Raw genomic sequence first — 270,851 nt, 5'->3', positions numbered from 1 at the left:
CTGAAGCCAGATTCTGTCCTCCTCTGCTCCAGCTCTCCATGACTCTGTTGGTCTCACTCCAGGTAGGACCTCAGGGCATCCCAGTATCAACAAGGAGCTGCTCTGCCTGGCCTCCTCTCCGAATTCCTCCCTCCCCCTCCCCCCTGCACCCACCCTGCTCAGCTTCATAGGCCTGCCTCACTGTTCCTCACACCCCAGGGACATTCCTGCCTTAGGGCCTTCGTGCTTGTTTCTTCTGCCTGGAATGTTCCTCACCCAGATAACCATGTGATGGCCTTCCCCCCCTCCCCTCCTTTAGGTCTTTGCTTGGGTGTCCCCTTCTCCCTTGGGCCTGTCCTTGATCCCTCTTTTGCTAATCACAACCAGCCCCTTCTCCCTCCTTCCCAGGACTCTTCAGTACTTCTTCTCCATGGTACTTGTCACCACGTAACACGTGCCATGTTTCTCACTTGCTTTGTTTATGATCTGTCTCCCTAACAGCAGAAATGCTCCCTGAAGGCAGGACTCTTTCTCTATTTTGTTAACTGTTCTGTCCTCTGCACCTGGAGCAGTGCCTGGCAATACCACTCCTGTGTACGTGTCTGGCTGCCCTCTACCTGCAAATATCTTCCTTTCTTTCCTGGGGCGGGGCAGGGCGGGGCGGGGGGAGGGGGGCTTTCTCCAATGTCTTGGAAGGTTGTTCAGGCTGGAAGTGTTCAGAATTAAACCCACTGGGAGTAGCGTCATCCAGCTCCCTTGCTCTTCAAATGAGATCTCTGAGGCACGTGTTCTACACCATTTTCTAGAGTTTCTCTGTGGGATTAATCTCCATCCACCCACAGAAGCAGCTAACTTGATAGCCACCCTTAATTGCCTGCCTTACCCTCCCTGTCTTCCCCACCCCCCCCCTTACTATTTGCTGCACCTCCCAAATGAACTGCTTCCTCTCCAGTCCTTGTCTCACAGTCAGCTTCTCGTGGAGCACAAATTAACATCATGTTCTCAAGTCTATTTGAGAACTGCTGCATGAATAGTTATACATATCAAGCAGAGATCCCTGGAAAAACCAAAGTGACCCATTGTTAACCTCCAAAAGGGTGAGATAGATGCTTTTTAACCACATATCTACATTTGATATTTTTACAATTAGCAAGTGTCATTTCTACAAAAATAATAAAGCTCTTTCTCACTCCCCACCCCACACTGACCTGAATCACAAGTGAACCTGGAATCAGATAGACCTTATATCCCACAGCAACATAAGAACTCGGAGAAGATGAGGGAAGCCCTTGGAAAGTTCTCTGGGGCTAACTACAGTTGGGTCACTGCTCCTGCACTGAAGAGGCACCAGAGGGTTCCCCGGAAGAAGAGGGAAACCCAGCAAACATCCTGGCTCTCACACTGTGCACGATCCAGGAGGCACAAACGCTGCATATAGTTTATATAAGCAAGAAGACAAATAGTGCTACTGTCTGGTTAAGGGTTTGTTTGAAGCTCCATGATTCTCTCCATCTGGTAAGCTACCAGTGCTTCTCATCCTTAAAAGACACTTCTTTCTAATTATTTTCCCCTCTGATAGTGTGCCAGGACACTGGCCGAGAGAAAGCCAAGTGGAAAGAAGTCTATTCAGTGATGGGGAACCCGAGACTGTGTGCCAAGGATTGAAACCAAGCAAACTTGTAATTTTCCACTGGAGAAAGCATCCACACTTCTTATTTGTGTGGTTTCTTCTCTACAAGTGGCCTCGACAGCAGTTCCCCAAAGAAGCACCTCATTGTTTACTTACTAGATCAATGTGATGCATTCGGGCAGACTCAGAAAGACGGAGACGAAGCTGGCAGCAGGTGCTGGGAGGAGAGGGGGACCGTCCCAAAGGGAAATGGTGCCCACGGATGAAGAAACTAGTAGTCAGATTCTTATTTGCATGACAGTCTACTCTAAAGGCAAGCCCAAACTCCCACAGAAGTGAGTTTTTATATGGTACAGAATTTTTTTAAAATACAGCCTATTTTTATTGAAGTTTTATTAAGTAAACCCAAACAGGTAAGTCGCAGCACACAAGGCTGTGCCCACAAGAGTTCTAAATCAGACCCCAAATTCCTGAAGAGACCAAAGTCTTTCCCTGTATGGCAAATTAAAGTGATAGGCTTTCATCTTGGAAGATGAAGAGAGGAATGTTGAGGACCACATGATAGTTTTTTAAATAGTAAAGTGATGTGTCATTAATTCACACTGCTTTGGTGAAGAGTTTATGTAAATTAGTGAAAAATCGGGAAATAGTACTATTCTACTTAAATCTATTTAAATCATTCAGTGTTCTGAATGACATCTGAATTACTGTGAGGGAATCGGTTGGCTGCTCTTAGAAAACCTGACTTAATGAATAAATCGCTTTAATTATGTATCATTTAAATTATCATGTGTCACGTATTGTTTAATACTATTAGGTGATTTTAAAGTACTTGAACTTAAGAGATTTGAATGCATGTCCACTCAAAAATGTCGATGTCAATGTCGACAAAACTATTATTATTCCTAATAACCAAGAAGTGAAAAGCAACCCAAATGTCCATCAAGTGATGAATGGATAAACAAATGTATATGCATACGATGGAGTGTTATTCAGCCACACAAAGGAATGAAGTTCTGACACATACACTACATGGATGAGCCTTGACAACAGTATGCTAAGTGAAAGACGCCAGATACAAGAGACCACTTGTTGTATGATTCCACTTATATGGAGTGTCTAGAATAGGTAAACCCATAGAGAAAAAAATAGGTAGTGGTTGCTAGGGCATGGGGGAAGGAGAGGATTGGATAGTACAGGATTTCCTTTTGGGGTGATAGAAGTGTTCTGGAATTAAGATAGTGGTGATATTTGCACAACCCTGAGAATATACTCCAAACCACTGAACTGTGGGTTAGGTTGGGATTCCTCACAGCATGGTGACTGAGTTCCAGAGGCAGGCCTCCCAAGAGAGCAAGCACAACCCTCACAGAAGCTGTATGGCCATTTGAGAAGCCACTCGGTGTCACTTCCATAGTGTTCTTATTGTCAAAGCTGTCAGAGTCCTACCCAGGTTCCAGAGAAGGTGAATAAACCACCTCCTGGCGGGGAGTTACAAGGTTCTGGAAGGGCATGTAGAGCAAGGAATATTGCTCTGGCCATTTTTGGAAAGCACAATCTCTCACAGACATGTTTCCAAGCTTTTATGTGCATACAGCCTCATTCTTTAGGAAAAAAAAATTTTTTTTATAGCAGTAAGTACAAAGAATGGGGGAAAATGATCTACCACTACCCAGGTACTTTATTTTCTTTTTGAGATTATATGTATATTGTTAGAAAAATAATGATGTTAATATTTTGCCTTTTCTTCCAGAAAAAAATTTTATGGTAGCAATAAAAAAAATTTTTTTTAATGTTTATTTATTTTTGAGACAGAGAGGGAGACAGAGCGTGAGGAGGGGAGGGGCAGAGAGAAAGGGAGACAGAATCTGAAGCAGGCTCCAGGCTCCAAGCTGCCAGCACAGAGCCCGATGCGGGACTTGAACTCACGAACCGTGAGATCATGGCCTGAGCTGAAGTCAGACGCTCAACTGACTGAGTCACCGAGGTGCCCCAGACCACACTCTTTTAAATGGTCACAAAATTCCATTGTGTAGCTGTCCCTTAATGTATTTCACCATACTTCTATTGAGGAACATTTAACCGATTTCCAGTTTGTGTCTATTGCCACCATTTCTGCAGGAGACATCCTTTTATATTTTTCCTTTCTTGCCAAACATTTGTAAGTGTATTTGTTTGGCAAATTTTTAGTAATGCAAGTGCTAGGAAATAGGGCATGAGCATTTAAGAATTTGAATAGGCAATGACAAATTACCCACTGAAATCTATTAATATTCCTATCAATGATTTCAGAGTCTACTGTTTGCATGCCAGCTCACCCATAATTTGTACTATCCATGTTTTTTTTTTCTTTTTAAGTTTATTTATTTAGTTTTGAGAGAAAGGAAGAAAGAATCCCAAACAGGCTCCGCACTGTCAGCACACAGAGTCCAATGTGGGGCTCGAACTCACAAACCATGAGATCATGATCTGAGCTGAAATCAAGAGTTGGACGCTTAACTGACTAAGCCACCCAGGTGCCCCAGTACTATCCATGGTTTTAACCACCAACCAATAGGTTAAAATAATTTCTGGGTTGTGTTTGAGTTTATATTTTCTTAGGCATGAATGGTGTTGAGCATTTGTCACTATGGGCAACCTAACGACAGATGCAGTTCTGCCCTGGACAGTAGCGATGGCTCAGAATGGCCCTGGTCCTATGTCCTGCAGTGGTATCAGCTACAGAACCAGCCTCGAGGTCTGCTGCCGAGGTCCTAGTTAATGCAAAGCTGGAATAAACATCCAGAAGAACTCAAACCTCAACATTGCCATTTTGCTAGTTCAAGTGCTTGGTCAGATGCCTGCCCAAATAAAATATATACTAATACATAAAGGCAGCAATCTTTCTGAAACCAGTCCCATATTATTGATGCAGATCTCTCATAGACCAGATGCCATTCAGCTCTAGTTCACTGACACTGTCCTCAGATTAATTTGAAAATTAAGGTTTCTTTTAAGAAAGTGCTAATTAAGTGGAGAAGACAGCTTTAGGAATAGGAATGGTTTTAATGCCACTTCTGCTTTAATCGACATTGCATCATTATTGTGATAAGGTGATGCTTGCATTTTCATCTTGGGGTTTGCTACAATTAATTGGGGCACTGGGCAACAACCCTTTTGATAATCTTGTTGCCTAGAAAGTGCTTCCTCAGGGGGAAGCGTTTTTTTTTTGTTTTGTTTTTTTTGTTTTTTTTTGTTGTTGTTCTGAGGACAGTCAGTGAATGGGGGAAATAAATCAGGGGTGAGGACAGACTATCCTTCCTTTTTTTTTCTCTCTCTACTTTAGAGCAGAGCAATGGTGGCATCTCCTAAGCTGTGATGTGTGGCACAATTGACGTGATAAATACTGAATTTCGTGATGTACAGAAATTTGTGAGTGATTAGTTTATTCTAATATAAATTAGGTGGCAGGATAATATATTGAGCTGTTAGCACGGGAGTTTGTTTTTTCTGTATTTTAGTTCTTCTTTTGGTGCAGGAAGCCAGCCTTGCCTCAGGCAGGTTTGGTTTGAGGGCCAAATGCAGAAGTTGTTTGTGCAGACAACTGGCTTAGGTTTTCTGGAAGCTTGGAGCCTGGGAGGGATTGGACATTAGTGGACTCCAGGCATTGCAGGCCGAAATGTGTCCCCTACAGTACCTGAGGCAGGTGGGCAAGATGGCAGGACTTCTATGGAGAGGCTTTGCAGTGTCTCTCTGAGACTTAGAGCCTTAGCCTAGGGTTCCCAGCTTTAGCCAAGATTCCCAAGCTTGGAACGGAAGCTGTGCAAGCCTCCTTCTCTGCAGAGACAGCCCAGGGATACCGGCAGAAGACTTGTTCTCAGGAGAAGAGTGGACTCATCTCCATTTTCCAGGCCTTCCTAACCTCCTGGACTTGGACGCATCCCCAGGGAAGGAGAGAGCCTGCCGCACGTGCTGCCACCAGTATTGTTTTCCTGCCAGCTGGGAGGATGTGGTCTCCAAGCCCAAGGTAACTTGAAATAAAGAAAGGAGTAGGATGAGTCTCACTTACATGAGTTTTGGGAGTAAGATTCATATAGCCACTACAAGGATAATATATTCAAGGCGAATCTTAGAACAAGTTCATGTTCCCACCCACTTATAGTCCAGAATGGCCTCTTGAGTGGGAAAGAGAGGATGTCACAGTACAGTTGCAGGGAAATGGCTCAGGAGCCCTCCACAGAAGCATGCTGCCTATGAAAACCGCCTGTCCTGCGTCCTGCAGAAACCATTGGAAATCACCTTCTCCAAGGACGGGGGAGAGAACTTGTGGAAAGAGTTTGTTAACCTTTCCTCAGTGGGGTCAGCTTATCGTGAATGGAAAATATCACCCTATCCTGCAGCCACCATACATGCCAACCGGCCAGAGATGGCCCGGCCCACAGGCAAGTGAGCAAGCAGAATCTAACTTGGGAGAAGGGCCCCAACCACCAGAGCAGTGAACCTTCTCCCGACATGAAGAAGCTTGCAAAGGCCTTACTCATTCGAACAGCCAGCCCAGCCCAGCCCAGCGCCCCAGGAGGAGTCAGCAGACTGCCTGTGCCTGTGGTTTCCGTCCCGTCCTGGCTTGCCTTGACCCAGCGGAGGGCAACACATGGAATCACCCTCCTGGAAATGACAGCTGGCTTGGGAATGCTGGTGTCAGCACAAGCTGAAACCTCATCAGGGCAAGCCCGAGAGCAGGATGGGATCTGCTTTTTCTGTCCATTTGCTGTAGACTCAGGCAACCGGGGAAAATGGGAGGTGGGCAGCTTATGAACCTACAGCCTGCTGAGTTCTGGTTATGTTTCCATAGGGCCAGAGACTTCCCTAGACTTAATTGTTGTCATGTGTTTCCTCAGAGGGTGTCCATATCACAGATACATGGAGCAGACCCAGCAGTAGGCTCAGAGTGGTGCTTAATAAATGCATAAATGGGTGGGCACTTACTGAGTGCCAGCTGTATGCAAGGCATCGTGCCAGGTATAGATGGGTATGCCAAGACAAAACTCCACCCCTGTCTTTAGAGAACTTTCAATCAAGTGGGTCATAAGCACATGCCTACATTACTTATAACCATGGATGCAAACGTGTTTTGTTTGACCTTCAGAGTTTTAATATTTTTACCAACACACAAAAAAATTGGCTGCCATCTGTATTAAAAAAAAAGGTTGTGTGTGTGTGTGTGTGTGTGTGTGTGTGTGTGTTTGTGTGTATGTCTGAAAGGCTACAGAAGCAACTGGGTAACAGAGGTGGCTCTTCAGTTAGGGAATTGGGGCCAGGAGAGGGCAGGAGACTGACTGCAATGTTTTATAAATTTTTTAATATGAAAATGTAATAACTCTAAAAATAAACAAAATGGATGGGGGAATGCCTTAGATTTCTGGCTTTTCTTGACAACTCAATTTCTGCCAATACTGGGAACAGTCTGAAAACAGTGTGTGGGTAGGGGGAAGGGGCAGCACTAAAGGATTTTAAGCTGCAAGCTGGCATCAGATTTACATTTTGGAAAGAATATTTTGGTAGCAGAGTGGGGAGCATTGCATGAGGGCAAGCTCAAGGACAGGTAGGCCAGAGAGCAAGTGTGCAGCAGGCCTCAGAGGAAGGATAGTGAGGACCCGACTGGGACAGTGGTAGGCGGACAGATGTCAGAGACATTAATGAAGTAGAACTGAGATGGGTAACCAGTTCAGGGGTGAAGGAAAGTGGAAATGAGCAGGGCAACTCCCAGGTTCTGCCAGACAGACCACGGTATGTGCCACAAGAGTTTGAGACCAAGGGAAGGGAAAGGCAGCCCAGCAGATCTGTGGGCCTTTTGAACTGGAGACAGCAGAAATGCTCAAAGAATGTATCTCCTAAGATGCAAGGCCCACACAGGAAAGAAATGCACTCTCACGGGTAATTTTTCTGTTCCAGGCACCAAGAGTGTCTCAGTGATTTACTCAGTGATTTACGGCCTCTGGAGAACACAGCATGGGATAACTGGAACTTCAGACAAACTTAATGCTTGTGGCTTAAAAGGCAAAGAAGCACCAACTGAGAAGTCACTGAAATCATATTCCTTCAGGGAATGGATTTTCTTGGATCTGGGTGCATCCTTTACAGCTTTATTAGTCATTGCTAAAGCCCTTTTGGGGTCGCAAAGCTGCCAGCAGGGTGCTAGGAGGGATATAATTACCTTGAGCAACAGGCTCCAAACAGCAACCCTGTGTGCGTGTCAACACACCAGGCTGCCCGGGCAACACCACCACCCAAAGGGAGGGGCAGGTGCCCTAGCCCTGAGGCTCGAGGCAGCCAGGAAATGCACCAGCCTGGAGCTTCCATGATTCTCTTTTCCCTGGAGTTACGACTTGGCACTTTGGGGTCTGTGTGCACAAAGGATGCACACAGGTCAGTTCCTTAAAGGCAGGAAGTGAGTGTCCCCCTCCCCTGCCTCTGCAGCGGCAGCCATGACAATGTTTGCTCACATTTACTACTTGAATCAGAGCTGAAAATACTTCCCCTCTGGGGCTTGGTGGTCACATATCAATTCTTTAATGCTGTGATCTCAGATTTAATCCATGATGTAACAAAGATGTTTAAAGCAAAATCACACTAATGTTAAGTACTTAATAATAGCTAATGACGATTGAAAGTTAGGCACCCATCACTCAGCAAACTTAAATCTTCACATTGAAGATGAATAGGTAGGTAACTATTGTCATTCCCATGTTACAGATGAGGACACTGAGGCCCAGACTAACTGGCCTAAGGGTGTGCAGCTAGTAAGTGGAAGAGCCAGGTTTGTACCCAGTGAGCTTAACCACTAGGCTGTATCATTTTCAAGATCTGAGAAGCCTCTTCTCTGGTGGCTCTCACCTGTGAACACAACACAGTGCCTTTGCATTTGAGTTGATGTACAAACTGTGTTTTCATTACATCCGAGGCTCACCGAGAACACCACTTCTGGTGATAAAGTTATACAGGATGCTGGGCTGAGTGGGTTGGATGACATCGTGTCACACGTTATGGCATGGGCAGAGCAGGTATTTACTGACACACGTAGGAGAGCTGGGTCAGGCCAGCCAACATTCTTATCTAAACAGCAATACAGTCCCAGAGGGAGACCCAAAGAATGATTCAGTAACCTCCAAAGAGTTGGGTTTGGCCCATACAGTATTGGTATTCTCAGGCTTTTTTTTTTTTTAATATTTAAAATGTTTAATTGTGAAGTATTTCATACAGAAAAGAATAAAGCAGAAAACCTAGACAACACTGAGATGAGACAGTTCTTCATAATTACCCATATGTGCTTCAGTTCTCTTTTTTTTTAAGTTTTTCTTTTAGTGTTTATTTATTTTTGAGACAGAGAGAGACAGAGCGTGAGCAAGGGAGGGGCAGAAAGAGAAGGAGACACAGAACCCGAAGCAGGCTCCAGGCTCTGAGCTGTCAGCACAGAGCCTGATGCGGGGCTCGAACCTAAGAACCGCGAGATAATGACCCAAACAAAGTTGGACGCTTAACTGACTGAGCCCCTCAGGCGCCCCACATCTCTTTAACGAAACATAATGTTAGAGACACAGGTAAAAACAACCCCATTCCTCCCCTGCCTCTACCCCCATAGGTGACCTTGAGGTTGATATGCATCATTCCCATGCGGATTTTTTATTGTGGCATAAATTACAAGTAGTGAATTGTACAAATCTTAATCATATAGCTTAATGAATTTTTACATACATATGTTTCAAAACAGGATATAGATCAAGAATATGTCCATGACCTCAGGGGGGCTCCTTTGCCTCACATTTCAAAAGGAGTTGCCAACATTTAAAAGTTTAAAAATTTAGAGACTTAATGTAAAGATCCAAATTTCTAGCTTCTCTTGAAACTGGAAACTAGGACCACACTAAGCTCACATTCCGGCTCAGAGACAGAGTGGCAGCTGCTCACATCAGACGAGGCATGAGTTCCCCAGTTTATCTACAGCCCATTTTATTTGTATATGTAATCTAACCTCATCCCCTGAAAGTTGCCTCACATTTATAATATTTCAAAAGTAATGCAAATATAAAAAGGCTGCAAACAATTGCCTTAGCCATCTTAGGAAGGCAGAGTTTGGGGAAAAGTGCTCTTCTCTCCCACCCACTCAGTGATTTGGGAGGCTGCTGACAATGCCATAAAAAAGGAGGGGACCCGATTTCCCAGGTCTTGGCTACTCAAGGTGTGTTCCTCGGACTGGCAGCATCAGCATCATCCAGGAGCTTGTTAGACATGCAAACTCTCAGTTCCCTCCCCAGACCTACTGTATTAGTCTGTAGGGCTGCTACAACAAAGTAGCACACACTGGGGGACTTAAACAACAGACATTCATTTTTTTACAGTTCTGGAGTCTTAAAGTTCAAGGTCAAGGTGTCTGCAGGGTTGGTTACCTCCAGAACCTCTCTACTTGGCTTGGGGATGGCCATCTTCCCCCCATGTCTTCACATGGTCTTCCCTCTGTGTCTGTGTTTCCCTCTTATAAAGAGACCGGTCACATTAGATGGATTAGAGCCCATCTCCAGAACCTAATTTAGCCTTAATTACTTCTTTAAAGACCCTATGTCCAAATGCAGTCACATTCTAAGGTAGTGGGGGTTAGGACTTCAACATATGAATTTTGAAGGAACACTGTTCAGCCCATAACACCTACTAAGTCAAGATTTACATTTTGTCAAGAGCCACAGGGGACTCATGTTACACATTAAAGTTGAAGAAACACTGCCCACTGCCTGCTCCCTAGTGGATAAAACACCAGTGGGTCTGTCTGGGGATGGGGGCAGAGGAAAAGGTGGGGGTGATTTTTTAGATGAACCATCCCGTAGGTCTGGTAGGGTGGGAATTCTGAGAATACTCCCCTTCTCGAAGGGGAGTCCCTGTTTTCATTGAGGAGCAACAACCCTCTGCACTTTGGGGAATATGAGCAGGTGAGGTTAACACGTGAGGCCTGGTGAACCAAAGCTGATGTGAATATGACCCACGGGAGTGGGAAAGAGCCTCCTTCCGAAAACAGGCTGGAATGCTAGTCATATGGCTGCTCTTAGCAAAGACTTCATTTTCATTTGGTTACTACCTAGACGCTTCCTCTATCAAGGTGCAAGGCATGTGTCTGAGATTTCCTGGAATCTCCTGGGACCAGGAATTCCTCCCCACTCTGTACACGTTCATTTACCACCTTTGTCGTAGGCCTGATGCTATGGTGACAGTTGCCATGGAGATAACTCCTATGCACGGTTGAAGCTAATCGTAACCCATACTGTCAATCATTTGGTTTAAACTAGAGATTTTCAGGGTGTGTTCCATAAAACTATAAGGTCCTTCTAGGGTTTTACAAACATTTTATTCAAATCTCAATTAAGGGTATTTTAAGGGCAGCTGTGTGGCTCAGTCGGTTGAGCATACCACTCTTGATTTTTGGCTCAGGTCATGATCTCACAGTTCATGAGAGGGAGCCCCAAGTCAGACTCTGCACTAACAGCAGGGAGCCTGCGTGGGATTCCCTCTCTGCCCCTCCCCCACTCACACATGTGTGTGTGTGTGTGTGTGTGTGTGCGCGCGCGCGCGTGTGTGCTCACGTGTGTGCGCATGCACGTGCTCTCTCTCTCTAAAAAATAAACATTAAAACAACTTTTTAAGTATTTTAGATTCGTCTTTCAAATGACAAAGAATATATGTTCTTAGAAGAAAAAATAAAAGCAGTATATAGTATAGAATATATACTGAAAAGTGAATGTCAAAATTCCCATCTGACAGAGTAGGTTGTTTAAGGATAATCCCTTCTACAAATGATGATTATGAATTCTGGAATGCCTCCCCTTCCCCCCCCCCAAAGAAAAGCCCACCAACCTATTTAATGGCACTGGAGAGCATCCAGACAGTAAAGGAAGGGAAACACTCTGGGTGAGATCCACATTTATATGGCCTTTCCCCTAAGGCAATCATTCTAAAACTTTAGTGTGTATTAGTATCTCGGGAGAGCTTGTTAGAATTTGGATTGCTGGACTCCAGCCCCCAGAGTTTCTGATTCACCAGGCCTGGGGTGGAGCCCTAAATTTTGTATTTCTAACCAGTTCCCATGGGATGTTAATCCTACTAGTCTCAGGACTACCCTTGGAGAACCACAGTCAGCTGGCACAGGGTAGGGGTCCTTGAGGGACTAATGATTCTGAGAAGGAGTTTGCAATAAAAGTGGCTGAAAATTGAGAAAATTCTGGAAAGGAGTCGACAGAGTGCGAAGCCCCCAGATATGTGTAAAAATTATTCTCATTCCTTGGCTGACCCTCGAACTGTACACGTCCGGGTGAGACTCTAAGGATTCCACGGGGAAAACAACAGCTGATGACTGAGAGAGACTGGGCAGAGGTTTAGGCAATTGTCCATCACAGGGAAGACAGAATTTGGAATTGAAAGTCTTACCAAGCTATAGCAGTTCGGTAAACAGCTCAAACTTTCAACTGCAACCATGGAAGGCCACACTTTGATTAAAGACCATCTCTCTGACTATGGCATTCACCCTAGCACTAAGGCTAAAACTAAAATAGACCCACCCTAACAAAACCTAAAAGCAAGTTTTAAGAGTCCTAATCCAACCAGTAATTTCCCTGCCCACTGCAAGAAAATGTTCATCAGAGGAAGATCACACAGTCCAGTCTCTAGAACATATTCACAATATTCACTATACAAAAATTACTAGATATGTGAAGAAAAAAATGTGACTAACCTACAATCAAGACATAAATCAGTCAATAGAAACAGGCTCAAATAACCCAGATGCTAGACTTAGCAGACAAGGACTTTAAAATAACTTTGATAAATATGTCAAAGAGTCTACAGTAGAAGACGCATATACTGGGTGAAGAGAGGAGGAATTCATCAGAGAGCTGGAAACAACAACAACAACAAATCACATGGACACTGTCGGACAGAAAAACAGTATCTAAAAAGTGCTCCTCCTGGTCTACATTCTCACTCCCAACCCAACGTTCTGCCCCAGAGGTAAACATCTGTAGTCAGGTTCTTTGGTTGTAAATGATAAGTCTTCAATTAGCTTATGCCAGCGTAGTGATGTGCGGCGAAGTCCACATAACCAAACTGTGGGGAGGGATGGAGTGGAGCTGATTTAGGATCAACTGTCCTAGGGACTCAAATGCCATGAAGATACTCCTGAAGCCCATCTCTTGCCTCTCCCTGAGAACTCGCTGTATTCTCTCACATTGTGTGCAGGCTTCTCTGTGTGGTGAGAGAGCTCTGACCAGAGGTCAGCTCTGGGTTCATGACTTCATAGCTCTGATGGGAGCTGTGCTCTTCCCGTAGCATCAGTTAGAAAAATCCCAGGAAGATTTCTGGTTCTTCCAATATGGGTTACATTCTCTCTATGGACGATCACACTTGCAATGGTGTGGGGTGTTCTTCGTGGCTCAGTCCTCAATTTCAACTCATCAGTATGGCCAGGGAGGCAGTTCTTTTTGGGAGGAGAAGAGTTCTTCAGAAGGAAAGAGGTAGCATAGGTGCAGTAAGTGGGAGAACTACTGTGAGCTGGACAGCCACTTCATTTTGTGCCTACCACATCCTTATCAGTTAGGTGTGAATCCTTCTACATCATTTAATATGCATTATGCAGTGTCCAGCTATGGGCTCCCCTCAAAGCAGTCCCACGTCAATGATTTGGGTGCAGGTAATTTTGAAGGAACGTAATCCAAAGAAGCATGGTGGGGGTGTGGAGAAGTGAGACGGGAGAGGGAGAAACTCAATGAAGGTGTGTTAATGCACGGGTTAGCCCTTTTGGTGATCGGTGATCAATCCCACGGTGCCCCTCGAGAGACTGTGTGGACACACCTCAGAATTGTCCAAGGAACAAGTTGGGGGATTTATTCACCACCTCTAGCTCCTCACTGGTTCTGTGTTACTCATGGGGGCTATCGCTTCTATAGAGTACAAAGAAAGTTGTCAAATAGAGAAACACAGGTGCTTGAGAGGAGACGCTGCCATCGTGTAAGGAAAGTCCACTGAAACTGCAGATCTCTGGAATGGGCTGAGGGGAGAATGGGCAGGACACTGCCAGTGCCTGATACACATCTATAAGTCTCTATGTAGACAGAATTTGGCGACACATTACTCTACAAAAATTAAAAATTCAAAACTATGTTTTAACTATGTTTAAAACTCAGACAACAGGGGCACCTGGGTGGCTCAGTCAGTTGAGCGTCTGACTTCGGCTCAGGTCATGATCTCACGGTCTGTGAGTTAGAGCCCCGCATCGGGCTCTGTGCTGGCAGCTCAGAGCCTGGAGCCTGTTTCAGATTCTGTGTCTCCCTCTCTCTCTGCCCCTCCCCTGCTCATGCTCTGTCTCTCTCTCTGTCAAAAATAAATAAACATTAAAAAACTCAGACAACAATGTCCACATCCAAATGTGCTATAATTCCAAACAGGAACACACTGGTGACCACAGGGCTACTGCCTTCATTATAGTTCACTAGTCAGTCCTGCAATAACTAGTTTCTATGTTATATTTCCCATCAAGGCAGTGTCCTACTATAGTTATTAGACACGAGTGCCTGAATAGCTAATGTATATTCATGTAATATTGTCTTCAAGTAGGCTTTAAAAATTACCCTTAAAACTAGGGGCGCCTGGGTGGCTCAGTCAGTTAAGCATCAGACTTCGGCTCAGGTCATGATCTCACAGTTTGTGAGTTTGAATCCCTGCATTAGGCTTTGTGCTAACAGCTCGGAGCCTGGAGCCTGCTTCGGATTCTGTGCCTTCCTGTCTCTCTGTCCTTCCCCCACTTGTGCTCTGTCTCTGTCTCTCTCTCTCTCAAAAATAAATAAACATTAAAAAAAGTTTTTTAATCACCCTTAAAATTAAAAATGGATTTCATTGGCTAAAAACAAAATATTTAAAAAGAAAATCGGAGTGGGATGAGTTTGATCAGGGCCAAGATATCAAATATCCCATCTTAGACCAATTCTTCAAAGCATCAGCCTCACTGACTGACAAAAGCAATATACTACAAATGCTCATGCAAAGACACTCCAAGGCAAGAGAGGAGGATGAGGGGCTTCTGGGAGGCTCAGGCAGTTAAGTGTCCGACTTCAGCCTAGCTCATGATCTCACCGTTCCCAATTTCGAGCCTTGAATCGGGCTCTGTGCTGAGAGCTCAGAGCTTGGAGCCTGTTTCAGATTGTGTCTCCCTCTCTCTCTCTGCCCCTCCCAATTCATGCTTTGTCTCTATCGCTCAAAAATAAACACTAAAAAAAAAAAAAAAAGAAAAGAATAAAAAGAGAGGAGGAGGATATTTAGTTGTTTTGAGAAGCCACCTTTCATGGCAATAAAAATTACCTGAGTCCTAAATACGTTTTGTGTAGTAAATTTTGCAAATTAGTTTTATAGACCCTGCCAAGCTACAATGCCATTTTGAGACTAAACACAGTGGAGCATGAAAACAAGGCTTTCCGTTTCATTCCACGGAAAATGAACAGCTTAATGTTTTTGTAAAAACATATGCAAAGAAGTCTGGTGATGAAAATGCGCTCCCAGTGCTGCCCACAAATAACACATCGCACACCAAGGAGAAGGACATACTATTAAGGAAAAGCTTAGAAAGCCTCAAGCCATTATTAGTATGACCTATCAGTAATGGAGCAGCAAGCAGTGGGCACTTTGAAAGAGCAACAGACACCACTGCCTGATCACCCCACCCAGAGAGAAATTTGCAAATGTGCAAATCACACTAAAAGTGCAAGCTCCTTAAGGGCAGAGCCCTGGTCTAGCTTATCACAGAGTAAGTCCTCAATTGTTATTGAATGAATGAACGAATCCAAGTTGCTTACTGTTTTGAAGATTAAGGTTATGTAGGATCTTTACAAACCAGCAGGACCAGAGAACAGACGTGCTCATTTTATAGTAAATAATGATGATGGTGGTGGAGGTGGCTAACACTTGCCGAAGATTTACCATGTGCCGACACTGGGCTGACCATTTCCTATGAATTGTTTCATGTTCATCTGACGGTGACCCCCTAAATAAGTTTTATTATCTCCATTTTATAGGCAAGAAACTGAAGCTTAGAGACGTTAAATGACTCACACAAAGCTTAAAAAGGTTAAAAGTTTGCACAAAGAATAATGACAGAGCACGAATCCAAACCCAGACCCACACTTTCTGTACCATGCTTCCTCTGACAATATATGCAGTCAGAGTAGCTATTATAAGGAAGATTAAAACACACATACACACACACACACCATGAAATATTGGCAAAAATATAGTAGTGACATTCAAATGGTAAGAAAATAATGATTGGGGTGGGGGCAGTGAGGAAGTAGTGGGTTCCATCAAGTTGTTTCTGGGCCAGGGTCCGGTGTCACATTGTCACCAGCTAGATCCCCAAGACCTGGCATTTACTGCTCACTTGCTTGTGCCCATCAACCTTTGTCCCACATTTTTCCTTAAGCTCTTCTTTACAGCTTATCTCTGAACCCAGGCAAAAGACCGACGGGTATAGCATCCCATGATAGAAACCAAAACTACCCCTCAAGCAGTAACAACTGCCTGGATGAGGAGCTCCGGCAGGCTCAGGCCAATTTGAACTTAACCCCCAATTCACACCTGCACAGATGGACCATGGAGTGACCCATGGAGTCTGAGAGACCAACAGTTGCCTTTACCTCATTGTTATACTAAAATCTCCGCACCCCCTCCCAGAAGAGCGGAAGACTCATTTACATAACATACAATGTATGTATAGGCACGTTTAAAGCACATGAGCGACTTAGGCCCGCCTCTACATATGATGACAAAATTCCCCTTTCTAAATATTTATCCTAACCCTAAATTAAAGGAAGCCGTTCACTCCTGCTCAGGGAGTCACAACTTTGGAAGTTACTCCCTGTGATCTCATTTGCTGCAAATAAAGTTTCCTTTGTGTGACAACTCCACCTGGTGTAGTTTCTAGTTGTGACTCACCAAGGAGCAAATTCAGTTTGGTTACAATATGATACACACATCAAGCATTAGCCATTATCAAGAAGACAGCATCTTAAAATGCACTGTATGTATATACCATCTCAATGATGCTGAGGTGCAGACCTCACATGGAACCCTCATTAGACTTTTTTGGATTATTGCTATAATATGGGCAGTGAGATCTAGAATTTACTTTTTCCTTTTCAGGACAGAGCAAGATGCTAATGTGACCATTTCAAGTGAGATAATAAACTACTCTATCCGGTTAAAGAAAACCTATTATTATGTAAATACTTCTTTTATTTAAATGAATTAAATTTAAATTTAATCCTTTAACTGGTACTTTTGCAAACCCGAGCAGAGCAGGCCGAAGCTGCATTGCAATATTGAGATTATGTTTCATATTGAGAATTTATTTATTTAAATGTTTATTTATTTATTTTGAGAGCGAGAGAGAGCACAAGCAGGAGAGGGGGAGAGAGAGAATCCAAAGCAGGCTCCACACTGTCAACACAGAATCCTACTCAGGGCTCCATCTCACGAACAGTAAGATCATGACCTGAGTCAAAATCAAGAGTTGGAGGCCTACCCGACTGAGCCACCCAGGCGCCCCTATATTGAGAATTTAAAGTATTGAGTGCTTTATCTTAAGGTAAAGTGTTAACAATAACAACAAGATAAAATGTTAGCAAATGACATCCAACTTAAGTCACAGCTCTATGTTAAAACGTAATACTTCTTATTTGAAACTTTGCAAGATATGTGACACATTAAGATTCTAAGAGATCAGATTTTTTAAATAGTACCATTGAACACTTTATAGAGTTACAAAGTATATCTGAAAAGGGTTTTTTTGTTTTGTTTTGTGTGTGTGTGTGTGTGTGGTTTTTTTTTTTTTTTTTTCTGAGCATTGAAGGTAAAATCTAGCAGAGGAACTCCTCACTGACCCCCTTGAAATGGAATCAGTTGAAGAATGTGAGCAGTTGCTAGTTATTATTAGTCACATAACTGAAACAGAAAATTCTTGTTACTTTTCTTGCAAGCTTCTGGAACGGTTTCACTGAAGTGTCAGAAGACTGCCAGACAAGTTGCTTAAAGACTGTTACTATTTGCAAGGAATGTCTCTGTGTGAATGGAGGCCACCTGATGCTGTGCAACAATTACAAAATCCAGAAACAGGTTGCTGAAGCTAACAGAAACCTGGAACGGACATCCCTAACCACTAACCTCTGAATTCTGAATGCACCTGTCAAGGCGCATTCATTGTCCCTATGGATTTATTTTATATTTTCATTTTTAATAATTTAAAAATTATGAATATTTCAAGCACAGTTCACAGTACAGAGCGCAATATGAAAAATAAGTTCTCACCACGCAAGTTTAGCAACTATTAGCATTTCACCACATTCAATTCTTTTTTAAATTACATATATTACTACAATTACAGAATCTTCTGGGTCCCCTCTCTCACCAGAGGTAACCACTATCCTGAAGTTGGTATGTATCCCTCCTGTCTGTTTGAATATTTTAACCACAGATGTATATATCCCTAAACATATATTATGTGTAATATTGATTTTTATTTTTAACATTTACATAAATGGTATACTATACACATCCTTCTACAACATGCATTGTTTTTACTCACCAGAATCTTTACTTATTTAGTTTTATTTCATTCTTTTAAAAAAAAAAAAATTGAGGTCTGGGGTACCTCTGGGTGGCTCAGTTGGTTAAGTGTCTGACTCTTGATCTCATCTCAGGTCTTGATCTCAGGGTCATGGGTTCGAGCCTGTGCATGGAGTCTACTTAAAAAAAAAAAAAAAAAACAAGTTTGAAAAATTGAGGTCTGTCTTCGTCAGTTCTGGCTACCATGACAAGAATTTCATAGACTGAGTGGCTTAAACAACAGACATTTATTTCTCATAGTTCTGGAGTCTGGTAAGTCTGAGATCAGAATGCCCGCATGGGTGGGTTCTGCTGAGGACCCTCCTCTTGGTTTCTTCACACAGGTGGGGGGTGGGGCAGGGAGAGAGAGAGAGAGAGAGAGAGAGAGAGAGAGAGAGAGAAAGAAGAAACAAGCCATCTTGTGTCTCTATTTATAAGGGCACTAATCGCATCATGAGGGCTCCACCCTCATGACCTCATTTCCTCCCAAAGTCCCTGGCTCCAAATACCATCACACTGGGGATTAGGGTTTCATCATAAGGACTTTTTTTGTCGGGGGTGGGGGGGAAGGGGTTACACAAACATTCAGTCCATAGCAAGATATTACATAACACTGCCATGCTCAACTCTAGCAGGTGGCTTAACACTTCCCCCCAGATCAAGATGGAGCAGCCACTGTTCTTTGTGCCCCTCCCAGTTTATACTTCTTAGCGGCAGCCACTAATATGATCTCTACCACCATAAATTAATTTTGACTGTTTTGAACTTTATATAAATGAAATCATATAGTAGGTGCCCTTGGAGTCTTTTTTGCTCAACATTATGTCTGCAGTCATCCAGTTTGTTATATATTACAGTTGTTTGTTCTTTATCACTGGTCTATAATATTCTATGGTATGAATATAACACCATTTATTGGTCTACTCAGCTTTAGTGGGCGTCAGGGTGGCTTTCAGTTTTGAGTAATTATGAATAGTGCTGCTATAAATACTTTTGTACATTTCTTTTTTAGTTGGACATATTCACTAATTTCTCTTGGATGTGTACTAGGAGTGAAATTACAGGGTGATAGCATAGGCATACTATTCAGAGTTGAGTAGTTGTAGCAGAGATCATATGGCCCCAAAAAAGTAAAAAAATATTCAGTATCATTTAGTTAATGAAAACTTGTCATGTGTCAGACATTGTTCTCAGCAATGGGGGTGTGTTGTGGGTAAGAAAACAGACCAACATCCTGTGCTTGTGGAGCTGGCATTCTTCTGTTTTAATAATATCATGAATTAATAATCAGACATTATCTATAGGGTCTCTTGGCTATCCATTGGTGAGAGTTTTCTATTTTCTTTCGGAAAATCTGAGCAGCGGTAACCTGTCATGTGGTAAGCAGGGTAGACAAATAACTAAGTTTTGGCCTGAAAGGGTGGGATTTTCCAAGGATCTCCTGGCACAAAAGGTCCAGTTCCTGCCACATTAAACAGCATCCTCAAGTGGAAATTACAAATCCCTTGTCACCACCGCCTCCCATCTCTGTGGAGTATTTCTTGCAGGGTGCCTGTACAGGATGCTTTGCACTTGTAGACTGGGCTGGACCAGCTCTGACCCCAGCCAGCTCAGCTTTGCAAGTCAGCAGTGGTCACTCCCAGCTGCAAGGTCAATGTGCAGTAATCCACGGCCTAGAGCTATTTCCTTGGAAGGAATGATGGTTTTAAGTAAATTCAAACTTTTAATATGCCTCCCAAGAAGTTAACTATTCAGAAAACATCCTCCTCCTCTCCCCGCCCCCAAAATCAAAAAAAGAGAACTTCAAAAAATAGCAAACATCTGACCTCCATGAAAGTTAAAGGAAGAAAAAAAAGAAACTCTTAAAATATCTTTTAAAATATCTTTTAAGATTTTGAAGCTATATCCATGTAAGTTACTTTTACTCATAGGAAGTGTGTGAGTGACATTATCCAAGTATGGAGAACCAGGAAATAAAAGATGATTCAGAAAACATTGTTTTCAGGGCACCTGGGTGGCTCAGTCTGTCAAATGTCCGACTTCCACTCAGGTCATGATCTCACAGTTCCAGAGTTTGAACCCCATGCATCGGGGTCTGTGCTGACAGCTCAGAGCCTGGAGCCTGCTTCGGATTCTGTGTCTCCCTCTCTCTCTGCCCCTCCCCCTCTTGTGCTCTGTTTGTCTCTCTCAAAAATAAACATTAAAAAAATAATTTAAAAAAAAAGAGAAAGAAAACATTGCTTTCAATCCTCGTAATAAATGCCTTACTCTGAATGTGGAGAAAGAAGTGCACATTTAGTAGAAAATTTCTTTCTCCCTGCCCTCATTAAATAAATGCTGAACAAACATTAAAAAAAAAAACATAGAGATTTGAGGGGCACCTGGATGGCTCTGTCGGTTAAGCATCTGATTTTGGCTCGGGTCATGATCCCACAGTTCGTGAGTTCGAGCCCCATGTTGGGCTCTGTGCTGACAGCTCAGAGCCTGGGAAAGTGGTTTGAATTCTGTGTCTCCCCCTCTCTCTCTACCCCTCCCCAGCTTGTGCTCTCTCTCAAAAATAAAAAAGTGAACATTTTTTTAAAAATAGAGATTGGAGGGGGCCCCAAAGTCTTGGTTTTCCCTTGCCTGATCCATTGTTTCCTCTACCTAGTTCAACTCTGCGAGGGAGGCTATTCTTTTTGACTAAATTCCCATTTGTGGAATAGATACGTGAGTATGGTGCTCACTCAGCAGAATTCCTGGCACAGCACACAGTAGGGCCTTACTAAACAATTGCTGATATTACTATGGTTATTGTGATGATAGCTAAAGGGAACTATTGATATTGACTAGACCAGCCCCCATATATTATAGACTAGAAGAAAGTCAGAAAACTGAGTAGCACCACTGTCCATCCCCCCAGTTCCACAGGCCAAGAAACTACAACTGTCCTTAGCACCTCTACTTCCTTCATCCCTGCCCAACATCACCAAACAGAGGCCACTCTGTCTCCTCCAGTTCCCTTCACTTCACCCCAAGACCATCATCCTAGTCCAAGCTCTTGTCGCCTCCTGTATACCACTGCAGAATCTCTAGCTGTCCCCTTCACCCACTGGGCCCTTCACCAGGATAGTGATCCTTTTAAAAATTTTAAAAATTATTATTACAGAAGGACGTGTGTGCTATAAAATTTTTAAATTTTTAAATAAATTAATTTTCAAAATTTAAGACTTTAAATTTCCATCCCCAGAGATTACCACCATTCATACTTTGGTGTATGTTTGTCTCACCTTGATAACATTTGTCAGAATTATAATTTTACATTTATTTGTATGCTTTTAACAAGTGTTTATTCATTTTGAGAGAGACAGCAAGCAGAGGAGGGGCAGAGAGAGAGGGAGAGAGACAATCCCAGGTAGGCTCCCGCTGTCAGCGAGGAGCCCAACGTGGGCCTCAATCTCATAAACCGTGAGATCATGACCTGGGCTGAGATCAAGAGTCAGAGGCTTAACCGACTAAGCTACCCAGGAACGCCTGTAAGATTTTTAAAACAATGTCTATCTTCCCTAAAGGTGGTAAGATTTTCTGAGGACAAGGACTTTGGTCTGGTTTGCCCCACATGTATACAGCCCCAGTTCCTAGTGGAGTGGGGGAACATGCTGGTAACTTAAATATTCATTGAGTGAATAAATAAACAAATGAAGTCCCTTTAAAAGTAAACAATAACTTAGTAGGCATATTCTGGGGTGTATGGGCCACTCATATCAGCCATGTTTCTTAGTGGGTTAGCTCTCCAGAGTCGTGTTTGTAATAGATAACTCCACCCCATGATAATTGTGGACATGTGGTGGACATGTGACTCAAGCTAAGCCAATGAGATTGTTTTTCCTGGGAACTGGGATCTGGACTCCAGAGGCAGCCAGTGAGTCTCAGGTGTGTCTGGAATTGAGGGAGTGGTAGATACTTGGGCACTGGGGGGCCCTTGCTATGTGGGTGAAGAAGCAGAGAAACATGGTCTGCGGATAGAGAAGAATAAAATAGAACACACAGTACTAAGCAGAGATAAGAGATGGAGAAAATGAGCATGTTCTCAAAGATTTGCTACTTCCTGGTTCTGAGAAGCCCTGATGTCTGTGGATAGGAGCAACCACTGTATATGGGAAATAAAGAACCCTTTTCTTTTTTTAGCTGAACTAGTTCAATTTCTAGTATTTGTAAACCAGAGTCTTAACTAAGATATGCACTATTCATATATTAGGCAGTAACATTAATCAAAGTGATCATAGTAATCTGCCTAGGGCAACACCTTGTTGACAGTCCAAATCCCAGCCAGATTCACCTAGGTGCGAAAATCCAGTCTACTAAATAAAGTCTACTCTGCCTGCTCTAGCCTATTGGGTAAGCAGTGAATCAACAATGGGGTTATCTTCTGCTTCAGACAGAGAAGGCAGGACATAAGCTGGAGCCAGACCTGAGTTTGAGTCTTGAATCTTTCACTTGAAATAGACATGAGTTCAAAAAGGATGAAGAACAGTGTTTTATGACATTTCTGAATACAAAACTGAAAAAAAAAATTGGGGGCCAAACAAAACCAGACTCCTATTTTTTGTTTTTTTTGTGGCTTTGGACTATTTAAAGAAATTGCCTTTGAATTTCCAAAGTGACTTTTTTTTCTGTTCTTTTGGTCATCCAGTGGCCAACTTAGGGTTTGTCAGCTTCTGGAAAATTCAGGGGATTTTGAAAGAGAAAATCTTTGGTGGTTTATGGTCAAATGGAACTACGCAGACTGATCTTTTATACAAGATGATGCTAGTGACCCCAACCAGGCAGGAATACACTTGAAGGCATGCTCACTAGTTGAGATAGATATATGAAACCATCCATACTCTCAAACTGAGGCTCTTAAAACAAAACGCCCTGGTCTGGGGACCAGATATCTGGGGTTATAGAATGATACTTTTTCCCCCTCTGTGAATCAAATTATGTCCTTGTCCTCTTTGGCCGTGCAAGTTATTGGATTTCCCTCTGGTATTCCAGGGGCATGATCATTTGCTAAGTTTGGAACTTGAAAGTGGTTCTATGAAAAAATTCTGCTGCGTAAGAACCCTCACCAGAGTCAAGGCTAAGACAGGATGCTGAGACTCTCAATGACACCATGTAAATAAGCCTGTTGAGATTTCACTGATATACTTACTGTGTTGGGTGACAGAGAGAGGTGGCTTCCCCTACCTGCTGGTTTGGCAAGCAGGAGGGGCCTGTTATTATTGAACAGTGGGGCTGAACCGATAGGGCAATCCTGGCACCTCATCCCGGTCCCATTCCACAGCAACCAAAGAAAGGAGAAGTCTGGCCAGCAATTTACCTTTCTCTGGAGAATACAGAAGTTGGCCTCAGTGTCTACTTCAAATTCAGGAGAGACCATCCTTAAGATACTCCCTAAACATAAGAATATTAGGGCTGATCTGAAAGAGATAGAGAGAGAGAGAGAGAGAGAGAGAGAGAGAGAGAGAGAGAGAGAAAGGAAGGAAGAAAAGAAATAGAGAAGCAGGAATGCCCTGGATGTGTACAGTCCATATATTGGCAGGTCATTGATACCTGGCCAGAGGTCGGCTGAGGACTGACTGTAAGGCCAGCTGCTGGAGTTAAAGGTGCTAAAACCACTTTGGCCAGGAGGGGGCCCCAAATTTCACTCAAATTTACACATCTCTGGGTAAGAGTCCACTTCTACCTCACTTTACTGTAGTAGTTTTACACCATCGGATGGCATGGAAGGGACCAGAAAGATCATCAGAGACCCAGAGGTGGGAAGTGATGTCAGTGTCACAAGGCTGGATGGGTTGTGGTTGAGCCGGACTAGAAACCAGGTTGTATAAGCCTTGCTCCAGAACTCTGTTCAGCTCTTCTTAGACATCACTTTTATCATCAGCACCTGCAGTTATCTGTTAAGAGCTCAGAAATGTCAAAAGACAACTATTTCTTGAGTGCCTGGAATGTACATAGCCTTGCGTTGGATGGGGTGTGTATGGCAGGTGGCCAGGGTGCAATGGTGGGGGCAGGGAGGGAAAGGTGGTGCCAGAGTCTGGAGAAGTCACAGGCTTCTTGCTGGTTTGGGAGGCACAGCCTAAGCACAGCCTAAGTTAACGAGCAATAAAAGGTGTTGATCAGTGCTCAATACAGTAGTAGTGGAGCTGTCATAGGGCAATGTATGATTAGTAACCAAATGCATGGTTAGCAACTGCCATAAACTTTCTGAAAAGGAGAGGGAGCAGTACTGGGCCTTTGTTTAGCACTGAGCTGTTTTCAGTGCCTTCCTGTGGTTGTCTCCTTTGGGGTGGTCATGAAGACTACATGGCAGAGGAAGCAGGGTGGGCTGTGGGGTGGGATTTCCAGGAAGACACACGTGTTCCCTGCCCTTGAGCGGCATGCTGCCTCCATGGGGGTCGAGGCAGCCAGTGTGATGCTTGTGTGAATGGAGCATCGGAATAAGGGACTCGGGGTTTAAGGGAGAGCGCCATTCTGGATCTGCATGGATTTGTCAGTGCACTGAGCGTGCTCCTTCAACAAACTGTTCTTGCCTGTGAACAGGCTCCTAAGCGCGGGGGAGGAGAAAGATTGCTGGCCTGGGACTACCTAGCTTTGTGGCAAGGGGAGACTTGCTTAGTTTTTCTCTGCCTTAGCTTACTCTTCTGTAAAATTAGAGGGATAAGGAGCTTCTTGGATTCCTCCCAAGTGGAAGATTCTTTGTTCTCAAATACGTACAATGATCTGTTTTTTTGAAAAATCAGATGTTTAGGTATCAGTTTGCATCTTTATTTTGTGTCCTCTTTTATCCTTACTTATCCTAAACTTTTATTTGGTATTTTTATAATTTTATGGTGAACTCACACAAATGTCCTTGGATTGAAGTCATCCCCAGTTCATGGATGGAAGTGGCAAAATACGGGTTTACCGAATCTTCTCCGGTGCTGCTAGCTCCTCAAGCAGATGCTGTCAACACAGACCAGCCAATGTACCTTCTATGTGCCAGGCATGCTGGGGTATTGAACAGGTGGGACACAGTCCCTTCTCCAAGAGGCCTTTGTCCAGTCTCAGTCATTTCTGGGGAGTTCCAGGCACTCAGTAAAAGCGTGCTGAAGAAAAACGCCTAAAGCATTTTGGGGCTCCTTCATTGTTGGGAAACAGATCTGTGTGAGTTTGAAATTACCCTGGCAAGAAGAGAGAGTTGTACCATTTTACACTCACAGCCTCTTGAACATACAGCCCCAGGAGGGAAAAAAGATTCCCCCCCTGCCCCCCTGCAGATGTAAATTACTTCTGCCCAACTAATAATTCCCAGAGATCTCGGCACCATGGGGTTGGGGTGGGTACCGCCACTCAGTTGCTCCCTTTAATTGAGGTAATTCGGGAGCGCAAGGGGAAGTTGGGAGTACTCACGTTGTGTGTAAAGACCTTGAATTTAAGGGGCGCCTGGGTGGCTCAGTCGGTTAAGCGGCTGACTTCAGCTCAGGTCATGACCTCACGGTCCGTGAGTTCGAGCCCCGCGTCGGGCTCTGTGCTGACAGCTCAGAGCCTGGAGCCTGTTTTGGATTCTGTGTCTCCCTCTCTCTGACCCTCCCCCGTTCATGCTCTGTCTCTCTCTGCCTCAAAAATAAATAAACGTTAAAAAAAAAAAGGACCTTGAATTTAAGAAATGTCAGGTTGTACGGGGTTTCTGAGACTGGCAAAAGGCCAATGCCTTGTAGGCGAACACAAAGTCATTAGGACAGTGGAGAAGCATGGAGCCTTCCCTCTGTCCTCCAGATCCCTTGTGTTTAGAGTTTTGTTCAGTGTGGATCTTAGTGCGGGAAAAAGATGGTGAGTGGGAAGCCATTAGTGCCTCTTTGGTGAGCTGACTGCTCTGATTCAAAAGGGGACCCAGGACAAGCTAACTGCCTTTCTCTTCTTTCCCTCCAACAGTTGAACACCAGCTCTCCTCACCAGGGGCTTCTCAGGCTTAATTAGCACTTCCAGAATGCCTTGAGGTCCACAGAGGAAGAGTGGCTGGGTGCCATTATGAATCCTTTTACGGTGAACCCACAGGCTGTCTTGCTTCATCATCACAGGCCCTCCTGGGTTCCCAGATCCCAGTCTTTCCTTTGAGGGGAGCTCAGGGCTGAGGGCCTATCCAGGTGTACCTTCCATCCCCATGGGGAATGAGTCTTGCTCAGAACAGTGGCACCTTGCCTCCTGGCTTTCCTATCACTGAGCATCACTGCCAGATCACCTTCTCCTAGGACACCTGCTCTAGCATCCACAAGGCTTTCAACATCTCCGATAGAGAAGCCCTGGGCCTAGTGTCAAGACTAGTCACAGTCTGGATGTCCCACACCCATCCTTCTCTCGATCTCCTTCTCCTGTGCCTCGCCCCCTTCCCTTACCCTTGCACCTGGTGGACACTGTCCTTCTGGTCTTCTGCCTGTCTCAGCTGGTTCAGGCTTCAGGTTACACATGTTGCTTCTCCTCACTCCATCTTTTCTTCTTCCCCTGATCATTCGTTCCACAGATTCTTTTTTTTTTTTTTAAGAGTTAAAAAAAATTATTTATTATTGAGAGACAGAGACAGAGCATGAGCATGGCGGGGTGGGGCAGGGAGAGAGGAGGAGACACAGAATCCGAAACAGGCTCCAGGCTCTGAGCTGTCAGCACAAAGCCCGACGTGGGGCTCGAACCCACAAACTGCGAGATCATGACCTGAGCCGAAGTCAGATGCTTAACCAACTGAGCCACCCAGGCACCCCTCGCTCCACAGATTCTTGTACAGTGACTAGTACTACGTACATGGCACCATGCTTGGCTATCTGAGGAATGCACAGGAGTATAAGATGGCTTATAGCCAGTCCCTGTGCACAGGGTGCTTTCAGAGGGGAAAAAAAAAGCATATTGTGGGCAAACACACATGTCAAGACAGCTCAGGGCAAGTGCTGCTGGCCTAGAGGAGTTCAGAGGAGGTGTTCCAAACTCTGCTATGATGTTCCAATGGTGTTCTGTGGTGTTCTGAACTCTGCCCATCCTCCAGGGCTCAGCACAGAGACAGCCTCCTCCATGAAGCTCCCCTTGACTGCTCTACGCCTCCATTTTCTAATGTCCTAATGTACATTTTATTATATACAGGCTTAATGATATCCCTGTTTCTCAACTCTTTGAGGGAAAGGATAAGCATATTTCAATTAGATTCAGTTTTCAGTTCCACAGATATTAATTGAATTCTTTCACACTCTCTTCCATCTCTTAATGTCTTATAAATGAGCATAGAATAGGTGCATAGTCAATTTATTATTCATTTTTTAAATATCAAAAATCCATACCAGTTAATTATGAAAAACAAAGAACCCAAAACAGTTCACAGGAGTAACTACTGCTTAGAGTTTGGAGTATATGCAGGCAGGAATCTTAAAAGACCATTTAGTTTGGCACCCACGTTCAACCAATGAGAACATTAAGGTGAGTCTAATACCTGCATGAAGTGATTTGCTCAAGGTTAAGTATTTAGATAGTGTCATCCCTTGGTGTTCTAGCATCCTTCAGCGAGAAGGATGGAGGAATGTGGGGTACTCTGTACCACGCAAATGTGTGAATAATCTTAGATTGGTGCATGGGTCCTGACAGTGCAGGGAAGAAACTGTTAATACAATAAGGTCATAAAACTCTTGGCCCTCATTTCAGACGTTTCACATTGGTCTATGCTCACAAAGCTTTATTGTGTTTGTGAAACAATAGAATTAATTGTGAAAACACCACCTCTTTAAATATTTGAAACTAGAATGAAAAAGAATATTGAAATCGATGGGGGGAGGGGAGTAAATTGTCCACGGATGGACAAGTGCGCAAGTCAGAGAAGTGGTGAGAAAGGGGCCAGTGATGAGCAGGGGTGAAGGGTGGGGGGGCCAATCTGGTGCATTTTCCCTCCTGTGTGCTCCCTTCCCTCCTGGCCCGCCTGGGGAGGGTTCCAGGGGGAGCCCCGGGCTTAAGGCCGGGGTGTTATGCAGTCTTGTAAGCTCACTGGTAAATGATGTCACGGGTTAGTTACGCGGGCCCAGATCGATGGACGACTCAGGCATTGGATCGATCACATTTCCGGGGAGAATTCACCCTTTGTGACCCGCAAGGGTGGGGGGGGGGGGGTCAGGTGATTTATCAAAAGAGGCTCTGGCTTGAAGGATTTAATGCCGGCCCTTTCCCTATTCCGGTCCCCTCCTCGGGGAGCCTGGGCAGTAACAGCGGGGTAATAAACTACTTTTCATTACAAGGTTCTGGGGATATGAGTGGGAGGGGGACGTAAAGGTGGGGACAAAAAGGCACAAATCCGCTCCAAGACGGAAAGCCAGGATGGGGGCGCGCTGGGTTCACTTCCCCCGCCCCTCCTCCCTCCAAAGACACCTCGAGTTTCTGCTCCCGGCGAAGTAGCCCGGTGGCGGGGTCAGGCCGCTGGCTGCGCTCACGCTCGGTGGGGGCGCGCCGGCGCTCCCAGGCCTCTGGGGCCGGGCTGCAGCCCCCTCCTAGTCGCCCCGAGCCCCTCCCCCGGTCCCGGAGCCCCTCCCCGCGCTCTTCCCCTCTCTCCCCTCCCCTCCCTTCCCTTCCCTGCCGGCCCGGCCCTGCCTCCGCCTCCTGCGCCCACAGCCTCAGCCAGCGCCGAGCCCCCCGGAGCCCGAGCGCGGCGAAGGGGCGCCGCCAGCCCCTCCCCAGCGCGCTGACAGCAGGCTCCGGGGCCCCCGCCCCGTCCCCTCGCCGGCGGGACACACCCCCGCCCCTCCTCCGCTCCGCCAGTTCCCGCCGGACCCACCGGGCGGCGGACGGCGGAGAGAGCGGGCGGGCGAGGCGGAGAGCGGCGGCGGCGGCGGCGGCGGCGGCGGCGGCGCGGGAGGGAAGGGGCGCGCGGCAGGCCCACGGGGAGCCGCCCGGGGCGCAAGGAGCCCGCGTGCCCTCCCGGACCGTCCCTGTCCCGGGGCCGTACCTGTGGGCGCCAGGAGCCCCGGCGGCGACGCGGGGGCCGGAGTGTTGGGTGGCCCCGGGACCCGAGAAGCGGGGCAAGAAGCGGGAGCCGGACCGGGATGAGAAGGTGACGCCGCTGGAGGGCGCCACTCTCTTTGTGGGGGGGAAGATGCTGGCCTACTGCGTGCAGGACGCCACGGTGGTGGATGTGGAGAAGCGGAGGAACCCCTCCAAGCACTACGTGAGTACTGCCCCTACCGACCCCTGCGGGGGGTTGGCCGGAGACACCCCCCCCTCCCGAGGACCCCCGGGGGCCCCCCTCGCCCTCACCCGCTCAGTCCCGGAGCTAAGTGCCCACAGGGCAGCCCTCGGCTGTGGAGTTTCTTCGCAGGGCTGTGATCTCCAGGGAAGCCTTCTCTGTCCTTTCTCCACTCCCCCCGCCCCCCGTTTTCTTTTTTTGGCATTGGAATTGGCAAGTGGCTGCCCTTGTCTGTTACAACGGTGAAGTCATCTGTCCGCCTGAGCTTTGATGGATTGTGGGGGGAGCTTTTGTCAAGCCCTAGCTGAGTAGCTCCGTTGGGAAAGAGCATCTCCTGGCCCTCCCTGGGGGCTTTTGGGTCGCTCACTCTCGCGCCGCCCCGTGAGTCTTTCTGAGGCTTGTCCTGGGGAAGGAAGCCTCGTGCTGTCCTCCCACGTTTGCTCTGGTCCTTGCCTCCCTAGGCCTGGGTCTGGGGGCAGAGGGAAGCCGCCGCGCCCCCTGCCCCACCTCCACCCTCAGCCCTGAGCTTTGATTTCCTTCTTAAAGTCATTGTGTCCGTCGGTGTGAGGAGAATTGTGGCTTTTCCTTTTATCCCTTCTCTGGACGTGACCCTTAACCGGGTTCATTTCCTCTTAAGTGATGCTCCGTCTCCAGACACGAGGAGGCAAATGTTTGCTGTGGTCTCCAAGGAACGGCCGGCTGCCCCTCCCCCTTCCTTCCCCACAATTAATGAGAAGGGGCTAAGGTTGATTGAGCCGAGCTGAGCCCCGGGTCTGTGTGACACGTCCCCCTTTCATCTCAGCCGGTCCTGTCTTGCCATCCTTCGCACCTTAGGAAGTAAACATGGTGTCCTTGATGGCTGAGGACGCCTGTCTGAACCGCTTTGCTTCTGTACTTGAGAAAGAAGAGACAGCCAGGCACGCAAAGCAGAAGGGCTGCATCTTATTTGCAAATTAGGCACTTAAAGGAGGATTTAGAATGCTCAAAGCATTAATTTTAACAATTAAAACAGGCTGTAGGTTGCTGCCCTAGACTGCACATTGCTCTCTGAGAAATGGCTTTTATTTCTCTCTTGGAAGAGGACTAAGGTTTGTGCCAACGTCAACGTCAGCCTCAGGCTGCTCTTTCTGTCTGTATCACCAATAGCTCTGAACTTTGGGGCTTTTTTTTTTTTTTTTAAGAATCGAATAAATGGGCCTGGGCTCAGATTGGAGAGGAGGTAAACTAAGGAGTCTGGTTCCTGACCAGACAGAGAGGTGGGTGCCCATGGGGGGGGGGGGGGGGGAGTTGTTCCTTGCTTGACTCAGCAAGCATCTTCATTTCAAGAAAGCTCCTTTTAGAGGACTTGGGTTACTATGTGGTCACCCTGCTCCAGGTACAGATGTCCATTTGCACATCCCAGCACTTAGTATCAAGTTGGCCTTCCTAACCATTTTTTTCAGACGTGGCAGGCTAAGTTTTAGGGGTTCTCTTTTCTAGTCGTCAGTTAAGGCAGGCCCTGCATTCAACAGATGGCACTCTCTGCTCTGAGACCCACGTGGTGCTTTTTCGTGGTGCTCTCGATTTTACGTGAAACATCTGATCTTAGCTCTGACCAGTGATGTCCAAGATTACAGATGTTGAATGTACTGGCAACAAGCCAGAAAGGTTGCTAAAACAACTGGGTACCCACTGCAGACGGCACTGAAAGGTGGTTAGTGCTGGGGCTGGGGGAGGGTCCTGTTCAAAGCCTGGCTTGGCCACTAACTAGCTATGTGACTTTGGGCAAGTTATTTAACTTCTGTGGGACTCAGCGTTCCTCATTTTTAAAGTGAGGATAATAATAGTACTATTTCATAGAGTGGTCTGGAGAATTAAATGAGATCATCCATGAAAAGCACTTAGCACAGTTCCTGGCAGGTAACAAGCCCTCACTAAATGATAGCTTACTATTGGTGAGATTCTGACTAAGAAAGCACTTTTGAAAAGTAGCTATTAATGGTCTGGCAAAAAAGAGGGAAAGAGTTCGGGTTTTCAGATTGATAATAACTTGTTGTATGTGAAAAACACAAAAGAAGTCCTGTCTGATTCCCTTGAAATGATCATTTCCTCTCTTTTTGTAGACAGCGTTTCCCAGGACATCTCTGCTTCCCATGTAAGAATCGACATTATGTTTGGGACAGGGAGTGATGTCACTGAACAGCTGGGGCCATACAGGGCTCTAAAATAAGGTTGTAGAAAACAATTAAAGGAGAAAGTGTTATATGTTGTCGAATTGTGGAGCTGGCAGGACTCATCAGGCTCACCACCCCCCCACCCCCCGCATTTTACAGAAGAGGAAATGGAGGGAAATGGAGACGGGATAAAGTCACTTGCAACACAACCATTCACAACACCTGGGTTTAACTGGCATTTTGAACATGGCGTGGGTTTTGTTCATCTAAGTACCCTTAAGTCTGGTTGGAGTTGACTAGGAAATCAAGTATCTGGTGATAGTAAGAGGTTCCTACGTATTTGGGGCATTAATGGGGCATAATATAAGGAGAGGGGACCCAATAATAGAAAGTGTCAGCTGGGCTCATAGCGGCAGGAGGAGCAGGTTGGGGGAGCTTGTGCCTCTGAAGCTTAGGATCTCCTCCCCTCATGGTGCTTCTACGGTGGATACCACACACCAGAAGGTCAAGTGTCCTGGGTAAGGTACTCTGGTGTGGGTAGCTGGCAGGATGCGCTCAGCCCAAGTCGCAGATGTTCTGGAAGCCCTCTGCACTGGAGAAGCATACCCCCTTCCCGCCTCTCCTCCACTGATGGTGAATTCTTATTCTGTGGCTTGGCACATTGCAGAGCAGAGAGTTTTTATGGGATGTGCACGTTAGCTGGAGCTGGCTGATGAGAAGCCTGGGGCCCAAGCAGGAGGGGCTCTGCTGGCTGCAGAACACTGGGAACACAGTGGAAAGTTTTTCTCAGGACATCCAGCAAAGGGTGTGCTTGTCTCCAGGACAAGGGGGAGCTGCCTAAACACCGAGGGTCTTGTGCTTTTAGTCTGTTTATGAAAAGACAGGCAAGTGGCTTCTATTGTTTGGATGGTGCTGTCAGCCCTTGCTTCCTTCCTCTCTGCCAAGCCCCTGCTTGGGTGGGGTTCAGGGGAAGTGGGCACCTGCCACTTAGACCAGGCTCCCTGCCGTGGAGTTGGGCTCCTCGCTTGACTTTTATGAGTTGCCCCTGGGGAGATCTTAGGTCAAGTGACTTTGGCCTCAGACCGCTTGTCTTTCAAATGGTCCTGATGATGCTGGATGCAACCTGCAGATACCTTCATATAAACATTTTCCATAAGAATTCTAGTTCAGGTTTACCATAATTCTTTGCACTCACATGCACGTGTAGGTGTGTGTCAAGTCATATGGCACTGGAGAGAAGCTCGTTTATCTAGAACAAAGTATTTGTTTGGATTTGGGAGGCATTGTGCTTTTACAGTGGTTTCCTTTCCTGATTGTTTATTTCAGACAAATATCAGTCATGAATGTTTTGATCCTCTACAGGACTCTTTAGGGAATGCGAATAATAGCCATTGTTAGCAGTTACCATCAGCGGTGCCAAACACTTAACATTCATGATTTCGTGTGATTCCTACAGTTCATCAGATGTACCCTAATGCACCCTAACCTGGGTATGTTCTTTGATTTCTTTCGAGAGGTGGGTTAACTTGCAAAGGTTAGAGATTGCCCAGAGTCTCCCAGTTAGTATAAGGCAGATCTGGGTAAACAGGTTAGCTTACCTGCTAAGGAGGATATGAACCTAAAATGGGGCCCTTTCATCAACTAAAGTCAGGGTGGGGAGACCAGGCTCGGGCTTGCATGTCACTGAGAGAGCAGTGCATGGTGGTCTTGAGGACTGCTTCACTGTATGTCCCGTGGGACATTCGCCTCATGCCACAGAGTTCGTGAAAGCAGTGGAGGTGAGTTTGTGAAAGCAACGGAGGGCGAGCATGGTGAGGCAGGGAGAATGGAGTGGATCCAGGATGATATCTGGTCCCCACTGATGCAGGAGGTGATGAATTAAGGATCAACACTGTGGAAATAGTACATCCTCTTGTATGTTTAGATCATCACAGAATTTGGTCTTGGTCCTGGGAGTACATTTTTAGGAATTGGCTCTAGACCCATTCATTTCTCTGCCCTTCATTTTTTCTCTAAGCCCTTAGAGTGTGGATCCAGTGTTATAGGAGGAAGGATGTGCAGCTGTAGAAAGGGTCTTCTGAAGGCCAGTTCCATTACCAAATGAGTGTTGTTGGGTAGATCGGGGTTTGAATCCCACCTCTGGCCCTTCCTAGCTGTGCCACTCTGGGCTTCAGTTTCCTCACTTGTAACCTCACAGGACTTTTGGAGAATTGATTTGAGATAATTCTGGGTAAAGCATTCTACTTAGTACCTGGTCCCTACCATGCTCATTCAACATATTCTAGTTTCCATCTGGTGTTCCTTCCGTTTGATGATCACCAAAACACTAGAGTACATGTAAGACCTGGTAGGTGAAGCTGAGAGAAAAGGAAAGGCTGAGGCAAAAATGGAAAGACCAGCTGCTCATAGTGTGATGGGAAATTGGGCTACATGCCCCATGGAAAACACCCAACACACAACAGAAACAGATAAACAAGGAGCAGCTGTTCAGACCTGGAGGGCTTCCTGGAGCAGATCTAGTAATGGCTGCTATAAGTTGGGAAGGGGAAGGGAAGGGACATGGGTTAAGGAAGAGGAGTAGAGAGGTCATCCAGTAAGGGCAAGGTCAAACAGGACCCTAGCCCCAAGGTCAGTACTACACATGGGTTACTCTTGCCTGCTTTCTTTTTCTCTTTTTGTCTCTGTCTTTCCCTCTTACACAAACACATACACATACACACAAGAACAGTTTTTTCTCCTTTTCCAAGGAGGCGAGTGAGTGATCCAGGGGTGATTCACGGGTCTGACAAAGCTTCCTGCTCATGGAACAACCAACCACATCCTACTGGCCTTTGGAACATGGAGCACAACCAGCCATTTATCATGGCCCTTTTGGGACCTGAGTGCGGGTTTGGAGGGGGTGAGGACAGATCAGGATTGGAATCACCGTGTGTGGTGGCAGGCAGAGGGGAAGTGAAGGGAAGGGAAAAATAAACCTATTTGATGTTAGAGGAGACTTATTCCAGCTCCAGAAACGTAAGTGCCAGCTGCTGCATTTTCCAAAGAGATATTCCAGGGCCAGCATGAGTTAATGGCCAGTGGAGGCCATGAATTAGAGAAGTGTTAGGACCTAGGACTTTGGGATTGCATGGCAGTCCCCTGGAAATTGCCTTCTAATTTCCTCAGCCTGAGTCACTGACCAGACTAGTTCTTGGCCAGAAAAAGTCTAACAGGCAACCCTGTTCCCTTTTGCCTCTTAATTAAACAAAATCAAACAAATAATAGAGTTATGCATATGGTAGTTACACTTACTCCTCTTGAGTTCTGAGAATCCAGGAAAAATCATAATGGATTAGGACAGGGATCCAGGGAACAGGAAGGACAAGGGGTGTGTGTGGGAAATGAGGTGGAGCTCTGGCTTTGGAAACAGGTTCTGAGCCAGGGCCAGGGCTGTTCTCTGCCATGACAATTGCCAAAAATAATGGAAGCGTCCAGTAGGGCTATCAGCATTTCAAGAGGTGATTCCCAGAGCTGCATGTGACTTCTCGCCTGGGCCAGGCTGCCGCCGCCTGGAGTGGAGTCAGCCACAGGAAAGCAGGTGAACGGAGAGGTCAGGGGTCTGGACGTGTGCACAGGAGGGCCTGAGGGCAAACCACAGGAAGGCCCCTTTCGTGCCCGCGAGTAACCTCTAGACAAGGCACCACTTTGGCAACAAGTGCTGAGCTGAGTCCAGTGAGGGTGTCAAGATGCACAGTGAGAAGGGGAAGACTCAGAAGGCGAGTACTGACTATGTGCCAGGCAGTGTAGAAGGTACTTTTTAGAGGGCCTTTTGTTTGAACTATGTGACAACCATATGAGGTAGGGAGGTGTTTCTTATCCCGACTTTGCAGATGTATAATTTGAGGCTCGCGGTGTTTTTGTGACTCTCAGAGTAATTGAGTGGCAAGGCTGGGATTCTACCCTGGTCTCTGACACTGAAGTCTGTGAGGTTGTCGCTGTCTTCCCCTTCAGAGCTGGGTCAGTGAGGGAGGGCTATGAAAATAACCAAGGGGTTCAGGTCATGTGCATCTGGAAGGCTGCGTTGTGGGAGAGCACCTGGGCTCTGCAGGCCCCAGGCTGGAAGCCTGTCTCCACCACTGGCTACCATGGGACCCAGTGCAAGCTACTTCTTTCTCTGAACCTGTTTCCTCATCTGTAAAAAAACATAAAATGTGGGGGAAATAGGACCTAGCTCGTTGGGTGGTGGTGAAGATTCAATGGGTTCATAAATGTGAAGAGCTTCGAACAGTCCCCGGCACGTGTTAAGCACAACATAGGTCATAGCTTTAATAACGAGGAAATCCTAAAGCTTTTCAGGAGGGGGAGTGCTCTCTGTGAACTGGAGTTTTCAGGGAAGCCGGGCTGGGACAGGCAGGCTCATCCTGGGCTTTGAGGAGTAATTAGGATTTGGATGGGAAGGAGTAGGGTTTAGGTGGGAAAAGCGGGGAAGGGCATTCCAAGGAAGGGAAAGGCAAAGGTCCTGGAGGTGGAATCTGCCAGGAAAACAAGGGCAAAACCCATGTGGGGGAGGAGGATAAGGAGAAAGGTCGGGGGTAGCTTCTGAGAGCCTCAAATGCCAGTTGAGGGAACTCAGTTTGTTGTGTAGACACCTCCTCACAGTATTCCTTGGGAGAATCATTCCTCTGCTTCTTAGGACTGGAGCCGACTGTCACTGTGGGGTCCTTCGGGTGGGCCCCAGAGCTGGGTTGTTCTGGCAGCCACGGCTGGGACGGAGGTGAGAACCGGAGCCCTTTTTCTGGTTCTGCATTGGTTCTTTAGTTGACGGGCCAGAGCCCAGCCCTCTCTGTTTATAGCTCTTACTCGGAGGGGTCAGGCTGCCTCATAAAAGTTGATTGCACCCCAGAGGTCTTGGGTGGGGTAGGAGGTGGAGGAGAGAGGATGCAGCTGGGAGTGAGGCAGGGGCTGCTTCGGGCCTCATCGGTGGAGGGCCCCGGCGGGCTGGGCCTGGTGCCACAGCAGTGTGCTCGGTGGGGTGATTTCCATCCACACTCCCCAGTACCCCAGTAGCAAGAGAAAGGAAACTCCTATCCTTTTGGTTTTTAAAATAATATTGGGGCTGTTGGGTGGCTCAGTCGGTTGGGCGGCCGACTTTGGCTCAGGTCATGATCTCACAGCTCATGAATTCAAGCCCTGTGTTGGCCTCTGTGCTGACAGCTCAGAGCGTGGAGCCTGCTTGGGATTCTGTATTCCCCTCTCTCTCTGCCCCTCCCCTGCTCGCATTCTCATTCTCTCTCTGTCTCTCTCTCTCTCTCTCAAAAATAAATAAACATTAAAAAAATCAAAAAATAATATTTAGCTTTTTTTCTTTTTTACTTATTTTTTTTTGTAAAGATTTTTTTATGTTTGAGAGAGAGAGTGCGTGCACCCACGTGGAGGTGTGCATGTGGGGGAGGGGGGCAGAGAGAGAGAGCGGGAGACACAGAATTGAAAGCTGGCTCCAGGCTCTGAGCTGTCAGCACAGAGCCCAACATAGGGCTCGAACCCACGAGCAGTGAGATCATGACCTGAGCCGAAGTGGGACGCTTAATCGACTGAGCCACCCAGGTGCCCCATATTTTTACTTATTCTTTTTTAAGTAAACTCTACCCCTAATGTGGGGCTCGAACTCAAAATCCCGAGATCAGGAGTCTCTTGCTGTATCAACTGAGCCAGCCAGCACCCCAGGAAACCCCTATCTCTATAGGGCCTGGGGGCTAGCTTTAAACAGCTTGCTGGGAGCCTAGGTTGTCACCCCAAACATTCACACTAATGTTGCCTTCTGCTTCAACATGTCTCTGAACTGGTTTTAGTTTTAAATACAATGCTTCAGATTACCTCTTCATTTATTTAAACCCCTGCCACACTGTCAGATATTCCAGTAAGCCTGATTCTTAGGGAAAATGGAATAATAACAATAACAGCTAACATTTCTGAGTGCTTTCTACGTGCTACGAGTTTTACACAGAAACTCTCCAAACAGCCCCCCAAAGCGTGTAGTTACCTCTGGCCTCCACATCGTGCAGGTGAGGACACTGAGGCCCAGAGAGCTTAAATAAATTGCCAAACACCATGCGGCTAATAGGCTACATATGGAGAGGAGCCTGCTGGCTCCAGATCTGCCCTGTCCCCACAGCCTCACAGCCCCTCAGTCACACGTTCCACCTGGGGAGACCAGGCCCTGAGGAGATTCCACCTGAGGCCTGGCTGCTTGGCTTCTCCACATGTGAGACCTTCCACAGGTCACCGTCCCCTTCTAGATCTCCAATTGCCCTTCTAGTAAATGGGGTGATTGCTTCCTTGCTGGCCTGCCTTGCAGAGGGGAGGGTGGGTGTGAAAGCTGCTTGGGGAAGTGCTGAGCCCAGAGACTCTGTGAAGGGTTCCTGAGTCCCTCAATCGAGCTTCTCATGTGTGTGGGGCTAGGGATGTTTTACAAAGGGGAGCTGTTCCTGACCTCCAGGGAATTTTTCATACAAGGTTTCCTGGCCCTGCTCTGTCCCCTGAGAAGCCTCGTAGCCAGGGTGGACTGAGGATCACCTTAGGCCCTCATTGAAGACATCTTCTAGAAAAGTGCCTCTGGGAACTACACTTTGCTTCTTTCCATGCCTGTCATTTTTGTGAATGGGAAGAGACAGAGCTATTTCCAGTCACATCTCTCTGCTATTACCTGAGGGGAGGAAGTGACGTCAGGCGCTGAGTTAGCAAAGGGGAAACAGCTGGCCGTCCTGCCCCTCCACTTGGCTCTTTCTCTGACCGTTTGCTGTCATTTCCCTTTGGCCGGGTGAGGAAGCCACCCTCCCCAAGCCAGGGTGGAGGGACATGTAGGATGGGGACAGAGTCCCTTCCTCTGTGTGTGTCAGTGCAGCATAAATTATGCAGGGGCCCCCAGTCTGTCTCTGGGATCCCTGGAGCCTGGTGGAAATGGATCACTGCTAACTTTGGGGAGTGAGGAGTAGGGAATCACGAGCTAGCAGGGTCTACCGGGTGGGGTAAGGGATTGAGTGGGTGTGGGCCAGTCTGTACTTTGGCCTGTCGCTAGTGGTCCCGGGCAGAGAGCCCTTGCTGTTTCCCTTTATTCTGGGAATATTTTCTCTTGGTAATAAAGGAGACCTTGGCCTGTATTACGTAGACATCATCATCATCCAGCTACCATGCATTGAATTCCTGGTTTATGCCAGGCACTGCCAGGCCTTTTGTTTATAATCTCTGGTCCCCACCCAGCCCCGAAGGCATGCATTTTTAACCCCATATTACTCCTGTGGAAACTACCGTGCAGAAAGCATAGGTTGCATCATTATTAGCCTTGCACAAAGCCAGGCGTGTTTGACCCCTTGCCCCCAGCCTGTGCCTGTTTCACACTGTCACCGTGCTTTACACACTTGGTCCCTCTCCAGGGCTGGCCCCAGGGGTAGCGGGGCCTTCTGCCCACCGAGCATGCTGTCCTCCTGTGGAAGGGTTCTTTGTTGAGAAAGCCTGCCTTGCCGCTTTTGCCCACCTAAGGGTTCTGAGTGTGAAGGGATTGTCCCTGCTTGAAGTGGCTGCTTTGCAAAGTCTTTCACGGTAGGCCCCGTTCTGACCCAGCTTTGTTCTGTTTCCTGATGGCCCAGACCCAAAGGGCTATTTTAAGGGACTCGCCTGTGTGGGAGAATTTCTCTTTGTAACAACATCGGAGGCAGCCTAGCTGGCCTGGCATGGTGCTGGCAGCAGGGCTCTGACAGAGTGAAACTCTCCCCTGAATTCGGCCCCTGGGCTGGAATTGATTCATCGAGCTCTCAGCTAGGTGCCTGGCACCTGGAAGGGACACACAGTCACTTGTCAGTGGGGGCAGGGCTTCCGGAGGCGACTACCCAGAGGTTTCTGCTGCTCTGAGCCCTGGTGGGTTGGCAAACTGGTCCTTCTCTCAGAGTTCAGGTCTATAATAGGACAATGTCCGAACTTTGGTTCAAGCCAGGATTAATTATTTACTTTAGTCATCGCTCATGGGCAGCTGGAGAAGGGCAGCCTCATTTCTCCATGATTTCTGGATGTAGCAGCTCCCAGGCAGGGGAAGTAGGGGAGTTGAGTAAGAGTGTGAGTGGAGCCCCTTCTAGGTACAGGCACTGGGCTGGGGCTTCCCCTCCATCCACTGTGTCCTTTAATCCCCACAAACCCTGAGCACTGACCCTGTTTTGTAGACGAGGAAACCAAGGCTCGGAGAGATGCCCCACCTTGCCCTCTATCGCATGGCAGCAAATGGCACACGTGGGGTTTGAACCCAGGTCTCTCCAGCAACAAAGCCTATGATGGTTCCAGTGTGCTCCCTGGAGATTGGATGGATTGCCCCCAGTGGTTGGGTGTCTAATTAGGAGTTCTCATTTTATTCCAGCCCGCAGCTGGAAGCATCCATACATGCCAAAACTAGGTGCATTTGGTCTTTCCCTGCCTTCTCTGTGTCTGTATTTCGCCCTCTGCCATGTGCATCCATAAAGGTCATGGCCATGATTTGAGCTCTGCTGGGGTACGGAACGCTGCAGCCTGGCCCTGAGGCTTAAGAAGGGGAGCAGACCCAGAGGGAGTGTGCACAGTGTGGGTTCCCTTGGGAGGCTGAGGACCTGTGGCTTTGTACATGGCTTTGTCTCCTGAGGATTTTGAGGCTGGGGGTCTAGGGAGTGTATCACATGGGATGAAACTTAAAGGGTCAGGATGAAACCCTTGGGTCCTCTGCCCACTCTGACCTCCCACTGAGCCCCTCCATCAACACATGATATGGTTGGGATAAGATAACAAACCTCTCACTACTGAGTTTGAACCCCTGGCAGGGTCTGGCTTCTATTTTGGGATTTAAATTTTTATTCCCCTTGAGCTCTTGTCCAGAGCCACTTTTGAAGGCCTGGCCTTTCAGATGCTCGAGATGATGGGGGCTCTGCATCCTGTCTTTGCGGATGGTGACTTTGTGGCCACAGCACTGTGGAGTAGGGGGACATTTAATTCTGGACACTTGCCACCTGCTGCTTACTCAGGCTAGATGGGGCTCTGGCAGCCCTGAGAAGGCCTCAGAGGCCAGTAGTTGGAATTTGAGAACAAGAGGGTGGGGGCAAGGGCACCGATGGCCTTGGCCACATGAGCTCCAGCTCGGAAGCCTCTTACTAGCTTTTCTCACTTCGTCAAGTTTCTTCATGTCTGTAGACCTCATTTTTCTAATCTGTAAAATGGGAATGACAATGCTACCTAGCCCATATGATTGTTACTCTCTACTGTGCCTGACATAAGGTAGCTGTTCAGTAAATGGCAGTTATTGTTACCATTATTATCATGGTCTTCCTTCATGGTTTTACTCCGTTTCTGCCACCTCCCAGAAGCTTCCCTGATGCCACCTGTTATAACATTTCCTGCCTATAAATTTTTATGATGTTTATCGTTTTTACCACTTGTATGGCACTTACCAAGAATGGCCTTGGTTGGTCAGCTTTTGGCAGGCCCATGTCTGGTGTGCCTGATTGATGGAAAAGCTCCTCCGGGGATGGACCTCGATGTGCTACCGACTCGGTCATTCAATTAGCCATTCGTCAACATTTCAGCGTTGATTGTGTCCCTACCGCTGGGAACACAGGAGGGCAGATAAAAATCGCTGCCCTTTTTGAGTTGACATTCTGACAGGGGAAGGAAGACAATGAACAAACCTATTTTAGGTAAAATACACAGTGTGTTAGATGGGGAATAAATGTGGTACAGAAACCTGGGGTCGGGGGAGGGGGACCAGAGATGGTGGTGGTAGTTTTGTTATTTCATAGAGGGTGGCTGGGGACATGCCCACTGCACAGTGACTTTTGAGTAAGGTCTGTGGGAGGTGAGGCAGAAAGGTGTACAGATACTTGGGGGAGAGTTGTTGAGGGTGAGGCAATAGCCAGTGCTAAGGCCCTGAGGTGGGACTCTACTTGGCCTTTCCAGAGAAAAGGCTGGGCAGGCCACATGGAAGAGGTGAGGGGGAGAGCAGTGGGCAGTGAGGTCAGACAGGTAAAGGGGCCAAGGAGGGCCTTGCATCCCTCTTGGAAATGAGCATGGTGCTTGCTCAGGACTTGTTGAAGACTGAAACTGGCCCCCAAACTGCAGAGAGGTTGCTCTGGGGACTGTGTTTGAGTTGGACCCTGACCTTCTAAGAAAGACTCTCTGGGGAAGCACAGCAGTGTCATGGATAGGAGTTCCAACACCCCAAAGGCAGCGCACTTGTTAGGGCGTTTCACTGACTGAACATTAGTTTTGTACCTACTGTGCACAAGGCACCGAGCTGAAAGCAGTTCCTTCAGCTGGAAGCCAGGGGGTGGGGGCTCCTGCTAAGGCAGCAAGCAGCACAGTCCTTTCCTCTTTAACACCTCCTCCCCATGCTAGCAGAAGGTCTGGGTCACAGCAGGTCTTTGATCAGTGGGATAAATACATGGACAAACACTTCATTCTGTTAAAGTCCCTTCCTCCTACCCCACTCCTTTTTTTTTTTTTTTAAAGAACCATAGCTTTTAACTTACAATTATAGAAATGGCTTTTTTGAAGTTCAAAGTATATATTCCTATTGATGTAATTTTGTAAATGGTGTCAAAATTCTCAGGCTAGTCCACCAAAACCTTTCGCATCCATGAAGTCGATGGAAGATGTCTCCGGTTCACCTACATGTGGGCTAGCCTGGGAAGCTAAACTCTATGTGTCATGTCCAGGAAAACTGTCTTCCAGTGTTCACAGTTCACAGGCTAAATGCGGTTGATGATGATGATGATGACAATGACAGTGGTGACGATGATAATGATGACGATAATGGTGGCACTGATTGTGTGCCAGCCTATCTTCTAGGCATTTTACTCATTTAATCCTTATAGCAATCCGAGGAGAAGAACACTATTATATTTCTTACACTATTGATAAGAAAATGGAGACCAAAGGTCATAGGCTAGGGAGAAGCAGAGCAGGGCCCCAGAGTCCTTTGGGAAACCTTACTTCCTGGCCTTTCAGGGAATCCTGCCAGCCAGCCTTGCCACAGCCAGCCCTGGTTGGCCATTTGTAGAAGACCTTATATGGAGGACTTTGTCATTAGGTGTAAGAATGGAGTTAACAAGTGTCAGAGTCAGGGAAGCAAAGTCGGGGGTGGCCAGCAGGAGTGGCCCCTCTTTGTTCCCAAGACAGGAAAAACCATTTGTCCCTGGAACCTGACACTGCAGGGAGTGGGTTTGCAGGGGGTGTGGTTATCTTCCTGGGCCATTTACAAGTCCAGCACATGGGGGGTGGGGAACACTGTGTGTTGGTGGAGGCCAGATTAGAGTGTCTGGCAAGAAGTTTCTGACACCTAGACCATTCTGCTCTCTGCAAAGCCCAGCAGGTGGCTGGGCTGGTACTTTAGCTAGGAGGAGGGGCACCTCCCCACCCTGCCCCGTTGAGTTTATTGTTGGAAGGAGGTGGGTCCTAACCAGTCTGCTCCCTCCTTCTGGGCCTCAAAATAAACAGCAGCTGTTGGCTACATCACCTCTGTCAGCTACCAGTCTGTCAACAGTGGCTGGCTCTCTCTTGGCCCTGCCCCTTCTGGGTATAATGGCACAGGACATTGGGGGACCATTGGCTTTGCCCTACAGAGCCTGCCTTGCTAGCCAGCTGGTGTGGCCTCTTGCCCAGCACTGGCCTCTTGGCCACCCACTGGCACTGTCCCCTCCTGCCCTGCAGTGAGGTAGGTCCTCATGGTGGCCATAGACTCAAGCTTGAGTCTGACATCAGTTCAGCTCCTGGCTCGGCCACTCAGCTGGTGACCTTGGATAACTCTGAGCCTCTATTTTCTTCTCTGTAAATCAGGTAATAGTATGTCTGTCACAGTAGAGGATTATGACCAGTGCTACACAGGCAGCTAGAGTGAAGTCACTGAAGCCAGTCTGCCACGTTTGAATCCCACCTTTGCCAATCAAGAGCTCTGTGACTTTGGGGGAGGTGCTGAAGCTCTCCATGCCTCAGTTTTCTCATCTGTACAGCGTGGGTAATAAAAGCATCTCTCGGGCTGGTAGTGAGGATTAAGTAGGTTAATACATATAAAGCCTTCAAAAGGGTGCCAGGCACAGAGGAAGAGCTTGATGAATGGAATAGCGTGTGCTCCCATTGGCAGATAAAGCAGGACATCTCCTAAAAGAATCATTCACGTGTACATATCCAAGAGCTGACAGAATGACTCTCCTCCTAACCTGACTTCTATGTGGCTGTGCTAATTTGCTTGGCTTTTTTTCTAGCCCGCATTCAGAACTTACACTTGAGGGGCTGGGAGTGGTGGTAGAACTGGTTATAAAGCAGGATGGAGGCATGAAAACAGAGAGCTGGGATTTCTATTCTATTTGGCAGTGGTTCTGCTGATGTAATGTAAGAAATGGAAAGATCATGTCTGTGGCCAAGGACTGCCTTCAGCTGTGGGCAGATCCCTCTCTGGGGTTGACTAGTTATCTCTGCTCATGTGCAAGCCCCAAGATGTTCTTCCATATGATCTCTGCAACCTCCCCATGGGCCAGCTTGCTTTGGCTTCCCCCTGGCTCCATACTCTGGGAAACTCTTGTTATCTTTGGCTTTCTCTTGAATTTGTCCTTCCTTTTGGAAAGATTATGCTGGGAACCCCCATTAGAGAATCTAGACCACAAAGTCATCATTCTGCAAAAGAAAAAAACAAAAGCACTCGATCCCAGTTGTGCTGGGCTACAGTGCCAGGCATCATAGTGGAGACACAACCCCCCAGTAAAGAGACCCCCACCCAGGATGGAGCATTTGCACTGTCTCCCCAGGAGCCTGATCCTTTAAGAGAGGTGCCCTGCCTGGGCATGGGGTCCTGTCTTCTCCATGCTGCCTTTGTCAATTGTCTAAGGAGAGAGGTCAGCTGCAGTTTCATTGCCAACATCTGGGGATGTCACCTTCTAATAGACAGTGAAGAGAATGGGTAGGAGGAAAGGAAAGTAGAGGAAAGTAGAAAGTCATTGAGAGCAAGAGCTTCAGAACCAGATCGCCTAAGTTCAAATTTTAGCTCTGCCATTTATTTTAGCTCTGCCAAGCTCTGCCTTGGGCAAGTCACTTAACTCCTCTGCTTCAGTTTCCTGTTCTGTGATATGGGGATAGTAACAGTGCCTTCCTCATTGCTGGGAGGATTCCATGAGATCATGATGATGAAAGCACTTAGAACCATGCCCTGGAGAGAGTTAGTGCTACCCCGAGTGTCACTGTTGTCATCTGAGAGGGCACAGCAGGTGGAGTCTGTGTCCCATCAGCCCAGAACCTCTGGGACCTGCTGGATATATATTTAGAACCTGTGAGAGGCTCATGGTGTTTGTGACAGAGGCATCTCGGCTGGAGCTTGTGGTGTGTTCTAGAGAAAAGGGAGTGTGAAGATTCACATCAGCAGGTGATTGAATGCCGACTCCCACGTTTCCTATCTGAGTGTCTGTGAATGAGTAGCTCCACCCCTCAGCTCAGTTTCCTCAGCCAACGGTGTCCATGCCCTCCCTGTAGGGTCACTAATGAGAACCCGACACAGCATAAGGTATCCAGTGGTCACTCCCCATGGTGGCCGCTTGTACTGTCTCAAGGCTTAGCAAGGGGACCAGGAGGATGGTCAGTCCAGGCTGAGTTTTCTGGCTGGGAACCTTATATTGCACTCTTTGCTGCATCTCCTCCGTGATGAGCAGCTCTGGGTATTGATGGCTGCACGGCTGCCCTTGCAGAGTACTTTCTGCTGGTACCAGGTTGCTGAGCTCACAACCTTAATCTCTGCTGCTGAGGGACCCTCGAGGAAGCAGTATGGGTCTCCTGCCTGTTCCACAGATGAGGAAAGGCTCAGAAAGGCACATGGCTTCTGTGGGCACCCCACCCTGTACCCCCGGGCTCACCTGAGTTCACCTGCCACTGACTCCTGTAGTTTCGAGGACCCTGACAGTTCCCCACCTCACCTCTTTGTATGAGGGCTTTCTCCAGCCTGCGGTACCACGGAAGCTTGCTCGACCCCAGCAGGTACACTTGAGGAAGGGCAGGGGAAGGGGTGGGGGTGAGTTATCATCCCAGGGGGTTGCCCTAAGCTGTGGGGGCAGGAGTTGATGTCTCCACTGCCTGCCCTTCCCTGGGAGGATTCTGAGGTGAGTTCCAGCCAGAACATCAGGAGATCCCCAGCAGTATGAAGCCTCAGATGCCCACAGCAGTAACCTACTCATTAGCACAACCTTTATTGGCCTTTGTCCTTTCCTGGTCTCGCTTTCTGTTCCTCCTCACCTGGGGCTTCTGGAAACCTCTCCCTAACAGGCAGGCTGCACTCATGGCCTTGTCTTAGAGTCTGCTTTGAACCAAAACTAGGATAGCAAACTTCTGCTATAGCACGTGGTGGAGCTAGGACTGGACACCTCTGTCTGTGACTCAGTCCCCCAAGCCATGCTGTGTTTCTGGAGATTTCTGGGCCTCTTTTATAGAGGAGTCAGAAAAGGTCCTTGTTTGATGCAGGTCTTTTTAGCTAATAAGAGGGCAGTTTTGGGGCGCCTGGGTGGCTCAGTCAGTTAAGCCTTCGACTTCAACTCAGGTCATGATCTTACGGTTTGTGGGTTTGAGCCCCGCGTCAGGCTCTGTGCTGCCAGCTCAGAGCCTGGAGCCTGCTTCGGTTTCTGTGTGTCTCCCTCTCTCTCTGCCCCTCCCCCACTCGCACTCTGTTTCTCTTTCTCAAAAATAAATAAACATTAAAAAAATTTTTTTAAAAAGGGCAGTTTCTGGAGTGAGTCAGAGTGGACAGGGCTGAAGAATACTTACCAGTACAACAGCTTCATCAGAGAGGGAGCTCAGTGCAAACACCGGGGACAGAATCTTGGCCTTGGAAACGTGGGAATCTGACCTTATATGGACTTGCCCCAGGAAAGAAAGAAACAAACAAGGGACTTAGGGATAAATAGAAATCAAATATCTTTATCCATAAAGGTGAGGCTGGGAGGGGCAGTGTAAGCGTCTGAGGAAACAAGGTTGGGGGCCTTTGTGCCAGGTGCCACAGGACACGTGTGAGCAGGACACTCGGGTTTGTTGTCAAATTCCTGTTTGTATCTGGCTGGTTGGATCTGTTGTAATCTGGCTACTTGGCAGGGATTTGGACATTATGAACATTAAAACCTCTTGTGACAGTATTCAAAATTTTGGCAAGACTGGTTCAGAAGAATAAAGGGAGATAAGGAGTGTGTGTGTGCGCATGTGTGTGTGTTTGAGTGTGGAGTGCATGTGTATTTGGAGATGTGTAGTGTGTGTGTGTGTGTGTGTGTGTTGGCAGATGTTTGTGTATATAGGTGTATGTGTGTGTGTGTTTACGAGTGTGTTTGGGCATGGTATGTTTTGTGCATTGTACAGGCTGTTGGATCATTGTTCATCGGGCATATTCCTGGGCCATCTTTTATCCTTGAGAGGTCCTTATGGTCAGGTTAGGGGATCCAAGAATACTTAGATGGCATAAAATCGTCCCATAGATCATCACATATACCTTCCAGTAGCTACCTTTCATCCTTTCTCCAGTGCCTCTTCTGTCAGACAGGTTCCCACAGACCTCCCCTCCTTCTCACAAAAGAAGGATCAGGTTACTCCCATTTTATAGTTGAGGAGACGGGGAATCAGGGTAAGTCACTTACTCAAAGGTGATACAGGTTAGTGGCAGAGCTGGGATCTGACCAGCTTCTTAACTCCCACCTTCTCCTGCCTCTTTGACCTGAGAAGGGTGACCTGGGAGCTGGGATTCTGCTGTGGCTCTGGCTGTGCAGGAGAGACCTTCCTACCCCTCTGGGTAACTTGCTCTGGAAACCTCCCTTCCAGCTTCCGTGGAAGCCGTGAGGAAGAAGCATGGGGGGCAGGAAGGCTGGCCGCGGGGCTGCATGGCTGGTGGAGGCTTGCCGGGGGACCCAGCTCTGGGAACAAGTTGTTGTGGCCGCAGCAGGGTGGAGATGGAAGAGGTCCTGCAAAAAAACAGGGAAGGAGGGAGGAAGCGAGAGAAGTCCCTGAGGTCACTCCCCTGGGCCTCAGAGACGGGGTGCTGTGGAAAGTGTACTCAGATAAGGAAACTTACACCTACATTTAATCCCTCAAGAGCCAGTCTCCCTCCTGTTTGCAGTAAGGAGGTTACACATCCAGATGTGTGGACATATGGGGCATTGCAAACCTGTCAGTGTTATCTGTTACGTGATTTACCCTCTAACAGGGATGGGCAGGGGCTGGATTCCTGGAAGGAATAGAAGATCGAGATTTCGTCAGTGCGAGTTCTTGGCAGACAGAGGCAGTGGGGCCACTGGGATTGCCTGGCCGTTCTCATCCACGAGAGCTCACGTCAGTACAGTGGGAAATCCCACGGAATCTGCAGTCCCAGATGTGAGTCTGTGTGGGGGGCATTTGGGATTTACTCACAGGGCTCAATATTCTTTGGTCCCTGAGTGCGTGAGAGAGGGCCCCCTTGTACCCAGCCAGCTGCATGACTCCAATCAGCTCTTGGGAAGCAGATAGTTCCGGCCAGCAGAGAACCTTAAAGGGCCACCTCTGCCCCACCCACATATCCCCAACATCAGCCAGGGTGGACCCCGGGAAGCAGGTGGACTCATGCAAGGCAGCGTGAGCAGCACAAATTTTCAAAAGCCATTATCTGATAACTTCCCAGCCCCAACGCTGTTGGTATGAGGTGTTATCTAATACGGTGTTAACCCTTGTGGATGTGTTTGGCTCTCTGCTGACTTGGATTAGGATGTGGAATACTACAGTAGTTACAGGTGAGTCAGAGCCCCTACAAGCCATGTGACTTTGGGGAAATTATTTAATCTCCCAGGCCTCAGTTGCCTCATCTGTAAAATGAGGATAATAAAAGTAGCACACATTCCTAGAGTTGGTGGCAGTTATAGAAGTGGTATTAATGGCAACATCACAGGCAACAGTGGGAGCTTGGCGTCCTGGCTGAGCTCCCTGGGTGATGGTGGCAGACAGCACCCCATTGGTGCTGTTAGCCCCCCTCCCTTTTGGGAACAGCTTTATTGAGATAAAATTCTCATACCATACAACTGACCCATTTTTTTTTTTAATTTTTTAACTTTTATTTATTTTTGAGACAGAGACAGAGCATGAACGGGGGAGGGGCAGAGAGAGAGGGAGACACAGAATCGGAAGCAGGCTCCAGGCTCTGAGCCATCATCCCAGAGCCCTACGCGGGGCTCGAACTCACGGACCGCGAGATCGTGACCTGAGCTGAAGTCGGACGCTTAACCGACTGAGCCACCCAGGCGCCCCACAACTGACCCATTTAAAGCGTATAATTTAGTGGCTTTCAGCATACTCATAGGGTTGTGCAACCACCACCACAGTCAATTTCAGAACATTTTCGTTATCGCCAAAAGCAAGAATTCTTTAGCCATCACCTACAAACCCCCCTCCTCCAGTTGGTCCCCAGCCCTCAGAAACCACAAATTTATTTTCTCTCCTTGTGGATTTGCCTGTTCCGTGTGGTCTTTGGTGATGGGCATCTTTCAGTGGCATAATGGTTTCAAGGTTCATCCACTGTCAGCCCTTTGGATGGCTTGTAGGGCAAGCTTGGTTCATTCCCCGTGGTGGCTGAGGAGCCCTGGGCATAAACCCTCATAGTGGCCTTGGCAGGGCTGGCCCATGGTCCTGAGTGCAGCTTCCACTGGAGCATTTCCTCTCCCTACCCTGTGTAGCATGTGGATTTTCTCCCCGCCATAGCACCTTGAAACTGGCTGAGGCTGGGTCTTGTAGGAAAATGTTGAACTTGCTTGTGGTTTATTCCCGTTACTTCCTCTGGCCTTGTCAGTGACTTGGGGGAAGGGTGGAAACTGTGCAAAGCCTTTACTGATCCCAGAGTCCCCCAGAGACTCTCCTTCCGGGAGGGGATGGGGAGAGAGGATAAAAGAATCTTTATTTGTTTTTAACGTTGACTAACTCCCCAGCCCCCTTACCAAGTTCTGGTGAAAGTTGCCGGGTTCCTGGTCAGCTTCTTCCCTCGAGAAGCAGGGTCATGGGACTTCTCTCTTGGGGACAGCTGACGGGGAAGTTGCCAGAGTGCTCTGGAGGAGGGCTCTGCATGTGCAGCCAGACTGTGTTTGTCTCCTCTAGCTAGAGCTGGACTACTGCACAACTGGTGAGTCTGTGAGGGGGTGTTGAGCTGCAAGTAATTAATTCACACCTGAAACTCTCCTAAACCATATGGAAATGTATCATCTTACCTTCAATGCAGTTCCCATGCAGATAGCAAGAAATTATAATTTCTAAAACCTATCCCCATTAATGAACATTTGGGTTGTGTCCAACTTTTTTTTTTTCTTTTTTGCTATTGTAAACAGTGCTGCCCTAAACATGCATATATATTTTTTTGGGAATTGCGGCTACTATTTTTGGAGGATAATTATTGAAGAGACATTGATGGGTAAGAGAATCTGGGGTTTATGTCAGGTAGGTCAGTCCACATTTAATCCATTCTCCTATTCCATCTGTATCTAAATCCTTACAATGAGAAGTGATGTTTACAATGAAGGCCCTCGTGGATTCCTGATGTTTGTGGAATCAATTCAAGAATATTGTTATTATCTTGCATTTTTTTCCAACCTGTGGTTGGGTATCAGGCTAAAATAATATTTAAAAACAAAAGATGCAACATAAAGGACTTTCTAAGCATAATATTTGGTATATTCTATACCCTTGAGTGTAGTTAGTGGTTTTGTTCAAGAGATTATGTGCTTCCCCGTTGGAAAGTACGGGATGAAAAGTCTTAACAATACCAAGTGTTGGTTAGACTATGGGGAAGTGGGAACGCGGTTATGCTGCTGGTGGAATTGTTACTTGGTTCAACCACTTGGGAAAAGAATTTAGCAATATTTAAATTACTAAGTTTAGTAATTTAATAAAGTTGAAAATGTGCACATCCTGTGACCTAGTAGTTCCACTGCTAGGTGGATACCCTAGACTCAGGGTCTAAAGAAACTCTCCCAAATGCACACAGAAAGACATGTACGAGGATTTTTATTGCTGTGTATTTATAAGAGTGAAAATTGGCATATCGGTCAGGACGGGATGGGTTACGCTACCAGAACAAACAGCCCTGAAGTTTTATTTCTTGCTTATACTCCCTGTCCTTTGGAAGGAATAGGGATCTCTGCTCATTGTAGGCAATTCGGGTCTGAGGCTGACAAAGGCTTCAGAGTGTTTGCACAGTCCCTCGGGCAGGGAAAGGGAGTGCAGCAGTGTCTGGCAGTGGCTATTATTATTATCATTATTATTATTTAAGTATATTTTTATTTTGAGAGCGAGAGAGTGAATGCAGCGGAGGGACAGAGAGAGAGGGAGAGAGAATCCCAAGCAGGCTCCGCATCATCAGTGCAGAGCCCAAGGCAGGGCTTGAACCCATGAGCAATGAGATCATGACCCAAGCCGAAATCAAGAGGTGGATGCTTAACCAACTGAGCCACCCAGACATCCCAGTGGCAATTGAATACTTCTCTCCATGGAACATTATTAAGCCATAAAAAGGAATGGAGCACTAATTCGTACTTCAGCGTGGATGAACCTGGAAAACAGTATGCTAATTGAAAGAAGCCAGACACAAGGGACCACGTAGTGTGTGATTCCACTAATATGAAATGCCCAGAATAGACAAATCCAGAGAAACAGAAAGTAGATCAGTAGTTTTCAGAGGTTGGGGGTAAAGGGGAATGAGATGTGACTGCTAATGGTTATGCAGTTTCTTTTTGGGATGATGAAGGTATTTGGCAAGTAGGTAGTGGCGATAGTCACATAACTCTGAGAATGTACTAAAAATACCGAATTATACACTTTCAAATGGTGAATTTAATGGTATATGAATTATATACTTCAGTTTAAAAAAAAAATACATCTGCAAGCAACACATTTTACTGGCCAAAGAATCTGGTCACACCCAGCTTCAAGTTGTCGAGAGGAAACACGATCCTACTATGTGCCTGGGATGAGATATTCCAGAGACCTGGAATATTCTGTGAATTTCAACTGGAAATTTGGAATAACACAAATACAGGAGAAGAGGATAGATAAAGAAGTATGGTGTGCAGGAGTCTTTCCTTACCTGGAGTTTCTCTTGCTGTGGATTCAGTTACTTGAAGTTAACTGTAGGAGATGGAGATGATCCTCCTTCCGACATAAGATCAGAAGGTCAGTAAGTATTGTAACATCACGTCACAATGAGTACCTCATTCACCTCACTTCATCTCACCATGTAGGCATTTTCTCATCTCACATCGTCATGAGAAGAAGGGTGAGTACAGTACAATAAGATATTTTCAGAGAGAGACAGACCACATTCACATAACTTTTACAGGCGAACCTTGGAGATACTGCAGGTTTGGTTCCAGACCACAGCAATAAGCGAAGATCTCAATAAAGTGAGTCTAATGAATGTTTGGGTTTTCCAGTGCGTGTAAAAGTTACATTGACATTATATTGTAGTCTATTAAGTGTGCAATAGCATTATGTCTAAAAAAAAAACCAATGTATATACCTTAATTTAAAAATATTGCTAAAAAATGCTAAACATCATCCAAGCTTTTAGCGAGTATAATCACTGATCACAGATAATATCACATAACAAATTTAATAATAATAATAATAATAATGGAAAGTTTAAAATATTGTGAGAATTACCAAAATGTGACACAGAGACACGAAGTGAGCAAATGCTATTGGAAGGCTCCAGGCCCTGAGCTGTCAGCACAGAGCCCGATGTGGGTCTTAAACTCATGAACCATGATATGACCTGAACTGAAGTCAGACGCTTAGCCGACTAAGTCACCCAGGCACCCCCTAAAAATTTTCCAAGTAAAAGCACAATAATACAATTTCAAAATTTAAAAAGTAAGTTAATAAAAATTAAAAATATAAAAAGAAAGCTCAGGACCCCGTGTCTTGGTTCTTTGGTACAGAAGTCTGGCCTAATTCTGAATTTGGAAAGGTTTCAAAAAAGGCAGGAGCATCTGAGCATAGGTTTGATTACAGCACAGAATTTGATTGTCCCTTGAAATAGCAGAGGTGGTAATTAGATGCAAATTCACCCTTTGAGTGAGCCCCAACTGGGAATGGAGCTTACCTGTTCAATGCCTTGGTGGAGTTTATTGTACATTAGGAAGACTGTAGCATCAAGAGGTTCTGGTTGCTTCCTTTGGAGTGGACCTCACTGCTGCTGTGCCTGGCTTTCTTCACACTACTTCAGCCACCATTCCAGCCCAGGCCTTCAGCCCTGGACCCTAGGAGCTCCCAAATGGCTTATAGTCCCAACTCCTAATCATCCTGGCAGACCTGTGCCACAGTTAACATCTCTTGGTATTGCTTTGGTTGGGTCACTTTCTTGTTTAAAAACCCTCAGTGGCGGGGTGTCTGGGTGGCTCAGTCCAACTTAGGCTCAGATCGTGATCTCACGGTTCATGGGTTTGAGCCCCGCATCAGGCTCTGCGCTGACAGCTCAGAGCCTGGAGCCTGCTTCAGATTCTGTGTCTCCCCCTCTCTCTGCCCCTGCCCTGCTCATGCTGCCTCTCTCTCTCTGTGTCAAAAATAAACATTAAAAAAAATTATTAAAAAAAAAAACAACTCTCAGTGGCTCCATATTGCTTGACAAATTAGCCTCTGCTAGGAAATTAGGGCTTCAGTGGGATGGAAGGACTAGATGGGGTAGTGGGGATTAACATCAAGACTGAGTCCTTGTCCTTGTAGAACCACAGGGTAAGAGAGAGGCCCCCACATGGGTGGCTAAATAGTATGATGTGAATTCTCTGTGGAGATACAAAAGCAGATGTGTGCATGAGTGAATGTGCATGTGTATGCACCCGTGAGTGTGTGTTTGTCTGTTTTAATGGATGGCTTACTATGTGCCTGGCACTGTTGAGTGCTTTTTGAAAATTGTCTCATTTAGTCCCTACAACCACTGTGTGAAGTAGATATTAACTCATCCCCATCAAACCAAAGAAGAAAGAGTCTTAGCCAGGGTGTTAGAGCCCGCGATTGGTGGGGCTGGGAGTCAGAGCCAGGCACCCTTGTCTTCCGGGCTTGTGCTCTTAATCCTTGGGTTACTAAAGGAGGAAGGGGGGATAGACAAGGTTTCTCTGAGGAGGCAGCAATAGAGCAGGCGACAGCTGATGGGGAGCAGAGAGGAGCCCCAGTGTGGGAACTTGGGGCATGGGGAGAGACTGGGGTATGAGTAAAGCTGGGCTGAGGTACAGGGCTGGAATGTCCTGCTGCGAGTTCAGACTTCCCTGCAAGAACGTGGAGGCCCTGGAGGTGTTGCTTGACATGACCCAGGGTGTGTTTAAAGATGCAGCCCCACACGAGGTGCAACGGATCGATTAGACTCCAGAGACGGGAGAAACCTGGAAGACCAGTCGGGAGGCGATGGCAGTGTGGTGCAGCCTCGTCTGACGTGTGGCTCAGGTTCTCAACTCAGCAAGGAGGGTCAAAATTACCTTGGAACGTCTCTTAAATTGCCCATCCAGTTTAGTGTCGAGGGCGCTTTGTATGTGAATCTGTGCAGCATGAGAACCACCAAACTGGCATAAAAGAGAAATAAAAGACAAGTCAGTGTCGGTGTCCGGCGTCCAGACCAGTCCACCTGCAGTATAACAGGGGAGGATGGGGTGCTAGCTGTGCGGCTGCTTTCAAGACCTACTCCGTTATGCTCCAAGATTAAGCCTCTGTAACCTGCAGCCTCACTAGGGGATTTGTAGTCAGGAGGATGGACCCAGAGAGTGAAGTTAGCACCAGAAGGATGAGATTCCACTGCAGCTACAAGGGGAAATTTGGCTCCCTGGCGCTTGTCTGTGCTGGTTTTCCGCTACTTCTCATCATCTCTCTTACCTCCTTTGACAACCCTTTCCTACTTCCCAAAGATGTTTTCCCAAGCTCTGTCCAATAACCCATCTTTGTGCTTCCATTTCTTCTCTCTGAGCTCTGGTTCTGGACCTTCTTTTCCACTTAATCTCTGACAACTGGGCAGACTTGTGTCTCTAGCAGGAACTTCTGTCCCCAGCCAGCCAGCATCTTCTCACTAAGGGCAGTTCCTCCCTCCCTCCCCACTTTCCTCTACTCCCTGACTCCCTGGTATTTAAATTAACAGCACTACCATTTTTTCGAGTCCCTAGAGTCAAAACCCAGGAGTGACTTTTGACTTCTCCTCCCCCTGATGTTCATTTGTATTGTGTGTTCTGTTGATGGGTGGTTTCCACATCTGCTGGGAAGCTGGCGATGAAATCCCTCCTTAGGGCTCGCCTGCCCTAAGCCTGGAGGCTGATTCCATATTCAGTGAGCTTGGCATGGGAGTGGGACCCAAAGTTCATGTCTTTTTCAAAGCTTTCCAAGAGCTTCTGAAGATGAGCCCAGTGCTGGGGGGTGAGTGCCCAGCACCTGCTTCCGCCCAGTCTCATGGGTCCATTAGGTTGTCATCTCCACTTTGCACCCCTCTCCCCATCACAACAATCCCAGGCCACGTGGCAGCCTAGACGGGCTTCTGCAGGGCACCACAGACAACCTGGACTAGAGCAATCACCTTTGGGTCACTCAGCGTCTCTCTCTGCACCTTTTCCCTGGCTGTTTTTACTGCCTGGGACATGTTCCTCATGTGTTAAAACCCCTCACGGCTCATCTCAGATGTGTCTTATAAAGGGCCTTCCAGACCCATCCGAGGCAGACAGGCTTCCTCCACTCCTACCTTGTAATAATTATTGGTGTATGTGTTTGTTTCCTTGGCAAGGTTAATTGAGCAGGCATGTGTGAGGCACCGTCCCAGACATGCGGGATGAGGAGAGGATAGCCAGGGTCCTCTTCTTGAGTCCCAGGCAACTTACTAGATGACAAGCTCCTTAAGACCAGGGCTGTGGTGGACCTTGAGTGTAACACTCCATCAGTGTTTGCTGATCTTGCCCTGTCTGTGTCCTTTCCCTCCCCAAAGAGTACATCCTATGCTAGTTTTTCAGATTCCAGGTGTAGCAAGTTAATTTCATCATATTTTTCAATTTGTGACATATTATCACTATTGCAAAGCCCATTTCCTGTTTTATTTTTGTTTTTCTCCTTCATCCCTAATCCCCACTCCTATCTTTTTTCCCCCTTATACATCCATCCAGCCTGTTTAATATAAACCCGTGTATCCTTAGAAAATAGGTTGTGTTGGTTGTGTCTGTGGTTTGTAATCTACATGCGTATTGTGCCGTTGATTTTATTTGATAAATTCCCTTTTTACTCCATACTATGATTATGAGATCTGTTTACATTGTTGTATGCCTCTGCTGTATTGCTTCTGACTGCTGCCTAGTGTTCCGTGCTTGCCTCTACCACATGTTACTTATTTGCTTCCCCTCTTAATGGACACTGAGGTTGCCTCCAACACTCCCCAGTGCAGGCATTGCTGCAGCCCTTACAAATGACAGACACTTCCCCAGCGTGTGTACCCAGGAGTGGGATTGCTAGAGCACAGGGTAGGCATACACAGACTGAGTTTAAGCAAATACTACCATATTGTTTCCAGAACATCTATACCGTTTATACACCTACCAGCAATGAACCAGGGTTCTCATCCTTCTACCACCCTCATCAACACTTGGTATTATCCAGAAGTCTTAGTCATTTCCCTTTATCCCTTCCGGAGAGGACCTTCGAGGCTGTTGACGCTTCTCTCCAAGGACCAGTCCAACCTAAGTTGGAAGACAGTGAATATTAATGTCTTTGTATTATTCCTTCCTGGCCTGGCTTCCTAGACTGGAATGAAAGTTCTTTTTATAATTCCCTACCCAGTTCTCACTAATGGGACTGGAAACCTAAAACCTTCCTTCATTATCTTAAGAACTCAGCTAGCTTTTCAAAACTAAACCTCCTTTGTTTTTCAACTTAATCTGAAGTAAGCCCCTCGTATCTTGTTTTCCCCCCTTTGCTCACGCCTCGAACCCTCACTGGCCATTCTTGTGTTTTACTCCAGGAATGGCCCTTGAAAGGCATTACTTCACCTGCATCTGCAGTTGGGGCTGGGGCTGCAGACCTTCCCCGGATGTTACGCCCATCACAGAAGCCAGGTTTGGGATTTAGCTCTGTTTAAATTGTGGCCTGTAGCCTTGTTGGCAAACGGAAATAAGTTGGGCTTGTTTGCTGGGGATAATTATAGGAAAAAGCATCCAATGTAATACTATCCAAATTTTGGCTTGAACTGTTCAACTGCTAATGAATCATAACTATTCCATGACACCTATGCTGTGGGATGGACTGTTACTGAAGTCTTACACCTTGCCTCGTTCCAGCACGGCATAAACATGGCTTGAGGTCCTATGTTAGATTCATGTTACCTGTTTGCTTGACTTCTCCAATTCCACTGTGAGCTCTGGGAGGGCAGCAATGAGGGCCTTCCTTGTCTTTCTTCTTGGTGGGGTCTGTCCCCCCCTCTCCACCCTCCCCTGCCTTCCTCCACGGAGCTTTGCACTTAGCAGGTGCTCAGTAAATACTTGTTGGGGGGCTGACACAGGATTACATGTTAATCCATCATCTTCAAAGGCTAGAACCAGACCTATTTAAAAAAACAAACAATCCTTCCTTTTAAAAGTGGCATTACCTTCTTACCCTCACATGTGTTCATTTTAGTTTCATTTATTGCTTTTCGGGATGGGGGTTCTTGGGAGAGTAACCCGGAGAGCCTCTTTAACTTAAAAGAGACATAATAAATTATGCCCTTTAGAGAAGACTGGTTGCCTGTGTGTGTCCCAGAAGTGGGTTGGGAGCACAACATTCTGGATGGTTCCTCTGCTCTCCCCCTACCCCCACCTACAGGGCTGGCTGCCCATAGCCATGTGTGGTATCCTACAGATCGCCATTAAATAAACAGTTCCTTGAAAACACAGCATAAGAAAAAAAGTACTGTCTACGTATTGTATCAAGAGAGCTAAATATTATGGAAAAGGCCAAATATTTCCACTGTGTTAAGAAAATAAGAACCCGGCAGCATGGAACTTCCCACTCAGTGGGCAAAAGATGTGGTGGAGACTTCAAAAGGGGGAAGAACTATCTAGACAGCATGAGCTGTAACGGGTGACTGCACCACTGAGGAAAGAAAGTGCGTGTGTATTCCATATGCGGCGGCGATGCTGTGACGGCACCCTTCACCTGGGAAGTAAATTAATGCACGGGCATATGCATGGCTCACCCAAGCAACGGTCCAACTGTGACTTGGGCTGGTGGGGAGCTGGGGACGGGCGAGGAAGTGCAGGGCAGAAACACTCTTTGTTCTCACAAGACCCAACAGGCAGAGTCGCAGGAAGAGACACTTCATCCTCTGCCTTAAATGAAGATAGACACTTGCATTGAATAGCCCAGTGGCTGCAGCAGTGGCCCTGCCCTTGGGCTCCGGGCAGCCTCTCAGCCCGGGAGGGGCCCCCTGCCCCTGAAGCAGAATATCTGAGTGATGAGATGCATTCTGGCTTCTCCAACCTACCTCTCTTGGCCAGGTTGAGCTCTCGAAGCTGGGAAAGCTGGAAGGCCAGGCAGCCTGACTTTAATTGGAGACCAGGAATCATCTTGCTTTTATTAAAATGTTAGGCTGGGTTATCTCAGGGCCGCCCCCAGGGAGGGCGATGCTTCAAAGCTGACCAAGTCTGAGCTGCTAGCCTGCCGGCTTTAATGAGCTGGGGGAAGCTCGTTTGAGGACTGGCAGTAAAATCGCTCACCGGACTTGCAACGTGAGAATGTTGTTCTTAGACCTGAGAATGTTGTCCATGAATCATCAGGAAGAACTCCCAGGTGTGGAGAATGGCCTCTTGTTCCTTCAGCTGACTTGGGACCTGGTGCTGTCCCTACCTCGCTAGCTCTCTGTCCTTAGCACTAGCTTCCCCTCGCTACTGACTGTGACTACCTAGGTGAGGAGGTATCAGCCCGGCTGCTCCCGTCTTACTCCAAATGGAGAAACAGAGGTCTGTAGCATCTTGTTAGGAAGACTGCCTTCCCTCACTCCCCAAAGAATTGCCAGTGCCCTTGTGCACTCTGCGGGACCCAGCCAGGGTGGTGACCACGGTCTCTAGCATGTGTTGAATTCTTTGCCAGGGACTGTGCAAAAACTCTGTATGCATAAGCCGTCACTTAAGCCTCACACCAGACCCTCTACAACACAGGACTGTTACCATCCACTCTTGTTATCTGCATTTTACAGACGAGAAAACAGAGGCTCCAGCGGGCACAGGAATATTTGCCCACGGTCACATGAGACAGTGTGCGACAGACCTAGACCTAGAATTCAGTCCTGGGCCCATGCTTTTCCACACTGCCCTCTCTCTCCAAGGACTATGCAGAGGTGACCCTCAAAAACCTCACAGTTTAGGGTTAAAGAGAACAACACTTCCTTGTGTGGAAAGATAGTTCTCAGGTCCCTCAGAATTAGGTACCAGAAAATCCGTGTGCCAGGCTCTATGCTACAGGCTTTGTATCCATGACCCCTTTCAGTTTTCATAGCGACTCTGTGAGGTTCATTTTACAAATACAGGACCGAGGCTCAGATTGGTTATGTTGCTTGCCCAGCACCACGCAGCTTATGTACAGGTGGTGAAGCTGGGCTTGAACTCACATGTCTAATTCCAAAGCACATTCTCTTTGCCCACTCCCACCATAGAGGCTCCATTTTAGTAGAGTGGTCAGGAGGGAAGGGCCTTGAAGGGGGGTAAGAGGTGAGAAGGGAGATAGGAAGCAGTGAGCATTCTGGGCTGGGGGGAGCAGAAGATGAGGGCCCAAGGAACTGCAGGCATTCTGTCCGCCCCTCCCCTGAGTAAGTGAGTGAGTGGCCCAGGCTTCATTTGCCACCGCCCCAAATCCATCACTTTCATGATACAGCTGATGACGTATAGTAGCTGCTGAGGGCCAAGTTTCCTTGGTTCTAGGGAGGTGATGCCCCCTTCCTGCCCCTCCTCCACCCGCAGCCCCCTGGGTAATTCATTAGATGTGGTCATCTGCAATGGGTGTGGACCTGTCAGGATGACAGATTAGCCACAGGACATCTTTGGAAGGAACAGGATTCATCCCTTGGTCACTTCTGCACTCTCCGCTTCTCCCTACCTCCTGCCCCCCAGCCTCCTCTGAGCAGCATCTCCTGGTTACCCAAGGTGACCATGCAAGCCCCTTGCACTGGATCAGCTGTGCTGGCTTTGTGAAAAGCCTGCCAATGTCCACTTTCTCAAGTGATCTTCTTTCATTCATGCAATGAAAAGGACCCACTGGGTGCCAAGCTCCATGTCAGGTGCTGCAGGTTCCTGAGTGAATCAAAACAATTCTATTCCTGGAGAGGAGATACTTACAGACTGGCTGGGACAACCGGCATTAACGAGGGTGGCCTGTAGCTATCTGCCTGAAATCAGGAACCGCCTGGAAAGGAACAGGATGCTCTGAAGCATGAACAGGAGGCAGCTCAGCAGATTTGGAAGGAGAGAGAAGGGTATTCCAGTCAGAAGGAGCAGCATTTGGCAAAGGCTCAGCGGTGGGAGGGAGCCAGGTGTTTTGGGATCTTTGCCACAACCCCATGGAGGCAGCTCCCTATTCTTATTGTGATATCATTTGATAGGTAGTTAGGGTAGGACGTAGGTACGCCCCTGTCTCCTGAACTTCGGGGCAGGGCCTGCTTTGTGGGTAGACTCTGAACAGAAGTGGGCCTGAGCTGCTGCCAGGTTCCAAAAAATGGCTGGGGCCCCGGCAGGAATTGTGCTCACTAGAGGAAGAGATCCTGGCACTGGGGGCCAATTCCACCAAAATCCTGGTCTCCTACCTGTTTCCCAAGGCCAGCTGTGTTCCTGGTCTAATTACAGGGAGGATCTTGGGAGCCCACCGGCAGCCTGGGATTGAGCTCTGGGCTCAGCCCCCAGAAAGTACATCACCAAGTAGAGCCTTCTTTAAGAACACCTGAGAGGCAGCATGGTTGGAGTTCAACATACCTGGCCTTGCATCTGGGTTTCTATCTGTGACCATAGGCAAGTCATGTGACCCCTGGGACCCAAGGTGCCCTTATTTGCCAAATGGGAATGACAATATCACTGATGTGCCTTTATGCCTGAAATGCCCAGCCAGGAGTCCAGCACGTGGTGAGCCCCGAGCAAATGTAGGCCTCTTTATTAGCTGGATTTCATGAAACTCTAGGCGTGCAAAACAGGTCAGTTTATGATTTGTTTAATCTACAAGAGGATTTCTTGTTTTGTGAAAAAACTTAACGATTCTCTTGTATCGAGAGCTCCTCTCATACTTTGAAAAATAGAAGTGTTATATGCAACTGTGATTTACCCAGGAGCACTGCTGTTCTCCATACAGAAATAAGCTAAGCATGTCAGTGTTGACCCGAAGAAAAGTCTCTAGGCGTGTGCCACAGGGCTCTGTTCTCTGACTCTGACCAAAAATGTTTGTCAATGACTTGGAATTTTTGATGTCATCCTGCTCACATTTATAGGTGACACAGAAGGAAGGAGAGAGGGTGCTTCAGGCAACAAGCCAGCTTCCAAAACTACCTTGAAGACTGGACTTGAGTAGGCATCAGTGTAATGGGTTTTTATCCAAGAAATCAGTGGTTCAAGTTCAGGCAGCAGGAGGTCAGTTTTCATGGAAGCAGGAGTGTGAGGTGTCTGGGTTTGGGTTGTGGGGCAGCTCAGTGGAAGTCAGCAGTATGAGGCACTCTCCACACACCGTGGGCATGCATCCACAGAGTTCACATTTCTTAGAACACGCTCACAGATGTGCAGGGTGTAGGAAGTTTAGAGGGAGGGGAGGTGGGCGGAGCCTACTTCCCTCTACGCTGTCCAGCCGGCCCCGTCTGCACCTGGAAGGGTGGGGCAGGCTCCGGTGCATACTGTGTCCGAGCAGGGTACCAGGAAGGCAGCCTGGATGGTGGGAGACCCAGGACTGGTCACAGGTAGCAGCAGGGGGAAGTAGAAAGGCTAGCCTGGAGCAGAGGAAGCACTGGGAGAGCGGGTGTGAAATGCCCTCGGCCCAGGGGCAGAGCTAGTGGGTATGGGCAGGGGTGCGCAGGAAGTAGATTCAGATCAACATAAGGAAGAATGTTCTGATGGTCAGATGCCCAGAGATTGAATGAATTGCCTTTCCTGTGACCTCCCCATCACCACTGGATATATGCAAGCATGGGGCAGGGCTCAGTGACCTTTTAGGTTCCTTTTTGGTTCTGAGAGTCTGGTTCTCTTGTTCTCTGATTGGCCAATACTGGTCCTTTCCAATTGTGGTTGACATTCAGAGAACATTGCTCTTGTTCCCTCAGTTCCTCTGTTGAGACTTCCATTCACGTCAAGGGGATATTGTCAGGGCCTGGGGGTGGGGACAGAGTGGCGGTCCCCCTACTAGCAGTCTGTTCTCAGCCTTGCTGAATGTTTGCTTGATACCCCAGACCTCCTCCAGAACCTGAGCGCTTGTAGGCCCAAAGTCACAGAGCTCACGGTGACCGAGCTAGACACAAAGCCCAGCCTCTGACTTTAAATCACCTCCCCCTCCCAGCTGACCAGCCTGTATGTGGGAAGCTAGCGTTGCCGGCAGCCAGGGCTGAGCTCTGGCCTGCCACAGCGTTCCCTCATTAAACCTCCCCCAGCCATGGGAAAGCCCAGAAAACAGAGAATGTTAAAAGTGGAGGGAGATGCCTGTGGCCATGTCCCTACCCTGCCCTTTAACTTGTCTTCACATTTTAAAGATGAGGAAACTGAGGCCCAAAGGGGTGAGAGAAGTTGGTCACAGCCACTGACAGAACCAAACTCCATGCCTGCCCTCTCTCGCTCAGCACTCAGAGAAACTGGACGTTTCCTCTGTCCTCTTCAGGATTCGGCAGAAGGACGAGGGCGTGTGGTCCTGGAGGGTCAACGGGTGAGAGGTCGCCAAGGAGAGTGCCATATCGGGCATATTCCACAAGGTTTCAAGCTTTCAGAATAGCCTGACAAGGCTGTGAGTTTCTTCGCAGAGGCTGGGCAGTGGGCACCAGCTGGCAGAGGACAGCATGAGGGAACACTCTTGGATGGGGGCATTGGGGTGTAGGTAGTGACATGTCTTTTCTCATCACTTCGGCAGTGAGTGAGGCCTTGGCAAGCTGACTGGCCTTGCTTGGCTGTCCCAGCGGAGACCTGCCTCCACTGCCTCCTTCCCTCAGCTCAGCCTCCCCTGCGGGCTCCTCCCTGCCTCCCTTTCCCCTGGGCTTCCCAGGCTCCCTCAGCTTTCCAGGAGTCAGAGAGGTATAATATAAGGCCCAAGGCTGTGCCACAAGCTGGAAAGAACACAGAGGTTGGAATCCAAGGCTACCACATCCTGGCTGTGTGACCTTAGGTGAGTCCCTTACCCTCTCAGAACCTTAGCATCATCTTCTATAAAATGGAGGCACTCCTCGCACCTGTGCACAGGGTTTGTGTCTGTGTTTTTCCCCGAGCTCGTGTATGTGTGGCCCCCTTCAGCATAGAGCCTGCTTGGAGTTTGCTAGGATGGCTTCTGTCCCTTCCTCAGGTGCCATGAAACTTGTGGTGCTCTGTGAGTTGGGCAACCAGCACCAGGATCCCAGCCCTTTGAGGGAAGGGGTTAAAACCAGATGGATAAAAGCCAGGGTACAGGAATGGCACCTTCCTAGACAAAGCCAGCACTGCCTTAAGAGTATCTATGCAAAAAAGGATGGATTCTTCTGCACCTTGTTCTTCTCCCTTGATTCAACCAAGTTCCTATGGGCCAACCTAGATGCTCTTGCTCTTGGGGTAGTTGCAAAGAATTTAATTCCGAGGATATCCTGGAACAGTTTGATGGATACTGCCCTGAACATACAACTTAACACACTTTTGTGAGTTTATCCCCAGGATACATTTCTGGCAGGGGAGTTGGTGGGTCACAGAGGTTGCATTTCTCATTTCAATATACATTGGCAAATGGCCCTCCTAGAAGAATTCAGGCTCCTCCTACAGCATATGAGTCATATCTGCTCCTCATAGCCTCATCAGCACTGGGACTCCCCACACTTGAATGTTTTGCCATTCAGCTAAAAAAAATAATGTCTTAAAGCTCTAATTTCTTTTTTCATTTACAGATGGGGTTGGGTATATGTTCATGGATGGATTGGCCATTTGTCTTTCTTTTTTGGTAAATGCCCATTTAAAATTTTTCTGTTGGGTGGTTCAACTCATGACTCTGGGTTTAGAAGGTTGTTCCCTGCGGAGGTGGGACGGTCTCTAACAGGGCTTGGCATTTAGATCAGTTTTCACCAGGGTTGTGAGTTGGGAGTGAGTCTCTTTGCCCCCCCACCAAGGGGCTGCCCTGGGTTTGCTCTGAGCTTCCTGGTGTGCTCACTGTTAACAGGTGTGGTAGTGAGGCTCTCCACTCCATCCCAATGCTGGGCAGTACATCAGGGCAGAGAGCATGTGATCGAATGGCTGGGCAGGGGGCTTGGTGTTGGACCCGCTGCTTCTGTGTTCGGGGGAGTGGGGTGCATGGCAGGATGCCAGGGAATAATACGTGTGTGTATGCAGATGTATGAGAGCTCCAGAATTTCTGGGGCGGGGCTTGGGCCACTGGGGGTTACATCTGCATGGGAAGCACCCCATTAGAGAGTATATTCAAAATAAATTCACTGAAGTTGCTTTTGTGCATATAGATATAGTCAACAGAAAAGTTCACTTGTCTCCTACCCAGAGTAAATAACTATAAAAATAAATAAGGAGGATGAAATCAGTAATAAAATAATAATGGATTTACCACTCGTACTCAGAGCCGGCCAAGGGCGGTTGTGGAGGCAGGACTGCGCCCTTTGGCAATACCACAGAGGGAAGCCAGCAAATTAAAGGAACGAATTGCCGCACGTTGGGTGTTTGCTGCCGGCCAGGCCCGTGCTGAGCACTTTGCAGGCATCTTCCCATTTAATCCTCACTCAGACCGTCCAAAGCAGTTTGCTCAGTTTATAGGCGAGGAAATGGAGGCTCAGAGGAATTAGATAATTTGTGCAAAATCTTACACCAAATAAGAGGCAAAGCTAGCATCTGATACCGGCAGCCGTTGGACACCACACATTGGGCTTCCCTGTCTTTTCTCCCCGGGCCCTGACCCCTTGGTTAAAGCTGGAGGGAGAGTCCACGCATAGGGTGGAAGATGGGGGCTGCGGTGTCTGGCTGAACGCCCCAACCTCCCAGCCCCCCTCTGCAGCCCAGCTGGCATCTCAGAAGACAGGGCTAAGAGGGGCGGGCCCTGATTTGGGGCTCTGGTGTGTGGCCTGGGAGGGCTGGAATCTATAGCTCACGCCTCTCCCTGCATGGGCCTGGGTGTGAGTGAAGATGTGGGGAGGGGGCCTGCTCCCTGGAGGTGGGCTCTGGCCAAGTGAAACAGGCTGAGGTCAGAGGGAGGGGGCCACCCTCCCCCAGGGAATGCCTGGATGACGTGACTTTGGGGGGCGCTGGGGGAGGAGGCCGGCTGTGTGTTTCTCGTCTCACCTCCAAGCCTGGGCCAGATGGGGAATCGGTGCGGGAAGCCGCGCCAGATGCAGCCTCTGGCAGGCTTCCCTGGGCGCTGTGCACAGCTCTTCTCCAGCCAGCTTGGCAGGTCCCTCCTCCTCCTCCCTGAGGGGACCTAGGAGCAAATGACATCCTGGAGTTGGCTGTGGCAGGGAAGAGGGTCTCCTCTGGCCTTGCAGCAGGAAGGGGCAGGGAGAATCGGGTTAGGGGCCCAGAAGATGTGACCTGTACTCCCCTCCCTCGTTTCAAATGGCTCTGGATTCTGAGCCAAGTTTGGGGGAGGGAGGGGAGGTTTATAAGGTTTGCTCTCAGATCCGGACCGGGGGAGTGATTTGAGCATAAAACAAAGCCTCGGACTTCTAGTGGTTGGTCCCTCTCCTTTTCCAAAAGTTGCTTACACCTCGTCTGCAATGAATGTCTCTACGTGTCAGCCGTTCTTTGCTCTGCCCGGCAGCGAGCAGCACAGCACCCCGTGCACTGCCAGGAACCGGGGTCCCCCCACTCTCAGCCCTGAGATCTGTTTCAGTCATTCCACTGCATCCTGACTGTGGCCCATCTGGCGTCCCCTGGAGATGTCTGGAGATTTCTCAGCCTCCAAATGTCCCCTCTCCCCTTACTGGACCCCATGCTTTTCCCTACCCTTGTTCTCTCATGACCAGCCTGACTTCACCTTCATGCCCCTCCTCTCCCAGGCCCCCTTCTGCTCCTTCCGGGCTTCTTCACCCTCATCTCTTCCTTCTTAGATCTTCTCCAGGCCCCTTCTTCCCTCCCTCTCCGGCCCCAAACCACTCCAGGTTGCCCACCTGAGAAACACTTTGGCTGTGACCTCTGCTTCTCTGCTCCCCTCCCTTCCTGCTCTCCTCAGCCTTCGTCATTCCCTCGAGCCTCAGAGCCACAGGCTCACCTCCTGGTGCTCACTGCCTTAGGCTTCAGGCACCGGCCACCCCAGTTACTCCTGCCTCTACACCGAGGTCAGGCTGTTGCCTGCCCCCCTCCCCCACCAGCCTTCGTCTATGCCTGTTCTGCTTTACCACACCCTCCACCTCGGCCATCCTCACCTTGTCACCCAGCTTACCTTCCACATCTTTCACCCTTCGCCTCACCTCCAGCACCACCACCTTCAGGAAACCATCTCAGCTTGGCGCCCCTGCTCTGAGTGCCCCCGTGATCGTGCACATCTCTCAATCTAGCTTCTACAGCAAATTACCCACCAGTACCGCTTTTTCTCACGAGTCTGGGAGCTCCCCTGAGGCCGGGACTGCATTGTATTTGATCCAGTGCAGAGCTCAGCACATGGTCCGCTCTCAACTTCTTTACTGGACGGAACTGAAGTTTATCAGATGAAAGTGACAAGTCTCTATTGAGGATCTACCATGTGCCCAGTATCCTTAGATATTTAGGGAAAACGAGGGAAGTCAGGATAAAATACTTACTTTCAAGGGGATTATGACCCAGTTGAGGACAGTTCTGGGAATGGCTTGGAGGAATGGCTACACGTGCAATTGGCAACCTGGGTCTTTGGTACTGAAGTGGGTGCCGTAGCTATTATGTACTCCTAAGGGTTTGGGGAAAAGGGGAAAAGACCCTGCCTGGGCAGAGAGGCTAATAGGCCTGGATTGGGGGGCAAGGGGTGGGTGGGACCAGATGGAAGGAGGTTGGACCAAACTCCAAGGTCAGGACTGTGAATAGACAGAGAAACATGTTTCTAGAGAAAGGGAGCAGATCTCACCGAGTTCTGCAATTACTCTCCTGTGGATGCTTTCAACATCAGAGTGGGGTTAGCAGATTTTAAGAGCAGTTTCTCTACCCTGGAAGCCGAACAGGAGCTGATGGTATTCCCAGTTTTGCTGCTTGATTGGGAAAGTTTTACCACACGCCAGGCTCTGCCGGGGCCAGCGAACTCTCTAGGCAAAGAGAGCAAGATGTTTCTGGCATCAGTTCTTTCCAGTCATCTGCGAAAGAGAACCTGGTTTCTTCTTGCCGAGCCTGGGAAACGAGGTACGTTTTAAGCGAGGCACACCTACTATGTGCCAGTGTTGGTGATCTGTAATGTGGAGATCAGAGGCCCAGGATTAGTTTTCTTCAAGACTAAAGGACGTGACATGACCCCTACCTACACAAGCTTGCTGAGTACCAGATGAAGAGGCAGAGGGAACATCAGGGCTGAGGCAGTCCAGGGAGGCTTCTAGGAGGCAGCGGGTCCCAACTAGTCCTTGAAGGAATTAGACACACTGAGAGAGTGGAGAGATGGAGCCTGTCTGGCAAGAACTTCTTAACCAAGAGCGACATCTTTTCCTTTCTAATTTTTTTTTTTTTTAAACAGCGTTGTGGTGTTTTTGTGTGTGTGTTTTATTATTTTGTTTTTAATTTTTTTTGAGAGGGAGTGTGTGACAGTGGGGGAAGGGCACAGAGAGAGGGAGAGAGAGAATCTCAAGCAGGCTCCACACCCCTAGCGGAACCTGACACGGGGCTAGTTCTCATGACTGTGAGATCGTGACCCGAGCTGAAATCAAGAGTCGGAGGCTTAACCGACTGAGCCACCCTCTCAGGTGGTGCCCCTCTCCTGTTTTTAAAAACAGCTTTATTGAGATATAATTCATATACCATGCAATTCACCAATTTAAAGCATACCATTCAATGGTTTTTAGTATATCCACAAATAATGTGCAGTCATCACCACTGTCGATTTTAGAACATTTTCATCCTCTTAAAAAGTAACCCTATTTATTAGCAGTCACTTCCTATTTCCCCTAATGCCACCGCTCACAGCCTTGGGCAACCACTAATCTCTTACTGTCTCTATAGGTTTGCCTCTTCTGGGCATTTCATAGGAATGGGATCACATAGGATGTGGCCTTTTGTGTCCGCTTCTTTCACTTAGCATAATGTTTTCAAGGTTCGGCCGTGTTGTAGCCTGTGTCAGTACTTTCCTTTTTATAACTGAGTAATGTTCCCTTGTATAGTCATACAATGTACCACATCATTTTATTTACCTGTTCGTCAGTTCGCAGACATTTGGGTTGTTTTCACTTTCTGGTTATTATATAATATATATATTTTTTATGTTTATTTTTGAAGAGACAGAGCATGAGTGGGGGAGAGGCAGAGAGAGAGAGGGAGACACAGAATCTTTGAAGCAGGCTCCGGGCTCTGAGCTGTCAGCACAGAGCCCGACGCGGGGCTTGAACTCACAGACCGGGAGATCATGACCTGAGCTGAAGTCAGATGTTTAACTGACTGAGCCACCCCGGAGTGCCCCTAATATATAATATTTTATAATACAATGTCGCTGTGAACATCTGCATACAAGTTTTTATGTGGATATGAGTTTCATTTCCCCTAAGCAGATACCCTGGAGTAGAATTGCTGGGCCATATGGTGACTCTGTGTTTAACCGTTCGAGGAACTGCCAGACTGTTTTCCACAGTAATGACACTATTTGATATTCCCACCAGCGGTGTGTGGCAGTTACAATTTCTCTACATCCTCGTCAACACTTATTATTCTCTTGTCTGTCTGATTATAGCCATCCTAAGTAGATATGAATTGGTAATTCACCGTGGTTTTGATTTACATTTTCCTGATGGCTGATGATGTTGAACATCTCTTCTTGTGCTTATTGGCCATTTGTATATCTTCTTTGGAGAAAACTCTGCTCAGATCCTTTGCCCATTTTTAAGTTGGGTTATTGAGTTGTAAGAGTTCTTTGGGGCACCTGGGTGGGTCAGTCGGTTGAGCGTCCGACTTCGGCTCAGGTCATGATCTCACAGTTCGTGGGTTCGAGCCCCACATTGGGCCCTGTGCTGGCAGCTCAGAGCCTGGAGCCTGCTTTGGATTCTGTGTCTCCTCCTCTCTCTCTGCCCCTTCCCCACTCGCACTCTGTCTCTATCTCTCAAAAATGAATAAACATTAAAAAAAATTAGGGGCGCCTGGGTGGCTCAGTCGGTTGGGTGTCCCACTTCGGCTCAGGTCATGATCTCGCAGTCCGTGAGTTCGAGCCCTGCGTCAGGCTCTGTGCTGACAGCTCAGAGCCTGGAGCCTGTTTCAGATTCTGTGTTTCCCTCTCTCTCTGACCTTCCCCTGTTCATGCTCTGTCTCTCTTTGTCTCAAAAATGGATAAACATTAAAAAATAAATAAATAAAATAAAAAATAAAGAAAAAAAATTAAAAAAAAAAGAGTATATGCTCCAGATACAAGGCCCTTAGCAGATATATGGTTTGCAAATATTTTATCCTGTTCTGTAGATTGTCTTTTCACTTTGTTGCTGCTGTCCTTTGAAGGACAAAACTTTTAAATCTTGATGAAGTCCAATTTATTTGATTGCTGTTTTGGTGTCATATATTAGAAACCGTTGGCTAGTCTGAGGTCATGAAAATTTGCACCTATATTTTAAGACTTTTACAGTTTTACTGCTCACATGGACGTATTTGATTCATTTTGAGTTAACTTTTGTATATGAGGGGAGGGTGGGTTCCCTTCCAATTTTGGATTGCGTCACACTGAGGTCCCACCCACCTCACCAGTTGGTGGGCAGTGCTTTGCTCTTTGCATTCTGGTCTCAACACAAACATCCACTCCTGAGAAAGGCCTTCCCTGACCATGTGTCTAAAGTAGCCACCTCCCCTCTTGTGACTATACTCCATTTTATTGGACCATCAGAAATGATTATATGTGTACCTGATGTTCCCCATGCAAGCTCCATGAAGACAGACTGGCTCACTGCTTGTACGTCCAGCACCTCGGGCAGAGCCTGGCACTCAGCTGGTGTTCAGGCCGAATTTGTTGAGAGTGGAAAACTTTTTATTAAAGGAGCTGCATTCCTAGTGTATTTTGCTAAAAATTGAGTTTCTGGCCTCATACGGTGGAAGGTTCGAGGGCTGAGTGGGAAGGGATTTTCCAGCAACGTCACAGATAGGAGTTTAGTCATCTCCTGACACAGAAGGAATCATCCCATTCCTTCCTAAGACAGCCCCTTCCATCCTGGGGCCACTCTGGCTGGAAGGTTCTTCCTGACATTAGGAAGGACCTGCTTTCCTATAATTTGCACTCATCACCCACCATCTTCCTTTGGGTACAAATGGAGTTGGACCTCCCATATTCGTAGTTGTTTAAATATATGAAACCAGCTGTCGTATGTCCCTTAAATACTTTTTCTGGGTTCAGCACCTCTAATTCTGTCAGCTGTTTCTCCTAGAGCCGAGAAGGGCTGGGCTCTGACCCCTCAGGCACTGCTGTAGGTTCTGCGGAGGGGAGGATGGTCACTGGCTGCCAAAGAAAGCGAAACACAGCCATAGCTCAGAACAAATGAGCCCCTTGTTTTCTTTTCCCCATTTGAGCTGGTGAATTCCAAAATTGTCGGTGGAACTTTCAGAAAAATCACTGACTACAAACTCTCACTAGTGCTCTTGAAGGCAGAGCTGACTGTTCATAGTACAGATTATACCATCATGTTGCTTTCTGTTTAATGAGTATTTCTTTCAGCTAGCTCGTTGGTATTTTTGGTACTGCTTCCCCTTAGTGGTTGTCAACCTGTAACAACCAGTAGAGTCACCTGGGGAACTCCAAAAACTACCAGTGTCCATCCCACCTTCTAAGATTCTGATTTAAATGATGTGGGATAAGGCCTGGGAGGCAGTGTTTTTAAAGCACTTGGAGGGGATTGTATGTGTGCACAGGGTGCAGACCTTGGCTTCAAGGGCTCAACATTGAACTGAAGTCCCCTGCTGCCCCCCCAAGAAGGAGCAAATGTTGGATGTTAGCAGAATATTTAGGAGCCGACATTAGCTAAGACACAATTATTTTATAAGATGGAAATTTTGCTTTAAATTATGAAAGGCATACATGTCCAGAAGAAATAAAACAAGATAGAAATGTATAAAGTGAAATTATTCCATTTCTCCTTTTCTTAACCCAAATAACTACTTATCAGTTTGTTGTATTTTTTTTCCAGACTTTTCAAATGTACCTGTATGTGCACTCACACAAACCCCCCCATACACCCATCTCCCCAAATAAATCTAATCATATTGCATACATACTGTTTTGTAATCTCTTTTGTTTTCTTTTCTCAGTGTACTGTGGACATTTTTACCAAAATGACCCAGAAAGATCCACCTTCTCTTGAATGGCGTGTGAATCGTAATTTATTTGACCACTTATACAATCACTAGACATTCAGTATTCCTTATTTTTTCTTTATTTTTGCAACCAGTGCTGCCATAAGCATCTTTATATATATAAACACAACATACATACCACACACACACATGTGCACACCCATGCATACACACACTTATGTGGATAAATTATTAGAGGTGAAATTACTCAGTCAAGGGCAATGTAAGTTTGGGATAGAGATTGCCAAAATGCTTTCCAAAACAATTGTTCCACTCTGTTCCCCTCTGTCCCTTTTAACAAAATTCCTAATAACAGCTATGTGCCCTGTGTCAAAAGTTGAGCTTTGCTGAGCACAGCAGAAAGGAAGGTGTGAGTGTGTCAGATGGTGGGGAGGAAACACTGGGGTCATTTCCCCTGCGCACTGTGTGTGGAGGAGGCCACTGGCCTCTGGCCTTGCCCAGCTGCTCTGTTTCCCAGGAAGAGGAAACCAAGCTGTGTGTGTTAACCTTTGCCTTGTTCTCCAGGGTGTGACGAGGGAGTGGGGCACGCTCGCAGGATGTGTGTGTCCAGGTCAGCGGGCCCAGGTCAGTCATTGACTTGAGAGTGTGTGGAGTGAGAATCTTCATTTCTCATCCTTTTCTGGACCCACTGGGCTACATCCAAACCCCGTGAAAGCCCAGGAGGATGACCCTTTTTTGGATCAGGAGAGGAAACTTTTGGTTAAGGTTTCCAGGACTCTAGCTCCCGAATGACAACATGCATCTAGAGTTTTTCTCAGTTTTCATAGTAGGGTGCGCCTTCTCCCCCTGGTCTGGGCGTACTGCCACCCTTTCTGGGCTCCTGGGCATGAGCCAAGATGTTCACTGCCTATTGCTGCCTCTCCATTGGAGCACCTGCTGTTGCAAGGTGGTCAGACCTGTCTGCTCTGATCAGAGCTGGCTTGGGACCAGAGGGTGGTGGCACAGTTGGAGGGAGGAAGGTACAAAGGTTCGACCATGGGCCCTCAGGGACTCTGGAAAGCATGTAGTAGGGACCACGCTCAGGGCTCTAGAAACCCAAAGTGGGTTCCTTTCAAGACCCGGGCTAACTGGTGCCTCCAGAAACTTCTAGGGAAGAGGCTAAAATTCTAAGCGCAAAAGACCATGCCAGGCATTATGAAGGAGGAGATGGAAAAGGGAGATCACATTTACTGAGCAGCTATGGGATCCCAAGCACTGGTTGGTGGTGGTTCTTCTGTTCTCATTAATCTTCACAGGGAAGCAGTTATTAGCACCCCTGTTTTATGGATGGAGAGTGAAGCTCAGAGAGAGTAAGAACTTTTCATCTGAGTTACTTAGAGTAACTCAGATCATGCAAGATAGAGTGCTGGTCCCCACGCAGGCCTCCTTACCAGCCTGGTGCATGGGTGACCTCAGTGCTGACTGATAGATCACCCACACATGAAGTAACCCCTTGACAGAGCATTGAACCATGAGGACGAACCCCTGCGACAGGGACTCTGGCTTGTTCCAGCAAGTCTTCTGTAGTTATTGAAGAGGATGACATCTGACTGTGTCGTCAGTGGCACATTGGAAGCTGAGCTTCATGGCCTGCTGCCAGTATAAGCTAGGTAGACCAGTTACCTCTCTAGGTGTCTTCATTTGTGGGCTGAAGATGTTAACAACACTCGCCTCCCTGATCGTAAGGATTCAGTGAGATAATCTGACTAAAGTGCTCAGCAAGGCCTAGAATGCTAGGCCTAGAATGCCTATAGAGCAGTAAGTGCTCTATAAAGTGAGCGTGGCAATTAGCGTTCTTCCCAGTGAAACCAGTCTAAGAAAAAGGGTCATAAAAACAGAATTATATAGACAGAGCTTGGACAGCTGAACCCTTTTTTTAAGGTCCGTGTAGGGTTTGTAAATCCTGGGAGCTCCTGCTTTAGACACTCATTTTCCCTGCAGGAAATATGAAATAAAGAAGAAAAAAAGCCTCCGACCCAGAGAGGCCTGCCACAGCTCGCCCATCCTTTCAGCGGGTGCTCCTGAGGATGGCCATTGTTTTCCTGGCTCCAGGCAGCAGTTAATGTTGGCGCTTTCTGCTTTCTCAGGCCAGTGCTGGTTCCACCACTGCCGTGTGTGTGTGTGTGTGTGTGTGTGTGTGTGTGTGTGTGTGTGTGTGCGCGCGCGCGCGCATTCACCCTTGTCCATTTGCATCCCTGTTTCCCACTTCCTTTTCCAATTCCTGGTGTCCTGATCCATGTCTCATGGCAAAGGGAAAGAAGTTGGTTCGTGCTCTCTCTCTCTCTTCCTGGCTAATGTTGGTTGGGTCTAAATAGCTAATGTTGGTTGGGTGATTGCCATGTGCCAGGCCCTGTGCTGAGCACCTCATGTCCATCGTCACATTTGATGAGAAGTTCCCATTATAAACCACACTTACCTGACTCAGAGAAGCTACGGCACTTGCCCAAGCCCACACAACAGAGCGATGTTGGCGTTAACATTTAAGTCCTTCAAATGCTTTCAAGGCTGTCTTCCTCCTCCGTGGTGCCAACTTTTGGTCCTTTCTGAGCCTCACTTTTTGGTACCCCATGACTCCATTGTGCACTGTTTCCCTACTTGATTTGTCTGGCTGAGCTGTAAGAGCCTGGAGGTCAGGGACTTTGCCTCATTTTTAGCTTGGCACAAAACCACGTACTAGGTAAGCACTCAGTCAACATTTGCTGATTGTTTTGTCCCTTGACTTACTTAAGGGACACTAAGTGAGCACCTCTTTGGCATAAAATACCATGCTGAGCATTAGTATACCATAATCAGCCTTCGGGAGCTTCCATTCTTATGGGGAGATACAGGATTAGCTCACTGAATCCTCACAACTGCCCAAAGGTGAGGTAACTACTGCTATCCCCTTCTTGCAGAGTAGTAAGTGGAGGCACAAGCAATATGGAGGCTTTTTCCAGACCTTCTTGCCTACCCACTGCCCTCCAAGCTAAATACAGTCAAGGCCCATGATCCGTGCTGACAATAGCAGGCACCCACACTGAGTGTGATGGATACCCACAAAACACTCTTGAAGTTGTTTTATATGGTACAGGAGCCTGCTGACTGTCTTCTCTCCAAACCCCTTTGAAAAGCCCTTTATCCAAGATGAGGGCCATTTAGTGCACACCTGCAGTGGCAGTGTCTGTGTTTTGGTGGCTGGTGGATGGGTAGTTCTGGGAGGAGCACATGCCCCTCCTAGCACATGCCCCACCCCTCCTGGAGCCTTCCTGGGGTGGCTGCAGCTGCATTTACTGTGACCGGTCCATAAACATGAGGTCCAGAGGGAGCTTGGAGTAGGGTGGTCTGAGGACTGGGAAGGTTCTACCACCTGGTCATTAACCCAGTGGTCAATGTGTACATGTGCATGCTGGGGCGGGGGTCACCCTCCGAGTCTGGGCTTCCAGGTTGTGGTTGTTCCCCCAAATCTGCAGCATCACCATCCTCCCCACTCCAAGAACAAGCACCCACCCTAGAGGAGGGGTTGGAATTTTAATAGGGCCAGACCCTGAGAGTGCTCAGAAACTTTAGCCAAGTGGCCACAGGCTATTGAACTTGATTTTGCCGACTGGGTTTTAGGTTGGCAAAGATGCTTGCACTGAGCCAGATATGTTTGTGTTCTACCCTTGGCCACTGGGAATTTGCTTCTGGGGTTGGGGCAAAAATTGCTTCTAGTGACCTCTTTGGTGCTTCAAACCCCCCAGATTTTCACCCAGTAGATCTACCAGTCAGTCTTTATTTCAGTGTGCCCTGAGGACTGAGAGAACTCCAGGGTTGCTGGGGAAGATGTTTGCTACCCTTGCTGCCGGGAGGGACATACTGAGCGTGTTAAATAGACGGGGACACAGCATGTGTCCATTGCTGGGTTGTTCTGAGCCAACAATTACCAAACAAAGGGAGATATAAGAACTGGTTAATTGTGAAAAAAAGACTATGGGCACCACAAGAGATGGACACAGACTTTCTAGGCCAGTGGATCCAGGTCAGATGGTGGATTCTGGGTGCCATCAAGGTGACACCTTTGACATCACGGCCTCCACTGTTTACTATGAGTTTCTATGGGCCCCAGCAGGGAGGAAAGGGGTCATCGTCCCAGTGTTTGGTGTAGCCACTTGCATTGGGGGCAAAGCCCTGGGGTCTTCTGCCTTGCCAGGTGGTCTGGACCTCAGAGGTCAGTCTGGCCTAATTTGGAACTTATGTTCCACTCCTCCCCTCCCTGGGGTAGAATGTCGTACATGGGGCCCTTTGAATAGAAGGTTAGAGCTGATTGGTACCTTAGACAGGCTGGCGCCACCTTCTCGGAGAATTTGGCATGATGAAACCGTTCCAGCCAGGAGCCAGAGCAACCATCATGTCCCCAGATGTAAACCCCCCTTTACTGGCTCTGTTCTTTCAGACTTTTGGGGCCAAATCGTTTAGCAGTCAGTTCCAAACGTTAAGCATCCCTCCATCTAGAAGATTTGGAGGAGGTTGAAGAACTGGGTCCTGAGGAGATATTGTGACCTCAGGGGCCCTAAAGAGCAGTGACAACCCACCCAGGGGAACAGGGTGCTGTGTCCTGACCGGAACCACTGTGTTGTTCATTAGAAAAAGCACCCCTTTCCCCACAGCTTCCGGCCAACATACACAGTTTGAGGTACAGGGTATGGGTTAGATTTCAGCCCCTACTTGTCCCCTTGGCTGGACATCTTTGGACGGTGAACACCGTGTATAGCAGTATTCACTGGCCCTAGTCTTAGCTAACTGACGGACTATAGTGTGAGCAGGTGAAGGAAGATTGTCACTGAGTTTCCATTTGGCCTTGGGGCAGGGGCAGCTGGCAAGGGTCCAGGGAAAATAAGGTCTTCCTTAGTAAACTGAGCCACAGTGCCACAAAGATATATGAGTTCTTCCATAGTTCCTAACTTCTTGCCTCTAACTGTACTTTTTGGGGGCACCTGGGTGGCTCAGTCGGTTAAGGGTCCAGCTTCAGCTCAAGTCATGATCTCGTGGTTTGTGGGTTAGAGCCCCGCATCGGGCTCTGTGCTGACAGCTCAGAGCCTGGAGCCTGGAGCCTGCTTCAGATTTTGTCTCCTTCTCTCTCTGCCCCTTGCTCACTCGTGGTCTATCTCTCTCTCTCTCCTTCTCTCTCAAAAATAAATAAATAGTAAGACAAATAAAAAAAAAAAACAACTGTACTTTTTGTCAGCACAGGGAACAATTGGTATTTACTGGCATTTAAAAATTTTTTGTTTAATGTTTGTTTTTGGGAGAAAGAGGGAGAGAGAGAGAGAGAGAGAGATGGATGGAGTGTGAGTGGGGAGGGACAGAAGGAGAGGGAGACACAGAATTCAAAGCAGGCTCCAGGCTCTGAGCTGTCAGCACAGAGCCCACCCGACATGGGGGTCAAACCCATGAACTGCGAGATCATGACCTGAGCAGAAGTCAGACGTTTAACCGATGGAGCCACCTAGGCACCCCTTACTGGCACTTTCTAATTAAACATGGGGCAGGTCCTAGGGCTTCTAAGAACAGTTGGGCCATATATTTGGGTCATTCATTGGTCGCAGCCTATAGTCCTCCAGAGGAACTGGGCTGGGTTTCATTCTCGGTGCTCTGGAGTTGAGCTGTGGGTCTAATTTGCATCATGACTGTTTTCTTGTTGAAACGAGCAAGACTTGGAAGCCGTGGCAGTCTCAGACATTTCTGGGCCTGATGAGCTGAGCAGACGGAAGGTGGTCCAGAGTGGGTGGGCACTCCGGTTGGACCAAGGCATCATGCCAGGTGTCTGCTGAGAGTTTCCGTCGTTGTGTCTGGGGTAGAGATCCTCCTTGTAGAGGGTAAGGGAGGCAGGTGAACATGAGACTCAGGAGCTTCCTCTCCGAGAAAAGCTGGATGCAGTTGCTGGTCGACAGCAAGGCTTCCAAGATGCCTACCATCTGCCTGAAACAGCCAGTAATGGGGGAAACAGAATCCATGTTTTTTTTTAAATCCAGAAGAAAGGGAAACTCCACCCGGGAAACACAACCCCAAGCAAAGTGTGTGGAAGCAGGATGTTTAATTGCAAACCTTTCTTGAGAACCAGCTGCTAGGTAATGTTATCTCGTCTGCTCCTGCAGCAGAGGAGAGTTTATCTGGGCCCCTGACGCAGGCCCGGTAAACAGAGCTGGCTTTCCCTGATGACCTCTGCCCTGTCCCCCTTCCCCTCCACCTGCTCTTTCTCTGGGGTTTATCTCTAGGGTTTCTAGTGCCACTAGAGCCAGCTCAGGGAGGCTTAAGAAATTCTAATGTGGGTGTGGGGGTGGGGGGTGTATGGGTTGGGCTGGAATTTTGCATATCCATTGCTCATCTGGAATGATAATCTAAGAGGTTCAAGGTTTGGAAGAAAGCAGACAAGCCTTTGAAATAGGCTGCCCAGATAAAAGAAAGTGGTCTGGAGACTGTCCTTGGATATCTGGATTTCTATTTCCAGGGAAGTCTCTGACCATTTCTCTTACTCAGGATTTAGAGCATTTGTCCAGAAAGGAGGCTGGGGGCGCCTGGTAAATCCTAAAAGTTTGGGAGGACCTGGGATGGGGGCTCATTTCTGTACCCCTGCACCCAAGTCACCTCATGCTGGCTCCGAGCACGGGAAGTGGGAGGCAAGACGTTAGTAGGAGCAATCCTTTGCCCAACAAGGAAACAAATGTGCTTTGAGGGGAAGCACGGCTGGGTTGCAGCCTGGTGGCTGTGGCTGGCACGGGTCACGTGGACAACCTCTTTCACCCTGCCTTCTTGCTTTTTCTCCAGGGGGCTTGTCTTTGGTGTGGATTCAGGTCAAGGGTTAGAGAGAGATGGCTCCCTGTGAAGGGAAAGGACTTTTCCACAGGGTGGAAGAGATTGGGGGGAGTGTGCTCCCATGTGCTGGTTAGCCCTGGCCTGGGAACTGGGAGGTCTGGGCTCTAGTCCCAGCTCTGGCACTAACAGGTTGAGCACATCTGCCACGGTAACCAGCCTAGTGGGTCAGGCCCAGAGCCCCAAAGCCAGTGCCCATTGAGTAGAAGAGGAACCTGAGGGCCTGAGAGGCTGGGCTGAGGTCTCACAGCCAGTAAGGAAGGTCCTGAGAGTGAAACCCATGTGTGGCTGACTCCAGAACGTGTGCCTCTTCCTTGGCAAATCACCATCCCGGGTCTGAGTTTCTTCCTCTGCAGAAGGAGAGACCTCCCAGCCACCAGAGGCTGTGAGCCTATAATTAATTCTTCCTGGGAGGTGAAGGGAAGCCCCTAATTACTGGGGAGGATGGAGCATGGGTCATGTTAAGCCCCAGATAAGCCCTTCCTCCGGGCCCCGCTTGACTGGCCGGGGAGAAAGGCTGCTGTCTAATGGTCTGTAGGCTCTCTCCTGAGAGGGCACTGCCCCTTGGGGCCTCCTTACAGTGCCTCTGCCCAGGCAGAGGTCAGGAAGGCAGCACCTGGCCACATACAGCATCTGCTCCCTGCCTGGGACCTGGGGGAGGGAAGATGTAGCTGGTAGGACTTGGGGGGCAAGGAGCTGGGAGTCAGCCGGGGGGATGGGGTGGGTTATAACCCCAGTGAAAACTTCAGAGCATCCGGCCACAGTCAATGAAGCCAGTTGTGTTATGAGGGTTTCCTCTGCATTCGTCTGGTTTTGTAGCATTCCTAACCACTGACTTCTGTCTGGGCCCCAAGTTCTTCTTTCTCTCAGGCTCTCAGGACTGACATGACTCCCCCATGATCCTCTAGGCTCATCCACAGTGCAAGGGGTACAGAGACTTTTCAGGCCACTCAGAAATTTATTAAGAAAGATATCATTCAGTCCTGATTAAGTAGTTTGATTTAAATATCCACACTCCTGGGGAGACTCAGTGGCTCAGTCGATTGAGTGTTTGACTTCAGCTTAGGTCATGGTCTCACAGTTCATGGGTTTGAGCCCCATGTTGGGCTTTGTGCTGACAGCGCGGAGGCTGCTTCGGATTCTCTGTTTCCCTCTCTCTCTGCCGCTCTCTGCCCCTCTCCCCACTCCTTCTCTCTCAAAAATAAACATTAAAAAAAAACCACTCCTAAATTTACATATAGGAAGATAGTCCAGTGTGGTAAACAGCATGGTGATTGGACTCAACTGGACCTGAGTCAAGTCCTTCGCTCTGTATTGTACTAGCTGTGTGACCTTGGGCAAGTTATGTAGCTTCTCTGAACCTCGGCTTCCTCCTGTACAAACTGGAGATAACAATGGTAGCTACCTCATAGATTAAATGAGCTAATGCATATCAATGGTTTTGCTATGCTGGCATGAAGTAACCATTCCCTAAAAATGGTTTCTACCATTTATTATATGAGATATGTGTTTATATATGATATAAAGCAAAGCATAACCCTATCTATTATAATAATAAATGATAGTTTATTTTGGGTTTGTGAAGATAGGAATGGCCTTTCACTTTATGTTCGTTCTTATCAGGATCACACAAAACATGTCGTAAATACTCCATGTCACAGGGGCAACACTCACTATTTGCTTTACTTTATGGCCCTCTCCTTAGTTGCATTTTGGAACGAACCCTGCTCTGAACAAGGCTACCTCTGTAACAGCTCAGTACGGGGGAGAAGGGACTGAGGATTCAGGGCTCATTTGCTTGGATGTTAACTGAGTACCAGACATAAAGCCCCATATCCCTGTGTGCAAAACCCTTGCTGTGGACCAAACATTTGTGTTTTCCCAAATTTGTACATCGAAGCCCTAATCCCCAGTGTGATATTTGACGTGGGGCCTTTGGGAGGTGATAAGGTTTAGATGAGGATGTGAAGATGGAGTCCCAGGGGTGGGATTAGGGCCTTTGTAAGAAGAGAAAGAGACTAGAGCCCCTTCTCTCCACCGTGTAAGGATACGGCAAGAAATTGACCATGTGCAAGTCAGGAAGTGGGTCTCACCAGGAACCTTGATCTTGGACTTCCAGCCTCCAGAACTGTGAGAAATAAGTGTTTGTTGTGTAAGCCATTCAGTCCATGGTATTTTCTTATAGTAGCCCAAACAAACTAAGACAGCTCTGCTCTAGGCCTCTGGTGAATTCATCTACCCTGATGCCAAGGGATCTAAATTTTACTTCTCTTTGCTAACATTCTTTCCTTCTCATAGTGGCTGAGACCCCTGGCTTCTCTGCCCATTTTGTTGTCACTGATGGAGTCTCCTCAGACCTACTGAATCAGAATCACTAGGCAGGTACCCAGAATCTGAATTTTTATGAAGCTTGCCAGGAGATTCTGATGGGCGCTCTGGCAAGGGACCCACAGCTGTGGACACAGCTGCTCAGTCTCCTCTGAGGGAGGAAGCAAGGTAGATGTCTCACTGTGTCCTTTGCTCACTGTGTCCGTGCTGTGTAGATGTCTCACTGTGTCCTTTGCTCACTGTGTCCGTGCTGGCCCTTAACCCAAGAGAGGTCATAGCAGGCACTAGAGGGGAAGTTCAGCAGACTAGTCCTGAGGGGGTGAAGGGACTCTGCCTCTCACTGAGGCCTCCCTCAGGAGGGTGTGTCTTTGGTGTGGGTTCAGTAAAAGGGACAGAAATGGTAGGGACAGTAGGCCAGATTATGTGGCAGGGGACTTTCTCTTTCTCCAGCCAGGAGGCCTGCCCATCTCTTGGGCCAGTAGGCCTTCTAGAGTGGCCTGGGGCAGCAGCCTTGGAGAGCCTAACTGAGCATTGGGAAGTGGGGAAGACATTAGGAATAGGGTCCTGAAACGCCTTCATTTCCGACAAGTTTAAAAATCTTACGTGCACTGACATTTCTCCTGCAAATCTGCCTCTCATCCAGAGGGCGGTTTGATTGTTCAGTGCAGCAAAATATTTTCTTCTTTTTTTTTTAATGTTTATTTTTGAGAGAGACAGAGACAGAGTGTGAATGGGGGAGAGACAGAGAGAGAGGGAGACACAGAATCCAAAGCAGGTTCCAGGCTCTGAGCTGTCTGCACAAAGCCTGACATGGGGCTCAAACTCACTAACCGTGAGAACATGACCTGAGCTGAAGTCAGACGCTCAACCGACTGAGCCATTCAGGTGCTCCAATGCAGCAAAACGTTTTCTGAGCACCCACTCTGGTCTGTGCCTGGCCCTGAGTTAAGGCATAGGAATACTGGGATGAATTGCACATCTCTGAATTGCTTATGGTCACCTGAAGTGCTTTTCAGGGTGGGTTTTGAGAACCAACTACAGCAGAAGTGGTTTGTTAAAAGTACAGGTGCCAGGAGACAAAAGCAAAAATGAACTATTGGGACCTCATCAAGATAAAAAAACTTCTGCACAGCGAAGGAAACAGTCAACAAAACTAAAGGGCAACGTACAGAATGGGAGAAGGTATTTGCAAATGACATATTGGATTAAGGGCTAATGTCCAAAATCTATAAAGAACTTATCAAACTCAACACCCCAAAAATAAATAATCCAGTTAAGAAATGGGCAGAAGTCATGAACAGACATTTCTCCAAAGAAGACATACAAATGGCCAGCAGACACATGAAAAAATGCTCAACCTCACTCATCATCAGGGAAATACAAATCAAAACCACAATGAGATATCACCTCACACCTGTCAGAATGGCTAAAATTAACAACTCGGGACACAATAGATGTTGGCGAGGATGTGGAGAAAGGGGAACCCTTTTGCACTGCTGATAGGAATGCAAACTGGTGCAGCCACTCCAGAAAATGGTGTGGAGATTCCTCAAAAAGTTAAAAAGAGAACTACCCTATGACCCGGCAATTGCACTACTAGGTATTTATCTGAAGGAGACAGGAATGCTGATTCAAAGGGGCATATGCACCCCAGTGTTTATAGCAACACTATCAATAATAGCCAAATTATGGAAAGAGCCAAAATGTCCATTGACTGATGAACGGATAAAGAAGATTATACAATGGAATATTACTCAGTGATGAAAAAGAATGAAATCTTGCCATCTGCAGCATGAATGGAACTAGAGTGTATCATGCTAAGCCAAATAAGCCAGTCAGAGAAAATATCATATGATTTCATTCATATGTGGAATTTAAGAAACAGAAAAAATGTGTAGGGAAAGGGACAGAAAAATAAAGTAAGATAAAAAAAAGAGAGAGAGGCAAACCATAAACACTCTTAATGATAGAGAACAAACTGAGGGTTGCTGGAGGGGAGTTGGTGGGGGGGGATGAGCTAAATGGGTGATGGGCATTAAGGATGGCATTTGTTGGGATGAGCACTGGGTGTTATATGTAAGTGATGAATCACTAAAGTCTACTCCTGAAATATTACCCTATATGTTAACTAACTTGAATTTAAATACAATCTTGGGGGAAAAAAGTATAGATGTCCAGTTTTAACAAATGTACCACTCAAGTGGTGGGAGAGAGCAGGGAGTATATGGGAACTCTGTGTACTTTCTGCTCAATTTTGCTATGAACCTAAAACTGCTCCATAAAAATAAAGCCTTAAAAAAATTAAAATGTAGTTGCTTGAGTCCTGAAACCCCTGGTCTACTTATGCAGAATTTCAGAGTGGGGCCCCAGCATCTGCAATTTAGAAAGGCCTCTTACAGAATCTGATTCACTGTAAAGTTTGAGAACCAGTGGACATTTTTGACAACTCCAATTTTGTGTTTGTTTTATAAAATACATACAAATGAAATGAAGGAAATTAAAACCACTTGTAATCCTACTCTCCTAAGATAATCATCCTTAGCAGTTTATTGGATATCTTTCTAGGTGTGTGTGTGCGTGTGTGTGTGTGTGTATTTAAATAAACATGTGTGACATCTGTGTGGTACCTGACACTGCGCTAGGTCTTGGGGACAGAGATGAGAAGAATGGTCCTGGCCATGGTGCACCCACAGTCATGTTAAATGATGCCTGGTACAACCTGAAGCTCAGCCTTAGTCACCGGCTCATTTGTGCTTACCTTTTCCCTACAGGTGTACATCATCAACGTGACCTGGTCCGACTCCACATCCCAGACCATCTACCGGAGGTACAGCAAGTTCTTTGACCTGCAGGTGAGTTGGTCTGAGTTCGGATGGTACCCAGTTCCACCCACCGTGGCCTAAGTCTCTGCTGGGCTGGCCTCTGTCATGTCCTTACTCAGCCGGAGAACCCCTGTCAGAACTCTCAGGGTCAGCATCCAGGTCAGAACAGAGGGACAAATGAGGGAACCTCACCTGTCTAGCTGAGCTTGGCTCAGTCTTGAATGTCACAGGCAGACACAGGTATTTGTTGGCTTCGTCTGATGGTCTTAACAGTCAAGCTTTGTCACCCTCCTTTGCCTGGGGGTTAGGAAACCAGGGTGGAGAGGCAGGAGGATGGCCGTGGGTGCTCTGTGCATGAGCAGACATGTGTCTATAAACATCCAGGGTGAGACACAAGCCACCACATCTTTGCAGGCAAAGAAAAGCAAACACACGGGAGAGACGGAAACAGAAAATAAGCAGTTTCTTGAACTACAGACACAAACTGGGCATACCACTGTGTCTGGCTAGCCGAATAAGGCTCTTGCTGCCATGTTTGTACATGTGTATGATGTGTGTGACTCTCTAATATACACAGGGATGTCTGCACAGGGGGATGGTACTAAGGATCCCACAGCTCCACTGCAGACACCTCCCTTGATGCTACCTAATTTGGTTAGGCCTTTTTGCATTACAAGTGGTAGTTTTACACTCCTACTGGCTCACACTAAAAGGAGATTTGTTGGGAAGGGTATACCATACCACAGAAGGTTGTGTAGTTGGCCAGGTGGTAAAGAGGGGAGTGAGGCAGTGGGCTCCAAGAACACCCAAAACTACAGCTGCTTTCTGTCTGTCTGCTCTCTGCTTCTCTCTGGGCACTGCCTCAGATTTCTGAGGAACTTGGCTGTCAACAACTCCCGAATTTCATATCTTGTAGTTCCCAACACCTGAGAGACTGTCTCTGACTGACTGTTTCAAGTTGAAAAATCCCAGGGAAGACTCGGATTGGCCTGATTTTGGTCACATGCCCTCTCTGGACCAATCAGAGTGGCCCGGAGTAGAAGGTCACATAGCACAGATGTGACCACTAGGGGGCCTATGCCTCTGTAACAGAGTCAGGCACCAGACAAGGCAGAATTAGTGTGAGATGAACAGCAACACTTCCAATACCAGGAAGGGAAAACTGAGAGTTTCTAGATTCTTCCTTACGGCTATAAGCCTGGTGTAGGCCAATAAAAACACAAAGAAGAGACACCTACTTCTGGTCCTCACAACCAGGCTCTACTCGTTCATTTGCAGGCTTTGGTGGTGAGTCACCTTGGAGAGGCCAGGCCTGCATGTTTGCTTTTAAGTACCTGGCTTTATCCCATTGTCCTTATCACTCTACCAATGAGATGAGTCAAAGGTGAGCCAGCTTCCTGTATTACAGTAAATCCTGTCTTAATCTGATAATATGGGATGGAAAACCACTCCTTACTTTCCTGCCTCTTCTTCTCCTCACCTCCCCCATTGCTGTCCAGTCTCCTTGGGTCCTTCTGGTATAAACTGGTGGGATTTGCTGATACCCCATCAATGGATGTAGTGTGCGGGACAGGAAATGATAAGTTAGTTGGGGAGAGGGAACCCTGAAAGGACTCATTGATGAGCCAGAGGGAGTCTCAGAGCCAACGGAAACTCTCAAATCAGAGCTTTTCTTCCCCCACCCTTCTGTTCTGTGCCCCCATCCCCTCCCAGTTACAGAACCTCACAAGAAAGGAATGCTACTCCCCCTACTTCTTCCTTGCCTGGAGGGCTTATTTCCTGTGTGTTGGGAGGGGACGCACAGCATGGGTCAGCTTGTGTGATGCACTGGCTCTAGACGTGAGCATGGCCAGGCCTGTCCATGTGGGTCATCACTGCCTTGGAGATACAGTTTGGAAAGGGTCCTTCGGAATTTAACCTTTGAGCCAAGCATAACATCTTTGTGAACCCATTTTACAGAACTCATGACATGACTTTTAGTGGCATTCATTTTGGAAAGCCTTTCTTATTTATCAGGGTCACTGATTTTAATATGGCGACTCCTGTAGAGGAAGAAAAATGGTAATGCTAACTCCATCTCTAGTCACTGGTGCCCTCGCAATTGGGCTTTCTAGTGAGAGAGTGGCTTCAAGCTTAGGCACTGGGGACACATTGCCTAGGACTGTTTACTGGCTCCACCACCTTATAGCTCTGGAAACATTCCTCAACTTTTCTAGGTTCTCTTTCCCATCTGTGGAATGTAGATTTGAATAGTACCCACCCAGTAGGGTTGTTGTGAGGCTTAAATGAGCAAATCTATCCTTGGGAATAGACTATCTCAGGCACACACCGGGACAAGCAGCCCTGAGCAGGAGGCAGGCGGGGGGACACAGGAGCCAAACGACTTGTGCTTGGAGAGAGACAGTGTCTCTTTCATGTGACCCGTGGCATTAATGAGGAGTCCTCTGGTGGAGCATGGGGGAGCTGGCTCATTCGTGGCATTGTGGACGAGAGTCTACAGATAACCTGGTAACTGCCCATTCTATACTTACCTGAAGCCTTAGGACTATAGGACTATACTGGGCTGGTCATTTATCTCCATCCACATTCACCTCTGTCCCCCACACCACCCATATGCCTTACTTACAGGCTATCTGCTACCCTTGAGGCCCTGGAGTAGGGTCACCAGATAAAATATGAGATGTCCAGTTAATTTTTTTAATGTTTTTTTTTAATGTTTTAATGTTTATTTATTTTTAACAGAGAGAGAAAGACAGAGCATGAGTGGGGGAGGGGCAGAGAGAGAGGGAGACACAGAATCCAAAGCAGGCTCCAGGCTCTGAGCTGTCGGCACAGAGCCTGATGTGGGTCTCGAACTCACAGACTGCGAGATCATGACCTGAGCCGAAGTCAGATGCTCAACCGACTGAGCCACCCAGGCGCCCCTTTAATGTTTATTTACTTTTGACAGGAAGAGAGAGACAGAGCATGAGTGGGGTAGGGAGCAGATAGAGAGGGAGACACAGAATCTGAAGCAGGCTCCAGGCTCTGAGCTGTCAGCACAGAGCCCAATGCGACACGGGGCTCAAACTTACAGACCGCGAGATCATGACCTGAGCTGAAGTCAGACGCTCAACCAACTGAGCCACCCAGGCACTCCTCCAGTTAATTTTGAATTTCAGAGGAACAATACTTTTTTTTCACTGTAAGTGTGTCCCAAATATTGCATGGGATATACTTATACTAAAAAAGCAATTCATTGTTTATCTGAAATTCACATGTTGTTGTGTGTCCTATGTTTTCACTTGCTTAATCTAGCAGCCTTACCCTGACTGTAATGGTGAGGAAGGAAGAATAAAGGTGAATAAGCCAGGCTGGCTCAGGGTAAGAGTGGATGGGCCTGTGCTATGCCCTCCTACATATTTGCACTTCTTTAGGATGGAAGTGGCACAAGCTGAGGAATGCTAAGTTGAGAAGGACAAGGTCCCTTCCTTCCAGAAGTCTGGTGGGGAAAGTAGACTTTTAGGCAGTGAAGTCTACTGGAAATGAAATAAACACTTGATTGAGGGACAAGCAGCATGTTATGGATGGAGAGAAAGGAAAGAGCACTCCTCTTGGGAGGAGGGAACAAAACCTGTGTGGTTTGATTGGGACGGCAGCCTCGAGTGATATAGCCCCATACCCCCACAACAGTTTGGGGGTATTTGGTTGTTTTTTGAAAATTATAGTTATTGGGGTAAAGTATGTCTCTAATTTCTTTGTTAATTTGTTTATTCATTAAACATGCCTGCCTCCTATCCATCCGTCCATCATCCATCCATCCATCCATCCATCCATCATCCATCCATCTAATCTATCCAATCTAAGTGCCTATCTTCTATGTCCCAGGAAGTATGCTGGGCTCTGGGGATTTATTGATGAGCAAAAGCAAAATAAATATATACATTTTATAAATATATATATAAATGTGTATATATATTATATATATATATAATTTCATGCTATTTCAAATGCTACAAAGAGAAGTACCATAGAGATACTACAGGGAAACATACTCTGGGATCAAAGCAGGCATCCCTGAAGAAGTAAGTGGAAACTGACAGATCAAGGAGTTATTTTATCTTATTTTGGAGATCAGAGATTTTTTCTGCTTCTAATGAAAGACAAAGACCTTCTCCCCAGACAAAGGCATGAATGTACATATATAATTCTAATGACCTTTTTTGGTCATTCATACCCCCCTGATATCCTTCCAAGGGTATCAGGATAAGACCCTCTACTCTGCCCCAAACCCTCTCCTCTCCTCATATCTTCTGCCTTCAGCCTTCAGCCCCAGTGGTTCTGCCTCCACCCACCAGGGGCTGTGCACTGAATGTGGCCCCTCTTCCTGCCCCCGGGAAGCACCGGGTATGGAGCCCTTCACCTGTGCTGTTCACTGTGGTAGCCACTAGCCACACATGGCTATTTACATTTACATTTAAATTAATTAAAAAGTTTGAAATTAAATTTAATTAATTTTTACATTTTTTTTAACATTTATTTATTTTTGAGAGAGAGAGAGAGAGAGAGAGAGAGAGAGAGAGAGAAAGGGCACAAGTAGGGGAGGGGCAGAGAGAGAGGGAGACACAGAAGCCGAAGCAGGTTCTGTCAGCACAGAGCCAGACGTGGGGCTCCAGCTCATGAACCGTGAGATCATGACCTGAGCCGAAGTCGGATAGTCAACCAACTGAGCCACCCAGATGCCTTTTGTTTAATTCATTTTTAAGAATCAAATTAGATTTACTTTATTGGTCATACTTGCTATATTCTTCTTTTATATAAAGTTTATTTAATTTTGAGAGAGAGAACAAGCAAGCATGCATGCATGTGTGAGAGGGCAAGGGGCAGAGAGAGTGAGAAAGAGAGACAGAGAGAGGGAATGAAAATGAATCTCAAGCGGGCTCCCTGGTGAGCACAGAGCCCACCCTTTGAAATCATGACCTGAGCCAAAATCAAGAGTCTCATGCTTAACCAACTGAGCCACCCAGGTGCCCCATACTTGCTTATATTCTAAGTGTTCAATAGTCACAGTGGCTAGTGGCTACATATTGAGCAGATACAGAGAATTTCTATCGTGACAGAAGTGTCTTTTGGAATGTGCTGTTTTAGACCATCTGGGGCACACAACAGGCTTGACTGGGTTTTCTGCCTACCCCAGAGGGCTCTGCCACCCTCCCAGCCCCTCCTCAGCTGCCTTCTAAAATCTTTAGGGCCCCGGCAGGAAGAAGGAGACTATGTTCTACCATGATTTGCTCCATCAATAGAGCAATTCAATTCAACAGCTATTCCAAACACTTCTGGAAACCACGTCAGTTGCTAGAGAGGGCTTCTAAGGGCATTTCAGATGTTAAGTTGGGAGTAGGGAGAAGAGAGGCTCTTGGTCTCCAAGTAGAAATTGATTTCTTCTAAAAATAATCCGCCACTCAGCCTATCTGCCCAGGAAAAGGGACCTGTCCCAGAGGGAGCTGTCTGGGACAAGGCCTGATGTTGAGGCCTGTTTGGCTCTAAAGGGCTTGGATTACTTGGAGGTGCAGCTAAGGGGAGAAGGAGGACAGTAAAGGGCTGCAGATGCTCTTAAGTTGCCTTCTCATTGGCACTGGATCACACTTCCAGCCTCTGTAAAGTTCCTTGCACAACTCCTTCACTGTTAAGTATCCCCCCCACCGAGGAAGGACCGGAAGACTCTCTGAAGCCCCGGCTCCACCGAAGGTTGTTTCACAATCTGACCTACAAGGCGGTGGGCAACAGTAATTGCTCTGCAAACATTGGCTCCGTGCTGCTGCTGGTCCTTTAGTCTGAACTCCGGCCAGTGAGTGCAGAGGGTCAATATTTGATGAGAGACCGGAGAGGCCCTTAGGCTTCCCCCACACTGCTTGGAAGATGGAGGTAAGCAGGTTCTTTAGGTATGCTCATTTGCTCTAGTGGATTTAACGTGTTTTGAAGAGCTTTAATCTCTCTTCCTTATTCATCTCTCTAGACTTTCCACCCACTTACCCCACCCAGGGTCACACTCACTTTCTAGCTTTCAAATAGCCAGGCTAATGTTGAGCAAACAAAACTATAATTCCCAAATCATTCATTACTGGACTTGGAACGTGTGTTGGGGGCGGGGGGGGGGGGGCTTGTTCTGAGGTCATTTGTGGTGCATTATTGGATCACTGCATTTTTAGAATGAGAATTCTATTCCAGGTCCCTCACTTTGCAGGTAAACATCTGTGTTCATCTTTCTATTTATTAGATTTATAGTTTGGTTTAGGTTTTGTTTAGTTCAGCTTAGTTTAGTGTAGCTTGTAGTTTTGCTTTAGTTTGGTTTGATGTTCAGAGCAAGCCTCTGCCGAGGTCAAAGTAAGGTGGTCCTGATGTGTGCCAGGAACCAAGCTGAGGATAGGAAAGGGGAGGGAGGAAGTGTCTCTCCTGCGGGCTCTGTCTTTTAATCATCAAGGCAGGCTCTGTGTTGTTTGAGATCATTGACCCTACACTAAAGGCAAGGCGGCCCAAGCCTGGGGAGATAACACGCCAAGTTCTAAGAACAGTTTCATTCCAAGGATTACAGACTTCCATTGCCTGGCATGGCAGTACAAGTCCCAGCTGTGCGGTGAGCTGTGGGTCATTGTGATTGCTCACACACCCTGGACAGAGGAGAACATCGGCCATGACTGATGTCAGTCCTCAGTCCCAGGAAGGCTCAGAGAGCCTCATGTTGTTTGCCGTGGTGACAGTGGGAAACATGGCGCAGAGGGCTGCTAAGTAAACTGTGGTATTCTCATACCATGTTGTACAACAGTCAAAACAAATGAGATTGATCTCAGTTCTATGGATGAATAACCAAGAAATGTTAATGAATGACCACTGCAGATTTCAAACAGTACAGTATGATAGCAATTATGCAAAAGCAACAGCAAGACATATCTTTTGCAAGTACATATACAGCCTAAGTATATAAATATTTTTTAAAGATCTGGAAGGATGCACTCCAAATTGATAATAAAGTTATCTCTGGAAGAGGGTTGGGGCATCAATGAGAAGAGGATCTTGGTCAAAGGGGAAACTTAGCCTTATTTGTAATGTTTTACTTTATATAAAAAAAGAATGTATTCATGTATTATTTACGACGTTAATATTTAATAATTAAAAGGATACCTATGGGAGGATTGGGAAAAGTGGGAAGTCTAAAATAAAATATGTCTCTCGTGGTCATTATACTATAACGTGATAGAAAACACACAAGTTAAAAAAAAATAGACACGGGGCGCCTGGGTGGCTCAGTCGGTTGAGCGTCCGACTTCAGCTCGGGTCATGATCTCACAGCCTGTGGTTCAAGCCCCGCATCGGGCTCTGTGCTGACAGCTCAGAGCCTGGAGCCTGTTTCAGATTCTGTGTCTCCCTCTTTCTCTGACCCTCCCCTGTTCATGCTCTCTGTCTCAAAAATAAATAAATGTTAAAAAAAATTAAAAAAAAAAAATAGACACTAAGAGCTTATCTACCAAGAGAAGGAAAATGACAATAATTATTAAAATCACATTATGTCATATTTCCTGAACCATCCTTCTAAATCATCCCTATGGAATGGAACTGGTTAGAACCCATTACATCAAACCCCAGGGACATGTCCAAATTATCTTATCAAACCGGAATCTTGTATTCAAACATTGCTCAAAACACACGAACTGTGTATTGGGGCAAGAAGTACTGGGTGGTGGTCCTTGTCACGACCAAACACACTAAGGGCTGCATGGTTGTGGGTGCAAGGATTGTGGGCAGGTACTCCAGGGCCAGGCTGACTGGGGTCCAAGACCAGCTCCAGCCCTCATTGTTAGCGATACACTGTTAGTATATAACCTTTGGTGAGTTCTTTAACCTCTCTGCACCCCGGTTTTCTCATCTGTATAATGGGGATAACAAAAATACCTGCCTCATGGGGTAATACTAAGAATGAAATGAGGTAATCCGTGTAAAGAACACCCATACACTAGCCACGAGCATTGAGACTCTGGATGGGGAAGCTGAAAGCTCACTAGTTAGACCCTCAGAAACATAACTCTGAGAGAGAATAGGTAGAGATGCCCATCCCATCTGCAGGCAGATGTCTCTTCCTGTGCCCCACCGATACAGGCTCCACTCTCACCACATGGTGCAGCCTGCCTCCAGACAGGAGAGTCAGGTGGCAGTGTTAAGCATTTCCTAGATAAAGCTTTTCACCTCCAAAGAGTGATTACCAACGCTCTTTCTCTCCCAGCAACACTGTTAGGAAAACAAGTAATTATTGGTCACTGTTTTTCCTTGCTCTTGGAAAGACGCATCTTTTGGATCCCTGATGGAGCACCGGGGGATTCCAGGGGAACCCTGTGGGGATTCCAGTAGCCTTTGGGAATTCTATGGCTGGCTTCCCTCCCCTCCGGGAGTTGGCTCCTGCCTTAACTACTGCCTTTCATCTTGCCCCTGTGGCCTGAGGGTGAACTCCAGCTTCCTCTCTCTCTTGATTTCTCTTCTGGCAGGCTGTGCTGTTTGCAAGGGTGGGGTTAGGGGAGTGCTGGGGGTATCTGTTCCCTGGGGAATGTTGGGAGAGGAGGGCCTGGGGAAATGTTACCTGGAGGCCAGCTCAGGATAGAAAGCTGTTTACCTACCACTGGTTTGGAGCCCTGGGGTTACTTGGTACCCTGCCAGTGCCCCCTTCTTGTGCAGTTTCCCTAACCCTGTGGTTTTAGGAATAATCATGTGCACGGAGGCCTCACAGGTCTAGAGCAGACGAAGAGAGGTGGAGGGGAGAGGTGGTGGCCTTGGGGCAGAGTCATGGTGGGTGGGGGATGGTGGGAGACAGCCTCACACATCTTCTATGTGTAAAGGGAAATAAGAAGAGAGAGCTTGGGCTCTGCTGGAACCTGCCATCAGGAGAACTTTCCAGCTGGATACAAATAGAGGAGGGGAGTTTATCTGACTCTCTGCAACAGCCCAGAGTTGCAGGATACTCATCATGCTGTAGGTATGCTTGGAAAACTAATCTCTTCTTGTACTGATGAGTACTGCATCTGCGAGCACCATGTTTGGTATCTGCATACACTTGCAAAGGTGCTCCTAGCAAATGATGTATAAGTGATCCAGGCACATGCCTCCTAGGGTGCTCAGTGGACATAGGCCCTCTCAGATGAGACCCTCTCTTGTGAGTGCACCACGAAGCCAGGAGCCACCTCAGTCTGCCCTTTGCTGATCATTCATACTCCCGCTGTGCCCTGGTGGGATTTTCACACAGTGGGGAAGCTCCTTTGTAGACATGGGGAAAATTGTAAGAAAAGCTGGAATGTCTTCTGGGTGTTAAATCTAGGCATTGTTTCCTTGTCTCTCACTTTCTGGGCGAAGTCTTGTGACTATGGGTGGATGGAGAGTTTAGGAGGCGGCCTGCTCCCCCAGTAACTGTCCTGCAGGACTGATGAGAATGTCTCTTTCAAGGAGAGAAATCAGCTGTGTGCAAATATCAGAATATGGGAGGTACACGCTTGGCAACCAGCGTTAACCATGTCCGCTGGGGAATTAGGGGTAGAATTGTGGTTTATAACTAGAAGGCCCTTGGAGATCACCTACCAGGATGATACATGTCTGGCACTCACGCTGCCACTTTCCAGCCTCATGCCCACAGCAGACATCATTGATTGGTCATGGCATGTTCCCATCCTTTGCCCATGGCAGTCATTGCTCATCGACCATGAGCCCAGACATGGTCTCAGAGTCCTTCTAAAAATAAACCAAAACCAGATACCTTCAGGAAGAGACTACCTGTCCATTGGCAAAGGCACCTTGAGTGAAAATTATTGGCTACCCTCTGATGTAGTCCTTTTCCTAAACAGATGAGGAAAGAGACCCCAGCAGGGGAAGTGACTTACCCAAATTATAAGGGCATTAAGTGACAGCAGGACTAGAACTCAGGTACCCTAGCTTCTAGGTCATTCTAGCCTCTATCCAGAAGTCCTCTTTCAGTTTTTGGCTGAGGGGGGCTGGAACGCCCTGTTGCATCACCAAGAAATCACCCTGAGGGAGAGGGGTCATTCACCCTCCCCGGGGACAAGATGCATGTGCAGAGAGCCGAAGACTTCTCTTGAACTCCCAGAACAGTCAGATGGCAGACCTGCCTTCACAGGGTCGGCTGCGTCCTGGTGGAGCTCAGCCCACATGTCCCGCCCACCTCCTCCTACCTCTGTCAGATAACACACCCCAGTTCTGCCAGAGGCAGCGTCTGAGTCAGGCTACACCGTCTGCATGAACGCTTGGAGCTGCGCACCCTGTTTTCCTAGCAGAAGGTGTCACGTCAGGGTGTGTTCGGGTGGTACTTCAGGAAGGCCCTGAGTGTAGATGCTGCCTATGTCACCTCCTTCTCCTCTGGCCTCAGGCCTGAAGGTCTGACCTAGAAAACTCGGCTCTGCCCCCACCGGGACCCCCTGTATCCTCTTCGGATAAGCAGCAGGAAAGCTGGCTGGAGAGTGGGTGGGGGACAGTGTCCCCCTCCAAACTGGAGAATGAAGGGAAGGAAGGTCTTTGGTGGTGGCCAGGTGAGTGTCCTGTGAGTGTGGATGTGTGTGCCTGGAGCCTTCAGCTGTGACCAAGTCTCTCCCTTCCCTCAGGAGAGAATTTCAGGTTAATCCTGGCACCTTTGGCGGAGTGCCAGCTACATTCCCGGCACTGGGCTTGGTACAGGGGACCCCCACGGGGAAAAGTCAGCGTCATCCTGGGCAGAAAACCCAGGCCCACAGCTTTGGCCTAACCCGGAGCCGCCAGCTGGTGGAATAATCGGGGTAGGGCAGAAGGCACGGAATGAGCGAGCAACCCAGAGTATAGAGCACTGCCATCAGGCCTGCACACACTTAGGCACCCTGGCAGGCTGGTCAAAGTGCCTTCCGGAGCTGGGCTGGAGGCCTTGGCATACTCACACCCCTTCGCCCCATGGCAACAGTTGGTTTTGCTCTTGACTGGTTTGGAACTAGGCATGTAGGACAGCCAGGGGGAGCTGTCGGAGCCTGGGTTATGGGCTTGTTTGAGGGAAGACTGTTTTTCTCCTTCAGCTGGGTGACCCAGGGGTGCCAGCTGCAGTGACCCCCCCTCATCAGCTCCCTGTCACCCTGGCTGGACCTCAGCCCCCCAAGTGATTTTAGGGGCTGTGATTCCTGCATCTCAGGGATGTTCCCTCAGACCAGGTCATTGTAGGAGTTGCTGGAGAATCAACACTGTTTCCTTTGTATCCTCAATTTAGCTGGAGCTAAGGAAAAAAGGGTTTTAGATTCTTCAGAGACCTCCACAGTTGGGTGACATCAGGCTCTCCAAAAGAGCCTGTGGGATTCTTTTCTTTTTTTTTTTAATGTTTATTTATTTTTGAGAGAGAATGCACAAGCAGGGGAGGGGCAGAGAGAGAGAGAGAGAGGACAGGCTGTGCTGACAGAAGCAAGCCGACGCAGGACTCAAACTCACAGAACCATGAGATTATGACCTCAGTCAAAGTCGGATGCTCAACCAACTGAACCACTCAGGTGCCCCGCACTTGAGGGATTCTTGATGCCAAATTCCTCGCTCTCCCAGTGGGGCAGTTTCTCATGGTGATGGAAAGCTCAAGCTTTGCTATCAGACAGATTTAACGTGGGTGTGCACACCGGCCCCACCTCTTACCAGCCTGGTGATCCCAAACAATAACCTAGCCTCCGAGACTCCGCCTTCTCATCTGCAGAATGGCTCTCAGTGCAGAAGCTACCTCAGAGCAATGAGATTTCCAGGAGATGAGGCCCAGGAAGCCTTCCCCACGGAGTCTGGAGCAACTACAGAGAATTGTTGGGATGGTGGTCATTCCCGATGTTGCCCCTGGCCCCTGTGGAGGAGGGCAGGAGCTCCATGGACCCATGTCTGTCCAACCTGGACTAGGGGAACATCCTCTCAGCCACAGAAGGGTCTTGGGCACCTCTAAGCTGCGGCAAATGAATGCTGTAGGGCTGGCCAGTTGACGGCCCTAAATGCCAGCCTGCGTTTGGCTCCATCTGCTAATTGGGGAGCATTTATCTGGTGCCCAGCAGAACACGGTGGCCAGTTCAGCCACGCTGGAGCCTGAGCTCAGTGCTGGCGGTGGGCTGAGGCGGAGGCTAGGAATAAGGTGGGTGCGGTGGGGCGGGTGTCCCTAGGGCTAAATGGACCACATTCGGGTATACCTTAAGGGGAAAAAAAAAAAAAAGAACAGGAAGCAGGAGGTCGCGTATGGGCTGGAGTTAAGATGTGCGCAGACAGGGTGGTTCTGGCATGCGACAAGCGGCCATTCTTCCTACTGAGACAGTGCTGACTGGTCTCCTGAGGGCATCTCTGGTGAAGGCCAGCCTCTCTGGCTCCTCAAGGGGATGGGCTCCATTCTTCGTCGTGGAACCTTGTGAGGAGGAGCCCCAGTAGGAGGGTGGGGGGAAACTCCTCTGCGTGTGCCCCTTGGGGTGCTGGGCCGTGCACGCTCCTGCTTCCATCCTGCAGTGACTGGGGCCAAGACAGGGAGACAGACCACGAGATCTACCCAATGTAGAAGGACTCAAAACTGAGATTCTGTCCATCAATGTATATCTTTCTGGTGCAGCTGGGACACTTCAGGCCAGTTTGGAATACCTGGGTTTCTTGGATGTGTAGTTGAGAGCTAAGGTGGATGGAGGTAGAGCCGTAGAACCACCGTCTCTGCAGGTGAGGGAGCCAGGATGCAGACTGGGCAGTCTGGCCGGAATCCACATGCTGAACCCCTTCTGTTCATTGCCACTTGTGACTTTGATGCGGCCCCTACATGGGCCAGAGCACCGCAGAGCCGGCCTAGGAGGCCCTGGCACCTTGGAGAGGAGAGGGGTCCTTTCCCACCTTGTCAAGAAGGCTTCGGCTACCAAGCAGGTGAGCTTGGGCTGGCTGCTGGAGGGAGTGCTGCCCTGACCCTCTGCCCTGCCTGGGGAGGGAGGGTTTAGGCTGAGCAGACAGAGAGAGAGAGAGAGAGAGAGAGAGAAATTGTCAGTTTCTGTGCAGATGTTCATTTCCTTCTCTCTGCTCTTGAGTCCTGGATTCTCCCTGTGGTGTTCTCTTCATCTCTCTCTTTCCCCAGTTTCTCTATTTATCTGTATCCCTCCAAGGGTCTCTGAGTCTGTGCCTATGTCTTGGCATGGCTCCGTTCATCCCTGTGGCCTTTCCCAAGAATCTTTTCTGGAGGCATTTTCTCTTACTCCGGTATGTCTTTGTCAGGCTCGGGGTCTCTCTGATCAGTATCTCCCCCTCCACGTTGTCGTCGCATCCTGAGCAGGAGTCTGGGAGAAGGGCAGGGCGGGACCTGACCCTGGTCTGTATGGGGGTCACTGACTGCAAGGAGCCAGGGGCTTGACAAGTCTGTACCCTCGAAGGCAAAAGCCCACTGGGGGAGGGAGGCTCCTTCCCCTTTCCAAGGGAGTGTGGGGCCTCATAATTGACCTTTTCCCTGGCATTCCTTTTGGAATCAGGTGACAGTCTTGGTACCCTTGGTACCAGAGGTACCTCTGCCTCCGGAGGACACCCTTCATGCCATCCATTGGCACTCCCCACTCCCAGAAGAGGCGTGACTGCAGTCTCCCTTCCCTGGACCTGTTGTGCCCAGACCCCATGGCCGCAGGGGGCCAGCAGTGTCTCAGCCCTCACCCAAGCTTCCCTAGAGAGTGGGGCCCAGGGTTCTGTGGATAGGGCTGGGGATGTGGAGGAAGGAGCCTCAGGCTGGCTCTTCCCCTTCTCTGGCTGGATGGAGGGCCCCCTGGGTCTCATCTGTCTGTTCCATCACCTAATCCCTCCCCACCCCATGCTAGCTGTTCCTCTAAGGCCACACCTGCCCTGATGCTGTCCCCTCTAGGAATAGCTGGGCAGAACAGGGAGCAGCCCTTATACAGTCAAGTTGGTCCCCAGATACCTCACCAGCTGTCAGTGATCTGGGTAAGGTAGAGCCTTGACATAGGCCTGGGCCAGGGCTCTGCTCTCCTTGAGCATCTTCTGTCTGTGAGGGGCTGTCCTGTGGTCCAAGTCTCTGTCATCACCTAGGGGTAGGTGAGAGGTGAGCACCTGTTACGGACAAGTCACTGATAAAGGGTGGGGCTGTCTACGAGCCGGCCCATAGGCCGGTGTCTCCAATTATAAGTCACACGTATGCTTGGCCCTCAGCATATACCGAGCCCGGCTCCTATCTAGACCTCTCCCCACATTCTACCCCTGCATCCCTCTCCTTCCTTCTTCCTCCTCTCTTTCTCTGCCTCACCTTCCCCCCCATGCCATCTTCTTGGCCCTCAGCCAAGCCCTCTTGATTCCTCACCTACATCCATGGTGTTCTTACCAGGACTCCCAGCGCTCCAGTCTGGTCCTTCCAGCTGCTTCTGGAAGCCAGTGCACTGAAGCCAGTCAGCTTTTCTGTTCTGTTGTTTATTTTTAGTTATGAAATTGTTTAATCCTACAGAAAATAAGATAACATAGCAGAGGACCTACCTCCCAGATTTAACAAATGTTTGAGTTTTACATTTGCTTGATACTTTTTTTTTTTTAATTGCGGTATAATTGACATCAGATACTTTCAAAAAGAAAGATAATGGTGTGGATAGAGGAGGTGCCTGATAAATGCTAGCTTCCCTTCATCCTGTCTTGGGTTCTGCTGAAGTAGGTCCAGGAGACAGGCTGGCTTTCCGCAGACTGAGAAGGTGGTCCAGGCAGGGAGATAGGCATGAGCAAAGGTGTGGAGAGGCAGGACTGCCTCGGGCTCGGGTGAAGGTCAGGGAGATTCCCGCTTCTGTGGAGGGAGAGCCCAGCAGGGAGGCAGGGCGTGCGCACAGGGGCCTGGCCGTCCTCAAGCAGCCAGCCCCTTCTCTCCTTGCACTTCTCTCTGCACCTTGTGTTAGGTGGGCACCTGCCACGTTTATGAGGTCTCCGGGAGGAAGTCATCCCCGGGGGCAGCAGCCGGGGCTGCCGCCTGGACAAGGAACCTACAGCTGGGAGCCAGGGTGAGCTGGAGGACACCCCGCTCTGTGGGGACTTTTCCTCCTGCGTTTCCTGGTTCCCTGACGGAGTGGAGCTCTCCCTGCAGGAAAGCCTCATTAACCAGAGCTGGCTGCAGAGCCTGGGGAACCCGAGGCCGTCCCTGCTTGCTTGCTTTGCTGCATGGGCTGCTTTACCGGGCTCCCCCTAGCAACTGTGCCCCCGTTTTCATTTTTGCTCTGGGGATTTTTCTCTTTTCCCATCTGGGCTCCACCTTGTCCTCCCCTTCCGCAATGTGAAGGGACATCAGGAAGCCCTTGGCGTAAGGAGAAGTTACAAGAAAAGGCTCCTATGGGCTGAATGGCCAACCTCAGTGACCGGAGAGGAAGCCGTCAGGGCAGGGGATGCCGCGTCAGCCCTTGAGGCCATCAGGCTGGGTGGGGAACTTGGACTGCTCAGGTCAGCTGTTAGTAATGCCTGAGCTGCCAAAGGGATTCAAACCCAGTTGGGGTCACCCCAAACCTGGCCAGACATGTCCCATATCTAACCCAAGAGTAAGTTGGTGCATCCTGTGTGACCTCTCTCAAAGTGCAGCTGGGCTCTGCCCCCTTCCTCTCTGTCTGTTCTGTCCCCATCTGGGTCCAGCCCTGTCACCCCTGCCCAGGACACGTGGACAACTAAGCTGGCTTCCTCAGGGGTCTTCCCACTCTCACTCTTGTCTTCCTACCAATAGAGTGATCCTTTTAAAACATAAATTAGATCACATCACACCTCTGTTTATAACCTTCTGAAAGTCTCCCTTTCTTTTGGGAATTAACTCCCAACTCCTTACCCCTGCCCCCAGGCCGTGGGTCGTGGGCCCCCGTCTGTTCTTCCAGACTTGTCCCCTGCACCCTGCTTTGCTGGCTCTAGCTCACTACTCACCCGCTTGCTCCTGGGACACCAAGCACAGTGTTGCCTTGGGGCCTTTGCCTTTGCCATTGCCTCTGCCTGGAAACTCTTCCCCCAGATCTTCAGGCAGCTGACTCCTGTGCACTCTGGCCTCAACTCACATGACACCTCTAGAAAGGCCTTCCTTGACCACTTCCTCAGAGAGCCTGCCAGTCCTGTCACATTGTCACATTCTCTTGTCTTCAGGACACGTATCACAAGGTGTCATTATCGTGTTTGACTGTCTACTCATTTACTATCTCTTCCCCACTAGAGTGTGAGCTTTGAGAGAGCAGGACCTTGCCAGCTCGTTAGCTTGTTTTCCTTGGGCCCAGGACAGTGCCTGACACATAGCAGGTATTCAGGAAATTGTTGTTGAATAAATACATGAATGCATGGCAAGCAGGTGCTGAGTTTTGGGAATGGGGTGCCAGGCCTGCACCTCCCTTCTAAAGGCCAGCTCTATAGTTTAGCTCCCATTCCTTCTCCTGTGTGTCTATCTTTGCATATAGGCTGGGCTTGCTGTGGGAACACTGCTCAAGTTTGGCTGGAATGCTTATAGCGAAGAACAGCGAGGGCTTTCCAATGTTAACGCGCACACAGACTACTTAGATGTTGTTGAAATGCAGATTCTGATTCAGTAGGCCTGTCTGGGGCTTGAGATTTTGCGTTTGCACCAAGCTCTCAGGCGACAGTAGGGTTGGTTTCTAGATCACACCTTGAGTAGTGAGGGCACAGAGTGTTGGAAGGATACATTTGAAGTCCTTCTCTTTCTTTTTCTTCCTTTGTGTCCAAATGTGATCTTTCTCCCATTTGGTCTCAGCCTTTGTGACCACGTGGGAATTTGGCCTGGGGCATTGGGTCTCTGTATGAGGAACACTGTTCCAGCACTTGCCAGAAGCTGCCAAGGGTGGTGTGGGCTGCCACAGAGGTGGTGTATTCGCATCCTTGGAAATGTTCCTGTGAGCTTAAAGGTCACGTGTCAGGGGTATAGATGCCTGTGTGGGGAGGAGAAGGCCCCTCCCTGCAATTCAGCTTTGTGTCTCTGTGTGCCTTCTACAAACTTGTGGAACTAGGATCTCAAGTTGGGGCTCATTCACCTGTGGTGACTTTTATAGGTCATCTAGCGAGCCCTCAATCCCCACCCTTGTTAGGCCACCCTTCCTTAGTGCTTGGCATTCTAAATACTGTGTGTGTGATTTGGTGGATAGGGTAGGGGGAAGCAGGGGTGACAACTTGGCTTTGGGAGTAGTTCATTCATATAGGGGATGTGATGCTTGACTTGATTGGGTGGCAGGGGGGTTTCTGCATTTCATATTAAGTCTTCCCTCTTTCAGTCTGGTTCACTGGACCGTGACTGAACTCCTTTGTATTAGTTAGGACAGGCTAATGCTGTGTAACAAGCTCTCAGTGACTCGTTAAAATAGAGGGTTTTTTCCTGCTCATGTCATAGACCCAAACAGGTTCCTGGATGGCTGTGTTCCAGGTAGTCATTCAGGGACCCAGACTCTTGCATCTGGGGACTCCACCCACCATGGATCTCTGTATCCAGTCAGCACGGGAGGGAAAAGAGAATGTGGAGAATTATAGGGATATTTTATGTGCTGTATGGAGAGGATGCACATCATCCCTGCCCATATTCCATTGGTCAGAATTCAGTCACATGACTACCTCTCAGCAAGGGAGGCTGGGAAATGTGTGCCCAGCTATTAGTCAGATACTGTGATGGAAAGCGAGCATTTCAAGGAACAGTTCTTTACAAGAAGCATACAAGCTTTTGAAAGGAGGCAGGTATATCAACAAATAATCACAATATAGTGGTAAGTACAGTTCTAGAAGTATGACTAAACTACAGAGGCAATCTAGAGGAGGGGGTAAATGAAGGATAAGCCTGTGCAAAGGCCTCAGAGATGTTGACAGCAAGAGATCACATGGGGTGAGGCATTCTGTGCAAAGGCCCAGAACAGCATGGGTGCAGAACAGCATCTTATGTCCAGGGAAGATTGCAAGCAGGCCATGCAGTGTATGCAGTGTGTGGGGATGTACAGTGGTAGCAGGGCATATAATTTGAGAGGTCAGTTCGAGCAGAGGTTATGAATAGGTGTGTGTTCCTGGGAGGCAGAGAGCCAACAAATGGCCTGAAGCCAGAGATAAAACCATGGGAAGGGAGATGATAGCAGTGTTGGGAGATGGTGCAACTTAGCACTCTTTTTACTGGAACCTCAAAGAGGCTTCATGTGTTTTGGTCTCTTAAGCTGTCAAGTTTCTAATAGAGGAGGAAGTTGGGGGGTATGGGCAGGTGACCTACCCAAGTCACCAGGTATAGTGGTGCACCTGGCCAGAACTCCTTGGGTCTGCCTGGCTTTTTCTGGGTCCACCTGACAGCCCAGGGTCTTGCTGGGGCTTCCAGCATCTTTGAAGAAGCTTTCAGCACTCTCCCTGAGTTTTAGGATGGCCCAGGCAATATTGGTGCTGACCAAAAACACTCCCAAGCACAGGAGAGGCGGGCTCTTAGGAAGCCGGGGTTCCGTACTGACCAGGGAAAGGCCACAGGAAAGAGCTGGACTCTGCCCGGTGACTCCAGCATTCTTCTTCAGCCTATTCTTTTGTTTTTTCCATTTGCACAAGACTTTGTGGGGGTGGAGAAAGATGAAGGTACACCTGGAAGTACCCTGACCCATTTGTATTCTAACAAAATGGGAAGGAGAAGCTCAGAGAAAGGGATGGAAGAAGGGAAGGACATTGGATTTTTTATTAGAAGCATCCCACTTGGCTTCTGTCCAAGAGAGAGCCATGTCAAGGGAGTGTGTTGGGGACTAGCTCTGGACTCTCACTGCCTTGAACAGCAGCCGGGGTCTGGGAGCACCAAAGATCTGCCTTGGTCTCATCTCTGCCAAGAACATGTTATCTTTGTTCCAAACTTTGGCCAGATTTTGATCCTATGGTGGCTAGGATGCTTTGGGGACCACAGTTCTGGGCCATTTAGAGGGATGATCAGGATGAAAAAAATTGAGCATGTGGTTCAGCCAGAAAAAGGTCAGTCAGAAGGAGGAAGTCCACTCTTTTTCCTTCCCTCTTCACCTTCTTCAGGTCCTCTCACTCTTTGTTGATGGTCCTCGGAGGTAGGTGTGGGAGGGGGGAGTGTCAGGAAGCTTGAGGGTACATGAGGGGTTAGAAATCTTGAGAGGGTCTCTGGTGAGGCCAAGGGATAGATAGGGACCCGACCCCCAGAGGGAACAGGGTAATCTCAGCCAGTACCCTGCTGGAAAACACACACATCACAGTGCGCGCGCGCGCACACACACACACACACACACACACACACACACACACACACACACACACACACACACCGGTGTGGGCAGGCTCATCTTAGGCTGGCCTCATCCTCTGTGGGGAGGCGGATTTCTTTGGCAGTCTGTCCCACACACAGATGTGTCTTTGACCACAGTTCCATCCCATGTACTGGCCAGATTTATCTTTCTAGATTCCCACTTCCACAGGGTTACTCCTGCTCAGCATCTTCCAGGGCTCCCTTTTGCCTGGAAGAGGAACTCCAGGTTCTTCCTCTCGGTCTCAGATGACCCCTCCAGCCCTGCCCCTCACACTGTCCAGTGCTCCCTGTCTCGGGCCTAGCACCCTGCCCCTCCAGCTGCACACTTTCCTGGAGACAAGAGGAAAGCAAGGTCACAAGTAGAGGAGGACTGACACACTGGGGTGTTGGGAGGGGCTGGGGTAAGCTCCAGTTCCACAGAGGAAACCACGCCTCAGGCTCTATCCCCAGGGCAGCTCTACCCCTCCTACCTGAAGCCAGGCTCAGAGCTGACTGCATCCCGCCCTCTGACCCTGCCCCGTCTGCCACCAGCCTGCCAGGTGGTCAGCTGCCCTACCATCATGCTCTTCCCTCTTGGCCAAGGGGAACGTGAGCGATCTCACATTGGGACAAAGCACAAGAGCTTTAAGAAGTGAGGCCTATGAAGTTACAGGTGAAAGACTTTGAAGTCCTTTCAGCCATTGTCAGGGTGGAGTAGCCTGGTTGATGGCCCTGAGCAGCTTCCCAGAAGCAGAAAGGGCTGTAAGGGTAGGGGCGCCTGGGTGCCTCAGTCAGCTAAATGTCTGACTCTTGGTTTTGGCTCAGGTTATGATCTCATGCGTTCACAAGATCGAGTCCTGAATTGGGCTGCACACTGATAGCACAGAGCTTGCTTGGGATTCGCTCTCTCCCTCTCCCTCTTTCTCCCCTGTTCCTGCGCTCGCTCTCACTCTCTCTCTCAGAAAAGAAATAAATAAACTTTTAAAAAGTGTATTTAAAAAATAAAGAGATAGGAAGGTAGCACTGGAGTCTCTTCACCTGGAAAAAACGTGACCCCATTTATCAGGTACCTACAGCAAGCCAAGTACCACACTCACCTGTGTTACCACATTGAATCCACACATGACCATGGGCGCCTGTTTTTACTCACCCCTAGAGGGTGGGGTGGGTCCCAGAGGGGTTAAGCGGCTTGGCCAAGGTCACCTAGTTAGGAAGGAATAATTTGGAATTCTGACCTTTCAGAGCTCAAGCATTCCATCAGTAGGTAGAGTATTAGTAATGGTAAAACAGTACTGAGAGAGGCGACTGCTTCTGGTTTCTTCTGTGCCTGTTAAAGCGCTTTGCAGATATATTTTCTCTGTTCAACTTTGCTTCGGCCAATGGGGAGGAGAAAAATAGGCTTGACCCCATTTCATAGATGAGTAGACTAAGACTCGGAAAAGTTAAGTAGGAATAATTGTGTTTGGCATTTCACAGCACTTTCTCATGTGTCTTCTGTTTGGATCTTCACAACACGTATGGGGACGGGACAGGTATTTCTACTTCACTTCCATAGTCACCCACAAGCCTCAGCAGGCTGGAACTAGAACCCTCCTCTCTTGACTCCCATCCCCTGCTCTTTCTCCCAAGGCTGTGGGTCAGCGTTGTGGGGGGTGGTGCATGGGATGAGCCCACAGGGTAGTTTCAGGGGGAGACAGATATAGCCACCAGTTTGGTCACCTTCTAGACTTGAGGAGGTTTCCCTGGGATAGCTCCGTCCCGTATGCCTTTGCTTTCTTTGCTCTGTGTGCATCCTGCCGCGGGTGTTGGGCTATCTGCCCAGACCCCACCACATTAATGTCAAACATGTCCTAGGCAGCGCCCACGCACCTGATGAGCTGCTGGAAAAGCTGGAGGCCTCCTCCCCAAGCCCAGCCCACGCACACCAGCTGGACAGCTCCCCTAGGGCCCCTAGATGCTCATAGCCAGGCCTGTCTGTCCCCATACTCTCCCTGCTGCCTCCTTGACCTCAGGGCTGGAGCGAGCTTTGCCAGGCACTAGGGACCCAGGCTGGTGCCATGACAAGAGGGATGATGAAAACAGTAATGATAATGTGTTTGGAGCTCTTAGTCTGTGCCAGACCCTGTACTAAGCACTTTACACACGTTGTTTCTTCTTGCCCATCACATCAGGCAGGTTCTGTTACTGTCCTCATTTTACAGATGAGGAAATCGATTTGAATCCAGATCTGACTGGCTATGCACCACTGGTTACTCTTATTCACATTTTTCAAAATGGTGTGTAGGTCCCACTGTGAATTCAGGAAGAGACCTTTGGTGGTGTGTGGGCACATGCTTTTATCTTTCAATGGTTATATATTCTTTCAGTGTGTGTAGGTGTTAGGGGTTGAAGTCTTTCGTGTCCCCCCCCAATTCGGATGTTGTAGTCCTAAACCCCAGTGCCTCAAATGTGGCCTTATTTGAAAATAGGGTTGTTGCAAATGTAATTAGTTAGGATGAGGTCATAGTATGGTAGGGTGGGCCCCTAATCCAATGACTGGTGTCCTTGTAAAAAAAAAAATTTGGATCTAGACATGCACACAAGGAGGCTACCATGTCAAGATGAAGACAGAGATCGAGCTGATACTTCTGCCAACCCAGGAACACCAAGCATTGCCAACAAATTGCCATCAGAAACTAGAAGAGAAGCCTGGACACGGCCTTTAGAAGGAGCCAATCCTGCCGACATCTTGATCTCAGACTTCCAGCCTCCAGAACTGAGATAGGACATTTTTGTTATTTAAGCCACTTGTCTCTGGTACTTTGTCACAGCAGCCCTAAGCTAATACATTAGAATACACACACACACACACACGCACGCACACATTATATGCTTGTGATTTTATAGCTACTCTTGCTTTGGGTGGGGCTTATGATAGCTGAATAATGGCCCCCAAAGATAGCCACATCCGGATCCCCAGAATCTGTGGATGTTACCTTAAATGGTGAAAGGGACTTTGCAGATGTGAGTAAGGATCTTCAGAAACAGAGAATAGGAGGCAGGAGAGTCTGAGAAGGAGCTGGGACTACAGAAGCAGAATTTGGAGTGATGTGCTTTGAAGACAAAGAGGCTGCCAGCTGAGGAATATAGGTGGCCTCTAGAAGCTACAAAAGGCAAGGAAACAGATTCTCCCCTGAGACTTTGGGAGGGAAACAGTGCTGCTGACACTTTGATTTTAGCCCCTGAAGACCCATTTCAGACCTTCTGACCTCCAGAACACTAAGAAAATAAATTTGTGCTGTTTGTTCTTGTTGTTGTTGTTTATTTATTTATTTTGAGAGGGACAGAGCATGAGCAGGGTAGGGACGGAGAAAGGGAGAGGGAGAGAAACCCAAGCAGGCTCTGTACTGTCAGCACTGAGCCCGATGTGGGGCTCAATCCCACAAACTGTGAGATCGTGACCCGAGCTGAAATCAAGAGTCGGACACTTAACCGACTGAGCCACCCAGTTGCCCCAAATGTGTGTTGTTTTAAGCCACTAAATTGTGGTAATTTGTTCTGGCAGTGATAGGAAACTAATATCCAATTTAAATAAGCATTCAAGTTTTTCCAGAAAGGATCCCAAAGAAAAACACTTAGGTATGGATCCTATGTGGACAAGGGGCTTGTACACACAGTTGGGCAACCCTTTCTGTGCTGTCCAGCCTCCAAGGGGGAAATGCATGGCTTTGGGAAGCCCCATGACCTGGGCCTCACTTTTGCCTCAGTCGCTCCTTTGCTGTGTGTTGTTGAGCAAGTTACCTAACTTGTCTGTGCACCTGTCTCCTCATCTATAAAACACAGGGCTAATAATACCTACCCTGTGGGTGGCACATAATAATTGCTCAATATTTGAATTCTTTTTGACTCTCACAACAGCCTGGAGAGGCAGGCAGGGGAGGATCAATTCACTGGGCTTTTCTGAGCAGACAGTTCCTGCTGGTCACTTGCCCTGTGTGGTTGGTCACAGTGGGTGTGGAGGCCAGGGCACTTGTGAAACTCCCGGGGCTCCTTAGTCTTGAGATCTCAGCTCTGGGAGGGCAGGAATGCTCCTAGTGCAGGGTTTGCAGAGTCAGACTTGGAGTCAAGGAAACTTTTCTCAACAGTATGCTCCAATGGTCTTTGTACACAGGATGCCGGTGGCTTCTCGAGAGGCTACCTTGGATTAGGCAAGGCCACATTGACATTTGTGGGCTCCCTGGAGAGACTGATGATTTGCTGTTGCCTTCAGACTGGTGGTCTTTAAATACGTGTTCAGAATGTCTTCAGCATCTGTGGGAAGCTGGCTGGAGAGAGTGAAGTCCCCCTCCCCCAGCCTCCTCCCCTGTCCTGGATTTTTCATCTCAAACTCATGCCAAACCAAGAAGTTACCAGACTCAGCTTCTATAGATAGCAGTTTAGTATTATTTCTTGAGCAGGCATCTGGAGCATCTCACCTGCCATCCCCACCCCAGAGTCTCCCACTACATGTGGCACCATCCCTGAGTTCTAGAAATGACACCGTCTCTCTATCATGTCCCATTTCCAATGACACTTGAGGATGCCCTAATTGCCCTGTGGAGTAGCACTCCAGGCATCTGCCCTTATCCTGCTCCACTGCCAACTGTGTGGTCATCCCCAAATCACTGGAATTAATGATCAGGGGCCTCCACCCTGGATCCCACCACTTTCTCTGAGATTTCATGGCAGCAGTCCCCGGGATTCATGAACAAGGCAGTTCACTCCAATCTGACTGCTTCATCTAGCAATCCTGACACTCCCAATGCCAACCCTTTGTATTTGCCATTCCTGCCTTTTGAAGGCCTTTCTCTCCTTTCTGCAAGGCCTAGCTATACTGTGTCCTCCTCTGAAAGGTCTGCTTTGCTCATCCAGCCATACCGATCTCATCCTGCCCTGAACTTCCATTTTGTGGCTTTATTCATCTCAGCAAGGTGACACTCGTCTATCTAATGGTACTAAGTAAATCTCCTGTGTCCATGTGGCTCTCCCAGCAGGCAAACAGATCAGGGACCATGAGTGTAAGTCACTCTTTCTGAAATACACTCATCAGTGCATAGGATGTTATAAGGTAAAGCCTTGACTGGGAAGGGAGGATTTGATAGCGAAGGTTTGCATATTTTCCCAAAAATGGTCAAGGAAGATTTCTTTGACTCGTTAAGGACTTTGGAAGCAGGGTTGGGCCCACTCTCAAAGTTGGGGTGTGCTCCAGTGTCCTGTGTTTTGGCTTCAGCATGGCCTGGGCCCATCCTCAGCAACCAAATGCTCCAATGCCAGGCAGCTCCTTACCAGGATGGATGTTTCTGCTCTGCATCCTGTCTCTCTCTCCCTGGATGCTGCTTCCGGGATATGTGAGGTCTGTTCCCTAAAGGCTGTAGTGGTTTTGATAAGAGTGGTTTTGATCCCTCCTGTCTACCCACCCTCAATCTGACCTCATCCTGGGAACATTCTGAGCAACTGCCATGCAGCCTCATGCCTGCACAGCCCCTTTCTGTTTATAGAACACGCCTGCCCCAGCATCTCGTCTGGGCCCTCATATCTGCCTCCTGAGTTACATCATCTTCCCCATTGCATAGACGAGGATAAATGCCTTGCAAAAGGTCACTCGGTCAGCTGGTTAAGTTTGGAGCCCAGACTCCAGATTCAAGTGCTGTGCTCAGTGCTGTTTGCGTGGCTGCTCCTGGGTTGATAACGAGAGAATTTCAGTGATTCCTCTCTAGTTCATGTCCATGCCCCGCTGGTTTTCCATGCCATAAATCCAGGAGATCTTCGCTCTCTCTCTCTCTTTTTCTTTATTGTAAGAAATCCATAATATAAAACTTACAATTTTCTAAATTGTGGTAAAATATACATAACATGAAATTTACCATTTTAACTTCTTTTTTAAAGATTTTTTAAAAAGTTTATTTATTTTGAGCGAGAGAGTAGGGGATGGGCAGAGAAGGATTCAGAGACTTCCAAGCTGGCTCTGCACTGCCAGAGCGGAGCCCAACTCGGGGTTGAACCCATGAACTGTGTGAGATCATGACCTAAGCTGAAACCCAGAGTCAGATGCTTAACTGACAGAGCCACCCAGGTGCCCCCCCCCCCCATTTTAACCTTTTTAAGTGTACAGTTTATTGGCATTAAGTACAAACCACATTGGGGTGCAACCCTTGCCACCATCCTTCTCCAGAGCTTTTTCATCCTTTTTTCTCCTTTAAAGGGGCTTAGTTGGGGCGCCTGGGTGGCTCAGTCGGTTAAGCGTCCGACTTCGACTCAGGTCACGATCTCGCGGTCCGTGAGTTCGAGCCCCGCGTCAGGCTCTGGGCTGATGGCTCGGAGCCTGGAGCCTGCTTCGGATTCTGTGTCTCCCTCTCTCTCTGCCCCTCCCCCGTTCATGCTCTGTCTCTCTCTGTCTCAAAAATAAATAAACGTTAAAAAAAAAATTAAAAAAAAATTAAAAAAATAAAAATTGTATTAAAGGGGCTTAGTTTTTTATACCTTCTGGGGGTTAATTTCTTTTTAATGAGGGTGTTAGAACCTTTCAAAGTCCCAAGGTGTGGATCTCTTGAAGGTTCTCATTGATCTTGTATATATCATCATATTGCTTGTGGATACTAATGGTTTTACTTCTTCCTTCTGAGTCTCTCATTTATTTCTCTTGTGTTAATGCCTTGGCAAGGATCATTAGTACAATAATGGAGAGACGTAGAGATAGTGGCAATGTTCTTGTTTGTCCCAGAGTTTCTTCCCTAGGGATTATTTTGGTAGATAAACATTTTCAGATTAAGGAAGTTTACTCCTATTTCTTACTTGCTAAAAAAAAAAAAAATCATAAATGGATGTTGAGTTTTATCAAATACTTCATCTACCTATATGAGAATAATCATTTAGTTTTTATTCTTTTCCTTCCTTCCTTCCTTCCTTCCTTCCTTCCTCCCTTCCTTCCTTCCTCCCTTCCTTCCTTCCTCTCTCTCTTCTTCCCTTCCTTCCTTCCTTCTTTCCTTCCTTCCTTCCTTCCTTCCTTCCTTCCTTCCTTCCTTCCACTGAATTTATTCATTCAGACCGTGGTAGTCAAGAGACTGGGTTTGAAGGCAGAATACCTGGCTTTGAATCCCAGTTCCATACCTTGCTAGTTTGGGCAAGTTATTTAATCTCTCTGTGTGTTGGTTTCTTTCTCTGGAAAATAATAACACTTACCTTAAAGAGTTGATATGCGAATTAAATGAGATAAGCCATGTGAAAATTCTTAGCACAGCGACTAACACAGAGTTCTCAATAAATGTTATTTTTACTATCAAGCATTTATTGAGCACGTGCTTTCTACCAGGACCTATGCTAGGTGCTGGGACCTCAGAGGCAGGGTAATCACATGACCCCATTCACCAGTACAGTCCTGGAAGTCCTGTTTTACACCTGTTATCCTGACATAATTATTCCTAGCATTCTCTTCTGCTCTCAAAATTTCCAGGTTTGGATGATCAATTATTTGTTCACCAACTTACAGATGAAGAGATCTATGCATTGTGGATGTGGAGGACCTGCTGGGCCTCATTCACAACTGAGCTTCCCAAACGTGTAGCAGAATTATGGTTGTCGTCAAGGTAGACGTTCTCAGAGCCCCGTAGATGTCACAAGTCTTTTCCGTGTCTTCCTGTTTGTGTTTTTGCCCACAAGAAATCTGCTGCCATCATTATTAGCTTTGTTCCTCTGAATGTAATGTATATTTTTCCTATGGCAGTTTTTTAAGATTTCTCTCTTTATTACTGATTTTGAGTCATGTGTTTATGATGTGAATTGGTGTAGTTTCTTTTGTTTCTTGTGTTTGAAGTTGGTTGAGTTTCTTGGGTCTCTACGTTCAAATGAGAACTCACAAAGGAGGGGCTGCCTGGGTGGCTCACTCTGTTAAGTGTCCCACTTCAGCTCAGGTCATGATCTCACAGTTAATGAATTTGAGCCCCGCCTTGGGCTCTGTGCTGACAGCTCAGAGCCTGGAACCTGCTTCGGATTCTGTTTCCCTTTCTCTCTGCCCCTAGCCCGTTCATCCTCTCTCCCTCTCAAAAGTAAATAAACATTTAAAAAAATTTTTAAAAAGGAAATCACAAAGGAAATTTTAAAACTTAGAAATGAATTTAATGAAAGATGTGCAAGACCTCTGCATTGAAAACTACAATACATTGCTGAATGAATGGTAAGATCTAAATAAATGGAAAGATTTACCATGTTCATGGATTAGAAATCTCAATATTGTTAAATAGTTACTCTCCCTAAGTTGCTCTACAGAGTCCATGCAATTCTAATTTTAAAAATTTCAGGGGGGATTTACGTGTTTTATTTTGTAGAAATTAACCAATTTATTCTGAAATGTGTTTGAAAATGCAAAGAATCTAGAATGACCAAAACAATTTTGAAGAAGAAGAAAAAGTTTGATGTCAAGACTTAGCTAAAAACCTATAGTAATCAAGAAAACATGGTGTTGGTGTCAGGATATATAAATCTGTCACTGGAACAGCAAAGAGAATCCAGCAGTAGTAGACCCACACATATATTGTTAATTGGTTTTTGACAAAGGAGTCAATAGAATTTAATGGGTGGAAAGATAGTCTTTTCAACAAGTTTTTCTGGAATGATAGGCTCTCTTTACCCTAAGAATTATGTATTGAAATTTGATATTTCATTTGAACAGAGGACCCTGCTGAACCTCCCCCCAAAAGGATTCGCTAGTAATTGTTTTAGAGGTGCTCTCCAGTCTCAAATCCATGGTTTTTATATCTTCATGTGTAAGTTCAGGGTTGTGCCACAATTTTGAGAGCCACGAGACACTAGTGTGATGACCCCTGCCCCAGATGGGTAGCCAGCACTGGGCCTGGTACTTTGGGGTGGAGGAACAGAAAGAAAACATGAAAGGAGATTACTTCTAGGATGGCTGTATGATGAGCTCTCTCCCTAGTGAAACAACCAAAAATGATGAAAATCTTTTCTTTCTTTCTTTTTTTTTTTTTTAATCTAAGTCTCTGGAGATTATCCTAAATAGACAATTGAAATGGCAAATGGAGAAACATTTATTTAAGAAACTAAATTTCAGTAAAAATGGCAAGTGTCTGTGGCATTTGACCCCCAACCGCCCCCAACCCCCACCCAATCTCAGCTGATGTATGTAGCCGTCAACACAGGGCTCCCTCTCCCCCCAGGTCCCAGTCTAGGGCTACTATAGTAATTGTAACTAGTAATTATAACAATTATTGGACTTATAACATATATAAATGTAATATATATAATAATAATAGTACAAAAAAAAGAAACAGACTGTAGTTATATAGGATTAATGTTTCTTTATCTCACTGGAACTAAGTTATAAACCTAAAGTAGATCCTGATAAGGTAAGGTGTATACCATAAGCCCTAGGGAACTATGAAGAAATAACTAAAAAATATAGTGAAAAAAATCATTAAAGGAATTAAAATGTTATACTAGAAGACAGAAGAGCTGTAATGGTTATACTGATAGCAGACAAAATGGACTTTAAGACAAAAATGTTACTGCATAAATGAGAGAGACATCCCATGTCCATGGACTAGAAGACTTAATATTGCTAAGATGGCAGCACTCCGCAAATCCATCTGCAGATTCTGCCCATGTATTCCTGTCACATCCCAGTTGGCTTCTTTACAGAAATTGACAAGCTGATCCCAAAATTCACATGGAAATTCAAGGGACAACACATAGCCAAAACACTTCTGAAAAAGAAAAAGAAAGTTGGAGGAGAGGACTCACATTTCCTGATTTCAAAACTTAATATAGCAAGAGAATAACAAGACAAGCCACAGACTGGGAAAAGATATTTCAAAAATTTGACATGACTGTTATGCAAAATATACAAAGAATTCTTAAAACTCAACGATAAGAATGAAGTGCCTGATTAATGGATAGGCAAAGTTCTGAACAGACACCTCAGCAAAGAAGGTATTTGGGTGACAAATAAGCATATGAAAAGGTGCTCAACATTATATGTCATTAGGGAATTGCAAATTAAGATAATAATGAGATACTACTAGATACCTGTTAGGATGGTGAAAGTCCAAAACATTGACAATACCAAATGCTGGTGAGGATGTGTAGCAATGGAAACCTTTGTTCATTGCTGGAGGAAATACAAAATGGTACAGCCACTTTGAAGAGAGTTGGCAATTTTTTACAAAATTAAACATATTCTCACTATACAATTCAGCAATCACCCTCTTTGGTATTTACCTAAATAAGTTGAAAACTTTGGTCCACACAAAAACGTGCACAGGGATTTTTATAGCAGCATTGTTCATAGTCATGAAAACTTGGAAGGAATGAAGGTGTCCTTCTGTAGGTGAACAGATAAATAAATTGTAGTAGTCAGACAGTAGAATATTATTCAGTACTAAAAACCAAAACAAACTATCAAGGCATGAAAAGACATGGAAGGACCTTATATGCATGTCGAAGAAGTAGAAGAAGCCAACCTGAAAAGACTACATACTATATGATCCCAACTATATGACATTCTGGAAAAAGTGGAACTATGGAGACAGTACAAAGATGAGTGATTTCCAGAGGTTAGGAGGAAGGGGGTGAATAAGAAGAGCACAGAGGATTTTTAGGGCAGTGAGACTATTCTATATGATAGATCATAATGGATACATATCATTATACATGTGTCCAAACCCATTGGATGTACAACACCAAGAGCAACCCTACTTTACATTGTGTACTTGGGGTGAGAGTAATGTGTCAATATAGTTTCATTAGTTGTAACAAATAGACCACTCTGGACTGGGATTTTGATGGTGAGGGAGACCAGGAGTGTGTGGGGTCAAGGGATATAGGAGAACTGTATGTACTTTCTGTTCGATTTTGCTAAAAACCTAAAACTGTTCTGAAGAATGAAGTCCTTTAAAAAGAAGACAACTTGGGGCACCTGGGTGGCTCAGTCAGTTAAGTGCCTGACTCTTGACTTTGGCTCAGGTCATGATCTCACAGTTCTTGAGTTTGAGCCCTGCATCAGCCTCTGCCTTGACAGTGTGGATCCTGCTTGGGATTCTGTCTCTTTCTCTCTCTCTGTTCCTCCCCCACTCATGTGTATGCTTTCTCTCTCTCAAAATAAATAAACTTAAAAAGAAAAAAGAGGGGGCGCCTGGGTGGCTCAGTCAGTTAAGCATCCAACTTCGGCTCAGGTCATGATCTCGTGGTTTGTGAGTTTGAGCCCTGCATCGGGCTCTGTGCTGACAGCTGAGAGTCTGGAGTTCAGTTCAGATTCTGTGTCTCCCTTTCTCTGTACCCCTCCCCCATTCATGATGTCTCTCTCTCAAAAAATAAATAAACATTTAAAAAAATCAAAAAAGAAAACAACTTAATGCAAAGCTATAGTAATCAACATGGTATGGGACGGCAAGAAGGGTAGATGTATAGATCAAAGGAATTGAGTTGAGAGTCCAGGAATAAACCTAAATGCTTATGATGAGCTGATTTTCTACAGGGTACCAAAACCATTCAAGGGGAAGTATGCTTCCTCTGGGGCAATGTGATGAACTTGTACCAAAAAAATCACAAAAGTCTGGGTGAAGTACTCTAATAGGGAATGCAAACCAGGAATGCTGTTAGAGTTCAAAGAAAGGTGGTGGTGACCTGCGTCTGGGATGGTCAGGGAAGGGTTTCCAGAGCAGATGCCTCTTGATAAGGCCATCAGTGAAGGAAGGGAAGGGGAAAGTACATTTCAGGCCACAGAGGATGGGAAATTTAAGAAAAGCCACACATATTGCTATTTATTGTCCCTCTCTGTCTCTGTGATCCTCCTGCTGTGTCCCCAGCATCTAACCCAGGGACTGATAAGCCCTCAGTTAGTAGAATGGACAAACCAGTTCTAAGGTTTCCCTTCATCCTTCATGGTCCCCGGTGATACTGGGTAGCCTTGCCTCTTTTTGAGGGGAGGTTAAGAAACCCACCACCTCTTGTGGTAATGTCCCCTTTGTTCCTGAACTGGAAATGGTGACAGGATTAAGGCTTGAGGGTTGGAGCCCCAGAGCGGGAGTGGCCGGGAACCCCACCCTCGCGGAAGGGTGAGGAGTCGGCCTCTTGGGTTACACGTGTGCCCCAGCTGGGCTCGGGCCCACCCTTCTCTCTCCTCAGTGTTTATTGCTGCTCAACCCTGCCCAAGAAGAGCTGCCGAGTCAGCTTCCCTGGCTGGGCCAGCTCTTGGATTTGAGCTGCTCTGTATCTCTCACACTATCCACCCCTTAGATAAACAGCCCAGCATCCTCCACACGCCGCGAGGTTCTGATGTGGCTGCAAAGAGCTGCATTAGCCAGACACCTCTCTCTCTAAGAAGGACCCTGGCAGTGGGCCCTGCTTTTCTTCCAGCTGAGTCAAGCCCTTGCTGGAGTGACAGGGGAATCCACTTCCTGCCTGAAAAGGTGGCCGCAGCGAACTCCAGGCTGGGCGGGGCCTTCCTGCCTCACTGCCCACGCACTCAGTCCTGGGCAGGCCTCTTCACACGAGGCAGCCCCCTCAGCCTTCCATGTGAGTGTTTTAATCTGTCAAAGCCAGCCCTGAAACCTGGGTGCTGACCAGGCTACAGACCCACTTTGCCTGGCTTCCTGGGGGGAGGGCATGGGGGGGGGTGACATTCAGATTGTATATCACACATGGCCCAGATGTTTATTCCATTGCCCACCACTCTGCCATACTGTGCCTGCACAGAGATGACGAACCGCGCAGCTTTGCAAGCCCTCAATCCCGAGTAAACTCAGCTGGGCCGCCTTTGCTTGGTTTGCTCTGGAGTCTGAACCAGGGGATCTGCTTTCTTTGAAAGGTGACCTGTAGGCAGAGAAAATGTCACCTTCAGCTGGTGTTTCCTTTTTGCCTGGCCGCTGGGCCTTGGGGATGACAGGGAGGGCAGATGCTGAGGCTCTGTGGCTCGGCCCTGCTGGTGGGGTTTGGTGCCAGGTGTGGCTGGACTCAGCTCCTGGGGGCTGGGGAGGCGCGGTGCAGGCCTGCTGGGCACTCATGGCTCTGGAGAGGACCCGTTGACCCAGTACTCTGGGCAGATGGGTTTGTCTTGGCCTCTGGAGGGCCCAGACTAAGCCAGAGAGGGGAAAGTAGAAAATGTGTTAGAGAAGGAGGAGGGGGAGAGAGGCCAGCTGCAAAGCATCCTCCAACAGGCCTTTTGAGGGGAAATTCAAATCTGCGGGGCTGTTAGATGACCCCTGCCTTCCAGGAGACACGTGAACCCACTGAGGCAATTCACTGCTCTTTGGCAGGGAAGGCCCAGGGAATGTGACTCTGCCAGGACAAAGCTGGCTTCATCTCCTACAGGAAGCCTTCCCTGACCTCCCCCTTCAGAGCCTACAGGATCCTTTTCATACATCCTCACTGTTCCCTGTCACTCCAGAAATTGCTTGTCTATTTCTAGCACCACAGCAAAACCTCACAAACTTCCGAATGGGGCCCAGGAAACTGCATTTTTAACTAACACCACGCACCCCCCCCCCTTCCAAAGATGGTTCTGGCATCTGCAGACTTTAGACTACACTTTGAGAACCATCTTGCCTCAGTAGAGCCTCTCCAGTAAAAATATAATATGAACCACATGTGTGATTTTAAATTATCTAGTAGCCACTTAAAAACATAAAATAAAACAGGTGAAATTATTTTAAAAGTATTTTTATTTAACATGATATATCCAAAATATTATCATTTCAATATACAATCAACACAAAAATTGTTAATAAGACGTTTCACGTTTCTTTTGCACTAAGTCTTTGAAACCTGGTGTATATTCTACATTTACTACACATCTCAGTTTGGATGGGCCGAATTTCAAGCGCTCAGCAGCCACACGTGGCTAGTGACTGTCACATAGGCAGAACACCTCTAGAGCTGTGCAGTGAGTACGGTCCACGGGCCAGCAGGTCCAGCATTACCTAGGAGCTTGGTAGAAATGCAGGTTCTCAGGCCCCTGCCTGGACCTATTGGATCAGAACCTACCTTTTCATGGGTTGGTGAGTACATCATACGCATGTTGAAGGTGTGATGCCCTGCTCTACACCTAGATTGTGAGCTTCGTAGTGTAAAGACTATAATTTAACTTATCTCTAGCATCTAACAGAGGGCCTGGCATCTAGGAAGCGCACAGCAAATGTTTTTGGAGGAAAGGAATGAATGCATGAACCCTGCCTGCCCCCTACTCACTCCCGTTGGCCCCATATTCCCCGTGCACTGAGTGAGAGTCTCAGAATCTTAGGAATCAGAGAACAAGTCTATGTCAGAGCTGACAGGACACTAAAGTTTTTAGAGCCTAACTTCTTCGAGCCCCAACTTGGGTTAATCCCACAGTTTGTTGGGCACGGGCCACCGTCTTTCAGGACAAGAGCGGTTCAGTGAGGGCAGACCACACCACACCAGGGCGCGTTGCTGGGCCTGCCTTCCTTCTCAGACATCTCTGTACTCTTCCTCAGAAATTCTATAGAGCCATTGCTCGGAGAGACCGTAGGCCTGGCCTCTACATATTAGTTATCCATAAATTTATTCTCAGTCTTCTTCCAGAAAAGATTTAAGGCACCTCTAAATATGCACAGATTCCAACAAAATGAAACAAAAAATAGAAACAGTAGTAAGGAAGTGTGCATAGGCACATGGACAAGGAGGTTTCCTCTAGCACGATTACCTATGGTAAAGTCTGAAACAACCTACATATTCACAGTAGGAGGGTAGATAAATAAACTATGGCACATCCAAAGACCGAAATTCTAGGTTGCAGTTAGTTATGGTGGTGCTGATATGGAAGTATTCATTGACGTGGAAAAATGTTCACTATAGAATGTCAGAGTGTTGAGCTTATTTTATTTACATGCATGGAAGAATGTCTGGAAAGGATATATACCCTAAAACATTAATGTCACTTTTTCCAGGGGAGGAATTATGAGTGATTCTCATTCTCCTTTTGATCACCCACTGCTTCTGTAATTTCTGGTTTTTCCCTTCAGTGAACATGAATTTTTATGTGATACTGAAATAAAATGTACTGAACAGAATATGGGTGAGAAAAATGGGAAAAGGAGAAAATGGGAATTCTACTGGGTATTGAATTTGTTTGAAAATGTATCAATTAAGGAAAAAAATCCTAAGTACAGGTTTATAGTGTTGTGTCCCGGTGGGTATATTTCCATGAAGTAGGCACTTACTAGATGTTTGAGAGATAGACTTACAACATTAAGGTTTGAAAACTCATGAGCCAGCTTTTGTTAAATTTCAGTCTGTACTCAGGAAGTGAAAGTTAATAATGGTGCAGTCTCTGTCTTGTTTTGAATTGAATCCGACCATGACCCGCCCTTCACGTGTGGGCTCTAAATAGCCTGCGTGCCTGTGTGTGTTGGATGATGATTGTGCAAGAGAGCATCCTGAAATCATGTGTTAGTGCTGGGTGAGGGTGAGGGGTGGAGTGGATGGGAAAGAGCGCAGGTGCATGCACACGTGTGAAATCTAGCACAGGACTACTTTCGCCACCTTCATACTGGCACTTTGGTCCAAGCCTCCATCATTAGGCTCCTGCCTGGTATCCTGCTTCCACCCTATGCCTCATTCACCACCGTGAAGTTAAGCTGTCCTCCCAGTGATACGGCCCACCTCTCAGATCTCATTGACTGTACCTCAGCCCCTGCTCGCTCTACTCCACAGCAGCCACACTGGCCTTTTCAGGCTCTTTTTGCACTTCCCGTTCCCCCTGCTGGAGCATTCTCTCCCTTCCTTGTGGCTTGCTTCCCCACCTCCTGCGGTCTCTACCAGATTGCCATCTGATTCCTAAGACCTTTCTCAGCACGCCATACCAAGGAACAACTTCTGTTGTGCTCCAACACCTTACCCAGCTTCATTGTTCTTTATAACATTTATCAGTACATATTTGTTTGTTTACTGTTTGTTCCCCTCCACTAGAATGTAAACTTCCTGAAAGCCGGGACTTTGTTGCTTTTCTTTCTGGCCATGTTTTTGGTGTTCAGTGCTCTAAGTAGGTACTCAATAAATATCTGAAGGAAGGAATGGACTTCGGATATCATGTGACTGATCTTCCTCATTTGACCAAGGAGGGGCCTGAAGCCCTACTGAGCAAGCTTCCATGCCTTGCCCAGGGTCACACAGCTGGGGCAGCAGGGCTAGATCCTGCCCTGGTCATTCTGCTTCAGCCTGTGCCTTGGAAGGAAGATTAACCACACACACAGGGGCTGTGGCCTCGTCCATCCTGTCTCCTGTGTGTTTTTCCAGTTTATGCAGAATTTCAGCCCAGAATAGCAGAAGAAAAAAATAGTTGTTCCTCCAGAACCCTGGAAACTCTTCCGGTGGGTCTGTCCCTGGAAAAACAGCAGCAATCTCAGGGTGGGAAGGTAGGAAATGGAGGAGGGGGTCTTACCGCATGGGGGCAACGGGCTGGGTTTGGTTTTATAATTAAAATAACATCTGAGTCTGTTTCCGCAGAGCAGTTCTGGAAGGTGGGTGGTCTGTCTGAAGTATCAGGTGGGGCCTTCCCCTGTGCTGGCCCAGGATGGTTTGAGATGGCCAGTGGCTAAAGGGCTCACCTAGCAGATAACATATGAAAGAAGCTGAGCCCAAGGAAGGCTCTGGAAACCCCACCTGTAGCCTGGCCTGGAAAGCCTGCTGGTCTCTACCCTGGTCTCAAGAGGGGGCATCTTCAGATACTTCTCTCTATGCCCCCACGCCTCCTTGAGATTGTTCAGACACCCCTTTGATGCATAGAGAGCTCTGGCCTCCTCTCTCTCATGCCCCATGTGGTTTATTAATCGTCTGTGAAATAGGAGATTGAGGTGTCACTCATCCGTGTGAGGGCAGTGGGGCCCTGGAGCAGTGGAGTGGAATGGGGAAGGGACTCTGAGGGCTCTTCCAGTCTTCTGAATCCTGTACCTCTGTCTGTCTGGCTTCTCAGATGCAGCTTTTGGATAAGTTTCCCATTGAAGGTGGCCAGAAGGACCCCAAGCAGAGAATCATCCCCTTCCTTCCAGGTAAGCTTTGGATGGCCCCACTGTTGGGATGGGAGGCAACCTGGGGAGAAGTATTTCTTAGGCTGAGAAAAGGCTGGCTACACGGCACTTGGGAGGCTCAGCCGGTGGCATCCAACTCTTGGGCTCAGGTCATGATCTCATGGTTTGTGAGACTGAGCCCCGAGTCAAGGCTTGGGATTCTCTCTCTCCTTCTCTCGCTACCCCTCCCCTGCTCTCTCTCTGTCTCTCTGTCTCTCTCTCAAAATAAATAAATAAACATTAAAAAAAAAGAAGAAGAAGAAAAGGCTGGCTACTAAGCCAGAAATTCTAGGCAGGGTGGGCCTAGGAATCTTCATACTAATAACTTCCCAGAAGATGGGAAGCCCCTGATTATGAAGGCCACTGCCACCACAGGGACCTCTCCCACCGTCCCAGGCCACCTCTATGCGTCCGGGCCATGCAACTTCTAAGCAATTTCTTAGGCTCTGGGACTTTGGCTTCCTCTTTCCAGAAAGCACAGACAGATCAAGTCTTCTATGAGAGGATGAAGAACTCCAGGCTGAACTCTTTCCACTAATCCCATTGTAATCATAGAGACCCTTAATCTAAGCACGCTCCCCATGTCCGATCTTGGGTCCTCCTGGCACATTATCCAGCCGAGGCTCTGAGAGCTTACATAATACAACCTGTGAGTTGGCAGAGTCAGGATTTGAACCTGGGTCTTTCTGGCCATAAAGGCTATTAACCACTACACCATTTTGGAACATGTTCAAGGTAATTGATTATGTATAATTTAGAGGAAAACTTCCCAGATGTGTCATAATCTACTGTTGCTATGATGTCTTAAATTGGTACACAATTTATAGCTTACAAAGTGCTTTTTTTGTTATTGTATACAAATGTCCATACTGAGGTATATATTCTGATCTCTGCTTGAGGGATAAAGATGTTAGGGTTCAGAGATGTTAAGTAACTCCTCATAAATGTGGCAGAGCTGAGTCTTCTCCAGTCTGGGCTCTTTGCCCTAAACCTGACCCCAGATCCTCTGCCTTTCCCCAGGCCAGTGAGCAGGGCTGGGTTACAGTGGGCCTCGCCCCTGTTGCTGTTGGGCCCAGCAGTGGCAAAGTCAGTGGGACTTTCGCAAGGAGCGGGGTCTCTGTCTCATTACTCTCTGACACCCCGTCAGCCTGTGGTCAGCACCTACTTGGTGACTTGAAAACACATGCAGGGGCACCGCCCTCAGTGAGTTGGTCCTCTCTGAAAGGTGGTCCTCATACACCCACATCTGCTAAAGCAGCGGAAGACAAGAACACGCATTGCTGGCAGTCCTGTGAGTCTCGTGCTAAAATTGCAGACAATCACTTTAGCTATGGGGAAGAACTGCCCTTCCACATCCCACGGTTTGGGCAAGATTGGAACCAGTCAGTGGGGGTATAGAGAATCTCACCCCTAGGCTTCTTCCATGGAGGCAGAGGACTGCTTCTCCGTCACTGGCCGAGGAGTGAACGGAGGGGACTTCCATGTTCTACCTGGCTTTGCACTGAGTCCTGAGGAAATTTGGAATGTTCAACACCTAGGTTTGTATGACCTTAGATGCTGCTCCAGTACACTCCAGATGCTCTGCCCCCCCAAGGACCTGGGAGCCCAGCTGGGATGCTGTGGACACAAGTGTCCCAGAGCCAACATGAGGCCAGGGCGGCACCCTGGTATCAGAGGTGGGCTTGGCCTTGGGGCATGAAAGCTGCTTATTTCCTCGAGAGGGATGGGCTTTTTCTCCCACTGGTGGCCAGTTCTCCAGGGAAATATCACCTCGTCATCATTTGTCTGCAGTGAGGGGCTCAGCCTATGACAGGCCCTGGGATAAGTTACCTGGGGCTAGGGGCTGGGATGGGCTAGCGAGTCAAGGGAAGATGTAGCTGTGTTGCCTTCATCTAAGGAGCCTTCAAGCTACTAAGAGAGGTGAGAGAGGCAGAGTCTACTCCCTAATCAGGGAACCAGTGCAGGCAGGAAGTGACCCTCTCTAGCACAGTGCTGTTCTGAGTGTCTGGAGTGTGTCATTGTGAGCTGAGGACGGCAGCAAAGCAATGGAGGGGGCCCTGGAGTTGACCTCCAAGGACGGTGGCTTGGAGGGGTGGGGGAAGTGCAAGTCTTCTGTCCTGCTGCTACCAGAGTCCAACGTCTGGGGGGTCACACGGCCTGCCTGACCTTCCCCTCCAGAGTCTGGCTCTGTCAGTTGCCAAATGTGTTAACTTCTGTATATGCCTCAGCTTTGTCATTTGGAGAATAGGGAGGATACTAGCGTCTACTTCATGGGGCTGTTGGCGGGATAGAATGAATTCATACGTTTCAGGGGCTCAGAACTGTGGCTAGCCTCTAGCAGGACCCAATTATTGCCAATTCCTGAAACGCGCCTAGTGTTTCACACAGCACACTCACACGTGTAGTCTCATTTGCTCCTCCCAGTGAGTTATTATCCCCATTTTACTGACTAGGGAACTGAGGCTAAGGGAGGCTAACAGACTCACACAGGCCACACAGCAGGAGGTGTAACCAGCACCAGAACCTTATCTCTGACCTCAGGCCCCATCAGCCACCCCAGGAGGATAACCCACAACTGCTATGGCACTGGGGCTCTCTCTGAACTTCAATTTCCTCTTTATTTATTTATTTATTTATTTATTTATTTATTTATTTATTTTAAATTTTTTTTTTCAACGTTTTTTATTTATTTTTGGGACAGAGAGAGACAGAGCATGAACGGGGGAGGGGCAGAGAGAGAGGGAGACACAGAATCGGAAACAGGCTCCAGGCTCCGAGCCATCAGCCCAGAGCCTGACACGGGGCTCGAACTCACGGACCACGAGATCGTGACCTGGCTGAAGTTGGACGCTTAACCGACTGCGCCACCCAGGCGCCCCCAATTTCCTCTTAAAAGGATTGTGGTGAGGGTAAAAGAATTCATGGGCAGCACTTTGCACAGAGCCTGTCCCATAGCAGCTGCTCAATAAATGGCAGCTGTGAATAAAGAAAGTCTGCTGCCCCCATGGCCACCCCCATCTCCTGGAAAAGGCCAACAGAGGATCCCTTCTGGCCCCCACATGATGGGACCTGTGTGCAGTGGGTGACATTGTAGAGAGGAATGAGGTTGACTGGCCCCCATCCCATCCAAGGCAACTTGTCTTTCCCTTGTTTTGCTGCTTTTCTCCTCTGCCTACAGTGGGGTTTCCTCTCCGATGCTTCTCTCTTATTCACTCACTTTCCAGGACTTTGGCATGGGCATTGCTGGCCATGCAGAATCCCATCCTGGGGCTCCCAGGCCTTTGCCTTGCTCCTCCCTGCCCATGAGAAACTACCTAACCCTTTCATGCTCCACTCCCTCACTTGGACAGCAAGGAAAAAGAAGCCAACGCAGTCGGAACCAAACTAGGGAGAGCCGTGTGGGCACGAGGGTTCCCAACCTGCCCCAAACCCAAGAGGAGAGGGGAAGAGAGAAGTGCAATGTGGAATGTTTCCTGTCTTAGGTCAGGTTCCTTAAAAGTAGAGACTGAGATGAGGATTCTTCCCCGGTTGACTTGGAGGGCTGCTCTCAGGTGCACATCCCAAGGCAGTGAGAGAAGCAGGGCAGGGCAGGGGAAGAAGCCCAAGGTGGATGGCACCAGAGTATCCCAGTGTCGGAGACACCTTCTATACTCCCCATAGGTCATCCATTTTCTGGAGGCCTCCTCTCCCCCAGAGGTCGTGGAGTGTGGGCAAATAGCCCCCGAGGGCTGAGGGCAGGGGACATGCCTTTGGAGAAGGGGCAGCTGTGAGCCCCCAGCAGCGAACACCTACAGCAGTGAGGGATGAGAGCATGTGCTAGTAAGGGGGTTGTGGGCAGGGGCCAACATCTACTGTATTATCTAACACCAGTTAAGTCTCTGTTTCTACGTCCTGCCTTTGGGGAGGCAGCCAAGGTCACCTGCTGACTCCCGCAGGCTCAGCCCTGACAGCGTGACTCAGCAGAACCTGAGTCACACACACACCAGCTGCCTTCACTCTTCCAACCCTCAGGAGGCTTAGCAGCCAGCCTCGGGAGCAGCTCTGCCAGCCCTTTTTCAGAGCAAGGAACACCCAGGGGGAGAAAGCAGAGAACACCCATTATCTCCAGAACAGTCTCGATTTTAGCTTCCCAGGTGCCAAGATGTGATGGGCATTTCTGGGGCCTGGGGTCAGGGGATGTGTTTGGAGCATTAGCTAGCTGCTTTGCTTTGTCGTGCCTGGCCCAGGGGGCTTGTGGAAGCTTGACTGGCTGGTGGAAGTGACAGAGAAAGCAAAGGAATTGAGAGAAGAGAGGGAATCTGTGGCTTCCCATGGTTAACAAGCCCTCATCTGCCAGTCAAATCCTAGCAAAAATAAATAAATAAAAAAAAATAAAAAATCCCACACATGAGCCATAAATCTCAGGATCTAGGACACAAGTTTGTGGTGTGTCTGAGTAGTGTATGGCCTGTGTTCAGGGTCAGCCTGTGGGTTTGAAAAGTGGCGAGGGTCTGGGGTTTCCGTGGCCAGAGGCAGAGGCTCCATCCCAGGAGACTGTCCTGCACCACTGCTAGAGTCGGGTTAGGGGGAGGGTGGCTGGGAGCAGGGCCAACAAGGTGATGACAGACAGCCGGTGCAATTGCCAGACCAGTGGTCTCACATTTGCATAGCGATCAAATCCTGGATAAGGCTTTGTAGGGGAACTGTCCACAACCCACTTGTTCCACTGGCTCTAGAACCTGCTTTCTGGGCCTAGAAGTGAAGATCCACTATGCCCTGGCCCATCCGTGTGTTTTTGAGGCCTGCAGAGCCTGCAGGAGGAGCATGGAGAAGTTATGACCTTCATGCGGGACAGGTGGTTCTCCAGCATCTCTGGGAAAGGCATCTCTGGGAAAAAGCCAGGTGGTTTTTCAGGCAGGAAGAGGCAGAGAATTATGCCTGGGCCTGATGCCCTGGGAGTGAGTGAAGGGGTGAAGGGGAAGGAATCCCTCCAGTCATGCCTGGGCCTCCAAACCCCACATTAGGTGAGAGAGAGGGAGATACCCCTAGCTGTTTTCACTGACCTTTGTGGCCTCCCTTTGAGACAAGGCCCCTATCTAGTTCTCTCACATTTCTATCATGGGGCCAGACACATAGTGTGTGCTTTATTAAGACTTATTGGTTGGGGGCCCCTGGGTGGCTCAGTCGGTTGAGCGTCCGACTCTTGATTTCCTCTCAGGTCATGATCTCACGGTTGGTGAGATTGAGCCCCACATTGGACTGTGTGCTGACAGTGGGGAACCTGCTTGGAATTCTCTCTCCCTCTCTCTGCCTGTCCCCTGCTTGTGCTCTGGCTCCCCAAATAAGTAAACTTAAAAAAATAAAACATTTAAGACTCATTGGTTGATCACAAATTGGACATTCTCCCTTATGTACGGATACCTTTTATTGAGCTCCTTCTGTGTGTCTGGCCTTGTGCTGGGCCCTCTTACAACCCTTTTCTCCAGTCCTTATGGCATGGTATGGGGGCATTATCCCATTTTAGAAAGAAGTCAACTCAGTTTCTCCCACTACTTAGCCATTAAGTAGTAGTGCTGTCCTCCTTCCTGCCCTGCCCTGTACCTTTTTTGGGCAGGGAGGAATTGCCCCAGCCAGCCTCAGCTGGAAACTTTCCCCCACCCACTTGGTTGGTTCCATATCCTCCAGACTAGGGACCTGGGAGTTTCTGCCCAAGGACCCAGCACCGCAGCGGTCCCTCCAGCTTCCATCGCTATCTTATGCTTCAGGAGTGCACTACATGGGGCAGAGAGTGACCTGAACCTCATGGGGACTCAGGTGACCTGTAAGTGCTCTCATTCTATTGAGTGTCCTGAGGTCACTGCAGCTGAGTAATTGATTTTTTTTCCACACTTAAACAGCTTAGTTTATTATTATTTTAATACAATTACAAACAGGATAGCCCCAGGCTTTCAGAGCACGGTCTTCATTTAATTATGAGTCTCCCAAGATTACCTATTTGGTTTTCCTAAGTCACAGCATTTTTAAAACTTTGTATTTTGAAACAGACTCACAAGATGTTGCAAAACTACTAGGCACTCCACATTCCTCCCCTCCAATTCCACCACCACACTGCAGGGTAGGTGACTCTATTCCCAGTTTAAGGAGAAGTCAAGTCACCTTCTACCATCACACAGCCACCAAGGGGTGTACCAAGTGCCCAGCTTCCTCCAGTGGTAATGTCTTGTGTAAATACAGTGCATTATCAAAGCCAGGAAATTGATATTGGCAGGAGTCAGTTCCCAAAGCTAAAGACGTGAGCAAAGAATTTTTATTGTAAGGGGTTGGTGAGTGCTAGTGGGCAGGCATGCTGGCTGGTCTTTCAGAAGGAGGCAATGGTTGACAATAGTCCCTGAGAAGCTCCACTCCCAGGCCTGACTTCTTGGCATTCCTATCTCCAAGTGGAAAGCAGAGGTGAATCTTGTTTTACATTAAGGCATATTCCTGAGAATCTCTGCAAATTTAGTTCTGTGGGACAAATCACATCATCTTTCAGTTGTCCTAAATACTATTCTATTTGAAAGAGTCATGGGATCAATCCTTTTGCAAAGCAGAGCACCCCTTCTTTGGAAATAAATTCTTCTTTCTATGGTTTCTGTATACTGGGATAACTTTGGGCTCCTTCTGAGGTTGTTGGACACAGAGCAGACCTGGAGCATGGGGATTGGGGCAGCAGCATTGACCCCCAGGAGGAGCAGAAGAACTCTGCTCAAGAATGGCGAAAGATCTGAGATGTGATCACATTTGCAAGCCAAACAGTTAGCTTTCCCTACTTTCGTGGAGGCCAGCAGAAAATATGAGGCTCCCAAGTCAGACAAAAGGCTTTATTATGGCACATTTGTGTCAGATCCCATTGCCTCCAGGCCCTGTGGGGGTGAATTGTGTGCCCAGATGAATGCCTGTGGGTTACACGATAGGAGAGGAAGCCAGATCTCAGGGAGCCCACATCTCTTATAGCGGGCAGTAAGCAAACCTACCCTGTTTTCCTTGGAGACACGCCCTATCTCTGTGTCCCAAGGCTATATGCAAACCTGCTGTTTACTCTGGAGCAAGACACTACCTCTGTCCTCTAATCTGTTTCTTTACAAACACCTTTGAAAAGGTAATCCAGAACAAAAGCAGTTAGTGCTCTGTTGTTAAGACATGCAGAAATGCAGGAGTGCCAGGGAGATGATCTCACAAGTGTATTAGTTGCTTTCTGGGGTCTCCTGCTTTTTGGAGGGGTGGACAGAAATGATGATCTTTAGGACATTGGGCCAAGCATGGTGGGCTCAGCAGCCTCTCAGGGCAGCCTACTGTTTACATGGAACTTTCTGCCTTGTTTTAAAAGACTGTTGTGGAAAATCCATCTCCTGTTGCCCATCCTGGGTTTGGAGTAGATTTCCTGTGTATCCTGAGTTTGTCAGTCCAAGGAGGCTCCCTGGGAGGAAATGGTCATTACAGAGTGAAGTAGACAGTGTAGCTGCTGATGTAAAAAGCAAACAACTGTGACCAGGGATCAAGGGGCTTCAGAAGCCATGCAGTGGAGCAGAAAGAGGTGAGCTCACTCTGCAGGTTTCCTCCCACTCACAAGCCATCTGTGTCTCTGTGCTGGCTGGGACTGGGCCTCTGAGCTTCTAGAAAGCCCCTTCCTCCTAATAGCTGAGTTAGTCCCACCTATAGCCATCAGTGCTCCTGAGCTGATGGATCCTGGAGAAGCTGGGTAGCTTAGGAATAAAAGTGAGCCATAATCAAAGTAGGCGCCACCAGCCTTATTATCTTCTGAGCTTAGAGGGGTGTATTTTTAGACAGCAGGCATGCTCCGCTCTTTTGTACTGGCTCACCAGTTTACATACCGGCCCCTTAATGAAGAGGCAGTTTGGAGCCACAGTGCAGGAGGGTGCTGGGTGAATTGCAGGCTCAGTCTCTGGGGCCTTCCTCTCCCTGCCCCCCAGGGCCCTGTGCTGCAGATCCGGTGTTTGTTCAAGCACAGAAGGAAGCAGGGGGAAGGGATGTCTTTGGCTAGAGCTGGTCCGTGGCTGTGGCGTAGGGGAGAGCTGGCTCTCTCCCTGGGCTGTAGGCATTTCTGTGTGTCCACACCAGGCGCCAGCCTGAGAAAGCCCTCCCCACAGAGCCTTGGAAACCAGGAGGGAGGCAGCGTGTCACAGACACTGGCAGACATGGCAGCCCCTGGGGGAGAGTGCCCAAGAGGCTTCTGAGCCTCACTGATGACCTGGGTGGCAGGAAAAGACAAACCTTCTACGTGATAGAGTAGGAAAAATAGGGTCTGCTGGTAATGCCAGGGTTTTAAGAAGATGGACAAGATTACAGGCCTAAGAGGCGCTGTGTACTGTTTTCAACGTGGCTTTCCTCTAACCTCCCCTGGGAGTGCTGAGTCCTCTCTTGCTGTAATTATTGCCCCCACCCCCAAAGTCATTCTCTCACTCTGTAATCTGGAGTGGGTGGTTCTCAGGGCCTGCTGTTGGCAGCTGGTTCTGAACACTACGAGAAAGAGCTGCATTGTTCGTTCCTGCCATAGGTATTTCTTGAGCACCTACTGTGTTCCAAGGCCTAGCTGGAGGCACTGGTGATGCAGCTGAGAACAAGGTAGACCAGTCCCTGCTCTCAGGAAGTTCACCTTCCAGTGGGGGAGTCAGAAAGCAAACAAATAAATGAGCAATTCCCAGTAGTGATAAGTGCCAGGGAGAAAAATAACGAGGTCTTGTGATCTGGGGCATCTGAGGTTAGTGGTCAAAAGGGCCTCTTTGCAGAGGTGACAGGGGCAATGAGGGCTTTGGGCGCCAGGCTAAGGGGACAGCAAGGTCAATGACCCGAGTGCAACTGAAGGCGTGTGTTTAAAGATTAGCAAGAAGCGTATGAGGCACGTGGGGGATGTGGGGGAACGGAGTCACCACAGAGAGCTGGGCAGACAGGAGCTGTGGAAACCAGAAGCTCCAAAGCGTGTCTCTCATGGCAGAGCTACCCAGGAAATAGACAGCTCCATAAGCTTGCATAAACTGTGCGACCCTGGCCCAGGCACACGGCCTCCCGAGTCAGTTTCCTCATCTGTCAAATGGGTTAACGATGCTTTGGCGTGACGTTCCGAGCAGTTAGTGCAGAGCAAGTGCTGTGTGGCTCAAAGGGAGAAGTTCTGGTGCTGTGCACCTGCCATTCCTCCAGACGGCTTTGCAGCAGGACACAGCTGTGGGGTTGCCTCTGCTCTACACCACCCCCCCCCCCCGCCCCGCCTACCCTCCCTCCCTGTGCTGATTCAGCCCTACGCATCACATCTCAGCCCCGGTGGCACCTCTTGCTGCTTCTTGCCCATGGTAACTTGAGGTCATAAGGAGCTGGTTTCTGAGGAGCTGACAACCCGGCTGGCTGATCTGGGATGAAAGGCGGGGAGGGGCCTGAGCAGCCCTGGCCCCTTCACCGTGATCACACGGCAGGGCCACCAGCTTCACAGGCTCTCAGCTCTAGGGCTGCCAGCTCTCGCCGGGAATAAGGGGCTTTGCAGAGCAGGCCGCCACCGGAAGATGGCTTTCAAAAGTACACATGGATCAGGTCCCTCAGCTGTTCCCCTGTGTCATCCCCACACTTTGAGACCAGGGAAAGGGTCAGGCCGCTTCGTTACAACTTGTCTTCCTTGTCCAGAGATAACTCCAGAAGGGAATCAACCTGCTGAATACCCACCCACACCCTCAGCCCTGAATGGACTGGCACCTCCCTCAGGAGGCCTCTGATCTAAGTAGAAATGTGTGTCTTTCCACGGGCCTGTCGGTCCGTTTAATTTCACGGGCAGTAAGATGTGCCCAGACCCGGGAGTCCACACGCTGGGTTCGGGTGCCTCTCTTGCCAGTCATTGAGGCACAGGATTGAGGAAGTTAAACCAGAGCAACCGGGGATCGCCTTGCGTGTTGGCGGAAGCACCAGATGCCGGTGATTTCAGGTGGCTGCGACATTCCTGATCTTTCCCTGTGAAAATAAATCATCTCCTTAGTTGATGCCTAAGTGTTCTTTTATGAGGGTCAGATGCCCTCACTCTGTGCTTCGAGAGGACTGCTGTGCCCTGGGCGGCGGGGAGGGGGGCACTGTCAGTAAACACATACTCACGTCTGGATGACTGAGGGGCCAGTTCCCTGAGCCCAGGTGTGACAGAGGTGAGAACAGGAAGGCAACTGAGGCGGGAGAAGGAGGAAGGTTCTGAGCCCCTGGTGGTGCCGTGAGAAGCCTGACCAATGAGGCCGCGTGAACTTTTCAGTGTGGCTGCCACACAGGCCCAGGCTGTGCCGTTGTCACGGGCCGCGCTGAGGGGTGAGGATTTGTCACGTGTGGTGGGAAGTGTCTGAAAGGTTTTAAGCTGAGGGGCCTAGGCTGGACGATGCTGTGGAGAGAAGTCAGTCTGAGACCTATTTTAGAGGAACATCCGAGAGGCCTTGCTGAGGGCCGGGGGTGAGGGGGGAAGTAGAGAATGATGATGCGCATGGTTCTGCTGAGGGCAACCCTGGCCAAGACGGCCAACCGGGGCTTCCCAGCACCCTCCCCACATCCCCGCCTTGGACTTCGCCCCTGGGAGTGAAAGGGGATGATGTCCTCCCTCCATTCTGAGATAGCTGAAGCCTCCGGCGCATGTGAAGGATGTTTTGTGGTGGGGAGTGCCTGCCCCCAGCCTCCCTCCCAGGAGCCTCCGGGCACTAGACACTCTGTTTTCTGGGTCTTGGATTCAGTGGGGAGTGCAAGGGGGGTCAGTGGGTGGTGGTGGAGGAGGCAGAACACTGAGGCCCATTGACAGGGAGCTCAAGGCCCCTCCTTCAGAGGTGAGGGGCGCTGGTGGCAGATCTCCACAGTGTCCCTGGCCTGACCCTTCCACCATTTGCCAAGGTCACCCCAACTGGACCCCGGCCCAGGGATGGAGCCTCAAGCCAGAGCTCTTCCCTGGCAGGAACTGAGCTGACCCTTGGAGCCTCCCCAGGAGCTTATGAACTGACACACCATTCATCCAGAGGCGGCCTGGCTTCGAGCAGTACAGTAGCTCTGGGCCCTGAAAACACCTCCTCTCCTTCACCTGCACTGTTCCAAAGACTGATGTCCACTGAGGGGCCCCCAGATCCCAGGCCGCCTGGCCTCCAGACCACAGTGGGCCAGAGGGACTGGCATGGCCTGAAGGTGGAGTCTGTTCCCCTGAACGCACCTTCACAAGGCAGAGAAGGAAGTGCATGGGGTGGGTGGGGCTTGTCTGGCAGCTCTAGGTCTCCTCTACCCGTCAGGGGCAGGGTCTGAGGGAGAGGGGCGACACGTCTGCTTCTCCCTGGGCCAGAGCAGAAGGGCCAGATTTCACCTTAGCGAGAATGAATCGGGGCACATCTCAGGGAAAATTTCCAAAGCTGCGTTGCCAAAAGAAGGCGTGTGAATCCGCAGCTCGGCCAGCCCTAGAGCAGCATGGTGGTTCTGACAGACCTGAACCTGGCCTTGGGTTCAGACAGATCGAGATTCACAACTCACACCGGGGCTTTCTACGTGGCACTGGTTGTCTGAACTTGAAACTGCTTTTTTCACGGTGGAGGCAGGTAGGCGTCACCTTTCAGCACTGGAGGCCTCAGAGCTAGATGAACCTGAGTCAGATCCCTGCTCAGCCTCCCAGGAGCTGCCTGACCCTGGGCCAGCTTTACTCAGCATCTCTGCACCTCCTCAGAATCCTCATCTATGAGATTCCCCCGGGGCTGTTGAGAGCATTGAATGAAATGTTACCTGTTAAGCACACAGTAAGCACTTAATACGTGGTGATGATTTGGTGAATGGAGCTCAACAGAAAAGGGTGAGCTGTCTCTTGGAGCCTTTCCAGGAGTGAGGTTGTGCACGCAGTCTTGTGCGTTTCAAGGTCTGCCGCTCAGAATTTGGTTCACAGTTGAGTAGCACGAACATCACCTGAGAGCTTGTTAGAAATGCAGAGTCTTAGCCCCACCACCAGACACAGCAAATCACAGTCTGCTGTGTGCTGGCATGCACAGGAAAGTTTGAGAAGCACTGTTTTAAGGTCCAGTGAAGCCCTTCCATAGGCTGACTCTGTCCTCAGGACTTCCCTGGTGTATGGCTGTGTTTAGTCCATCCGTGTAATACAAACCACTGAACCTGCTTCGGTGAATTAATTTCTGACCCAAGCTTCACACAGGTAACTTGGTAAGAGCCATGCAGACCTGAGTTCCCCACCCGTTTCTGGCACCCTGTGGGATGGGGGCGTAAGCCTCTGTCCCCCACCACCAGTCTAACCTGCAGGACACTTGGCCCCAGCCACACTCCCTCATCAGCTCTAAGTCAGGACTCTGTAAGTCCTACTCTTCCAAGACAGGGTGAAGTTTGGGGCCAAGAAGATGCTAAGGTTTTTATTTCAGAAGTCTGTCTGGATTGGGAGTGGGCGAGACTGTCCTGTGAATCCCTTGTGGTTTTGAAGATGGCACGGCACAAGTATGTCTAAAGTCTGTCTGTCCAGTTATACTGCAGGGTTAGGAGCAGGAAAAGTGCTTGGGTCTCTCTGAAGAAGTCTCTGGCAAAAGGGTTAAGACAAAAACAAACAGACAAACAGGCCCTGGTTTTTAAAAGGAGAATGTTTTGCTCTTCTCTATAAAACAATTATTGCAAACCTAAGCTCCACAATAAGGGAGCCAAAGGAGGAGGACTGAGATGAATGAGTAACTGTTAACTTGGTGCCTTCTCTGCTTGGCAAGGTTTGTACTCCCAGCTGCTTCTTTCTGATCTGAAAAATGAATTTGCAGCTTTAATAGTTGGTAATTGGTGAAGATGGCTAGTAAGGCCTATGTGGCTGGCAAAGCTGTTCTCTCTTACTAGTAGGTGGCCCAGAGATCACTTTTTGTGGAATTGGCTATAGGGGAAAAGTTGCAAACAGCTTCCTGAGAAATGGTGTGCCGCTTGGAACGTTTAGCAAATTAAACAGTTGGTTATAAAGGAAAGATTCCTCCCTGAGCATTATAGCTACGATTTAAGTACATACTTGTGCCAGATATCGTGCAAAGTGTTTCTGTGCTTATATTGCCTCATTTAATGACAGCTACTCGCTTTACATATGAAGAGTCATGGGCTGGAAGGGGTATATGACTTGCCCATGGCCACTCAACTAGTAAGATGCAGGGCTGGGATTCAAACCCAGGTCCTTCCACTTCCAAGCTCTTGACCACTCACTATTCTCTATGTCCTGGCTGTGCTTGCTGCAGAGTGAGCTTGACCAAAGATGTACTGCCTGGAGGTTTGTTATATGAAATGTAGGAATACTACCTATACTAGAGTGTTTGCATTTCTTTAAACTATATTTCAAGTTTTGTATGGTTTTATCAATTAGACATTGATCAGCTTTGTCCTTTTTTGGGCACTTAATAAAGTGTCACATTCCTACAGTAAAGGTCTTGCCTAGATTAGATTATTTTCGGCTACTTTTCACTTAACCTACCCAAGTTTAGCCAGCCACCTAGTGGCCAAATCTGGAATTGCAGGCATAGTTACCAGAAGGGAATAATTGCAGGCTTTGTAAACACATACCCATAAAGTAACCATGCAGCAACAGTCATCACAGTTTAGTAAACCACGGTTCAACAAGGAACTAAAATTGAGGAAGAAAGAAATCCTACTTTACCTTTGTTTCTCTCTGTGGCCCTAAACCAGAGAGTTTTCATTTGGGGCACCAAATAGAACCTTAGGAAACATCACATGGTTTTACTTGCTCATTCCTAAAACTTGGTGTGAGAGGAATTCTGAGCCTACTTCGCTGTTCCTGACAGCTCTTCCTCCAAAATTAGGATGGTCTCCTGTGCATTGTAGTAGATTGCAGTGTATTCATTCAGATATGTTCTCATGGGGGCATAAGAACAAGTCCTAGACCTTTCTGAGCCTGAGTTTCCGCATCTGGGAAATACTAGGATTGGACTTGATACTGTCTGGGTTTTCTCATAGTCCCAATATTTTGCAATCTAATAGTTTTTAAGACCAAAGGAATAAATGTCCAATGATGAAACATCATACAAAAGAGAAAACATTTAGGGAAACAGAGGTCTCGTAGGCCCACCTCACATCCCACTGCATTGACAGAATATGGCTTCCTCTGTATAAGGCCAGCTTTGTGCCCTTCCCCCCACCCCCCGTTTCCTTTGGAAAGTGCAGAAAGCCCCCTTGTCTTGAATGCTTCCCTGCAAAGGGCTCCTGCTGAAAGACTGCACACACAGCCAAGACTTTGACCTTCACCTTTGAACCCCTGACTTACTTGGTGAGAATGAGTTTTTATCCTTCTCTCTCTAGGTTTTGGTGGGGGTGGGGAGAATCTAGCTAGGGTTAGCAGGAATTCAATGAAAATATAAATAGAAACATGGTCTATAAATAACACTGCCCCCAAAATATCTGGAGACATGAATACCGGCAGACAGCGGACAGTCACAAATCATGACGGCCTGGACAGTGAGTGAGCTTTGTTCATTTGCTTTGGGGTCTCTCGGGATACTCCAGACTTGCCAGTGGGTCCTAGAGAAACCCTGTCTCTTTCTGGGCTCTAGAAACGCCTTCCTTGTTCACTGCCCTCACACCCATCTTCTCCTAAACCTGCTTTGTGAGCAGATACATGTAGCGGAGCAAAGTAAAGCCGCCTGGAATCGGACCCTAGCTTTTAGTCTCAGTACTGTGTGACCTGGGGAAATTCAGAACGTATCTCTGGGCTTTCTTCCTCTGTGATCATGGGGATTTTCAAAACTGGAGTTTTGAAGAACAGGAACCGCGCCTGATTTTATCTTGGTTAAGAGGGTGGAGTCTAGTGCCAATCCCTGTATTGCCGCCTCTAGCTGTTTGGCCTTGGGCAAGTGACTTAACCTGTATACTTCAATCTCCTTGTTAAGTCAGCGGGATAATGGTATCTGCTTTGTTGAACTATTGTAAGGAGTGAGTTAATATTTTCAAAGGGTTTACACCAGTGCCTAACACATAGTAAACATATATAAATGTTTGTTAAATAAAGAAATAGGGGTGCCTGAATGGCTCAGTCGGTTAAACATCCGACTTCAGTTCAGGTCATGATCTCGTGGTTTGTGAGTTCAAGCCCCGCGTCTGGCTCTGTGCTGACAGCTCAGAGCCTGGAGCCTGCTTCGGATTCTGTGTCTCCCTCTCTCTCTGCCCCTCCCCCATTCACACTCTGTCTCTCTCAAAAAATGAATAAACATTAAAAAATAATGGTAATAATAAGAAAGGAAGGAAGGAAGGAAGGAAGGAAAGAAAGAAAGAAAGTGTTACCTGGTACATAGTAGTAGCTGCTTAACAAATTTGTCAAGTGAATGACTGAATGGGACCAGAACTGCCTATCTTGAGTCAACAAGGGTAATGTAATAAGATTGTGTGTCAGTTCTTTCTAAGCCCAGGATGCTTTAAAATGTAAGTGGGGTTTTTATTCTTACCTGCTGGTGTGGCAGTCTGGCAGGAGTTAGGTACACTCCCTCCTTGTCCTCATCCATTATTTCTGCCTTGTACACGCTGCATTTTGTTTGCCTGGGAGAAATGCCTGGAGCTCGTGCATCTTGGCAGGTAGAGAACTGCTCACTCTGATGCATTGCTCTACAGCAGCACCAGCCTCTCTGCGTAGCCTCATCCCCCATACCCTTTTTAGCATGACACCCGCATTTTGCTTAGTGCCGGCGAAGTTCTTTGCTAGCAAAGCTAGCTCTTACACAGACCAACGATGGTGTAGCCTTTTGCTATGTGCGTGCCGTAAACATAAGAGAAAAAACAAAGCTCCCTCCTCTCGGAAAGCAGCCTGAATGCTCCAAATATGTCTGATTCAGGTAACCCAGGGGCTCTCTCATGAGCAGTGCTGGGCCTGGGTCAGTGACCTCATGCTGTGGAACAAATTACATCCTCCCGCCCCCAATTTAGCAGCTTAAAACAATAGCCAACATTTCTTATCTCAGAGTTTCTGTAGGTCAGGAATTCAGGAACGGCTTAATTGCACAGTTTTCATACCACATCTCTTGGGAAGTGACGGTCCAGATGTCAGCACAAAGCGTGACCGGGGACTCACTGGGCAAGACAGCTCACTCCCTTGACCGGCAGACCGGTGCTGGCTGCCGGCAGGAGGCCTCAGGTCCTTGCCATATGCACCTCTCCATAAGATGCTTGAGTGTCCTTACAACATGGTGGCCAGCTTCCTGCAACATGAGTGATCTCAGAGCAAGACAAGAAGGGGGCTGTGATGTCCTTTATAACCTAGTCATGGAAGTCACCCTGTCCACGGGGAGGACACCCAGGGTCCTGCTGCTTCACAGATCAGCCCTATACAGTGTGAGAGGGGACCATGTGAAGTAAGTGACCCTGAGGTATGCGTCACCAGGGGTCACGTTGGAGGCCGACTACCACAGGCTCCTCTGAAATTGTGTCAATGGTGGCAGCTCTTGTTGTGGGGTTAGGATTGGGGTAGAAATTAGAAGTAGGAAAGACAGCTGAGTACGGGGCCCAGGGGAACATAACCTGTCGGTGCAAGAGCTACACAATCCACCCCAGAACCGGGCCGCTGGACCAGCTGCCCTGCCGAGTCCCAGCCTGGCTGCTAACTCACTGTGTGAAGTTGGGCAAGCCATGGCCCTCCCTGAGCTCAGCCTTGACCCCAGAGAGTAAGGGGTCTGGACATGGTGACCTGATCTCCTGGTTTTAACCCCAGGATCCATTTGGACTGTGGTAGCTGTCCACACTGGTGAGAACACGGGCTTGAGCTTGTGCTATGAGTGTCCCACCAGCGACTAGGCCCAAGTGTGCCGCCCGCCCCCTGCCGTGCCGTCCCCGACCCTCAGCGTTAAGGTTTGAGGGAGAAGTGCTTTAGAATGGGCTGATGGTGCCTGTGTTCCCCCCACTCCCCCAGGTAGACACTGTGGTCCTTGGCCTTGACGGTGCAGGAGCTCCGGTGTTTCTCAAACAGTACAACTTGAATGGCTCTGCTTCGCTCTGTGTGGTCCATGTGATCAAACTCCAGTCACCCATTCGGTCTCTTCTAGTACCACTCGTAACCTGCACCCGCAACCTCCCAACGCATTCACTTTACTTTAGCTGGATCCTGTTATCTCTGGACCTTTGCTCAGGCTCTTCCCTCCTTCTGGAACATTCTTTCCCCTTCCCTTGCCCTGGCTCATTCCCACCGCGTTTCAGGCCTGTCCTGCCTCCTGTGTATCCCCGTTGTAACAGATGACACTGCAACGCAATGCCCACACAGACTGCATCCCCTGAGAAGCAGGGACTGTGTCTGCGTGGTGCCTCATCACACCCCGGCCCCCAGCACAGCACCTACATTCAGGAAGGCTGGATTGTCGGTGAGTACGTAAGTGGTGCTGGGTGACCGTGCTCATGGGGTTGGGCTGGGGTTAAGACGTAGCTCTTAGGGGAACGCCTGGGTGGCTCAGTCAGTTAAGCGTCCGACTTAGCTCAGGTCATGATCTCACAGTTCGTGGGCTTGAGCCCCGCGTGGGGCTCTGTGCTGACAGCTCAGAGTCTGGAGCCTGTTTCAGATTCTGTGTCTCCCTCTCTCTCTGCCCCTCCCCTGTTCACGCTCTGTCTCTGTCTCAAGAATAAATAAACATTAAAAAAAATTTTTTTAATAAATAAAAAAAGACGTAGCTCTTGGGGAAGGCAGACCAAGAGGATACACAGAGAAAAGGTACAGAGAAAAGAAGGAATAGAGCAAACTCATTAAGAGCCTAGGCGCTTCCAGACGGCCTAAAGAAAGAGGCCATGGCACATTAAATTTCAGCTCTGCCGCTTACTCATTTTGTGAACTTGGGCAGGTAACTCAGGTCACTTTTCCAAAAATCAGTTCACCCATCCATAAAATGGGAATGGCAACAGTACCCAGTACCTAGGTCATAGATTGTCATCAGATCAAATAAAAGAATAAATATAGAATACATAGCACAGTGCTTATCTCACACCAAATACTTGGTGAATGTTACCTATTACTTTTATGACCCTCACTACCCTCGCCGGAGGGCGGGGAACCACAGCAACTGTGTGGGTGGGAGGGTGCTGAAGAGAGTTGACTGGGCTCAGTTCTGCCAACAGAGCCAAAGCTCAAGAAAGGCAGTCTTTGGGGGACTGTGTCCACCCAGAGGGAGCCAGGCAAACTTCCCTCTGGCTGGCACGGCCAGGCCTGTGGTTGTGCGGCTGTTTTCCAATGGGCCTCTACATCCTGGGGATTTTCCTCTGCTACAGGCCATCAGAAGTAAACTGTGTCTTTCAGCATCACCCTTGGGACCAGGGCTGCCCCTGCCTGTCCACAGCCTCCTGGGCTGGCTGGGCCTTTCTGTTGTGTCACTGTGCCTTGGAGGCCCAGTACCCCTGGGCTGCCCCCCACCACTGGCCCCTGCTGTGGGCCAGGCCACAGGGAGAGGCTGCCGGAAAGCTCTGCCCAGCGTCCCACCGTCCCCTTTCCTGAGGGCAGCCTCCCCTGGCAGGGAGGAGCTGGGGCTGCTGGGGCTGAATAGGGCCTTTTATTCTCTGGCTCTCACAGGGAGGGTGCTGAGCCACTGCCCACCACGCCCTCCACACCCACATCCACACGGTGGGGACAGCTTGGCCCTGATGCTGGGCTCTGAGTTAACCACACTCTCTGGCCCCACTCTGTCTGGGTCCTGGAGGGCGAGCCCATCCCGCCTGTGGCCCCCAGCATGGGCAGGGTGAGCTACATGTGCTAGTCCCCTCAGGGGTGTGTGTCTGTGTGTATGTGACTGTGTAAATAAGAGAGACAGTCTAGAGCGAGAGGGCATCAACACACACACACACACACACACACACACACACACACACACACATCCATTCAGCAAATGTCAACTGGGGGCTACTGTGTGCCAGTCTTTGTGCTGGGCCCTGAGGATACAATAGTAAATGAGACATCATACAAAGAGGTGAGACCGTTACACATCGCAGTGAATTCTAGGGAGGAGACAGTGGAGGGCTGGGAGAGAGGCAGAGAGACCCAGTACTGCCGAGGCCTCCCATGCGTTCATCTGAAGTATGGAAGGCGATATCTGTGCAAAGGGCCGTGGGGACTGTGTCCTGGGAGAGGGGACGTATGCACACAGGTCCCATGGTGGGAGAGACCTGGGCATGTCTGTGGCATTAACTGATGCCCAGCATGGCTGGCATGATGAGACCTGATTGCAGAAGGAGGCATGAGCCAGACCCTGCGGGGCCTCTCGGGCCATGGAAAGGAGTTTAGATTTTATTCTCCACGCGCTGGGAAGTCACTGAAAGGTTTAAGCAAGGTTTCATTTTGAGAATGTTATTTGGGCTACTGGGTGGAAAATGGACTGGGAGTCAGACAGACGAAAGGTCACCGTACGACTCATGGGCTGTTAGCCAGACATGGAGTGATCTGGCCTTTCCCTTCTCTGTAACAACAGGCACTTTGTGTCGGACCCTTCCTGCGTGCCCCGCTCTGTGTGCTGTGCTTGTCCCGCGTGCTGCTTCCACTTGGTGTCTCAGCCCTGTAATCCCACATGGCAGATGAGAAGGCTGATGCCGGGGCCTGTTAATGTCCCCAGGACACAGGTTCAAAAGGCGACCCACCCTCTGATCCTACTGCTGGCAGATGAATGGTCCTAGATTTTGATTTTTTTTTTTTTTAACCTTCTCACTGGACCAAGAATAGGAAAACACAGCTGGAAGGTGAAATCAGACCAGTATGACTGTGGCTGAGAAGGTCAGTGCCTTTTGCCTTTGCCACCTGGCCCACCATTAGTATACATATTACACAGGTCTACCAAGCACTTTCTAGGCTGTGCTCAGCCGTGTCCAAGCTGAGCTCTGAATGAGACCACAGTCTTTGCCTTAAGGAACCCCAGTGGCATCCGAGTGGCAATTGTCCTCAAGTGTGGCCACTTTAAGCACTGTTATAGTTAATCCCAAATCCTCTCCCTTCCCTGGAGCTATCTGGCACATCTGAGGTCAACCACAATGCTCTATCTACCTCCCAGGGTTGGGCCGGGCCAGCCTATATTTCCTGCCAACCCATGGTGCTCTCGTGGCCAACATCCTTCCCTAATTTGATATCTACTGGGAATCCCTAGATGCTGGCTACCTTCTAGGTGATTCATAAGACCTGAGCTGCCCTTGTCTGGCAGCGTGTAGTGAGAACGTATAGCTCACTATACGTTCTCTCCAAAGTGAGAACGTATAGCTAATGAGGTATCTCCAGTCTATATCAGGGCCGAAGACCAACCCTGGGCATTCTCCAAACAAGGGAGAACAAGCTGACAAATTCAGAGGGTTTGTTTCTGTGAACACGGCTCTTCCCAAAGCTAATCCTGTAGGTAAGCATTTACCCTTGTTGACAACAATTCATACAAGTGTATTCACATTTCACAGAAAAGGGACTTCGTTCCAGGGATCGAGACTCACTGAGCCCTTCAATTTGCTGCAACTTGAATCAAATCATAAAGCATATATTTTTAAGTAAGTCTGGAGAAAATAAAAGTAAATGCCACCAAAACAATGAATGTGTCAGTGCCCCCTTCTCTGTGACACATACCACCCAGGCTAGAGTTTCAACATCCATACTAGTATAGAAGTACCAACAAACCCCAGCTAAAATCTGCTCTGGTGTAGCAAAGGTCTTCCGGGGTGCAGGTGATTCTGTTTCTTGGCCTGGGCCCTGGTTACCTACGTGGGCTCCATTTGTGAAATTCATTGAGCTATACACATGCATGTGCACTTTTCTGTATGTGTATTATACTTCAAAAAGAAAGGAGTTTTAAAAAAGGAAGGAAAGCTAAAACAAAAAAAATTTTTAAAAGAGTAGGGGCACTCTTGGATGACTCAGTTGGTTAAGCATCCGCCTCTTGATTTCGGCTCAGGTCATGATCCCACAGTTTGTGAATTCGAGCTCCATACCAGGCTTTGTGCTGACAGTGCGGAGCCTGCTTGGGATTCTCTCTTTCCCTCTCTCTCTGCCCCTCCCCTGTTCTCACTCTCAATCTCTCTCAAAAAAATTAATTAATTAAAAAAAAATTTTTTTAAAGGAAAGAAAAAATCGTTCTGGTCATAGCTCTGTAAGGCTGCTCGAAAAGCCTTCAATTCTGTTTGATTCAGTAAAGATGTATTAAAACCTCTGATGTGCCAGGACTAGGTGTTTTCTTTCTAGCAGACACCCATAAATCCCATGGGGCCCCATTGAGGATGGGGGAATAAAAGATTCTGTTCCTTTAAGACTGGCTCTGTACTGGGGAATGGGAACCTCCAAATCAGAATTTGGAAAATCATTTTTCTCTCCTGGATGTGATGGTTCTTACTGCAAGCATGCTGTGGCTGCAAGAGGAGTTAAGGTTTCCATCTGTGGCGAAAGCCCACCGGGTTTTTTCAAGAGTGTTTCCCTGAGCCTGTGGGAGAGGGGGCGGAGAGTGCCATGTGGGAGGCTCGCCTGTGGGAGTCATCCTAGCGCCCCCAGGTGGCCGGGTCAAGTAAGTAATCGCTGCCTCTGTTGTGTGTTCTGTTCTCTGCTCTCTGCTCTCTGCATTGGACTAATGGAAGAGCGTCCCGAAGGAGAGAAATGGGAGCTGCGTGGGAGACACAGTGTTTTTAGGGGGCGGGGGTTTGAATCAGGAAAGGTTGCTACAGGCTGAAGGGAGCTAGTGTCTGGCCTCGGGTGGGGAAGATAAGTGGCAGAGGGTGCCAGGGAAACACTATACTGCTCAGATCCCAAGCAGCCAGTGAGGAGGTGGGCGGGACCAGGCTGTACGCCCACCCCCATGCTACCCCACCTACGTGACCTTGGATTGTCAGCTCATACGAGATCCCATTTGCTCGACGTTTGTGATGGGCTGGGCTCCGTGTTAAACGATTTTGTACATCACTTCATAGACTCCTCCCAATAATCCTCTGAGTTAGGCGTTACTGTGCCCATTTTGCATTTTGAGGAAACTGAGATTCAAATAGGTTGGGACTTGTCCCATATCACACAACAGTAAATGGCAGGGCCAGATGTACTATCAGGAACCTCTTGGTGACAAGGACTAGATCCATCTCAATCTGGTGTAAGAAAAATGGGGAAATTTATTGGCTCATGTAATTGAAAACTTCAAGGGTAGTGGTTTCAGGCATGGCTGGATGTAGGTGACCAAATCGTGTATCTCTCTAGCTCTCAGCTTTGCTTTCTTTGGCAATTTCATTCCCAGACAAGCTGTCCCAAATGGTGGTGGCGATTTGCAAAGATACTTCCTAGCAACTTGGGGTTCACAGTGTGTGAGTTAGCAGCTCCTGAGGAAAAAGTACTTCTCTTTCTGGTAGTTCCAGCAAAAGTCCCAGGCCGATTCTCCTTGGACCAGTTTGGGTCACACGCCCATGGCTGGACTATACAGATTGGTAACTCCAGGTGTTTGGGGTGAAGTGAGCCCCACTGAACTCACACAGCCTGAGAATGAAGGAGGGATTGTTCCTCAGAAGAAGCTCAGGACACTGCAGTACAGACGCTCGCAGACAAAGCCACAGATGCCTGCCATGCGAGACTCTAAGCCAGAGCGGTGGGGTGGAAGCTAATTATTCCTTTTCTTCCCTACAGGCATTGCCTGCATCTTATCACTCTGTCTTAGTCTGGTCGGGCTGCTGTAACAAACAACACACAGACTGGGTGGCTGATAAACCACAGAAACTTATTTCCGACACTTCTGGAAGCTGGAAGTCTGAGACCAGGGTGTTCGGGTGGGGGTCTGGTTGCAGATTTCTCACTGCGTCCTCACATGATGGAGACGACAGGGAGTCTGTGGGGGTGTCTTTTATAAAAGAACTAATCCCATTTGTGAGGGCTCTTCCTCCAATACCATCTCACTCCCCAAAGGCCCCATGTCCAATATCATCACATTGGGCATTAGGATTTCAACATGAATTTTGAAGGGCTCAAACATTCAGACCACAGCACACCCCATGAGCGTACATACATGTCACTTTTTGCAGGGGTGGGGATTCCTCCAATAACCTTTTCATCTTCTCTCCCCAAATTGGTTTGGCAAAGAAGAGGCTCTCCTGGGTGCCGCATCAGCCAGCAGAGCCAGAGAGGACCCCCTTTCCACTCAGTCGGCTCTCTGACCCACAGAGCTTGCCTGCCCGCTGACAGCTCCAGAAACTCTCCACCCACTCTCTCCAGACAATCCTCTGACCTTCCTGAGGGTATCAGACAACACCCACATGCATGGCACTCGCTCAGTGCCAGGGATTGCCAGGGACAGAGGGAGTATAGAAAGTTATCCCTGCCCTCAGGGTGACTGTGGCCCGTTTAGGGATACAAGACTGTAATGAGTCAGGACAACTCTGTAGACGTTGCCATAACCCCCTGTAGCGGGTTGAAGAGCGGCCCCTATGTCCACATCCTAACCCCCAACCTGTGAGTATGACTTCACTTGGAAAAAGGGTCTTTGCAGATGTCAAGTTGAGGATCTGGAGATGAGATCATCCTGACTTTAGGGTGCGCATGAACCCAAAGGCAGGTGTCCTTATTGAAGAAAGGCACAGGCAGGTTTGAGACACAGATGGAGGAGGGGAGGCCGTGTGAAGACAGAGGCAGAGACCAGAGTGAGGTGGCCACAAGCCAAAGAATGCCTGGAGCCCCCGAAAGCTGGAAGAGCCAAGCGTGGATTGTCCCCTAAAGCCTTAGGGGGAGCATAGCCTTGCTGGCACTTTCAGACCTCTGGCCTCAGACCTGGGGGAGAATATATTCTGTTGTTTTAAGCCACCAACTTTATGGTAATTTGTTACAGCTGCCCTGGGAGACTAATGCACCCCTTCCCTTTGTGTCCTTAGATCCAATTAGACAGGTGGGAACGTTGTTCATGGAGAATGAGGCCTCTGCACCCTGCGCTCTGGGGCCTCTGGGCCTGCTGTGGCCTCTCCTGTTTCTAAGGCCAGTCCCCTGTGATGGTCCAGGTTCTCTGGACGGCCCGGAAGGGAGAGGGTTGAGAGCATCTGCACCCTGGGAGGCCAGGGTGGCCTATGTATCTGGGAACCCCTAGGGAAGGTGAGAGGGGGCCCTGGGATGGTGACTCCCTGACAAATTCTCCAGGACAGCAGAGATCAGGGGCAAGAGTGGGGTGACTGCCAGAGGGTCCTAGAGGCTGACCAAGGAGGGCAAGACAGACATTCAAGGAAGTCTTCATAGAGGAGGCCAAAGAACACCAGACTCCTTTCTGTGGCTTACAACACAGCTACACGGCCTCTCTTCTGTCTTTCAACTTTGCTCTGTAGTTGCCTCTGGCTGAGCACTCTTGCCCCAGAACCTTACATGACTGGCTCCCTCTCCTCAAAGTCTCCACCGAACTTCCCTGACCACTAGCTGAATTCTCCTGCCCCCTAGGCAGGCCCCTTCCCATTACCCTTTTTATTCTTTTTTAGAGATGGGAGGAGACACATATGTGTAACCAAACTACTTACTAGATATGAAAATTGTATACTGTGTCCCGTCCATGCACATCCTGTCCCCAATCTAAATGTAAACACCTTGAGAGCAGGACCCTGTCTGTCTTGCTCACTGCAGTCTTAGCACCTGGAGCATCAAGATGGTGATGGAGGCATGGGTGGCACTCCAGGTGGCAGAAAAAGCAAGGAAGAGGGGGTCGTTTGAGGAAGTATACGTGCTCACATACACACTGTGAATCTTGACGAGGAGAGGCTGCCAAGATTACATCAGTTTGGACAGACCAAAAGAGGCCCTGAGACTAGTCCTTTCCTATTACTTCTGGAGCCTACGCTCTCAAATCACCCCCCGTACAATGGGTGCTTGCCCATCTGTAGGAACACATACCTGGTTCATGGAAATTGCCAGACTCTTCATGGCTGAGCCATGTCCTCATCTCTCAACTTCTTGAAACAGTTCATTCTGCAGAAGCAAGTGCCAATTACTAAGACCCATCAAGTACCACTGAGATGCCTCATCACATGCATAGTGTCCTGGGCGGGAGGAAGAAATCCCTCTGCCACCCAAGCATGGGGACCTTCCTGAGTCAAGGCCCCAGCTGTGTGTCCTGGCTCAGAGTGGACACTGCCGATGAGAAGGTCAGGCGACACGGGGGATTGGGGCAAAGATTGATCTCCCTCGGGTGATGCCCACTGACTTGTGGCGGATACCCGCCCAACCAGAGCAGGGGTGGGGGGATAGGAAGGACAGGGAGGTTTGCTGTTTCAGGGAGCTCTTTCTTTCCAAAGTCCACGAGACACTGGTTCCCGCTCCTTCCCACTTTGCTGGTTCATTCACTGGGTCATTTGTATCTGGTAGGCAGAGACCTTGGGAGGACCGCTTGTATGTGGGGTACCATGGCGTGTCCCACCGTCCGTGGTTATGGCTTACATAGTTCTCAGTCATCCCCCAAGGCGGCTGATCCCTAGACCATAGCAGAGCACCTAGCATGGAGGAAATGTTAGTAATGCTCCCATCACACGCAGAGTAGAACCCTAAGTCCTCACCATGGCTCTCAAGGCCTCACTTGATTGGACCCCAAAGACCTCTCTGGATTCATTGCCTTCTGTCTCCCTCTTACTATATGAGCTGTAAAATCCCAGGCTGAAATCTCAACTTAGCCACTTAGTGGCTGTGTGACTTTGGACAGTCCTCTCTGAGCCACCATCCCCTGTGCAAGGTAGGGCTAATAAAATTACTTGCTTCAAAGTCATTGTGGGGATTAAGTGAGAACCCAATGAAAAGCTCTTAGCCTGTGCTCAGCACGTAGTAAGCACTTGGCTACTATTACCGCTTGTCTCGCCCCTCCTCTGCCCCTCTCAATTCCACCATGCCCGCTGTGCAAATCTTAGGACTTCTAGAGGGAGCAGCCATGGAGCCACAGCCCTTTGGTCTCCAGATGAGAATCCAGAGGAACCTGCTTCAGGGTCATGCAGCCAGCCTGTGGCCCAGGCAGAACTTGAACCCAGGACTCCTGCTAAGGCCCCTGCTCCTTCTGCTGGTCCCACCTCCTCAGCCCAGCCCAGAACAGCAGCAGCAACAGGGACCTACACTTATGTGCTTGGACCCTGTCAGGCTCAACAACTTTCTTCTCCACTTTCAGGAGTGAGTTATGTCCCGAGGTCTATTTTATGCCCTGTGTGTAATCTTCCTTACGATGCTTATCATATTTCTGGGGCAGCATCTGCATGGCTTTGAAGACTCTGGCAGGAGCTATAAACGGGCTGAATTACATTTACAAGAGGCCTTCAATGCCCTGTGGTCTCGGCTTCCTTAATGGGGATTTTCCTCCTGCTCCTTTTTTTCTCTATCCCTTTTAATACAGTCACCGGTTTGGCTTTCCGAGTGCGGTTTGGATTCCTAACAGAGAAGTCAAGACCATAGAATCCCTTCCAGATCTTCCCTCCCTCTTTCCCCCTCCTACCCTCTGCCGCTTGTGCCAAAGCCCCAAGAAAAGAAAACGTTGCTCCTGTCAGGATTTCAGCGGGAAGGAGTGAAGCCCTGTTGGGATTCCAAAAAATCAGCCGGGAAATGGCTTGTACAGAAACTCTCCTCTGACTCTGCACCTGAGCAACAGACCCACAATCTTTGTGAAGGGTCCCAGAGGCACGGTGGCCTCGTTTGCAGGGAGTGGGCATGAGGGGCGAGGTGGGGGTCCTGTACTCATGTGAGTGGGAGCCCACCTATCTCCCCACCTCATCCCCCCTCTGCCGGGCTTCTGCACCGTGTGGAGGCCTTAACTGTTCCTCAACTGTTTGCTTTTCGGCGGTTCTGTCTGCAGCTGGATCAGGTGATCTCTGCAGGTGATCTTATGTGATCTGCGTATCTTATGTATCCGTGTATCTCAGGGGTTTGGCCAGCCTTGAGAGGGGCCTGTTTGGAGACGGAGGGATTTTGTCTGCCATCTTTTCCCTTTCCTTTCTGTCCCTTGCCAGGATGAGAAAGGGCAGGAGTGCTATTTTTGGAGGATGGATAAGTCATGTTTCATCTCCTTTCAAAGGAGCATGTGGCAGAGCCAGGTCTGTGGGCCCGGGTCCCTACTGTGGTCTCTCCTTTGGTTTCCTGTGCTGCATAGACGAGTCCTCCAGGTTCCTGCGAGCTACCATTTGACCACTGGCGTCACTGGGACTGCGCGATCTCCAGCTCTTGACGTATGAGGCTCAGGTAGAAGGCTCAGAAACCCTGACCCAGGGAGTCCTGTCGTTTTGTCAGTCCCGAGAGCAGGCCTCCTCACGCTATGCGTTTATTTGCACATGTCGTCCCCATGGCTGTGCGCATATGCTCCCGCGGCACGCAGGCAATAAAGCGACAGGCAACCAAAAAAGGGTAGGAGGCACAGAGGCCAGGAATACCAGATCTGTGACATCTTCCTCCAAGGAAAAGAAGCCGTCTCCAGTGTCTTGATAAATCATGTTTTATCTCCTTTCAAAAGGAACACGTGGCAAAGCCGATTTATCTTGATGACATTGTCCAGTCTGCACAGCATCGTCCCTCTGACGGGGAGATGGCCTGTCTGCCTGGCTTCGGAGAGGAAGGGAGGAAAGAGAGCTTGAGGGACAGTCCAGGAGAGGGAAGTGAATGGGCCAGCAAGTACCTATGGGGCGCCTGCTGTACGCAAAGCCTCGTGCTGAGTGGGGTGTGGGTGCCAAGGGGAGGAAGGAGGTGGTTACATCTGATGTGGGGGGATGAGGGGCCCAAATGGGAAGCAAGTCACACATGATAAGATGAGTTAGATGCTCCCCGGTCTGACTGGAGCAGGGCTGGTGACCAGTACTTCTGGTGGCCAGGAACTCAGGCTCTAGCCTTCCGAGGTCCACTGCCCTTCACCTCTGTCTCCGGAGGCTGCTCATGGGAAGGACTGGGAGCTTTGCTGTAGCCACAGGAGCGTACACGGCGGGAAGTGCCAGAGATGTCCTGGCACTCTCACATGTTCACAAGCAGGAAGTTGGTGACAAATACCCCTCACCCTCAGTTGGGATACCTCTGAGGTGTAGTCCATATTATCCCCAACAGACCATAGGGGTGAACTGGCCCGACAATACTTTCTTCCCTTCCCTGTCTTCCCTTTCACTCCCCTCCTGCTATCTTCTGGGATCTGCTCCCAAATAAACCACTTACATGCCTCATCTCTGGGTGCCACCGGGGAAACAACTTAAACCAAGGCAATGCTTCGTGCTTCCCTGGGGCCCGGATAGAAGAAACTCAAGTGGATTGACATGCAGTCTATGTATCTGTTCACATGAAATGGCAATTATCTTAATTGGAACTCCTTGAACGCAAGTGTAAAAATCCATCTCCAATTAGTTTAAAAAATGATTTTATTGCTTCATCCATGTGAAAAGTACCAGGTAGACCTTGGGTTCCAGACAGCTATATCCAGCTTTCAAATAATGTCAAAAGAATCTGCTATTCATCTCTTTGCTGTGCTTTTGAACCATTCGGGAAGCATTTATTGAGCCCTATTTCGTTCCAGGCACAGATCCTTTCTCTCAGTAGGTTTCCTTCTCGGACAGTAATAAATATGGCCACTAGAAGCTTCAGGCTTTCATCCTGCCAGCTTAGCAACTGTGGGAGAAAAAAAGCCTCTAGCAGAAGTCTCAGGGCCGACCCTCATTGGCCCAGATGGGGTCCCCTGCCCATCTCTGAGCCAATCACTGTGATTCTGGTTGGCTGGGCTGGGTCACAGCCCAGTAGGCTGGGCCTACTCTTGTTGCCAGGGGGTGTGGCTAGAAAACCCCAGGGACTGGGAATGGAGGAGGGAGGCTCTCCAGAGGGAAATTGGGCAGACTTGAACAACAGATGTTTGTTACAGCTATGGGCTGGGTTGTGTGTGTCCTAGGATGTGTCAGGCCCCTCATGGAAGGGGGCTCACACATATCTGTAACACACAGCAGAATGAGGTGAGTAACTTAGGAATGGACAAAGTATGTGGATGTTCTGGAAAGAGGAAGTTGCTCCTAGCTCAGCTAATCAAGGAAGGCCTTCTAAAAAGGGGACATTGGGGGTGCCTGCGTGGCTCAGTCAGTTAAGCGTCAGACTCTTGGTTTCAGCTCAGGTCATGATCTCATGGTTCGTGAGTTCAAGCCCCACATTGGGCTTCACGCTGACAGTGTAGCCTGCTTGGATTCTCTCTGTCCCTCCCTCTCTGTCCCTCCCCAGCTCATGCTGTCTTCTCTCTCTCTCTCTCTCTCTCTCTCTCTCTCTCTCTCTCTGTGTGTGTGTCTCAAAATAAATAAACTTTAAAAACAATGAAAGGGGCATTGACTCAACATCGATGGCCATGGGGCATAGAAATGTTAACCGTGTCAGGACTTGAAAGTCAGACCAAGGAGATCAAACTCTGAATTGAACCGGCTGAAAAGGACTATACATTGATCTGGTTGTTAAAATTGAATTCAGCAAGCTCAGAAGAGCCTGCTGGGAAAGTCTGAGGGGCTGGCCTTTCCTGTAAGCCTTGCCCATACCTGCAGAGGGGTGTACCAGCCCATCTGCACAGTGGCCTGCACTGTTGGAGGCTGTGTGTACAGAGAGGCTGGAGAAAAGTCAGGCTGGGGCAGCCGTGCTCCCTTGGCATTGGCCTGTGCCCGCCCTGGAAATAGCCACCCACCTAAACTAAGAATAGGAATTCCTGCCTGACTGGCAGGAAGGAATGCTGATTTCTCAAGGAGGGATGGGCCTGAAAACCAAACATGGCGTGTGGGTTGGGCCGTCCTTTGTATTTATTTGTGAGGTCACTTGGGAGCCACACCCATGTCAGGGCATCGATTCTGCCATTAGACCCAGACAAGGTGATTTGGCCAAGATGGCAGCCTCTGGGGCTGCTCCTGGGCCCCAGAGGTCCTGGGCCCTCAGCCTCGGGCGCCTCCTACCCCCTGGGAGAGGTGACTGCTCCTCTCTTGTTTTCTTGACAATGGGCAGAGGTGGTAGCACTTGGTAGCCAGCTAAGATGCTGAGAAGCTGAGGGAGAGGGGAATGAGTGTAGGTGGCCCAGGTCCCATGGCAGCCTTCCCCAGAATCAACCGGCTCACGAGCGTGTGTCTCTTCCAGGCAAAATCCTCTTCCGGAGAAGCCACATCCGGGACGTAGCTGTGAAGAGGCTGAAGCCCATCGACGAGTACTGCCGGGTAAGGGTGCGTCTGCAGGTGGGGGAGGGGCCGGTCCGTCTGCCAGAGAGTCTGTCCATCTGTGAAGGAGAGCCATCTGTATAGAACTCTTGGATGTGGTTTAGCAGATGCATCCTGACACCTGGCATTTCTTGGCCAGAGGGGTGGGTATGAACCCCTCAGGGAGGGGTCGCTCGTGACTGGGCCACCCCCTGGAGCACATGGGCCTTGGGATCACAGCTGAGACTTCTTTTGGGACATGTCCATGTTTACAAAACACTATTTTAAATCACTTCCACCCGCTCGGGAGCTCAGTTAAGGGGTCTCCTGCTGAAGGGATTCTGTATGGGACTTTTTGCTTGACACAGGAGAACTGTTTCTGTGAATTCCTTTCAGGACGTTGTTGGAACCAATTCTGAGTTCAATAGTATCTGAAATATCGGAAATGCATGTTTGTTTATTCACAGAAGTGTTGATGGTCACGGATGTTTGTGCACACGTTTTTATCGATGCAAGTGCTCACTCTCACAGACACACAGGTGCGCGTGCGCAGGTGCCTCAAAACAGCCACTGCCAGGGGCGCCTGGGTGTCATTCGGTTGAGCGTCTGACTCTTGGTTTCACCTCAGGTCATGATCTCACAGTTTTGTGAGTTCAAGCCCCCACATTGGGCTCTGTGCTGACAGTGTGGAGCCTCCTTGGGATTCTCCCCCCGCCCCCCCCCCCCGTCCCTACTCTGCTCCTGCTGTCTCTGTCTCTCTCAAAATAAATAAATAAATAAATAAACTTAAAAAAAAAAAAACAGCCAATGCCAAAGAACAGATGAGAGAGTGACCACGGGGTCATGAAACAGAGTCCCTTCCTCTTTCCACTTTGATTAGAGCCTAGGATCCCGGCAGCGAAAATGGCCTGGGCACCAGACCTCTGGACAGCGAGGCTGCCTGGGTTCAAAACCCTCACTAGCTGCATGAACTTGGACAAGTCACTTAACTTTCCAGAGCCTCAATTTTCACACCTGTGCAATAGGGAGGAGGACAGTGGCTCCACAGATGCTAGTCGTGGGGATGAAAGGAGCAGGCACAGGCCAGGCACCAGCAGTGTCTGGGAGAGAGGAGGCATTCAGGAGACGCTGGCTTTTGATGATTATTATTAAAAGGCGTAAACAATACACTGTTACCACTGGCTTTGATGGAAATGGGACTTCTTAGTTCAGTGAAACTTGTGGAGTCTGACTCAAGACCCTTGAGGAGAAGCAAGTATGGGATGGTTGCAATGCTGGCATTAGGACGGGAAGAGCTGGGATCAAATCCCACTACCCCCCACTAGCTCTGTGACTCTGGGCGAGTTACTTTACTTCTCTGAGTCCCGGTTGCCTCCTCTGGAAACCAGGGTAAAGGCAACCCTTGCAGAGTTCATGAAAGGCGCTGCACCAGAGAATATGTATCATAGTGTTTGTCACTTCTGAAATGCTCTGTCCCTGCACGGAATTGTTGCTGCACAGTCCCTTGATGCACTAGTGTTTTACAATTCAGAAACACTACGTCTGGCAATAAAAATGTTTAAGAATCAAGTTGCTAAAGGTATTAACTGGTGTCCCCAAGCCCGTAGGAAGACGAACACTCCCATATAGTCTCCATCAACCCAAGTTTCCATTTTGTGACTGTGCCAATTATACTTGGTCACATTGTCTGCCTTAACCTAAAGAGAATTCCCGCTGATGAATTGTCTGACACGAGAAGCTCCTCTTCTTCGGATCAATATTCATTTTTCTCTTTAAAGAGCATTTGCCATTTCCAGTTCAATTGATGGCTGACGCCCGAGCTTTTATTTCTCTTTATTCCTCTCCCAAGAAGTTAAATAAATGGGCAAAGCTAATGGAGGAGGGGGCAGAGGGAGGGAGGCCTCTCCCAGCTGGGGATTTATGGCTCACATCAGCCTCAGCCTCCTGGAGCTGGTGGAGCCCGAGGCATCTGCAGTGGAAATGCCGTATCCTAGGCCATCCGGAGGAGGAAACTGATAACATCTTATCTCCCGGGATCAGGCTTTGAACAGGACTCCTGAATCAGGATGAGATTCAGGGGGGCTCTGGGGCCCCAGTGGTGCCCAGTTGGTGGCCGGGGGAGCCATTTAAGTGGAGTCTGCAAGAGGAGGGGCCTCCTAACCTGATTAGCACAGAGCCAGGCAGCAAGGAGGAATGTCATGGGTTCACCAAGCAGCCAGCCATCTCACAGGCTGTAATTTACTCTGAGAATGGCGGGGGTGGGGGGGGCAGTGAGGGGGTGGTGGAGGAGGGAGGGGGAGGGCAGTGCAGAAGTGGCCTTTAATTCTTCGGAACTAGAAAGCTGGGGCCTGTGGTATGATTGTCTGAGACCTTGGAATGACCTTGGAATCATCATTAGGGATAGATAAGCCAGCAACGGTCCATGGCCACTGCCACCCAGCATCGTGCTTCACAGCTCTGCCTCCCGATTGTCCAATCTGTGGCCACTCAGGATCCGAGTGTCACTCATCATCACTGGCCCCCACCATGAATTCCATGGTCAGTGCCATGTGCAGTCTGCTGCATGGCCAGCCGTTCCCTCATTCATGTCTGTCCCTGGACACACTGCTGGGAACCTCTGGGATTTTTGTTTCCAGTTTCCATATGCAGCTTTGCTTGGCTGGGCAGCATCTTCCTTGGACTGCTGGCCAACGCGGGCTCCCAGTCTGGGATTTGCTGGGCATTCAGATGCACCCAAAACTGTGAAGCTGGCTCTGTGCACAGAGCAGCCAGCTCCTGTGCCAGGACTCAGACGCGGAAAGTCTGACCGCGCAGTAGACCTCCCCAGACTTCGGGCTCCCTGCCCTCGCCGGCCAGCCAGTCCCTCTGCCCAATGGTGGTTTCACAGCCCAAATCTCAGTGTTAATTTTAAACATATATGGGGCAGATTAGATGAGCGTCACGGAAAATTGACCGAGCACCAGTCGGGTGATTGTTTTATGTGGCACTTGAGGGCTGGGTGTCTATCAAGAGGGGTTCCAAAGGCATTTCTTTAGCTCCATAAATTAATTTAATGGGCAACATGGTTATGCGGTTAATATTTAATGATTCTGTGGCCTCAAAACGTCGAAGACTTTCATCTCACTAACAAGCGAGAGCTATACTTTAGGGGCTCCGACTAACAGTTTTATAAGTGACTCCATTTACCCCATTCCTGCGTGTGAAATACATGTTTGCAGTGTTTGTCTAGGGGATAAAATAAATATCCCAGGGCAGGGGGTGGGGTGAGGGGCAGGGAGAGAGAGTGTTTGAGAATGATCAACTCACCCTTTGCCATGGTAATGACGTTTATACAAGTCTCCATTTCCTGGTGGGTGCAACTAGAATTTTTTTTTGCTGCCCAAAAAGCTGAGATTGCTTCTATTATTCCGCCGTCCAAGATAGACTTGTTTTCAGGATCAATGGTTTTCTTTGTGGGAGGGATGAAGGGTTGGTTGTAGTCAGGCTGGGGGAGGGGGACAAGGCAGGATCTCCCCTGAAGAGGTAAAGATCTCCCCACGTGATCCTCCACATCTATCAGACTCATTCATTTTTATTCCCACTTCCCAGATTTGAAAACTGAGGCTATTTCTGGGACGTGGTTCTTAGTCCCAGGCATCTGCCTCCCAGCATGCCTGGCCCATCATTGGCTCTCACCTTAATAAAGAGGAAGGTTCATGTCCCAACCAAAACATATGCCTTTAAGAAGCACCGAGACTTCCTGGTATACTCAGTCCTAGATACAGGGAGACTTTGTTCTTATGGGCCCCATTCTAAGGGCTAGCCTGGGTCAGGAGTGTTGCTGATGGGGACACGGAGGCAGAGAGTGAAGATTGATCTGTTCCTGCCTCCCACGTGGGCTGGTACTCTGGAGGAACCCAACTGGTAGAATATCTCCATCTCCACAGGCCCAGATAGACCCAGGCAAAGCATTTCCAGCCTGGGATAAAGATGATTATGTCCCTTTCTCCTTGAAGACCCTCAGGGGAGCCCCATTGCCCATAAGAACCTCTGGGCGCTTGGCTGGGCCCTCTGTGGGCTCGTTCTAAGTGCTGCTCAGGCCTCAGCACCTGCCTCTCCTCAAGGCTCTGCAGTCCAGTCCGCCAGAGGTTCAGCCGTTCCCAGCTAGCCATAGTCCCTTAGGCTGCCACGCCCAGGCCTTGCTAGTCCTTTTCCTGCAGATGCATTCAGCTCCCATGATGCCCCTCCTAGAAGCCTCCTGACTCCCCAGGGAAAGCCAACCACCCTTGCTGTTCCATTCCCCAGAAAACTCTGTGCCTGCTTCCATGCAGCACACCTATCCTCTGTAGGAGGGTGACTTCTGTGTGTCCACCTTCTCTGGACTGGGAGCAACCGGAGGGCCACATCTGTTATCTTTGTGTCTTCAGTAACAAGCAGAGAGCCTGGCTTCATGTGGGTGTCCAGCCAGTATCTGATGATAAAATGCAAGGATCACACACAAGCAGAGGAAACCTCTGAGGACGGTGACATGTCCCCGAAGCCCCAATGTACTAGGCTCCCTTGTGAAATGGCTTAAATGCTGCGAATTAGATGCTGTTTCCATTTCAGAAGGATTTGCGGCTACACCCTTCAAAAAGAGAACTCCTGCGTTTGATTCAGAGAAGTTCTGTGAGCTCCCAGCTTCCTAGATAGGGATCCGGGAGGAACATTCCAGGCAGGCTAGAGGCAGCCCAGGGGTGGGGATGGGGGCAGAGAGTGGGCGTGTGGCCAGATGGGCAGGACTCCAGCCCCCTGTGTCACACCCCACCCGACCCTAAGTCCCTGGGCTTTTACCCAGAAGATTTACATTGATAAGAAATCAAATGATGCCCCTGGGGCACCTGGGTGGCTCAGTCAGTTAAGTGTCCAACTCTTGATTTTGACTCAGGTCATGATCTCACGGTTATGAGATTGATCCCTGCATCAGGCTCCACTCTCAGGCGTCAGGCTCCACGCTGAGCTTAAGATGCTCTCCTTCTCTCCCTCTACCCCTCTCCCCTGCTCATACACTCTCTCTCTGAAATTAAAAAAAGAAATCAAAATGATGCTCCTAAAAAGAGGAAAATGTTTGATCCCATGGAAATAGCAGGGCATCCACAGTTGTTTTGCCAAATGCGGAAGTTTGTTTTTTGTCCTTGGGCAGACATTACCCAGAGTGGCAAGCTTCGTGGAAGGGGGTCATTGGGTCATTTCAAAGCAGGTCTGAGCTCAGTCTGCCTGGGGCCCCCTCCCATGCCACTGCACTTGAAAAACCAGGCTTGTGGCCGCAGCATCTGGGTGGAGGTCTCAGAGGCACGCAGTGCAGCCACCCTCTCCCTTATCTGAATCTGTGTCTTCTAGAATGATGACATAGTACCAAATGGTGGCCCAGGTCACTGGCTCCCAGAAAATGGTCGGGACAGGCCAGGAGCTGGAGACCTCAGGGCAGTTTAGGACTGGGGAAGGGAGGCACTGGAGGGACGGGCTGGTGGCACACCTGGGTGGCTCTTCCCACGTCTTCACTAGTCTCCCCCATTCCTAGGCACCCCCTGCCCTTGACTCCTTCTGTTGCCTTGTTTCTCCATATCTGCTCTCAGCTAGTTCACGGACCCCCTGGACCACAGGATGGCAAGGTCAAAAAGGGACTGATTTTAGCTCAACTGACATTGGACAGGGGCCTGCATACTCTAAGCAGCCCCACAGGGCACTGCCCCCTCCCTGGGTGCCGAGGGCTGCGAGGTCATACTCATTCCAGCTCTTCCCACCTAATCTGAATCAGAGTCCTATTAGAAAGGCTCAGTCAGGGGGCGCCTGGGTGCCTCAGTCGGTTAAGCGTCCAACTCTGGCTCAGGTCACAATCTCGCAGTTTGTGAGTTCGAGCCCCGTGTCAGGCTCTGTGCTGACAGCTCAGAGCCTGGAGCCTACTTCAAATTCTGTCTCCCTCTCTCTGTCCCTACTCCCGCTCATGCGTGTGCTCTTTCTCTGTCTCTGTCTCTCTGTCTCTGTCTCTCTCTCTCACATCTCTCTCTCTCTCTCTCTCTCTCTCTCTCTCTCACTCTCACACACACACACACACACACACACACACACAAAATAAATAAATAAACATTAAAAAAAAACTTCAGGTGCACCTGGGTGGCTCAGTCAGTTAAGCATCTGACCTCAGCTCAGGTCACGATCTCACAGTTCATGGGTTCGAGCCCCTCATCAGGCTCTGTGCTGACAGCTTGGAGCCTAGAGCCTGCTTCAGATTCTGTCTCCCTCTCTCTCTCTCTCTGCCCCTCCTCCACTTGCTTGCCCTCTCTCTCTCTCTCTCTCTCTCTCTCTCAAAAATATACATTAAAAAACTTTTTAAAAATTTACAAAAAATTAAAAAAAAAAAAGAAAGGCTCAGTCACATAGAATGATAGGTCAGACACCGAATTCACTAATAATGGTGCTGTTTGTAGTGCTGGAGCCACAGACTGTTAGAGATGGAAGAAACTTCAGAATGTCTGTAGCCTGCATTTGTCCCAGCTGTGTTTGATGGGCTGTCAGTAGGAATCGTTGGAGGACCTGCTCGACGGTCAGAGACCTGTGGGTAGCGCTGGAGGCAGTACTAGATCCAGACGGAGCACAGGCTCTGGACTCAGACGGCCCAATTGAAGATTCTGCTACTTACTGGCTGTGCAGCCTTGAGAAATCACTTAACCTCTGTGCTTTATAGTTGCTTCTCCTTAAAATTGAAATCATAGTCATATCCATCTCTTAGAGTTCATGTGATGATTACATGAGCCAATCCTTCAGCGTGCCATGATTATCAATAAATGCTGATCTGAACAAAGCTCTACAGGTTTCTTCCCTGCAGGACTTCTCAGAGCCTTTGCTATACTAATGAACATGGTGATCTCTAAGACCAAGGTGGGCCATCTACAAGGCACGATTTCACTTGTACCCACAGAATCACTCTACCTCACCAAACAGGTTTTCCTTGAGATAGTTTGAGATTCCAGAGTTAGTCTGCTTTATCCTAGAAGAAATGACAACCAGAGAGGTGAGGTGAGCTGCCCAAGGTCATGGGCAAGTATATAAGGGCAGGACTGGAATTAGAATTGAGGTCTCCTGACTCCCATGCCAGTGTTGTTTCTAGTATGCATCACTCCATTCATCTAGAGAACATAGCAGCAAAGACAACAGTACAACAACTAAAATTTACGGAGTGTTTACTCAGTGCCAGGCACTGTGCTAGGCTCCTCCTAGTTACAACCTCACCTAGCCTCCTAACAAATAGGTGCCACGTCATACCCATTGTACTGAGCTCAGAGAGGCCAGTAACGCATTCAGCACCACACAGCCCATGAATGGTAGAGCCAGGACTCAAACCCATGTCTGGGTGGCCCTGAGGCCCTGACTTAACCACCCATAGCATAAATCCTGGATGCCCAATGGCATTGGCATTTCAATGGCCTGGGTGGTGCCCTTGAAAATACCCATGTATGGCCCCCCACCTGCTCCTCTCAGAATGGCTGGATTTGGGGGTTTTCCGGCTCTGGCAGTGATTGGCAGCCCAGGCCTCGGGGGCCAGACTGCCCAGCACCTAGCTCTCCTGCCAGATAATTTTGGCAGATCTGGGCTTGGCGGCAGGGCTGATGGAAGCTGTGCTGAGCTGGGAGCCTCTTGTCTGCCTGCAATCAGGATGAGCCCTCCATGCGGCTCCCTTCGGGGCTCTCTGTTCAGTCAAGATGCCACGGGGGTTCGACCAAAAGGCCTCTTTGTCTGAAGCCCTCACGGCCCACACGTCCTCTGGCCCCGGAATGCCGGTCTCTGTCGGCATGAAGAGCCCCTGTGTTCGCTGCTGGGGCGGCGCGAGCCGTGGCTGGCCAGGGGCTGCGCTGGGGGCGGGTGGCAGTGTGCTGAGCTGGGAGGGTGCTGGCGCTCCGGGCCCGCTGGAAGCCAGCCCTGGCTCCCTTCCCTCTTCCTTTCAGGGAGGTCACCCTGGCAGCGAGCGTGCACACAGCCTGGGTCCCTGGTAATGATTTCCCCCTGCCCAGCCCAGCCCTTAAGTTCTCCTGCCAGGAGCCCTTGCCGTGCACAGGCCTGATTTCCCCCCCGTCTCTTTCTGTCTCTGTCTCTCCGTATCAGTCTCCCTATCTCTCTGTCTGTCTCTCCATCTGTCTCTATCTCTTTGTCTCTCTCCCTGCATCTCTCTGTCTCTGACTCTCTTTTTCTTTCTCTCGCCTTCCTCAGTTTATCTTTTCCCTTTCCCTCTACCCTTCCTGGGGGAGGAAACAGCACATGCCACGTATTTGAAATGAAAACCTGAACACTTTGGGGCAACTTGCACTGATTCTACCTCCTGAGCACAGGGCTTCATTCTGCACTTACGCAGGATAGTCTCAGTGTCCCCGTCATAAACAAAGGCAGTGATGTCCACCTCCGGAACAAAACGGAGTGACACCTCGTCAGACATGCTCTTGCAAGGGCAGAAGCTGTGTCTGGCTCATCCCTGTGACACCGGACACAGCCCCATGTCAGGCACGCACTGAAAGGCCCTCCCTGTTTGTTGGATAATTGGAGTCAAGGGACTTAGGACGGTGCCTGAAGCATCGCAGTTGCCCATTACATGTTAATTTCCCTTCTTTCCTATTTCCTGACTGCTCATGGGTGTGTGATCTGTTAGAGACCCTTGGAAAGCCCTGGCCTCTAGAAAGAACAGCTGTGAGTTGCAGAGTGTTGCAGTCAGGTCTTGTCTCATCTTGCCCAGGTGTGGATATGATATCAAAAAGGGCCGTCATGCTGGGATGCCTACTGTTCGATCCCACACTTGAATGCTTTGCAATAACACCATCCCAAGTTTTCTTCTCCCTTCTCCTGGCTCTATCCCAGAGTTCCCTTGGCCCTGTCCCTCAGCCCTGCCTTGGGAGCCACCTCTCCCATCTGTTTGTGCTAAAGAATCGTTCCAGTGTCTTCTCTGCATACTGAATCGAGCAGCCAGGAGCAGGGCTTCACCTGGTCTCATGCTCCCCCGCGGCCTCCACGTTGGACTGGGGCAGGTCAGGGGTCCCGGATGCCCCAGGCTGCAAGGTACGCAGTATGTGCTGGTCTGGTGTGCAACAGGAACTCTGATCACCTCTGACTGTGACTCCTCACTTTCCAGCAGCAGACTCTCAGCCCTGTTGGGGTGACAGGCTCACAGCTGGTGCATGCCCCTACCTGGACACTTACCCCTGTACAGTGGCTGCCTTCTCCTCTCTGCCTGTCCAAATACTGCACATACCTCTTCGCTAGCTCATGACCACTCTTCTAAGAAGGCTTTCCAACCCCAGAGCTCATACCACTCTGCCAGGCATCCTAAACAAAGCCCTGCTGGACCGGACTGGTGGTCCCTCTCCCCTCGTTTAGTGCGCTCAGGCCCCACGGAGCCACTATGCTTGGTTTCACCACCCTCACTTGACCAGTTAATTCTTACCCATCCTTCAGAACTCAGCTTCAGAGTCTTTCCTAAAACCGCCCCCCCCTCCTCTCTGCTAATCTTCCTGGGTCCTATCAGATTCTGTCATAGCACCCTGTTGTGCTTGGTAGAACTATCCACTTGTCATGAAATAATTAATTGTGCAGTCAGTATTTAGGGGCTGTGACTAGCAGCTGTGTCCAGAATGTGACTGGTGGGAGATGAGGCTGGTAGAATAAGCCCTTGGGTTGTCAGGCTAAGGATCTTGGACTGACTCTCTGGGCAGGAGGGAATCCTTCCAGGGTTCGTGCCAAACGACTGGCTCCCGAGGGCTCCGAGACCTAGGGCTCAATGGTCATTGTGATTTGCTTGGTTGGCTGGCTGTTTAGTTGGTGAACTGGCTAGTTGAATGGTTGGTTGGTCGAACTGTTGACTGGATGGTTGATAGATTAATTGGGGTTGGCTGATTATTTTTATTAGTTGACTAGTTGGTTAGTGGATTAACTGGCTGGTTGGCTAGTTGATGGGATGGATGAAGAGTTGTTTCATGTTAGCTGATTAGTTCAGTCACTGATGAGTCGTCTGGTTGGGTGGCTGGCTGCATGACGGTGTCTTCCACAGCACAGGCCTGGAGCCTGTGCCGTCACCGTCAGACTGAATTGACCCTGCTTTTGACTTTCATCAGGCCTAATGCCCTTTCTTCCTATATTTCCACAGGCACTTGTCCGACTGCCTCCCCACATTTCACAGTGTGATGAAGTCTTTCGGTTCTTTGAGGCCCGACCAGAGGATGTCAACCCCCCAAAAGAGTAAGTGGTAGCTCAGTCGTCTCCTGTGTGCTTTAAGGTGTGGGCTAAAGCTGAGGGCAGGCTGGAGAGGCTCAGGATGTGGGCACACAAGGAAAGGGGGAGCTGGCAAGGCCAACCAGGCCGGGGAGAGATGGGCCAAAGGTATGAAGACCATTGTTCCCTGTTGCCCAAGCTTGCTCCTCATTTCCCTTTACCCCAGAGCTGACAAGTGGGGCTGTCTCTGCATTTGGGGAGCAGGTTTTCCTGCAAACTCTAGCTCACAGGTTACTGTAAGGAACAGATGAGATCAAAGAAAATATAATGGACCCTCTGTTCAGATGCCCAGGGTTAGCAGTCATTGCTCTTAATTATTGATGCTCCCAAGCTCCCAAATGAAATGTAGGCCTTCAGAGGGGGCGGGGGGAGGCATGTGCTGCCCAGGCTGAAAACTCACCTGCTGAATAACTCTTGGGCTAGTTTGTGATAGACATTAGTAGTCACGTTTACAGAGAAGGAAACTGAGGCCCAGTGAGGTTAGGTGATTTTCCCAAAGTCACACAGCTGGTTGCGGATGTGACAGGCAGGAGGCTTGAACCCAACTCTTGGATTCCTAGTGGCCCAGTGCTGGCTGGTATTTCCATATTTAGAGAGGAATGGGGAACCAAGCAGATCTCCCTCTCTTCTCTCTGGAATCAGGTTGCTCTGGGTCTGGTGTTTAAGATGACCCACCCAGTCATGCTAGCTTCTCACATACATGACCAGACTCCATTGTGACGGCCACGCTCTCTTGCTCAGAACAGATCCTCACCAGAGTAGGTTCTCAGTAGAGAGAGAAATCTGGTTTCCGCCCAGGAGCAGATGAGCAGAAGAGGGCAAGCAGGGAAAATATTGGCCAGGGGAGAGGGTGGGGAGAGGACCAAAGGGGGTGCTGAGAGATCCCTTCGTTCAATAGCTTTTTTCCCCTAAAATCTTAAAGTACCAGGATGAGTGGCAGAGAGGCAGATGGGGTGGGTACAACAGAGGGAAAGGAAAGAAAGGTATGGAGGAATGATCTGGGACAGGTAGGAAGAGGCAGGAGGCCATCTGGTGATGGGGAGGGGAAGCCTGAAGACAAGGGTGTGTGTCACATGGCTCCAGGGGCACCACTTACTGCATTTTCTGTGAGTGGCACCCATGGAGGTTGTAAAGTGCACAGCCTGCACACCCACACATGGCAGTCTTGCCTAAAGGGGCCCTTCTCTTTTCAGTCATACTATAAGACGAAGAGCCTAAAATGGCCTAGGCCCTTTTGGGGGCGAAAAAGCCACCCAGCCCAGAGCCTTGGCCCAACAAAAGCCACCTTCCTGATGGCTGCCGTGGGCTTAAGAAACAAGCAAATGCTACAATCCATCAGAAACTCATCGGTGACTTGTTCACAGGGTAGACTGGTTGAAAGCCAAAGGGAATAGGATGTACAGTGTTGAGTTCTCATCGGTGACTTGTTCACAGGGTAGACTGGTTGAAAGCCAAAGGGAATAGGATGTACAGTGTTGAGTTCACACCCCAACTCTGCTGCTTCCTAGCCACACAACTGCAAGGCAGCTCACTCATATGGCTTCCCCGAGCCCCATTTTTCTCATCAGTAAAATTCAGATGACATGAGGGCTGGGCAAGAGCTTTGTAAATGACAAAATGAGACAGAAATGTGTGTTCTCACCAGAGGGAGAAGCATCGCTCTCACCATACCTACTATATGTCAGGCTCATAAGGGTTTATATATTCTCATCCCCACATTACAGATAAGGAAACAGAGACTCACAGCAGGAGCCTGAACTTGAACCCAGGTTTTTCTGGTTCAAACAGAGGCCTGTACTCTTTCCACCCTTCCCACCTGCCTCCTTGGTTTAGAAGGGGTCAGGGGGACCATGGTCCTGACGCCTCTCAGTGCTCCTCTCTGTCCTCCCCTCTCTGTGCTCCTGCCCCAGCCCTCCTCACTCTCCCAGGACAGGAAGTCTCCTGAGGCGCCAGCAGTGTCCCTGGTCTATCTGGCCCTGCTGCTCCTCTGCTGTGATGGTCTCACAGAGTCTCTCCTTCCTTTTCTGTTCTCTGTCCTTCCATGGGAGAGAAGAGATGCCCCTCCCTAGGTGGTTGTCATTGGATACACATGTGATTGTGTGCCCACAGGAGGGCAGAGGGATCGTTGCTGGTGGGTGAAGTAGCAGTTGCATCACCACAAAATCACTGAGCCTGCCTTTCGTTCGTACTCCTAAGCCCATTCTCTGCCAGTCAGCTAAATAAATTGGTCCTGTTTCACCTCTCCATGGCAATAGTGCCCATCTCCAGAAAGCCCTCAAGGAAACTGGGCTTGGGGAGACAGTTGTGCATTGGGGGGGGGCAGTGGGCACGGCTTTGCAGGCTCTGGGGTCAGAGCCTGCTACTCAGGGTTCTATGATCTCTGGCCATTTGCTCGACATCTCGGTATTTCTGTTTTCCCATCTCCAAAGCACGACATAGAACTCATGGGACGATGAAGAGGGCTTAGAGGGATACCAAGTGTAGGAAGATAACCTGGTCAGTGCTATTGGCTCGTAGGAATTATTCAACAGTTTTATCCATGGAAGGTTGTAGAACAGAATGGAATGTGGTTCAGTGCACACTCCACCCTACAGATCACAGCCTGGCTTTTGCAGGAAGGGGTCATAAAGCATTTGCCTCTGAGTCACTATGGCAGTGGGGTTATCGGCCTCTTTCTCCAGGTGGTGCTAGTCACCTGGGCTGGTTCACAGCTGGTCTGGCAAGAGATGGCCTGGAAGCCGTCCCATGTGAGACAGACCTGAGGCTCAGGAAGCAGGGTCAGCTATGGACAGACAGTTCTGAAGGGCTTCTCCTCCCCGGTCCCGCTTGGCCTCCAGGACCTGCCAAGAGACTCATGTTCCAGTCCACTCTGTGCTCACCATAAGAGCCCAGACCTATAGGTGACCCTGGCCTGACAGGCTGACGATTTATCAGCCAAGTGCCTGCACCCCCCTCTCTGAGAGCTGCCTGCACCTTCCCAGACCGCAGTCCACCTCCCCCTCCGTCCTGAAACATAAACACAGGATCAAGTAACAGTGTATTTTGACTCAGGGGCGACTGTAGAGTGGCTTATCAAATTATCAAAGTCTGTGGATTTAATTGGAATTTTGCAGATAACCCCCTGCCTCTTTCAAGTGTGCTGACGCAGGGGCCCTCGAGCGTTCACAGGGCCTGGAGTGGGGCGACTGTGTCCCTTTTCCATCTTGCTGGAAAGGCAAGGCTGCGGCAACCCAGCCTTGATGGGGGAGGTGGAGCAGAGGCCTGAGCCCCTGGGTTCTGATCCCCAGCCGCTCACTGGCTTCTCTGGGCGAGAGAAGGGTCCTTCCCCAAACTGCTAGACCACCAGCCCTGCACAGAAAGGATGTTCCCTCTAGACACTTTAGGTGAGCCCGACACAGAGTGGCCAAAGCGGTGTCAGGTCTTCATGCGGCCACTCCAGGAGGGCAGCTCTTGTCCTTCCTCCTCCTGTGAACACTGACATGCACTACTGCCTTGTCGGCCCCAAACCCCAGCGTTATTCTAGAGTCATCTCTTCCCGTCACACCCCTCCATCCACGTAGCACATCAGGCGGGCACTGCCTTTGGAGTGTTTCCAGACTCTGACTACATCTCCCCGTCTTCCTGCTGCCACCCGGAACCGCACTGTCGCCGTTCCTCACACGGATTCTGCCTCGTGCCCAGCCTCCCTGCTTCTGTCCTTGCTCTTGATGGTCCCTATTCAACATCGCAGAAGGAGTGATGCATCAGACCATGCTGCTCCTCTGCTCCACATTCTGTTCCCTCACTGCAGTTATGGTCGCTCCCTCTCACGGGGGTGTCAGTTCTGGGAGACTCGGAACTTGTACCTGTTCTCTTCATGCCACATCCCCAGCGCCCAGAGCAGGTGCTCAGAAAACACCTGCCAAAGGCAAGACCCATCATCCAGACTTCATTATGTAGTCTTACACGGGAGATCGACTGCGACGTGATTTTACAGAGATCAAGGCTCAGAGAGGTGAAGTAGCTTACCGAGGGTCACCCAGCTGGCAAGCAGCAGGGCCAGGATTCAAACCCCAGGCAGGCTGGCTCCAGGCTGACACGTTTAACCATGGCCCTAACCCGTCACTCAGCTCATGGCTCCTAAGGTTTGCCACCTCCTCAGCAGCGCCCCCTCCTGGTCCGTGCCCAGCCAGGGCAGGTGGAGACGGGCCTTGGCCCCTTGAACAATTATTTTCTTTCCAAGGATGATGTGTTCTTGGAAAGCCAGCAGTTGAATAGGAACGTGCACACACACACACCCACACCCACACACGCACACACATGTGTCTGAGCAAGGACAGAAGCACACACACGTGTGTGTGTGGGGGGGGTGTGGGTGTGTGTGTGTATACATGTGCACATAGACATGTGTATGCATGTGTGTCTTGATGGTGGGGCCAAAAGGAAAAGGAAGACGTTAGCCTGATTGGTCACTGATTGGTCTGTACTCTGCATATTGTCTCATTTAAATCTCAGGCCACCCCTGAAGTCAGTACCATTATCCCTATTTAGCAGATACGGAAACAACGGCCCTAGCTGTACATGGCATGTCCCAGGCCACATAGCTGAGAGGCAGGGGAGGCAGGCCTCAAACAGGTGTGCCTGGGAATGGGAGGCACTGTCCTGTCACCCCCGCCCCACCCGTGGAAGGAGCTGAGCATATCTCCCCCCCAGCCCATGGCCCCAGGGTAGGAGTGGGCAGGAGTGGGCGAGAGAAGCTAGTGATGATGTTTCTTAGGCTCTTCTCTGTGGATTCTAGAGCTGTGTGGCCGGCTTGGGGTAGGGACAGCCTTAGTCACCAAATACTAAAGGAGGCAGAGAAAGACACACCCCTGGAGCTCGAGGGCATTCAATGCAGGACGAATTCCAATTCCGGGTGGTCCTGAGCCTTAACTCTGACAACCAGTTGAGCCTGGCCTCCTGGAAGCTGTGGCTGGCACCCCTGCAGTGCCTGAGGTGACCCCTGGCTGTGCACGTGGCCTGCCCAGGCAGGCCTGGAGCCACACATGCTCTTCACAGCCCTGCTGTGTGAGGACTGACGCCCTGCTGGGCTGGGGGGCCAGGTGTCGCCTGGCCTGGCTTCCACAGGCACAGGAGGCCCCCAAGCAGTGGGGTCCCCATGTTCTGATTCCCATGTGGTGTCAGCGATGGCAAAGGGCAGCTAAGGCAGGCCTAGATGGCTTGGCGGGACTCAGGCCAAGGCAACCACATGACCCAACAAATGTCTCTTTTTACAAGTTTAAATTTTTATCCAGTTGAAAGAGTGAACCCAAAGGTTCTCAAAGGGACCTCTGCGAGGCCTGTCCGCAGACCCCTGGGTTGAAGCGCATGCCTGTTGGAAAGGGTCTAGCCGGCAGGAAGAGGTCCAGCCCCATGAGGCCCCTGCAGAGGCCTGTGATCTGCCTTTCCATCTCTCCAGCCACCTGGCCAACCAGCCCTGCCCTCATTCTTAGGTTCCCGTCACCAGAGAGCAGCTAGGTGTCACCAGCCTCTGAACCTACGCCCCCGCCACAGGGAACATTTCCTGCCCCACCCCACCCCCACCACAGGACTGAGTCCTACTCAGCCTTCACGCTTTCCAGAAAGCCCTACCTGTAGCTCACATGTGGCTGCCACGGGAGTGGCACTGACCATACCACAGGAGTATGTTCATGGGTCTCTCCTACCACAGGGGCCTCCCATCTGCACGGCCTGGCACCTGGTAAATGCTAGTTGAGCCAAAACAAAGTTGAGGCCATTTAACAAAATTATAAATAGAACTGCCCACTGTCACAGAAGCGAGTGAAGAGTGCTCTTGACCCCTCTGGAATTACTGGTCTGGGTTCAGAGGCCAGCTCTGCCTGTTGCTTCTCTGTGCCTCAGTTTCCTTGTCTGTCAAGTGTGATCACAATGGTGCCTAGCCCCAAGGGTTGCTGGGAGGGCAATGCCTTTGCTCACAAAGTGCCTGGACAGGCTGGCACACAGTCAGCCAGAGCTGGCTGTCACTATCACCCACGTAGGGAGGGCACAGCAGCGGGAAGCTGGTCTGTCACTCACGGCCACAGGACAGTGATGCAAACTCCTCGTGCCGCCCAGCTGTGGTTGGCCCTCTGCTCTCCACCCGAGCCCACGGGCAGGGTGAGCATACCTCATGCCACAGGGTGGCTCCCCCGTGTCACAGCGGGGGAAACAGAGGCCAGACTGGGTTGCTGGGCTTCCTACTCGTCCATCTGCTGCCAGCCCGCAGCATGTGGTCAGCAGGGCTCCCCTCCTACATAGCAGCACCCGGAACACGGGGTGGGCCCGCAAAGCAGGCTGAGGGTCTCCCGCTCCCCACTGCCCCCTCTCAGCTCTAGGCCCAGACCTGTCCCTTTAGCTCATTTCTTCCCATGAAACCAGCCAGGATCCTGGTCAAATTCTTGAACTTGCATGGGAGGAACAGAGCCTTGCTAAACAGGTTTTTGTTCTTCAGCCCCAGGGCCACAGAGCTACCCTCTGTTGTGGCCTGGAACAATGGCCCAATGTTCAGAGGGACCTGGGGTAAGAGGCCGATGGGCCCATGGCCAGATCAGGTCAGAACTGTCCCTGCCCCAGACTGCCCAGAGCATCAACCTCCATCTGGCCTGGGAGTCCACCCCTGCATGGCTGCCACCTATCATGGGACAGCCCGGCAGACCAGTGAGAAAGGGAGGCTGTCCCACGAGGAGGTCTGACCCAGGCAGAGTACAGAGATTGGGTCTGGAGTGCGAGCTGACCCAGAGGGCTCTGAGCAAGGGTTCCAGGAATGGAGGACAGGGCAGAGGCAGGCAGATGCTTTGGGGCTGGGGTGGGCAGGAGGGCAGACCCAAGAAAAGGCACTCCTCTGTAGAGTCTCCTGGCCTCCCTTCCCATTTCTATTTTGGAAGGGACAGAGGCCATGGTGGCTGCCCTCCCCTGGAGAAAACAGTCCAGGGGGACAGAAGGGACTTAGCCAGCCCTGCCTCAGGGAGCCAGGAAGAAGACAGAGAGTGTGGGGGTGGTGCAGGCAGGATGCCCCTGAGAATTTGGGGAGGCTCCTCCAGGGTTCCCCTCCCCCTGCCATTCTTGGTCCTGGTTGAACCCCAGGTCAGGCCTGCTCGGGAGGTAGTATCACTGCTTTCCTTGTGTCTGACTCCTGATGTCTTGAGTTAGAATCCAGGCTCCCTTGCTGATGGCAGGGTGACCTCAGGTTGATGGCAGAGCCTTCTCTGTAAGTCACACCTACCTGGCCAGGAGCTGAGAATGAAATGAGATGTGTGTGGAGCACACAGTAGGTGCTCACCCTCTCTCTTCCTCTTCCCTGGGAGGCACAGGGAGGAGCACTGGACAGAGAGTCCCTGCTGTGCTTTCCCTCCTCAGCATGTACCCACTGAGCACCTACTATGTGCCAGGAACTCATGGGCTGATGGCCTTAAGGCTCAAGGTTGCCACTAGGTCAAAATTTTGAATGGAGTTAAATGAAATCCAGAGACAAACCGTCAGAACACCCAGCTCTCCTTTGGCCTTGAATGAGTCACGTCACATCTTTAAGCCTGTGAAAGTGGCCAACAGTACCCACGTGGCGGTGGGGAGGTTCCAGGGCGCTAATGCGTGCAAGTGCCCCGAGAGCGCCTGACCCAATACAGCTCATTCCTGGGGACTTCCTGTTCTTCCCTTTCTTCCACAAGCCCAGGCCTGGGTGCAGAGTGGCCACTCAGAAAAGGCTCCAGGAATGGAAATGGTCAGCTCTGGGAGTTCTCGCCAGGGTCGGTGCCGATTGTGGGGGGCAGCTGCCCCGGCCACTCGCTGGCTATCGGGAACTCCAAGGCGTCCGTGTTGCTGGCCTTTCCCAGGGGAATGGTGGCCTGGGGATCAGAGTGGAAAGCCCACCCACCTGCCCTGTGCCTTGCGGTCCCAGTTAGGCCCTTGCCATCAGGCCCTGCCAGCACCTATCTGGCCAGGGACGTGGCCCACGCTGTCCCTCCAGCTCCTCTGTCGCCGGCAGCTGCACAAATAGCTTCTTTATACTGACCAGCAACAGGGTCAGCTGGACATAGGGACTGTGGGTCCACTGGCAACTGGGGGCGGGAACGCAGAGAACTTCCTGCAAACAGACTCTGTCCACCCCCTGCCATGGCCCCCTTTAACCTAGGCAGGTGGCAGAAAGGTGCCCACAGGACGCTGGTTCCAACCCACTTGAAAGGGGCGTCAGCTCTGGGGAATGAGGATTGCCGAGGGCCTGGCTGTCGTGCTGGGTGGGTGGAGGAGGGAGGCCAACCCACACTGCCCAGCTCAGAGCAAAGGCCTGTGCGGGCCACGTCTAGGGAGAGAAGGTTACTCTGTGTTCAGGTCTGGCACAGGGTTTCAGCTCTCAAGCTCAAGCAGGAACGGAAAAGAGGTGGTGGGATAGGGAAGATAGAGGGGTGCAGGGGTGTGTGTGTTTCCCTGAAACCTCAGCCCCAGAAGGACGGTCCTGGTATGCCTAAGGCCCCCGAGGGCCCATTCCCTTGCTCCCAAGGCCACAGGATGAGCCCCCCACAGAGCCCTGGAGTCCTGCTTTGCAGTTATGTCATGTTCAAGGGTGTCTCGGTTCCCCCTCCTTGTAATTATTACCCTTCCATTGTAACCAGTCTGCTGGTTAGCTACCCTTCCACAGGGAGTCCGTGGCAGAGCTGACCCTCAAACCCAGGTCTTTGGCCTCCTAGACTAGGGCTTCCTCTGTTGGCAACAGGCAGGAGGCATTTATCATTCAAGTGTTTTTGATCATCTTTGTAGTATGAGGCGCGGGGCCATGGAAATGGACACAGCTCGGCCCTCCCTGTGGAGAGGTCGTGGTCCGAGGGGGAGACAGCACGGACGGGGCCTGGCTCGCTGCTGTGGGAGGCAGCAGAGTGTGATATGGAGGAGTCCAGGCTCTGGCTAGCACCCTGGCTCCTCCCCGACCTGCTCTGTGGCCTGGAAATTAAACACCAAGACCTCAGTTTCTTCACCTGTAAAACGGGGCTCATAACAGCTGCCAATCCAGTGGAGATGGCAGAAATGAAACAAGTGATTGTATGGGTGCTGGGCCATCCACACCCGTGGGCTATTCCTGTGAGGTGGTCAGGGAAGGAAGGCTCTCTGGAGAGGTGGCATTCAAGCAGAGAGTGAGGCAGGAGCCAGCCACTGAAAGGCAGTGAGAGACCAGGGCGGTCAGGTCAGAGAGATTCCCTGAGACTGGGGCAGTTATAAGGAATTGAGAGGAATCGTCTTCCTGGAGACTGACAGTGTTGACCAGAGCTGGGCCAGAGGAGTTGGGCCTGGTCCAGTGAGTGACCTTGAACAGTCATGAACCTGTTCTACACTTCAGCATCAGGTGAGGGGGAAAATTTGGTTCTCTGGGATCCCTTCTGGCTCTGACATTCCGTGATCTTACCAGGACCAGCTGGCTATTACAATAGTCCAAGCTTGTAGCCACCTGGATCTGGAGTGGCGGCTAGTGGCCGTGGCGATGAAAGTCACAGACACAGTCAGATGTGGAAGAGACAAGCATTCTGCAGGTCATGTGACCCTTCCCTTTCACAAGCCCTGTAGATCGGGGTTCAGGCACCACTTGACTTTGGGTGTCTTAGTTCACGGGATCTGTGTGTATCTGGCTCCACCTTGTGGCAACATTGGGCATTACAGTTGCCAGCATCATGGCAGAGGTCTGTAAACTCGGTGGATACTGCCCCAAACGGCCAGACCCTTCAGCATGACCTGTCTTATTTAACCATCAGTATAGTCCTCTGAGACTCATGCTTCCTTTTTGCAGATGAGGAAGCTTAGGCTCATATTGGTTAAGTTACCTCTCGGCTAGTAATTGTCGGAGGCTGGATTCAAACCCTTCCAAATTCAGATCTGCATCACAGGGGGTGTATGATGGAGAAGCACAAGCACAGGGGCCGTGGCCAGGGTGACTAGCTCCAAACTGCAAGATGGGACACTTTATCTGACCATAGGGCTGAATAGTTGAATCAGGACCCCCTGGTTGCTGTGGTCACAGATGGGAGCAGTTGAAGGAACAGCTGAGGGGCACTTTCCATATCTGGGAACTCTTTAAGGGGAATCCAGGCTTCTTGTCAGCCCATATCTTTGAGAAGGTGCAAGGCTCAGGAGCCCCTGGGCCAGTTCAGGGTGTCTTCACTGAGACCCCTCCCCTAGTTCCAGGGTTCCCAGGAGGGCCTTCCTGCTGTGGGATCAGACCTCTGAGTTGCTTCCAGAACCAGACCCACTCACTATGTCTTCTGAAAGGGAGGCCAGGTACTGTCCAGACTGATACCTGACTTTGGTCTTGGGTCCAGCTGCGACCCTAGCACCAGACCAAGCCTTCAGCCTCTTACCCCCTCTGTAACAGGTGGCCCATTTGTTACAGGAGGAACCCTGAATTAATGTGAACCCCCTTCCCCTTGCCCCACCCCCAGGACACACAGCCTGAGGTGCTCACTACCTGAGGCTAGGCAGGAGATTTTATTTTCAAACAGCCCTACTGAACTATAATTTACATAAAGCAAAATTCTTTTTAAGTGTACAATGAATCCAACAATTATTAGTAAATTTACAGAGTGGTGCAGCCATCACCACAGTCCAGTTTTAGAGCTTTTGCAGAGCCCTAGAAAGATCCCAGAGGGAGGTTTTTATTTCTTCCCAAACTCTAAGGCTTAGGAGACCCGTTAGCATCCTTTCTGTCTTCTCCAGTCTGGAGACTGACTTCTTTCCTCAATCATGCGCTGCTCTGATTTCTAGACCTTCTGGTACTTCCAACTGCTTTGGCCCTTGCACAAATTGTCCCATAGCCCACGGGCAAGCGGGCAAGGCCTACTTCATCTTCTCGGCGCAGCAAGCGGGTGGGCTGGCCCTTGAGTAGGGGCCGAGGGTGGAGGGGTGAGGGTGCCCACCTTGCACTTTATTCCCATCCCCAGGAAGTACACACACAGTCTGGCCCTGCAGGTCAGCTACACCGTGACTGCAGTGCTTACTTTCCCCAGGGCATGTCGGAAGGCCAGTGGGCACAGGCAACAGACCTAGGGGCTAACTACAAGATGCCCACCTTCCTGCCAGGGCGAGTACTAGGCAGCCCAGGTGTTTGGCAGAAAGCAATTGACACGTTTTAGCTCATTTAATTTTTGTGCCTATCCATGAGACGGGTACAGTTATTTTCTCCAATTTACAGTTAAACCCACTAAGGCAAAGCAAGGTCATGCGACTTGCAAAGCCGGTAAGTGGCAGAGATGGCCAGAATCCGGGTAGTCCAGTGGGGGACCTGCCTCTTACCCTCAGTAAAGCTCACTAAGTGTTTAGCATGTTACATGGCGCATGCTCATAATAAATGGGACCTATTATTGCCTATCGCCTTTGTTAAGGGGCTGATATGTGCTGAAGGAGAAGCCAGAGGCCTGGAGAACCAGTGCCCACAGAGCACTCACCGCTCAGCTTACAGCTACGTGAGTTGGCAGTTTCTGGGGCCATCAAAGCAGCCCCTACCGCCCTGGCTGCATCTCATTGAGAGGCAGGAGGGGAGGGCTGCCCCCTCTCACCCGGTCCCAGCCTTCAGAGCTCAACATTGCCCAGACATCCTCCAGCCCCGGCTCCGCCCTCACATTGCACTGACGAGTTCTGCTGGGGGGTGGGGTGTTGATTTCCCTAAGGTCACCCAGAGAAACTGGATTCATACCACGTTTTTTGACGTGTTCCTTCTGGCTCTCAGAAACTTTCCCAGCTGATTTCCAGAGCATTCTGAATGCTGGTGCATAGAAGGGCACCTGGAGGCCTGAGCTGAACCTTTATGGAGACTCAGATCAAAGCCAGCCTGATGGACCGGGAGGAGGGGCTGGGCCGTGGTTGGGCCTGATATAATTATGCAGGAGCAGACTCCTGACTACAGAAAGGTATGCCTGCCAAGCCAGAGAAGTCAAGGTTAATAGCAGGGAGTGCTCTGGCCCCCATCCCATGCAGGAGAGGGCACCTGTGAGCCTGTCTTACTGGTCAGAGCCTCACAGAGACCTGCAGTGCCACAGGCAGCCACCTTGAGAGCCAGAGGACAGAGGACACCAGTCATATCTCTGGGTAAAGACCCCACTATGTGTTGGTCATGTGCTAGTTCCAGCAGGCTGTGAGGATCTTGGGAGGCAAGTAGGGGGAAACTTTATACCAGAGACAGGGAAAGGCAGGTGTCTCAGTTTAGGATCCTACAGAAGCAGATCTGGGGATGATTTGAGCCCACGCAGTTTATTTGAGAGGTGACACCAAGAGACACCAGTGAAGGAGTGAAGTAAGGCAGGGGAGGGAAAGCAGCCAAAAGTAGTTCATGATCAACCAGATGCCCATGGGCAACTGGGGCTTCATCCCACAGGAGCTCTGGGAGCTGACCAAGAACTGGTGGTCCTACCCAAGGGCAGGGGTGCTGGGCTTTTATGCACCCACTGTGGTTTCTTCCTTCCAGCTCTCCTGCTTCTGCCTCACCCCTTCCAGTCCACCTCCAAAGAGCAGCCAGAGGGGGCTTTCCAGAGAGCCTATGTAAGCTAGCGCTGACGTGGCTTTCCACTGTGCTTAGGATGACTTCCAAGAAGGTTCCCGGTGGCCTGGGCCTGGGCAGGCCTGGTTCCCTCCCCATCCCCATACTTAAGGCCCTAGCCCCCACCCCCCTCATTCCATCTGCTCCTCAGAGTCCCCTAGAATCCTCACCTCCTCAGACCTCCCTTTCTCTCCATCTCAGCAACCTTTCCTTTTCCCTCACAGCTTTTTTTTTCAAGTTTATTTATTTCGAGATGGGGGAGGGGCAGAGAGAAAGGGAGAAAGAATCCCACGCAGGCCCTACACTGTTAGTGCAGAGCCCGACATGGGGCTCAAACTCACAAACCACGAGATCATGACATGAACTGAAACCAAGAGTCGGATGCTTAACCTACTGATCACCCAGGTGCTCCTTCTTCAGAGCTTTTAACCCAGTTTACCAGTTTGTTTTATTTAATTGTCTACTGCCCTCCCCCGAGGCAGGGGATGAGTCTGTTTTATTCAATGCTGAGACCCCAGGGCCTGGCATGTAATGGGTGCTCAGCATATGCCTGTTGACTGACAGAGGAGCAGCCCTGGGGGGGTCCGGGGCTGAGGCCCTGAGTTTCTGCAACAAGAATGTGGACACTGGACTGAGGTTGCGCCGGCCCGAGCTCTCAGGAAGGCCTGCATGGGGGGGGGGGGGGGGCAGCGCCCTCTGGTCCAGGAGGGCAGGCTGTCAGGTGCGCCCTGACTGTCAGTGAGTGCGAGGTGGTCAAGCAAGCCCAATGGAGATGCTCGGGCCGAGAGTGCAGGGGGAGCTTGGAGAGGGAGTGAGACCCTTGCAGGGGGTGGGGGGGGGGGTTGTGCAGGGAAGGATGGGGAGCCTGACCTCCACCTGGGGGTGCCTCAGACAGATGGGGAGGGAGAAGGCCTGGGCTGATGGAGGCCTCTGAGTACAAGCTCGGAGGCTTTGGAGCAGAAAGGTGGGAAGGCCGACAGGAAGGATGCAAAGATCAAGATCCTGACAGTTCCAGGCACTGGCTTAGGAGTCAGCCAGCACTGGGTTCAGATCTCAGCTCGCTACTGAGCTAGCACCTTAAATAGCTAGCACTCCCTGAGCAATACATCTGCCCTTGTTCTCAGACTCGGGCCCGCAGAGAGACAGGCAAAGGAGGCAGTAAGGCACTGCGGTCCAGCTAGGCAAGGGAGAGACTCATCTGAGGCAATAATGCGTCCTGCAGCATAATGCAGGGTGTCAGGAAGAGCGTGCATTCTCACTGTGAGGGCCCAGTAGTTTCCATGGCAACTCTGGGTGATGTCACAGCCACGGGATGGAGCACAGGACTCCGAGGCCATCCTCACAAACTGAGGAGAAACGCACTGAGTCATCAGGGTGAACTCCCCACATGGAGACTGTTCAAGACATTGGCATTTTATACAAACTAACATGCACACACGCTGACCCACCCGTCATCATGAAGGAAGACCCTCTAAAGGAAGCAGCACTTCCTCCGGGCTTTACGGGAGGGGATAGAGGGCCCCAGGAGGACAGCTGAGGATAATGCTGCAGCTCTCGCCAGCCCCTCGGAAGCAGCCCCGAGCCTGGTGGCCAGCGGTCAGGACGTTCGTGCATTGGTTCGGCAAACACCTGCTGTGCCTCGCCCTGTGTGAGGCCTGGGGAGATGTGGCCCCCGTCCCGGGCTCAGAGTGGAGGGGAGGAAACAGGAAAGACATCATAGTAATGCGAGAGCTGCAGAGGAAAAGAGGGTGCCACACCAGGTTCTGGGGGTGTCAGAAGTGGCATTAGGCTGGGAGGTGGGGACGGGAAGGAGAGAAAGTCAGAGGGAGGCAGAGCCCAGGACAGCCACGAGGCCTCGTCACTGCTCCCAGAATTCATGGCCACTCTGCTGAGAGAAACAGCCCCTCTGGAGACTGTAAAACCTGCCCGTGCGTGAGGCCGGGCTGTCCTCGGGCCGCACACCTGGCCATGGGCCCGCTCACTTAGCGGCACAGCCTCCAGGAAGCAGCCCGGGGCTCTCTGCACAGGCCGCTACAGTCAGGAGCCACTGTGCCTCTCTGAGCGGGTGATCGGGGACACAGCACCACGTGTCGCAGCCAAGTTTCCTCTTCCTCAAGGCTGTGCTCATACCAGAGCCGAAGTTGTGACCTTCCCAAGGAAGTGTCCACAAGTCGATGGTGTCATTTTGGTATTTCTGGCCCTGAGGCTTTGCCTTCACCTTACCTTTCTCTTTCCCGCCTACTCCTAATTTAGCTCATCTGGATTTTACAGGTGTCCTTATCAGCCACAAGGTGGCAAATGATTTGAGCACTACCTAAGACAGCTTGGGGTCACTGGCTATGTGACTTTGGGCAGGTTACATGCCCTCTCTGGTCCTCTAGTTCTCTTCTGTAACATGGAGAAAATAAGAGAACCTACACATAGGAATGTTCTGAGGATAAAATGAGCTGTTATGCATCAAGGGCTTAGTTTCGTACCTGGTATAGGGTAATGCTTGAAAAAGTACTATTCTTATCAATTATAGTATAATAATAATAATGGCAATAATAGCAGTATCCCATCCCCTCCCCCCCAAGCCCGCTACACACACACTCATCTTTGGGAAAGAAGGACTCACTCAGGGTGGGAGGGCTCTTCAGTGGTGACTCCTACCAAGGCCTGACCAGCCCCCTCCCTCATTCGCCCCATTTCCCACCATGCTTTGGGGTAACCCAGGACTTATGCCTGCTCTAGGACCACAGAGGACTTCCGGCAGCAGAGGCTCAGGCTATTATCCAGCAAAGGATGAAGGCGGTGGCCCAGGGCTGGCCCACTGGAACCTGTAATGGGTGTTCTGGAGAGCAGTGAATTCATTGGTTGGAGCTGGGTTGACTCAGAGGAGAGAGGAGGTTCAATACTGGAAGGAAAGCTGGGGAAGGAAGCTGGCATCCAGGCCTCCGGGCTTGCCCCTCCTGCGGCCTGTCTGTGGCCTGGAGCTGGAGGTCTCTTTGCAGAAGTTAAGAACAGCCCAGTTCAGGGGTGCCTGGGTGGCTGAGGCAGTTAAGCGTCCGACTTTGGCTCAGGTCATGATCTCACAGTGTGTGGATTCAAGTCCCATGTCAGGCCCTGTGCTGACAGCTCAGAGCCAGGAGTCTGCTTCGGATTCTGTGTGTGTGTGTGTGTGTGTGTGTGTGTGTGTGTGTGTGTGTGTCTCTCTCTCTCTCTCTCTGTCCCTCCTCTGCTCACACTCTGTCTCTTTCAAAAATAAACAAACATTAAAAAAAAAAAAAAAAAGGAACAGCCCAGTCCAATGCCTTGACTTTTTCAGTCAAGGAAACCATGGCACAGAGAGAGCTGCCATCCCCCCAGATCATGCTGCTGGTTCAGATACTGAGCCTGAAACCCAAGTCTTGTGACCACTCCCCACCCCACCCCACCCCCACCCCCCCGAGGCCACTGGGCGGCCCGATTTGATGTCTTTCGAGACTCCTGGGTAGACCCTCTCTCTCACATGCTGCCCAGGGAGGCAGTAGTTTAGGAAGTGCCCTCAGGAAGCCCCCAGCCTGCCCTGGGCCCAGGCTGGCCTGGAGCATCCCAGGTCTCCTGGGCACAGAGCGCTTCTGTCCTGCGTCCCCAGTGCCTGGTGCTCAGTGTGTGGCAGCCGCCCGCCCCTTCATGGAGCACCACCACTTGGTGCAGCAGTGAGGCCAAGGGGCCTGGGCGGCCTGGCAGCCTGGGATTCCCAGGGAAAAGGAAGTGTAACAGTCATGCACGTGGTGAGGGGTCTCAGACCACTCAGCTCTGCCACCCAGCAGCCACGGGGTCTTGGCAAAGTGGCTTCACCCCTCTGAACCTGGGTTTCTTGTTTCTAAACAGGCACCTCCAGCCTTGGCCCACCCCACTAGGGCCAGCCAGGCCAGTCTCCCCACGTCCTTACCAAGCTCCTTCTCCAGCAGCCCCTCCCCTCCCCCACCCCCAATCACTGGGCCTGTGCAGGGCTCTGTGACTAGGGTGTAGGGACAGCAGGATGGGCTGAAGGCTCAGGCATTCTCTCACCTTTACCGAGCCTACTGTGCATGGAGTTCTTCATAGGCGTTAACTTGTTTTATCGTCCAGCCGTCCAGTTAGGTGGGTCCTGTTGGCCTCTTCATTTTACAGAGTGGAAGTAAAGACAGAGACACTCAAGAGAATCTGGCAGAGCTGGGATTTGAATCCAGGCAGCTGCACACATATACATCCCCCCACATGAGCCAAAACAAACCTTCCTGCCAGAGCCACATTCGGTGCATTGAGCCAGGCCACACTGTCCAATGTATCAGGTAATACACTGTGGCCATTTAAATTAAAATTTTAATTAAATAAGATGAGAAGTTGAGTTTTTGGGTCATACTGGCCACATCCCAAGTGTTCGACAGACCTAATGGCTGTGGCTGCCAGATTGCACAGTGTAGATAGAGGCCATTTCCATCACTGATCACAGGACTCTATTGGACAGCTCAAGGTGGGGCACCTCTAGGTGTTGGGGACAAAATTGGGACATTCGGTGCCATTTGGAGTCAAAATCAGAATGGGCTTTCTGGGCTGGAAGGTTGTGAAACACCAGAGAGGGCGGGGGGTGGGGGGGTGGGGAGGGCTGTGCATGAAGAGGCTAGAAGCACAAATAATCCTGAGTTCTCAGCCTTGCTTCCCCACTGCTAGCTGTGTGGCTCCAGGCAGGTTACTTAACTTGTCTGAGCCTCATCTGTAAAATGGGCCCAAAGCACCTGCCTTGGAGACAACATCAAGTAGATGTCAAGGGGGGGCCTGGCCTGTCTGGGTGCTCAGTGCTTGTGCATTTGTGATGTGGATGGAGTTTGAGAAAGTCTGGGAGATGCAGGGTTCTCTCGCTGTAAGAGGCCACCAAATGGGTCCCAAGAGCCCAGGCCCTCCCCAGTGGTGCAGGTGAGCTGCGTGCCTAGGAGAAGCTTGGGGCCTTGCTTAGAGCATTCTTTCCCATGGAGGCTGAGGCAGGAACAGGCACAGCTGGGCCTTGGACAGGCTCCTGGGCATCTGTAAGAAGCAGAGTCCTTAACCCAGCTCAAAATTAGGCTAGGGCTGGAGAGCGTGCATCATTACCGCCAAGGAGCAAACCAGAGTTCTGCTCAGCAGTGGGGCCCCAGTGTGTGGCACACCCACAGATTAGGCGCACTCCTGCAGAAGGGGCTACTGTAGCCTGGGGAGCAAAGCGGTCCTCTGTCTGCCCTGAAACAAGTAGCCATCCCAGCACCTGAACAGGGAAGAGCAGAACCGCATGGAAACTGGATTCTCAGCCGCAGAGCTAGCGCTGCCACCTCGTGGGGAAAATCTTCCATTACAAGTGTCATCCCTGGGTTTCTCCCAACAAGTTTCTTCTAAAATCTAAGCCATTTGCCTTCATTTGAGTCCAGCCCCAGCTGGATGTCCTGCCCACCGCCCTCCCTGCCCCCCCCGCCCACCGCAAAAAGCAGATAGCCTCCCAGGGGTCTTCTCACCCTCCACTCCCAGCACACAGACACATGCACCCATGCACGATCCCATATCCATTCCTGCCCCTGCCTTTTTTTTTTTTTCCTAAAAAAAATTTTTTTTTTAACATTTTTATTTATTTTTGAGACAGGGAGAGACAGAGCATGAACAGGGGAGGGTCAGAGAGAGGGAGACACAGAATCTGAAACAGGCTCCAGGCTCTGAGCCGTCAGTACAGAGCCCGACGCGGGGCTCGAACTCACGGACCATGAGATCATGACCTGAGCCGAAATCGGCCGCTTAACCGACTGAGCCACCCAGGCGCCCCCTGCCCCTGCCTTTTTAAGGCACATCGTCCCTTCCGCCCCAAACTTCCTTCCTGCCTCTGTTCTTTTTAAATATTCATCTTTCCAGGGTAGCTCCAGAGCCCCCTCTTCTAGACAGCCATTCCCAGCTGCCCCGGACCACTCTGACCTCCCCTTCCTCGGGAATTCCTATACAACAAATCCTTTGGACTAGGCTTTGGGACATTTCATCACAAAGTGACTGTATGTTCTCTTTTCCTGGGTGTTGGTCTTGTCACTCCAACCAGACGGTATACTCTGTGAGGGCAGAACTGTGTTTCTCACCACCCTTCTGTTCAGACACAAGACTGGGTTTCAGCCACCCTTCAGTTCAGACATGGACGGGTGGGTGGACCGACAGAGCACTGCTCTCCGAGAGACCGGGAGGGCCTGCACACGTAGAACACCCTCTCTGCCCTTCTCTCTAGGAACTTTGCAATTGAACCCCAGCACTGCGTTTTTCACTGCCCCTTCCGCGGTTCCCCAGGTCTGGCATGAAGTCCCCAGAAGTCCAGGGAGACCCGCAGCTAGGCAGCAGAGAGCACAGGAGCTCTGGTAGCCTGTGGGGGCTCACACACCTTGTGGCCAGAGGGCTGAACAACCTGGCTTCCCCTCTAGGAAACCAGCTTTGTGCCTGCATCCCCGCCCTGCCCCCTCCTCCACAGACTGCTTGTCCGTCAACACCTGGGTGGGACTTCTTGGGATGCACACAAACGGGAACCCAGGCCTGTTGTTCTCATGGTCCTGAGCTGGCCCCCCTCCTGGGGCAATGGAGCCAGATTCTTATGAAGTCCATACCCGTGAATGGGCCAGTCAGCAATTCCTTTATCCTGGCCACCATCCACACTCAATCTAGCCCCTGCTGTGAAACCAGGCTCTTGGCCAGGGGTCCTCTCCACTTGCCAGGTACTGGTGTAAGAGCTCTGCACATTATCTCGGGTCATCCCCACAACAAAGGTAGGATACTTGTATCCCCCCTTTGACACGGGAAGGTGTAGGAAGGTTACGGAACTTGCCAGTGTCACAAAGCAGCAAATGGCTGAACTGGGCTCCACCCCATCCATACTTTTAACCCTGTACTCTGAGGCCTGGATACAGTGGAGCCATCCCCAGGCTGGCAAGACGCTAGGGCCTTTGCCCAGAATGGTGAGTCCAGAGGAGACAGACAGACAGCGAGCGCTTTGTTTTTCTGCTGTGGATGGAGCGCAGGGGCAGAGAGGCTCTGGGGTGTTCGGGAGATTAGCACAAGGCCTGGGAGGTTTCTGGGGTATGGGATAGCCCTGGTACGGGCCTCTCTGGGACTCAGCCTGGGGGGTGCCCGAGACCCCTTCCCTCCCCAGGAATTCAGCTTTTTCACCCAGGGCAGGAATTCCGGCCTCTCTCGACTGTCCACACGGCCACAATGGGGCCCATTCTCAGGACCCTGGAAAACACTGATCATGTGGAGAAAGGACGGATTCTTGTTGGACACAAGGGCCCTCAGTGCCACAGTTTAGATCAGGGCACAAATGGGGGCAAAGAACAGCATTCATGCCCCTTCTGTCTGTCTTCCCCAGAGGTCGCTGCCCCTCGGGACCATTCCGTGCAAAGGCTCTCAAAAGCCAGAACAGAAACCCAGCTAGGGGTTAAGTGGGGTGGGAAAATCCCCCAGCATTCTCCAGACCTCAGCTGACCTGAGGTCCCTTCACTCAGACTCTCCTCGATCGGCTCCTGGACCAACATATGCTCTGTCCCACTGCACTGGTTTCACAGACAATTAACAGGCTGTGAGGGCGCCTGGAGTACCTTCGGTTAGCAATGGGGAAACAGGTCCTGAGCATTTGTTAGTGTCTTTAAAACTTTTTCTGCCATGGTAACAAATTTCCCATCACAAGTACAGGTAGACAATTAAGTAGGTAGACATCTGAGACAGAAGTTCCAATAATTACCTCACTGTAACTGACTCCATCGTCTTGTCTGTCTTCTTAAAATGCTTATTGGGACATACTAAGTTGGTTTCAGAACTCACTAATATAATAGGTTGCAACGTGTCATTTGAAAAGCATTACTTTGAAGTGGCTTGTCCGGGTCCACGGGGGCAGAGCCGGGCCCAGAACCAGGGCATTGGCCCAGACCAGTGCCAGACTGGTCGCTAGCTCTCTCCCATCCTGCCCCCTCACCGTCTGCCTCATCTCTTAACAAAAATCTTCCTCTAGTCACACTCTGATCACATCCCTCCCTGGCTCTGAAATCTTCTGGATTTCACAGAGGGACATCAGCTTCCCACCCCTACACCCACCCCCCAACCTAGCCTTTCCCTGCCCCTCCATCTGCTCACCCACCCCTCCATCTGCTCTCCATCACCTTCCTGTTTGGAGATGCTTGTTCCTGGTTCTAGAGCTTTCTACTCTCTACCCTCTCCATGGATCCAAATACTCCCCAGGCCTTCAAGGCTCAGCTCAAAGTTCACTGCTCCTGGAAGCCTGTCTTAGATGTTCTGCCCAGATCTCCCTTTTCTCTGCACTTGAAGTAGAACCACGCCTGTGCTTCTTGGAAGGTCTCACAATGTCAGGTTTCTCCTGCCTGTGCAGGAGCTGAAAATGTGCTTACTGGTGGATAACGGCAGTCAAAAGATCGTTGTTACATATCTCAAGGGCTCCATGTCACTCCCCTGGTCACAGCTGCATACCCTCACTCCAGCCTCCGTGTTCTAGGTCCAACCCGTGTCCCCTGAGACCACTGGGCTCTCAAGGTCACCCACGGCCAGCCCTCTGGCAAGCCAGCAGGCCTCTCAAGCACTTCCCTGCGGCAGCAGGCCCTGCAGATGGGCATCCTGGGCCGAGCAGCCAATGTCAGCCAGCAGACAGGAGGGTGAGAACATCAGGCTGGAGGTTCGGGCGTGCGTGTCCTTCTCTGCCAGGGCACTCTCTAATGGAGAGTGGGAGGGAGAGGGGGTGGCAGGCGGCGGAGGGTACGGCCCCTGCAGCACGCAGAGTTCTGCCTGGCAGGGACTCAGCATCCTTCCACAGAGCTGGCCCGACCACACTGGCATTTTCTCCTATTCTCTCCCTTGCCTCAGCGGCGCTTCCTGGCTTTGCCTCTCACTCCGGGATCCCTGACTGGCAGGATTCCCCCGCGAGAGCCTGCCCCCGCCACTTGTGCATCCGATTCTTGCAGCCCGTTCCCTGGTGGGCATCAGTGGGGGGTGAGGGGGGGCACGGCATCAGAATGTCACTTGAGCTTCAGGGCACTGGGCAAACCACTTAAGCCCTCAGGACCTCAGTCTTTTCCTTCGTAAAATGGATTACCACCACCTCGGCCTGTTTGAGAGCACTAAAGGTCAAATGCCTGCCGGGAATTTTCAAGGGAGGGTAGAGGGTGGAGAAGCTTGTGCAAACATAGGTGTCCAGCAGGCAGGCGTTGTTAACCGCCTTTCCTGCGTCCAGCCTCTTGGTCTTGACTTTCTCCAGCCCAGCGCTCTCACTAGCAGGTCCACAGAAGGAGTGCAGCATCTCACCAAGAGAACTGAAAGTGGAAACAAAGGAAGAAAAAAAAAAGTGACCTACCTGGGTGCCATTGGCGTGAAAATGCAGGACCTTTACGTCTTATGGTTTGGGGCTTAGAGACTAGGCCACTCTGGGAGGTTAAAGGCATCCCATCAGTGAGTCTAGGCATGCCAATCCCTAGGGGCCAATGTCTCCCTGAAAATATGATTGTTGTTGCCAGATGAGCTCTGTTCAAATGTTCAGTGTGTAGAAACGGGCTTTTCGTGGGTGGACCGTGGTAGGCAGAGAGCAGTGCTTGTTTTGTGTCTGTAAAAGCCCCAGCCTCTGAAAACGAGGCTGGAGTCGCCCCTACCTGGTACTGTGCTGCCATCATCATGGTGAGGTCCTTAACAAGAAGCCCCTTCCTTTTGCTTCTGAAGGGCTCTTGCAGATGTACGTTTAAGCAGGCCTTGGCCATTTGGGTAGCAGCCTGGGTCGGTTGCAGGTATGAAAGACTAATAGCAAAGACAATTTATGTGGCATTTTCTGTGCCGGGCACTATGCTCGTCCTTTTATGCACGCTGTACTTTTCATCTTCCCTAAATCTTAAGGAGTTGGAACTATTATTACCCTCATTCTACAGATAGAGAAACAGAGGCTCAAGATGACCACCCAGCTAGCAAGTAGTGGAGGGCTGAACTGGGCTCTGTCTGCTTCCAGAACCTCACTGAGCATCCCAGAGGCAGGGCCAGGAGCCGAACTGTTTATACCCTGAGATTGTGGGGGAGGGGAAGTGGGAGGCCTCAAGGAGTCCCAGTTGAAAGGAAAGAAGGGCGTGGTGCTGGTTTGGAAGAACTCCACCCCTCTCCCTGAGCCAGGGCCAGACCCATGGACCAGAGGGTGGCCCACTGTCCCAGTTTGAGATTTTCCCAGTTTGACCCCTGAAATTCCCATGCCCTGGTTTGCCTGGGATGGCTGGTCGCCGTACCTGTGGTCTTTAATCATCCTCCAGACCAGCTGCAGAGGAGGCTGAGTGGCTCGGTGGAACCTTGTCAGGGCACAGCCAGGGAGGCCTTTGCAATTACATTAGCTTCTGGCGATGCTTGAGGGAGACTGGCCTTCCCCTCCCCTTCTGCTTCCTGTGGCTCCCTGGGATATAGTGATTCAGCAGCAAGCAAGAAGGAGGCTAGACTGTGACCTGCCAGAGAGGAATCACCGGCAGGGTGGGGGCTGTCAGTGCCAGCTCAGGGCAAGAATTGGAGCTAGGAGGGCCAGCGTAGGAGGGGATCTTGAGTTGTTAGGGGGCTGGACCCCAGCAGAAGGCCCTGAGGCCCTGCCCAGGGCAGCCGGAGGTGGGCGTGCCCTGCCTTCCCCCACCATGCCCCGGTATGTGAGGGATGGGGGAGTCCCAGCCATTGGATACCTATGCTGCTTCTCAGCATATTCAGCAGCTAAAAATATGAAACAGCTTTGCCCAACCAGACACCTGCAAGAGGTTCCATATTAGGGCCGTGCCTGCTCGGGCTGGAAGCCAGATGCTGTGTGAAGGATTCCAGTACCTGCCATTCCCACCGTTCAGTGACAGCCCGGCCACTCCGTTGACCCATGTGCTTCTCAGGCCCCTAGGACCTGGCGCTCCCCTTCCTTCCTTGCACGCACTGCTCCAGGGATGGCAGCGTTTAAGGATTTGAGCCCCAGAGCAAGGCCTGTGTTCTCAGTGCCCAATCCCAGCCTCACCTACCCACCCTGTGACCTTGAACAAGTTGTCTAGCCTCTCTAAGCTTTACTCTCCTCTCCTGCAAACCGGGAAGCCACACCTCCTATGCGGGGGGTCCACGTGGGAAGGGCTTATACTTTGGTTAAAGGACAGGCAGGCCGGGGATCTGTCTGGAAGCTTCTTTGGCCCTGCAAGCCCATTGTCCTTACTAAGCAGAAGTGTTTCTTAGTGGTGGCCGGGGTTGTGAGACAAGGGTACAGGAACTACAGTGCCCCTGATGCCACTCCTGCCTGTCAGGTTGTGGTGAAGGAGTAGAGCTCTTGGGCCAACGCTTGTCAGAGATGCAAACTGTGTGGTTGATTGGGATGGGACTCCACGTCTGAATTTATAACCAGCTCCCCGATGATCCTGTTGAATGACCAAGCTAAGTATTGCTGACCTGGGCATATGGTGCAGAAGAGGCACTTAGCACCTGTGAGTTATGTCCCCCTCCCACTCCCAAGCCTCAGTATGCTCCCCTGTCCCTGATCATGACCTGCCTATCTCCCCTCTTGGTGCTGTTGACAGGCTCTAAGAGAATCCTGGGCAGTGGGCAGCTGCACAAACAAGAGAGGAAGTAGGTGGCTATCACTGTGAGGAAGTCACCCCCTGTCCGGACTGCTGGCAGCCAGTGTATGGTCAGTGAGCCATTGTGGTCCCAGGGCCAGAGGTCTTCTCCTGCAGGACCAGCAGGAAAATAGTGGGGCAGGGAGGGACAGCTTCTGAGTGCCATCTGGTTGCTGCCCTTCTTCAGGCCTCCCGCACTCTGTAAAAAAGCCTGAGAAATGAATTCCTCCTTGGGAGTGGCAAGTCTACTAAGCAGAACATAGCCACCATATAATGCTCTCCTGACCCTCCCTGAGAATTCTCCCCACAGTTGAGCTTCAAGGGGCCCAGGCAGGCACTCTGGGACACGGTCTCTCCTGGTCTTCCCTTCTGCCCTAGGGAAATGAGCATGCCCGGACTGCCAGGTAGGGATTGGAGAGCAAATGGGAACTCCCCCACCTTCCTAACTCCTTTTAGAGGCAACAGATGCACACATCCTCCTCCACCCCACCCACCCTGTAGTTTTCATTCTTGCAGATAGGTGTATATACCATCGCTCTTCCCTAAGTTGGGCAGTCTTTGGCAGTGTCTGAACCTCTGTTTCTTCATCTGTAAAATGGGTGTGATAGAACCTTCTCTTAGTGTGGATGTGAGGACTAAAAGCATGGAATGCTAAGGAAATTCTCAAGCAAGATGGGCGGGTAGGGGGAATGTATCAGAAATGCAGGTTCCTTGGCCTCAGCCCCAGCCAGCATTCTGATTCACTGAGGTCTGAGCTCAAACTTTAGAAAACTTAGGAGCCTAGGAGAGGCAGGACCCCTTACTTATCCTTGGCTGTGTGGGCAAATCACTTTGGTGCTTAACAAACTCCCCAGAAGTTCAAGCTCCCCGCCTAGACCTCCAGAATCAGAATCTCAGGGAGTCTCCTTGAGGCTGACTGTCTTTCTTGTGAACCTGCTGTCCCTTTCTCTACGAAATCACCTCCTTCCAGCTGGCAAACCTAGCTGGCCAGTTCACTTAGACCAAAGTCCAGCAATTGGCATTTTCTTTGATCCCCCCAGGGAAAATAAAGGCATTTCCTCTAGTCTCCAGATAGATCCACAGCCAGCCTTGCCTGAACACTGAACAGAACCTCCAGCATCTCAGAGGCCTGAGAAGCTCCCCTGAGGATTGGTGAATGGAAGCGGTTGTGGGAGGGGCCAAAGGCTAGAGCAGGGGCAGGATTTGGGAGACTGCCCCATCCTGAGTCTGGGTTAATTCCTTGCTGGAGGGTGGGGCACGCCCCAGCCTGGGGTTAGTCCAGAGCAGATTATCAAAGGTTGGGAGGTGTTGAGTTATTGCCATTGACAAGATTTGAACCCAGTACTCAGAAGCTCAACTTCTATACCTATTATTTCTGACCTGGCAGTTACCCCTGCATTGTGCTGTGCCCTCACCCCTGCTGAATCTCCAGTTTCCCAGCCTGAGCCCTTAAGGAGAAAGACCTATCTGTTCAATATTCAGCCTACAGCCAATATATATCCACACCTACACCAGGCCCATGGGATGTAATGGGAGGAAGCAAGGCACAGTGTGACCTCAGGGAGCCTTGGGTCTAGGGCAGGGGCAGACTTTAATCAAAGGGCCATACAAATCTGTGGTTACGCAGAGGCCAGTAGGAGATGAGATGGGGAGGATGTTGAGGAAGACACGCTGAGGAGGTGACATTTCAGTCGTGACTTGAAGTCTGAGTGGGGATGAGCAAGCTGTGCAAAGAATTGGGAGGGGAAGCGGTCCCGTCTCCAGGAGAGAGGAGCAGGCTCCCAGCGCCCGCAGGGCCTGGCTTCCAGTGACCACCGTCCAGGGCCTCACTTTCCCTATTTACGAAGTGAGAACCTGGCCCGCCCTCCCCCACCCTCTGAGAAGCGGGAAGGTGCCCACCCAGCCCCTCCTGTCGGGCCGGCCGGGGGCGGGGCGGGGCGGGGCGGGGTCAAGGGTGCCGGAGGCGGGGTGGGGCGGGGCGGGGCGGGGCAGGCGGCTCGCGCCCGGGGCCGGGCTGGCGCGGGACCTGTGGGCAGGCGCGGGACCTGCGGGCAGGCGCGGCGCGCAGTGCGTGCGGCTGCGGAGCGCGCGGCTCGCGGGCCGCCAGGATCACATGAGCAGTGGCGCCGGGGACCGACAGCAGCCGGCCCGTGGGTGCCCTGCAGCCGCAGCGGCGCAGTCCCGCGTCTCTGCCCGGCCCTAACCATGTCTATCTGTTGTTGCTTCTTTTTCAGGGACTATGGCAGTTCCAAGAGGAAATCAGGTAAGGGAGCCTCCGGGCGTTTTTCTCTCCAACCTCCCCTCCTGCTTTGCGCTCGCGCGTCTCCGATCCTGCAGCTGACTTTCTGGGGGCTTGTCCTTGCCGCCCGCCCTGGTCCTGCGGGGCATGGGCTCCCTTCACCTGTCCCCCTCCCCAAACCGTGGCCCCTAAGCTCTCCGGTACTCGCACATTCTCCTCCCTCCGAATGCCTCAGGTTCTCCCGGGTTCTCCTTGTGGGAGTGGGGATAGGTGCATGGGGGATGTGGGGGTGTCTCGTGAAGGGCCCCCGCAATCCAGGCAGCCGGATCCTACCCGCTCTCCCCCCGGGGCTGCAGTGCCTATTGCTGAGCACTGCTTTGACTTCTCCCTGGGTGCTTCCCGTGGTGCGGTGGTGATGAGAGGGTTAACGGAGACGCAGGGTTTTCCCCGTGGGAAGGTGGGGTCCTGGACTGAAAAGGGGGTCGTACTTGAGTGACTACGAGTTTTTAACGCCTGCAACGCAAACCTTCCCTTCTTCCCCCAGCTCTGAGCTTGTTCTCCTTGCTGCAGGGGTGGGGGCTCTGGGTGGTCGCAGCAGAGGCCGGGATGGCAGGGAGCGGACCGGCCCTGGCATTGGGCTGACGCGTGCCAGGGCCCACAGAGAGTTTGTGAAGGGGGTGGGAATAAGAAAATCGGGGCAGGTCCTCGGACACTGTGCTGGACGCTGACCACTGGGGTCAGAGAAGGATTCTCCCTGGATGGAGGAGGCGGATTCTGCACCTGCCTAGGTGGGGGTGGCGCCTAGTTAATCGGGGGAGGGTGGTCCCTAGGTGTTAGGGCTGTGTTTGGCGGCTGGGCGGTGAGGGGGTGGGGGCGGCAGACTTGAGCTATCTGTGTTGGCATATGTGTTGCCGGTATGGGGGTGGTGAGTTATGGGGATGGGCAGCCATCTGGGGGTTCTGGCCCTCTGGGATGTGGGAGTATGTATAAACACGTGGCTGACGTTATTGGCTCCCATGGAGAGATACCTGTATTGAAATGCGTTGGCCAGTAGATGTCTTACACACAGTAGAGGTGTGTGTGCCCATGTGTGATGGATAGAATGTGAATAGGGGTAGGTGTAATTGTGTGGTGTGTGTGCCTCTGAGTATGGTTTAGCATGTTTTGTGTATGCAAGTGTTTGCTTCTATGTGTATTGGAACCAGAAAGGTTGTGTCCTGGTTTATGTATTGGGGGGCACATGTGTATGTGGGGTTGTGTGTACGTGTGTGGGTCTTCATAGTTGTGTGCTATTAGGGTGTGTTGGCTGGTAGGGTGCTTAGGTGTGTGTGCCAGTGTTTGGGGGTGTATCTGGTTAGAGTCTGCGTCCATGTGTGTGTACCTGTTTGGGAGGTGTCTGGTGTGGGACGAGATGTGTGTGTGCATGTACCTGTCAGCTGGGCAGGGGGTGCCTCGGGTATGCCCACCCCCTAGTGCAGGAGGGTATTTCCTGCGTGAATAGGAGGCTGAGGCCGCATTATGAACCGGAGGAATTGTATATGGCCTCCGCTGTCACTTGCAGTCAGAGCCCCAGGAGGGAGAACTGGGAAGGAGAGGCACACCTAGGATTGTGTTCTGTCATAGCCTGCTACCCGGGAAACTTGCCCTGGGCCTTAGAGCTGTAGCATACTGGTTGAGCCTGGGCTCCGATTTCGGCTCTGTGTGACCTTAGGCAAGTTTCAAAAACTCTCTGCCTCAGTTTCCTCATTTTCTTTGAACGAAGATGACAGTAGAATCTACCTCACACGTAAAAGATTAAACAAGTTCACGTGGAATAGTTTCTAGAACATAATAACTGCTATGCAAGTGTAAGTTTATCATCATCATCATCATTTTTGAAGCGCTGGGACGTTGGGCAAATCCCTTCTCTGGGCCTCAGCTTCCTGCTATAAAGTCAAGGGCTGGACTGGATAACCTCTCAGGTGCCCCCAACCTCCATCGCCAAAGCTCAGGTTCTGTGCTGCTTCCTAAATAAGACAGGGCCCCACCCAAGCTGCTTCACCCAGGGAGAGCCTCCCCCGGTTTCTCTGCCATCCACTCTCAAGCCAGGAAAAGGATGAGAGAAATTTAATTTACGTTGGCTTGCTTATGATAATGGCCACTTAGTGTCATGGTTAAAAGTTCTGGAGCCAGACAGGAGGAATGTCAAGTCTGACTTTTCTCCTCTGAGACTTTGGGCAGATTTCTTACCCTCTCTGTGCCTGTTTGCTCTTCTGTACATTGGGTACAATATTCATACCCACCTTATAGCAGTTAATTTTACGTGTCAATGGCAGGCCACGGTGTTTAGATATTTGGTGAAGCATTATTCTGGACGTTTCTGTCAAGGTGTTTGTTTTGGATGAGATGAAATCACTGGAGTTTGAGTAAAGCAGATCACCATCCATAATAGGGGTTGGCCTCATCCACTTAGTTGAAGAAAGACCTTAATAGAACAAAAGCTGACTTCTCCCGTAAAGAAGGAACTCTGCGACCAGACTGCCTTTGGACTTGAACTGTGATTCTTTCCTGAGTCTCCAGCCTACCAGCCCACCCCATCAGATTTTGGGCTCACCAAGCCTTCATGATCACTTGTGCCAATTCCTTAAAATAAATCTATTTTTCTCTCTATATATACACATCCTGTTCTGTTTCTCTGGAGAAACTAATACACACCTCATATGGTTATAATGAAGGTTGTGCACACTAACATATGTAAGCATGCTTAGAACATGGCCTGCAACCTAGAAAGCTCTCCCAGCGTGCTAGCTACGATTATTCCATGAGCATCTCCTATGGGCTGGCAACCTTGCGTATGTTTTCTCATTTGCTGCCCAGAGGCTCATTGCATGTGGGTGGTGGGATTCACGTTTTACTGGTGAGAAACAGGCTCTGAGAGGGTGGCCGCCCACAGTCTGTGGCAAAGTAAGGATCTGAGTCCCTATTCGGGGCTCCGCCCTACTCTGCATTGAAGCTCACGAAGCTTCGCAGAGTCACTCCAGCCAGCAGCACTTGCATAGAGAACGTGGTTGCTGTTCCCTGGCCATCACAGTTCACGTTTTAGTAACCAAAGCCCTAGCTCCTCCTTGGAGGGATCTCTTCTTGAGTGCAGAGCCAAGACTTGAAGCCAGGCCTGAGGAAGGTGGAGGCAACAGGACGAAAGTTTTCAGGCAGCTTATAGCCTCTTGGAGGAGGCAGGGCCGATGACCTCCAAACTGGCAGTGTAGCCCAGACTTCTCTCTGCTTTTCTTCCCTCCACTGAACCTGCTCCTGCCCACATCTTCCCCATCCCACCATCCACACTGATGCTCGAGCCCAGCATCAAGAAGTGGTTCTTGCACCCCCGCCTTTGTCTCCCCTGCCAACCCATCCTCCACCATCACACCCTGTTCGAAGCTCACTTCTCTTCAGGAAGACCCCAGTTTCCTCTTCAGCCTGTCTGCTTGCACCCTTGCCCTCTGCGTTCTCTACACCACAGCTAGAGTGAGCTCTTCAAAGCAAGTATCAAATCATGTGCTTTTCTGCTTAAATTGCCCCAAGGACTTTCCATCCCACCCAGAATAAACTCTTTATCCCAGCTGACAAAGCCCTGTGTGCTTAGCTCCTTGCCTGCTGTCCCACCCTAGGCTGGTACCCTCCTTTGCTCACCCACCCCCAACAGTCTCTGCTCAGCCGTACCAGTCACTTTCCATTCCTTAAATACAACAAGCTCGTTCTCTCCACACAACCTACACGCTTGCTCTTCCCTCTGCCTGGAATGCTGTTCCCTGATCTTTCACATAGCTGCCCGTTCTTAAAATTTCTGCTTGTCACCTCAGAGAAACCCCAGTTTTCCGGTGTTTAGCTGCCCCCTCAAATCACCTGGCGCATCACTGACCACATTCTAATTCTTTGTGGGTTTTCTTGTTTATTATTTGTGTCCCACCCCCTTGAGAGGGAAGCCATCGCTGCAGGGCTTGCATTAATAGCAGGTCCCCTGATGCTTGTTGAATGGGCCAAGGAGTTCATACGTGCATGAACGAACATTGTCGGTCAGGAAAGAGAGCTCATTGCAGCCTCATCAGGGGACATTATCTGGGAAGAGGAGTGTTTTTTCTGGTTGGGGGCAGAGAACAGGAAACTTTGGTAATCAAGAGACAGCACTTGTGCAAAGGAGGAACAGCAGGACCAAGCATGGCTTGTTTGGAGATCTTATTGAGCACCAGCTGTATGCCAAGTGCTGTGTAAGGTGTTGAGGTTACAGGGATGTGTCTTTCTGCCCTTGAGGAGTTTGCAAAGTGAAATAAGGCAGAAAAAGACAAATATATGACTTCACTCACATGTGGAATTTAAGATACAAAACAGATGAACATAAAGGAAGGGAAGCAAAAAAGATAAAAACAGGGAGGGAGACAAACCATAAGAGACTCTTAAATACAGAAAACAAACTAAGGGTTGCTGGCGGGGTGTTGGGTGGGGGGATGGGCTAAATGGGCAAGGGGCATTAAGGAGGACATTTGGGACGAGCACTGGGTATTATTTGTAAGTGATGAATCACTAAATTCTATTCCTGAAATCAGTATTATGCTATATGTTAACTAACTTGGATGTAAATTTTAAAAAATAATAATAAATATAAATAAATATTAAGGAGGGGAAAAAAAAACATCCTGTTAGAGGGAAACAAGGAAGTGACATGGTTTCCTGAGGAAGAGTCGTCCAGGCCAAGGGTACAGCCAGTACAAAGGCCCTGGGGTAGGAGTACGCTGGCCTGCTCCAGGCATGGTAGGGAGGTCTGTGGCTAGGGTGGAAGATAGTGGAGGACGAGGTGGTAGGAGGTGAGAGCAGAGAGGTGGCTGGGGCTGGGGGAAGCAGCCCAGTGCAAATAGGCCTTTGCAGGCCTTTTCAAGGGTTTTGACTTCTGCTGTAAGTGAGATGAAGAGCCATTAAGGGATTCTGAGGAGGGGGTGGAGGGGTGGGGCATGATCTGACTTAGATCTCAGAAGGATTCTTCTGCCTGGCGAGTGGAGGTGGACAAGGAGAGGAGATGGGTGAGAGGTCATGAGAATTCCAGCAGCAATGCAGGGGGAGATGCCCTCACCGTGGCTGGATTTTGATGATTGGGTGTGGGGCACGAGGGGTTCCTGTGGGTGCTGGGGAACACCGGTCAGTCCCACTTGCCAATCCTGTGGCCTTGGGCAGGTCCCTCCCAACACTGAGCTCAGCGGCCTCACTGTTCTGTTGTGTTGGTCGGGGTTCAACTAGAGAAACAAACCCAGGGGGAGCTATGTACCAGGAGATTTCTTGCAAGGAATTGGTCACACAGTAGTCGGGGCTCGCTTTGCAAGTCTGAGACCCAAGGCCAGCCTGGCGCCACGGTGCACAGGTGAAATTTCCTCCTCAGTGAAGCCTCAGCTCTGCCTGCAAGGCCTGATTGACTGAGCACTACCCCCCCACCCCAAGTTTTAGGACAATGTCCCTCAAAAGAAACTGTGTTTAGAGTTCTTCCCGTGGCTACGAGGTCCTCCCTTGTACGCATTCAATCCAGGGATGTTGACTGAGCACGCGGGCCTGAACTACAGTACAGGATGGTTTCAGATAATTCTTGGACTTCAGGAGCCTCAGTCCGGTGGAGGCAAGACTTATAAATAAATACACAGAAGGGAAGTGGGGTGTATGCCCGAGGCTGGAGTGGTCAGGGAGCATTTCAGAGGAGGTGATGTTGCTATGCGTTTTGAAGGAGGTATAGGGATTGGCTAGCATGACAACACTTGCCGTGGTTTTGGTTTTGTTTTTTAATATTTATTTTTGAGAGAGAGAGAGAGAGAGAGAGAGACCAAGTGTGAGCGGGGGAGGGGCAGAGAGAGGGGAAGACACAGAATCTGAAGCAGGCTCCAGGCTCTGAGCTGTCAGCACAGAGCCCGATGTGGGGCTCGAATTCATGAACCCTGAGATCATGACCTGAGAGCCAAAGTCGGACGCTCAACCGACTGAGCCACCTAGATGAACTTTGTCACATCTGCAAAACACCTTCCCCAGAAACACCTAGAGTCCTGTGTGGTGGGATAACTGGGAACTGTAGCCTAGCCAGGTTGACACATAAAACTGGCTGTCACACCTGTAAAGTGAAGGGGTTGTCAGAGCAGTCTCCTGTCCCAGAGTGCAGAGGAGGTGGTGCAGTGAAGGGCTTTGTGCAGAGGTCAAGGAGGTGGTGCAGTGAAGGGCTTTGTGCCTGGTGGGTAGGGAGGGCCTGTGGCTCGTGGTCGTGCTTGGCTTCCTGCAGGAGCTGAGAGGGGGCTGGAGCAGGCTCCCCAGAGCAGAGGGTCCTCTCAGACCTGAAAAAGATCCAATGCTCCCCTCCCATTTCTGGAAGCTGCATTTCTCCACAGCCCGGCTGCGGTGATCTGAGTTTCACCACCAGGGGGGGCAGGTGGCCGTGGATCCTGTGGTTTCCTCTTGGCCCGGCATTGGGGATGCTTGCTAGGCAGAGGGCCTGCAGCTACTTTAAACGCAAACGAGGTTACTCAAGAGTGTTTCAAGTTTGTTCTTTTGGGCACGTGTTGATATTCCTCCTGAAATCCTGTTTACTTTATACTTTTCCTTGGAAATGTGGCAAGTTCAGTCCGACTTCCATTTTACTGATATAAAATCTGCATTATTGGGCAAAGTTAATGATGTCAGTGTTACTCTGGGGTCATTGCATAGAAGCATGTTGCTTGAAGTTAAGAGTTTAGGTTTGGGGGTCAGACGTATGGGGTTTGAACCCCAGCCATGCCATGTGTTTGCTCTGTGGCTAGCAAGTTGCTTAACCTCAGATCCTCATGCCCTATAGTGAATATGGGGGATAAAATAGCGTCTTTCTCATTAAATGTAAGGATCATCGTAGCAGAGGTCCTGGCCCGAAGCAAACTCCCAAAGAGAGCGGCTGCCACTGTTATTGTTTTGAGTTTTGATAGATCCTGAAAGGAGGTGAGAAGTTGGTCTTACCTTTGATCCACGAGTTAAAAGACCCACTTGAAACATGTATTTTCCTTTTCCAAGCCCTAGGCCTGGCCTCAGAGGAGACAGAACCTAGACCCCGCCATTGCTGAGTATTCTGTACAGTTAAGAACATGGATTCTGGAACCAGAATGTGTAGCTTCATGTCCCAACTCTGTCAGCTGTGTGGTCTTAAGCAAGTCCTTAACTTCCCTGTGCCTCAGTTTCCTAGTCTGTGAAATGGGAATGATGATAGCACTTCATCCAATTGTCTGTGGCTTGAATACAACTACTACATATGAAATGTTAACTCCACAGACCGTGCTTCTCGCAGTCAACACTCACTGAGGGTTAAGCCATTTAAAGAAAAAAATTTTTAATGTTTATTTTTGAAGGAGAGAGAGAGAGACAGACAGACAGAGCATGAGCGGGGGAGGGCAGAGAAAGAAGGAGACACAGAATCCAAAGCAGACTCCAGGCTCCAGCTGTCAGCGCAGAGCCCAATGCTGGTCCCAAACTCACAAACTGTGAGACCATGACCTGAGCCAAAGTCGGCTTAATAGACTGAGCCACCCAGGCGCCCAAGCCATTTTTATTGTGAATAGGAAGCAGCACCACTGGTATCCAGCTGTCAAACAGGAGGGACCACTGGCCTTGCTGTTTTCCCTCCTCCAGAAGGAACCCCTCCCCGTCATATGGGAGAAGGTGGGGTGTGCACCATCTCATAATTGCTGGTAAATCTTGTAACAGCCTGGACAGGTGGTCTTGTCCTCATTTTATAGACCAGCAGAGGTAGGTTAAGGACCTTGCCCACGGTCACCTAGCCAGGTAGACACAGGATTTGAATCGGGCCCTCCTGATCCAAACCTCTTCCACTGAAGTCTGTTCCATCTTGAACAAAGACCCAAGGGATCCACAGGTGACCAGGACTTGGGCTCTGAAGGCCTCTAGCAGACTGGGATGGGGGCTGCCCCAAGAGAATACGCCTGAGGTATCTAGAGGGAACTTACTGGCCACAAGGGGAAAGGGGTTTTTTTTACAGGGTGTGACTAATATACTCCTCATTTGTTTTTGTATGAATTTGGTTTTTAATGAAGTAGATTTGCTTAAAGCATAATATTGGCTACTATGAAAAGTTTATCTACCCGCCTCCTGTAGAGGAAGCATCTAAGAGGGGCTGCTGTCTGTCCAAGGTGGGAGTGGGCAGAACTGGTCTGCTGGTCTCACACTGCCACCAAGCCCTGGAACTAGGCAGAGGTGTGAGCAGGGACATTATAAAGCAGAGAAAGTGGGTCTGTGAGGCCTCTGGGGCTGTCCTCCCCCCAGAGGAAGATCCCCGTAGGGCAAAGAGCAAGGCTGGGGCCTGATCTGCTCACCAGCCGCTCAGGAAGAGGGACAGAGTCACAGCAGACAGCAGCAGCTTTCCTTGAGGCTTTCATTTCTCTTAAGCGATTGCTGGTCCCTGGCCCCAGGCCCCATGGGAGCTCACGGTTCAGCTGAGGAAGGAGGATATTGTCAGGGACTCATCAGTGAATGCAAGACAGCATAGGTTGTGATCCACAAGCTGTGGGAGTCAACTAGAAGGGGGCAGGGCTAGACAAGATAAGAGAGGCCAGAGATGAGCAGAGGGGTGGGCAGGTGCCTCTGGTGGGAGGGCTGGGCATGAGCAAGGCCTTAAGAGGCTGGAATCAGGGTGAAGAATTTGAGGGAAGGAGAGGTGTCGAGCCTGACAGGAGTGGAAAGAGGGCTGGGGAAGGAGAGAACAGGAGAGGAGTCTGGAAAGGAAGCCTTGGAGGCTACATCAGCAAGACTTTTGAAAGCAATTTCCAAGGCTTTCTGGTCTGCCCGAGCCACCCATCCTCAGTGAGAAAGGCCCAGGCTGCTCGGAGAACACGGCCAAGATATTCCTGGCACCCTCCAGTGGACTGTTCCAAAAGTGAACGTGTCTCCTGAAGGCATCGCCTTCTGGCACATCTCACCCGGGCTGGTGTTTTTAAACAATTCTTATTTTCATGGCTCCGGGTCCTCCGCCTGATGTCAACCCTGGAGTTCAAAGCCAACTAATTGTAAATGAAAGGAGGCTGATTGATCTGGCAGCCCCACAGCCAGCCCATGTGGCAGTGATGGGATGGGGAAAGTGAACATGCTGCTCACGTGTGTCTGTGCTGCCACTCCCCCAGCCAGAGTCAGCGTGGCCCTGCTGCCCCACTGGCCTGGACATGAAGCATAGTTAGGCGGGCACACGTGGAGGGCTCCTGGCGTCACCTGCCTCACCCCCTGCTAGCTTTGATTCCCTCTGCCCTGCTGTTCTCTCTGCCCCTCGCTCTTGTCTCCCAGCTTCCTCTACCAGGAAAGCAGGAAGACGGTCTGCAAACGAACAGCACGTACAAAGGCCGGAGGTGTGCACAGAGTCCTTGGCCTGCTCATTGAAGTACCAGTCCCCAGGCCCTGTCCAGATCTGCTGAGTCAGCATCTCCAGGGGTGGTGCCTGGGAATGTGCAGGTTTGATGGGCTCTCCGGGGATTCTGAGATCGAGCCAGAGTTGAATTTGAGATGGGTCATCCTCGTGGGTTGATGGCAGTGTTGGGGGTAGACAGGCATTGAGTCTGCACAAGCATTGGTGTCCTCGTGGTGCACTGTGACTGGACGGGGCTGCGCCTGGAAGATGCACTCAGTTGTCTACCAAGTTGGGGCAGAGGGTGGGCCACCAAGGGAAAGGGGGACCCGTCCGAGGACAGAGAACCGTGGCCCAGCAGTCAGGGCTGGGAGAATGGCTAAGGGGCCTGCCCAAGCCCTGAATTCCCTCCTGGCCTCATCAGGAGGCAGTGACGAGACTCCGTCTGCCTTTTATTTCCACAAGGTTGTCTTCTTGGGGGTAGGAAACACCCACGTTGTGGTCCAGCAGAGAAATGCTTCCCACCATAGCCGTCAGCCAGAAAATAATGTGCTCCTCGCTTCGGCTTTTGGTTTATAGACATGTGACAAAAGAGGCAGCATTTCCAGTAATGATGAAGCCAGTGGAAAAACAAAGATTTGGGGGAAATGTGCATTACTTATTGTTTTAGCACCTTTTTCTGATCTAAAGTTACTTTGTTTAGAAACAGAAATGTGGCGTGTGTAACTTTGTTGGCTCGTGGCATTTTTATAATTGGTCAGTTCTGAAATGTGAAGACAAAGGAAAATTTTCCAAAGTTTCAGTAAAAATTAGACGTTTGCAGGGGGGAACAAAGTGTTTTTCCCTGAATCTCTCTGCTTTGCCCCTGGATCTAGTCATTGCCACAACATGCCCTGGTATGTTGATGTATGAACATCATATGAAGGTATGAAGATGTATTTGCTAATGTTAGAACTGGAGTTGTGCACTGAGGGAGGAAACCAGGTGGTGTCAAAGTCTCTTCTCTTCCCTCCCCTCCCCTCCCCTCCCCTCCCCTTAACTTCCTTGTGCTCAGAATGAAGAGTGGTCACCTCCTGGCGATCCTTCCCCCTGACACTGCTTCTCGCTAATGGGTGCAGCATTGTAGGAGACCCCATTGGTGTCTGGGGGCTGGAGTGTTGGATCCGGGTCAAGATTGGGTGCCTAACTGTTTCCGGCAGGAGGGTGAGGTCCTTACAAAGCTGTGATAACAGACCAATGACAAGAGACCAAACTAAGACTGTCTTTTGTGCATTGGTGGTGGCCCCCTGGGGAAAGCTTGCAAACATGCAGATTTTCACACCCCTTGCGGCAGATCTTTCAGAATGGGACAAGTTCTTCTGGTCTGTCAGCTCCCCTGCCCTGCACCATCCCTCCCTGGAGCCTTTTAATGCCAAGAGCCCTTCATCCGTTCGCACTTGCATTTGATCACAGGGTTGTGATGAAGGAGGGCTCTTTCCTAAGCTGCTTCCATGACCTCGGTTGCTCTCTGCTCTAAGTGCACAGCTTAGTCACCAGTGGCAGCTCTCCGCTGGGTAGGGGGAGAGCCCTTAAAGGCTAAATTGATAGGAAGTAGGTTTCTGAGTGGATGCTGGTCCTAGACTTCCCAGCTAGGATGAGATGGTTCCTGCCATACCCATAGCAGACCTCACTGGCTCTGCCACGGCTGCCTTGTAGATTTCTCCCACGAACACCTGAGCACCTCTCTCCCAGGCCCTGCAGTAGAAGTCAGGGGATAGCAAGATGGAAAGGATGAGGTCCTTGTCCTCAGGACTGTCAGTTGGGTGCAGGAGGTAGGAGAGTAAAGAGCAGTTCTGATACAACATCCAAGTGTTGTGATGGAGGTGGGGCAGAGTGAGAGGGAGCCTCCCCTTGGGAGGCACACAGCCCTGCCTGGGGGTGCCGAGCAAGGCTTTCCACCCCGGGTTCTCTGAGGTTTGTAAATGAGTCAGCCTGGAAAAGAGGGAGAGAGGCCGCACAGAGGACATCTGGCCAGCCTCGGCATCAGCAGAGCCACGTCTTCTGTCATCCACGTGCCCGCAGTGCCTACTGGGTGGTGCTACTTCAGAGATGCTGTTGCAAATGGCCGCTCACTTGCTAAAGTTGTTGAAGCTTAAAAAGTTCCAGTTATAAAATTAGTCCTTTTCCCTGGGCTGGGGAGAATTTGCCCTAAGAGCCTCCTCTGACCCTTTCCTTATCAGGAGGACTCTAGCTTCCAGCTGCCCCCTGGGGGACACATGTCCTTGCCTGTGAAAGGAGCATGAATCTGGATTCCATACAGTTCCAGGGCCATGCCTGCCCTAGCCGGGTGCCCGGCACCAAATATCCGACTGACATCTCCACTGGGGAAGGAATATCCAGCCAGCGAGTCCCCCTGGCGGTTTGGTGATTGCCCATGACTGACAGGACAGAGAAAGAGCAGCCCTTTCATACCACAAGTGAAGACCAGGGGGACCCAGAGGATGGTCCCGTTTTCCCACACTTCCATAATGAGCCAGGACAGGGCCCTCTGAGCACCGATCTCCTTCCTGACTTTCCCTGGGGGTAGAAGGTCAGCGTTCAGCACAGATCCTGAGCTCTGATGCCAAAGGGTTAACTCTGTGCTCCCCGGAGAGCTCACACACTCCTGACCGCTGTCCTCTTGGCCCTCCCAGTTGTGCCTTCTGGGAATAGCCTGGTCACGTGTGAGCCAGATGTGGGGATTTCCCAAGCAGTGATGTGTGCGCAGGCACACAGGCACACACATCCACGCACGCGCGTATGCACACACTGCTCTGTTGACGTGGCATCTGAGAGCTCGGGGGATTGGTCCAGACCCATGCAGAGCACGAGACAGATGGGGGTGAGGAGAGGCCCAGGGGTTCCTGGCACATACCGTGGGGGGCTGCTCCAAGCCCTGCTGAGCCTGCTCCCAGCAGACATTATAGATAAGCCAATTCTTGCTCAGACGCCTGTTTCCTGCAACATCCATCTTGCCATAGACCATATTGGTTATGGATACATTTTTAAAATAATCTCTTTGAAGGGCTTTACAGCAGATGCTGGACCAGAGCCTTTTAGGGATGTTCTGCCGGGCCTGGGGGAGGTGGAGTGAGGGGACGCCTTTCCATGAGCCTCTCTGCCTAGCACGAGCTAGGCTCAGGGTCTTGAGAAGGCCTATTTGTGGCTCAGAAGGCAAAACCTGGACTAGAGAATATGCAGGGCCCTGGGTGCCAAGAAGACCGCAGGTCAGTGAGGTAAGCTGGGCCTCCGTTTCCCCACAAAGCCCTTGGGACTGAGTGCAGTGAGTGTGCACCCTTCCATCAGCCACTCAAGACTTACTGGCACTACCTACAGTGTTCAGGGTGCTGCAAGGATGCTGACCAGGATAAGAGCCTGAAGGAACTTCAGATGTGATTGGAGAGACTCATAACAAATTGTGGTTAAGCACCTACTGTGTGCCAGATACTTGCTAGGACCGTAGCACTGGGCAGATATTCTGGAGCCAGCTGACACGGTCAGTGAACATTACAGAGATCCTTCCCAGGGCAAGATGAGGGAGGCTGGCACCCCTTAGAAAGTGGGTTATCCTCAGTCTCAGTTCAGGCGTCAACTCTGCCTTGGCCCCCAGCCCCTCATCCCCACCCATGTCCCGCTGCAGTCGATGGCAGTGTCCAGCCACATGTCAGCTGCAGCCTTGTGAGTCTTACCCCAGAGGGGGTTCTCATTATAGATGTGAGGCCTTCAGGACTCTTTCCTGCTGCATCGCCCCCCACAGACCTCCACCTGGGGTGCACCCTGCTGTGTCTGGCCTCCGCCTGCCCTGCACTTGGCTCTCTGCAGCCTCAGGGAATGAGGAGACACTTGAAGGGCAGCCCTGGCAGTGCCAGGCAGCTACACTGCCTCCCTCCCAAACCCACATGACTCCTGATGCAAACAGGAACGCCTGGGTAAATATTCGTGCCCCTGTGCCCCGCCAAGCTTGGAGACAGATGGTGGAGAGTCGGTTTGTCATAGCCAAGGGCGCCCTACTGTGCGCGTGGCAGATGCTCATTAAATAGTCAGCAGTTGGGGCACCTGGGTGGTTCAGTCAGTTAAGCGTCCAACTTCAGCTCAGGTCACGATCTTGCAGTCTGTGAGTTTGAGTCCCGCGTTGGGCTCTGTGCCGACAGCTCGGAGCCTGGAGCCTGCTTCGGATTCTGTGTCTCCTTCTCTCTCTCTGCCCCTCCCCTGCTCTCTCTCTCTCTCAAAAATGAATAAACGTTAAAAAAAAACCTAATAACCTGATCATCTGAAAGCAAGAGTCCAGTCTGGAGGAAACAAGACATTGCACTTTTTGTAGCCCTGGGAATATTGGTCCTGAGTCCCTTGCTGCTGATCTCCATTACTCACTCATGGCTCTTATGGAGACTGAGCCAGGGAGACAGACGGGCTCCAGGGCTGGGGGGCTGGGAACCAGCAGCTGCTCACCTCATCCTGCACTGCTGGCCCTTGTCTCTGCTCCCGCCTCATCCTCACAGATCCTGGCTTTGGCTGGGGGAGCCGGTGGGTGGGGCAACGGGAGGGGGATATCCCAGTAGGTGGGAGAGGACCACCAAGGCAGACCACCCCAGGGAGTGGGGAGGTGGCTGGGATCCTGGAACTCTGAACAGTGTTAAGTTTGTCTCTTTTCTGCACACCACCACCCCAGCATGGGGAGAGGTGAGAACCTGAGAACTGAGGGGGAGACCGCAACCCAAGGGGATGCCGTGGGGTCGAGCAGCAGCTGCTGGGAGTGGGGCTCAGAACCCCGCCAGCCTCCCCCCCACCCCAGCACCCCTCTGTCCACCCACGGCTCTTCTGACTAACCATGGCACCTGTCTTTCACCAGGACGCTTTGGGTCTTTTCAACAGGATGGAGGGGCAGCCCTCCCCACCGCCACCACCTCCCAGAGGCATCTGTGGCCCCTCTGCCCACACCCACTAGGGCTAGGCTGTCTCTGCTGGCCCCAGACGTGGCCTAGGCGGGCGCCCTTGGACTTAGTCCCTGAGGGACTGTGGAATGGCTCCAGGTCCAGCCCGGCCCCCACCCTACCCCGTTCCCCACCTGAGGAGGGAAACTGACTGTTCTCTGACTGCATAGTTCAGCGGCCTGTGGGCCAGTAGTACATTCCTGCCCTGGGTTGGGCTGCCCCCACGCAGACTCTGGATTCTGGGAAAGACAACTCCTGGAGAAGGAGGCAGACCCCTTCTGATTGAGACCAAAATGAATAGGAATAATGGCTGCATGTGCAAAGGAAAGCCCAACAGAAATAATGAGCCATTGGCCAATGGCTGGGGAGAATCCAGAGAATGAAGTCCCCTGTTTTAGGCCGCTTTGTTCCCAGTTCCCAGCCAGCCTGCCTGGGCTTGAGTCTGGCTCAAGTCTTGCTGTGGGCCCTTGGGAAGAACCTCACATTTTGCATCTGTAAGTTACAGATTGCTGTGAGGATTAAATTAGTGCTCAGAAAATGTCTAGCCAGTGCCTAGCATGAGTGTTAGAGAGTGGGAACTGGTAAGATTTCTCTAGCCCCCAGCCCTGCCACTCACTTGCTGTGTGTTCTTAGACAAATTTCTTTCCCTCTCTGGTCCTAAGTCCCCACATGCTTCTTCTAGCCTTTGGAATACCACCAGGAAGCCAGAGATGTTGGTGGGGAAGGGACCTGGAGACAGACAATGGCCAGTCTTCCCATTTAGCATTTGCCTTCTGTCTTCAAGATGATACGCGTCAGAAATCCAGCCCTACTAAATTTATTCTTGAGTATTTCTGTTTGTTCAGCTCAGAGTTCTTAGGGTCCCTTCTAAGCATGGGGCCCTGTGGGACACCCTGGATCACATGCACCTGAAGCTAGCCCCAGTTTGGAGGCTGGGAGAGTAGGAGGCAGGGCCAGGGGTCTGAGCTGTCTGTCGCATGACCCCTCACTGCTCCAGTCCAGGGGCATGATTTTTTTTTATGCTGCCGCTCACCCAGGATCCAGTCCTGGAGCTGACCACGTGAGCAGGAGCTCACACACCTTACAACTGTACACTTCCAAACTCACACCCACGTAGCTTTGGATTGCTATTCACATTTGAACTATTGCCGTTTTCTTTCTTAGCCGTCTTAATTCATGCCGTGCTTGTTTCCAGACGGCATTCCTATCGCTTTCACCGTCGTGCCTTGGTTTCTGCTGCTTGGAGCACAGCAACCTATTTCAGGCCCCCTAAAGTGGAGATATCACAGAGGCCAAAACGACTTCATTTTGTAAAGGACGCCTTTTTTGTGAAGGACTGTTAGCCCTGGAGGGCGGTTGTAAAGATCTGAGCTCTTCCATGCCTGTGAGCAGACAGCGCCTGGCCTCCAACAAGGGGTGTGTTCGCTCCTGGAAAGGTAGCATCTCCCACTACTACTGTTCGGTGGCAGAGTGAGCCGCTCTTGGGCCCTGGTTAGCTGATGGCCTGAAAGCAGTGGTTGAGCTTCCCGGTGGCTTAGTCAAAAAGGAAAAGAAACACGGAGCCTCTAGGAAACCCAAGAAATCCAGCCCTGTGCAAAGTTTGGTTGTATAAAAGGGGAGGAAAGACTGGGCTGCAGCTGATGTTAGAACCCAGTTGAAGGCTGCAGTGAGGGAAGAACAGCAGCAGAACTCCAGAAGAGGGAGGGGTCTGGAGGGCTCAAGCGCACTGACTGCCAAAGAATAAAAGGACGGGGGCGCACCTGGGTGGCTCAGTCGGTTGAGCAGCCGGCTTCGGCTCAGGTCATGATCTCACGGTTTGTGGGTTCAAGCCCTGCGTCGGGCTCTATGCTGACAGCTTAGAGCCTGGAGCTTGCTTCGAATTCTGTGTCTCCCTCTCTCTGCCCCTCCCCTGCTCATGCTCTGTCTCTCTCAAAAATAAATAAACATTAAAAAAAAAAATAAAAAAAGGACAGGGATGCTCATTCCATTCGAGGCCCCTGGTGGGGTCCCTGCTTCTCCTCCCCTCTCAGTGGAGGGCTGTGGATGCTGATGCAGTGGGTGACCCTGCCCTTGGCTGGCTCTCCCTCCCTGAGGAGTTTGGGTTGCTGGCCGCTCTCCTGTCTCTCCCACCTGGGCTCACAGCCCACTCTGGATTTATTAGCTTGGATGGGTGGGACTCGCTTTACACCAGGGAAGGATTCCTGGAAACAATGGTTTGAGACTCAATTTGGGCAAATTGAACCCACTTCTCACTGCTCTGGAGTTACTCAAGGTTAACCGTGCTAGGAACCCGTCACTTTCCTAACTTCACTCTATCCAGGTGTGTGTTTATGCAGTACTTGGGCCCGTGTGTGTGTGTTTGGGGCGGGGGATGGCAGAGCTTCCTTCAAGTCAGGGGCACCTGTGCTGTTGTTCTTTGGTTTCTCACAATCACCTGGACCTGACAAGAAGTAGGTTCAGTATCTAAGAAGTGTCCTTGGGTCACCGCATTTGGCCAGGACCTGCAGGCACCTGGTTTTCTCAGGGCCTGGATTCTTGCTGATCTGGGAGCATTATGGGATGGCCGAGGGAGCGACCCTGTCTCCCCACCTCCTGCCTCCCAGGCTCACACTGCTTTAGTCACCAGCTTGTCCCCATCACCCACTCCTGCTCTGCCCCAAGGGCCTTGTTCCTACCCCTCCAAAACCTTTCACAGGCATTAGGTCATTTCACTCTCAAAACAACCCTACAAAGAAGATGAGGAAAAGAGGCCCAGAGATAGGCCCACTGCCCCAGGATCAGTGAGCTGAGTGGCAGGGTAAGCACAAGAACCAAGATCTTAAAAGAATTCTTGTTTCTGTTCTCTGCCTTTTTGTTTCTTGAATTAGTTGCTTTTTTCCCTTGAGTTTCCATATATTGAGTGTTTAAGTGGTTTTCCCTGGAAAGGTGGTCGGTTTCTCTAGAAAGATTCGTTTCAGCTGTGGAGCAGTTGCATCATGGAGACTAACAGGTTTCTGCTAGAAGAGTCTAGAACATCACACAAGTGCCTTGGATATCGCCAGGCCCAAATGCTTGATTTTACAGCTGTAAGCGTTGAGGCCCAGAGAAGTCAAGCCACTTGCTCAAGGTCACAGAGCTGATTCTCAGCAAAGCCAGTTGTGCAGATTCCCAGTCTGGCGCCACTCACTTTCCACCGCCCCTGACCCTGCCCTGTAAGGCCCTTGGTTCTGTCACCAGGGGAGAGGGAGGGAGAGACAGTGGGAGGGCAGGAAGCGGTTGGTTTGTGTCGGTCACAGCTGCTCACTTGGCTGTGCCTGCCCCTTGCTCCCTCATCCCATCCCTCTGTCTCTGCTTTCCCAGCCCTGAGCCAGCAGCCTTGTCTGCCTCCTGGCTGGAGTCTCCTCTGTTCATTGTAAGGAGGCGGGGGTGGGGTGGGGGGGGGGTGTCCTTCCCACCCTGGGAGAGGGCTTGCTCGGGTGGGCTGGAGACAAGGCACTCCAAAGTGGGGAGAGATTTGGGGTGGGAGCAGCGGAACTGGATTAATTTTGCAGATCCAGGGGACTGGGAAATAAATCATGTTTTTAAAAAGACAGGCTTGTTTCTGGTCCATTTCCCATTTTCCTTTGGAGAGCAAAGGGAAGGCCTGCTTCTGGGGGGTGCTGGGGGTGGGCATGAGCTTGGGTTGTTCCACACTTAGCAGTGGGGCTCAGTTTCCAGAGGCTGAGGGATCTTTTCCTGTCTGCTCCCCACTCCCTGCCCAAATGCCCAAGCCCCAGGGCCTGGAAGGGCATCAGACCCTTCAAGACGATTACTGAAAAAATTACCCAAGCAGCAGAGACCTTATGTGCATGTAGTTTAGGTGGGCCAAGAGCCCCCACTTCTCCCGCCCGGGGTTTGGGGGTGCCCCCCGCCATTGACGAGGACAGCAGCAGCTCCCCTCATCTTCTAGTATGTGTGTTGGCACATCACTGCTCACAGGCCAAGCCCAGCCCGCCATGTCGTTTTTAAGTAAAGTTTTATTGGCACACAGCCCATTCAGTCTTCTACAGACTGTCAGGGGCTGCTTTTGTGCTGTAACAGCAAAGGTGAGTAATCTTGACAGAGACCACATGGCCCACAAAGCCTAAAATATTGACTCTGGCCCTTTACAGGAAGAGTGTTAACCCCCGTTCTAGCAAAACGAGCCTTCCTGGGTTCTCAAGGCCTGAGCCAAATAATTGCCCTTGGCTCACTGAAAGAGGTTAACATTTCCCGAAAGTTTTCCTTCTGACAGCCCAAAAGAAGCCAGAATGGAAGGTGTACAAGTAACAAGTGCAGCAGAGATGGGTAGAGATGTGGACCCTCTTAGCTGGGTTGGCACAGGGCTGAGTGGGGCCAGATGGGGCTGGAGTGGGCCTGGTGCTGGGCCTGCGGGGTGGTGAGGATGGCCTTGCTGGGTGGCAGACCACTGGGCCGCATTTGGGGTACAGCAAAAGGGAGTTAGAGCCCCAGCAAGGCGTGGCACCAGGTAATGAGGCCCTCCCCATTTGGAGTTCAGGCCACACCAGCTTCAAGCCTCAGAGGTGTGCCTACCTTGTGTCAGCCCTACCCGGGCATGAAAGTCGGGCCCGCATAGCTCCTGCTGCCCAGGAAGCTTCTGACTGCGAGTCCAGGTGAGAGACTCTGGCCGTGGAATGTTTGTCTTTGGGGTGCAGTCTTCCAGAGCCCTCCACCCCCGATTCCAGCTGACCTCGTGTTTGGGGGTGTCAATGGGAAGGCATCTCTGACTGGGTGCTAGCGTCTTCTTGGCACATCCAGTATCGAACACCGTGTGGTTCTCGTCCTTGTGACTCCAGTAGGGTTTTCCTGGTGCCCTAAGGTTGGTTTGAACGAAGCTTCTGGGAGATGTTGCCGATGGTAGCTAACTGTCGTTGAGCACTGACTGTAGTAGGCACTACGCTGAGCACTTTTTGCGTATTACGTCATTTAACCCTGGTAGCAACCTAGAAAGTAAATATATCATCTGTGTCAGTTTTTACAAGGGAGGGAACAGGTTCAAGGAGGTTAAGTAAGTCTCTCCAAGGGGAGAATCTGCACAGTCAGACTCCGGAGTCACTAAACCCCTCTACCAGAGCCCCTCACTGCTGGTTTACAATGAGAGCAGGAAGTGACTTGCTGAGTAAGGGGGAATTAGGTGCTTTAATTTATGACTAGCATCAACTGATCACCTGGAGTCTGTAGCCCCACACCAGGTGGACACCGTACTAGCTGTGCGACCTTGGGCAAGTTACTTAACCTCTCTGGTTAATTTTCTTCATCTGCAAACTGGAGGGAGTACCTAACCATTGTAGGATTATTCTGGAAAACAAAGGAGTTACTATATTTCAGGGCTCAGCGTGACTCTTGGTATACAATAAATGCTACATGAACCTTTGCTGCTGTTATGATTATCTTTACTATCTGTCACTGGGTCAGGCGGCTCTCCGGGCCAGCAATGGGTGCCTCTCAGACTCGCATCTCAGTGTTTGCTTCTTACTGGCCCCACTGCAGCCAACGCTGTGCTCCTTCGGAGGCGATGAGAAGTTCAGCAGAGAAAGCAGCAGCCCGGGGTGATCCCAGACCTGGTTCCATTTCCGGCTCTGCTACTCTGTGCTTGTGGGAACCTGGGCCAGTCTCCTCCCCTGTAAAATGGGGCGAAAAATGCATACCCACCTCAAGGGACTGTCGAGTGAATGAAGCACTATATACTCTGGGTAGACTGTCAGTGCTTTTAACATGTTGACTCTCTGATACTCTGGAGTTTTTCACACCGTTGATCAGGCTAAGAGCTATCTGCCTCATTATAATGTTATCGTATTACATATGTCCTTTTAGGCGCTTTGACTTTACTCCTCTGTCTTGGCAGAAGGATAACTTCTAACCTCATTTCACAGATAAGGAAACTGAGGTCCAGATCAGACATGACTGTCTGAGCCTGAGATAGAGACCCCATCTCTGATGGTCACTAAAGGTCCCGGGCCTTCTGGGTTGGAATTGGGGCGTGAGACTCTAAATGAGTCTTCTTCCTTCCATTCTGCCAGGGCCTGTCTTCCTCATTGGGTAGGGCTGGGTCAAGAGCTGGACAAGACATCAGAGCTCAGTGGTGTGGGGCCTCAAGACTGGAGACTGGCCTTGGACTCTCCAACCCTGATGTCTGAGGGTCCAGGTCCAGGCTGCTGAGCCTGCTGGCCTGGTGAGGATCCTTGGAGCCACCAGGCCCTGTGCGGCCAGCCACCCACCCACATGGCCAGAGAGAAAGGTCCAGGCTGCTTTCTCCAGGGCAGTGATAACCCGTGGGCCCAGTTCCAGGCGGGGATTGTGTAGGATTCTCTGTGCTCCAGAGGATTCCTGCGTTTCGGCAGACACCTCATTATCCCCGTCGTCCCAGCCGGCTGTGTCCCAGCGCCTCTGTAATCACTCAGGCCCACGCCCAGCAGCCAGCCCAGGGCCAGGAAATCACTCCCCTCCCCTCCCCCGCCTTCCGCCGCCAGCCCAAAGCGGCGCCTGCAGCCACTTGCCCGGTGGACCTCCTGCCTGCCTAACGGTTCTCTCTCCTCCTCTGATTCTCCTCTCTCTCCTGCTGCTGCTTGCTCTCGGGGGACTCGGAAGTGTGGCTCTCCAGCTGGGCTGAGTCTCCCAAGAAGGACGTGACAGGTACTGCCCTGAGTGCATGTGTGTGAGCATGTGTGTCCGGGGGCACGCACGTGTGGGAGCCGGTGCCCGCCGGCCGCGGTCCGCATGCTTCCCTGTGATGCGTAGCAGCCCTTTGTCGGCATGCCGGCCGTCCCCTGGGCCCCCTCTTGCTCTTCCGCTAGCCGTACTCGCTGCCTTCCTTACAACCCTCTCTAGGCCCCAAGTCCAACCTTGGAGGCTTAGATGGGTGATGACCACATAGCACAGTGTGTAAACAGATGCATTTCGGACCCAGAGGTACGGGTTTGTTCCCAGCTCTGCCATGTCCTGGCTGTGTAAACTTAACCTCCCTCAGCAATGCACTGCCCCCTCCCAGGGAGCCTGGCACACAGAAGGTGCTCAGGTGATGGTGAGGCTACCATCATCCTGTACGTGAACTCAGCTGGTCATCCCTGTGAGGTGGGCCAGCCAAAGATGGTCAGTCCCACTTCAGGCAGTTACCTTGAGGCAGAGAGCTGAAGTCTCAGCAACCCCTCCCCGCCCCAACCCAGCCTGGTTTCCAGGGGCCCTCACTGGGGAGCTGCAGCAGGTTAGGGAATCCTGTGACTGCTGTCGCAGCCTCTGAGCCCCAGAGCTTAGAGCTGCCTCTGCCTCAGTGGCCTTGCCAGGCTTTGGGCTTCGTGGCCCAGGATTGGGCCTCAGGGACTTGGGCCTGTGCCTTGTGCCTAGGCAGAGCTGGGCTGGGGATCAGGGGCTTCCCTGGTCTTACTGGCCAGTGGGAGAGAAACCTAGACAGCAGGGTTCTCAGCTGCTAGAGGAAGATGGTGGCAGGCAGAGGGATGGAAATTCCAGAAGGTCTTCTAGGAGCCCCTCCATTTCTGAGAGTGCTACCTCACGCACGTGCACGCGCACACACACACACACACACACACACACACACACACACCCATTCTGCCCAAACATGTAGCAGAGATTGAAGCTTGGGAGCTGGGGAACAAGGCAGAAGGGTCAGAGGTCACAGGGGCTGGGCCAGCCCCCACTGTCAGTCAGCCAGAGGCTTGGCCCCACCCCACCACAGCTGTGGGTAAGAACATGGGGGGGTCGACGTTTTGGGAGGGGCCCAGAGGAGAAAGGCAACAGGCAGGAGGACCCCTTCCCTGACCCATGCTCCTCGCAGCCATCCTTCTAGTGTTGTCTGTGACGAGGGCCTGGGCCTGACTAATCACTGGGCTTCTGTCCCTTTTTCCCCTCTCCACGAGCCAGTGAGCCAGAACCCACTTGGCCCACAACTATACATTTTATTCATGAAACGTATAGCCTGGCCGCCCAGGGGCCTATGGAGGAGCCGGCAGGCTGAGTCCAGCCTGGGAGGAACCCGTTGTGAGGGGCTAGAGAGACCTTTGGTCGAATGCCAGGGTTTCGTCGGGGGGGGGGGGGGGGAGCGGGTCAAGGACAACATGGGAAGCCTGGGGTGGGGGCTATCACAGGGCTTGGCTTCTCAGGATGAGCCCAGCTGTTTGGAGTGAGAAGCTGAGGGGAAGCAGTGTGGGCTGGGAAAAACCAGCCAGACTGGGAGTTCAGGGCTGGAGTCTTGGGCAAGTTGCCAGCTTTCTCTGGGCCTTGGTTTCCCCATCTGGAACGTCAGAGAGTGCATGAGACAGTAAGGGGCAGATGTGGGGGATCCTTGTAGGTAAGAGTCCTCGAGCTGCATAGCCTGGCATCTCCCCCCGAGTGGGCCCAGGGGGCTCAGACCTGGTCTCTAGCTGGCAAGTAAACAGTGCTTGCCTGGAGGTGGGGTTGGACAGAGGCATGTTTCAGGGACACAACCGCAGCCACCCTTTTCCTGGCACGTGTGGCCCTTGCCCTGAGCTGCCTGCTGGTTCTGAGGCTGCAGGGGAATCTGAAACCCTCCCGCTTCCCCCCAAATATCCCATTTCCTGTTTGTTTTATAAACACTGTCTGTAGTTTACTTAGGACATTAATCTTGTCACCTCATTCCATGCGCAGAACAGCCCATTGAGGTAGGTACTTGTACTGTACCTGTCTACAAATGAGGAAGCTAAAGCTCAGAGAGGTTAAGTGTCTTCCCCAGGGTCACAGAGCTAGTAAGGGCAAAGCAGGACTGGATCTCAGACTCGAATTTTATGCTTTCACATCATGAATTTCAGGCAGTTGAGGCCAGTGCCAGTCCTGGGCATGTACTCTCATCAGGGAGACTCTGGTCTAAAGCACACAGTCTGATTGGGGCACAGTGCCCCACAAGAAATCCAGCAGAGGACAGGAGTGAACCCTGCGGCTGGAAAAATCAGGTGACTCCTGGAGGGTCAGAGATGGTTAGGTAGAATTGGAGTTGGTAGAAGAAGGGAAGGCATTCCAGGCAGGGAGAACAGCTAAGGCAAAGGCTTGGAAGTAAAACCCTACATAAAACAGTGTGGTGGGCACACAGTGCCCTCAGTACATGTGTATTGAATCATGAATGTTGCCTGGGATGGCCCGGGGCGGGGGGGCAGCTATGTGTCAGGGAACTTGGGGGACTCAAATTGTCAGAAAGACTGAGCTTGAATTTGGCCTTTATTCTGGAGGCAACAGGGACCCATTGAAGGTGTTGGAGCAGAGGACTGACTTGGCAAAAGCCTCATTTAGAAGTTTAAGTTGGCAGCGAGGATCAGGCAAGAGCCAGGGGTCCATCCAGGTGGTAGTAGGAGGAATGCAGGTGTGGGGCAGGGCTCCAGGGAACTGCCAGAGCCCTAGCAGATCCAGCTAGGGGCTCTGAATAACAAAGGGCCCATCCCTGGATGAGACTGTTGCAAAGTCCCCTTCCAACCTGGGAAAGGGTCTCTCTCTAGAAGAAGAAGTACACCCCTTCACCATGCTTCTGTCAAACCCTTCCCATCTAAAGACCAGAGGCTCCATCCACTGCCCCTGCCCTTCCTCCTCCTTTGGGCCGACTTCTCCAGCCCCCAATTTTCCAGGCCTTGGCTGGGAGGGGATCCAAAGCAGCCTTTGTGAGATGACATCACCCACCGGCCCGCCTGCCGAGTGGTTTCTCATCTGGATACCTGCTCCCAGCTCATGCCTGCCCAGGCAGCCCTGGGCAGGCAACACCCTAAGAGGCAGATGCCAGAGTGAGCTGGGAGCCTGCATGTGCTGGGGGAGGGGAGAGCAGCCAGGAGCACAGAGTGTCTGTGTGTCCATCTGTCCATCCCACAGCCTTTGGACTAGCTTCCAGGAAGTGCCATCGCCTGTCTTCTTGTGCTCTGGAAACCCTGGAGAACATTCTCTTAACTTTTCTACCTGTGTCCCAAAATGTCAGTCTTCAGAAAGCTTAGGCCAATTTTCCAAGGGGTTGGGGGGAGGGGGGCGGAATTTTTCCCCTCTTTGAAATCTTGCCTCAGATTTCCTTGGCTTGGATTAAAATAAGCTGAAGTCTCTCCATTCCCCATCACCCCTGCTTGTCCTCTCTAGCAGCTTCTGGCCACAAGCTCGTCACTCCTTGCTCCTCTGTCCTCTGTTTCCCCATCTCCCCTTTTTCCTTTACATAGTCGTCTAGCTTCCCTGAATTTCAGAGGTGAGGCCTTGCCTGGTTTATCTGTATTGGCTCAAAACAAACCACTAAATCACTCTGTTCCTATCTCCGCCCATTTGTTCATTTCATTCATTCATTTTGCAAACACTTGCTGAATGCCTGCTACCTAATGGACCCTGTGGTCTGCCCAACAGATGTAGCAGCAGTCAACGAGGAACCCACACTCCAGTCTCCATTAAACACCAACCTTGTGCCAGGTGTGTGAAGATAGGGTGAGGCAGGGTCCCTTTGGAAACCGAGGATCAGTGGCTGTCTGTAGGTGGCAAATGGTAGAGAAGTTCAGAACACAAGAGACCGTGTCTGGTGAGCTTGGGTTCAAGTCCCAACTGTGTGACCTCAGGAAAATTGCTTACCTTCATGAGCCTCAGTCTGCCTATGTGTAAAATGGGTCTTTGACAGATCCTACCACATAGGGTTGTTGTGAGGATCCAGTGAGAGGGCAAAATGATGCAGTCAGGTGCTTGGCATAGTGCTGACCGTGAGTGAGCACTGAGGGCCTGCTGTTAATTGTCAGTATAATCTGGGCTCTTGGGATTTGGAAGCTCTCTAAGCCTCTGGGAGCTCCTCTTTTCTGTTTGTATCGGGACTTTTTCTTTCCCAGAAACTGGAAGGGGAACCCCTGTGTCTCACAGGGCAGGGGCTGGCCCTTTTTGTGTTGGGTGCACTGAAGAAGTGCTCTTGGCCACAGGGGCACTGGTGTCCCCCCAGGGGCACAGTGGGAGGGAGCCTCTGTCAGCACCATGCCTGGTGGGCAGGGACAGGCTCAAAGGCTGGCCCCATCTGAGTGCAGAATGGGTTGGCCCTGCTGCCCAGCTGTTGGTCGCATTTCTGCCTGAAATACAATCCTGGCTTTAGTGGAGCTGTGCGTGTGCACATCCATGTGGCAGGACAGGGTCCCTTCCTGGTCTCCAAAGGGCCGAGCTGGGGCCGTAGGGCCCACACCCTATGGGAGGAAACCACCAGGGGTAGTGGGTTTCTTTCCTTCCATTGCTCCCCGCCCTGGGTTGGATGGAGCCTTCTTCATAGAAAGACCCAAAGGTCTAAGCAGTGCTTCTCTCCCCTGGCCGTGCACGGGAACCATGGGAGAGGAGGGGGTTCTAAAAAATACCCCAGACCAATTAAAGCTGGACCTCTGGAAGTGAGACCCAGGCATCAGTATTCTTTAAAAGCTCCCCGGGCGATTTTGTGGGGCCAAGTTGAGGATCATTGTGTTAGAAGAATGGGTGTCTAGAAATGGAAATCAGCGGCCATTCTGTAATGGAAAGAGAGATGGGCTTGAACCTGAAACACTGTTTGGTTCTCTCCATGGCAGCTGTGTGAGCTAAGGCAAGTGTCTTGTCCTCTCTGGGCCACTGGGTTGTCTTTTGTGAAATGGGAAGGTGAAAAGGATAAAATGGGACAGTGTCCATGCCTGACACAGAACGTTTGCCAAGTTAGACTCAGGTGTGTAACGAATGTGGCTGTAGGCTAAAGCATCAGGGAACCATATGGAACCCAGGGACGCTCAGCCATTACTGTAGCCTTGCAGGTGGTGTGAATTCCCCAGCCTTCCAGGAGATTGGCAGGTATATAGGATGGTAGACACATAGTTAAAGTGTGCTAGACATTCCCTTTGGGCTGGGGGTGGTCTGGGAAGGCTTCCTGTAGGAGGTAACCAATAGGTCTCTGGTTTGTGGATCCTCTCAGCTCCTGGCAGTGCAGGTCCTGTTTTAGGCGTTTCGTCTGCACCTCCACCCCTAGTGGTGGTGATGGAAATAGACATGGAGAGGTTTAAGCAGCATGTCCACTGCCACACAGCCAGGAAGCCAAGACGGGCACCCAGTCTGTCCACCTTTCAGCCTGGTGCTTGCTTAATGAATATTGCACTGGTCCGCTGGCTGAGAGGGACAGAGAAGTTGCTTGCTCCTGGGAGCTCCAGCCCGCCTGCCCTCCTTTTGCAGAGCCCCACCTTTTGACCCCCTCAACTGCCAGAAAGGGTGGCTGGAGGCTTCCTGGAGCCTGACCACAAGGCCCAGCCCTAAAAGACAGAGGGAGACTGAATCAGTCTGCATGTGGCCGGAGTGAAGCAGGCCTAAGACCGGTCTGTCTGCACCAGGCCCTTGGGCTCTGTGGCAGCGCCTTGGTGAGCCGAGGGGCAGACGGAGCCGAACTTGAGGAAAAGCTGGCAGGGGGCGGGCTGGGCTCACCGGCTGCTGGCGCTGGGACTTTCTTCTTGGGTTTCAAGTAAACAGTCTCGGCCCTCCTCCCCCTCCCCTGCCTCCACCCCTGGCTCCTCATTCGATGGGTCTCATGTGTTTCTATTTAAGGGTTGCGAGTAAACCCCAGTGATTGGCGGCCTCAAACCCTCTTGACTTCTCGCCTGGGCCCGGGCTGTGGAGACTTCTCTCCTGCTCGCTCCCTCTCCCTCCCGAGGGGAGGACCGCTGCCTCTCTTTTTCTCTGGGTTCACAGGGGCTGGGGGAGAGGCACGAGCCCTCCTCCTTGCCTTGCCTTGCCTTTCTCACTCTGCTCGGCTCGGCCTCAGCCCTCATGGGCGGCCCTCCCGTCCCGCCCCTGCCGGCCAAGGGGTCTGGGGAGACCACGTCCGCACCAGGCCTCTCCTGCTGCTTGCTCGTGCCGGGCTGTGACTGACTCATCGCAGCGGCAGGCTCTTCCTCTGAGTTTCCAGGGCCTCCGCTCGTCCCCGGCTGTCCCTCCCCCCCACTCCGGCCCGGCTCCCCATGTCCCCCGGTCCCCGCGGCGCAGCGGGCCGGTGTGGGGCCTTGCTATATGGCCTGTCCTTGGGGCCCGGAGAGCTGCGAGCCCTGGCTGCAGGCGGCCCCTCGGAGCGGCAGCGGCGCTGGCGACGGAACAGCCTCCCCCGAGGCCGATGGACAGGGGGCGCCCCGGCCGCGGGGCCATGGCCGGCCGCTGGCTCACCGCGTGCTTTCTGCCCTCGCCAGGTGCCGACACCAACGCCGAGCCCATGATCCTGGAACAGTACGTGGTGGTGTCCAACTATAAGAAGCAGGAGAACTCGGAGCTGAGCCTGCAGGCCGGGGAGGTGGTGGATGTCATCGAGAAGAACGAGAGCGGTGAGTGCCCAGACGGCCGCGCTGGCTCCCGGGACGGACGGACGGATGGACGGACAGACAGACAGACAGACAGACGGACTGACGGTTGGCTGGTTTTGTTTCCTACCTCCTCCCCCACCTCTGCAGCTGTACGTTATTTCCATCTGGTGGGGAGAGGGCCGAGGAGGCTGAAGTTTCCCCTGTTGGTTTGGGCTGCAGGCCAGCACTTTGCCTGGTGGTGGAAGAATGTCTCTCCAGCTCGGGGAAATTAACCGGCTTGTGTGCATGCAAGGGCAGGGTGGCAGCCGCCGGTGCAAGGTTCCCAGCCTCTGTTCAGGGTCCCCGTGCCCACTGAGGCCACAGGGAAGGTAGCTCCCAGCTCGGGGGCACCTTAGGGCAGCGTCCCCTGTTGGCACCATCGTCCAAGCCAGGGTCCAGGCAAAAAGACTGGGCTCTGTGGCCGCTGACTCTCTGGTGGGGAAGGCAGGCCACGACGTCACTGTAGGGGCCAGGGTTCTTGGGCCCCTGGCGCCTTGTCTGAGGAAAGGCCAGGCCTGTAGGGGTTGGCTAGTGTCCGGGTGGGGAGCTGACTGCCCGTGCAGAGTTGAAGGCTGCCAGGACCTGGGAAGAGGGCCCAGGCAAGGGGATAAGGGAGCCAGGGAGGGCCCCACAGCAGTTGCCCTGTCCTTGCAAGCTGAGGCTTTGTCTCGTCCAGGCCCTGCCAATGGCTATCTGGGGCCCCTGGTTGCACGGTTCTCACCAGGTGAACACAAGTGCCTTGGTGCCCTTGGCAGCAGACATCTCTGCAGGTGGAAAAAGAGAGGGCCTGGGTCTGTCTGAGGGGCAGGGCCAGGACATCCATTAGCGGTTTCCCCATATCCTGCTGGGGCTCCAGTTGGTTCCTAGGGTGTTTTGTTTTGGTTTCAGTTAGCTGCCAGGGAAGGTCCCTTGCACAGGATCCTCTTTGGGCTGTATTTGGACACTCCCAGAGGGGAGGGGCCTGTTTTCCTTTTCCTGTCCTACTCCCTTCCCTTCCAATATTTTAAACCCTGAAAGGAAGGTCGACCAAAAGGTGACTGTACTCACTCTGTAGACAGAGTAACTGAGGCACAGATGGACTGTGGGGAAGTGAGTTAGTGAGTAACCTCAGGGCAAAAGCAGAACAGAATGGGGGCATTCCCAGGCCCCCGATTCCTATGCCTATGGGCAGCAAGTAGCTGTAGAGATGCTGAGGAAATCCCAGCAGGCCTCCTGGGGGAGGTGAGCTCAGCTTCCTGCTGCAGGAGGCTCAGGAACTGTGCTCCCTTGAGAACAGACCTGTGATACTAGCACAGGTCTGACTCCTGGCCCTCCTGGGTCTGGGGTCTTCACAGACCCTTCAGAGAGGTCAGGCTTTGTCATTGTACCTGGTGTCATTGGCAAGGTGGTTGGCAGTGGCATTCTCCACCCCGTGGAGCTACACCCCTAGCTTAAGGCGTGAGCCTTTCACCCCCAGGTGCCCACACTGGTCTCTTTCCTGCATAGGTTTTGTCTTCAGCCTTTGTCACAGTACCAGGCCTACCTCCCCAGCCCCACTTCCCATGCCTGCCCCAGGGAAGCAGGCATTGTCACAGGGGCCTGGCTCTGGAAACCCTGAGTACCTCAAGAGCCAAAGGAAGGGATCTCTGATGGTAGAATTGGAGGCAGCAGCTGAGACAGATGTTTCTGGAGCTTGCTCCAAGGGGAAAAATGGGCCCACTTCTCTACATAGGGTCAGGGCTGCTCAGAAATAGAGTTCTGGCTTAGGGAGCCTTGTGCCATTTCACCTGCCTGTGTCACCAGTACGGCTATATAGCCCAGCAGGAGGAGTGAGCCCCCATGTTTCTGCACACCAGCCACTGGCCAGGATGGGGAAGACCCCCACCCAAAAGGAAGTCCACACGCTCGAGACTGATTCCCAGGGGCAGACATCCTCCCTCTACCTTCCCATCCCACACTCAGGACCCTAGGAATGCTTAGAAGCCCTGCCTAGCCATGGGGGAGAGCACACCTGGAAAAAGTGTAGAGGCACCTCCTCTTCTGAGGAGTCCCCGATGGCTGTGTGAGGGGGGCTCCAGCAGCCTGACTCCCCAGAGCAGTCCAATCTGACACATACCCCCTCTGAGGGAGCTGCTGGCCCTAGAAGCAGGATTCTGCCCCACCAGTGGCTGAGGCTGGGTAGCTTCAGATCCCTTAATTCCTCTGGGCCTCAGTTATCCCTTCCGTAAAATGGAGATAATTTGGTGGCTGTTTGGAAACAGGAACTGGAGTAATGACCTCCCTGAGCCCTCTCCCAGGTCTGAACTCTGTGGCTAGGAGACTCTGTAGGGCCCTAGGTGTCTGGTAGAGAGCCTCCCTTGAGGTGGCTTTTTGACTTCTCTAGGACTTTTGTGTCTTTATTCTTGGTGGAGATCACTGCTTAGCAGCAGATGTCTGCACAGGGACCTTGGAGTGCTCTGTCCACCATGCAAACCCACACTGTCCATTGCTGTCAGAAACCAGGAGGCCTGGAGTGTACAACCAGTTTAACTAGAGAATCTAAGTGGGTGGAGAGGAGAAAGCAGAAGGACCAAACTGCAGATCCTTGGGACAGTGGTGTCCCACTTCAAGGAAGCTGGGTGGCTGAGGTGGGGGAGGGAAGGCGTGTTGTGCATCCTGTAAGCTGGCTTTGGGAGGAGTGGTGAGTGAGGCTTTTGAACTCTGTAACAAAGACCCAATTGTTATGCCTCTGACCTTGGGACACAGTGGGCGTGTTGAGGCATTTCCACTCCAGTGGTTGGGGCAGCAGCCCCAGTTAGCACCATTCCCCCCTGCCCCCCTGCCCAGGGCCTTGCTTTGCCCACCAAGAACCAGGACTCTGCCTGTGTCCCCTTCTCTCTTGGCTGGAAGTTCCTCGAGTAGAGTGTTCGTAGCGGGGTCCACCAGCCTTTGGCTCTGCCTGTTCATCCAAGCCCTCTGGCTGGGACCATAGCCACCAAGTGATTTGGGGTATCGTTGTGCCAGCCCCCAGCTTTGGGGGATGTAATCTCCTTGGTCTAGAGAGAGATGTGTCTGGAAGGCAATTCAGAGTCAGTAAAAAGTAAACACCAGGGGCCATTTCATGAGTATCATTTTACCAGAATCAGGGAATGACCCTATGCGGTGGAAGGCCCTTTAACAATTTTGTGGCTGAAGTAACAGGCTAAGAGGTTAAGTCATTTTCTTCGAGTCCAACAGCTGGGATCTCTGCCCTCTACAGAGGACATAGGAGGAGGGTGAGAACTGTCCCATCCCGGGTAGGATCACCAGGAGCTGGTGGCGTTGCATGTTGGGGGAGAGACAGGGGCTGGTTGAGATGACCACAGGTCTCCCTGTAACATCTTTGAAGGAGGAGGACTCTGTGTCCCACCTTCCAACATGGTGATCATAGGTAGTGGGAACTCGTGTTGTTAATTGTTCATTTGAACTTGGGGGCAAGCGCCAGCTGAGAGGATCTGAGGAGGGTGCCCACTGCACTGAGGACAAGCCTATTCCAGGGAATGTAGGTGGGCAGAAGTCAAGAACACCCAAAGTGGGTGGCTTCAGGGAAAGCCTTTTTGATCAAGCAGTGGGCCTGGGGCCCAGCCAGAAAGGACTCTTTTTCTCCTTTGATAAACAGGGACAAATCTCTCAGAAAGATTCAACAGCTTTGCTTGCTTTGACAACAAGCAAGGTGTGCAACAGCTGCTGTTGTCTTGTCCTTGGGAACCCCTCCACCCTCTACCCTTCACATACACAGCATCCCCTGAGATGCCTCCTTTGTAGGACATTCTTGTGCCCCAAAGACCACACTGGCTTCACCTTCATGCAGCTATAATCTGGTGGGATATCTTGTAGAGTGGTGATGGCAAGGTCTCCGTTGCTCTGGTTGCTGATCTCCAACTTGCCAGGATTGCTTCCTCCTTCTTAGGAATAAAGGTCGGGGGAGGATGTGAGGATATGAGTCAATAGATGGCTCATTGTTTTCCTGCCTCACCTTTTCTTCTCTGAGTCTTCGTTTCTTTCCTGGTATCAGCATGATAACCCTGGGAGTTCTCACACTTCCTCAGGGGCACATAGCTATAGGACTAGCATCAAATCATGCTGGCAAGGAATTTTGAGCTCTGCTGGTCCACCCAGGTGAGAAATTGTACAGGTGACAAAACTGAGCCTTGGGGAGTCTGCACATCTCAGTCTCCTCCAAAATCAATGCTTTGGTACCAACTGAGTAGTGAGCAGAGGACAGAAATCCACTCAGACTTGCTCAAGAGACTACTGAAAGGATGCAGGGAAATGTCCCTGAACCCAAGGATGTGAGGGGCATCCCAGCCTCACAGGAGCTGGGAACCAGAAAGTCGGCACAAGCCAGATCATCTCTCTGTCTCTCTCTTGGATGTACCATATAGATTTAAAGCCCCCCTGCAGTCTTCTCACTGCAGACCAACCTCCATTCCCTTCCTGTTCACTCATAACAGCAGCCCGTTCACCAGCTATTGCTCTGTCAGGACCAGACTGCATGGCTTTTCAGTTGAGACAACTGCCACCAATGGACTGTGGCTCCTGGTTCTCGGAGTTCAAAATTTCAAGTTTGAATCTGAATCTGATTGGTTACTGGCCAGCCAATCAGCAGACCTTCCATGAGGTGGCCAGCCCCAGGCCAATCAGCTGTGTCCAGAAGTGTCATGGGGTATAAACCTGGCTACCTCACCAGCCTCCTCAGCAGTGGCTGGTGGAGAGCAGCTTTTAAAGAAAGGACATGCAGAGGGGTAAAGTACCCTAAAACATGTTGGGCTGCAAACTATTTACTTGTTCAGCAGCTGTGTGTGTGGTGGAGAAACAAAGAATCAGGAATCTGAATAGTAGGTTGAAGATCGAATATTACCCTAACTTTGTGATGTAAATAGGAATCACTTTGTTTCCTCATGAGTAGAAGGGGGCAGTGATAAACACTGCGTGGGCTTTTGGGGGAGGGGGTTAATAAAGTATAACCATTTATTATTTGCTAAATATATTTATTAATTAATAAGACTGATAAGCTTTCAGATTTTTGTGTCATATGATGGTTTTGTATCGACAGAGATACTGCATTCTTCAGCCATATATTTTGTGAGTTAGAATTTCTTTCTAACACTGAGGTTGTATCTCTTCTGTTATTTAGCTGTTTCTTCTTGAACATTGTTATAACTGGTTCTAAGTGAGCTTCTTATAAGGGAGAATCTACATAGTGTTCATTTATTCACTCATTCGTTTATTTCACAATTCTTGAATACCTCCTTTATCCCAGGCCCCATGCTAGTTTGGTGCGTACCCATAAGGTTCCTGCCTTTATGAAGCTTAGACTCTAATCGATGTGAGCATTCTGGGTACTTAAGGGGTGGACTGTATTGTCAGGCTGGGGTGGCTTCACAGAGTTTACGGTGTCTTCAGTGGACTTCTCTTATGTATCTTCTATGTCTTCTGCTTAGATTATGTGCTTACTAAGAAACCACCTGACCGCTAGTTCAGATTGCCACGCTACCCTACAAAAGAGATAACCCAATAAAGATACGATAGGCTGTTTCTAGAAAGGCAGGTTAATCACAGTCTGCATTGCAGACTATCTCTGGCAGGCAGGTGTTGTCCGCTTTGCCTGCGAGGGAAAGGGCCACAGAGCATAGATCCAGGAGCAAAAGCTAGCATCCTAATTCTTCCTTGGGCCCCCTCAACACAGCTTTATATACTGCAGACTAGAGATTGTTTTGAGAATGGGATTGCAGGACAGCCTAGCAACGTAAGATATGGCTTCAACTTAGACAAGCCTGGTTTTCATCTTCACTTGGTACTTGCTGGTGATGAGTCTGGGAAAGTTACTTGGGTCTCCTGAGCATCAGTTTCCTTGCCTTTAAAATGGGCATAATTGTACCCACAGCTATAGGGTCAATGTATGCTGATTTGAAAGGAATTCCGTGCTTAGTACAGGGCCTGGCACACAGGAAGTGCTCAGGACGTGCTGGTCGCCAGGAAGACTGCTGGACTAGGGCAGCTATGCCACAGATTGATCTTGGCACCCACAGCAGGCCAGTTTTCCTCTATGGCCTCCATTTCCCTGCCTGGCCAGAGAATGGATTGCACTCAGTAGTGTTAAGGATTCCCTCAGCCCTGATGGTTTGCAAGGTGGGTAGGGCAAGCAGGGAGCTTGCTGCAGGGTAGCGAAGGCCAGACACCATGTTGGAGACCAGAGTCGCAACTTTGGAGCCCTGGCTTGGGTAGCTGTCCTTGCCCCAGTCTGTGACAGGAAAGGAGTTGGAGAAAAAAGTAAGTTCCCATTGGTGACCCAGAGACCATACCCTCACAGGGCCACAAGCTTCGCTGAGGGAAGAGGAGTGGCTCACCCATGACATCCTCATTTTGGCTGTCCCGCAGTGACCCTGTTGCATGGTGCAGAGCTGAAGCACTGGGGGTGGTAGGAGACTAGCAGAGTCAAGGAAGGCTGCCTGGAGGAATTGGAGGCATCGCGCTGGGCCTTAGAAGGAGGTTAGGTAGGCAGAGATGCAAAGGAACTCTAGGTCCACATGAAGGGGTGGAGGGGTGCGCCTGGTGGGACCACCTCCGGCGGGTGCGTCCTGATGAAGAAAGTGGAAGCTGGGCGGCAGTGGAGGGGGAGGAAGGATGGGGCCATGGGAACAGGTGAACAGGAGAGGGACGTGAGGATGTGGCACTTGAGGCAAGCAGTCCCAGCTGTGGGGAGGAAGGTGGCAGGGGAAGGTGTGTCTGGGAACCGGAAGTCGCTCTTCCCTCGAGTGAGCTGTTGTCCGGGAGGCGTCCCAGGGCTTGTCAGCACTGAGCACTGCCAGCCACCCGGCTGGAGCCAGCTGCCAGACGTCTGGGTGGAACAGTAGCCACCAGGGTTCTCTCTTGTCTTGCCTCCGCCTGTTCAGGCAGGACGAGTAGGATGGCTGGTCACTCCCACCTCACATTGGCTCTGTGGACCTGTCGTGTCCCAAACTCCTCTGAGGCCATCACCCTGGAATAGTCATTTCTGAGCAAAAGATGTGTTTTGGTGGTGACCTTGGAAATCCAGCTGACGTGCCAGTGTGACACCAGCTGCTCCTCTCAGCCCCGGGGCAGCACAGCTTGGCTGCCTGCCTTCCCTTTTGGGGGGCACACAGGTTTGCACTGAGTTTGCATGGGCATCTCCAAAATGCTGCTTTTCTGGGTTTGAACACCAAGGGAATACTTAAACCACACACTGCCCAGGCCCCAGCAAGGCCCATCTTCACGCGAGCCGTCGTCACTAAACCCCTATTATTTGACCAGGTGCCAGGCTGCGGCCCAGAGGTGAAGGAGGCCCACATGGTCCCACCCTCACGGGGCTCCCATGTAGTGGTGAGACAGTCACAAGTAAACCAGGAAAATAACTGGAGATTTTGAAAAGCACAACACAGGAAATAGGGCACTGTGACCCTCACGTGAATAAACGGCGAGAGTGGGTAATCATGTGGCCAGGGAAGGCCCCCCTGAAGGCCTTCTGTGCTGAGAATGCATGGAGCTCGGTGGGCAGAGAAAAAACCAGATCGGTTTGGGGAGCACGGTGGTGAGTGAGGGCAGAGAAGGGGGAGAGGCCAGGTGGTACCACGGCAGGGCGCATTCTACATACAACAGCCACCGCGTACCTGGTAGGAGTCTTGCAGTGTAGCCACCAGGCGACCCCACTCCCCTCCCCGGATATACCCTGGCCCAGGTGCCCAGGGAGCGGGCACCACTGGACACCCCCTGCCCGTTCCCAACGCGCACACTCATGCAGGACCTTTCGCCAGTACGAGCGACAGGTCTCACCGCACGGCTGAAGCACAGGGAGAGAGTTCCCCACACAGCATTCCCTCCGATCTTACATAACAGATTTCCACCCTGCCATTGTGGCACTTTCTGGGGAGTATAATTTGTCAGGACCTCAGGGAATTTGGGCTGAGTAATTGCCCCTTGTTTCTTCCCCCCAGATGAACCCGTGGCTGTGTGATACTACATTCTCAGCAGTTGGGTTTTCACTAATCACTCGTGGTAGTGGGGTTTACCGCCCTCCTCTCTATCAGCATCTTTTCAGATTCCGTAACCTCACCCTCTGGGCTCCCAGTGCTGGCCTGCACTCCCTGGTCTCCTCACAGGAAAGCCAGGGTGACCCAGTTTAGCTAGTCACCCTGTGATGCTTGGTGGGAGCCAGTGTCCCCTGGGACTAAGTGGAGAGCAGCTCGTGGCTCATGGAAGCCCCAGCTTCACTTCTACCTATGTTTAAAATGTGCTTTATGGAATTTTGGGGGGATTTTTGCTTGTTTGTTTCATTTAATCGTCTCAGCCTCCACTTCACATTTCCCTTCTTAGGCATGTGCTTTTTAGGCTCATGCTAAAATATATTTGCCTCCCTTAAGCTTTTATTGGACTGAATTGTGGGGAAGTGGCCCAGGCTCCATGGGAGGTGAGCGAAAGCCAAACTAAGAGAAAGCGTCTGCCAAGGACTGGCCATAAAGTGAGCGAGCCACGAGTAGGTTTTTGAGATTGGTGTGCAGATCTCTCTCTTCTGTTACACCTGGCCCATCAACATTGCCATGAGTGGCCCTTGAATCACCATGCCCCAGAACCTTGTGGGTTTATTTTATTTTATTTTTTTAATGTTTACTTATTTTTGAGAGAGCATGGGTGGGAAAGGGGCAGAGAGAGAGGGAGACACAGAATCCGAAGCAGGCTCCAGGCTCCCAGCTGTCAGCACAGGGCCAAACGCGGGGCTCAAACTCCTGAAGCGCGAGATCGTGACCTGAGCCGAAGTCGGACACTTAACCAACTGAACCACCCAGGTGCCCCATAAACCATGCAGTTTATAAAACATATTAGTAAGACAAAGGGCAAATGCTGGCATTGTGCTTCTCAGAGGTGGAAATTGAAGCCCAGAGAGGTTAAGTGACTCGCCCCAAGGTTGCACAGCTGGAAGGTGGGGGGTGTGGACTTCCAACACATGCCATTTATCCACTGTTTGGAAGTCTGGATGTTTGCATTTCTCTTCCTTGTAGATTTTACTTCTTTAGAGAGCCATGCCCCTGAGTGCTCTGCTGTGTGAGTTCCCCAGGCCACAGAGAGCAGGGGAACAGAAATCAGTCCTGCTGAAGCCCTGTCTGGGATAAGAGAAAAGTAGTCCAAAGGGAAGTTTCTTGCAGAAGAGTCATGTGCATGCTCCAGTGTTTGGCTCAGCCAGGTCCATGGGCCAGGGCTGAACTGGATGGGTAGATGAGTTAGGGGCATTTGTGATTTCCCCAGAGATCTGCTCACCAGGGCCATGGTGGGCGGGGCTGAGGGTGTGCAGGCAGTGCTGGGCAGGACCCCAGCCCTCTCTGCGTTCTTCTTTGTCCAAATAATGTCCTGCCCCCTCCCCTTAACCTCACCAGACCCAAAGAAGAGCTGCCTCTGCCTCCTTCTCCCCCTCCCACGACATCTTTAATCTCAGCCCTATTTGAGTGACATCCTACATGCAGGAAATGCTTCCATACGCTGTGGTTTGCTTATTCAGTCGCCAAATAACGTACCTACTATGTGCCCAGCACTGGGGTGTAGCATTTGACAAGAAGCAGCTGTCCCTATCTTCCTGTCACTGAGGGGATAGCGTTCTAGGGATCCCTCTTGCCTGCAAGATAAAGGCCCAGATGCAGTGAGTCAATCATTTTCACAGTGTACCTGCTAAATGCGAGGCAGAAAGCACAGTGTAGCTGGGGTTCTGTGGTGTCATGGAGAGGACAGGGAGGGCAGGACCAGAAGGCTATGGGTCTTCATGAACACTGTTGGGTTCAGAGATGGGACAGTGCCTGGTCAGGGCAGTCTTCTGGAGAAGATGGGCCTTGAGCAAGTTGCTGAAGGAGGAGGGGGCTCCAAGCCGAGTTGAGTCAGAATGACACCTTCCAGGGCGCAGAGGGTGGACACAAACAAGCATAATCTGGCCGCCGTGTCTGAGGCTGCCTATGGGAAAGTTTTCACCCAGCAGGGAACAGGCTGGGGGTGTGTGTCAGGGGCCTCAAAGGGCCCCAAATGTCAGGTGAAGGAGAGATTTCCCCCTTTCTTTCCCACCAAGCTGAGGGAGACCTTTCTGACGATCTGCCCAAACCTCTCCTTTGTCAGAGGAAGAACAGAGCCTGGAAAAGTGAAGCTCCTCGCCAGTGTCATGTGGCGAGTTCATGGCTGTGCTGTGGCACAGCTGTGGACCACTGGTGTAGAGGTGGCTGTCTCTGAGGCCCGCTGGCATCTCCCAGCATCACTGAGGTCTTGCCACCCTCTCTAGGCTGGCCACACCCCATCTTGCCCCTGGCTGACTGACTGAGGCTCCCTGACCCTGGGCCCTCAGCCTGGTGCTAAAGCTGGAGCCTAGAGGCAGGCCCCAGACTCAGAGGTGCTTCCTACATGCTCTTAACACTGTATGTTCAAACAGACTGATTTTTCAAACATGGTGACTTCCTTCCTGCAAGATCATCTTCAGATGCCTCACCTTGAAAATATGGACTCCCCGCCGTTTAGCGACCCCACTTCTCTGGGCAGTTCCACTGGCTGGCTGTGGTCTCCCCCCAGACCAGAGGCTGTGCCTCCTCGGCCCCTCTTGTACCTCCCTAGGAAGGTGTTGAGGTCGCTGTTGAGGTTGGCCAGGCATCCAGTCCCGTGTTTCTGGACACTCTGTCTTCTTTTGTTTGTTTTCTGTACTTCTAACTGGCGCCTTTGCAAGGCCCCAGCCTTCTCTCTGCTCAGCGTGCTCACCGTCTTTTGATTACCACAGGAGTTTGAGCTGCTGTGGTCGGGATGCACGCGCAGCAAGGCCTGGGTCTCGGGTCCTACAGGCTTCTCCCAGTCCTGGCCTGGCCATGTGACCTCCCTGTGCCCTGGGGGACTTTCTGCCAGTTCCAGCCACCCACTCGAGCCACTGGCTCAAGGGATTGCCACTTGGCACAGTGCTTAGGGTGTCATCTCAACGGGCAGGGCGGTGCTATGCCCTCCTGGAAGGAATGCCAGGCCTTATATAAAAGGATCTCAGGTCAATCTAGGTTCCGAGCTCAGTTACCCACTAACCAGGTGGCCTCTCTGAGCATCACCTTCCCTCATAGAATGGAAATGTGATCGGGAGTGAAGACAGTGGCCACGGTTCTGTTCCAGATACCAAGCACCCCACTCCCGTGACCATCCTGTTTTTACCAAAACTGGGCAAGAAGCAGGCCTTTCATCTCTGTACTTCCAGAGTTCCTAAGGTCCCTTCTAACCCCTGGGGCTCCAAGAGAAAACCGGTTTCAGCTTAGAGGGAGCAGGTGAGGGGAATTTGACCATGTTGGTAAGCCTTCAGCCAGCTCCCTAAGCAGCCAAATGGGTCACTGGCTGCAAACATCCCTGGGTTTGTAATGATGATCACAGGGCTCGTGGGCTCCTGGACACCTTTGGAATGGGCTTTGTGAGGCCAAATGCTTTGCAGATTAAATTTCTGGACAAAGAACAGCTGAGAAATAGTCCTGAGCTTTGCTAAGCCATTTCTATGCTATGGCAGCAAAAGGGGCGTGTGTGTGTGTGTGTGTGTGTGTGTGTGTGTTCGTTTGTTCGTTCTGTTCCCTAATAAAAGGGAGAGGCGTAGGCAAGAGAGGAAGAAGGTCCAATCCCGAGCCTCCCTCTCTTCTTCAATTTGCATCAGCCAATGGGTACCGCTGGTGCTGCTGTGTTTTCCAGGATGGTGCTGGTAACAGAAGGAATATGATTAGTGTTATGGAATTTCATGGTTGGGGTTGGGGGTGGCTTTTCCCCCCTTTTTAAAATAAATGTTTTGAAGAGTTGCCCTGGAGAGCTGCTGAAAGCAGAGGCTGACGGACATTTTTGGTCATGTCAGACGAGGACAGGATTATCCAAGTGAGCAGGGGTGTCTCTCCCCTTCAGCGGGGCTGCAGGGTTCCAGGGCCGTCCTGCCAGAAAGCGAGCAAGGGGCCGTAATCACAAACAGGCTGGGATCAGTTACAACCAGAAGTATTACTTTAGACTCTTGGCTTTGATGGGGAAGAATGCAGTTTTCCTCACCCCTCCTCCCCCGTCCTTCTCAAGTTAAACAAGATCTGTGAAAGCAATAGCTCTGGGATATAAAGAGAGGCCAAAATCCAAAGCAGCAAGGGGTCTCAAAAGCCCAGCATGGGAGGGTTCCCCCAGCCCCTGCCGATACTGGAACAGGGGTTTGCCTGGCCTGTTCACTGCCCCCCCCATCCCTTCTTGGGTGAACCGGAGAAGCACGTTTTCCCAGAGTCTTTCTTGTCTACCTAGGGCATCCTCACCTCTATCTTGCCCACTTGGCTCTTCTGCATATGCAAGCTGGCATTTTCTTCGTGTTTGCAATGTACCTGAGCACCATGGCGAGGAGGAGGGGGCAGGTGGGAATGTAATGAAAATAGCTTAGCACACTGGAGCAGGTGATTCGCCAGCTTCTTCCCTGATCAGCCTGTGCAGACAACAAACTAATGAGGCCCTCACCCCTTGTAGCCATGACCCGGCCCTGGGGGGATCTGCTTCTCAACCCCCTCTCCTGCCTCGGCCAGCACCTCCTATCTACTCCTTCACACTTGGGGATAAATAATACTGCCCCCTGGAGTGTTGGCACCGTCAGGGGCGTGCTTCCCCCGTCACTGGTTCCTGGAGCAGAACCAGGGTTGGCCAACATGTAGACCTCCTTGCCAGCAGAGCAGGATTTTAACTGACTGCTCCTTAGAGGAGAGGAAGGAAGTTGACCTCATCCTCAGGCTTTGCACAGAGAGAGTGAGCATCCAGGCCTCCTGCCTCAGTACCTGCCTTATGAGTGTGTAACCCCACTCTTTTGCCTCACCGCACAGCCAGACACAAACTCACCTCCTTGGACTTCAAGGGCCCCCACTTTGGGTGAGGCCAGAACATCTTGTCAGCGCTGTTGTGGCAGCGGACAGGAGGATTCTGTACCCCAGGGGCCTAGCCTGCCTTCCGTACCCCCGTCTCTCAGTCTCCTTGGGGCCGTCCCACCATCTCAGGGCCCTTGGATGGGAAACTTCATTCTAGAAGTGGATTCGGGGTTGGGGAGCCTGAATGGAGTCACAGCCCAGTTTGGTGGGACACTCACATTCTAGTCTAAGGGCCAGGTCAGAGCTGGGGAGCTGGACCCGGTGACAATATTGCTCACTTACTGGGGAGTGAAGTTATAGCCTGTCATGGCTGAGGGTTGAGACTCAGCTGAGGTGTCTTGGGCCTGTCACTGCCAACACCTATTTAAAGGAAGGAAATCTTCATAGTCCACCTGAACCCCCAAACTTAAACTTGGAGTAGGCCTCCCCACCTTAGGACCATCCAGACACCCTAAAGTTGGTCGGGTGACCCCATGGAGACTGGGAGAAGGTGGTATGGAGGGCAAGCTAGGTCAGTGACTTCCCAGCTTCCGACCCTCTCTGCCATCAAGGTGCCAGGATATTCCTGCTGACCATGGTGGCATATTGATCAAAGACTGACCCTCATGCAGATTGGAAAAATCAAACCAAGCAAACCAACAGAGCTGAACAAGGAAGACTTGATCCCCATGTCCTGGAGCTGATGGTCTAATGGAGGAAGCAGACAGTTCCTGCTTCTGACACAGCTGAGGGGACCGTGGTCGTTGGCGTGTCATGAGGCATAGTGGTGACTGTCTTTGGGTGTTGGAGCAGGAGGCACCAGAGATTGACAGGGTAAAGGTAGGAAGGGGCCCATCACTGGTTGGTGACCAGAGTGTCAGTCACACCATCTGATCGATCACTAACCGTGGTGAGTCTACAATGAGACACTTGGACCTGGGTAGTCTCTGGGGCATCCAGACTAATGGTATATCAGTTTGGAGTGTAGCCTCTTCTCCTTGGATTTGAATAGGGTCTCTACCAGACCAGCTCTTAGGAACTAGCAAGACAAGAGGGTACCCAGGGACAGGAGAGACAGAAAGGGAAATGGGGCGAGAAAAGTTCAGGGAAAGAAGGAGCCTGTTCCTAAATCACCATAAACCTGGTTGGGCCTTCGGGATGGTTATCCCAGGATCAGAGTGTTTGGGACTCAAGTTAACCTATTTGCTGCTTTCTAGAGACTATTAATATCAGAAGCTATAAGAAGGGTGAGAAAAGGATCACCGAAGCACCTCCTGTATATCAGACAGCGAGCCAAACACCTTTCTTCTTGTAATTCCCGCCACTGCCCTATAAAGCACAGGTATCATGACTTTCATTTATGAGAAGGCTGAGGCCCTGGGAGCTCAGGTGATTTGCCAGCTTCTTCCCGGCACACTCTGCTGAATTCTGGTTAATTCTCTGTGGTTCTTTGGGCCCTGAGTAGGGCACCATGGTGGGGAGAAGCTATTTTTGGTATAGCCTTCTCCCCACTCACCCTCTGGGTGTTGGGGACAGCAGGTCTCTGGGGCTGCCCATTCCCAAGCTCTAAATTGTGCCCACCAAGGAGGAGGGCTTTGTTTGTGTTTCCTGTATGAGAAGCCATGACTCCAAGAGTCCCAGTGGAGTCCTGCACCAGCCAGTGGGGCTGCTTTGAATGGGTTTGAGGAGGGGCCGCTCAAGGCCTCTGCATTCCTCCTGGAGCCTCACCCAGGCCGTCGGCTTGTCCCTGGTGCCAGTCCTGTAGGACCTCCCTGGGCTTTGCCTTTCCATTCCAGAGAAGGGAGAGGACCAAAGGAAAATGGCCCATTCAGGTGTACACGCTGATTACACGGGAGCCCTTCCAGTGGGAGGGTCAGCTTACTGGGTGATCTTGGGCAAGATATGCAACAAGCAACCAAAATCTCCTGGTCTCAGGTCCCTGTGGGCAAATCCTCCTAGGTGAGCCATGAGTCAGAAGCACCTCGTGAATTTGGGGGGACTGGAAGAGGGATGCCACCTAGGGGCTGTGTAACTGTCCTGGGCTCCAGCAGGGCAGAAGGCCCCGGGCCAGAGGGATGAGCGCTAGAAAGAAGCCCACAGCTGACCCTACACTGACCCCAGGAGCTAGACTTTGAGAGATACTTGAGGATAAGGAAGCAGGAGAGACTTCGGTGTGTGGGTGGGGAAGCCAGGGAAAGAGGAGGAAGTCTTGAGCTCATTTGTCATGGCATTTCACTTTCAACAACTATTTACTGAGTCCCTTCTTTGTCTGAAACACTGAGCTAGACAGGGGCTTGAGAGGATGCCAGGATGAGCAAGCCTTGGCCTTTGTCCGTAGAGAGCTCTTGGTCTCGCTGGGGGAGATGGCCAACCCAAACCTGAGGTCGGGGGTGCCGGGGGAGCACAGGGGCAGAAGAGCAGAATCACAACTGGCAGGGATTTGTAGGAACATGGCAAAAGTGGTGGCTTTGAAAGATGAGGCCTGGGCTTAGCGACTGATGGATCTGGGAGAGCAATTTTGGGGTCTGCTGGGTGTGCACGAAAACAACATAGAGGGCACTTCCTGCCAGGCTGCATGGAAGGCTTGTGTTCAGATCCCACTCTGCCACTGGGTAGCCAGTCTGGGGCCATTTTGATCCTCAGTTTCCGTATCTATAAAATGGGGGTAATATTTTGAAATCCATGTGGCCATTGAGAAGGTTGACTGAAAAAGTTGTGGAGTGCTGTATTCGTTTTCTCTTCTCTTCCCCGATAGACATGGGCGGGCCGCCGTCCAGTCTGGGCAGTGAGTTGTACTGGGGGAGCAGGGGTGGGAGTCCATCAGGCTCCTGAAATTGCTTGGAAGAATAACCCATCCGCCCCCATCTACCTACAGCCCACAGACTTTTCAAAGCATTTTCCCATCTGTTACTTCAGAGTAGCTCTCTAGGGCTAAGTAGGCCAGGTGGCTTTGTTTCCATTTTTTCAAAAGAAGAAACTGAGTTTCAGAAGGGTAAATGGTTTGCGCAAGACCTCAAAGCCTACTAATGGCCAAACTTGGATTTGAATCAAGTGGGTGCATATTCTTAACCCAACGCTCCTTTTGCAACATCAGTGTTTCCCAAGGAGTGGGTTGTAAAAATGTGTGGTGGACACAGGATTAAGTGGCATGGAATCCTGTCACGAGACAGTTATTTGACTTCTCTTCCACCGCACGCTGGGTCAAGGGCACAGTGTCTGTTTGGCGCTTCGGTGTTAGCATGTGCTGATGTTGCTGGCCTGTTTGTTTGTTAGAAAAATCTGGCCCCAGCCTTAGTGTCTCGGTAGAGCTTGCCTTAATATCTGACTAGCAGTCTATAGCATTGTTGTTTCAGTGTATAGGTTTCTCCAGTTATCTTCTGTTTGCACCAAGGAGTATTGGCTTTCCATTTAGTATAGCATAGGAAAATGTCTTTTTAAAATACAAAAGTATTTCCGTGCTTCTTGTAAAGCAAACACTAGTAGAGGTACCACCTAGAGTGCTTCACTGGATGTCTGGTGCTGTCTTAATGACTGAGGTTTGGGAAATGCAGTTACAGGACCCCAGTGGGACACTCCTGGGTACTTTCCTTCCCCACGGTCTCCTAGAGTGACACCAGAGGCTCCCAAATTCCCGCCGGGAAAGGAGCCTGGAAAAGCATCAGTATCGGTGGTGTCTGCTCCCCACACAGCGTAGAAGAATCCACGTTGTCAGAGAGCTGTTGACGTCAGGCGGTACAGAATTTTGCAAGGCCTCTATTTAAAATTCCCCAAAAATTAAATAAGGAGGGTTTGGAGGGAGGAATGCCCTAGACAAATTGTGGAGTGGGTTTGTTTTGTTTATGGAGATGGTCTTTAAAGTTGAAATTGCCCCCGTTTTATTTTTGCCCCAATTGACGAGGGGCTGAACTCAGCTGGAAGGGAGGGGATGGTTGTCAGCCTAAGGCTTTTAGCGAAAAGCAACTCCGCTCTGGGGCCAAGAAGCCTCCTTTTTTGGCAAAGAGAGAAAAGGGGGAAAAATATACAAACTCCTGCATGTATACTTCTGAGGCACTGAAGTAAGCTAGTTCAAAAAACACAGATAACTCCTTATGTTTCAAGGGACTGGTAGCAGTTACAGAGGATCCCCTCTGCCCTTTTCTCCAGGCTGGAAACACACGTATAAGGCACAGACACATTGCTTAGGCTGCTTTCCATTCTTTTCTCTTTGCCTTCTCACTAGAACCCTGGTTAGTAGATTGCTGTTTAATATTCTCTTCTCACTAACAAGGACACTTCGGCCTCCTCCTTCAGCCACTTTGAATGGTCAAATATCAACGTAGCCCTAAGTTGATGAGTGTCCATGCCACTGCGTGGTGCACGGCCTGACTTCAGGCGGTACAGAGAGGCAGTGTTAAATACTGCGGCAACGCGCGGTGAACAGTGTTTGTCCTGTTCCCATCCTCTTCCAAGCCTTCTGATTTGCCTCAGCTTGATGGTCCACTGTCTTTGACTCCTCTCCAGTAAATCTCTTTTTGTAACAAAGAGGGAGGGAACAGGCGTAGGCACAGCCTCTGCAGACCCAGCACAGCTCAAATTTACTATGTTGCTTTGTTCTCTGTAATTTTATGGTTGGGGCTGGTGGTCCTCTTTGTTCATGGTGGCGATCTGAAGTTTCCTAAACAAATTATTTTCTCGAAGTCAAAAGACAGTTGCTTTAAATGCGTATTTACTCAGTGAACCACAGCATACATAAGTACAAGGATATGGCAAAAGCCCTGCCTAGTGTGGAAACATCTGAGGTTGAGAAATGCTGATCCAAAGTCACTCTCTCCTGGCAAAGCCCTTGGGTAAGATCTTGCGCCAGAAAACTCTATCAGCCTGAGTGTCCTGCCTCGCCCTGCCATGTGAGCCCAGAGAGAGGGTGAGAGAGGGGCAACCCGGAGATGGGGCCTGAAACCACCTGTAGCCCGCTTCTGGGGTGGGAGTGGAGCGCGCAAGGCAAGAAGCAGGGAGAGTGAGCCACGCCTGTGACTCCTAAGAATGGAGTCTGATTTGTAGACACTGATGGAATGAAGTAGATAAAGGGGACCGGTTTCCCTGGCTCATCTGTCACATGGAAATTTGGGGAACTAATACAGCAGGGGGTGTTGGTCTTCTTCTGCAAAGGAGCGGACAGCTGGAGTCATTTTTAAAGGGAGCTGTTTGGTTGCTGTCAGACCTGGGTGCTAAGCCTGGCACCTTGGGTAAGTCACCCAGCGCAGGGGTTTCCTAATGCAGCCTAAGATTTCACAGACCTGGAGGCAAATGACTTCTGAACGTACAGCCCCCAGACTCCAGGACGTTTCTCATCCTCGCTGTCAAGTAGGGATATCCCGCCCAGCCCAGTTGCCCAGAACACTCCCAGTTGGCACCTAATATTTTAGTATAGTTATGAATAGCACCCTACACTTACTCCAGAAAGTGTGCACAGTACATTATAAGATCACTGTAGTAAGCTGTGTCCTCTGGTCTATTTTCACATTTTCATATTTTTTCTTATTTCATATTTTCATCCCTTTTCTTCTTGTCACAGTGGACCTGTCATTACCATCTGTTCAGACCTTTGTGTGTGGGTGGGAGGGGTGAAGGGGATAGCTCCTGATCCTGGCACAGCTTTCAGTAAATGAAATGGTGCCACCTGCTCAGCCCCTCTGTCTTCGTCTCAGGACTGATTAAAACATTCGGTGGGATGGGCCCCCGGCAGAAACACCTCTGGGTTGTATCCAGCAAATCATCACACTCTCTTTGAAAGTGGTCAGCTCTCGGCTTCAAATCACTCAGGGCAGAAACGCAGCCCCCAGGGGGGTCGTGAGAGCCCCAAGGCCTGGATGGCTCAGCTATGACACATCCCAGACCCGCCGGGCCAGTGGTTCACTCGTTATCAGAATCCAGTGTGGTCTGGCCCCTTTCCTTCCTGTTGTGTCTTCTCCGCGCTGCCTTGGGAATGCTCGGAACCTCCTTGCAGGCTCTCCTCGAGGAGTCCAATCAGGACCCGCCTTGAGGTTGCCCATTTACTCTGGAATTCACTCTCTTCCTTGGAAGTTGGCACTTCTGCCCGTGCTGTGTCCTCTGGCCTTGCTCCCAGGTCGGCCTGTCTTCCTGCGTCTTCCAGGACTACGGATGGGGGCCCGGCAGACTCTGTGTCAAGTGCTCTCCCGACCTTTTCCCACCGCCAGGTAATGAGAGCTTGTGGCGGGCAGCCTCTCAATGCTCTACCCCTGTCCCCACCTGGGTCCATTTGCCCACCACCCTCTCGGTGAACACTTTTCAGGGTGGGCGCCCTTCCTAAGAAAATGCTGAGCAGGGGACAGGAGTCCAGCAGACCCTCCCACCCGACTTGTGTTGGCCTCCCGGTACCGCACCCTCTCAGTCTCTCTCCACTTACCTCTTTTGCTCTTCCTGGAGCATCGGGGGAATGCCCCTTATCCTTTGCATTATCTCAGGCATTCCCTTGTGAGGCTTTAACCTTCCTGGTGTGACTCTTAGAAGCCCACACCTCGCCTGTGATGTTGAAGGGGAGTACCCCTCTCAAGTTCACCTGGCAAGGCTCCCATCTGAAGCATCACGTGCATTACTGGCTTGGGCCACAAGTACTCCCATCACTGTGTCCTGTTCCCCCAACCAGTTTGTTGTCTTCCCTCCCCCGCCCCTCCAGATTCGATCCAAGATTCGCTTCTTCCCTGGCTACTCAGTTTCATCTCTGATGTTTGTGGTTCCTTCACCAAACATTGTAGCAACCACAGGGCTGTCTGGGTCACCCTGCTCCGCTGTTCCTGGAAGGGCCTTGTGCCATCTTGTATTCTCTCCTTCACCCTGCTCCCCCCCGCCCAACCCACACTCATGCCAGGCACGGAACCAGATTCAGCTTTCAATAGAGACCTGCTGACATGATCTCACAGTTGTGAGATCAAGCCCGGTGTCAGGTTCTGTGCTGACAGCCTGGAGCCTGCTTGGGATTCTCTCCCTCCTACTCTCTCTGCCCCTCCCCTGCTCTTGTGCACGTGCACAATTTCTCTAAATAAATACATACATACATTCATAAACAAACTAAAAAAAAAAAAAAAAAAAACTGCCGAGGTCAGGGCCAAGTGACAGTGACATCACGAGACTCTCTCCCTGAGACTCCAGACCCCGGAGACCCACCTGCCTCCCTGCGCACCCCTAGCACTAGCTATTGAGGGGCACTGAGGTCGTGGTTCCTTCCTTAAAAATCCCTGTGTCTTATACTTCAGCTTTAACAATAGCTCTTTGGTAAGCCTTGCTAGGAACCAGGCACTATCCTGAACACTTCTTGTAGGTTAACTCCTCTACTCCCTATAACACGGGGAGATAGAAGTACTACCTTAGGTAGTACTTAGGTCCATTTTACAGATGAGGAAATTGAGGCAATTGCCCAAATCCGAACAGCTGGTTAGTAGCAGAGCTGGGATTGAAACCCAGGTAACCTGGCTCTAGAGCCCTTGCTGAAAACTGTGATTCTCGTCTGTCATTTTTATCATGTGCCCCCTCTGTGCCAGCGAATGTTCAGTGGTCAGGGTTTCTCCTGGGTGCCTCAGCCTCCTGGGCCCATCCAGTGAGGTGAGCAGGCTGGAACCGGGCTGGGGGAGGGGCGGCAGCGCCCGGTTCTCGCTGTCTTCTTGCTGTGGACTCCACGGAGCCTTCCAAACTGACGTAGCAGCCTGTGCTAATGGTCCTGGAATCCAGGCCTCAGGCGCCCAGGGAAGGTTCTGGGGCCCTGGTGGCCTGAAAGCCCCATCTGGGGGAAGGTGAGGCCATGGACAACAGAGCAGGGATAGGTGCCAGAGGTGGAATAAGAAGAATGGGTCGGGCAGGAAGGCAGGGGGTGCACTGGGAAAGACTGGGGGAGCCCTTGCCTGCTCCTGTTTGCTTTGGACGGAGGAGGCCGCATGCTGTGAGCTGGAGTGTGTCTTGGCAAGAGGCCTCAGTGACAGAGCCTTCTGACCAGGGGAGGCCTGGCTGAGGGTGGGCCTCCTTTCGTTGTTCTTAAAGGCACAGCATAATTAGGGGCAGCCAGCCTTTCCAGTGTCTCTGGTCCCTCTCAGGTAGAAACCTCACATCTGCCCCAAGGTCACGGGAAAGGGATCCAGGGCAGAAGCAGTCCCTTAGGGCCCAGCCCTATGCCAGGTGTGGTGCAGCCAGGTGGGCAGCGTGGTCACCAGTGCCTGGCCAGGCTCCCTTCAGCCCCCTTCCCCTTCTCAGCAGCCCCCCGCCCCCTTCAGGGCTCACAGATCCTCACCCCCTACCCTTCTCCAAACCACTGCAAGGGAAGAATGCAGAAATGCCTGGACAAAGGGTCCAGAGTCTGAGGCAGGTGTCTGAGGCCTGGGACTGTGCCTCTGCTATTCCTAGCTCCATCCCCCGTGCTTCTCTGTCTCGACACCCACACCCTTCACTTAGGTCTAGGCGTACATTAGCACTCCACAGGTGCTCAGCTCTGCCTTAACTGGTCTCAGACCCCGCGAAGGACCTGGATGAGAGGGGAAGAAAAAGGCAAGCCCTGGAAGTAACCTAAAGGCTGCTCGGCTCTCCCAGACTCCAAACTCTGAATCTCTTCCTGCCTGTTACCCCCTGGGTACTGCCCAGGACTGCTGAGTGGGAGCCCGGCCCCTCCTACAGCACCAGGGCTGTACTTGAGCCCATCTTGTGTGCAGTGCAGGGGGAGGTGGGGAAGAGAGGCTGAAGCCTGACTGTGTCCTCTATAGCGTCCCCATGCCTGGAATGCCCCGCACATATCAGGTGCTCAGAAGGCATTTGGTTATGGAGGACACCGTATGTCCGTGATGTCAGGCAGCCCTATAGGCAGATCATATTATCCTGGTATGATGAGGCTCTACGGAGCCCAGCAACCTGTTCCAGGTCACCAGCAAGGATATGGTGAAGCCAGGATCCAAACCGAGGTCTTGGAAGAGGGACTAAGAAGTGTCCGTGTGCAGAATCCTGGGATGGGCAGGGTCATGAGGGTGGGGCGAGTCAGGGAAGGCCTCATGGAAGACTATACCTTGAAGAACGGAGTGGGGGGGACTTCAGAGGGAGAGGAAGGAGCAGGGTCCTCCTCCCCCACCCCCACCAGCTGTTTTGTCCTAGGCTGAGCTGTGACCTCAGAAGACTTTTTATTAACATCCTAATTGTGTGCAGCTGGCCTCCTCTGGCCCTAATGAGCTCATTATCCTCTCTCATTAAGGAGGCCATTGTGGCCTGGTCACCCCGGGGACAGCAGTGGCCTGGGAGTGCCCGTCACTTCCTGCTGCCTTTGGCCAGGCTCAGCCCCCTCCTGGAGACGCTAAGGCCCCATCCCCACCTTCTGTCTGTCCCCCACTCTGTCTCCTTCACTCTGTGTCTCTGTTTCCTCTCTACCCTTTCCATCCTTCCCCCCAATGCCAGCATTGCCAAGCCCCAGTTAGAGTGCCTTTTAGAGGGCTTTGAAACTGGCTCAACAGCCAAAGATTACACTTGGCCTGAAAAGAGGGAGGGTCTGACTTCTGGGCTTGAGCTTTTCCCTCTTGGGGCTGGGGAGCCCCTTCCCCACCTAGGATGGATGGTCTCCCTTCCTGCCCTGAGCTGGAGGTGCTAGCCAGGTTGCCCCCACTCAGCCCCTGGACCATTGTGAAGCGGGTTCTTAGTGAGGCCCACAAGCAGGGTTGGCTGCTGTGACAAGTGACATCGCTGTTCTTTCTGGGCCTTTGCCTCCTGGAGAGGGCTTTTGGTCAGCCTGGCCGAATTATATTCTTCTGGCGCTGTGGAGATGTCCTCACAGAATGAGCAACCAGGCTCAGGCAGCATTCGATGGACTGGCCACCTAGGGATGCTCCCAGACATCTCCTCCATGGGGGGGCTTAGCTCCAAAGATCACACCCCGAGCCCCCAGAATGAAGGTTTCTCCTGCACGTCCAGTGTGCGGGGGCTCCTTTCTCAGGGCCCCTCTGCAACAGTTTGTGGCTTCCCACTCCAAACAGTGGGCATGGTGGCTGCCGTCCTGCCCCTGCCAGGGGGCAATCTCAGCTTGAAGGCATGTCGAGTAGGAAGATGGGCTGGAGCGTGCCTGCCGGGCTGCACTGCAGGGGTGTGCTCAGCGCTCTCCCAGCCAGCCCAGGCCCCTCGGGTTTTCCCCCACCATTTCCTGTTCCAAGTTCTCTGTTCCCCACCCGCCTCCTAAATAAGAAACTGCTCCCCTTCTGCCTAGAAACAGGGCTGACTTCTCAGGAAAAGGCCAGGTCTGGCAGCCGGTCGGGACAGCCGTCCCTGTCTGAGCACAGCTGTGGCCACTTGGTCAGTGCAGTGAGAAGTCCTTTAATAAAACCTCACTACATTTTCTCTCCCGAGAACTAAGGCTGAGAGGAAGGCTAACAGAGGCCACCTTGGAGGTTGGACCCATCTTCCTGGGGACATGAAAAATGTAGAGGTGTCTCAGACTGGTCCCTGGGCATCCGTGAGTGCTGGCCACCTAACCTCCCACATCCTGTGGCTTTAGTCCCTCAGTAAAGCTCGTAGCTTCCGCTTAGTGGGCACCTACTGTGCCAGAGCCTATTTGTTGCTCCTTATCTTACACATCCTCATGCTAGCCTGCAAGGCAGATTTTACAGGTTAAGTCCCTTTCCTGAGGTCACAGAGCGCGGAAGTGGCCAAGGTGGGATTCAGACTCAGATCTTGGGCTCTGGCACTTAGGCTCTCTGCCTGAGTTTCCCCATCTGCCTGGCTGCTTGCTGCAATTTCGGCTCTGCCCTAGAGAACAGCTAAATATGGTACCTACAGTCTCAACAAGACTAATTCTCCCAAGTGCACCAGCAGCTGTGAATTGTGGGGTCGATGCTCTGGATGCTACTGGGGTTTGGAGATCAGTTGGGGAGGGCTTGCCGAGGCATTAGGACAGCAGAGAGGAAGCTGTAGGACTCTGTCCTGGGAGACCGTGTGAGCTGAAGGACAGGAGCCAGGCTGAAGATAGCCCCAATACATGTGGGGCAAGGAGGGGAACTTTCCCCAGAGATGCCTCCCCTCTGACCCCATTTCCCATCATGCTTGCTATCATAAATTGCATCAGCTAAGGAAAGATAGCTCCTTGCCTTCTCCTGGAACCCCTGAAGGCAGTCCCCAAACTCCACAGATTGCATAGACACACACACACACACACACACACACACACAAAACCGTACACATCCAAGTCCATTTACCAAGCTGGACTGAGGATCTCCTGATATACTCTGCGGGCAAAGATACCACCTGGCCACCCATGGGTGGTGACTGTGTTAGCCGGGGGGAATGCCAAACAACCACCACCAGGTCAATAACAGCTCAAGGTTTTTGACCCTCCTTCTCTGTGCTGGGCCTTAAGCTAAGCTACATATACCTCATTTATGCACTTCAACAAGAACACTTCAGTTACAGAGGTAATCTCGATTAATTACTCCCTTATCAGGAAGGGGAGACTGAGGCTCAGAAAGGTTTACTAATTTGGCAAAGATCACACAGCTAGGAAGTAGCAAACCAGGACCTGAATTTGTGTCTTTCTGACCCTAATCATCCCTAATCATCACCCTCTACTTCCAGGGGACCCTCAGTGGTACACATAGACATTTAAGTGCACGCAGCCCTGCACCTCTGCTCATAGTGTCCGTATGCAGAGCACACACTCAGCAATACGTATGTACAGGAACATGTGTAACGTAGTGGCATTTGCAGGTACACATTCTCAAGGAGTCACCTCTCCCCTTGTGCATACAGCAGATAAATTCCTTTATCCACTTCTGTGGTAGTTAAGAATATGGTTCCTGGAGCCTGGGTTTGAGGTCAGCTCTGTGTCTAATTGTGATCTATGTTTGCCTCAGTTTCCTCATCTGTAAAGTGGGGATGATGATGACACTAACACTTCCCAAGATTCTTGAAGATTAAATACGTATGTAAAGGTAGGGCCTGACCATAATCATCATCACGTGTAACAAATGTACACACACCTTTGTTCCGTGCGCACATGCACCCACATAGATGTGTACATGAGCATACCCCACCTCCCATGCACTGAAAAATACAAAGCCTTGTCCACACCTACCCCCACATGCAGCCCACACACTCAGCCTCTGCAGAAAAGAGGATGCCCCGGGCACTGGAGGTGAGCCTGGGAGCCCCACAGGGCCGGCTGATGACTGAGCCCTCTTGGCAAGCCGGGCCACCCCCAGGGGTTCAGGCTCTAATTGCTCCTTGGTAGAGCAGCAGGGACTTTGGTCGGGAGCCCCGGTTACAGCAACTGACGTCTGAGGTGCTGGCATTCAGGAGAGGCTTGTCAGCAGCTCTGGGTGGGCGCAGGTCCAGGCAGCCTCCCCCAGAGACCCAGCTGTGTGCCAGGGCTCCTGGGAGGTCTGCGTGGAGCTCAGCTGGGCATCCATGCCCACCTGGGCAGTGTCTGAGCCTGTCCTTTGCTCAGTGGAGGTGCCCACAGCCACGCCAGCGACAAACTCTTCTCTGCAGGGCCTGAGGCAGGAGGGACATGAGAATCTGGGCCACTCAGCCTAGCTCTGCACATTTCTGGGCTGGAGTGGAACCCGGGCCAGTGTTCCCAGCGAAATTGGCAGGGACCCTGGCTCCTGGGGAAAAGGAGAGAGCAGGATGTACACAGGATTCCCAAAGGGTGAAATAAGGGTAGGGGAGACAATACCACCAGCAAAAAAGGGACCTGAGCCCTGGGATTATGAGGCCCCTAGATCCAAGGGGAAAGGCCCATTCAAGGGCTGGTCTCCACTATGGCCATAGGGGAAGAGGGAGAGAACAAGAGATCTGTAGGCTGCTGGACTCACTTTACACCAGATGATGACACAGACAAGCTTGGATGAGACTGATGGAGAAAATCTCCCCCAACCCTAACCCTCCCAGCATCCACAGAGGGGCTTGCCTCCTTTGCCTCTCCTGAGGATGACTTTTGAGCCCAAATTCCAGACATAGAAGGCTTAAAAGACAGTGACCCTGGCCATCCAGGAGACCATCAACTTGCCTGCTTTTCTAGGAAGGCATGGACTCACACAAAGGAAAGAGGGAATATTCTCCCAGTGGGGACAGAAGTGATTGTTTCAGAGGCTGGAGTTGTCAGTGGCACACCTTGGTATAGAAGAAGAGGCTGGGAGGGGCTGGACATGGAGGGGTCTTAGCAAATCCTCACCAAGACACATGCTTCCAAACTCCACTGTTCCTCTGGACACATCCCCATGTGTTCCCAATGACAGTAAGATCCCTGGTCCCATCCCAGGCCCATCCTGAGAAACCCTTTCCTGGGAAGCAGAGCTCCCTTTTGAGGGCAAGCCTTCAGGGTACTTCCTTGGTCTGCTGGGATTTGGCATGGCTTTGGGGGCGGTCAGGTTGATGAGGGTCTTGAGGTATGGGAGCCAAAACCTGTGTGTTTTTGGCATTGGGGCTTGGACCTGGGGATCATGTGAGAGCCTCAGCCTTCAAGACCCTCCCAGAAGTGACTCCAAATTGAGAAGTATGGTGACTGTTCTTTGGGGCTCTTGGAGTTTATCCTGGTGCGTGGAAATTTGGGGGTGGTACTTCTTACCCAGAGTGGCTTGGAGGGCTCTGTCCTCACCTGCTGAGGTCTGTGGTGGCAGGTGGCCAGTGGACTTGAGTTGCAACTCCAGACTTGACTCACGATGGTGGACCTTTAGTCATGAACTTTGGTGGTTTCTGGGTAGGTATGGGATTAGTGAGGATACTCAGTGACTGAAACCCACTCCAGCTCAGTTAAACAGCATAGACAGTCACTGGCTCACTGTAATTAGTCCAACAGGTGGCCTAGCTTTAGCATACCTGGAACCCAGAACTCCAATGGTATGAAGTCTGACTTTCTCCATCTCTAGACTTTGCTGCTGATTTAGTGATTTAACCCTCAGGCCACCTCTTCCCACGTACCCCTGTGATCCCTGGTCTATGTGGTACTTAGTGTTCAGATTGCCCAAGTACCCCTGTCAGTTCTTGAGAAAGTCCCAGAACCATTACAGTGTCCGGGGGGATAACAGATCAGTCCAAAGATGATTGACCAGGTGTGCCCACTCCTGTGGTCAAGGAGGCAGAACCATCTTCATGGTGGAAATCCCTATGAGATGGGAAGTCCTGTTCCGTGACCTCCGGCCAGCCTCTGTGGAAGAGCACCTGGGGATGGTGCTTCTTGGCCGAGACTGCTGGGGATCCAGAGAGTGCTCCCCCCGAAGCCGAGAGAAGGGGAAAAGACCCCTGCATGATCATGTCTTCTGGTTTCCTTGGGGCCTCCATTGGCCACAGCCTTGTAAGCAGCCACACCATTGTGGCCGGGGCTTCAGGGAGGACGGTAGTGCTGCTCCAAGGAGTCTGCTCAGTGGCCCAGAATGTGCAAGTGGCTGTGGGTGTGATGGCTCATGCCATCCCACTCTGGGAGAGGGAGGGAAGGAGGGAGGAACACATCCACCCTGGGTTCCGGAGGGACAACAGTGACCCAACTGAGGAAGGCCCTTGAGCCAAATAGCTCTGGGCCTTGAGATTCCAGATTCCTCATCCAAGGCTTTTTCCTGTTTGTTACAACTGGTTGTGTTTTTTTTTATTTTTTATTTTTTTAAGAGCAGTTTTAGACCTACAGCAAAATTGAACTGAAGATACAGAGGTTTCCCACATGCTTCCCTCACACATGCACAGCCTCCCCCATCAGAGTGTATACTTGTCATTACTGATGAACCTGCACGGACACATCCAAATCACTCTGATCTATAGTTGACAGTAGGGTTCACTCTTGGTGCCATGTAGATGAGCGTGTAATGACATGCATCCGTCATTATGGTACTGTGCAGATGTCACCGGGTGTCATGGTCTTTCCAGAGCAGCAGGTAGAGCGTTGTGGAACTCCGGAGAAGGTGGGGTGCAGTGGACATTCGAGACTAGATCATAGGCTGTGTGCTATCCCAGGCCCGTCACACCTTGTGGAAGACCTAGGAGGTGGCTCTGGGTGCCGATGTCCTGTGCAATGGTGGCATGGTTTTCCCCTGTCCCTCTCCGTGATCAGAGCAGCTCTCAGGCAGCCCCTTCCACTTCCCAACAAGGAGCACCTCGGAGGCTCCCAGTGTCCCCCCTTCTCGGGCAGCTGTTCCCTGCTGTGGGCAGTGACGGGGCCTCCGTGCTGCCCAGGGAAAAGCCCTGGGTCTCTTGACAGGGAACAGTCCATATTTGGAAATGGTGAGCTCTGTCACAGACAGAAAAGAGAACCAGTGCCAGATTGTTTTGGGGGTAGAGAGGGATCGGAATGGGATGGGGCAAAGACAAGGTCCTGTGAAGAATTCTTTCTAAGATGGGATTGATGGCAGTTAGTGGAGTCCTAAGACCCAGGTGCTCAGAGTACTTGGCTCAGTCAACATTTGTTTAAATGATAAATGAATGAACCAAGGAACGAGAAAGACTCTTCTCATTTGGCCGTGACCGCCAAGGGTCACTCAAGGGTGCGGTGCCCACTTAGTATGATTGACACGTCAACATACTTCAGGGTGGCCGTGAGTAGCACTGATGTGCAAATGCCATGGACCTGTGATGGAGCCAGGGGCACAGTGACCGTCAGAAGTTGTCTGTGAGGCATTTATCTCTGGATACCTTTGAAAGCAGAGAAGGCAGCTAAACTCCCAGGCACACCAGTAGTCCTAATGGGTTTCAGAGACCCTCAGTGGTCACTGTTTAGCCAGAGCTTCTTTGGCCTCTCCCACAGGGTGATTTCACACATTTGACACATCCTTGTTTCAGTTTTACTGTTAAATTTTTTCATCAAGCATTTGTGTAAGTGTGGATCACCGTCCATCGGGCCCTCCTCTCAGGGAGCGTGTTGGCTGCTTCTTAGTGAGGCACAGGCTTCTCAAGGCTGGACTCAAGCCAGGTGTTTGCCAGGTGCCCAGGCTGCCTGGCTCCATGCCCTGCCCCCACCCCCCCGCTCAATCCTGCTGGGCTCTCATGACTGCGTTCTCTCTTGTCCCCTCTGCAGGCTGGTGGTTTGTGAGCACCTCTGAGGAGCAGGGCTGGGTCCCTGCCACCTACCTGGAGGCCCAGAATGGTACTCGGGATGACTCAGACATCAACACCTCCAAGACTGGGGAAGGTAAGGACCTGCAGGTTCAATGCGGAAGGGAAATAATGAGGCATTTGCAGGGTGTGGGCTGCTTCGAGATCCTCAGGGATGGGTACCCACCCCATTCCTGGCCCTTGGAGTGAACCCATTTCCCACTCTCCTCCCTAAAGCCATCAAAATCCCTAAGGTGAGTTGGGCCATGTGCCAGACCCTTCCCTTGGGACCCCATCTCACTGAAGCCAGCCCACAAGCTCACCTCCTTTCCCAGGTCTGGCCCTACCTGCCCTGCATGGGGCTCAAATTAGAGGGGAAATTTCCCTGGAGTGTGGATCTCAGGCTTTGGCAACTTTGGGGCAGAGACTGGAAAGAATAGTCTTAGGACTAAATGCCACAGCACCCTTTCCCCATAGAAGCCCTTGGTTCCCCTGGGGACCCCACACAGACCCACCTTTGCCTCCCTGACCCCACAGTGTGCTCTCTGCTGCAGGGATGAACGCAATGGGCTTTGTGCACACAACTTGTGCTGTGCATGTCTACTCAGAAGTCTCTGTTCTGGATATCTGTTATCCTGGCCAACAGTTCAGACGCAGAGAACAAGCCTGCAAGTCATTTCTCATTGTAGCAAGAACCGCAAGGTGGCCCTTGCACCCCTGGCCCCTCTGATTAGCTCTGGCCTCGTGATGTTTTCCTGGGATTTTCTCACTGCCCTTCCCCCTTCTCCACCCCCCCAGGCCAGCACTGTCTGTGGACTCAGGTATTCTCCAGAGCAGGCCGCCTGAGCCCAGGGAGTCCGAGCCACCCCCAGTTCCTGTCTGCCTGCTCCTAAGAACTTCTAAACCCTCTGTGTCCCAGCAACGGGAATGCTTGCCCTAATGGTCAGTGGGGATGGTCCAAATGGGCATGACTGAGAGCCAGGGGGACAGAGGCCTGCCACCGGGGGCTCAGGCCACCTCCAGGCCTGCCCCCCACATACACACCCTCCATTCCATGCTGCCCAGGCCAAAATAAGCAGTCCGCCAAGCGAGTGCCAGCTCCTTATTCATTCTTGCCCTAAATGTCAGTTACTCGGCAGGCGGTTGGAGCCCCACCCTTCCTCCCATGTAAATGCTTTATTTCAGTCCCTTGACCAGGGCTGCAGCCCCTGCAATGCACATCTACCTTGTGACAGGTTTCCAGGGATGAGGCTCCGTCGGGAAGAGTTTGCAGGTTCAGACTGGGTGCCCGATCCTTCCTGGCTGCTCCCTGAGCCCTGGGGCTGAGCCTGCACCCAGCCTCATCTCTGGTTCCATTGCACCTCTGCAATGGTGGAGGATTTTAGCCCCTGAGCTGGCTCTGGTCTAGTTTATCTGCAGTCATCAGGCCTTGCCTCCTACCCAGTTCCATGTTCTGTGGTCATCCCTGGGCCTTTCAGAAACAACAATCCCTACAGTGTCTAGTGAGGTATTATTCCCTGCCAGGTGTGTGGCCCTGGGACTTTAAAAGCCTTCGCCACCACTCTGGGAGGCACTGTTATAATCCCGCTTTTCCACATGCAGGAACTGAGGCTTTAAGACATTTAGCTACGTGATTGTCCTCGTAAGGCTTGAGCCTTGGTCAGCCTCCTTTGCCTGGTGGTCTTTACCACTGTGCCCTCTGCCCACCCATGAAGCATTTTGCTTGTAAGCACTTCTGAGAGGGTGTGTGTGTGGAATTTGAGTCCCGCCTTAAAAGGCTTTGCCAAGAATGTCAGAGCAGAGATGTCGGGAGATGCAGGACAGGACACTGAGTAGGCAGGGAAGTCCCGGGCAGGAAGGAGCCAGGGAGGTGTGTGCACACAGATGGCAGCCTGGTTTGAGGAGAGAGGAGGTGCTTTTGCAGTGCAAGCACAAACAGTGGCAGGTTGTAGAGGATTTTGACCTTGACAGAGTAAGAATCAGTAAGGCAACCAGTGCAGGCTCTGCATTCAGGAGTGTTCGTGTGTGCGTGCATGTGCCTTCAGGGAGACCATCTTTAAAATAGGTTCCTCAGCATCCTTTTGATAGGACCTGTATGCCAGTACCCCTGGCAACATTTGGGCAGCTGTGAACTTCATCATCACATCTTGGGCGTCTCTGCCCAACTCAACAGGAGAGCTCAGGGCTCACCACCCCAGCCCAGGGCCCTGGCATCTGTGGTGTGTCCGAGAGACTATCCCACATTGGTCCCCTCTACTCCAGGCCTATTGCCATCCCATCATAGGTCTCTGATCCCTGATCCCAAAAAGACAATTGGCTGTTTGGGTTTATTTCTATTACCAGGCATTCTGGCATATGCTCGAGTTCTGAAATGTTAGCGGTAGGAGGTAGGAGGGCTGGGGTGGAGGTTGAAGATCCTCTTACCCCCTGATGACAATAAGGGCCAAGCCCAACACTGGCAAAGTGCTTTCATGAACCATTGGGTCCGTTGCCTCTCAGAGGTAGTAGGAAAATGGAGGCCCATAGGGATGTCACCTCCATGGAGCCCCCAGTTCAGTTTGTGGCAGAGCCAAAGCCAGAATCTGGGTCTCTGCCTGTGCCCTTGTGCCCTATAGCCGCTGGCAATGATCTGCCTCTCTCCCTGCTGGGTCCGCATTGGCACCAGCCTCTTATCTGGGCTTTCCCTGTTGTTGGCAGGCCAAGGGTGCAGGGTCAAGGGGGAGGAGCATCGTAGGGCCTAGAATCTGGGCTCCAGAGCCAGACCACCTAGATTCATGTGCTGCCCTGACACTTAGGTGTGTGACTCAGAGGGTTTCTTAACCCCCTCATGCCTCTGTTTTCCCATTTCTAACATGGAGATTGTGCTGACTGCACAGGGCTTCTGTGAGGCTTCAGTGAGATGGTCCATGTGCATGGTTTCAGCTGGGGAAATAACACTTACTGCTGTGGTGGCCCCTGGCCTGAGCATCAGCTGAGGCTTCCTCTGCCCACAGGGAAGCCACCGAACAACCTGCCCGGGAGGTCAGCTGTCAGGGTCCTTCCCAGTCTGGCCTCACACAGGAGATCGTTTCTTTTCCACGTGGCCCGTTCAGTCCCTTGTCTCTGCTCGTGCCAGGGCAGATGTCAGCCCCAGTGACAGATGAGGAAACAGGCTTAGAGAAGAACAGAAGCCTGCCTGCCCCCAGGTGACACAGGCATCCGGCAGCGAGGCCTCAGCTGAATCCATATCTCCAACCTTTGGTCCAGGCCTCCTCCTGCCAAGAAGCAGGTCAAATAGGTCACCACCACTCCCTCGAGAAAAGCAAGTACCTCCTAGGAGGCTTTGGTGGGGTTTGGCTCAGGTGCATCTGGACAGTCTTCCTTTGACTCTGCTGACCTGTCTCCCCCATACTTGAGCAGTCTGACCCCCAGCTTCTGCAGGGGGCCGCTTGGTGCCCTGCAGCCCTGACATGGTGTCTTTACACCTGGGCATCCTATAGGAAGGCAGAGGGTTTCTGGGGCTGGGCCACAGCAACCAGAGGGCATGGGCTGGATGAGAGGGGCTGCAGCACAGAGAACTGGGCAGCAGGTCCCCCGCTGTCAGAAATCCGATGGGCAGCGTGCAGCAAAGGAGCAGAGCCAAGGCCTGCAGCATCCGTCCCCATGTGCACTTCACTCAGCGACATTTCCTAGTGCTCAGCCTCTGGCCAGGCCCTGTGCTAGGCCCCGGAGAGGGCTGAGAGAGCAAAGACAGGTACCCCCAGGGTCGTAGGGACAGGGAGCCCCATGGCAGAGGACCCCCACGTCTCTCCTGACACAGTGCCTGGCTCGTGGCGGTAGGCTCACAAGCAGGACGTGGTGAGTGAGTGAGTGGCCGACAGATGGGTGGTGCCATGGGCCCCATGGCCTCCTGGGAACCGTGACTGCCCAGCCATGGTGGAAGCAGCAGTCTTTCCCTGGGGCTACCTGGGAGGGCCATCTTTGTGCCAGGTTGGGTCCCAGGACCCTCTTCACCTCTCAGGTGCTAGCATTGTGAGTTCTTAGCCCCTCTCGGTCTTAGGGATACAACCCACATGGTTTGGCTTTGGTGGAGTTTCCCCCGTGTCAGTGGGCAGATCTGCCCCCGTCCAGCAGGTGCATGCTGCTGGTGCTTGGTCCTGGCGATGATGCCCCGGGAGCGTGAACCTTCCCTCCCGCCATCCCCCTCCCTGCCCCATCCCATCTCATCCTCATCTCCATTCTCTCCGCCGGTTCCGTCGGCCGCGTGTTCCATTGCCATCTCCCACACCAGTGTCCAAGAGACGCAAGGCCCATCTGCGGCGTCTGGATCGCCGGTGGACCCTGGGCGGGATGGTCAACAGGCAGCACAGCCGAGGTGACTGTGGGAGCCGGCTTCTCCTGACCCGCAGCTGCCGCCCCTCGCTCTCTCGCTAACACCTCCCTTCCTCTCTGAGCTCTGCTCCTGTCTGCCACTCGGCCTCCTCACCCAGATTCAACAGCTAGACTTTCTCTCACCTTCTGCAGCTGTGGGGTGTTGGGGAGGAGGGCACAGGGGGCTACCTGGGAATTGGGATGATTGGGAGTTGGGGGGCGGCTCTGGCTTCTGCCACCATCCTGGGGATGGGGGTCATGGGATTCAGGATGTGATGTGGGGGCGGCTGGACTAAGAAAGGCCACATTGGCCCTAGAAGCTGCAGATGAGGGGGGCGGGGTGTAAGTCTCTGCACAGGCTGTCCCACTTGCCCCCACTCTTCGGTGCCTGCTTCCTCTGAGAAGGTGCTCCATCGGCCAAAGCTGTTCCAGCAACTACTTAGGGACAGAGTAGGAAGAAGGGCCAGCCCACAACCCTCCTTCTTCAGCTAGCTCCAGGGAAACTAGAAAGGGAACAAAAGCCAGTCCCAGCCTGGTCCCGGATTCGGCCCCAGCCGGCTCTGAAGGCAGTGACAGGTCCAGCCAGGAGCTTCCAGCATCTTCAGCACTGGCATCAGCACTTTGTGAGGGGCCTGGTCAAGATTCCAGGGAGGCCCCTGGCCAGCCATCCAGGCTGATTGGGAACTAAGACATTTGCGGGTTCAGGGCCTTTCCAGCATCCAGGAGCTTGGGAGTAGGGAGCTTAGGGGCAAGCCTCTGAACAAACCCCTCAACATCTCCAGGGCCCACAGGCCAGCAGAGGTCCGTTTCTCCTGTCTAACCGAGAACAAGGCTGGAAGGGCCTGTGATGAGCACTGGCCTCTCTCTGATAGCAGGGATGCCCCGTGAATATCAGCCCACCCCCACAGCTTGTTCCTGAACAATCTGAGACCATGTTTTGGCACCAGCCCCAAGCCCCAGGCAGCAGCAAGCCCGGACGCTGAGGTGGCCACCGCCTGTGGCTGGTGCAAGCACCACACTCAGAGCACTGGCTGTGGGAGCCCAACTCATCCTGAGGGTGGAACAAGGGTTGGACTCCAAGGTGCAGGGCAGGAGGCCAAGTCATGGAAACGGCGAGAACGAGCTCGAGTGTAAAGCAGGGGCACCCTAGAACTAGGAGGGGTGGAGCAGCTTTGCCGGGGGGCCAGCCTGGGACACTGCCCTGAGCCTTGGCAGCAGAGGAGAGGGGGACGCTGGCCTGGAAAAACCGCAGAGACAAAAGCTTGGCCTTCCCCCATCCCCTCCAGCATCTGCTCCCAACGCCATCCTACACCGAACCCCAAACGCAACTGCGTCTCCATAAGCACACGGACACTTACAAGTGACGAAGCACTACTGCCCGTGCGCAGCGGTACGCTGTCCCCTCTGGCCCCCACGCAGCTGCGCATCCGTGGCCTCTGGCACACAGCCACTACACACGTAATACCGCTCGTGCAGCCAACGTAGAACATTCCACATATGCATTTACAGTCGCAGATGCTTCAGCTGCTCTGGACACATCGTACGTCTGCTTCTGACCACCGAGGACACACATAGCTTCCTATACGGTCTCATACGTAGCCCCTCACACTGCATGGGCACAGGCAGCGGACTCGGAGTTACACGCATGCAGTGGTATATGTGGACATGCATTCCCAGCCAGATGCACAACTCTGTGGACATCCATACGTATACAAATATGTAAATGAGGACAAGCCCACTTTTCTCTCCCTCCCTCCGTCTCTCCCTCTCTCCCTCCCTCTCTCTCTCTCTCTCTCTCTCTCCTCTCTCTCTCTCTCTCTCTCTCTCTCTCTCTCTCTCTCTCTCTCCCTCTCTCTCCTCTCTCTCCTCTCTCTCCTCTCTCTCCTCTCTCTCCTCTCTCTCCTCTCTCTCCTCTCTCTCCTCTCTCTCCTCTCTCTCCTCTCTCTCCTCTCTCCCCTCTCTCCCCTCTCTCCCCTCTCTCCCCTCTCTCCCCTCCCCTCTCTCCCCTCTCTCCCCTCTCTCCCCTCTCTCCCCTCTCTCCCCTCTCTCCCCTCTCTCCCCTCTCTCCCCTCTCTCCCCTCTCTCCCCTCTCTCCCCTCTCTCCCCTCTCTCCCCTCTCTCCCCTCTCTCCCCTCTCTCCCCTCTCTCCCCTCTCTCCCCTCTCTCCCCTCTCTCCCCCTCTCTCCCCTCTCTCCCCTCTCTCCCCTCTCTCCCCTCTCTCCCCTCTCTCCCCTCTCTCCCCTCTCTCCCCTCTCTCCCCTCTCTCCCCTCTCTCCCCTCTCTCCCCTCTCTCTCCTCTCTCTCCTCTCTCTCCTCTCTCTCCTCTCTCTCCTCTCTCCCCTCTCTCCCCTCTCTCCCCTCTCTCCCCTCTCTCTCCTCTCTCTCTCTCTCTCTCTCTCTCTCTCTCTCTCTCTCTCTCTCTCTCTCTCTCTCTCTCTCTCTCTAAGAGACCTAAACAGCATTATTTCCCAGTCTCAGCCCTAAGTTAAGTCAGGACTAAGTTAAATCAGGCAGCCAAGAAAAACTTGCAGAAAGCTGGCTGGGAGAAAGCAGTGGAGCCAATGGGGGGAAACAGGCAGTGGGTCATATATAACTAGACAAGAGAGAAGCAGTGCTTCCCCGGGGCCTCCACTCCCCAGCCCCTCCGCCAACCAGGCCTTTGGAATCAGAAGGCCTCTTGTAGTGGGGTTGGGTAGGTTGTGGGGGCCGGGAGGGAAGCCAGGGAGACTGCTGACGGAGGGGAAAGCATTTGAAAGAGGAGGCGTCTGTGGTTTGGAAACTGCAGGGTTCTCCAGACCCCGCCTCCAAAACCAAAACAGGCCTGTCCACCTCCCCCAGCCAGCCACCCACCCACCCGGTGGGCGGCCTGGTCAGCCCTCCCTAGGGCAAAGTTGCCACCCACCTTTGACGGCACATCAGAGTGACCACAGCCTCAGTGCTTCCCAGAAGCCCTGAGGTGACCCCCCACCCCTGAGCTTACAGCTCCCTCTCCCTTTTGATTCCTAAACTTTGATTCCTAAAAGTCTCTTCTAGAGACCCGGGCAACCTGAATGACTTAGCTGCCCAACCCCCCTCCCCAAGCCCCTGAGACCATTTCAGTCTGTCTGGGCATCCTGACTTGGTTCCCCATCCCCACCCCCAGACGGGGCTCTGCCCTGGTCCAGTAGAGGGGCTGGCTCTGCCTCTCCCTCAGGGAAACGTGGAAGCTGGGAACCTGACAGCCAGCCACATGTCTACACGGAGGTAAGCCATGCCTCCGCCGCCTGAGCTGGCCATGGCAGGAAAGTAAACCCCCACACAGACCAGTTGGAAGAGTTGCACTCTGAATGCTCATCACCTGGGACCTACACAGTGACAGGGCAAGACAAGCCTCTAGGCCAGCCAGATCTCTTCCCGGGAGCATAAACTCCCAGACCTCTGTGTTCACGTCAGTCCGAGGGCCACCAAGAACAGGGCCTTGTGCAGGAGCAGCTCAGCTTCACTAGGGAAAACTGATGTGCTTGGTTCTGCCTTCTCCGAGAGGGTCAAGGGGAGGCAGGGCACTTACATGGCCCTCAGTGCTATGTCCTCTGCATACACACTGGGGGCTGCAGAGGCTGCTGCTTGTGCCTGACAGCTCCAGAGCCTGGGCCCGCATGTCACGGTCCAGGCCCTGTTCTCTGCCATGCGGCAGGACAGCACTCCTCTGATCTTCCTAGGAGAAGGACTATAATTTTTCCCTGCAGAGGCAACTTTGCCTAGGAAAACTTTAATGATGGCTTCCTGCTGGAACCACAGGCTTTTAAAAATAGCCCAGCTGAACACAGGCAAAATGTGGAGCCCAGGCCTCGCCTCACCCTAACCTCAGAACCCTACATCCCCGGGGCCTGGCGCTGCCCCTCTGGCCACGGCCCGGGCCAGGATTTACCGTGCCCCACTGGAAAATGGAGTGGGACCAGGAGCAGGCAGGAGAGTGGAGGGCTGGAGTGTAGCACACTGAACTTCTCAAAGGCCCGAGTCAGAATCTGGCTGGCCCAGGTTCTCAGGCGATCTTGGCAGCTCTCCTCAGCGTGGCTGGATGGGAATTTGAAAGCTTCCAGGAGTTAGTCGATGGTGAGAAAGGCCTCTGCGTCTGGGAAAAGCTTGCCGTTGAGAGGCGCATGCCGAAGAATGGTGGAGGCTCCAGCGGGTCATCACCTACCTTTCGCCTTTGGCAGCCTCTCAGATTTGGCCAGGGCCCATCAGCTCTGTCCTTGCCGCCTCCATCCTGGAGGGACTTGCTATCCGGGCCCGGCATAGGGCTGCAGAGAGGGCCCTGATCCTCCTAAGTAAACAGATGGCCCTCCTGTCGTGGGGCAGTGGGGGGGGGGGGGGGGGGGGGGGGCGGGGAGGGGAGGGAGGAGGTGGCAGTTGTCCTCCGTCCCCCTCCCCTACTGCTGCCTAAGGCTCAGGCAGGCTGCCCATCAGGGTCCACCACGGAATCTAGGAGTTACTGTCATAGATGGGAGCAAGGAGGAGTGGGGCAGGTATCTTAGAACACAGCCTCTTGCCCCTGCTCAGACAGCCTTGCCCTTCATTGATGCGCTGCCTAGTGCCTTCGGAGCCCCAATTGTGTGACAGGCACAGGCTAGAAGAGACAGCATGAGTTCAGGTAACCTTCCGAGAGGGTGTGGCCAGTTCTGTCTAGGTCTGCTCCTCCTCCCAGAGGGTGAGTATGGGGATGTGTGATCCTTCCTGAGACCTGAACGTTTCTCTGGGGAGGCTCTCCACCCAGGAGACAGGGCGGCCAGCCAGCCAGCCATGAGTCCACCTGGCCCCAGCAGACGCAGGAGGAACACCTCCCTGGAAGCCTGAGCAAGGACCCGTGCAGAGGCAGCAGGTCCCCTGCCAGGAGAGAGGCTGAAGAGATCCAGGAGGACAAGCACTGCCCGGCCTCCCCACACCTGCCCTCCCAGGCTTTTCCTGTCTTCCCATAAGGCACCTCCTCCCGGTACCTGGGGAGGCCCTGAACAAGGCTCGCAGGCGAATGTGACAGTAGAGCAGGCAGCTCCCCAAAGGGGTGCTCCCAAGCTGTGTGGTCAGCTCAGCATGCTGGCCCACCCTGGGCTCCTGGAGGCCCTGCTGATGGCTGCAGTCAGCATCACCACTGATCATTTGGCCGCCGGACCCTCATCTTAAAACCCATGTGATCACTCCCATAGAACATGTGTTCCCCACAATCCTCTTGGGGAAATCACACAATCAGGTGATCACATTAGTGGTCAGGGGAGGCTTCACCAAGGAGGTGCCCCTGGGGCTGCCGGAAGATCAGACAGAGGCAGGATTTAAGGGGTGGAGGTGGGAGAAGGGCTCAGAGAGCAAGTCTGGGGCATGGATGGGGGCCTGGCACGTTCAGGGAAGGGGGGCATGCCACGGCGCCTCCAGACATCCCAGGGGATTCCTGACTCAGGTGCCACACAGGGCAGGTTCCCCCTAACTGTGCCCTCAGTCCAGGGAGCTTTTGGACCCCTGAGGACACTAGGCCCCAGCACCCTCACTGCTGTTACTGGGCTGGGAGAGCCAACTGTCTGCTGCCAGGGCTTAGCCAGGCCACCTGGGGCCCCGGCCAGCTTCTGCACACACTGGGAGCCACAGTGAGGCAACCAGCTAAGCCGGGCCAGGCCCGAGGAGGAAAAGACAGGAAGGAGGACCTGAGCTCCAACCTCAAATAACTTTGCCTTGTTGCTTCATCCACCCCCCACAGAGGAGAAGTACGTCACTGTACAGCCTTACACCAGCCAGAGCAAGGACGAGATTGGCTTTGAGAAGGGCGTCACTGTGGAAGTGATCCGGAAGAACTTGGAGGGCTGGTGGTACATCAGGTAGGAGCCTCAGCAGAAGAGAGAGATCCCTCTACCACTCCGGCCCTGGGCAGCAGACTGCACAGTGGCCGTGGGCACCAGCTGGCAGGTCGATACTGAGGCGGCTTTGCACCCACAGCCCAGGCTTGGCTGCTTCAACCCTGCACGGTTGAACAGCTCGAACAGAGTGCTCATCTCGCAGCTTCTCTCCTGGGGCACGTCAAGCAGAGCCAGAGTTGTGGCCAGTGGGGCACAGGGGCCCCGGCTCAGCTTGCAGGCAGTGGTGCAATCCCTTCCCATGCATCTGCCAGGAGGGTCCAGCACATCTGAATTTGGTTTTCTGTGTCCGGCCTTGGCTGCCTGGTGCGCTCTGTAGCTCAGGCCGCCTGAAGGGCTGGCGTCCACAGGCCTTGCTGAGGTCCCAACAGGCAGTCCCTGCTGCCCATAGCTCAACACTGGCGGCCTTTCCACTCTGCAGGGCTGGCTTATATGGTTGCAAGAGCCAGGGTAGAAGTAAGGCCTGAGCCCAAGCCTAGCTTAAAGGCCTCTCTCTTCCTTCTGCCCCTCCCTCTTGCAGGGCCCAATCATGTTTCCCAACTGAGAAACCCATTTGGGAGCATGGGAGGGGAGGGAGGGCTTCCCTGGCAATCCTAGAAGCCAACTAAACCCTGTGGGCTTCACTCACCTTTCCCCTACCAAGTCCTGCTCTCCAGTCCCCTCTGTCCTGGGGCTCTGAGGCCAGCCAGCACCTTCTGGGTGGGGGTGGGGTTAGGGCTCACAGGAAATGTTTTTGGGTCCTTTAGAATTGACTCTGCTGTGGTGATTTCACCCAGTTTCTCTCTTCCCTGCCCGTAGCCCAAATGACCAAGATAGTCTTGTATCTGTGAGCTCTGGGGACCACTTCCCCAGCCCATCACACCTGGGAACCCCATACCCACCCTGGGCAGGAAGGGTGCTCCGCTCTGTCTCCCACGGTGGGGACAGGATTGACCCAAGTGATATGGGCACTCAGGAGACAGTATCTTGGACCGTGGTGGTGTTAAGATTGGGCTATGCTGATGGGTAGGATGAAGGTCATTGGCTGCACGGGATTCAGCCTTAATGTGACCTGACAAGACATAGCTGCTCCTGCCCTTGGCCCCATGCATACCAGTCAGAAGGGCTGAGGTGTTCCTTTCTGCTCTGTGAGGTGGGACAGGACTGTGTGCCTGGATGTGTGTCTCCCAAAGTCACTGACCCTAGACTTTCACACTCACTAAAAAACTAGACCCAACCCCAAAATCCAGCAACCACAAATCTACATGGGAGGGCCAGCAAACATTCTAAGGCAGGCTGGTAACCGAAACCACCCTCCCAGAGGTTATCTACAAGGCTGTGGGGTTTTTTCCAATTTCTTTTTTTTTTTTTTTAATTTTTTTTTAACGTTTATTTTATTTTTGAGACAGGGAGAGACCGCATGAACAGGGGAGGGTCAGAGAGAGAGGGAGACACAGAATCTGAAACAGGCTCCAGGCTCTGAGCTGTCAGCACAGAGCCCGACGCGGGGCTCGAACTCACGGACTGCAAGATCATGACCTGAGCCGAAGTCGGATGCTTAACCCTCCAGGCGCCCCTCCAGTTTCTTAAAATGATCAAAGTTACTCTGAGCCGTCACTTTTAGTCAACTCTTGTCCCTATGGCCTACCCCTTTAGCTAGTGGGAGCTTCAACTGAAAAAACCCTACAAAGATTCCACCTTAAGAAGGCTGCCAGACACCCCCTTAAATATGCCATTTCCCAACATTCCAGGCTCTGTGTTGATCCTCATTTCCTGTCTTTCTTTTCCCCTCTCCCCTCACACACACATACCCTCCCTGTCTCTCTCTCCCTTCTTTTCCAGTTTGCTTCCCTCTGGAGTCATTCTGTGCTCCAGAGCTGGAAAGCAGATGTGAGCCGAGTTGGACCCAGACACACACAGCCGCTCCTGATTCCCCTGCATCTCTCTGCCTGGAATCTAATTGTATCCGTGTAACACCCGACGAACACAACAGGGTTGGACGTGGGAGCACTCAGGGCAGTGAGCAGGCCTGACCATCACTCCCATGAGACCCCACTCCCCATCTCCCCACTGTTCTCATAGAAGAACACCTCTGCCATAGCCAGTAAGCTCTTCATCTTGAGATGCAGGAGCACCAGGTTCCAGGCCAGATGCTGCCAACAGCTAGCTGTGTGGCCCTCTGCTACTTGCTTTGCTTTGCTGAGCCTTGGCTCGTGGCTCATACATACGATTAGGCATCCTTACTAGTTGCTGCCATCCACCCCTGAAATTTCTGTGCTTCTCTCTGCACCCCTTACCTTGGGAAGGCAGGCCAGCCCCTTGACTTCCATTCACGTGTTAACTGATATCTGCCTTGCAAGCCCCACACAGGGGGCCAGACAGGTGACCTTGGGACAGCCTGCCTGTGCTTTCCAGTGGTGTAAACATAAGAAGCCACCTCCTGCCTAGGCTTTCCAGCAAAGCTCAGACATGTTGATAGAAACTTTCGCTTTCACGTTCCTGTTTCTCCCACCTCATGAGCACCCAAGAACAAGGTCAGATCGGGCAGGTGGGAAGGGCGAGTGTCCGACATCTGGCACAGAGGAGCCGTTGCAAAGAGCCAGATGTGCCCCGGGGAGCAGACGGGGACAGTGCAACTGGTGGACTGGGAGGTGAGCTCTTGGTGGGCTTGGGTAGAAGTTCTGAGCACCATGGGGAGAAAAGGGAAAAGCTTGTTTTCAGAAGTCATCAAGTCACCTCAAATTAAGTCAGCCCTGTCATTTGCCTTTTGTCCTTGTTTATGGGTTTTGATTTTGTTTTCATTTTGTTTTGTTTCATTTTGGTTTTGTTGTGTCATACCAAAGGTTTTCATTTTATCCAGTCATGTGCTTTCAGTCTTTCCATTCATGGTTTTGGCTTTTGGAGCCCTATTTAGAAAGATTTTCTCAATCCTCAAGATTAACCAAATATTCACAATTTTTTTTTTCCCCCTGTGGTGTGAGGCCAAGGTCTCACTTACTTTTCCTAACTGGGTAACCAGTCATCTCCAAATTGGTAATTGAAAGCTCATCCTTACCCCCACTAATTTGATTTAATTTTTTTTAAGTTTATTTATTTATTTTGAGAGAGAGACAGCATGAGCCGGGGAGGGGCAGAGAGAATGGGGGAGAGAGAGAATCCCAAGTAGGCTCTGTGCTGTCAGCACAGAGCCCAAGGCAGGGCTCAAACTCATGAAACCATGAGATCATGACCTGAACTAAAACCAAGAATCAGACGCTTAACTGAGCCACCCAGGCGCCCCTTACCCCCAGTAATTTGAAGTGTTACCCTTAACATCAGTCTGTTTGGGGACTTGTTCTGTGAACTTGATCTGTCCGCTACCCCCACAGTTAGCATCCATACCTCCCCCACTTGGCCACTCTTTATAGGCATCTTCCTAGTTAGTCTCGAAAGGTCTATCTTTCTGGATAAATTTTTGCAGCTACTCTTTTCCTGAAGTTTGCAGAAGAGAGAAAAAATTGAGCTCCAGGGTAGGGACTTACCAAGGGACTCAAGAGCAGAACTCGGGGTTCCTAACTCCTCTTACCTGTGCTACCTGTTCACCTCTCTGATCTCCCTTCCCTTTGTCAGAGGGCCTCTACCTAACACACCACGTTCACACTTGCTCTTATCTCTAGAATCGCCCTCTCTGTTGGGAGGTAGCAGGCCGTTGTCAAGTCTACTTGGTGGGCAACTCAATCTGAGGAATCTTCTCGTCCTGATGTCCCACATTTGCCTGACTGTAGAGAACAAGAGCCCACACAAGGAGGGATCAGGCAGAGAGCAAGGAGAGAGGAAGAACTGGTGTCCTAGGTGTCTTTTCCACCTGCCCTCCATCCCGCTTCTCTCCAGAGTGGTGGGATTGGCGGGTGCCTCGCAGAACACAGTGGAGAAGGCGCAGCTGGGCCAGGCCAGATGGAGCCTGGGGTGTGAGGACAGGTAGCAGCGCTCAAGTGACATCATGTCCACCCCTTCCCCCAGGTACCTGGGCAAAGAGGGCTGGGCGCCAGCATCCTACCTGAAGAAAGCCAAGGACGACCTGCCAGCACGCAAGAAGAATCTGGCAGGCCCAGTGGAGATCATCGGGAACATCATGGAGATCAGCAACCTGCTGAACAAGAAGGCGTCGGGGGATAAGGAGACTCCACCGGCCGAAGGAGAGGGCCCTGAGGTCCCCATCGCCAAGAAGGAGATCAGCCTGCCCATCCTGTGCAATGCCTCCAATGGCAGCGCTCTGGGCGTCCCTGAGAGGAGTGTCTCCAAGCTGGCCCAGGGCTCGCCAGCCGTGGCCAGGATTGCCCCTCAGAGGGCCCAGATCAGTAAGAGCCTTCCTGACCCCTGCATCCTTACGGCACAGCTCTTTAGAAAGCGGTCACAGGGTGCAAGGAAAGCCAGAGGGGTGTATAAGACCCCTATATCATTTTTACCCTGACATCTAGGCTGACCCCTAACCCTGAACTTGTTTCATGCTAATCACGAGTAGGCAAGGCACTTCCTCACAACTCTTGCGCTGAAGATAAAATACACGAGTGTTTAAGCTGGTGGCATTCCCTAGAAGAAAGCCGGGAATGGTTGCTTTGCAGATCAGTGTATCCCCCAGGCTGTGACACGTGGCTCCCTTGTGCAAGGCTGCTTTACAGAGTGACAGCCAGTAGAACATCTTTCCTGGCCTTACCCCTCCTTCCCTCTCGCCTCCCACCAGTTACTGGAAACCTAAAAGACTTGGAAGGAACGGCTTTGCCTCTCCACGAGCAGTTTTAAAGGCCTCTGTATAGGAGAAACCCAGCTAACTGGCCCCCTCCTAATCTATGCATCTCTGGCTCAACAGCATCTTCAGATGGAGGTTAAACTGCCCTATATGATGAGAGAGCCGCTTCTGTTGATGTCCACCCAGCCTTAAAATCTTGAGGAAAGCTGTGGTTTTAGTTTAGTTCTGAACTTGGCCTCTGCTCCTAAATTTGAAAATCTGATAGAGCTATTTACCCTTTCTTCTGAAAAATGCCTCTATGTGTATACATTTTGAAATGTGCACATCATTTTAGGGGGCTCATGGATCCCCCGAAACACAGCCAAGAAAGCTTAAAGGTCTCTGGTTCCATGAAGAAACTATAGTGCTGATAGTGACTGAGCACATGGGCCCCTCCTGAGTGTGGGACAGAGCCGGGAGCTTCCCAGGATCAGGAGGCAGCCACACATAGGGAAGACAGGGTCCAGCGCTGTTACCCATTGTCTGGCTGGGATTTCTGAAGCCATGTTTCTTCTTCTAGGCTCCCCGAACCTAAGGACAAGGCCTCCACCTCGCAGAGAATCCAGCCTGGTATGTATGCTGAATTTCTTCTCCTTTTTTTCTTCTTGTATTTGGGGACGCCCTGTAACATTCCCCAGTTAATTGGTTGTCTCATTTCAATGCCTGTCAGTCCAGGGGTTTTCCAGGGCCCTGCTGGGCTTCCAGCTTTGTGGGGCCAGGGGCAGAGAGGAAAGCCTGGGCATCCCAGCCATTCTGGGGGCCTAGCTGGACAGTTGATGTTCAAAAACACACTGCACTCCAAAGCTAAATAAATCCATCCCAGCCGCTACACTGGCAGACATAAACATTTAGACTGGCCAGCGGGAGTGTCCAGCCAGGGCATTGCCAGGGGCTGGGAATGGGGCTGCTGTCCATGTGTGCCTGGAAGCCTTTCAGCTTCGCCTTCCTGGCTCAGGAATGTCCAGTGGCTTCGGTGGATGCCAGAGCCTGGGAGGGCAGAGGGCAGGCCGGCGAGCACCCCTGCAAGGAGGAGTGAATGGCCAGGACTGGCTTGCGCTGAAAGTCAGAGGCTCAACTTGCTGGTGTCCCTGGCTCCTGTAGGTGGGGGTCCTGGTGTCCAGACCATCGGGGAAGAGCATATACCCTCGGGATACTAGGCTTAGGGTGGCAGTGATGCTGGCAGCGGACCTAGAGCCCTAGTTCAGGGGACTGTCCTCAGGGGCAGTGGGTGCCGTGGAAACAGAGGGCTTCAAGCCTGCCAGACGTGCGTTTATGTTGCACCTTTGACACTTGGGAACGGCGAGACCCAGGGCAAGTCTGTTACCCTCCCCAAACCTTCATTTCCTGATCTGTAAGATGGGGACAGTGCCAGCCACCTCCTGGGGCTGCTGGAAGGATGAAATGGGATGGTGTGTGCAGGGCTGGCCGCCAGGTTTCCCTTTCCTATGTCAGCTGTGGCTGACGGACGGGCTGCCTGCCGCACCGTGTGGGGAAAGATTTCTGAAGTCTCACTGGGCCTAGTAGCAAGGGTCACTGGGATCCGTGACATCTGCCCTGGCCTGGAAGAGCGGGCCTTCAGTAAACGGGTCCTTGAGTCAGGCGTGTGGAGAGGAGACCATCCCTGCCTTGGCCATCGGCCCCAGGGGAGTTTCTATGTCATTTTACCCTCGAGTTTTCCGTGACAAAACAATGAGTTCTCCCGTCCTTCCAGTTCTCTCAGCCCCAGCTGATTATTTTCAGGCAGACTCGGTTTTGGGAACAATGGGCTCATTCCTTCCACACTTAACAAGTGCAGGACTTACTGCGGCAGGGCTTGTCCCAGCCAGATGTGGCTGCATCCCACCTGGTGGCTGGGGGAGGGGGAGAGGAGGGCTGCCGGGGCCTGGACCCCATCTACTCACACACATGCCTGCAGGGCCAGGGCCCCGGGCGGAGAAAGTGGGCTGAATCATACCTGGTCCCTCAAGACCAGCTTCCTCCTGCCCTTCACTCCCTGTGACCCAAGACAGCTGGGCTGTGAGTGGCCAGATTAGGACATGCTGAGCTGTGGAGAATGGAGAAGATTCCAGGGAATAGGATGGCATTTCAGAAGGAGGGGTCAGCTTTGGCTGCCGTTGGTGGAGCTCCCCCTGTGTCCTTGGCTGGGCCAGAAGTTAGGTACCTATCAGTAATTCTCTTCATGACCCATTTTACAGATGAGGAAATTGAGCCTCAGAGAGGTCATAGGCTTTACCCAAGGCCATACAGCTGGTTAGTTGCTGAGCTGGGATTGGAGCCCACATGTGTCCAGCTGTAAGGCAGAGGTCTTTTGAGGTCTTCCTGTTACACCACAGCTGCTTCCCTCTCCCTTCCCGCCACCGCCGCCCCCCCCCCCCCCCCCAACACACATACTTCTTTGTTTGTTTTGCTTTAACCCCTTTGTGTGATACTGGGACATACTGGAAGTAACAGGGCAGCACAAAATCCATTTTGACCAGAGTAGAGACCGAGTGAAACTAGAATGTCCTCCCCATGAGGGCAAGGAGGTTGTCCTTTTGGTTCACTGTTAAGTGCCCAGTGCCTCAGACCTGGGCCTGGCACCCAGAAGATGCACAGTTGATGTTTGGAAAGTGAATGAATAAGACTCAGAAGTCATGGCTGCAGCCAAATCCTAAATGTCCTTGAATGTCTTGCTTGGGTATTGGTATAACCACTCCAGCCTGTTTTGCCTGACCATTTGGCATCTCTGCAATGACCCACCAAGGGCTCTTTTCAGCCATCTCCGCGCCCCCTTACACTCCTGCCCTCTGCCCCAAAGAGATGGCTGTGTCCCCTGGCCCTGCCTCTGCAACCAGATGTCACCGCTGTGACCTGTCAGCTAGACTTAAGGACAAGGCTCTCCTCCCATGGGGCAGTTTGCACAGGCTTTGTTAAAACCACTTCTCTGCTTTTTCATTTTCATTTTTGGGACCTAGCTGTTGAAGTATCTATAAACTGGACCTCCAGAGATGTAGGGGTGAAGTTACTATTACTAAATGATCATTTTGACAGCTCAGAGGAGTTTCAAGTGGATCATAGGTAATAGAAAGCCTGCTCAGGAGAACAGTCCCCTGGGGAGACACCCTGAGCCTCAGGTGATGGATACTTCTCAGGTCAGCTGCCCTCCAGCTGGCGTAACCGCCACACTCTGCCTCTGTTACAGTTCTGATCAGGTAGGTTTTGCTCACTGAGCCCTTCTCTGCCTTAGGGGTTCCAGCTGCCGAAGCCACCAGAGCCCCCTTCTGTTGAGGTGGAGTATTACACCATTGCTGAATTCCAGTCCTGCATCTCTGACGGCATCAGCTTTCGGGGTGGACAGAAGGCAGAGGTGAGCCTTGGGCCATGAAGCTGAGGGTCTGAACTCATGCTAGTCAAAGACCTGCCATGTTTCCCATTTATGCCTTGCTGGCAACATTCCAGGGGGGCGGGCAGAAGACCCACGGGGATAAAAATTTGCCTGAAGCCAGTAAGTGCCACGGTGAGGACCAGAATGCAGGACTCCTGTCTCCACGCAGTCCTTCCCTCACAGCAGCGTTTCCCAGAGCGTGTAGTGGGAACTTGTGATGGAAGCGTCCCGAAACAAGGGGCTTCTTTGGTCGAATAGGTTTGAAGGACATTGGGTTAAACAAAATCCATGCAGTTGTGTGCTTTTAATCGCAGAACTTCTCAGAGCCTGTGCTGTAGGGATGTCACCGTGCATCTCTAAGAGGGCACCAGAATAGCAGCATTGCCCAGACCCATTTGGCCCCAGGACGGTTTGTCTCCTAGGAGCACCCTGGGGGCCAGGATTCTGAAGAACCCATGTTAGCGAGCGCTGCCGTGGGGAGAATGTGGTCCACGTAGCCACAGTAATAGGGGCCTGGGTTCTGGCCACGTGCACACCACCAGCACCTCTCACCCTCAATACGGTCACTCCTCTGCCCTGGCTTTGATCATGTGTCTCTGCCACATGAGGTAACAGACCCTGTGAGGCTCCCTCCCGGCCTAGCATTTATGAAACTCTGCTTTGTGGCCACTGCAGGGCACGCGGTCATCGCTCTTGAGTAATGAGGTTAAATCCAGTTAACACCTGTAGAACTGTCGGAAGAGCCCTCAGGCGGTCTCTGCCTGTGGGAGAGAGGGTGTCCCCCGTGTGAATGTTTTAAATCCTACGTATTCAATTTGGAACTGAATTTCCAAGAAAAATCATTCCGTCGGTGGTGCTTAGGTTTCCAGAAGAGCCTCCAAAGCTCACCATGTAACTGAACTGTCATACTTAGGAGCTACCCAGGCTTAATCTTGAGTGTGGGGTGGAGTATGGGGTGGGAAGGGTGAAGGAAGGAATAGAGAACGAAAGGAAGGACAGAAACTCTCCCTTTTGGTGTGGACTGCAGAGGGCTGGTCTCTCTCTCTCTTCCTTCACTGCCCCTCTTCCCCTGGTATCAATTTTTTCATGTCCCCTCCCCGCCCACCCCGGTACCTTTCTCCAGGAGTGTCCCACAATCCAAAATTATCTTCCCTTTATGTGCTCCAGCCCAGATGAACTGCAGCAGAGGCAGCACCACACTCCTGGTCTTTAGCCAATCTCAAATAGTAGTTAAGAAAGAAGCTCCTTGAACTAGCTTATACTAACATGGAAATGACTAAAAGCCCCTCATCCTTCCCACAGTTAACCATTTAAGCCAAAGTCCGTTCGGCTGGCAGAATTTCACTGGGATCCCACATGCAGTGAAATGACCACAGGCAGTAGGAACACCAGGGAGGCGTCCAGCAGGGTGGCTCTGGTCTCAGGCTGTACCTCCCAGTTCACCTCACCTGCATCTTCCCATTCTCTTCTGACATGAGAGACCCTTTCCAGGGTCGCCGGCGGAGGACCTAGCAATCCCAGGGGCGGGACGAGGAGCAGCGGAATGAATGGCATGTTCTTAGACATACGGGTCCTTGGCGAGTTGGGTTCCATAGGGACTAGGAGGAGTAGGTCTTCTAAGTGCACAGCTTAGGGGGAGAAGCAGGAGTCTGTAGACAAGGCCAGCTCGACCTGGGGTGCTAATGGAGACTTGGAGGACCAGGGGAGAGGGTCTTGGAGAGTGGGAGATGGTGGAGACCTGGCTTTCAATTCCAGCCCAGCACTTACTCCCCGGGGTCCTGGGGCCACCTCTTCAGTAGCTCACTTTGCTCATCTGTAAAACAGAGACATGACGCGTCGTAGCCTGGTGCGTCGCGTGAAGTGCAAAGCTCCTAGCCTGGCACATCGTAGGGTCCGGCGATCCTCCCAGCTCACTGGCCTGCCCACCCTTTCCCCTAGGTCATCGATAAGAACTCGGGTGGCTGGTGGTACGTCCAGATCGGTGAGAAGGAGGGCTGGGCCCCCGCGTCATACATCGATAAGCGCAAGAAGCCCAACCTCAGCCGCCGCACGAGCACACTGACCCGGCCCAAGGTACCGCCCCCCGCTCCCCCCAGCAAGCCCAAGGAGGCCGAGGAGGGTCCAGTGGGCTCTGGGGAGAGCCAGGACTCCCCGCTGAAGCTCAAGTATGAGGAGCCTGAATATGACATCCCTGCCTTCGGCTTCGACTCAGAGCCAGAGCTGAGCGAGGAACCCACGGAGGACAGTGGCTCGGGGGAGCGGCGGCCTGCCCAGCCCCGTAGGCCCTCACCGGCCTCCTCACTGCAGCGGGCCCGCTTCAGGGTCGGCGGCTCTTCAGAGGACGTGGCCCTGGAGGAGGAGACCATCTATGAGAACGAGGGCTTCCGGCCGTGTGTCGAGGATGCCCTGTCAGCCAGACGCTCCTCCCGGGACAGTGACTCCCCGGGGGGCTCCCCTCTGTCCCTTGCTAGAAAAAACTCCCCCAAATCAGATTCCCCCAAATCGTCATCGCTCCTAAAGCTCAAGGCAGAGAAGAACGCCCAGGCAGAACTGGGGAAAAACCACTCCTCTGCCTCCTTTTCTTCATCCATCACCATCAACACCACCTGCTCTTCCTCCTCTTCCTCCTCCTCCCTGTCCAAGAACAGTGGTGACCTGAAGCCCCGTTCTGCCTCGGACGCAGGCATCCGTGGCACCCCCACGGTTGGGGCAAAGAGGGACGCCGACCTAAAGGCTGGGCTAACCTCGTGCACCCGGGCTAAGCCGTCGGTCCGGCCCAAGCCGTTCCTGAACCGAGCAGAGTCCCAGAGTCAAGAGAAGATGGACATCAGCACTTTACGGCGCCAGCTGAGACCTACAGGCCAGCTCCGGGGTGGTCTCAAGGGCTCAAAGAGCGAGGATTCAGAGCTTCCCCCTCAGACGGCCTTTGAAAGTCCCAGTGAGGGGTCCAGGAGAGGCTCCGCTGACCTCATTACCCCCCCAGCCGCCACACCCCCGTGTCCCACCAAGAAGGGACGAGAAGGGCAGGTCGCCTCCTACATGACATGTAGTGCCTACCAGAAGGTCCAGGATTCAGAGATCAGCTTCCCCGCAGGCGTGGAGGTACAGGTGCTCGAGAAGCTGGAAAGCGGCTGGTGGTACGTGAGGTTTGGGGAGCTAGAGGGCTGGGCCCCTTCCCACTATCTGGTGCTCGGCGAGAACGAGCAATCCGACCCCTCCGGCAAAGAGCCAGACACAGTGAGCGCCAAAAGCAAGCAGAACGAGGGCAAGTCGGACAGCCTGGAGAAGATCGAGAAGCGGGTCCAAGCACTGAACACCGTCAACCAGAACAAGAGGGCCACGCCGCCCATCCCCTCCAAGCCTCCCGGGGGCTTCGCCAAGACCTCGGCCACCGGGGCAGTAAAGATGAGGAACGGGGTGCGGCAGGTGGCAGTGAGGCCTCAGTCGGTGTTTGTGTCCCCGCCACCCAAGGACAACAACCTGTCCTGCGCCCTGCGTAGGAACGAGTCGCTTACTGCCACCGACGGCCTCCGGGGTGTCCGCCGGAACTCCTCCTTCAGCACCGCCCGCTCGGCTGCCGCAGACGCCAAGGGCCGCCTGGCCGAACGGGCCGCCAGCCAGGGCTCAGACGCGCCTCTGCTGCCCGCCCAGCGCAACGGCATTCCCGTGTCCCCCGTGCGCCCCAAGCCCATTGAGAAGTCCCAGTTCATCCACAACAACCTCAAAGACGTCTATGTCTCCATCGCGGACTATGAGGGGATGAGGAGACAGCAGGCTTCCAGGAGGGTGTGTCCATGGAGGTCCTGGAGAGGAACCCCAACGGCTGGTGGTACTGCCAGATCCTGGATGGCGCAAAGCCCTTCAAAGGCTGGGTGCCCTCCAACTACCTGGAGAAAAAGAACTAACATGGGGCGTGGGTCCTTCCAGCCTGGTGCGGGTGAGCAGTGAGATGAAGACAAAGGGGAAAGGGAAAATGGGAGGGGTGGGGTGGGGGGGACAACGTTAAACCCTGCAGAAGGCGTGACCTCAGAGATGCTCCCCTCCAGGCTGTCCCCCAGCTGGCAGGTAAGGTCCGGCGGGGACCCACGTTGAGCAGGGAAGGGAACAGGCAGGGGAGCGGCGGGCCTGGGACCAGAGGCAAGAAAGCTGAGCCCTACGTGGGCACCTTGGTGATTTGGCTGACGGACCTGGCACCATTTGGGACAGGCCATGAGGGAAATTCCAATTGTGCCTTGGCTGCAAATCCGGAAAAGATGTGGTCGCAGGGACCTCCTGTGCCCTGCCCCTGCCCAGCTTGGTTTCTGCCGCTGGCACCTTGCCATCAGAGGCGGTCCTTGTGTTTGCCAATTGTGCTGGTCTCCCGGGGATTGCCACCACCTGCCACGGGCGCATGTGCTAGAAGACCCCACCGGCTCTGGGGCTTGGAGGCATCTCTTGGGGGCCCAGCCTGTCCCTGGGCCAGGCCACCGTCAATGTCTGTTCGTTGAAGAAAAAGCAGTTCCCCAGGTGCCAGCAAGGACCACCTTTCTTACCTGTCGCTGTTCCCTGGCCTTGAGAAGAGTGCGCCCTGCCCTGGGCGCCCCACGGAGGACCGCCAACCCCAGAGTTTACAGAGAGGGTGGGTGCAGCCGTCAGTCTCTTCACCATCTGCACAGACTTTATTTTGGGTATTGCTGGGTGGGCAGCTCTTTTGCATGTTTTGGGAGAGGTTTATTGATTTGGGGCTTCAATGTCAGGCCTTGGGTTTTGGTCTTATTTTAGGGGTTGTTTGGGGGCCCAAGGGCAGTCGGCCTCACAGGGGACAGAATGAGTAGCGGATGGGGCTTTTCTGTCGTAACTTTTGCGGGGAGGTTGGTGGTTTTGGGCTTTCACTTCCTTTCCCTCCACAAGCCAAAGTCCTTTCGTTTGGTTTCCACTGTTGCGGACGGCACCCTAGCGCGGCGCCTGCCTGAGGGTCCGGGGGCTGAAGCCCCAGTCCCAGACACGGCAAAGCAGAGACGTCTCAGTGGGGCAGGACCCTCCCCAGGAGGGAGGAGCAGGTTGTCCAGGAGAAAAGGCAGCTCTCAGGCTGCCGGGTGGCCACCATTCTGCACGTGTTCTCCCGTCTGGGCAGGACCAGAACCCTTACGTGTGAACTGTGGAGAAGCACCCATCACCCCCGCTGAGGGCTGAGGGGACCCCGGATGGGCAGCCACCACCGGCCGTTCCCCCGCCTACGTGCGATGCCACAGGTACCGGAGGACCCCGGGCCGGGAGCCGACCTGGTCTTCCCAAGGGGCGGCGCCCCCCACGAAGAGAGGAGAGAATAAAGTCCCTGTCAACCTTGGGTTGTGTCTTTCAGTCGTTGACGTTTCCGAGGGGACCCTCCGGAAGCCTTGGCTTCCCCAAGGACTCCCCCTCCTTTGCTGGGAGTGGAATCCCACACGTGCCTTTGATTGCGGACGGACTGGGCTCCACGGCCACCAGCTCAGCTGCCAGAGGCCTGGACTAAGGGTTGGCGGTTTCTACAGAGGAGGAAAGGCCTCCCTCTACCCCTGCTCCCCACCCAGGCAGTGTATGTTGCCCGAAGATCAGCACGGGACGCTGTGTCTCGTGCCTTCAGCACCCCACCCGCCCCCTAGACCCTTGAGGCCTCGCCTGGGGATCCCCCCAGCCTCCTCGCTGGCCGTGCACTCATGCCTGGCAGCTACAGCCAACTGCTCGTGTTCTTTGTGGAAGGGCCGCGGTGAGATTTTGTTTCCTTTTGTTTTGTTTGTGAGTTTAAAATTGAAATTCGTTCTTTTCTTCTGCTGGACAGTATTAAATAGAGTAGGATATTGAGTTAATCTGCTAGGTTGCAGTACTAATGGTAGTGGTTTAGTGTCTTCAGATTAATATTATTTGGACTTATTTGAACAATAATGATAAAGAAGTGGTTCATTATTTTTTAATTAATGCACTTTAATAAGGTGGAATGGGAAGAAACCCAGAGAGCAAAGTGCATTACTTAAAGATGCAGTATATACTTTTCTCATTTTTAAGCAGCACATATTTATTAAAAGAAAAAAAAAAGTAATTTATGATTATTTAAAATAAAATTTAAAAGTAGAGTGACTATTGGGTGAAAGGACCTTCCATGTAGCTGTCTTCCAAGGGGGGGGCCCCAGCGGCCTCGCTCCTCCAATGTCTGCACTGAGCCAGTTCAGTCAGTAACGTGCCAGCCAGGCCAGGAAGGAGTGCAGGACGCATCTGCCGAACACAGAGCATCTCAGTTGGACTGGACCACAGTGTTCCCCAGAGCCTGCCTTTCCCTGCCCTTCCTCACGGTCTGCACTGCCCCGTGGGGCTCTCCAGCACCCGCGGGGCCCACATTCTCCACCCTCCCCCAGGACCCTCTCTCCTCGATCCCCAGTGCTCTAAGTGATAGTCATTAAAAGTGGCCTTGGAAGTCACTCCATCCCATCCCCTTCTGTTACTGCAGCCCAAGGGCAGGAAATTACTTTTCCTGAAATCATGTAGCTAGTTAATGGCAGACCACCCCACTGCATTAATCCTTGCGCTCCCTCCCACCCCCATTGGAGTTTATTGTGTGGTCATCATGTTTACATTGTGACATCCAGCCCCCTAAGGATGGCTGGGAGTTGCTCAGGCATCTAGGAAACGTGGGGAATGCTGCCACCTGGTGACAGCATGTAGATTTGGGCAGTGAACAGGGATTGCCATGCCCCATCTTCGCACCTCACCCCTCACCATCACCCCCTGACTCAACACAGCACAAACCCTGCAAACCCAAAGAGAATATTAATACTTGAAGCACGAAGGGTGCATGCCAGTCCCTCTCAGACATGGCCGGGGGATGCCAGGGCTCGTGCCCCTGGACTCCTGAGCCCCACCTAGGGCAAGGGGGCTTTTCCCTAGAGCTACTGAGCTGCTTTGTGATGTTGGAGGGTACTGCAGCAGGTGGAGGAGGGAGGGGCCTGTGGCTCTGACCCATCTGGAGGAAAACCAGATCGGACTAAAAAAGGAAAAAGGAAAATGAAATCTCAGCAGTGTCCAAACCCAGTTTTCCATTAATTGCGATTGAAAATGTGAAATGGCGTTGTATTGCTGTATACTGCACCTTTAATCCTAATGAGCCCTTCTGAGGTCATTATTGAGGTTTGTATAATGCCCGAAGATGCATCATTTGGTGCTTTTTCTTTCCGTTTAAAGACCTTTTTTTCTTTCATTACAAGGGGAAAAAATGTCTTCATCTCTCTCCCACTTTAAAACAGCGGGCCTGGCTGGGCTCCCTAGCCCTGCCACGCTGTTGCCACTAGGCCAGGGGCCCCCTGGGGGGCAGCAGGAGGGGGCCGGAAGGGGTGACTCTGAACGGCGAGTGAGCCATCTGCCCCTGGCTGAACCCAGGTTCTGCCTTGCCAGCCGTGGCCCTCCACCCCTCGCCTGGCCCCAGAGGCTTCTCTTTCTTACTCTCGAGTCTCCATCTTGACGAAGGCATTATATAGAATCGTTTTAATCACTTTCAGATGTTAGAGCAGCATATTTTACTGGCATTTATATCCATCGCTTTCCTCAGCAAGGCATGTTACTACTTTTATCGTCTAAGGAAGAAAGACAAGGGAATTTCGGTTGAACATTATTTTCATATTACTAGTATTTGCAGAGTAGATGTAGAACTATTTAAGTCTAGCCCTCGGTTTGGTAGTTTGTTTTAAGGGAAAAAAAAATGAAAGTAGCCCCTACTTTTCCTGTGTTTGTTTTGTTTTGTTGTTTTGGGTTTTTTTTTTTTTTTTGTATTTAACTAATATATTATTTCTTTAAGGTTACTCACTTCCCCTACCCCTCCAAATACTTTGCATTCTCAATCGAAAATGAAAACAATCTGAGAGACAGGAAAAGTGCAATATTATCAAGAGGGACGCCAGGGCTTGTTGGGACAGTGGCGGGAGACCCGGTGGCCCATTCGTCCATAGGAAGCGGCAGGGCTGCTGGAAGGAGTTAAGCTGTGGAGCAGACAGGTGACCTTCTGGATATTGATCTTTTATACCCGCCCCCCCCCCCCCTTCCTGGCAGGATGGCAGGGGTCCCTACCGGAGGGCAGCCCCTTTTTCTGTTGGGTGTTATCCACCCAGAAGGGATTCAGGGACAGGCCGCTCAGGGCCCCAGCCCTCGGAGCAGAGCAAGGACATCCGGGAACGGTCCCTTGTTTTCATTTCCATTGTTTTTCAGCCAGCTGCCCAGAAAGACCTGTCCTAAAAATCACTCCCAGCAGCCCTCTCTCACCCCAGTCTCCTGATGTTTGGGCCGTGATCTTTCTGATGTATGTCTGAGTCTTTCTAAAACTATGTAACCTCAGTTCAGTTTATGGGCAGGAACCCTAGATGTAACCAAATCCTTTTTTGGGGATGTGGGTGCCTTGAGCCCTATGTGCCCCAGTGAGACACCAATTCCCACAAGCCTACAGCTAGGCCTGGTGCTGAGCTTGGGCCACCCATTCATCTCAATGACTTCAGCCCGAGGAGTGAGCCCGGCCTCTTGCTCAACACCCCGACAGTTCCCAGAGGGCCTCAGAGAAGTGTCTGAGGGGCCTACTCAGGTCTTTGTAGACAGCTCCCCACAACAGGTACCAAGCGGGCCTCCTCCTTACTTGGCACTGGTAGAGAAAGCAGCAGGATGGGAAGTCTCTGGGTCCAAGCCCTTGGAGCTCTGCCCTTCAGGGCTCCAGGGACATCCTCACTGGCTTGTCCCCTCCGTCTCCAGTACTGTATGCTTGCTGCTCCAACCCCTCTGTTGGGTGAATTCCTGTACAAACATGGATCTGTGTGCCCAGAGTGGGACCATGCCCCTGTGTGTGGGTGTCTCTCCTTGGAGTATACACATTTATATGTCCAATCTTTGAGAATCTCGATGCAGAGCTCTCTGGAAAGAGAACCACCCACATTGCTTAATCTTAAAGAATTAAGATTCCCTCACTTTTTTGAGGGCTGTGTGTTGAGAGTGTGTGTGCATGTGCGTATGTGTGTGTGTCCATGAGCACACACGTGTGAGTGTTGGTAATTTCCCACTTGAACTAAATAACAAGGGGTTAGAGAACAAATACCGGGCAAGCTGTCTCCATTTTACAAGTCCTTGGCATTGGGCAGGACCCACGGGACTCACAGCTTCTGGCAGCAAGTGTGTGTTACTCACACACGTAATTCTGGCTGGAGAGTGCAATGTGTCTTTTTTTTTTTTTTTTTTTTTGGTAATTATTTTATTATTTTGTTGGAAACTTCACACTGGCATTAACAGATCTAGCAGAAGCAGCCTAGGCCATCATCCCGGGCTCCAAAATGAAGATGTGGACGCGAGAAGTCACTGGGTGTGGAAGCACTGAGATGGTTGAACTGGGTCACTCGCCACCTTCGGATGGGTGGTCTAGCAGGCCGAACCCACCCACTGCATGCATATCATCACCGTGGGAGGGAGTTCTCGATGGTAAGAGCTTCTGGCCCTCAGTTCTCGTGTTTCTGAGGGTGGTCAGGCTGCTGGGGCCAGAGCATGCTCGTGGTAGTCAGCAGACCTGCATATGCACTTGCACCAGACCGCAGGCCCCAACTGAACACATCACAGGAACAGTGTGACGGCTCCTCCTCGAACTTACTGAGCTTTTTGCCTAGATCATGAACCACCCTCAGTGGTTCTCAGTTCTATGGCCAAAGACAGTGACAGGATGAGGTTACTGACCTACAGCCTTGGTTTCAGGAAATCAGCCCCAGTAATTTTAGCTTCCCTCCTGTTTTGTTCTGTGCACCTAGGTCTGCAGCCAGAAGTCGGGTTCATTGGTGCTTACAGACTGGGTGGAGGGCTCTACCTTCTAAGACCTTGATCCCA

General features: G+C 51.0%; 1 protein-coding gene across 1 annotated transcript; it reads left to right on the top strand.

Annotated features, from left to right (window-relative positions):
• Positions 1–29,246: 29,246 nt before the first annotated feature.
• On the top strand, positions 29,247–264,962 carry SH3PXD2A (SH3 and PX domains 2A). The gene is given in 15 exon segments (XM_042960172.1): positions 29,247–29,459; positions 83,157–83,237; positions 119,387–119,462; positions 149,482–149,558; positions 159,682–159,773; positions 186,161–186,189; positions 213,642–213,773; positions 242,649–242,762; positions 246,936–247,019; positions 252,738–252,855; positions 256,870–257,207; positions 258,156–258,205; positions 260,862–260,981; positions 262,938–264,750; positions 264,753–264,962. Coding segments are annotated over 15 exon segments (3,348 nt in total). The 5' UTR covers positions 29,247–29,387; the 3' UTR covers positions 264,905–264,962.
• Positions 264,963–270,851: the final 5,889 nt, after the last annotated feature.

This window comes from Panthera tigris, chromosome D2 (genome assembly GCF_018350195.1).
Source record: "Panthera tigris isolate Pti1 chromosome D2, P.tigris_Pti1_mat1.1, whole genome shotgun sequence".
Taxonomy (NCBI): Eukaryota; Metazoa; Chordata; class Mammalia; order Carnivora; family Felidae; genus Panthera; species Panthera tigris.
The sequence above is the reverse complement of the archived record's forward strand: the minus strand, read 5'-3'. Positions and strand labels throughout refer to the sequence as shown.